Source organism: Balaenoptera musculus, chromosome 1 (genome assembly GCF_009873245.2).
Source record: "Balaenoptera musculus isolate JJ_BM4_2016_0621 chromosome 1, mBalMus1.pri.v3, whole genome shotgun sequence".
In the NCBI taxonomy this organism is placed as follows: Eukaryota; Metazoa; Chordata; class Mammalia; order Artiodactyla; family Balaenopteridae; genus Balaenoptera; species Balaenoptera musculus.
Window position 1 is genome coordinate 100,673,881 of NC_045785.1, and position 260,114 is coordinate 100,933,994.

Below are 260,114 nucleotides of genomic sequence, written 5' to 3' on the forward strand. Positions count from 1 at the left end.
TAACTCATTTGCAAAATAAGTCTGGTTAATTGATACAGAGGCTCTTTTAAACTGGCTGTGGTGGAACTTTTTATAAGAAATCTCAGACTGAACTCTTAAACGGCCCTTCAAGGCCAGGAAAGCCACACCAAGGGCTTGTCACAGATTTCACCTTACAGATTTGGGTGAATTCCTCTCCGAGATCTTGCACCTGTTAGGAGGTGGCCTTACTTACTTACCTGATAAAGCTGCTGGGAACCTAAGAGTTTCCAGTTTCTGGAGAGGGATCAGGTAGAAAGAAAAGACAAATGTTTAATTCTACTTACAGAGGTATAATTTACCAAGTTGCTACAAATAATAATTAGCTTAAGGGGGAAGTCTCCCTACATCTGAAACACAGATTAAAAGCCAGTAATATTTCAGACAAAACCAAAAAATTATAACCACATTCAACAGTTTACCCAATCCCATGTAATTAATCCTTTTTGCTAACAGTTTTATGAAATCAGCTTCCATTAGACTTTTAAAATTTCTTAAATTTAAAAAGAAATTTAATAAATCAGCAGTATGATCTGAAAGTTATCAGAAACCTGTGCTTGTCAAAGTCCTTTCTATGAATCTTCTTGAAGATAAGCATTTTTGCAAAGCATCAGCTTAACTGTCTATGAATGACAAAAGACTTAAAAAGGCAAGGTTAAAAATCTGATTACAATGTTTTTGACAAGAAGCTCGACCAACTTGCTGTGACATATATTTTAAGATAACAACTAGAATTATGACTGACAACATAGCAGGACATATCCAAATTTCAGAAACTTTAAATAATTTCTAGAATGTCTATATTAAAAACATTTACCGGTACAGTATAATCTGAGGAGGCTTATCACTCACTTAACAATGCTTCCTGTGTAATTTAACATGCCAAATAATCCTTGTTTACTATTTCTCTCTGAGATGCCTTAGCCTCTGAAGCTTCCCAAAGTTAGCTGGAGGTCAAAAGAACTTTAATTAGAATTTGATAGGATGTTTGTCAAATATCAAAGTTTCAAAATACTTGGTCAAATAGGATCATAGGTCATTGTGAATATTTATTCACTTAACCAAAGTGACAAAAGACTTCAAAAGCAAATACAGATTACTTAAAAGCAAGGAAATTCACACAATGTTATAAAAAGCAGCATTCCAAGAAAACTTTGTTCTTTTAACAGAAAGAAACCAAACCTAGTCCTGCAGCAGCCTAGTTTTGATTTTTTTTTTAAAATCCATTTACCTGATTTATTTAACCTGATCCCAGCTTGACCACACATAAAACTCCTTTTTCAGGGCTCGCTATCTTTTTTTTCAAACCTTCCATAATTTTCTGTATCCATATTAGTTTTTCCCTTATCCTTCCATCCAGAAACAGCAACCTTTAGGATACAAATTACCCTTTTTTTCCTTTGACAAAAATGTAATTTCATTTTTCACACTTTCTTTTACTAAAAACACACATCTTACCTTCCTGACATACTGAAATGTTTCCCTTATTTTTAGTAGCTTTAATTACATTTATTATAATTTTTAACCCATAAAAGCCTTAATCTCTAGCAAACACCAAGAAGCAAGAAGTTGTGAACTTTCTGTCATACTAGCATTTCCTGACTAGAACTTATGAACATATTCCATAACCTCTATTTGAAATGACCTAGATATTCAATGAAGTCCCATCATTTAACTTAGCAAAACTCAAGTTACCAAAAATCTGGAGAAAGTATTTTAGATAGACGTACCCAAAACATAATTATTCCTAAAAGAGTTCACCTGAAAACTCTTATCTTATTTACTTTTAAAACTTATGAAAAGCATATCAAGTTAATTTTTTTCTGACAAACTCTAACAGAAGTAACATGAACTTCAGGAACCCTAGGTATGATAAAAGTAAGACATGTCTGTATTGATTCAACCAACAAGTTTAAGCTAGCTTTAATATCAGATATTAATTTAATATTGAATATTTCCTAGATCACGTGAACTTAATTTGTTCTAGCCAGTACTTTTATATTTAGAAGTATTTAACTTGTAAGTGCTCACTTCTAGGTGAGTTAAACAGAGTTCATTTACAAGTTAATTTATAAATAAAGACAGAACCAGAGATCTCAGTTTTTCCACTTGAGTTTTAAAAGGACTCCTTTTTTTCTCAGTCTCAGGGGCTACAGAAGATCAGTTAAGTTCCTGAGAGCCCAGGCAGAACATTTTAAAGACATGGGGAAGGAAATGCAAGTTCCTCCCAGAAAACAAGCTTCTTCTAACTGTATATGCAAAAACCAGCCATCATGGCCATTTTCAGGGATTTTTTTTCCCCCAGTTTCCAAAAATCCAATTCAGTTTAAACAAATAACAGCAAGAGTCAATAATACATATCATTTACACATACACCCAAGATAAAAGTCAAACCAATTACAAAAGGCTCACTTTGATACTATAGCAGAGCCATTAGGGCCCATTGTTCTCCAGATCTCTGGGAGTACTGAGGTCAAACAGAGCTACAATAAACAAAATATTTTTCTTTTTTTTTTTTTTTTTTTTTTTTTTTACCTGAAATAATAACAGACTTTATTGGTCAGGTTACTGGGATGTCCAGGGTTTCAGGCATGGCTTGATCTATACGTTCGAACAGTGTCCTCAGGGCTCCGACTTGTGTGTTGGTCTTCTACTGTAGACTGACTCTTCCCACGTGCCAGGAAAGATGAGCACCACCAGCCAGAGTTTCCAGTTCTCCCAGTTTGTAGTCCCAGCAGGCAGAAGGCTTTTTTCTTCCAACATTCCTCCGTCAGTCCTGGGGAAGGACCCAGATTAGTTCCGTCTAGATCAATAGGACCCCCCCCTGGTTGGGGGTGGTGGTCCAGATGGAGCACCAGGATTTATGTTTAAGGTCTTCCCCCTCCTCACTTCCAACTACACGGAGTGGGAGAGAAGTCCTCTAAAGCAAAGGGTAGAAAGCACTGGCAGAAAACATGTAGGTATAGCCCTTGGTAGGCAAAATCAGTTGCTCCCACAAGGCTTTAGGGACATCTACTGCCTCAGTAACTGTGATGTGCAGTTATGCTTGGAAGTCAAATCATTAGAGAATGCATAGGTGGAGCGGACACCTCTTGTATCTGTTGGGATGGTTTTGACTACAAGTTATAGAACACCCTAACTAAAATGGCTTAACAATAAGGGCACTTATCTTACAGAGCGAGTCATCTGGAGGTGGGGAGTTCCAGGGGTGGTTGTCATCTGTCCAGTGATGCTGTTAAGGACCTGATTTCTTTCTAACTTCCTGCTCTGCCTTCCTCGGCACTTTGGATTGACATTTTAAACTGGTTCCCTGGTATTCCAAAGATGGCTGCCGCAGTCCCTGGCATCCTAGAATCACACTTGACAGAGTCTGCAAGTAGCAAAAAAGACACTTCTCTGACAAGTACAGGTTTCTGGTAACTGACTGTACTGCTGAACTGAATGAATAAGCATTTTCAGAACTCTAATGAAAAACTGATGAACTCATAAAAGTGCTAACAAAAGATCAAGATGAAAAAAAAATTAATTACATGGGACTGAGTGAACTGATGAGGATGAGTATAATTTTTGTGACTTTCTGTCTGAATTTAAAAAAAAAAAAAAAATCCCACAAGGACTCAGAGGCAAAGAATATACAAATCAATTTTCACTGCAAAGTAAAGGAGCTGTTACAGTGGAGGATTACTGGACTGAATGTCAATATTATGACATAGTATGAGTGTGTTTCATGTTTGGTAATTGCAATCATTGTTGCTTTTGTTGTGGTCATCCATGTACAATGCTTGGTGTCAGTCTATTTATGTCTTGTAAAAATAAAATACAGTGTGTGTGTGTGTGAATAAAAAAAAAAAAAAAAAAAAAAAAAAAAAAAAAAAAAAGACACTCGGGACAAAATATTTTTCTTTTATGGGAGCATAGCTGAAGATCTCCCACTTTTGCAAGATACATCCTAGGGGAACTACAAGCTGGAACAAAGCTGTGATTACCCATACTTAATTATTCATAGCCGGTGTTGTCAAATACCAAGCAAACAAACCAATGCAATGCAAAATGATCTCCCAGAGTCACAGCTCCCTAGCCCCAGAAAGGGAGATTTCCAACCAATGCCCCATCAGAGCTGAAGCCAAATAACCAAGCCTTAGTCCAAAAAGTGAAAATCCCAACCAATGCTCTGCCATAGGCAAAGCCAACGCAATAGGGAAGAACACCCTGGTGTCGTCACACAGGAGCTCCGTTACTTACCAAAGACAACTCAACCAGCCAAATCCAGTGCCTTGTTTCCTTCACCACAAAAAATCAAAAGCACCATAGGCCAATGACACCCAGTTGGCAGCAAGCACTCAGGGCTGTCCTTGAGACAAAGGTGCCCAGGCAGCTGCTGGACAGGACCTGGGAGCCACCAGCAGCCATGGGCCAATGTGCCACAGGCAAGATGTCCCCTCTGGACTGCGGTCCCATACTGGGTGTCAAAATTGTTACCAAACCGAATTTGGGTTTACTGCTCGCCTGTGCACAGTAAAGTCAATCTACTGACACCAGGTTGTGGTGAAGGAAAGTATAGTGTTTATTGTAAGGCACCAGACAAGGAGTCTTGGACAACTAGTGCTCAAAAAGCTTGAACTCCCCAGTGGGTTTCAGCAAAGCATTTTTAAAGGCAAGGCAAGGGAGGAGAGTTGCAGGGTATATGATAAGCTCGTCCTCAATTCTCTGATTAGTTGATGGTGAGGTAAATTAAAAAGGTGATAAGTTGTTGCAGATATTTCCTGGTTCCAGCCAGATTCCAGAGGGGATGTGTTCATTTCTTCCATTTGGTACAGGGTCCTAGCGTCTGCAAAACCATTCAGGAAATGTGCATCAGATACTATCATTTACGTACTTCAGAGAAGGGCTAAAGCAGAGGATATGGGGAGAGGGGTCTGTCTCGGGAAGGCCCCAGAGGGTCTCGCTAGGTTACAAACAAGACAAAATCTTTCTCTCTCTAACAAAGATCTTTGGTCCCTCTATCCCTCCGCTCCCATCAAAGTTGATTTTTCACCTTCTGATTACCCTTCCTCCAACCGTGGTCCTAACTAGTCTTTGAGGGCAGAAAACCTCACTCTGCATGCACTCACCAGACATTTTTGTCTGGCCCTGATCCCTGCTGCATCTTTGAGTCTTTGCTTGTACGTGGGGTGGGCTAGAGAAGAGAAACCATCCCTTTGGGTACCCAAAGCAGAAGATAGGAAAATGAATAGAAGATAGATTAACATTTCATATAATTCTTACCTACACTTGCAATCCAGAACCCTGACTGTTGAGATGCTTTATGGACGCTCCTCTGAGCCCCTGAGCAATATATCCAGCTGCCTGTTCCATACACAGCTCCTTCTATCAGGAACATTCCCCTCATTCAAAGCTTGACTATCTCCTGCTTTTTACTCAAGTCCTGCTGAACTTTTTTTTTTGGCCACGACAAAGATCAGCTTTCGGGACCTTACTTCCCCGACCAGGGATTGAACCCTGGCTCACGGCAGTGGAAGCACAGAGTCTTAACCCCTGGATCTCCAGGGAATTCCCAAGTCCTGCTAAACTTAAATGTTAATTTCTCAAAGAAGCTTTCTTTTATGTTCCAATCTAATTTAGGTCACCTCCCCCCATAGCCCTCCATTCTTTCCCTTCACAGCATTTATCGTAATTTTAATCTTTATCTGTGCTTGCTTATTTATCATTTGTCTGTCTCATAAGACTGTGGCCACCAGGAAGTAAGGAACCATGTCTGTTCTGCTTAGTTCTATATACCCAATTAAGTGCTTGATATTAATTTATTTAATAAATTAATGAGGATAGAACTAAACCTATAACTCTTTTTAGACCTTCTTTCTATTGTCATCATATAAACCTATAAATTTCCCTCTAAGCCCTGCTTTAGCTGCATGCCACAAATTTTGATATGTTACATTTCTGTTACTTCAGTTAAAGTATTTTCTAACCTCATTCGGTTTCTTTAGTGATATGTAGTTTAGAAGCATGTAGCTTACCTCATATCTTGAGTTTTCCTAAATATCGTATTATTGATTCTAATATAATTACATGGTGGTCAGAGAACATACTTTATATGATTTCAATTATTTTTCACTTACTGAGACTTGTTTTATGGCCTCATATTATCTATCTTGGTGAACATTCCATGCTCATTTGAAAAAGAATGTGCATTCCGCAATTATAAGGTGTAGTGTTGTAATATCAGTTAAGTCAAAGTGGTTAATAGTATTCAGATCATTTGTATCTTTACTGATTTTTTTATTGTTTTCTAGTGGTTTTATCAATTGTTGAGGTTTATGCTTCATGTATTTTGTTATTAGGCACATAAGCATTTACAACAGTTATGTTTTTAGTGAGTTGATCTTATTATGAAATGTCCCTCCTGTCTCTGCTAATACTTTTTGTCTTGAAGTCTGTATCTGATATGTTCTAATTTCTTAAACTGAAGTAAAATAGCTCATTTAAACCCCAACTTTCTTATTCCTTGTTCACATTTTTATCTCTTATTCTCCGATCTCAGTGCAAAGCTGAAAAACAATTAGAAAAGAGGCATGAACCAGAAAGACTCTTCCTTCTAATGCAGAAAGGAGAAGTGTAACTAAAAGGCTGGCCCATTCCCCACTTACATCCCTGATGCAGCAGGGCAGTCTCTCCTGGCTCTCCATGCTTTGCTCTCAAGCTTTCTCCCTTGAATCATGAAAAGCAGCTCTATCCATTTCTAACATTTCTATGCCTTTGACTTTATTAAACTTGGGGCTTTCAATAATGTATGAAAAGAAAATCATTTCATGGCTAATAAAGCAGGATTGGCAGACAAACTTTTCTGACCAGAGCATCTGACCTTGAACACAATTGATGCAATTTTAACAAGTGTTTCAGTCCAGTGTAGATTCAGAGGAGAATTTTGTGGCACTCTGAGGAAATCAAGGGCAAGGTTAACTGTGATTTTTCTTCATGTGAACTTTTCAGGACATCTTCTATTCCTGTTATAGGAACAGCTGGCAATATAGATCTTTAGACTGTAACCCAGAGGGTTCACAGGGGTTTCCTTGAACATAAATGTTAATAAATTTGGGGGATTTTATTTTTTCAGTAAATTGCTGTGGTCTGATAGCAGGAAGAACCTATTGTTAGTCTTAGATTGTTTTCAGTCTTCTTAGAGGTCTCCAATGCCCCTACTGGATGTCTAAGACCATTAAAAATAAATCAAAACCAATTTCCACATGGCATGGACTTTAAACATCACATCCTATTCTTGTAGGAGCCTCCATGAATGTTTGACCGGCAGCTACCTAGGTGATGGAACTTGAGAGGGCCACAAAAACCCTATCCCAGGAGCAGGTGGTCCACCATCAGTTACTCTTTTGAGACATTTTCTTCAGAAGGTTCATGTTACGGTTCACCTGCCACGTTTGCATGGGTAACATTAAGATTTACTAACACATTGGAACATTGTTGTTCATCTGATCAATTGGTGGTTCACTAGGCTTCAGTCCCCATCACACTGTTTAAAAAAAAAGTGACAAGCTCAAATCTCTAAACTGTCCATCCAAAGACTGTCTAATACTGTGGTGTCTTATCATCTGCAGTCCTTTAAGGCTAACATAGCTGAAAACCAAGCACGGAGCAGCACTGACAAACTTCAGCATCTACTGAATTGACTAACTCCCTAGGTATGTTATGGAAAGACTAGGGCATTTTTCAGGAAAGATTGTGACCCACCCCCCCAAATTGTAATAAAGATATTTGGGGGAAGTCTGTTGGACTCATAGAACACTGAGCATTGAACCCCTACCAGGTCTTCCTTACTGACATTCCCTCCTTGTCTGATGCCTAGTTTGAAGATGCTGTAACTCCCTTCACACATTTCCTCGCAGAAGGAAGCCAATTCTCTCATGCCCTCCCCCGCTCCATCACTCATTGCTTATCGGTCTATAACTAGCGTCAGACCCTAGCACAGCCTGGAAGTAGGGGGCAGAGGGATGGGGTGTAATTACAGTTGACCCTTGAATAACAGGGATTTGAACTGCATGGGTCCACTTACATGCAGATTTTTTTCAACAGGAAATACCACAGTGCTACAAGTCAGTGGTGGGTTGAATCCACAGTTTCTAAGAAGGAACTGTCTATATTGAGGGCCAACCATAAATTATACTGGGATTTTCAACTATGCAGAGGGTCAGGCCCCTACCCCCCGGGCTGTTCAAGGGTCAACTGTACTTAAAGTTAAATCTTCATCATCAAAAGAATTTCAGAGAAGCAGAATCAGATGGAGATGAGCATGCAGAGCTTTTATTAGGAAGCACTCCGGGGACCATGCCTGTGGAATAGAAGGGACAGAAGCAAAGCTGGGCAGAGAGGTTGAGCTGGGTGCACTGCCAGCAAAGGCTTTAGCCAGCCCCGTTGCAAGCTTGGGAGCTGGGATGGCCATTTGGAGTTGTTCACGTTGGGGCCAAGGGTCGAACTTTGACTAACCTTGGCTGTGGCCGCTCCAGGAAGGGGGCGTGACCCAGGGCAGTGCTGTTTTCTTCAGCCTTAAGTGGGCTGCCAGCTGAGGGCCCACTGCCGGCAACACTCCCAGCAGCTGAGGAAGTAAGTCCTTCATTCCTAAGAGGGGAGCGGATGCTGCATCCCAGTGTTTGCCACGAGTGCGTAATTTTACATCATTATTTAATCAGGAGCACGCTCGCCAGAAATCAGCAGCCAGCGTTCCAGCTCCAGCCACTGTGAGTGGTCCTGATGCCCATGTCAGTTGTTGATTTGAAACCTGCATTCAACAGTGCCTTGTGCAAAATGAAACTCCATGGAATAATGGAGGAAAGAATGCAAAAACTTAGGGATATAGAAATGCTATAGAAGATGTATCATGCGTGACCTGCCCATACATCTATTCTATCCTCAGGAGGGCCCAGAAGACAAAAAGGCATTGGTGAGTAGAGCACCAGCATCTCCAAAGAGCAATTTCATGACTGATTTCCATAAACCAGTGATGTAATTGGACGCAGTTGAAATGGGATCCTTGATTTTAATGGAAAAGGAAAGACACCAGAGTAGAAGGAGTTGATTTCAGGCACTTAACTGCCAAAAGCAAGATAATCATGGTAGTTACAATAGACTGCAGGGCTGGAGTGGTAATCAAGGGTCTGACCTGATTTGGTGGGGACTAATTGATTATGTTGCCTACCGACATCAACTCTCTCTGTTCTAATGAAGACTGCATTTTCATCCTCCTTTCGGCTGTGTGGTTATATGACTAGCTCGTGGCCAGTGAGATGTGTGAAGAAAGAAGAGAGGTAGGCCATTTCCAGGGTGTGTCTTTTATTTATTTATTTATTTATTTTAAAATTTATTTATTTATTTATTTATGGCTGCACTGGGTCTTTATTGCTGCGTGCAGGCTTTCTCTAGTTGCAGTGAGCTGAGGCTACTCTTTGTTGCGGTGTACGGGCTTCTCATTACGGTGGCTTCTCTTTGTTGCAGAGCAGGGGCTCTAGGCGTGCAGGCTCAGTAGTTGTGGCGCACGGGCTTAGTTGCTCCGTGGCATGTGGGATCTTCCCGGGCCAGGGATCGAACCCATGTCTCCTTCATTGGCAGGCGATTCTTAACCACTGCGCCACCAGGGAAGTCCAAGGGTGTGTCTTCTAAAGGGGGCAGGGAGGATGCCATGTTCACTCCCTCCACCCTATGGCATGAAAAATGGACTGGGGAGCAACACCTGAGGCAGGCCGGAGCAACAAGATAGAGTCTAAGTCTCTAGACAACCTCTTAAAGCAGAGCTGCCGTACCAGCCCTAGACTGCCTGCCTTCAGACAGTGACATGAGAAATGGATCACTTCTATCTTAGTCACCGTTCTTTGGGGTCTCTCTTACACCCAGAAAAATCTGTATCCTATGTTGTCTAGATGTTGGTACCTAAAAGCATGGCACTGATTTAACAGATGGCAGGAAAGGATCATCGCATGCTGGAAAACCGGGGATGTTTGTTATGCCATGGCAAGACTTTTGGTCAAATTGTCACCTACAACACATTGGGAGGTATGAACCCAGCCTGTGGTTCAGAAGAAATGGTTGAGGGAAAAAAATCAGAATATTGGCATATTTTGGGTACTCTTTGTCCCGTTTAGAATAATCTAGGGGAAACCTAGGCAGTCTGCAGTGAGGGGTGGAAGGCAGTACAACTCTGCCTGCAGCCTGTGCTTGAAGTTGCCTGAGAGTCTGAGAATGCGGGGCTTTTGTGAATCAAAAACAAAGCTAACTGATTCGAGTCACTGAAGTGAAGCATTTCTAAATTAAGAGATAGCCTTGTAGCAGGAAATAGGTCTGGGACATGGCCCTAACTTTTCTCAAGCATCTCCCTTTGAGATCTCTCTCCAAGACAAGAGAACCACCCAGTGGCCCAGAAGGTAGGGGCATTGATTTCCCCTGCAAACCAGTTGTTTCCGATGGCCTCAAGATAACTGCCATTAAACAGGGCATGGGCTGAGGAATGAATTGAGCACAAAGGTCAGTAGGCAAATGGCCAGAGCCTTCCGACTTAAAAATCTATGTCTAGACAAGAGAGGTGGCCGTTGGTACTTGTACCTGCAACTAACCAGAAGCAAATAGACAGAAGGCCAAAGACAACACAAGCGTGACCTGAAAATTCTCGTGACCGGTCCAACTTCAAGTCTGTGACTGTTCAACCTCTAAAGCAGAGGTCCGCACACCTTTTTTTTTTTTTTAATATTTATTTATTTATTTATGGCCGCCACACACCTTTTATGTAAAGGACCAGCTGGTAACTATTTTTAGGCTTTGTGGGCTCTGTGGCCCTGATTCCACTTCCTATGTTTGCAGAATCTGCCGCAGCGCAGATCGTGGTGAGAGAGAGGGCACCTCCCCGCAACAAGACCAGATGCCAACTCCCCCCTCCCCCTGGTAGCCAGAGCGTGGGCAGGTCACCTAAGTGTAGCCCAACTCTGGGCAAGTGACACAAAGAGGCAGGGCAGTTAGAACTCCCTCAGGTAACTCAGTGGCACTCCCCATGTCCAGGGGCAGTGGTGCCAGCAGCCTGAGGGGACAGCAGGTCCTAACCTGATCACCCTAGTGTTATGACCCTGGTGGGGTCAGAGGTTCTGACCTCTGATTCCTGCTCATTTTCTAAGCCTAATCTCCTCAGCTTTCTGGTCAATTCTTGAGAAACTTACTATCTTTCCAGTAAATTGCCTTTTTCTGCTCAAGTTAATCAGCCTTTTTGTTGTTTAAAGCTAAGAAGACTGACTGTTACAGTTAAGGATGTCAATTCTGCAGTCATCAGCACAAAGTAGCAGTAAATATATGAGATGGTTTGAAATTGCCTAGGGAGAACACATAGAAGAGAAGTGAGCTGGAGACGGGCCCACGGGAAGAGAAGCACATAGGGAGGGAAAGTGAGCTGTACAAGGGGAGTGATATGGTGAATGGAGCAGCGGCAAATTAAGAGATTGTGTGCAAAGAGGTGGAGTTCCAGGTTCAATACTTGGAACTGGAGTTCTACATGTAAATAAGGCCAGAGAGGGCCGGTGACATTCACAGAGGCCGCCAGGGGCTGTGAGTCAGTAAGTCACTGACCTGGCCACAGAGGTCACAGAAGATGGAAATGCTGATGCATTTTCACTGAGCAAAGCATTTTTCAGAGCAAACTCCTTTCATCCAATTTAATTAATGCATTTTCCCTATTGTGCAGTTAAATGGTTTCCAATTTTTTCCATCTTTCGTTTCTACAGTCTTGAAATTCATTGGCAACAATTCTTTCCCACTCACATTTTACATCAAAGTTGATTTATCAGGCTTCTCTGGTGGCACTGTGGTTAAGAATCCACCTGCCAATGCAGGGGACACGGGTTCGAGCCCTGGTCCGGGAAGATCCCATATGCCGCAGAGCAACTAAGCCCACAAGCCACAACTACTGAGGCCGTACGCCACAGCTACTCAAGCCTGCATGCCTAGAGCCTGTGCTCCACAGCAAGAGAAGCCACCACAATGAGAAGCCCACGCACCACAATGAAGAGTAGCTCCCGCTCGCCACAACTAGAGAAAGCCCACGCGCAGCAACGAAGATACAATGCAGCCAAAAATAAATAAATAAAATAAATAAATTTATTTTTAAAAAAAAGTTGATTCATCATCAACTTCTGATCCATATATTCTACCCATTAGAGCATCCGCAATTGTGAATTTTCTTTTGTGACCATTTTTTCTAATCAAGTTCTGTAAACTTGGCCAAGTAGCTTTGTTGTCCTGTGAATTTTCAGTCAGTGACAAATTCTATCAAGTGTACCATTGTCAGTTGTATTCAATGACTTTTGGGATAAATTGTGTACACCCTGAGAACCTGTTTTTATTTCTTGGCTAACCCACGAGAAAATTATGAGCAGTGTTAGGATGCAGAGAGAAGCAGAGGGACAGGAGAAGGAAGGCGGGGAGACACAGAGAGAGAGTGAGTGAGCCCCAGAGGGGAGAGGAGGCATAGGCAGGGACGGCTCCCTGTCTCTAAGGCTGCTGCCCAGCAGTTCAGGCCTCTGACTCCTGAGCACATATAGACTGCAGTTGGGGGGGCTGAGTCACTTGTTGGGCCAGGGAGCTGTGCCCTGCATGCCGGCAGGGACCCTCCAGAGTCCTCCAGCCTCTGACCCAGCACGCAGCGATGCCCCGAGGCTGGCAGCTCCACCAGTCTGGACCTCAGAGCCAGGACAGTGCAGAGGAGAGCGAGGGACTTGATGTCTGTGAGAAATAAACCACTACCGGCTTAACATAAGCCACTGGAATGTGGGGGTTATTTATTACTGCAGCATAACCTGCCTAGTTTGATTATCTATAGCTGTGTGGCTTGTGGCAAGGCATTTAACCTCCCTGATTCTCAGTTTTCTCATGTAGAAAATAGAGAAAATAAAACTTACTCGTTGGGCTGTTGTAAGGATTAGAAATATTGAATTTGAACTGCTCAGTGTATAGTAGACACTCAATAAATAAAACCTTTTTTTTTTAATTTATTTTTGGCTGTGTTGTGTCTTGGTTGATGCACGCAGGCTTTCTCTAGATGAGCCGAGCGGTGGCTTCTCTTGTTGCGGAGCACGGGCTCTAGGCACGCGGGCTTCAGTAGTTGTGGCTCGTGGGCTCCAGAGCGCAGGCTCAGTAGTTGTGGTGCACAGGCTTAGTTGCTCCGCGGCATGTGGGATCCTCCTGGACCAGGGCTTGAACCCGTGACCCCTGCATTGGCAGGCGGACTCCTAAGCACTGCGCCACCAGGGAGGCCCAATAAAAGCTTTTTAAAATTACTAATAGTATAGCTTAGTATGAATTTCAGTCTGGTTTAATTTGGAAATCAGCTGCCTTGTTTTCACTTCTTTTCCTGAATGCCTGAGGATTCAGCCCACTCTAGCGGCAGGAAGGAATGACCCAGCTCTTTCTTCACCCGAGGAAAAGGGGACAAATTTTTGGATGCCATAGCCTTGAGCTCTGGTTTTCTGGACCATCAAGGCCTACTGTGCAGGAAGGGGGGGTCAGAGCTCTTAGTGGGTGGTTCAGGTGAAAGGATAAAGGGCTGGAGGCAGAGGATGGGTTACTGGGTGAGGCGCTTGTACAAGATCTGATTCCTGGATTCTGACCCCCAGAGACCTCCTCGGCACCTCCTTTCTTGCTGGAGGAGCCAAGGGAGAAGATCAAGAGAAAGATTTCTGTGAGTGCCAGGACCCTCCATGTGTCAGAGACAGGCCAGTGCTTCCCCCAAAGAGACCCTTCCCCTGGCTGCACCCAGTGGATTCGGCCTGCAGTAGGGACCACAGCTCTGCCTGAAGCTCAGAAGTCACCTGTCCTGCAGGAGGTACATGATGCCTGGTCCTCCCTGTGATGGCCTCCAGGCCCCCGCCTCCTACCAGTGCCCAGAGCCCACCCTGGACATCCAGTGAGCGATGGTAGGAGGTGAGGGGCTCCCTGCCCTCCATGCCCTTCCTTCCCTCTCCACTTGCTTCTTCCAGACTCCCTCTCAAGGCATTCAGGGACTTTAAGAGCAGAAAGACAGCCGGGTGTGAAGGAATCATAGGTTTAATTTCTTTAGCAAATGCTTTTGCTACTCCTGGAACAAACAGGAGCTTGTGCCTTGATAATTAATCAGAGATTATTGCATGTTTTAAATGATCGGGACCGAACCTGTAAGCTTTTCCTGTATTTATAAACCTGTAGACCCCATTCTAAGCACATTAACAGACAGAAAAGCCTAACCGTCTGTCTCTTAACATCTGCCCAAATGTCTGGGAGCCCCTCCCTGGGCTCCAGCAGTCCGGCCTATCTGCAGCGCCCCTAGCGGCCTCCCAGCCATTGAGCCTCTGCGGCGCTGTGGTAGTTCTCTCAGCAGTGTCCACTAGAGGGCGCCAGTGCTCTTCAGAAGAAGGAAGCCGACTCCAGGCTTCTCTGAGGCGGCCCGGAGTTGTCATGAGGATACAGAAGGCTCCCACGGCCACACAGCCACCTTGCTTCACAAATCTTACGTTTACCCAGGGATTTTTTAGGCTGAAACCATTTTACATCCCCTGTGGCAGTCCCTCCCAGATAATAGTTAAAATAATAATCATGATGTTGATGATGTTTTGTGATGGTCCCTTGCCCAGAGAGTTTTCTGGCCCAGCAGAATCATGCTTTTTGGCTGTTCCTGATAAGATAATCCCTTTATATCTTGTATTTGCATACCTGTCTAACTTTTAAAGTGCTCTTCAGAAACATCTCATTTACCAAGTTCTTTTTTTTTTTTTTTTTCTTTTTTTGGCCAGGCCATGAGGTTTGTGGGATCTTAGTTCCCCAAACAGGGATTGAACCAGCGCCCTTGGCAGTGAAAGCGCAGAGTCCAAACCACTGGACTGCCAGGGAATTCGCAAAAACGTCTCATTTACACTTCACAAATCTTTTGTTTCCCTCTTTAAAAATTCGCAAACAGATTTGCAGAGGTCATTATTACTGTTGTTGGAAAGACACCCCCAGCTAGTAAACAGCACCTGAACTTGGGCTCTCCATCTCCAATCCCTGGCCTTCGCCTCCCCAAATACTTTGCTTACCCACTTGCTGTGCTTAATGCACACCTTCTCTTTGACATTTTCTGTCAGATAGACATTTACACCTGGGTGAGCACGGACGAGAGTACCGGACCCTTTCCCCACAGCAAGGGGGCGAGAGCGGGTGTAGAAATGGAGCAGTGCGGTGCCAAGCTCTTCAGACTGGCATCTGGAGGTGCAGGTTCTGGTCCTCATCCTGCCTGCACCTGGGCGACCCTGGACACCACATTAACCCCGGTTCCTGAACTGTAAACTGAGGAGGTGGCCTTGGAACCGGGCAGGGGGAGCCGTGGGCTCCTGCGCATGGAAGCCTCTTTTTGTCCCCCATTTCTTGTAGGCAAGACTCTCTAGCCTCCATGACCTTCCCTGAGTTCCAAAGGGCGGATTCAAACAGTTGCTAGTCAAGGGAGGAGCAGCCAGGAAACCACCTGAGGCGAGATTAAAGGGACCAGAGAAGCTCATCAAGATTAGGAGACCCGACCACCTGAGACCCTGCACACACCCTCATCTTGTCAGCAACCCCACCCTTGAAGTATTGCTATAAAACTCCTCATCAAATCCTCCTGAGTTGGGACACACAGTTTTTCGAAGCACGAGCCCACTGTGTCCCCTTTGCCTGGCAAAGCAATAAAGCTATCCTTTTCTACTTCACCCAAAACTCTGTTTCCAAGATTCAATTCTGCACCCGGTGCAGAGAGGCCGAGCTTTTGGCATCAGCCTGACCGTAATCTCTGAGGAGGCAGCATGAAGCTCTGTCACTCTGGATAGTGGTTGTCAGGAAGGCAAAAGCCCACCGCTGGGGAGAAAGTGCTCTGGGTTGTGTTGGGGTAAACAGAGTGTGTTTCTCTTACCAATGTTGCAGGAGAGGGAAATGTCACATCCTAGGACCTGCAGGAGTCCTTAGGACAGACCATCAAGGGAGGGTCCTTGGCTTCCCGAAGGAAACAATTCAAGAACAAGCTAGAGTAAAGGGAAAGCAAGTTTATTTAGAGAAAACACGTTCCACACGTAGAATGTGGTCATCTCAGAAAGTGAGAGCGGGCCCCGGGTGGTGGGGTGGAAGGTTTTTATGGATTTAATGATTTCATAAGCTAATGAGTGGGAGAAATATTCTTGCTATTTCGGGGTAGGGTGGGGATTTCCCAGGAAATGGGCCACTGCCCACTTTTTGGCCTTTTATGTTCCTCCTTGGAACTGTCATGGCATAAGGGGGAGTGATTTTTGGTATTACAATGAAGGTATAATGAGCTAAAAGGTCAATGCAGACTATTGTCAAAGGCACCTTGGTTCCAGACGGTCTTTATTGCATCCCAACAACTATACCCCTTCTTCATTATCTAGCGTTTGTGTCCTGCCCCTTTCCCGCCTATCTCACCAAGGCTATTGCCCTGAATCATTCCCCTACCCCACCCTCAAATGGAAACTATTACTCTTATCTAAGTTTCAGAAGGAAGCTGCAAAGAGAAACAAGAACAAGTTAGAACCAACTAGGCCCAAAATGGTGGAAGATTTGACTTTCAAGAGACCTTGAGCCTCATTATATGCTCATTGTAATTCATTAACGTGCTACATGACACACCCACCAGCGCTGTGAGTGTTGACAGTTGCCATGACAACTGGAAAGGCCCTTACAAGGACTGAAAAGGAGAGCTGCATCAAATTGGGGTCCAAACCACACCCCTGTTCTCAGATTAGTCATGAATATTCCTCCCTCTTTCCAATTCCCTCCCTTTTACCTCGACCATCCTATATATTTGATGTCTCTGCCCAAAGTGGGTTGAGAAGTTGATTTGTGAACTAGTTTCCCACTTCTCCATTCTTTGGCCATTGAATAAAGCTTGTGCTATTCCAGTCTCAGCATTGGTTTTGTTATTGGCTGGGCAAATCTAACTGGAAAAAGAACCTCCCTGGCTGAGACAGGGGGTCTTGGCCTGGGCTAGGGCCCCGGTGTGGGTCCAGTCAACCAATTTGGTAACATTTCCACTTATTGCTAAAGCCAGAGCACAGAGCTTCTCACCAAAGCCACTTCTGAGCTCTGCCCCATCCCTCTCCTCATCATGGCCCATAAACCCCTTCTTGGGAGCCAGATTTTCCATGCCCAGAACTGGGTGGTTTGATCTGATGATTACTTATGAGAACTAATATCTGAAAGGTCAGACCTGCAGGAGGTGTCCCTGTGCAGCACAAGTGGCAGGCGACCACTGGTGGCTGTGGACATATTCCAGGTGCTGCCCCCAGGTCTGCCATTTACTCTTTTATAAACTGATTTTATTGGAGCATAGTTGATTTACAATGTTGTGTTAGCTTCAGGTGTACAGAACAGTGATTCGGTTATACATATATATACATTCTTTTTCATATTCTTTTCCATTATGGTTTATCATAGGATACAGTAGAACCTTATTGTTTATCCATCCTATATATAATAGTTTGCTGCCATTTACTCTTTATTACATTAACCCCCACTCCCATCTCTCAATCCTCAATTTCTCTGGGCGAGGTCTGAGCTTCTTTCATTTCTCCCAGATGCCACACCTGAGGGTAATCCATTGTAGTCAGATTAATTACAAAAGTTGTCTTTTTACTAAAGGAAGTGGGCAGACTCTGGAAGCCTTTCATAATAATAGTCTCACAAGTAAAGGAAAGCACACAGATTCCAAGAACCAATGCCATTTGCATTTTGCTGGCGCATGTGAGTATGATTCAAAGACTTAAATCAGGTGGCTTTCAAAATAATTTTGCTCGTTTATGTTTTTCTGACAAGGATAATCACTCTAATGTGTGGCATTTACATAGCGCCTTTCATCAAGCACCAGCTCAATGTTTCCCTAACAGCTTCCAAAGTCCTCTTTGTCCAAGTTGCTTTGGTTCTTTTTGTTCTCAAGAGAGGGTTTTCCAGCACCTGTACCTGACTTGTGTCTCTTAAACTCAGGAGGGAGGTGGGCTTTGAGGAGGAGGCTGGGAGCCTTGGGGCCAGTGGCCAGTCCCCAGGGTGTCAGGCCCTAGGCAAGGTTCCCAGGGGCTCCTAAGGGGCACGTTCTGTGTCCCCCAGGCCATGCCTGACTGCCCTAAGGGGATGGCCCACCTCGTGGGCTGGGCACTGAGTGTTCCCTCCAGGCTGAGCACGGATTTGTGGGGCTGCATTCCGGAGGTGCTGCAGACCACAGCAGCGTCCCTGCTCTCAGCGCCTGGGGCCCAGCTCTCCTGAAGCAGCCAGCTGCTAACTTGTCACAACAACTTCCAGCCTCACACCTCTGGCCTCCCCTGGGGGCAGGGGGTCTTTCTCTGTGGGGCAGACACCTTAGCTCCCAGGCTCATTCCACATTCTCCAGGAAGCTTGCCCTGGGCAAGGCCAGAAGCCTCCCAGCCCTTGGGTGTCAATGGTCTGCAGGAGCCCAGAGCATCCTCCCCACCTCCCCCCTTTGTCCCCAGGGCTCTCTGCATGTCAGAGCCCCGGCTCACAGCCCAATCTCTCTTGGGAGCCCCAGGCAGCCAGGGAAGCCAGTGGGGTTGAAAGGCCACAGCTGAGATTACACCATGCTGAACTTTTAATTTCTGGTCTCAGAATCTTCATATAGCTTCCTCTTTCTTTGTCCTCAGGACCTTCCTATGAACTAGGTAAGACTCTGCCCACTGTGTTCCTTACACGTAAGGGATCTCTGGCTCATGAGGTGACCCAGATCTGAAGTTACACAGCCAGGAGCCTTCAGACTTGCTTCCTCACTCGAAGGCCAGGAAGCTGACGGATGCTGCCCATCTTCTCCTCTGGTAACCCAGCAGAACCCTACAGGGCCTTCCCGGGACAGACCCCACCCCCATATCCTCTGCTTTAGCTCCTCTCTGAAGTACCTAGATAATATCTGATGCACATTTCCTGAGTTGTTTTACAGATGCTAAAACCCCCACAAAATGGAAGAAATTAACCACCTGATGACCATGAACGCGTAGCCCCAAGACCTACAGGAGCCTGAGGATTGATAATGTTAACCCCTGTGACCCCACCCTGTTACCTCACCATCAACCAATCAGAAGTGTGCACAAGCTGATCACATGCCCTGGGACACCCCTCCCTCACCTGGCCTTTAAAAATGCTTTCCTGAAACCCATCAGGGAGGGTATTTTGAGCACTAACTGCCCAGGACTCCTTGATTGGTGCCCTGCAATAAATGCAGCACTTTCCTTGACCAAAATCCAGTGTCAGTATGTTACTGAATCCAAGCTCGGTCTGCTCACTGTAGGACAGACCAATAATAGGGAGATGGGGTGTTGAGGCAAGGAAGAGCAACTTTATTCAGAAAGCCGGGTGACCGAGAAGATAGCAGACTAATGTCCCAGAGTACCATCTTTTCGGGGTCTGGATGCCAGTTTCTTTTACAGAACAGAGAGGGGTAGGAGGTGAGGAAGTAAAGTAAAAAGGTCATAAGGGTCAAGATGGCAGACTACGAGGACACGAAATTCATGTCTCTGCACAACTAGGGCACCTAAAAGGCACCGGTGGGGGACCATGGACACCTAAGGGAACAGGAGGAACCCCCAGCGACCGGCTTGCAGGACCTTGGCTCCCAGGCCGGAGGTCGGACCCAAGCTCCTGTGGTGGGAGCTCTGAGTCCAAACCACTGGACTAACAGAGAACCTCAGACACCAGGGAATATTAAACGGAGTGAGGCCTCCCGGAGGTCCTCATCTCAGCACCAAGATCTGACTCTATCCAACTGCCTGCAAACTCCAGTGCTGGACGTCTCAGGCCCAACAACCAGTAAGACAGGAATACAGCCCCACCCATAAAAAAAAAAAAAGGAAATGACAAAAAAATATGTTACAAGGCTTCCCTGGTGGTGCAGTGGTTAAGAATCCGCCTGCCAATGCAGAGGACATGGGTTCGAGCCCTGGTCCGGGAAGATCCCACATGCTGCTGAGCAACTAAGCCCGTGAGCCACAACTACTGAGCCTGCACTCTAGAGCCCACGAGCCACAGCTACTGAGCCCAAGTGCCACAATTACTGAAGCCTGTGCGCCTAGAGCCCGTGCTCTGCAAAAGAGAAGCCACTGCAATGAGAAGCCCATGCACCACAACGAAGAGTAGCCCCCACTCACCGCAACTAGAGGAAGCCCACGCGCAGCAACGAAGACCCAACATAGCCAAAAAATAAATTAATTAATTAAAATAAATTTAAAAATATATATATATGTTACAGATGAAGGAGCAAGGTAAAAACCTACAATACCAAATAAATGAAGACGAAACAGGCAACCTACCTGAAAAAAAATTCAGAGTAATGTTAGTAAAGATGATCCAAAATTTCGGAAACAGAATGGAGAAAATACAAGAAACATTTAACAAGGATCTAGAAGAACTAAACAGCAAACAAACAGTGATGAACAACACAATAACTGAAATTAAAAATACTCTAGAAGGAATCAATGGCAGACTAACTGAGGCAGAAGAACGGATAAGTTAGCTGGAAGATAAAATGGTTGAAATAAGTGCCAGGGAGCAGAATAAACAAAACAGAATGAAAAGAATGGAAGACAGTCTCAGAGACCTCTGGGACAACATTAAACACACCAACATTCGAATTATAGGGGTCCCGGAAGAGAAAGAGTGTCTGAGAAAATATATGAAGAGTTATAGTTGAAAACTTCCCTAACATGGGAAAGGAAATAGTCAATCAAGTCCAGGAAGCACAGAGAGTCCCATACAGGATAAATCCAAGGAGAAACACTCCAAGACACATATTAATCAAACTATCAAAAATTAAATACAAAGAAAAAATATTAAAAGCAGCAAGGGAAAAGCAACAAATAACATACAAGGGAATCCCCATAAGGTTAACAGCTGATCTTCCAGCAGAAACTCTGCAAGCCAGAAGAGAGTGGCAGGACATATTTAAAGTGATGAAAGGGAAAAACCTACAACCAAGATTACTCTACCCAGCAAGGATCTCATTCAGATTCCACAGAGAAATTAAAACCTTTACAGACGAGCAAAAGCTAAGAGAATTCAGCCCACCAAATCAGCTTTACAACAAATGCTAAAGGAACTTCTCTAGGCAGGAAACACAGAGAAGGAAAACACCTACAATAACAAACCGAGAACAATTAAGAAAATGGTAATAGGAACATACATATCGATAATTACCTTAAATGTAAATGGATTAAATACTCCAACCAAAAGACATAGACTGGCTGAATGGATACGAAAACAAGACCCATATATATGCTGTCTACAAGAGACCCACTTCAGACCTAGGGACACATACAGACTGAAAATGAGGGGATGGAAAAAGATATTCCATGCAAACGGAAATCAAAAAAAAGCTGCAGTAGCAATTCTCATATCAGACAAAATAGACTTTAAAATAAAGACTATTATAAGAGACAAAGGACACTACATGATGATCAAGGGATCAATCCAAGAAGAAGATATAACAATTGTAAATATTTATGAACCCAACATAGGAGTACCTCAGTACATAAGGCAAATGCTAACAGCCATAAAAGGGGAAATCGACAGTAACACAGTCATAGTAGGGGACTTAAACACCCCACTTTCACCAATGGACAGATCATCCAAAATGAAAATAAATAAGGAAACACAAGCTTTAAATGACACATTAAACATGATGGACTTAATTGATATTTACAGGACATTCCATTCAAAAACAACAGAATACACTTTCTTCTCAAATGCTCATGGAACATTCTCCAGGATAGACCATATCTTGGGTCACAAATCAAGCCTTGGTAAATTTAAGAAAATTGAAATCGTATCAAGTATCTTTTCTGACCACAAGGCTATGAGACTCGATATCAATTACAGGAAAAAAACTGAAAAAATACAAACACATGAAGGCTAAACAACATGCTACTAAATAACCAAGAGATCACAGAAGAAATCAAAGAGGAAATCAAAAAATACCTAGAAACAAATGACAGTGAAAACACGATGACCAAAAACCTATGGGATGAAGCAAAAGCAGTTCTAAGAGGGAAGTTTATAGCAATACAATCCTACCTCAAGAAACAGAAACAACTCAAATCAACAACCTAACCTTACACCTAAAGCGATTAGAGAGGGAAGAACAAAAAAACCCCAAATTTAGCAGAATGAAAGAAATCATAAAGATCAGATCAGAAATAAATGAAAAAGAAATGAAGGAAACGATAGCAAAGATCAATAAAACTAAAAGCTGGTTCTTTGAGAAGATAAACAAAATTGATAAACGATTAGCCAGACTCATCAAGAAAAAAAGGGAGAAGACCAAAATCAACAGAATTAGAAATGAAAAAGGGGAAGTAACAACTGACACTGCAGAAATACAAAGCATCATGAGAGATTACTACAAACAACTATATGCCAATAAAATGGACAACCCAGAAGAAATGGACAAATTCTTAGAAAAGTACAACCTTCCAAGACTGAACCAGGAAGAAATAGAAAATATAAACAGACCAATCACAAGTAATGAAATTGAAACTGTGATTAAAAATCTTCCAACAAACAAAAGCCCAGGACCAGGTGGCTTCACAGGCAAATTCTATCAAACATTTAGAGAAGAGCTAAACCTACCCTTCTCAAATTCTTCCAAAATATAGCAGAGGGAGGAATGCTCCCAAACTCCTTCTTTGAAGCCACCATCACCCTGATACCAAAACCAGACAAAGACGCCACAAAAAAAGAAAATTACAGACCAATATCACTGATGAATGTAGATGCAAATATCCTCAACAAAATACTAGCAAACAGAATCCAGCAGCACATTAAAAGGATCATACACCATGATCAAGTGGGGTTTATCCCAGGAATGCAAGGATTCTTCAATATACGCAAATCAGTCAATGTGATACACCATATTAACAAATTGAAGGATAAAAACTATATGATAATCTCAATAGATGCAGAAAAAGCTTTCAACAAAATTCAACACCCATTTATGATAAAACTCTCCTGAAAGTAGCCATACAGGGAACCTACCTCAACATAATAAAGGTCATATATGACAAACCCACAGCCAACATCGCTCTTAATGGTGAAAACTGAAACCATTTCCTCTAAGATCAGGAACAAGACAAGGCTGCCCACTCTCACCACTATTATTCAACATAGTCTTGGAAGTTTTAGCCACGGCAATCAGAGAAGAAAAAGAAATAAAGGAATCCAAATTGGAAAAGAAGAAGTAAAACTGTCACTGTTTGCAGATGACATACTATACATAGAGAATCCTAAAGATGCTACCAGAAACTACTAGAGCTAATCAATGAATTTGGTAGAGTAGAAGGATACAAAATTCGTGTACAGAAATCTCTTGCACTCCTATACACTAATGATGAAAAATCTGAAAGAGAAATTAGGAAACACTCCCATTTACCACTGTAATAAAAAGAATAAAATACCTAGGAATAAACCTACCTAAGGAGACAAAAGACCTGTATGCAGAAAACTATAAGACACTGATGAAAGAAATTAAAGATGATACAAACAGATGGCGAGATACACTGTGTTCTTGGATTGGAAGAATCAACATTGTGAAAATGACTCTACTACCTAAAGCAATCTACAGATTCAATGCAATCCCTATCAAACTACCACTGGCATTTTTCACAGAACTAGAACAAAAAATTTCACAATTTGTGTGGAAACACAAAAGACCCCGAAGAGCCAAAGCAATCTTGAGAAAGAAAAATGGAGCTGGAGGAATCAGGCTCCCGGACATCAGACTATACTGCAAAGCTACAGTAATCAAGGCAGTATGGTACTAGCACAAAAACAGAAATATAGATCAATGGAACAGGATAGAAAGCCCAGCGATAAACCCACACACCTATGGTCAACTAATCTATGACAAAGGAGGCAAGGATATACAGTGGAGAAAAGACAGTCTCTTCAATAAGTGGTGCTGGGAAAACTGGACAGCTACATGTAAAAGAATGAAATTAGAACACTCCCTAACACCATACACAAAAATAAACTCAAAATGGATTAAAGACCTAAATGTAAGGACATATACTATCAAACTCTTAGAGGCAAACATAGGCAGAACACTCTATAACATAAATCACAGCAAGATCCTTTTTGACCCACCTCCTAGAGAAATGGAAATAAAAACAAAAATAAACAAATGGGACCTAATGAAACTTAGAAGCTTTTGCACAGCAAAGGAAACCATAAAAAAGATGAAAAGACAACCCTCAGAATGGGAGAAAATATTTGCAAATGAAGCAACTGACAAATGATTAATCTCCAAAATATACAAGCAGCTCATGCAGCTCAATATCAAAAAAACAAACAACCCAATCCAAAAATGGGCAGAAGACCTAAATAGACATTTCTCCAAAGAAGATATACAGATTGCCAACAAACACATGAAAGGATGTTCAACATCACTAATCATTAGAGAAATACAAATCAAAACTACAATGAGGTATCATCTCACACTGGTCAGAATGGCCATCATCAAAAAATCTATGAAGAATAAACGCTGGAGAGGGGCTTCTCTGGTTGCACAGTGGTTAAGAATCTGCATGCCAATGTAGGGGACACAGGTTCGAGCCCTGGTCCGCAAAGATCCCACATGTCACAGAGCAATGAAGCCCGTGCACCACAACTGCTGAGCCTGTGCTCTAGAGCCTGCGAGCCGCAACTACTGCACCTGTGTGCCACAACTACTGAAGCCCCCACGCCTCGAACCCGTGCTCTGCAACAAAGGAAGCCACCACAATGAGAAGGCTGCACACTTCAATAAAGAGTAGCACCTGCTCGCTGCAACTAGAGAAAGCCTGCATGCAGCAACAAAGACCCAATACAGCCAAAAAAAACAAAATAAAATAAAATAAATGCTGGAGAGGGTGTGGAGAAAAGGGAACATTCTTGCACTGTTGGTGGGAATGTAAATTGATACAGCCACTATGGAGAACAGTATGGAGGTTCCTTAAAAAACTAAAAATAGAACTACCATATGACCCAGCAATCACACTACTGGGCATATTTACCCTGAGAAAACCATAATTCAAAAACAGTCATGTTCCACAATGTTCATTGCAGCACTATTTACAATAGCCAGGACATGGAAGCAACCTAAGTGTCCATAGACCAATGAATGGATAAAGAAGATGTGGCACATATATACAATGGAATATTATTCAGCCATAAAAAGAAACGAAATTGAGTTATTTGTAGTGAGGTGGATGGACCTAGAGTCTGTCATACAGAGTGAAGTAAGTCAGAAAGAGAAAAACAAATACCATATGCTAACACATATATATGGAATCTAAAAAAAAAAAAGGTTCTGATGAACCTAGGGGCAGGACAGGAACAAAGAGGCAGACATAGGGAATGGACTTGAGGACACAGGGAGGGAGAAGGGTAAGCTGGGATGAAGTAAGAGAGTAGTATTGACATATACACAGTACCAAATGTAAAATAGCTAGTGGGAAGCAGCTGCATAGCACAGGGAGATCAGCTCAGTGCTTTGTGACCACCTAGAGGGGTGGGATAGGGAGGGTGTAAGGGAGACGCAAGAGGAGGGGGATATGGGGATATATGTATGCATATAGCTAATTTACTTTGTTATACAGCAGAACCTAACACAACATTGTAAAGCAATTATACTGCAATAAAGATGTTTTTTTTAAAAAGGCCGTAAGTCTTGAAAAATATCTCCTGGCTTGGCCAGCATCCAGGAAGGGAGGTGTTAATTTCTTTTCTACAGCCATTCACAGGTGGGCAGGGTCAGAATGTCTCCCTGTGAGCTGAACAAAGACACTGTAGTTTAACATTCAAGCCGAGGGGCAGGGTTCCCTGAGGCAGGCCATTATGTATGATTATAATAACAAAAGCAAAGGTTAAAGTAAAAGAATCAGATCCAACATGGAGTCAGATTTTGCTTTTCCCTGTTACAAATAGAGTAGATTGGCTTTATTCGGACAGGTGAGTGGACCCAAGTTTGGTTTGGTAACATTCTTCCAGGTCCGCCCCTCAGAGGGACGCTGAGTGCCAGCCTTGGTCAAGAGGGCCTGGGTGAACCCCCGCCCCCACCCCGTGGAGCTGGCTGAGCCAGTTCAGTCTGGAGGGCGGCTGCAGCCCCAGGACAGGCCGGGCATACACAGTGCTGAGAAATTCCCATCCACACAAGACCCTTAACCCCTAGTTATTGTAATATGTACTTTATTTGAAAAGAAATAGCCTTTAGGGACATCTCTACAACTGAGAGTACAAAATGAGTACAATTTATCTAAGAATGGCATGAAACAGTTTCTGAGTGATTCCTATGTGCCAGCCACTGTCTTTACTCATGAAATTCTCATAAGGACCCTGTGAGGCAGGTACTCTTACCATTATTCCTATTTTACAGATGAGGAGGCTGAGGCATGGAACGAGCAGGATCCTGCAGGGCCCTCTTGGGTACAAAAGCCCCTCTGTGTCCCCTGTTTCTTCTTCTTTTTTTTTTAATATTTATTTATTTAGGATGTGCCAGGTCTTAATTGTCACACATGGGATCTTCATCGCCCCATGTTTTAGTTGTGGCATGTGGCCTTCTTAGTTGCAGCATGCAGACTCTTAGTTGCAGCATGCATATGGGATCTAGTTCCCCAACCAGGGATCGAACCAGGCCCCCTGCTTTGGGAGTGCGGAGTCTTAGCCACTGGACCACCAGGGAAATCTCCCCCATTTCTTATTTGTATAAAAAGGCTTTAGTCTCCTAGGCCTGCGTTCCAAAGAGGAGATTCAAGCAGGTGCTAATCAGGGAAGTAAGGGGATACAGAAACAAAGGAAAAGCAGTCAAACAATAGTTCAGTGATAAAACAGAGTCCTAAGGATATACATTAACAATCTGATACATATCTTTTGAATTGTTCTGCAGGAACTAAGACTCCCACCCAGGTGGAGGTCAGGCTGAGCACAAGTGTGTAGACCCCAGACTGGCTGGAACCAGAAGGTTGATTGAGATTCCTGGACTACCACCCTGTTACCTCACCACCAACCAATGAAAAGAAAGTCATACCCCCTGCAGCCCTCACCCAAAAACACTTCCCTGAAAGCCATCAGGGAGTTTGGGTCTTTTGAGCATGAGCCGCCTGTTCTCCTTGCTGGCCCTGCAGTAGATATTTCTATTCTCCAAACTCCAACGTTTTGGTTTGCTTGGCCTCAATGTGCAACAGGCACACAGACTTGGGTTCGGCAACAGGTAGAGAAATAAGTAACTTGCTACAGAACTAGGGTTCAACCCTGTAATCTGGCTCTGAGCCCACACTCTTAACTACTAGATTACACTTCTGAAGATGTCTCACCAAAAAGGAAAATATTTGAGAGCTAGAACTGAAACCACACAACTCAGATGGGATTCAAAACCAGCCAGAACTCAGATTGGGACTTGAACCCATGGGCTGGAACTCGAACTCACCGTCTTTTAATTGAGATTGCACACCTGGTCTCAGGACTTAATGAAGCTCAGGTTCTTTATGTCCCAGCACAGAAGGAGTTCAGCAAGAGGCAAAGTGATAGGTAAGAAGTGAATTTATTGAGAGAGATAACACATTCCATACACAGAATGCAGTCCATCTCAAAAGGCAAGAGTGGCCCTGAAATATGGGGTGGTTAGTTTTTATGGGCTGGGTAATTTCATAGGCTAACAAGTGGGAGGATTATTCCAACTATTTTGGAGAAGGGGCAGGGATTTCCATGAATTGGGCCACAGCCCACTCTTTGGCCTTTTATGGTCAGCCTGGGAACTGTCAGGGTGCCCGTAGGTGAGTCATTTAGATGCTAATGTATTAGAATGAGCGTGTAATAAGGCCCAAGGTCCACTGGAAGTCAAATCTTCTGCCATCTTGGTCCTAATCCGTTCTAACCAGTTTATGTCATGTCCTATGGCTATGTCATTTTTTACTTTATTTATTTTTAAATAAATTTATTCATTTAGTTTTGGCCGTGTTGTGTCTTCATTGCTGCGCACGGGCTTTCTCTAGTTGCAGTGAGTGGGGGCTACTCTTTGTTGTGGTGTGCGGGCTTCTCATTGCAGTGGTTTCTCTTGTGGAGCACAGGCTCTAGGCATGCGGGCTTCAGTAGTTGTGACACGTGGGCTCAGTAGTTGTGGCGCACGGGCTTAGTTGCTCTGCGGCATGTGGGATCTTCCTGGAATAGGGCTCGAACCCGTGTCCCCTGCATTGGCAGGCGGATTCTTAACCACTGCACCACCAGGGAAGCCCCTATGTCATTTTTTTTTAAAGGTTGTGACCTGCCCCCTTCCCTCCTGTTTCAGAATGAGTTATGAACTAAATAATGCCCAGAGAAATTCAGTGCTAAATAAAAACCATTTGTAGGGGAGAGTGATGGGGGTGTGTGAGTGGGGCCCACAATGAGTCCGCACCTCAGGCCCCAAACACAAGGGCAGGCCCCAGGCAGGTGCCCCACAGGATTCTGACAGGGCTCCCCTGTGTCTGCTCATGCTGGCTCCCCAGAACTGCCCAGGGATTTGATCCTTTTCTCATCTCCACTCTGCCTCTCCCCTACTTCCTAGAAGCTGTGCTGCTCTCTCTGCAGGACCACAGGTCTCTGAGCATTGTTTATCTTCAGGGCGCTGCTGACTAGGTGCGGGTAAATGTCTGGCCACACCTGGGTCAAAACCAACCCCGTCACCCACAGGCTGCCTGGGATGTTCTGAGTGGGCAAATCAGCACCCTTCCTGAGCAGTGAGAGTAACTTTGGCTTTGCCTCTTGGTGGGTGTAGAGCCAAAAGACACAACCAAGCCAAAGACGGAGAGAAGGAAAGATTTCTTACTTGCAGCAAGTAAGGAGAACACTGGGGATCTTTTCCAAAGCAGTGTCTCCCCAGCAGCAAAATTGGGGAAGTCTTAAGCTAACGGTACACGCATAATCATGAAGGGGCTTGAGCAGAGGAGAATTCAGTGTAGAATTGGGGCAAAGGTTGAGAGTCCAAGCTTTAGCTGACTGAAGTCACGAGGGTCAGAAAAGGTCAGCAGTATCATCCCTTGGGTTCCAACCAGTCTGAGGTCTCAGCCTGTAGTCTCCATCCTCCACCTGGGTGGGGGCCTTAGTTCCTGTGGAACAACTCAAAGTATGGATGCTTACGTATATCCCTTGAGGAGGAACTAGGACTCTTTATCACTGAGCTATTGTTTCTTAACTGCTTTTCCTTTGATCCTGCATTTCTTTGTTCCCTTAAGATCATTAATTCAAGATCATCATTCAAGGGCAAGCATTGTGGCCAGGCTTAGATCCCAAAATGGCTTAGGCCAAAAATGGCTTCTCTTACGTCAAGAAAGCTATGCCTGGTTCTTTCTCCAGGGACCCCCTACCCTATCTGCTTACATTGGGGCATGCCTCCTTTCCTACCACGAGGTTCTACTTTCCTGGACACCTAACCTTGCTGGGCCTTTTCTTCCCTTTCCCTAAGTTCCTTAATTTAATATCTGGATCTGGTTTTCGGATGAACCATTACTGACAGTGAAGGTGCTGGCTGATAAAGTGGTTATTTCTCCCGTGGTGTGAGTATTTTGAAAGGTCTGTGCTAAGAAAGCTTGTATCTAGGCGACTGCTTAATACATAGATTGAGTGAATGATGAATGAATGAAAGGAGCCTTCCAGAAAGAGCCTTGCTCCTGTTCGGAGTCTGGTCTGCCTCACATCTGAGTTTTGGTAGCACAGGAGAGGTAACTGATTTCAGCTAAGCTGCTTGGGTCGTAAAAACAAACAGCCTCGCAGGTAGCGTGGAACCACAACACTGGGAGCCCTGGCGCTGGGCCAGGAAGGGGCAGCACTTGGGGCCAGCCAAGCACACTCCCTCACCCACGGGCCGGGGGCACATCTCTGAATATCTGCTCTGTTCTCCTTCAATCTCAGACTCACTGCTGCTTTTTCTCTCCATTTATCTCTTCTCTCCTTTATTTATCTCCTATAGCTCCTGCCTCTTCGTAGTTTCTATTCTTCATCACTTCAACCTGGCAAGACCCCTCAAAACCCTATCTCTACTTCTTGGGCTTGTCCCACAATATGAACATTGATTTTATCCATATTCCCCAATTCAAATGCTTTTTAGACCAACCAGCCTAAGGCCACCAGGGACAAACCTGGGTCTTGACCTGACAAAGCAGGTTTATTGACCTGTGGCAATGTGAGAGAGCTTGAAACCGAGCAGGACCCTGCGGGGCTCCTGGGCACGGAAGCCTTTAGTGTCCCCCGTTTCTTGTAGGGAGCAGACCTTCCCTGAGTTCCAAAGGACAGATTCGAACAGTTCCTAATCAGGGAATGCAGAGACAAGGGGGGAGCAGCCAAGAAACCACCTGAGGCCAGATTAAAGGAACCAGAGAACCTCATCAAGATTAGCAGACCAGGGAATTCCCTGTTGGTCCAGTGGTTAGGACTCTGTGCTTTTACTGCTGAGGCCCCAGGTTTGATCTCTGATGGGGGAACTAAGATCTCACAAGCCACGCAGTGAGGCCAGAAAATTAATGAATTAAAAAAAAAACTTTAAAAGAAAAAAAGACTAGGAGACCACCTGAGACCAGATTAAAGGAGTGCAGCCCTGCACACACCTGAATCTTGTCAGCAACCCCACCCTTGAACTATTGCTATACAACTCCTCACCAAATCCTCCTGGGTTGGGACACATAGTTTTTCGAGGCAGGAGACTGTTGTGTCCCACTTTGCCTGGCAAAGCAATAAAGCTGTTCTTTTCTACTTCACCCAAAACTCTGTGTCCGAGATTCGATTTGGCACCAGTGCACAGAGGCTGAGTTTTCAGAATCAAGCTCACACCAGAGGAGGCAGGAGGCATCTCACCAAATGCAGGAGAAATTGAGTAGAATGCTGGGGAAGGGTAGAGTGTAGGTGATATTTAAATGAGCAGTATTTTTAGGCTCACAACAAAGCCAGGCTCTAGTGGGAAGGGGTCAAATCAGGTCTGGGCTGCAAAGAGAACCAAGGTCCTCTTTCCTCAGAATCGACAAAGCCAGGACAGCTGTGGACCGTTGTGTCCAGAAAGCCCTTAACTGCAGCTCTGCACTGGGGCTGTAGACCTAGGCTGCCTCCCTATGTCAAAATGACTGAGACCCTCCAGGTAAGAGGGGATGTTTCATTCGTATTGAAAGGATTTCAGAGTGAGATTTCTGACCATCTATGATTTTAGAGAACAAAGTTTCTCAGTGAGTGAAAACAGTCATTCAAGAACGGAGTTATGACATTTTACAGCTTAAGCCTGTCTTTGGGGGACACTGTTTTCCATCAGCTTTGCAGCTTGATTTATCTGTGTCTGTTATTCCAGCGTAAATGGCCAAGCAGATTGTTATTTCACTTGGTGCAAGAGGGAGGATCGGATTGGCCCAGTCTACCTCTGCAGGCTGGGGCCCGGCTCAAGCACTGGGTGTCAGCTTGGGATCCCCCCCAGCCTGAGTCCCCTAAGTTGGAGCTGGGAAGAGGGAGCCATGGGCCCTCTTTAGGGCTGCCCTCCTGCAGGGGCTGTGGGTGCGGCCAAGGTCATGTTTGTATGCCTGGTGTGGGGCAAGTAAATCCTGCACATGAAAATGGAGGCTCCAGCTCCAGAGCTGAGGAAAGTCCCTCATACAGACGGCCTGGCTCAGGTTCAAAGCATCAGACCGTCTCTACCAACTGGTCCTGCTCTACTGCACCGTTCCAAGTGGAAGGCCTTAGGGTATAGGATAAACTGCTATAACACAAATCTGAAAACACAAGGCCTTAAACAAGATGGAAGTTTCCTGTCTCTCAGCTAACAGTCCAGGAACAGACAGGTGACCCAGGTGGCCAGCTCTGCCATCCTTATGGTTTCCACTTGTAGTCCAAGTGGCGAATGCAGTTCTTGCCAATGCCCCAGCCAACAGGGAGGGGAGAAGCGGGGAGCACACACTTAGTCCTTTTATGTGCAAGACTGGGAGACAGGATACGTTATTTCAGTTCACATCTTGTTGGCAGGGTTGGTCTCATGCGAAGGAGGCTGGGAAATGTCCTTGGCTTGGCAGCCATATGCCCAGGTGAGCCTCTCTTACTGTGGGAAAGCGGAGAGCAGACAGCCCCCAACACTCAGAGACATGGACCTTCAGGCTAGCCTCTTGCAGGCAAAAGCTTCCTCCCCTCTCTTGTCCCGTCTTGGTCTCTGAAGGAACCAGAGATTTCAACACCTGAGCCTCCCTGCACCCGGACAAATGGTGAGCGGGCCGCAGATCCTGGCAGGGGTCTCGCTGCTGATGGCGATGAGAGCTTGCTTCACCGTGTCCTCCTGCATTGTCCTTCATCACCCCGTCCCCTTGTCCACCCATCCCTGTCGCTTGATTTCAGATGCCTACCCACCCCCTCTTCCCTCCAAAGGGCTTTGGTGGGTGAAGCAGGCACTGCCCCAGGGTCCCAGGAGCACCAGAGCATCCTGAGGCTGGTCGCTGCCTCCAGGGCTTTTCCCAGCCTCCTCCAAACAGCCTGTTCTCTTCTCCCTCCCATGGGCCAAAAGGTGTGGGTCCAGGTGGGGACAGAGGGCACCGAGGCTGTGCTGGCTTTGTGCCCAGCCCCCTCACTGCATGCCCATCTGCCCAGCAGTCTTGGCTCAGTGACTGGCCACACTGGGGAGGCAGCATTCTTCAGTGTCCAGAGCAAGCAGCAGAAGACAGGTGGTGTCCCAGGTACCGCAAGCACAAGCCCAAGTGCCATACCCGACCCAGATGTAGTCCTCCATAGCCGGCACCCACACCCGTCAGCCCTGATCCCCAAGCCCAGGCAGATGCCGCATCCCTGATGTGGTGGACACTCTTCTGACTCATGTCAGGCCCAGAGGAAGTAGGAACTGGTGGACACAATGGACCACACACAATTATTGTGGACAGACACCTCCCACCCCAACACTTGCTCTTACGTTCACATGGAGGAATGCCCCAGAGAAAGGAACTCATACTAAGGTAATAGTGACTTACCTGTGCATAGATCTGAAGCCAGTTTAACTGAATTTAAACCTAAGGTCTGCCACTTACTAGCTCTGGGGCCTTGAGCACATTATTTAACCCCTCTGAGTCTTAATTCCTTCATTTATAAAATAGGAGTAATAATGGGAACCCACTTCCTAGTCTTCACAGAGACTTCTCTTCACAGAGAAGATGAAAAGAATTGCTACATTAAAAGTGTTTATTTTTTCTTTTTGGCCATGCAGCTTGCAGGATCTTAGTTCTCCGACCTGGGGCCTAACCTGGGCCCTCGGCAGTGAAAGCGCTGAGTCCTAACCACTGGACCACCAGTGAATTCCCTGAAAGTGCTTAAAACAGTGCCTAGCACAAAGCATTCAGTAAATGTTGGCTATTGTTACCTTCTAGAGGCCTTTGGATTTTAATAACGGATAATGACAATATGTGGCCCTGCGGAAAGACACTCCAGGGGTGGACTCTCACACACCAAGTTCCATGCAGGACTGAAACCCTGGCACTTTCTTCCTCTCCAACCCCGTTCTTGCCACCATAGTCTTGGAGGACTTCACTGTCCAGGAGGATGTGCCATCCGATCACTGGCTTCTCGCCACCTTGACCTCTTCTCCTCTCTTTCTACCTCTCCTATGTTCATAGTGGGGATATTATCATTCCAATTTTCTTCACCTTGAAAAATCACTAACTCAAGGGTCTTATTATCTGACCACAACCTTCCATCCTCCCAGCTTATCTATTCAGCTGCCCCAGCTATAACAGATCTTCAACATCGTTAAAATATCCTGCCCATCCAGGTAGTGTTCTCCTTATCCATCACCTCTTCCTCTCATTACCTCTTTTTTAAAAATAATTTTTATTGGAGTAGTTATAATTTACAATGTTGTGTTAGTTTCAGGTGTACAGCAAAGTGAATCAGTTATACATATACATGTATCTACTCTTTTTTAGATTCTTTTCCCATATAGGCCATTACAGAATATTGAGTTGAGTTCCCTGTGCTATACAGTAGGTCCTTATCAGCTATTTTATATATAGTAGTGTGTATATATTAATTCCAATCTCCCAATTTATCCCTCCCCCCTTTGTCCCCCCTGGTAACCATAAGTTTGTTTTCTACTTCTGTGATTCTCTTTGTCATTACCTCTCTCTTGATTTATGGTTCATCTTAGTCTGTGGTTCATCGCATCATTAATTTCAGTCAACATTCTAAACTCCTTTGCCTTCTGTCCTTTTATGCACCAGTCAGGCAAAATCCTAACCCTGGATAATTCTGCTGTCCCTCTGCTGCCCTCAGCCAGTCGAGCAATGTTAGAGAAAATAAAGACCTGACACTAATATCTGTTAGCGACTTACTGTATATCAGGCACTTTCCTAAGTGCTTCTCACATAACTCATTTACTTCTTCCAACGATCCTATGAGAAAAGGATTGTAGAGATGAGGCTCAGAGACATTAAGTAACCCATAAAAGTCACACAGTCCAGGATTCTCTGGCTCAAAAGCCTAAACTCTAATCATTACATTAAATTGCCTCTTACATAAAGTCTCACAAAAAAATCAGATTGCTACCAACTTATAAATTCATGGTCACCAACCTCAAGTAGTACCTCATCAATGCCTGAGCTATAGCTATTTCACTCTCCACTACAGCTATTTCAAACTTTCATTCTTCTCAAATCTCTGATTTCCTGCCTTACCAGTCCCTTCAAGGTTTTATGCCAGAATAATTCCAAATTTTCAAGCCCCTGAAAGGATCACAAACTCTGCAGCATTGGCAGTAGCTTGTTTAACCAAATTTGAGGGCTATTCTTGACAGGCAACCAGGTATTATCACTAAAGGCTTTCCCAGTTGAACCAAGGATGATGTCTTCACCTCTTAGATTTGGAGGAGGATGAAGAGGAGGGCACCATTTTTTTAGGTTCAGCAGCCTCTTCAAGTGAAACAAATCTTCAATATCAAAGCAGTAACAGAAGTCCTGCTACTATCCATACTTCAGCGTGTGGACTGGCTACTGTTGCAGCCTCAGACCCAGGAAGGCGTCTGTCATCCTCAAACTGAATATTCACCCTCACTACCTATAGGATATTTCATCTTTCTGAAATCACTCAGGAGCTCAGGTTCCTTTTATGATTTCAGGAGAAGAGATGACAGCAGTTCCCTGAGCACTACTATGAGTTCTCCTACCAGGTACTATAGATTCATCATTGGAATATCCATCACCAACTAACCAGATTCTACTATAACCTTCAGTAGCATCATAGGGATTCCTACAAGAGTGAGGAATCTCTCATAAAGTATATCACAGCCTGGTTTTGGAGGACCCTCTCCTCTTGCCTCTACCAAATCCCTGGCTATTATTTCTATTCCATGAAATCCACCCTCTCACTTACCTTGCCTTCTCCTTTACCCTTCAAGCCTCAAGCACATCTCTGAAAACATTTTGGCCTCCTGATCAACGGAAACATTCCTCCAGGAAATTTATGGCTTAAGACCTCCACGAAAACCTCCTGATGGGGGCCAGTTGAAGAGGAGTTTAGTAGACAGGCTGAAGAGATTAGATAGCCAGAGTAATAAAGACTACAGATGCCCAGGAATAGAAAATGTCAAGAGGCAGAAATTCATCTTCAAAGACCAGACTCTGCTGTTTCTTTAAATGCAGGTAGCAGTAGATAGGGTGGAATGAAAAAGAATTGAGTCTTCCAGGCATGACAGGCAGTTTTGGAACTCCAGTCTGTACATCCTTACCCAAAACAGATATGTAGGACACTTGAGGCTCACCAATTAGCTGATCTCTTATACAAATTAGCACAGGAATAGTCACATACTGACTCACTTAGTCTGGTCTGACTTGAGAGAAAGGAAAGATACATATGGAAAGTAGAGGAATGGGAATGGAACTGTAATGAGGCACTGGATGATGAGGTCAGCTAAATGGATAATACGAAAAGTCTATGAATATATGGAGACAACAAAAGAATGTGTGTTGAAAGAAATGTGTTATGCAACACACTCCTTCAGTCAGGTTTTCTTATCTCGGAAGAAGAAAGTGAATAGAAAACGAGTTGGTGAGTAATCCGTTTCTTACTGTTCTTTGGAAGGAACTGGATAAATTATTTCTTCCTCATATGATTAGAATTAGTTTAAAAAGTAATTTGCCTTTGGAATTTTCTTTAATGAAAGATTTTAAATTATAGAACCACTTTCTTTAAAAGTTGGAAGAATCTGTATCAGTTTTTATGTCTAGAAATTTTATCTAAATTTTCTAACTTATTGGCAGAATGTTGTCTGTAATATCTATTTTTAAAATTAATTTTAATTTTCTAATTGTAAAATAAAACCGAAATAGAAAAATCACACACAGGTATATATACTTCTAGTGAATTTTTCTTTTTTTTTTTTAGTTTAGCAAATTTTGATAAGGTCAACGACAACCTTGTAACTACTAATGGGAACAATAGCCACCCCAAAAGTCCCTCCATATGCCATCTCACTATCACTGCCCACGGCTAGCTAAATAAATAAATAAATAAATAAAACAAACCACCATCCTAAGTTATAAGAATCAAGTTTTTAATGACCCAAGAATGCATCTTGAAACAATGTAATTTAGCCTTCCCAATTTTTTTTAACTGGCATGTCTTTTAAACCCCTTTTAATGCACAAATTTCAGTTTCCATCCCTTTTCCTCACAATATATCTGATGAAGAACAAGGGCATTTTACCCAGAGTTCCACACATTCTGGATTTTGCTGACTGCATAGTCATGGTGCAATTCAACATGTTCTTCTGTGCTCTGTAATTTCTACAAATTGGCAGTTGGATCCAGAGGCCTCGTCAGATTCAGGTTTGATTCCTTTGGCAAGAACTGTAGGTTGGGTTGTTTGTGTTCTTTCATCAGAAAGCATATAATGCTTTTCTCCCCCCACCATGGATTGCTCATTGCATAGATCCACTAATTCACTGAGGGCTGAAAAATGATATTTTGATTCTGTAATTTGATTTCCATTCATTAGCTGAAATAATTTTATAAAGGAATGCTTCCCTCATCTATTACTTGGTTACTCAGTGATACAGTTCATATAGGAAAGACAGGATACAGTATTTGATTCTCTCCACATATTTACCATTTTTCAAGGTAATGAATTGGTTTCCATCATCTTCCAAAGGTGACCAATTTTTATATTGTTATGAATTCACAAATATAAATGTATTTTATGGGCTTCAAGCAATTGCAATTATTCTTTTTGAAATTCAAGTTTGTATCATTTTTAGAAAGTGGAAATCTCTTCACATTGGCTCCTGAGTCCTTTTGATATGACAATAGTAGTGGTTAGCTTCCTTCGTTCTCTTGCGTGATAAGATGCTCCAGGCTTATACATTTCTCACACCAAAATTAGAATCAGTCATTTAACAGAAAGTCTGATTAATTTTAGTGGGAACAGTATTTTAAGACCATGAGCTAGCTTGGATATAATGACTTCTTTAGTGGAACAGTTAGGAAAGCAAAATAAACTAAAAAGTATTCTTTTAAAATGAGATAATTTACATAAAATAAAATGCATCCATTTAAAGTATATAATTAGATGAATTTTTACAAATGTATACATTTTTGTAACCACCACCCCAACCAAGATATAAAACATTTTCATTACCAAAAATGTTATGACCTTTTTCAGTAAATCTACTCCCCCCACCAGAAGAAATCACTGATATAATTTCCATTACCATACATTAATTTAACCCATTCAAAAGAAATGTATACTTTCCAATTATTAGACAGTGTTCTATAAATCCTCATTGAAATTTATATTTCTGTATGCTTGTTTCAGGTATATCCCTTATAAACATTAAGTGTATTTTTTTTTAAGGTAAGAAATGTATTTATTTATTTAGAAACACTCCACAGACAGAGTGTGGGCCATCTCAGAAGGCAAGAGCAGTTAAGTGTATACATTTTTTTTTTTTAAATTTTATTATTTATTTATTTATTTATTTTTGGCTGTGTTGAGTCTTCGTTTCTGTGCGAGGGCTTTCTTTAGTTGTGGCGAGTGGGGGCCACTCTTCATCGCGGTGCATGGGCCTCTCACTATCTCGGCCTCTCTTGTTGCGGAGCACAGGCTCCAGACGCACAGGCTCAGTAATTGTGGCTCACGGACCTAGTTGCTCCGCGGCATGTGGGATCCTCCCAGACCAGGGCTCGCACCTGTGTCCCCTGCATTGGCAGGCAGATTCTCAACCACTGCGCCACCAGGGAAGCCCAAGTGTATACATTTTTAAATGTAGTTTGACAAAGCTCCTTTTTACTAGGCAGTTTGGTTTGTTTATATTTACTGATTATTAATATTTGGATTTCTATAATATTTTGTGCTTTCTATTCATCCTGTTTATTTCCCCCCTTCCCTCCTTACCTGATTTTAGATCTTCCCTCTTTCCCTTTTCCTTGCATGTATATTACACTCTATTTTTATTATTTTTAAAAGGTTATTAGTATGCATATTTAAGGTCTAACAGTGACCAGCATCTTGACTATACTGTCAAACAATTCAAAGCTCTTAAAATGCTCTCGTTTTCAGTTTCTCTTTCCTGCTTATATACTACTTTTTAAAAAAAATAAATTTATTTATTTATTTATTTATTTATTTTTGGCTGCATTTGGGTCTCCGTTGCTGCACGCGGGCCTTCTCTAATTGTGGCGAGCGGGGGCTACTCTTCGTTGCAGTGCATGGGGTTCTCATTGTGGTGGCTTCTCTTGTCGTGGAGCATGGGCTCTAGGTGCACGTGCTTCAGTAGTTGTGGTGCGTGGGTTCAGTAGTTGCGGCTCGTGGGCTCTAGAGCGCAGGCTCAGTAGTTGTGGCTCACGGGCTTAGTTGCTCCGCGGCGTGTGGGATCTTACTGGACCAGGGCTCGAACCCGTGTCCCCTACACTGGCAGGTGGATTCTTAACTGCGCCACCAGGGAAATCCCTTATATGCTACTTTTGTTCAGTATTTTATTTGTTATTGTTTATGAGGGGGCTTCATTTTTTCAATATTTATTAAGATATTTCAAATATGACACAATTCACCCATTTAAAGTATACAATTCAATGGTTTTTACTATATTCACAGATAGGTACAATCATTACTACAATCAATTTTAGGAACATTTTCATCACCTCCAAAAGAAACTCCATACCCTTTAGCTATCAATCCCTACCCCTAAGCAACCACTAATCTATTTTCTGTCTCTATAGGTTTCCCTGTATAAACATACCACATATTGTTTATACATTAGTCATTGATGGATAGTTGGATTATTTCCACCTTTTGGCTATTAGGAATAATGCTGCTATAAACATTGGTGTACAAGTGTTTGTGTGAAAATATGTTTTCATTTCTGTTATACACTAGGAGTGGAATTGCTTGATCATATGGTAAAGCTATGCTTAATAGTTTGAATAAGTGCTAGACTGTTTTCAAAAGCAGCTGCACCATTTTATGGTCTTATTAGCAGTGTATGAGGGTTCTGATTTCTCCACATGCTCACTCACATTTCTTATTATCTGAGTTTTTAACTTCTAGCCATCCTAGGGGTTTTGCTTTGCATTTCCCTGATGACTGATGATGCTGAGCCTCTTTTCATGTGCTTATTGGCCATTGTATACCTTCTTTGGAGAAATATCTGTTCAGATCCCTTACCCATTTCTTAATTGGGTTATTTGTCTTTTTATTACTGAATTTTAAAAGATCTTTATGCATTCTGGATACAAGTCCCTTTTCAGATATATGCTTGCAAATATTTTCACCCATTCTGTGGGTTTTTACTTTCTTGATGGTTGGTATCCATTGAACAAAATTTTTTTGATTTTTAAATTAAAGTTAAATTTGATAAGTCAAATTTATCTTTTTGCTGTTGCTGTGCTTTTGGTGTCATGTCTAAGACTTCTTTGCCAAACACAAGGTAATGAAGATTTTCCCCTATGCTGTCTTCTAAAACTTTTATAGTTTAGTTCTTTTGTTTACCTCTTTGATACATTTTAATTTTTGTTTGTTATGAGGTAAGGGTCCAATTACATTCTTTTGCACGTGGCTATCCGGTTGAACCACTGACATTTGTTGAAAAGACTGTTCTTTCCCCATTGAATTGTCTTGGCACTCTTGTTAACAAATCAGTTGACAAGAGATTTACAGGTTTATTTCTGGACTTTCAGTTCTATTCCAGTGATCTAATTCTGTCTTTGTGCCCATACTATAATGTCTTATCATTGCTTTGTAATAAGTTTTTGTTCTGTTTTGTTAATTTTTTGGCCATGCTGCATGGCATGTGGGATCTGAGTTCCCTGATCAGGGACTGAACCCGCACCCCCTGCGTTGGAAGTGTGGATTCTTAACCACTGGACCGCCAGGTAAGTCCCTGTAATAAGTGTTGAAATGGGAAGTGTGAAACCTCTTTCATTCTTCTTCAAGATTGTTTTAGCTATTCTGGTCCCTTGCAATTCTGTATGAACTTTAGAATTAGCTTGTCAATTTCTACAGAGAAGTCATCTTGGATTTTGATAGGGATTACACCAAATCTATGTATCAGTTTGAGTATTGCCATATTAACAATGTTAAGTCTTCCGATCCATGAATGAGATGTTTTTCTAAGTACTTAGATCTCTTAATTCTTTGATGTTTTATACTTTTCAGAATAAAAGTTTTGCACTTATTTGGTTAAATTTAATTCCTTAGTATTTTATTCTTTTTTGATGCTATTGTAAATGGAACTGTTTTCTTTATTTTCAGATCATTTATTAGAAAACGTGTAGAAACACAATGGATTTTTATATATTGACCTTTTATCCTGTGACCTTGTTGAACATAATCTTTAGTTCTAGTAGATTTTTAGTGGATTCCCTAGGATTTTCCATATATAAAATCACATCATCTGTGAATGGAGATACTTTTAATTCATCTTTTCCAATTTGCATGCCTTTTATTTCTTTTTCTTGCCTAACTGCCTTGGCTAGAGACTTTAGTACAATGCTGAATAGTAGTAAGAGCAGATATCCATGTCTTTTTCCTAATGTTTGAGAGAAAGCACTGTCTTTTACCACTAAGCATAATATGAGCTGTGGATTTTTCACAGATGCCCTTAATCAGGCTGAGAAAGCTCCTTTCTATTCCCAGTTTGTTGAACATTTTATTTTTTGTAGCATGAAAGTGTGTTGGATTCTATCAAGTGCTTTTCTTCCATCTACTGAGATGATGTAATTTGTTTTCTATTGTATTTATATGATTGATATTATGTTGACTTTCAGATGTTTAACTAACTTTGCATTCCTCAGATAAATCCTACTTGGTCACGGTGTATAATTCTTTTTTATGTTGCTTCATTCAGTTAGCTAGTATTTTGTTGATCTGCACATCCCTCACAGGAGATATTGGTCTGTAGTCTTAGGATGTCTGGTTTTGGTATCAGGGTAATGTCTCATAAAATTGGTTGGGAAATGTTCCCTTATTTTCTATTTTTGGGACTATTTTGTGAAAAACTGATATAAATTCTTCTTTAAATTCAGCAGTGAAGCCAACTGAGCTGGGCTTTCCTTTGTGGGTAGTTTTTTTGTTTTTAAAATTATTACTTCAAACTGTTCACTTGTTAGAAGCCTATTCAGCTTGTCTATTCTTTTCTTTAGTCAGTTTCAGTAGTTTTTCTACTAATTTATCCTTTTCATCTAGGTTATCTAATTTGTGGTCATACAATCATTCACTGTATTCTTATAATCTTTTTTCTTTGGCGGGGGGAACTAAGATCCCACACAATATGCGGGATCTTAGTTCCCTGACCAGGGATTGAACCCGTGTCCCCTTCAGTAGAAGTGCAGAGTCTTAACAGCTAGAGCGCCAGGGAAGTCCCACAATCCTTTTGTTTCTAATAAGGTCAGAGGTAGGAGGGAAACATATACATACTACTACATATAAAATAGATAACCAACAAGGACCTACTGTATAGCACAGGGAACTATACTCAGTATTTTGTAATAACCTATAAGGAAAGAGAATCTGAAGAATATATATATATATATATATATATATATATATATATATATATATATATATACACATATATGAAATATATATGAAACTGAATAGCTGTGCTGTACACCTGAAACTAACACAATATTGTAAATCAACTATACTTCAATTAAAAAAGACAAAAAAAAAACGGTGGTAATGTCCCATCTTTCATTGGATTCTAGTAACTAGAATCTTTTTTTTTTCTTGGTTAATCTAGCTAAAAGTTTGTCAATTCTGTTAATCTTTCCAAAGAATTAGCTTTTGGTTTTATTGATTTTTCTCTATTGTTTTTATATTGTGTACTTCATTAATTTCAGCTCTGGTCTTTATTTCCATCCTTTTGCTTGCTTTAGGTTTAGTTTGCTCTTTTTTCAGTGTCTTAAGGTGGAAGGTTAGGCTATTGATTCAAATTCTTTTTCTTAACATAGGCATTTATAGCTATAAATTTCCCTCTAAGCAATGTTAGGTGAATTTCATAAGTTGTTATATTTTGTGCCATTTTTATTCATCTCAAAGTATTTCCTGATTTCCCTTGATTTCTTCTTTGATCCACTGGTTATTTAGGAGTGTTGTGTTTAATAACCCACATATTTGTAATTTTTCTCAAACTTTTTTCTATTGATTTCTGATTTAATTCCATTGTTGATGAAAAACATTTTGCATTACTTCTATCCTCTTAAACTTATTGAGGTTTGGTTTATGGCTTAGCACATGATCTCTCCTGCAGAACATTCAGGTGCACTTAAGAATGTATATTCTGTTGTCTGTAAAGAGTAGTATTTTACAGATGTCTGTTAGATCAGTTGGTTTACAGTGTTGTTGGTCTTGTTTCATTGTTGGTCTTCTGTCTAGTTGTTCCACCCATTATTGAAAGTGGGATATTGAAATCTCCAACCATTACTGTTGTATTGTCTATTTCTCCCTTCATGTGTCAGATTTTTGCTTTCTTGTATTTTCGTGCTGTTAATAGGTATATATAGAATTGTTAAACCTCCCTGGTGTGGACTGACACTTATTACTTTATAAAATGTCCCTCATACCATTTTTTGTTCTAAAGTCTATTATCTCTCAAAGTATAGCCACTGCAGCTTTCTTGTGGTTGCTGTTTGCAGGACACTTCTTATTCCCTTCTATTATTTCAATCTATTTGTATCTTTGACTAAGGTGTATCTCCTGTAGACAGTATATAATTATTTTATCCAGTCTGACAATCTCAGTCATTTGATTGGATTGCTTAATCCAGTCACATTTACTGTTATTAATATCATTGGATTAATGCCTAAAATTTTACTTTTTGCTTTCTATGTCTCATGTCTTTTTTGTTCTTCTATTCCTCCTTTAATGCTTTCTTTTGCTTTAAATGAATATTTTCCAAAGTAGTATTTTAATGTCTTTAATGAATTTTCACTGTACTTTTTGAGGGTTTTTAAAAGTTTTTCTGGGCTTTACCATATACATCTTATCATGATCAGCTACAGATTTCCTAAGCTAATTCCATATAGGAACATTACTCTTATATAGCTCTATTCCTGTTTCCTCCTTTTTTGTAATATTATACATAAAATTCCATTAATGTTACAAACCCAATACACTATTATAATTATTTAACCTACTTAAATGTTGACAACATGGGTTTGAACTGCATTCCATTTACACATGGAATTTTTTCAATAAACACATACTATAGTACTACACAATCCACAGTTGGTTGAATCCATGGATGCAGAGCTGCAGATATGGAGGGCCAACTACAATGTTATACATGGATTTTCAAATGCACGAAGGGTCAGTGCCCCTAACCCCATGTCATTCAAGAGTCAACCATATAGTAATTTCCTTATGCTAATACAATTCCTACCCACCTCCTTTATGCTGTTACTAGCAAATACAATACACATACCTTACATTTCAGTATGGGCCCAATGACATATACATATTCTTTTATACAGCTGCTTTTTATAACAATTAAGAGAAGGAAAATATACATTTATGCTGTCTTCTATAATTAGAGAATTATACAATCTTATATAATTATCTTTACTGATATGGATTCAAATTACCACATGGTGTCATTTGCTTTCAACCTTAACTCCTTTTTAAGTATTTCTTGTAAGGCAAGTCTGCTAGCAACAAATTCTCTCAAATCTTGTTTTATCTGAGAAAGTCTTTATTTCACCTTTATTTATGAAAGACACCTTTGCTGGATATAGCATTCTTGGTTGACATTATTTTCCTTTGAGCATTTTGAATATGTTACCCATGGCCTTCTGGCCTCCACTGTTACTGTTGAACTCAATTGTTAACCTTGCTCCCTTGAAAGTAGTTGTTTTTCTCTTGCTGCTTTCAAAATATTCTGTCTTTAACTTTCAGCACTTTTAAATTTGATGTGTCTGAGGATTTCTTTGTTTATCATACTTGGGGTTCACTAAAGTTCCTGGATGTATAAAGTTACTGTTTTGCAGTACTTGGGGAACTTTCTTTGAATATTTTTACTTCTCCTTTCTCTCCTCTCCTTCTGGTATTCCCATTCTGCATAGGCTGGTGTGCTTTTATGGTATTCCACATTTCTCTGAAGCTGTATTCATTTTTCTTCATTTCTTTTTATCTCTATTGATCCATCTTCAAGTTCATCTATTCTTTCTTCTTGCAGTTCAAGTATACTGTGGAGCCTCTCTAGTGAATTTTTAAAATTGTACTTTGCAACTCCAGAATTTCCATTTGGTACTTTTAAATATCTGTCTCCTTATTGATATTCTCCATTCGATGTGACATGGTCATCATATTTTCATTTACTTTTTAACCATGGTTTCCTTTAGTTCTACTTTCAAGTGTCTCTTATAAATCCAACATCTTGTCACTCTCACAGGCAGTTTCTGTTGCCTACTTTATTTCCAGTGTATGAGTTATACTTTCCTATTTCTTTGCATAATTATTATTTGTCAGGGACTGAATATTTTAGATAATATATTGTAGCAATGGGTCCTTCCCCTTCCTCACCCCCAGGGATTGTTATTATTTGTTTAGTGACTGGCTGTATTTTTAGTGAAATGTACTCCCTCCCCTCTCCCAGCATTAAGGTTTTGATGTATCTCCTCAAGAAGGCACAGATTTGGATATAATCACATTTTCCTTGGGGTTTGGTAGGGCTCCCTTGTTTCTTTGACCATGCCCAGCTGTTAAACTCCCGTAACTGCCAGCTGCTGTATTGTTTTCAACAATGTTGTGGGGCATAAAATGCTCTATAAACGAATCCAATCATATTGTCTCCTTTAAAGGCATACAGATGTTTGAAACTTATCTCAGGATGGCTCCTTCAAGCTGCCTTATTCCATGGTTTTCTCCTGCAAACTAGTTTACCTACAGTTTAGACTGTATTTTGAATTTCTTCTCAGTTGCTTTTTGCTACAACCTCTAGTGTTGTGCTCTCACGTTTGAAGATATTGATGCTCTGTTGCAAATGAAGTCTTCTTTCAGCAGAGATTAGGAGATACTGGTTTCATAAACTGCTTCTCCAAGGTAAAATCTCTAAGCCAAGCACAGTCCAATCTCTAGTCCAAGCATAGCTTGAACAATGTCAAACTTCTGAGTGACACTCCTACTCTAGAAGCTCAGTGGTGGAAGTGGGAAAGCAGCCTGAGGCCTCAGCTTGTCTCTCCTGGCATGGAACCACCTTCATGAGCCAGGGCAGAGGTGATCAGTGTCCCAGTATTCTAAGCATGCCACACTCAAGGTGGAGCCTCCATTCTCTGAGTGCAGACTGAATAGAAGGGAGCTCCCACTTCTCAGCCACACTCAAGACTTAACCTCAGCAACAGGTAGCTGGGGGCAGGATGAGAAAGACTGATATCCTGCTTTTCCCAGGTAGAGAGCCTTCCAATTGGGAGTTGAGGGAGAGGAAGCCTGTGTTTTTGGCTGCAGCAAAGAGCTGACATGTCACAAAGCTGACAAAGGGGTGGGGGTCTTGGTTCAACTATTATAGATTCTAAACATTCTAAAAGAATTTTCATAGGTTTTCTTGAAGAGATGTTTCTTCACCTGCTGTTCGTTCACACACAGGACCATCTTCAGAGGCTTTATGTGTTTTACTTTGTTAATAATTTTTGGGGACTTGCCTGGTCCAGTGGTTAAGCATCTGTCTTCCAATGCAGGGGATGTGGGTTCGATCCCTGGTCGGGAACTAAGATCCCACATGCTGCAGGGCAACTAAGCCCACAGGCCACAACTACTGAACTAGAGAGCCCGCATGCTGCAACTATAGAGCCCATACGTCCTGGAGCCCACACACCACTACAGAACCCTCGTGCTCTGGAGCCTGTGCACCACAATGAAAGATCCTGTGTGCCACAACTAAGACCAGACACAGCCAAAAATGAAATAAATAAAAATTTAAAAAACAGGTTTTTTTTGCCAGTTTCCGGGGAGCGAGGAAGTGGAGCTCCTCATGCTGTCATGCTGTAAATCATTCAGTTCTTTTTTTAACTTGCAAAAATTGACATCAATATTGTTTTATAAAGTTTACTTTACCCTCATTAACCATTTTCTTTGCTCACTATTCCTTCTTGTGTCTTAGATCTTCTTTCTGCTTTTCTTGGAGTAAACACTTAGACATTCATTTAATGAAGATATATTGGTAGTAAGCTCTTTTTAGCCAAAACGTCCTTCCCTTTCTTGATAGTTTTGTTGGGTACAGAATTCTAGGCTAACAGCTTCCTCTCAGTATCTAAAATATTATTCCACTGTCTTCTGGTTTTTACTGTTGTTCTTAAGCAGCTGTAAGGACTAATTACTGTTACTTCTAGGTAAGGTCTTCTCTTGCTCTTTTAAGACCCTCTACTTTGGTGGTTTGCTTCATAAGGGTATTGCTCTGACTTCTCACTTTTGTAGGTTCTTGACTTTATCTTCCAGAACTTAGCTCAGTAGATCTAGCTATTGACTTACTTCCCAGACCACAAATTTGAGGATGTTTGACTTTAATCAAATTTTTAAATTCTCAGCCAAAATACCTTCAAATATCATCCATAAACATTCTATCACCTCCTTCTCATACACTATTAGATGTTCACTGACCTTCTCCGCATGTTCTTGATGTCCTTTTACCTCTCCTTTACACCCTCTGTCTCTGTAATGCACTGCATTCTGTATAATTGCATCTTGGTCTTTTCTCTGTTGTTTTTCGTGTCCAAATGTTTTACTGTTTCAGTCTTACTGATCATTTTCCTTCCCATGCGCTCTTGTTATCCCCCACCTCCACCATTTTTAATACTCTTGTTCCTTCTCAATTTGTTGATGTTCTCTTCTTTTCCCTGTATTGTATTTCAATGAATCTAAGCCATTAAGTATTGAAGGATACACCATTTTTTTGTACCACTAACATAACCAAAATATACAATGCCATCCCAATTTTAGAAATGTTAATTTTTAAAAATGTCTTTGAACACACTCATCCAATAATTTCAGTATCTGCCATCGTTAGAGGTCAAAACCTACTGTTTCTCCTGATTTTTAAAAAATAATTTCTCATTTTTGTGACTCTGAATATGAGTCCAAGACTATTGGAACACTACCTATGAAAATTATTTGAGATTGGGTCTAAAGTGTTTTCTGTAAGGGAGTATTAACATTAATTCTGTTAAGTGCCTGAAACCACTTCTAACCTGAAACAACTTTAATTTTTCTGACTGCATAAAAGTATGAGTCTGTGTTGGCTTGTGGGTTCAAATTCTCTGGGAAGATTTTTTGTCTTCCCTCCACCCAGTTCTCTCTCTGAGGTAGGCTATCCTGGTTCGTTCCTTCACTGAGTGTATCATATTTTGAGGTCCCAGGTTTTGGAAGAGTATCTCACTTAGACCTCACACTTATGTAGGCCCTATGCTTTGTCACAATTTTAAAGTTTGGCTCATTCCAAAGTCCTTAGGACACCTGGAGCAGTTGTCTTCTTTAATGCTTACCTCTCTGGATTCATGCTTTTTGTCCCCCCGACCCCAAATTAATTTATTTTGAAAAATTTCAAGTCTCCAGAAGTTTGAAACAATACAATACGCATCCATCTACCCTTAACTGATTTCAGCTATCATACACACACACATTTTGCCTAACCATTTACAGTAATAAAATACTTCATTCCTACATATTACAGCATGCCATCTCCTAAGAAGATTTCCAATATAAGCACAAATCCATTATCACACCTAAGGAAATTAAACATTCCATATCATTTAAGAGTTCATATACAAATTTCCACAGACGTGCCTAAAATGTCTTTAATGATGGGGATTATTTAATTCAAGATCAAATCACAGTTCATGCATTTCATGTCACTGTTTGATCTAGAAGAGTCTCCATACCTGTTTTACACAGCAGTTACTTTAATAATTCACATCATGCATCGTAAATGTCCTATATTCCACGTTTGTCTATTTCACATGATTAGATTCAGGTCAAATACTTTTGGCAAAAATGCTACAGGTGATAGGGTGGAGCTTTGAGCATCTTTCTTCTTTTCTGGCTCAGCAATGCATTTAAAGAAGGGTTTTGTTTGTTTTTAAGTGAATCTTATCCAGCATTTCAGATGTTTGAACCATCAGAGTTCCTCAGGGCACGCAGTCTGCCATACTGTCAGAAACTGATGTCCCTATGTATTGCCTTTCCAAATCAACAACAGTAACATATTTGTAAATGAAAGAACAGTGATATATTTACCATCACCTGAGCCCAAGTAATATGAAAAGGGGAAGCTTGAGACAAAACCTGGCATTAGGTACTGTATCCTACCAATTCATTTTTTGCATTTTTTATTTCCTAAAAATCTAGAGCAAAATATGGGTATATGCTGAGATCTAGAAGTCTAAGGACCAATTAAATTAGTGAAGGACAAGTTTAACTACTTAAGAGTTGAGGATAGATTTAAAAGCCTTGGGGTCCTGTACTGAAGTCTCTTCTTGTTTCATCAGTAAGAAGGGAGAAATTACATTTCTAGCCTTCCCCCTTTTCATCCCGATAGCAGGAAGAAGAAACAGGAAAAAGGAAGCTATATGGTTGCTGAGAACTTACTATGTGTCAACCCTGTGGCTACAAAGGATCTTGTGTCCATAGCAATTCCATGAGCTGCACATGACTATCTCCATTTCACAACACAAATAATCAGTAAACTCTGGGTTCACACAGATCAGTAAATCTATCACTTCAAATCAAAAGGTTTAAACCAAGTGTCCCCAATGGCCAAAATCCATGCTTTTTCCACTACACGAAATGCATCTAGAAAGATGATAATTTGGAAGTTTCATTCTGATATTTTACTTGATTATTCATGGCCATAAGCTCTGTATAACCTAAAGAAAAACAAAAGTCATATTTCTTGAAAGAACAGTCTACACTCAGTCGTTAGCTAACCCACTGAACTCTTGCTGCTGCTCAAACTGGAGCAGGTCTTACCAAGGTCATCTATGGCTTCTGCATTCCTGAATTCAACAGCCACTTTAGCATTACCTCATCTCTTGCTCCAACACTTTATCACTGATACTTCATACCCCTTCTTGCCACCTTTTTCTCTTGTCTTACATGACAGCTCTCCTGGCTTTCTTCCATGACTAATCCATAGTGTAACTGTGGAGTCTTTTTTCCTACTCCTTAAATGTTGTTGCCTCTGCTATCATTAAGTATTCTACCCTTCTCATTGTATAAATTTCCTAGGCAATACCATACGCTTACATTGTTTTAGTTACCAATTATTATGCAAGTGACTCAACTCTGACATTTGTTTACTGAATGCCTACTGTGTGCTAGCATGCCTACCGTGTGCTAGGCATTCAGTGATGAATAAAACAGACGTGATTCCTGATGTATCTTACAGGTTCTTTCTGCAGCCCAAGGATTTTTTGTAAGCACCATAACTATGGACATCTACCTGCACCTTAATTTTCCAGAGGTACCTTAAACTCAACAAATCCCCAAGTCTATTCCTTTCTCCCCCTCTTTATTATTTTAATAGGTACCACATAAAATACGCCGTAGGCAACTGCATGGCCTCAGTTATTGGTCTATTTCACTTTTTAAATCTCTAAAATTTGACTGCTATTTTCCATCTCCCCTGCCAGACAGCTAGTTTAGGGCTCACCTAGATTATTCAAAGCCTACAATTGCCTCTCCACTACCAATCTCCTCATAACTCATTCTTCATAATTAAAATGATCTTTCAAAAAGGCACACCTGATTATGTCAACTCACCGAGTCCCATCGTGCTTAATATTCTTCAGAGGCTCCTCGTTGCCCTCAGTGAAAGCCCCAAACCCTTTAACATGACTTTCAAACCCCTCTGCTTGAAAAGGACCCTGCTCATTTCTCCAGCTCAGTATTTTACTACTACAACTTACATTCTATTCCAGACTCTATTCCAGCCAAACTGAACTTTTCAGGTCCTGGAACAACACATAGATGTTCTCTTTCATTTTTAGGCTTCTGTATATTTATTCTCTTTTCCTTTTCTCTTTTACCTGGTCCTATTTTTTATGAGTGAGAGAGATCACTTCCCTGACCAACAAAATTTGGGGTTAGATCCTTTCCTATGTGTTAATCCCTATCATAGCACTCATCATTCTCCAACAGAGTCTAAACACGTGAGGGAAGGGACTGTATTTTATCTTGTTCATGACAATATCTCCAGTGCCTCGCATAGAGTATAAATTTTTAAAATAAATTTAAATGATTAAGTCTCAACTCAAAGAGGAAGAAAAAAAAAGAAATTCATTTGAAAACTTTTTCAATTTTCTAATTTAATAGAAATAACCAAAACAATGTGGCTTTCAAACAAAGCTTTAAACTAATCTAATACAACTTCTACAACACATTCCAGAGCATTATAACAAGAAATATTTACAGGCAGCTAATGTATTAAATAACCATGAAAAGAAAATCTTGCTTTTATTACACACCAGCAAAAAACACAGGAACGGAACAATTAGAAACTGCAACCTTGTTTAAAAAAATTAAATATGATTATTTAGAGAATACAATACCACAGAAACAGCACTTTTTCTTTCAGAATCATATTGACGGGTAGTTAACTATGTGCAAAAATAATAGTAATTGTAATATTAGTAATAATAATAATGAGGGGAGAAGTGTTGAAATACTGGAAGCAAGGAACTAGTAAGGATGTGAATTTAACCCTTTCGTGTGTAGGTATGTCTACATAGAAAATCAACAGGCTTTCAGATTGCACAAATCTTTTTGTTATAGGCTTATATACATGTTTCACTGTGATTTAAAACATAGTTAATACCTACATTTTTCAGACCAGGAGCAGACATGCATTTCGTTCTTAAGATTGAAATTTAGGCCACACTTGAAAGGGAGTATTGCAGTGGCACTTACAAAATCATTTCAGTGCCTTCCCACATACAAATTTGGTGAATTTAAAAGAACAGCATTTTTAATTTTAAAGATCACTTGCTTTCTAGAAAAGGGCTAAACTTAATTTTGTACATTTTGTAGTTTGATCATAACAAATATATCCAAACTGACTTATTTTCGAAGATAATTTTGTTTCTCAGATACAATAAAAAATATATAAAAGACCACGAAGGCAAACACAAGGAACTAAATGGAAGAAATGCTATACATGCATTTTGACCAAGTAAAAGAAACCATTATATCCAAGAGTACATGTTGAAATCTGAAAGGTCTATGTAAACTGTGGCATATAAATTTTTTTCTTAAAAAAGTACCTTCAATTCTTTTACTCAAATGCCTACTTTTAAAAAAATATGCAACTTTCCCCAATTTTTAAAATAAAATGCCACAATATATTGTCATTAGCTCCAGCATACATTTAAATTCCTTAATTTTTAAAAGATAGACTGGGTGATATGCATACAAACTTTCCTATAAAATCACCATCCAGGAGAGAATTATGACATGCTATTAGGCAACAGACTTAAAGCAGTGTTATTGCTTTATCAAGGAGGAGATAACTGTGAGAGAAATAAAACATCCAGGTCTGGTATATGATCAAGCTGTAATACACCTTAAACCTTGGATCACCTCCAGCAGATTATTAATATAGATGGTATAAGAATTCATGGTATGAATTAAGAACTTGATTGTTTTAACTAGGGAAGTTGGGGAGGTTGGATTTTATAAAACTACTCACTGATCCAAAGTTAAGTATGCAAATAAGCTGTGCTGACCTCAAGTAATGAGATTTTTATACTTCATGTGTTGTATGTGAGTGGGCATGGGTAAGGGACCTTAAAAGGCCAAGAGACAGGGGGCCACAGCATCTACTCCCATTTTGAATACTAAGAGACTGTTCAATAACGTATGGTAGGCCACAACCCAGGAGCATAGTCAGAAAACCTAAGTCTACTGGCTTATTAAAACTAATCACTAATAGTTACATGGCAGGATACCTGCTGAGGTAATTGGTACATCTATAATTTGCACACCATAAACCTTTTGCTTCTATTTAAAAGCATTATTTCTTTGGATTAACTAAAAATCTCAAAGTGTTACAACAAAAAATTAGAATTAACTAACTTTAAAATTTATTTAAAATTCCCTTATATAAGAATAGAAGTCAGAAAGTACCTTGTTGATTCCAAAAAGAATAATTTCAACAGTGGATTCAATGCCTTAACCTTTCTCTGTGGTAATGATTTGATGTTTCAATATAGAGCATGACCTACAATTTAACCATACTTTGGAACACATACATGCTTCACCTTGCAAAGCAACTCCTTCACTCGGTGCTAAAAAAAAGACAAATTTAAGCCAGAGGAACAGACTGAGGAACACTTTGTTCTTAGTGAAAATGAAAAATGAAGTGTGGTGAAAGTTTGCAAGCTTTTAAGGAAACATTTAACATCTACAAATCAAAAATACTGCCTTTTAAGAAAGAATACAAATGTAAGGGAGTATCAAAACAAACTGCCTTCAGGGATCAATATTCAATGTTTGCCTTTTTAAAACATAAATGAATAGGAAAACATGTAAGATATCTGAATATCAATTTAAATTTTTATACTTTTTTACAGTCATGTTAGTGCTGAACAAATCAGCTTAGAAACACAATGATAAATGTGCAAGAAAAAAGCTTTAATGAAATCTAAAGTGAATACCTTCACTTAAACGTGGTTTGTTGCTAGCTATATAATTTAATAGTAATTCCTCAGCCATATGAACTACCTTCTGTTAACAGAAATGAAGCCTGTTAAATGCTGGCAATAAGTAGCTTTTTAAGAACTAATCTTAAATTAAAAGAAAACAAAAACCCAAAACACCATCTAACATGGAAATGTTTTGAATGAAACACATTACCATTTAAGGCCCCAAATATCAAGAAATAAATATTTACTTAAAATTTTTGTTTCTGCCCCCGTTGGTAGAACCTATTATCTAAGACTCGTGAAAAGGATTCATATGAAGAGCAAGCATAAAATATTAGAACTCAGTGGCTTTGGCAAAATGAAGTTATACTGTTACTCATCACTTTCCAAAAATGTGCCCTTCGGTAAGTCTCCTGATAAACTGAAATCATGAATGTTGTGGGAAAGAGGAAAATGCACACAGATAAAGGCATTTTTAAACAATTTTCTCCTTTTTATAAGAAACCTGTTCTTAAGAACTTAAAATTTGAGTAAAATGATAAAACAGTTTGGTATATGTTTTGAAGTTTAACTTATAACGACACTGAAAAAGCAGCTAAAAGAAAGCCACAGAATGAAGTCAATAGCAATAATAAAACCAATATACCATCAGAAGGCTTGAATCATATTCATTTTTACCCCCGCCACTTGTTAAGAAAAGAAAAACAACCCAAAGAAATCTGTATAATAACTTCTTTAGAGCACTTTATTTGATTCAATACGCACTAAAAAATATTTACCTCTTAGACAATTATGTCAAATAATTTTTTCTGAGTAGTCTACTGTCTGAACTGTTCAAGCTGAATTTTTAAAAAGGCAAATGATTTGCCACAAATCTGCTGATGTCTGAAAAATATCTAATGGCAAGTCTTCTATTTTGGTCACTTTACATTCTAACATGTCCATACAAAAGTAGGACTAAAATTTTTAACTCAACAGAAGAGAAGCCTGTACACAGTCTAGAACACGCATCTTGGATCTGAGCATCACAAATGAAGAGAAGAAAAATGAAACAGAGCCAAGGTGGTTTATCTGCCTCGGGTGCTAAAATCAGAGTAGTAAAGGTGGGTTTACTCCAGTAACCATTCAAGTGGGGATTGATTGGCTCATTTTCAGGATATACTTACAGGTCTCTTCTACGTCCTTTAAGCCCCCAGTCCATGCAAATGTCCCACTTGGTGGACGGATGAGTACTCTAACCCCACCGGGTTTATTTCAATATTTTGATATTTTAATAATAAGCTGCTTCTGAAGATTTTCTGAGAAGTCTGTTCTCTATTAAAATAAGATAGAACCTCAAAATATGAATGTGAACATTAGAAATAGACAGCATATATTACAAATCCATTCTTGATAGGAACATTAGTAAGAATACATATTAGCTTAAAAAACAGGCTCAGCAAATGTTGCTGATCTGCCAGAAGTTTTAGTTCACTATTTACAAATAAGACAAAGTGAAATACAGAAAATTTTACACATTTGGTAGTTGACAGATTACTGTTCGCCAATAGTGGTCTATCAGAAAACCGATATGAAGGAAGACTGGATAAGAGCCAGCTGTCACCTTCTCAATCAAATTTTAAATGTACAGAAAACTAGATTAATTTTCAAACAAACATTCTACCTTTCACGGGAATAGCTATGATCAGATGATTTGATTTGGAAGTGCAATTCTGTGGAAGTGTCTTCTGGAAATGACTACTGTAAATGATCTGCTACTGAAAAGTTAACATATTTATTTCAGTAGAACATTAAAGTTGATTACATGATGATCAATGGTCATGTTTCCTAGACTCTTAAGTATGAACAGAAAATAAACTACTGTTGAGTCCTTTAAACCAATATAAAACTAAGGCCCAACAGCATAAAAATGAGAGAAAATATAACAGCATGATGCAATGCACATCTGCACTGACATCAAAGTGGAATCTGAGCAACTTTGATTTTTAACTAGAAAATAAGCCAGTATGTATATGTGTGGAGGGGGAGGCATAAAAGTTGGTTTAATAATTGTGCACTCTACTCCAAAGAGACAATTTAACCAGTGACATGACCCTTAAGTACCTGAACACTCAGTATCCTGCACCAATCAATACCAAGTGATCATCAACATCTGCCCATTCTAACAATCAGAACCATTCTCTGTGGTAACAGAAATCTTCAAATCATTTTACTTTCGCTTTTGTTTTTACTTTCAAAGTTGCAAATAGAGTCCTTCCCCCTTTCTTGACAAGAATGTGTTTTCTGTCCATTATTTCAATCTAATACTGTGTAAAAGCTATCAGCTTCTTCAAGGAGGTGCCCACTGTAGGCAGGATATTCCAGCAACACTTAAATAAACGTTTTTCATTCTTTTCTTTTTTTAAACAATTGATTTAAGTTCATGTCATTTTACTTTATATGTACTGGTCTCTCATCTGACTTTAGGCGTTTTCTGCGGGGCTGTATAAAGTCTTCATCAGAGTCCTCAGTTACCTCACCATCATCCTCTTCCTGCTCAAACTCTGGCAAAGGTGCGAAGGTCCTGTCTGAGTAGATCTCTGTGAGTTTATCTTCAAAGTACAATGCAACTGCTTTCCCTGCCTGAGCTACTTCTGAATCAGCCTGCAAGCAAAAGATAGGAATATTCACCTATTGGTAATGCATATTCCTTCACCAAGTTTGCATGGTCTGAAAAGCTTACCTTCAAATTAATCTCTTGTGTTTCTGCATAAACTTGAACAACTTTCATCATCTAAAAAGGATACCAGAGTCAAAAAAAAAAAAGGGAAATTATAATCCTTTCTAAAGTTATAAGACTGCATAGGATTGGCGACGAAAGTCAGCCATACTAGGAGGAACAAATTGCTATGACCAGATCAAGTGCTTTCTAAAATTATACAGAACATGGACCCCCTTTCTTAACAAAGCTATTACTAAAGCTACTGCAAAATTGTCTCAATTTCTGAATTAGTGAGGTCAACCTGAGTAGGAGTTGGTTTGAATACATCAATATATTTAAGAGAAAAATATTTGTGAAAAAAATGATATAAGAAATATTTTTTTAAAAACTGCCAAACTTTCAACAACCACTAAGTCAGAATTCTATCTGTATGGCAATTTGTTAATCATAATTTAGTTAACTATTATTAAAGCAGATAAAACGAGTCTTCTTCCTGGCAAATGTTAGCTATGGTTCATGAAAGTATACTTATTTGAAAATAATCTAACTGAATTAGAAAATAAGACAAGAAACTTGGGACTGTATTAATTTAACTTCGAGTGAGTAAGGTTTTACTATATTCTCTGTGGCACACTGCTATAAAGGTGACCAGAACTTGTCACCTAATAAGAAAAATTTTTTTTTTATTTTAAAAAGTCACCTAGATGCTTCCAGAGGCAACTATGAGTACACTTTAAATGATTCAATTTGATTTTTTAGTAACATTCATATGGCACCCAAATTTTATCAGCAATAAAGATTTTAGTAGTAGAAGATTTTGTGGATTCTCATCCATTTTCTTCTCTTATAATAATGAAAATATTCCTCAACAATAAGAGACTTGAGCTTCCCAAAGATAACAAAAATTTCCTTGAAGGAGGTAAATATCTATCACATTTCTTCTAAAGGTATGGATAGCTCATCTTTATTCTCAAAAAAAAACATAACCAAAGTTAATGAAAGTCACATTGCTGAGATCAGATAACTCAACATTATACACTCTGGGCTACTATTCAAGATGAGCCACGTGAGTTTATAATTTTAAGGTTCTACATTTATATGGTCAATAACAAAATCAAAGGACACTGGCACAAATGCCTTTCCTAAATGTACCCAAAACGTAGGCTTGTCTGTATTCATTTCCCACAAAATATACTTAACTACAGACTATCTTCTATACTTATCTCAACCCTCAACATGTACAGAAAGGGATATCCAATAATATTCTTAATTTATTACATTATATTTAAGTATATACTTCAAATTACACACAGTAAACTTTCTTCTTTGGAGCTGTGGACGCAATCAAATTTTACTTCTGACAGAACTGAAGCAGAATAAATTTAAAAAATCAACTTAGAAAAATCTCTTGGCAGGAAAAACAAAATCCAATAACCAAGTAAGCAAACAAATAAAAACTACTAATCCAAGACTCTACAGTTTGGAAGCTAACATACTTCATTAAACCTTTCACAGTTCTTGAAGATCAAACGAACATCAGCCACAAAGTCATCTGGGATTTGGTAGTGTTGGGAATGTTTTTTCTGAAGCTTCTTTTTCACGGTGGATAAATCCATAGGTTTCTTTATAATTTTATAGTAGTTTGGTATCTAAAGAAACAAATAAGGATAGATAAAGATTCTCAAAAAAATGCCGAAGTGTTTAATTTGAAAATGCAAAGCATATTAATTTTAGAGAAAAACATGTGTAGATCGAGCCAGCTGCATGCAAATTTTGAGTATAATGAATTGTACTTTAAATCTTCTGCCAGAAGCAGCACATCATGAAAATCAAATCATATTCAGAATATGTGGCAGTGTCCATGGTTAGTGAAGGACCCAAAGTTCTATCTTTAATAAGAAAATTTGGAAAAAAAAGCAATCAGCAAGGGTAGCCAACCAGTAGTGTTAAGGACAAATCTAGCCCATCAGAATTGTATGACTCCTGTTTTTTTTTAAAAAAGGGAAAAAGATTACAAAATGTATTGTTATTATTAGAATATGGTATCTTTTAGAGGATAAAACCTTGTATCACAGAGAACTCTGGACATAGCAATAGAGGGGAAAAGACTGTAGTAACACAAGATATATTTTTATTAATCATTTAGGATTATACTTGGGAGTTCTGGCTGCAACTCTTGGCCAAAAATTTGTATCCTTGCAAAATAACTGAACATGGAGAAACTATTTAAATAGTTCATGAAAAGAAAACATTGGAAAGTAATCTTCTACTGTAAAGTCCCTAAACTTGAACAGACAGACTTCCTGGTATCAGATGATTACTATCTGAACAAAACATCTTCCTTGTATCTAGACCTTTTGTACTTTAAAATCCATTCCTGAGCCTACCCAGTAAACAAATTACTATTCAATACTCTACAACAGGCCTGGTATTCAATATTATCTTAATTCAACAACTGACGGCAAGTAAATATGTGTTGCATATTCTTATCCCATTTATAAGGCACTGAGCATCCCTGATACTCCTTTTACTATGGAATTTTAGAGCCTTTACTCCTTACAAAAATCTCCTGTAAGATAAACAAAGGGCATTGGCTTGCAAATTTTCCCACAGTCTTCTCTTAATCTTGAATGTTCATAAAAGAGGGCTTATGAAGCAGAACCAGTGAGCAAGGTTCAACTTTACACTTTTATTCAAATTAATACTTATATAGAGTTATTTTCTCCCTAAGATATAGATCCTAGAATCAATCATAGGACTGGAACCTTAGAAATAATTTAGTTCAATATTCCCACTGTACAGTTAAAAAAGTAGAGGCAGAAAATTACGTAATTTCCCCAGTTATAAGGCTGGTTAATGGCAGAACTAGGAAAAGTTAAGTCTTCTGATTCCTAGTTCAAGACTCTTTCCATTATACCTGTACCTGTATCCTTTATGTCCATTTTAAAAGTATTGGGTTGTAACATCTTATGGAAAAACCCAAATGAACTTTTTGGCCAACCCAATAAAAGAGGAAGTGGAAATTAAATTCATTAAGTTTTTATCACAGCAACAGTCTTTAAAAACAAACTGCAATTTTAACAAGTGAATCTCATAGCCATTTAGCCCTAATAACATCACAAGTACTTCTTATTACTCAGAAATTTTATCAGGTACTATGCTAAAACATTTTACACAGGTTATTGTACAGAATCCTTGAAATAACCCAATGAGGGAAGGAACAGTATTATAAAAGAGAATTTGAGCACCTTGGTTGAGGAGATTATTCAAGCCTGAGTTTTAACATTAGCAGTCTACGGCCAGAGCCCATACTCTTAAGTATTATACTAAAACTTCTTCAACAGCAAGGTACTAAGGTAAACAACTCACCGAAGCAGGAACTGGCTCCTGGAATTCAATACTTAATTCATGGCAATAGAGGTAAAGCAGGAGACGTTCACATTTCTGGCCCAAGAAAAGAAAGGAAAACCCATGAAATGTTTTCCCTCTAAAAAGATATTCTTAAGAATGAGAATTTATCAGTACAAAGTATTATTACAACACACTGAAGATAAGCCTCTTACATACTAGCTATCCAACTAAATATATACCCAAAGAAAACTACCTTGTTTTCTATTTAGGTTTGAGACTATGACTATCTTCTGTCCTACTTTAAGTGAACTTATCAAAGACAGAGTGCCTTTGTTCTTATCTGATAACTCAGGTAATTTACCTACTATTACCTCTTAACTATTTATACAAATAGAAAGGAGTCATTAAAGCAACATACAGCATTTTGTACAACAATTTATGATTGTTGCTACTCATATTAATTCCCTGAGGCAGGCAAGACACATGCTATTCCCTTTCTTGAAAAGATTCTGCTCAGGCTCAAAATTAAGTAAAAACTGTCTGTGTCTTCTCAGTCCAATTCTAGAATTTTGTTATACAATCAGAAGTAAATTGATATGCATTTTTACATTTACAGTGTTTATATGCTTAAACTTCTTATTAATATCTGTTTGTATACTCTAAACACATACCTTCTCCTCAAAGAGAGTGGAAGATGGATTTTGCAAGTTTATACATTAGATCAAAGCCAAACATAACTGTAATGACCACAGAAGTATGTGAAAGATATTTTGTCTTTGGAGATCAGACTATAGACCAGATCAGCAGAAATCTGAGTGAAATGAGAGGATTTTGGATTTCATTCTTAATATGATGGGATGTTATTAGAAGATTTTAAGCAAGGAAGTGATAGACTTGTTTACATATTTAAAAAAGAACACTATGTACTGAGTAGAAAATGGACTGTAAGGGGGCAAGAGTAGAATCCGGGAGTTCAGCGAAGAGATATTACAATAGTGCAGATGAAAAACTATGATGGCTGTCTCAGAAGGTAATGGTGGAGGAAGTGAGAAAATGGTATTATAGTCATTCCTGATTCTTCTATTTCTAACAGATTTCTGGCTTGAGCAACAGAGATGACCGGTGGTACCATTTGATGTTGGGAATTACTGAAAGAGGGATGCAGTTTTTTATGTCGTTATTTTCTTGCTTTTATTGCTTTTGCTTTTTTAAAAAATAAATAAATAAATAAATAAATAAGTATATTTATTTATTTATCTTTGTCCGCATTGGGTTTTCGTTACTGTGCGCAGGCTTTCTCTAGTTGTGGCGAGCAGGGGCTACTCTTTGTTTCGGTGCACAGGCTTCTCATTGGGGTGGCATGTCTTTGTTGCAGAGCACGGGCTCTAGGCATGTGGGCTTCAGTAGTTGTGGCTCACAGGCTCTAGAGTGCAGGTTCAGTAGTTGTGGCGCACGGGCTTAGTTGCTCCACAGCATGTGGGATCTTCCCGGACCAGGGCTTGAACCCGTGTCCCCTGCACTGGCAGGTGGATTCTTAACCACTGCACCACCAGGGAAGTCCCCTGCTTTTGCTTTTTGAAGGAGAGGATTAGAAATCAAGATTTTGGCTGGGAAATGTTAAGTATGAGGAAGCTAGATATAAGAGCCTAGAGCTGAGGGCTACAGATACAGATTTCAGAAATTATGAACATACCATCAGATAATGAGATTAAAAAATGAAAATTTATCAGGTTATATGTATATTACACTGAAGAAAAAAAAAAAAGATGTATAGCCACACAACTACAGAATCCCTAATAATAAATCAACTTATTTGACACTTACCCTTTGGTCCACGGGGCTTAACCCCTGTGCAGTTTTCCCCTTCTTACTATGTTGCAAATTATCACAATCATATTCAACTTCTGGTTTCCCAATATCTCTGCAAAATGTGCATATCCAGTCCCCACTAAAGAAGGAAATAGGCAATTAGTCCATGTAATTATAACAAAACCCACTCTAGGGAAGCTAGTTCCCTAGAGGTAAGTCTCCAGTTTCTTTGTTTTCTTTCCTTTCCAGTTTTTGTGGAAAAGAGAGGTACTATTTTTGCCACATCTCATAAAGTGAAGTTATGTGATAAAAGCTTCCCCAAATGTTTCCATTCTTCAACTGATTACCTTCTGGAAAGCAATATAACCAACCCCACTATCTCTATTCAAAAGGGGTCTGTCTCTTCATAGCACAAAGCTGATGATCAGCACTTGCAGCGTAAGACCAATTCGCAATACCCCAGTATGACCATGACAGTGACCTCATATGCATGAAGAAAGGAGTACACGATACAGTCCCTCAGGTATCTTGTACTGTTTTGGCATGTATAAAAGATGCCAAAAATATAACAATTACTTTTTCATGGCCAGTCTTTTAAATCTGCTCAGTCAATAGTTTTTTGTATCAGGATTTCTATCAAACCATAAACTCCAATTTGATTACTTCAAATGCATTCTCCCCTTTCTCTCCCCCATCATATATATATTCTAAGTCTAGGGATTATACTAAAACTGTGTCAACAGTTTCAATTCCTTCCAAAGCATCTGCCTTTGAGAGAAAGCTTTCAGTGGCAAAATTCTAACGTTCCAGCAGATGTTACTATCCAACGGAAACAAAAATATGAAAAGCCTTAATTTCAAGACCAAAATGCCAATGTTTTTTTCTAAAAGAGTAAAGAAAAAGAAGGTCCTTAATACATCTGTGGCAAAGGACTACACCTTCTAAGATTTAGGTAAGAATTACAATGCTTCAGAAAAATATTCTGGCACTGTTCATATATCCACTACTTTTCTAATACTAAAGGCTGAATTTTTCAGAAAGGGTAGCATTAATCAACTAAAATCATTACTTCTCAGGAATCTGAGAAAAAATGTGAATCTTTCATCTATAGGCAGAAAGAAGCTGGGTTTTCCCAAGGACACTGGTTTACTTTCACTTAAAAAACCAGGGGGTTAGGGTAGGGGAAGAAGGAAGGCTTAAAGAAATAAGTATGATTCTACTATTTTATGGTCTCTGAAATCAATTGGAGACGAAATACCACGAACATAAATATGTTAAATGGAAGGGAAGAAAAAGAGCTCTTCTAATCCAAACTCTACTACTTGTAGATGCAGAAACTAATCCCTGAAAATCAGTGAACCGTCCAAGCTAATTAAGTTAGTTCACTACAGAATTACAACCAGACTACAGGTATCGTAACCCAGCCCAGCACATTTGTTCTGCTGTATTAGCTGGAATCATCAGCTTGCACTGGATGCTCATCAATGAATGTTTTAATGCTTGAAATCAGACTTAGCCGCCAAGGGGGTCATATAGTCTGAGGACAATGCTCATATGTTGCCCCAATCTTTATCTTTACCGTACGATCTTCTCTTCTAAATAACGAATTCAGTAACTGTCCATTCCAAAGTTAATGACTAAAAGACATTCCAACTAGGAAAAGTTGAGAAAGTTGAGAAATCTGCACACTGTGCTTCAGGCAGGCACTACCAACTAACAGCTTCCAGTGGTCAAGATGAAGCTATTCCTCAAAAAATTCAAGACGTTAAAGGTATTTTTACAAAGTACTTGTTTTTTTTTCTTTAAAATGCCTTTCAAGAGCTTTCAAACATTAGAAAAGTAAGTTTTTGGTAAGATCCAATAGAGTTGCCTCAAACTGAATACTATTCATAAATAAAGCCATTATTATAGACCCTATTAAAATTGATGGCAATAGATTAAAAAATTATCTTCAAGAGGAAATCAGGGCTTCCCTGGTGGCGCAGTGGTTAAGAATCCGCCTGCCAATGCAGGGAACACAGGTTCGAGCCCTGGGCCGGGAAGATCCCACATGCCACGGAGCAACTAAGCCCGTGCGCCACAACTACTGAGTCTGCACTCTAGAGCCCGCAAGCCACAACTACTGAGCCCACGTGACACGACTACTGAAGCCCGCGCGCCTAGAGCCCGTGCTCCGCAACAAGAGAAGCCACCGCAATGAGAAGCCTGTGCACCGCAACAAAGAGTAGCCCCCGCTCGCCACAACTAGAGAAAGCCCGCGCACAGCAACGAAGACCCAATGCAGCCAAAAATAAATAAATAAAATAAATGAATTTAAAAAAAAAAAAAAAAAAAAGAGGAAATCAACTAAGTTTCTCAATACCCTAGTCTCTTGCACCTCATAATTTACAGGTTTATCTAATTTGCTTATATTAAGTATAAACTGAAGGCCAGGAAATAGTCTATTTTTTTTTTTTTAACATTAATGCACAACTTAGATCTTGGACACTTCTTCATTCAGCTGTTAATTTCTCTAGAAGGTAATGGAGTAATAGGCAGTCATTAAGAAGGCTATCTGCCCTGAATAATTTTGTTACTTCTTTAGCTTATAAAAATAAACAACAAAAAATCAGTTATTTCACTTGTACCTTGGAAAGCTAAGAAGTGTTGGAACATGACAAGTTAGATGAAAGACCTTTGGACATTTTTCACAGCACAAGAGATCCCCTCCATTTTGGCAGACAGCACACCAATCTTCATTTGGGTCATCATCTTTGCTGCTGCCATCTCCTCCAATCCTTGCCGACCTGTGCATGAGACTTCGAACTGGGGACTTTCCATTAACAAGGCTGTTGAGCCCTGACTGTTTGCAGCTTTCATTCACATCTGCAGGTTCAGTTTTCACGTGGTTTTCCAGGCCTGCTAATGCGTCCAACTCACTCTCTAGATGCAGGCTAGTTGAAAGAGGTGGTGTCAAGCTACTCTCAGGACTGCTCAACTAAAACAAAGCAAGGACAAATTCTTGAACAATCATTTAATCCATACTGTTTGCAGTGTGTGTGTGCATGCATGTGTGTCTCTGTGTGTTTAAAGTTTTGTCAACATGTATAAACAACATGATATACTGACATAACTTAAAATTATTTTGGAATTTACTATTATTTATTATAAAATTATTTGAAATCATATTAGTAACATAAAAGAATGAAAATAACCCCAAAGTTATTCAGGCATGTTAATGTATGATTTTAGGGAGCAATCTCTGTAATATTGGTTCACTTGGATAATAAAGGAATTAATTAAACTGTTAAGCACATTGATTGGGAGGTGAGCATAGGGTTATACTTTTCCTGTAGAGAGCTGACTATGATACACTATTTTTCACTCAACAATCTGTCTCATAGCTTTTTCTTCCCCTTTATATTGGGTTTTTTAACCATTTCTTTTAATTGAAGTATAGTTAATTCACAATGTTATGTTAGATACAGGTGTACAGCAAATTGATTCAGTTATATATATATATGTGTGTGTGTATATATGTGTATATATATATACACACACACACTTTTTCAGATTCTTTTCCATTATAGCTTATTACAAGATATTGAATATAGTTCACTGTACTACACAGTAGGTCCTTATTGTCACATAGCTTTTGAAAAGCATTTTGAAATGTTCTTCCGCCCACTTATTCTACCAATATAGGAAGATTGTGACAATATTAAATCTTTCACCACCATTTGCACTGTTTTTGGGGGGTACTTTCCAAACCAAGTTCTGAGTGAAGAGATTATGTAGATCAGTACTCTCTAAATCTACATAGAGTTGAAATTTCTATGTGCCAACCATGTAGAAAATGAGACATAAGCGTAGGTAGGAAGAAAAAACCAAGATCAAAATTTCTAAATAAAGAGGGACTTGGGCCTTCCTTCATTCTATACTATAAATTTTATAAGATGTTCTACCTGAGGAATTCTAAAATGGTTAATAATTCATAAGCCAAAGGCAATCTTCTCATCACAAAACTCTGTGAGCATTAAACTTCTTTCATGTCAGCAGTCGTAATCGCGAGCTCACCGGTCCAGGGAAAATAGCCAAGGATTTTTGTGGCTTGAGTCTCAATGTGACTACTGAAATTATTAATAAATTTAGAACAAGCTAGAACCCAATTTAGAATCATGGCAAAAATAATGACCGATTACAAACTAAAATTTGAAACGAGTCCTTAATACAAGTAAGTCTTTTCTCATCAATTACAGTTGACACTTAGATGAAAAAATTCAGTTAGAAAAAGAGATATCTGGGTTATACCACGCATAAAAATTCAGAAATGAATACAGGTCCACAGGACCACTAACCAGACTAATACATGCAGAGATGGAAGAATCAGTGAAGTGACCTCCTTAAATCCCTGACAGATTCCACTGGGAACTTACCATGCAGGCACTCCTCCTGCCATCCTCTGTCTTTTCCTGTTTCACAGCTCCTGAAAAGCTACATATTTCATCTTCAGTGCCAGGTTCTTGCTTGACCTTCACTTGATCAGACTTGAAACTAAGACTTGTCTTCTCAGCAGTTCTTCCTGACGACCCACAGCTAACAAAAACAACAAATAAAGGTCACATATGTTTGTCTGTATGGTGTACATAAAAACAATTATATGAAAAGCTTGTTAAGTTATATGAAATGTTCATTAAACTGAAAACAATTTATTAACTTTATAGCAGATAAGGATACTTCATAATGCAATTAAGAGGAGTGTATTATAAACTTGGCTTCAAATTTTTAAAAAACATAGGTCAAACTTTCAGAGGACCTGAAAAATACATTTTATGGTCTGAGGCACTTATATTACATCATTTAAGGAATCTAGTAAACAATCATTTGTCTAGGCTATTAGTATAGTGATTGCTTCTCTCTATAATAAAAGAAGTTTAAATTCTTCTCTACCCCCAAACATCTGAAGGAAACCTCAATAACAGTGGTTCATGAAGTGTCCTCAAAGGAATCACTGTTTCAGCTTTTGAGTCCTTATCTGAATTAATGGGATAATAGGCTAAGAGGACAGGTACATGACTAATTGTTTCTATCTAGTCCACAAACCAAAACCACTGGCAAGAGAGTGAATAACTAAGACTGTATTACTGTCGAAAATGAAAACCTTTTTCACTCAATTTGTACTTTTCTTCTAAAAGTACTGATTATTTAAAGTATAATTTAAAAGCCAAGCAAGTATATAATATAGAACCAGTCTTCAAAATGCATATACACATATATATACAAATACAAAACATTCATATATCTGAAATAAAATCTTTCTTACATTGCACTGAATTATTCAAACTAAAGAATAAAAGTCAGTCGACATTTATTACATTTACCTTTAACACACACACACACTCTTCCACACTACCATTTCTTTTTCTTAATTCTTTTTTTTAAAAAAAGATTTATTTATTATTTATTTATTTAATTTATTTTTGGCTTCCTTGGGTGTTAGCTGCGGTACACGGGATCTTTCGTTGTGGTGAGCGGGCTCTTCGTTGCGGTGCATGGGCTTCTCCCTAGTTGGGGCACGCAGGCTTCAGGACACGTAGGCTCTGTAGTTTGCAGCACATAGGCTCTCTAGTTGAAGCACACGAACTCAGTAGTTGCGGCACGCGGGCTTAGTTACCCCACAGCATGTGGGATCTTAGTTCCCTGACCAGGGATCAAACCCACGTCCCCTGCATTGTAAGGCAGATTCTTTACCACTGGACCACCAGGGAAATCCCCCACACTACCATTTCTTAGCTCTCTGTCCACCAAAAAGGCGTAAGAAACCATGAACAATTCAGTAGCAGTGAGTGCCCCTAGTACCCAGAAGATTGTCTTGAAGCACCATTTCCCCACTAACATGACCAGGATTTCCTAGAGGAATCTCTGATTTCAGGCCTGAGGCAAGATAATGTAAAAGATGAACCTGGAACATCAGGACAGGAAACAAGAATGCTTTCAACAACTACTGGGGTTATACCAAAAGAACTATGAAGCCAACTTGGAAAGGTTCTGATAGCACAAATATGGAACAATTTAAGCATCAATAAAAATAACAACTACAATTTTAGAACATATAAGGTATGTTTAAATATATAAGCCCATAAAGTTAATAACATTCATTGGTCACTGTTGGAGGGTGCTGGGAATCAACTCATTATTATAAAAATAGGTAAATAAAGAGAAAGAAACAATTTATTCTGCCTTTCCCATAATCAAATAGCTGATGGCAGAAAATTTCTCTTTACAGAAGTATTGTAAACTAATAAACAAAGAAGGTATGATACCATAATTAAAATATCATTTTTAAACTAGTAAAAAAAAAAAAAAAAGAGCTAAGGCAATGATCATTAATGGGTGCTATCACAAAAAAAATCAACAAAAGTGACCAGACATTTTGTGACCCTGAAAGAAGTACATATCACCACAATGAAGTATTCTCCCTACCCCTTTCCCTCAAATCAAACCTGAATCTAATCAAACCTCCTGATCTAAATACCAATATAGAGAAAAAAACAGAAGGTAGTATATTTAAATGACAAGATGGGGAAATGAGGAAAACTCTGTAAGAAAAACAATACATTTCTTCAACAAATACACTGAGTTTGACCTCAACATATGTGTTGATGGCAATGTATAGCAGCGCCTATCTGAATCTGATTCAAAGAAACAAAAAAAAAAAGCATTTATGAGAAAAACTGGGAAATTTGAACATTAACTAGAGCTCTACTGATGTTAGAGAGTTAGCTATTAAATTTTTTTTTTAGGTGTGATAATGGTTCCATAGTTATAAAACTTTTAAATCCTTACCTTTAAGTGATATATACTGAAACAATCACAAGTAAAATGATAAAATGTCTGAGATTTATCTCAAAATAATTTAGAATGGGGGGAATGGGTAGGAGTATAGAAGAAATAAGACTGGCCATAACTTGATCATTGTTGAAGATGGGTGAAAAGTATACGGGAGTTCATTATAATAGTCTACTTTTTAGAATACGTATTTGAAATTTTTCTCGATAAAAAGAAAAAATAAAGCTATTAATAATGTAAATACTCACCTGCCTCGACTACCAGTACTAGAAGTACTAGGGGGTCTCACAGGTGTGTGAGAATTGGATAAACCTGAAAAATAATAAGTCAAAATGAATAACTATGCAGGTAAGAAAATTCAGAATTCTACCTACTAATTACAGAATTCAAGTATCATCATAAGGCAATTCAGCAATTCCTGGAAAATCAGCCCTTGTCTTAGTCTCTAAGTCAAGGATTTCATGTGTTATTGTTGGCAGCTATCAATCAGTTTCTCTCAGCTGAGCCCAGATACCATTCTCAGAATCCTCTCAGAGCAACACTATTCAATCAACGGAAACTACCGTATCAAGAGAAAGCTATTTGCCGTCCCACGCATTTGGTAAATATCTTACCTAGATTCCTATTAATTATTCTTCCTTTTAAAAGTCCTGGAATACTTATATTAAACCTCAAAAATAATATGATGCAAAAAATGTATTAATGATGCATCTCATGAAAAACCCACATTTAGAGTTGAACTACTCTTACTGTAGAAATAATGAGGTGGTATGTTTCAGTAAGAAACCATGAATATATCCCCATAACCACTTCTGCACTGTCAATCTATTTGGAGATGCTTTAATCACTCATTCATGTAATAGGGTTAATAAAACTGGGATTTTGGAAGAGATCTATAGCTCAGGACCTGATTAGTCACATTTTAATAGTTGCCAGTAAATTTTAAGTTTTTAACTGCAAATTGAAAATTCACTTGCCCTTCCTCAATTCTTGCTTTTTAAACAAATTTTCAATTTTTTCATTATTTAACAAAGTGTTTTAAACTTGGATTTAAACCAAATAATTCTTCAACTGACAACCTGTATTGTAAAATAGAAGACACAGAAATTAAATTCATCTACAAATCCAGCAAAAACATGAATACAACTGGGGGTTGAGGGAGGGGTACATTAAGAGTTCTGAACAGTGTACACTACAGATATATATTATTATTTCAGTTCGCTGAAGCTTGCCCACAGTATTGAAAGAAAAATAATTAGAACAATCAGGAATAAAAAAATGTTACTGTGATGGTTAAGTTTATGTCTCAACTTGGCTAGAGTATGGTACCCAGTTGTTTGGCCAGCAGCATCCAGATGCTGCTGCAATGGTATTTTTTAGATGTCACTGACATTTAAATCAGTAGACTCTTGAGTAAAACATAATGAGGATGGGCCTCTAATTGGTTGAAGACCTTAAGAGAAAAGACTGAGGTCCCGAGAGCAAGAAGGAATTTTGCCTCGATTCAAGACTAGCATCAATTCTTCCCTGTGTCTCCACTCTGCTAACTGCCCTGCAGGTTTCAGACTTGCCAGCCCTAACAATCAAGTGGACCAATTAATTCCTTAACCTCTGTCTCCTCTCTCTCTCTCCACACACACCCCTCTCCTATTGGTGCCATTTCTCTGGAGAACCCTAATACATATACTGAGAGATACTTTTTTAAGGTGTTGAAGAAATGAGACAGTACCTCAGTTGACTTTACCTGATGATCCTGGTGATAGGGCAGAGGGTCCTGGGGAGGGATTCATGGTGCTTGTGGGCTGTGGGGGTAGGTGACTGCCTGAGATGTATCTACTTAGTAGATTATCTAAACTACTTGAACCAGCATCTTCCAACTAAAGAAAAAGAACAAAAAGATAAATTTGCTTTGATTAAAGCAGAGGAGAAGTTATTAATTTCATTAGTATAATCATTTATGCTCACAGTTTACTAATAAACAGATTACCTTATATCAAACTTGGCTTAATTGTTGCTTCCTTATGCTCCCTCGAGGACCCAAATAGTATATAGTTTATGTGAATACAGCTATAATTAATATGCTTCAATAAATGATTGGGAGCTCAAGACAAAACCCAATAACCCACTAAATCCTTCGTGTTTTACTATGAAAATACCTCTGACACACTCTTACATTTTTGCCTTTTTTCAAGGTTGATGCAGGATCCTGTTTTCAGCATCCTGCCCCTAGTATCAATATCCATGGTCCTGCCAGAATCATTCAACTAAACAGGTATCGAATCATGTCAGTACCTAATTTAAAAGCTTTGAAATGTCTGTATACTCAACAGAAAGCCTTTAGCCTGGGATATAAGTTCCCTTATTACACACAAAAAAGCTGGCAGTCAACAGGAAAACTGAGCCTTTTTCGCACTTTATATGCAGAAGGTTAAAGCCAGAGGAGCTCGCACTGTGACTGTGAGCTGGTTCCCAATTTGAATATCAGTCCCCTATTTTTAAACATCCCACCCACAATGAAGAACTGTGATGATGAAATGAGAAAATATTTATGTAAGAAATAGTAACAAACACTACTTAATTATGAAAATTACCTTAAGAAAAATTTTACACTATTCCATATCAGAGATAGTTAAACTATTCTTACTTAAGTGACTGCTAATCTTCTTGCTTACTGATCTACTTTTACCCACACCTGCCTCTTTTAATCTTCTACTAGAGGCAAGATTACTTTGTAGGCAAATGTACTTCTCATTCAAAACAGAAAACTGGGGGACTTCCCGAGTGGTCCAGTGGTTAAGAATCCGTCTTGCAATACAGAGGACACCAGTTCGATACCTGGTTGGGGAACTAAGATCCCACATGGCATGTGGCAACTAAGCCTGCGCACCGCAACTACAGAGCCCATGAGCTCTGGAGCCCACGTGCCACAACTAGAGAGCCTGCGTGCCGCAACTACTGAGCCAGTGCACTCTGGAGCCCAAGCGTCACAACTAGAGAGAAGCCCGCGAACCACAACGGAAGATCCCACATGCCCCAACTAAGACCCAATGCATCCAAAAATTAAATAAATAAATAAATATTAAAAAAAAACAAAACAAAAACAGAAAACTGAACATATACATTTACTTCTCACTCTCCTCTCAAAATCACACTGATTTTCAAGGCTATAAAACAGGAAAGAATGGCATCAAAGTAGAAACTTTGAAGAAAACTATAGATACAAACCAAGGTAGGATTGGATTGATATAAAAATCACCAGAATAAAGCAGCTCACAACACATTACAGGCAAGGGAAGACTCTCCTAAAGTAAATAGTTTTCATCATAAATATAAGTTGACCCTATCAACAAAGTGGGTACAGAGGGAATGTACCTCAATATAATAAGGGCCATTTATGATAAGCCCACAGCTAACATCACACCTAACAGTGAAAAGCTGAAGAAGTGAAAGCTTCTCCTGTAAGATCAGGAACAAGACAAGGATGCCCACTCTCACCACTTTTATTCAACATAGTATTAGAAGTCCTAGCCAGAGAATTAGACAAGAAAAAGAAATAAAAGGCATCCAAATTGGAAAGAAAGAAATCAAACTGTCACTATTTGCAGATGACATGATATCATATATAGAAAATCCTAAAGATGCCACCAAAAAACAGTAAGAATAAATGAATTCAGTAAAGTTGCAAGACACAAAATCAATATATGAGAATCTGCTGCATTTCTATACACTAATAATGAACTATCAGAAAGAGAAATTAAGAAAACAATCCCCGGAGAGTTCCCTGGTGGCCTAGTGGTTAGGATGCCAGGCTTTCACTACCAGGCCCAGGTTCAACCTCTGGTCAGGGAAATGAGATTCTGCAAGCCACGTGGTGTGGCCAAATAAATAAAGTGCATCATACACACACACACAGAAAAAGAGAAAGAAAAAAAGAAAACAATCCCATTTAAAATCACATGAAAAAGCATAAACTACCCAGAAATAAATCTAACCAAGGAGGTCAAAGATATCTACACTGAAAACTGTGAAACACTGATGAAAGAAACTGAAGAAGACACAAATAAATGTAAAGATACTCTGGGCTCATGGATTAGAAGAATTAATATTGTTAAAATGTTCATAGTACCCAAAGCAATCTACAAATTCAATGCAATCCCTATCAAAATTCCAATGGCACTTTTCACAGAAATAGAACAATCCTACAATTTCTATGGAACCACAAAAAAAACCAAATAGCCAAAGAAATCTTGAGAAAGAAGAAAGCTGGAGGCATCACAGGCCAGGATTTCAAACTATATTACACAGCTACAGTAATCAAAACAGTATGGTGTTGGCATAAAACCAGACATACAGATCAAAGGAACAAAATAAAGAGGCCAGAAATAAACCCACACTTATATGGTTAATTTAAGACAAAGGAGCCAAGAATATACAAAGGGGAAAGGACAGTCTCTTCAATAAACAATGTTGGACAGTTGGAAAACTGGACAGCCACATGCAAAAGAATGGAATCAGACTACTATCTTACACCATACACAGAAATCAACTCAAAATGGATTAAAGAACTGAAACGTAAGACCTGAAACCATATAACTTCTAGAAGAAAACATAGGCAGTAAGCTCCTGGACGTTGATCTTGGCAATCATCTTTTGGATCTGATTCCAAAAGCAAAAATAAACAAGTGGGACTACATCAAACTAAAGAGCTTCTGCACAGCAAAGGAAACCATCAACAAAATGAAAAGGAAACTTACTGAATGAGAGAAAATATTCACAAATCATGTATCTGATAAAGGGTTAATCATACAACTCAATAGCAAAAAATCAAACAATCCAGGGATTTCCCTGGAGTCCAGTGGTTAAGACTCCATGCTTCCACTGCAGAAGGTGTGGATTTGACCCCTGGCTGGGGAACTAAGATCCTGCATGCCGCAAGGCACAGCCAAAAAAACAAAAAAACAAAAACGAAAACAAAAAACCCCCCAAACAATCCAATTAAAAATTGGGCAGAGGGACTTCCCTGGTGGTCCAGTGGTAAAGAATCTGCCTTCCACTGCAGGGGATGCAGGTTCGATCCCTGGTCGGGGAACTAAGATCCCACATGCCGTGGAGCAACTAAGCCCACGCGACACAATCACTGAGCTCATGCACCTCAACGAGAGAGCGGGCATGCCGCCATCTACAGAGCCCTGGCACTCTGGATCCTGCGCATCACAAGTACAGAGCCCACGTGCCCTGGAGCCTGCACGTCACAACTAGAGAGAGAAAACCTGCATGCCACAACGAAGAACCTGCGCCACAACAAAAGACCCCGTGTGCCACAACTAAGACCCAACGCAGCCAAAAAAAAAAAAAAAAAAATTGGGCAGAGAATCTGAATAGACATTTTTCTAAAGAAGACATAGAGATGACCAACAGGTACATGCAAAGGTGCACAACATCACTAATCATCAGGGAAATGCAAATCAAAACCACAACAAGCTATCATCTGATGCCAGTTAGAATAGCTATTAAAAAGACAAGAGATAACAAGTGTTGGTAAGGATGTAGAGAAAAGGGAACCTTGTGCACTGTAGTGGTAATGTAAATTGGTACATCCACTATGGAAAACAGTATAGAAATTTCTTAAAAAATTAAAAATAGAACTATCATATGATCCAGCAATTCCACTCCTGGGTATTTATATGAAGGAAAAAGAAAAACAACACACTAATTAAAAAAAAAATTTTATGTTTTTGGCTGCACTGCACAGCATGCAGGATCTTAGTTCCCAGACCAAAGATCGAACCCACGCCCCCTGCAGTGGAAGTACAGAGTCTTAACCACTGGACCGCCAGGGAAGTTCCCCAAACACAAATTTGAAACATATATGCACCCCCATGTTCACTGCAACATTATTTATAATAACAAAGTTATGGAAGCAACCTAAGTGTCCATCAACAGATGAACAGATAAAGCTACAGATGAATGAATAAAGAAGATGTGCTATGTCTATATAAACAATGGAATATTAGCCATTAAAAAAAAAGGAAATCTTGTCACTTGTGACAATATGGATGGACCTGAAGGCATTAAGCTAAGTGAGATAAGTCAGACAGAGAAAGACAAATACCATATGATCTCAGTTATATGTGGAATTTAAAAACAAACAAACAAACATAGAATCAAGCTCGTAAATAGAGAGATAGATCTGTGGTTGTCAGAGTTGGTAGGTGGGTGAAATGGGTGAAAGGGATCGAAAGGTACAAACTTCTAGTTATAAAATAAATCATGGGGAGGTAATGTACAGCATGATGACTATAATTAATACTCTACTGTATATCTGAAAGTTGCTAAGAGAGAAAATCTTCAAAGTCCTCATCTCACACAAAATTTTTACACTATGTATGGTGACTGATGTTAACTAGAATTATTGTGATAATCATTTTGCAATGTATACAAATATCAAATTACTATGTTGTACAACTGAAACTAATATATGTTACATGTCAATTATACCTCAATTTTAAAAAAGGTAAATAGGCCTTTCTCAGAAAAGCCCTTTAAAAATCTCATCTCAAAGACATAAAAGGCTAAAAGGTGAGAGTTTGCTGTGGGCTAGCTAGAGGGACGATTAAGAGATATTAGGAGTTGCGCCTGCTCAGTGGGGTCAGAGCTATTGGCCAAGGATTCACTTGTAAGCTGTAACTACAGGAAAATCCCTAGCTGCAACTAGAGTTAACTAGAGGATTTGTGAAGAGGGGCAGTTCCTAACATGGGCCACAAAACAGACATGAAAGTCGCAAGTTACCTACTTCTACTCCCACTCCTTTTATACTCTCCCACCTGCGATTTATATCTCTGGCCAGAGAGACAACCTTAAGGCTAGAAGAGTGGAAAGATTAGGAAGAGGCAAACCGCCAAGTACATAAAAGGGCTTCCCTGATGCCACTACAGCACCAACATGGAAATGCTAGCTGAAGTATTTACCTCGATATTTCACCAGACATGGATGAAGAGTCACTATAAATAAAGTTAGAAGTCTAACGGGAAAAATATTAATTCACGTATTCATTAAACCAATGTTTTTTAAGCATCCTTAAATAACTGCATGGAATAGGTAAGTGTTATATAAATAATTTCTATGAATTCAAAGGAAAAAGACAATCCACAAAAAAATTCAAATAATCAATGAACCTGAGAAAAGATAACAAACCACATGAATAAAAGAAATATAAATGAAATAACCAAACATCATTTTTACCTATCATATTGGTAAAGATGGAAGACAGCCAGTACTTGGAACACAATACAGAAATGGGTATTCTATAACATTTAAATTTACATGTGAATATCTGAAAGACACACATGGTTTTCCCAAGACTTCATATTATCCAGTATAGTATCCAGATAAATTAAGTACATATTTTCCAAATATGGAAAATTGTTTACAAAGAATTTAATATATCATTAGAATATGACATCTATTAATTATAATCTAATCTGAACAGATTCTAATATTCATTTAGCTATTCAAAAAGTATTCAGGTTCATCATGTATCCCCTCAAGGTCAAAATTACTACCACATATTATAACTCCGCTGGAGATGGATAGTAGAGTGAAATAAAAAATAATTCAAGTTGAGAGAATTCTATTTAAATCAACTTCTACTCTATATTGGATAGCTGTAATGATCAGTATTAAGATATATCAACAAATACCTGAAATTGTTTTGTATTTATTTCCTGTCTGCGTTGCACAGTTAATGCTACTTTGTCTGCTTCCTGTGTAACCTCCCCCAGGATTCTTTTCTTTTCACTATACCACGGAAACTACAGCATAGGAGAAAAAGTAGATGATTCTTCAAGAGATGATAGGTTTGCTTCCTTTTCTGTTTTTGATTAATACGGTTAACTACTTCTTACTGTGGTTGTACTTTTGTGGTACCCACCTCTAATTGCTCTTAAAAGCAGGTGACAATAATGACCGTTGGCAAGGATGTGGAAAAACTGAAATCCTCATACACTGACACTGTTGGTGGGAATGTAACATGGTGCACCCACTGTGGAAAAGAGTTTGGCAGTTCCTCAAAAACTTAAACATACAATATGACCCTGAAATTCCACTTCTAGAAATTTACATAGAGAATTGGTAACCTACAAGTTCACAAAAACTTACACACAAAAGTTCATAGCAGCATTATTCCTAGTAGCCAAGAAGTGGAAACCCAAATATCCATCAACTGATGGATGGATGAACAAATGTGGTATATTCACAGAACGGAATATTCAGCCATAAGAAGGAATTAGGTACTGATACATGCTTCAACATGTTTGGACCTGATAAACATTATGCTAAGAGAAAGAAGCCAGACACAAAAGGCCACATATTGCATCATTCCATTCATACAAAATGTCCAGAATAGGCAAATCCATAAGAACAAAGTAAATTTGTGATTTCCAAGGGCTGGGAAAGAGGGAAATGGAGAGTGGACTGCAAATGGGTAGTTTCTTTCGGGGTGATGAAAATGTTCTGGAATTAGACAGTGGTGATAGTTGCACAATCTTGTGAATATACTAAGAACCACTGACTGAATTGTAAGTACATTTTTTAAAGTTGGATTTTATGGTATGTGAACCATATCTCAGTTTTTTAAAGCAGTCAATACTTTAATAAACCAGTAAATAAAAATAAGGTTAAGCATTATGTCTGCAAGGAAGAGGAGGTTCATAAGAGAAGGTATGGATTCTGCTCCTTCTACCCCACCTTAAAAAACTAAAGATGGGAGGGGATATATTCTGGAGCTTCTTGTCTTGATTTCAAAGTTCTTCTGCAAAAGATGACAAGGAAAATCTAATAAGGACCCATTTCCCTTATGATGCCCAGCTTTTCAAAGATGTGGAGCATCCATCCTTCCTCTACCTGCTCTCTGTGAGAGTGGCCCTTGCAGATTATGTTAAGTTTGACATAAGCAACCTTTCTTTTCCCTTTGAAAGTTTCTTAAGAATTGGAACAAAGTCTTGTTTCTTTTTATCTTCAATGCCCAGGCACTTTAGCATGAAGTGCTTAGTAAAACTTAAACGACTCCTTTAATACTGTACCTACCTCTCTCTGGTTGCCCAAAGGCCCTTAATACTCTACCTTTCCAGGCCTACGATCTCAAACCACCTCCTTGCTATCTCTATGGACAGAAGTGGGGAGAGAACTGGACTTTCTCAGTTTAGTAATCAGGAGCTGGGCTTTGAATTCCAACTTACCCATTTACTGGGTGACACTGAGAAAGTCACTAACCACCCTTACTCTCTTCCATGAAATAGGGATATTATATATCATATGAGATGATTTCAAGCATTAAACTGAAAGTTTATAAATTATAAGCTTACAACTTATAAATTTTACTTTTTATTGATATATTCCAAATTTCCCATTCTATACAGTAGTCCAGTACTCTCAACACCACTACAGGGACTTCCCTGGTGGCACAGTGGTTAAGAATCTGCCTGCATTGGCAGGGGACACGTGTTCGATCCCTGGTCCGGGAAGATCCCACATACCACAGAGCAAGTAAGCCCGTGTGCCACAACTACTGAAGCCCACGCGTGCCGCCAACTACTGAAGCCCGCGAACCTAGAGCCCGTGCTCCGAAACAAGAGAAGCCACTGCAGTGAGAAGCCTCCACACCGCAACGAAGAGTAGAGAGTCATGGGTCCTAGTGTCTTGGTAATTTCACTGCTCCTTGCTCCCATGGTGACCCGACTCTGAATAACTCATACAATGCTTGAAATGACCCAGTACAACCTTCAAGTTTTATATTTACATTTAAAAATAAAATGCTTCTAATCCAAATGAATTTATGAAATTTCCGAAGGCACTGAATGATATTTTTCTTCAGGAAAACGCCACAGGTGAAAGGGACAAGACAGCTCAGAGGCCTTTCCCATTCCATCTTCTACTCCTCATTATTACTTCCTCTCTCAGTATACACCCCCCCTCCCCCCTCCGCCACATGCCTAATATCTAGACCTTCCAACCTCTTCCTTTCTCAGTCCAACCTGTTTGCACCCGGGGTTGACTATCCCTTTTGCACCTAACAGAAGACTAACAAAAATTTAACTGTATTTTGGTACTGGGCCTCCTCTCTGGATCTAAACCTACATCAGAAGTGTTTCATTTAACACAAAGTTTGCCTGCTAGCAGATGACAGAAAGATCAGCAAAGCTGACACTCTGTAGCTTTAAAATACTGAGGAGTGCTAGTTTTAGTACACAGAACTTTTTAAAATTCAAATTATTTATACTCTACTTTTTGGAAATTTCAAAAAAAATACTGCTCCTGAATTAAAAAAAACAAAAACAACCAGAAATATATACTCTAAGTCCCTAATTAACACAAGGTTTTAAATCTCTCACTCAACTTAAATACAAACCTGTATGGGTGGAATATCTGGCAGAGACGGAAGGTTTTCTGGATTGGTAACTGAGGGAATTAGTTCTATTGCTGTAACAGATGGGCTGGTGGGACCTCGATTTGCATTTGCCATAGTAGCTGTAGTAGGGCTGGTTGGATTGACTGGGTTGTTGTGCACCGACACAACAGGAAAGGGTCCAGCATGCCCTGGGTTTGAGTGCTGTTAGGAAAAAAGATGTTATCATTACTTGATCTGCCAGGATATCCAAATATGAACAATACCTTGACAACAAGTTTCAGTTTAGGAAGGATACACAAGTTCAGAGTTTGATACCTGTGGCTGAGAGACAAAGAAGTAGGCCCTCTCAAACTTATGCAGGAAAAATAAAATTCAAACTTATCATTTTTCTATTCATTTTTGTGTAGTATTTAGAAAAAAAATAGACTTGCCAATAATTGTACCCTGTCAGACTGGTGATATGATTTTACTTCATAACAAAGATATATATAAATAGATGATCTGGAAGCCCCTGAAGTTTTCAAACATCAGACCAGGAAAGCCACTCTTCTGCCTATATTTTACTTTGACACTTCTGCCTTTTTAAAATAAAAATAATTAATTGTATAATTGTGTATTATGTAACTGATATGGTAGAAAGAACAACGAATTTACAAATGGAAACGTGGTATCAATTCCTGACTCTTAATACTACGTGATTTTAGGCCAAATCACAATCTTGGTAATTTAGAAATGTGGATAATGACGAATGAAAATGGATACCTGTCTTTATGAGGAGTGTTATGAGGATCATTTAAGATAGTACATAGATTAAAATATTTGGGAAATAAATTACTATACACATATAAATCATCTGAAGTATTTAAAAACTTAAAATTCTAACATTCAGTGATTTCTGTAGGGGCCCAAAAGTCTAAGGACAATGTTCTGAGATGGTTGGTTAATCCAATTATGTAGCTTCTGCACCTTTCCAAAGGGTGTACCTGCCCCCGGTAATACTTGAAGGCTTTCCAAGTACACTAAGGGGTACATGGGTATGTGAATATTTTTAAGGAAATTAAAGTCTAGATAGTCGACCTTCATATATACTTTTTTCCTGAAGAAAACCCAATTTACCTATGAATGTGCCATGGTCTGTGAGTTCTTTTTTCCAACTACTTCTTTCACAACTGCCCTTCTCCTCCAAAAACAAAATACAAAACAGCGTATCTCTAACTCATTCCCAATCTTATCTAGCATATTGCCCCAGGGTGAAAAACAAAACAAACAAAAAATCTCCTGAAGAGACAGACAAAGGTACAGCTGAAAATAAAGGTGTCAAGTTGCTGACAAAGTGCCTGACTCTGAAACCTGGGTAATCTCTGAGTGGGTTCTGATACTTGGTGATCAACAAAAACAAAGAAAGACCTGAAGAAGTTGTCAACTGATAAAAAAAGATTTTAAAACTCGTTTTGAATTCCCAGATACATATTTTTGTGAACAAGTTTCCTGAGCATCACATGAAAACAACAACAACAAAAAAAACTAGTAATAAAAATCGGCGTTGAATTCTGACTTACTCTATTACTGTTACAAGGTAACAGACATACAAACGTGCATAAATGAAGGAAGGGGGAAGGCTCCATGTATCTAATAAAGAAATGTATATTTAAAAGAATTTTATTTTTGTTTCCTAATAATCTTAAACCATGTAAATATATTGTTTAAACAACTGTATAGGAGTAACTGTAATGAAAATTTGGTCTAAAGAAAAAGTTTTAAAGCTTAATAACTGCATTATAAACTGGAAATTTAAGAATTTTCAAATTGCAACAGACATCTTTCCAGCAGAAAATTACAACAAACTGATTCACAAGTCTATCAGATTTGTGAATATCTTAAATCTATATCTTAAATATATTAAGATAAAATTCTGTAAAAGTAGAACAGAAATTCAGGTCCATGGGGAAAAGGGAGTATATAATTTTGACTTTCAAAAAAGAACTTGCCTCTGTATTTGGGACTCCAGTGGATCCACTTACAAGAAAAATGTAAGGGTTTTACTTTATAATGTCAATATTTACAATATGCTAAACAGTATGTCCTTTGCAACTATTTAAACTTAAACTTGTAATGGAAGTTTTAAATGTCAACCTTCAAATGTGAGGGAGTGTGTATTTTTCAAAAGTCTTTCTGGAGGTAATTGGGCCAAAAAGTTGAAGGATCGCTGATCTAGGACTTCAGTATGCAGATCGATCTGAGTCAGTAAAAGTTCACATATTTATGAGTACTCTCCTCCTGGAAATTTTGATTCAGTGGATATGGTTCAGAATCTGTTTCAGACATGGTGCCCCAGTCATTCTGATGGTCTTTAAATCATGCTTTGAGAAACATCACTCTGACAATTATAAAATGACCTTTATTTTTTATATAACTAGAAATCCTATGCAAAAGTAGCCTCAATTTTATACTCATACCTCCTATACAAATATAATCTACTATTCAAGCAAAGATTAGAAAACATGCCTCTAAACACACTTATTTTTAAGAGTAGGTATATCTATCCTAAAAGGAACAATACTGAGTGAAGAGAAAAAAAAAAAGTCAAAATGTCACATTAAAAGAGCAAAGGAACAATTTTAGGAAATTAAAGTTTTAATCTTAATTCTACCATTGTCTCTTATGATTGTGGGTACATAACAAGCTCCTTTGTTTTTCACTTCTGTAAAATGAATTGGTTGGACTAGATCAGAGATTCTCAACCCAAAGTATACAATGGGTTTAATGACATCAAAGAAACTGTTAAAATTTAATAAAAATTTAGACATTTCTCCTAAGAAGACATACGGATTGCCAACAAACACATGAAAAGATGCTCAACATCACTAATCATTAGAGAAATGCCAATCAAAACCACAATGAGGTATCACCTCACACTGGTCAGAATGGCCATCATCAAAAAATCTACAAACAATAAATGCTGGAAAGGGTGTGGAGAAAAGGGAACCCTCCTGTACTGTTGGTGGGAATGTAAAGAGATACAGCCACTATGGAGAAGAGTAGGGAGGTTCCTTAAAAAACTAAAAATAGAACCACCATATGACCCAGCAATCCCACTACTGGGCATATACCCTGAGAAAACCATAATTCAAAAAGAGTCATGTACCACAATGTTCACTGCAGCACTATTTACAATAGCCAGGACATGGAAGCAACCTAAATGTCCATCGACAGATGAATAGATAAAGAAGATGTGGCACACACATACAATGGAATATTACTCAGCCATAAAAAGGAACGAAATTGAGTTATTTGTAGTGAGGTGGATGAAGTCTGTATGAGTCTGTTGTACAGAGTGAAGTAAGTCAGAAAGAGAAAAACAAATAGCATATGCTAACACATACATATGGAACCTAAAAAAACGGTACTGACGAACCTAGTGGCAGGGCAGGAATAAAGATGCAGATGTAGAGAATGGACTTGAGGACACGGCAGGGTTGGGGGTGGGAAGCTGGGATGAAGTGAGAGAGTAGCACTGACATATATACACTACCACATGCAAAATGGATGGCTAGTGGGAAGCTGCTGCATAGCACAGGGAGATCAGCTCAGTGCTTTGTGACGACCTAGAAGGGTGGGATAGGAAGGGTGGGAGGGAGGCTCAAGAGGACGGGATATGGAGATATATGTATACATATAGCTGATTCACTGTGTTGTACAGCAGAAACTAACACAACATTGTAAAGCAATTATCCAATAAAGATGTGAAAAAAAAATTTAATAAAAATTTTATGTGTATTTTTCTGGGACAAGAAGATACATAGCATTAATCAAATTCTCAAACGTATCAATGACCACCCCTCCCTCCACCCCACAACTGATTAAGAAAACTGTTGTCTTTTAGTTTTAAAATTATATGATTCTTACAAATGGAACTCTAGGCATACTTGTCTTTGGAGGTGTGGCTGCATCATGGAATACTGAGGGCCACTGTGCCTGGGTATCCCTGGTATTCGGGCAGCATTCTGAGCCAATCTCATCTGATGGGCTTGGAAAGCTCCACAGTTCATGTTGCCTCTTTGCATTGCTTGCACACTGATCAATCTTGGAGGCTGCAAAAGGCAGAAATTGCATTTATGTAATAATATTTATAAATTTATCTTTCAATTATAAAACGTTATGATAAGAATAATTTTGTCAGGATAGAAGGGCATAAAGTAAAAAGTGTAAGTCATTTTCCTCATCTCTTGCCCCAATCTCCTTCTCTCAGTATATGTGCGTTTTAAAGCCTATCACCATTAACTTATTCAACCCTGGATTAATAGTTTTGATTTGGATGGGAGAGAGCAGGAAAGATACAGGGATGGGAATGATTTGAACAAAAGCCTAAAGAACGTGTCAGATCTCAGGAGGAAACAACATGGCTCTTTGGCCCAAAACCACGTTTAAACAAAAAAGATCTGGTATAGAGGGATAAAAACGTGTATACCTCCACAGTACTAGTGAGTTAATTTTGTTTCCCATCATAAGTATTTACTTCTTGTCCTTCCTCACACCTCCCCCACATCCCTGCCATACCCAAGGGCAAATGTTTAAACTGACCTTTGAGCTCTGTCCCCATCAGTAACTTTGAAATGTGTAACTCATCTATATAGGACAGAGTGTAGTCTCGAGGTCTTCATAATTTATATCAATAGTGCAGTGATATAATAATACTCGCCTGTTGTTGTAACATCTGAGGGGCTGCTTGTCTAGGGTGCTGCTGTGTTGTTGCTGTTGTTGTTGGTACAGGTGCAGGTGGCTGCTGCATCCTCATCTGCTGCAACTGCTGATGTTTCTGTGCATACACTTGTTGTTGCATGTGCTGGAGTCGAAGCTGTGCTAAGTTAATCTGTCCAGGGGTTTTACTAATGTGGTTTGTCCCTGGCGGAACTTGCCCAACTACAACATTAGGAGTATAACCAGGAGTTGGTTTACTCTCTATTACTAGATTACCTGAAGGATTTAAAAAATGAGAATAATTTGCATGTAATCAACTAACATCTACTTTGTGGGTTAATCATTATATTTTCCTCTTTCCTCTGACAACTATCACCACTCAAATTTTCCAACAGCACAGCAGGGATGGGAGCTAGGTTTAAAGATGATGAAGATCAGAAACCTAATATAGTCCAAAGCCAATTAACTGACTTTTGATTACTCAGAATAATATATTATCTGCCCTTATTTTTGACACAGATGTACAGAAAATTAAAGAGCTGAAAGAGACAGTATTAGAGGAGGCCCATCTAGGCAGTCTAAATCATCTCTCCCCTGAGAAGATTCAAGGATACTCAAGATTGCTAATACTGATTCCACCTGCCTTTGGATGGTCAAAATGTGCAGGGCAGAGTACTATATTGCTACAAAACTGTCTTCTGTGGAAATGTTGAATGTTTTAAACTACTTATACCCTTGGAGATGACAAATTCTCCTTCCTTTTTACAGAGCCAGGTACTTTCTAGAGATAGAAGGCAAATTTTAGTAAGGTTTGATCTAAGGTAGAGTTCGCAAACCTTTTTCCTGTAAGAAGCCAGATACTTTAGGCTTTGCAGGCCACATAAAATCTGTCGTATACTCTTTGTTTTTAACTTGTTTGCTTTTACAACCCTTTAAAACGTAAAAACCAAACTTAGGTACCACGTCACACAAAAATAGTTTGCCGATGCCTAATCTAAAGGTATAGCCAAACGAATATACACAAAGATTACGTTTTTTTACAAAAGGCCACCCACCTCTGCTTTTACAGCTTCCAATGGTGAGGACTTGGAGTATTCTGAAAATGAGTTTAATCAATCTGTAGACAGCTCTAATTGTTGGTTAGTTTTGGGGGGTTTTGTTTTACTTTAAATTGAGCTGGTTTTGTATGCCTATCTGTAACTTTCACCTAAGGCCCTTAGGTCCACACTGTGGAGTAACAAATGCAAAGACCATTTGTCTTCCATGTGAAAAGAGCTGCTCTTATCTTTCAAACATTCCTCAGAACATGGCATTCGGACACACCAGCATACTGGATGGAGGTCCTCCTCAAGTGGGCAATTTTGTACAATTAATACATAAGCTACTAAGCATGTAAGAAATTCTTCCAAAGACTAAAGACCCATTTGGTAAGTTTCTCATATTTAACAGTCAATATCAATTTTAAAAGATGTGGGGAAAAAGTTAGAAATGATACATAATTTAAAAAACTATACAGAGGAGACCCTCAACATTCTTAAAGATGTAATGAACATAGCTGAAGTAAGTTTCCAATGAAGAACATATTTTCCAAAAAGTTTACATGTTAGAATGAAGTTTAAAAACTGTAAGTATCTAAAATTTGTTGTAGATGCTTTCTCCTCCTAATTCAGTGTTCCAAGTTATAGCCATAAAACGAATTATTTCTCACCTAAATTGACTACGTTCTTTGCCCAGAAGGTGGGATCACAATGGAAACGTATTGCTCCATTAGCAGCAGGGACAGGATCACACCGTGCTTTCAAAATATGGCGCAATTGAAAAGTAATCTAAAAGGGAAAAAATTCACATTAGTCTTAAAATTAAATATCACTTGAGAAAACATACAAGATAAAGACATGAAAGCTCATGTAGCCCCACAGTGTCCATCTCAGATGAGATAGTATCAGTGTTTAAAAAACGATATTAGCAATCGAAGGCACATGCTTGAACTTCTGCCATTTCTGGTGATAAACTACATTATACTACTAGGTAGCTCCAAAACCTATGATTGACTCAAGACTTACTGTATGATTCCATTTATATGAAATTCTAGAAAATGAGAGAAATCAGACTAATGGTTGCCCAAGGCCAGGGATAGAGAAAAATAAGAAAACTTTTGTGGGTGACGGAAATTTTCTGTATTTTGATGTGATGGTGATAACTTTTACTAAAATTCAAAATCTATACTTTAAACAGGTGCAGTTCACTGAATGTAAATAATATCTTAATAAAGTCAATTTAAAGAAAAATAAGATACTATGTGTCTCACCAGTCGCTTGCTGTACAGTAGTGCCGTGCTGCTACCACTAGCAATTGCCCAGTTTGTAAAGTTCATAACATGCTTCACCTGCCGGGAAAGGCCTGTGATGTCGTTCTGTTGCTGTAGTAACTTCATCTGTCTTTCTTTTGTAACATTCTGAAACAGAACAAGAGGTTCATTGAAGAATTCTGTATAAAAAAATCAACTCATAATTTCTATTGCAAGTGAACACAATACCTGTATTTCTTTTTAAAAATGGGATAACTTAATAAGTTCATTATTTAATGAGTCTATGATCAAGGAAAAAGTCACTAACAAAAGTGGGACCAAAAGTTAGTTCTATAGTCCAAAGTAGACATTCCACATACAGAAATTAATGTTAGTGATATCTCCCCTTTCCTTCAGAAGATGAAGAGCCTTTGTTAAAAATAGTGTCTATTAGGCTAATCTAATATATAGAGCCTATGACATATGAGCTGACCTTTAGAAATAATTTTATATGATCTTAACACACTTCTCAGGCCAAAGAAAATTCTGTGGTGCATGGCATGAGGCTGGAGTTAAAATCTCTTATTTTCAACATTTAAGACAAAAGGAGAAAGATGAATTCCAGATCTCTAAGAGTAGAGCTAGGGAAGCTTCTTATATGACAAAAGTTCATAAAGAACAAGGGAGTAAGCGAGGGTGGAAGGAAAGTGCTGCAAAGGAAAAATAAACTGCTTTCTGGGAACAAAAATTCCCAGAAGGGACAGGTGATATCCTATGTCCTTTGACATTCAGCATACTGAACAACTTGCCTCTTCATTCTTAACCACTTTCTTACAAAACTGACTCAACTGGGTTTACTGAACAATTTTTTCCCTAAGGAAATAAGTTACTCATTTTATAATGTAAATCAATGGATAAAAATATTCAAATGACAGAAGTTTCATTTACAACTTCCCTGGAAATCATCCCTTTTATAAAGCTTATAGGAAAACCTCTATCTTACAAAGTTTAGAAACACAGTGCACTAGAAAACATCTACTGCTTAAATCATTAGCATGTTAGAAATATGTGGCAGATTTATCAGTAGGTATTTGTGTATATTTTAGCATTAAGAGGCATCTTTTAATTCAAAAGTTCTTGAAATGGTTTCAGAACATTACTTTAGACCTATAATTAAAATGTATTTACTGTAAATTAAAAGGTATCAAAAATAATTGCTTGCTCATGCTCTCCATTTACAAGGTCCTTCTGAAAACAAAAATCTATTAGGGTTAACTGCAACTCGGCTGGATATACAACAGTAGCAAGAGACCTCAAAATTTAACAATATGTGTGAGAGTACTTTTAATTTCACAATTGTGTCTCAATGGCAAGATGTATTTCAAAATACAGAAATTCAGAAATAATTCTCTGTTGACATTTATTTTATTTATATATAACTGTGTCTAGTATTTCAACAATTTTCTATGAAGGAATGGAACAGAAAAAAAATCTCCTATGAAAAATTTGAGATTAATAGTAATTAAAAGTTAAATAATCAAATATTCATGTAATTTAAATTGTTACTATTCAATGGTGCTTTAAACGTAACCCCGTATCATCTAAGCCAACTTAAAAGCACAAAATTTTGAGAACCAGCCAACTATGGTCAGTAGAGTCTTTGATTAATACTTAATTTAGATTTCACAAATTGACTGGATTCTCATCTAGAAATTTACATTCACATATTAATCTCAATATACAACACAAAGACCTAATATAACAAAATTATGAGTAAATTTAAAGTTTAAGTTTCAAAATGAGCAACATTTTTAGCAAAACTATGGAACATTTAAAAAATAAAGTGAAGAACACACATGAGTCAGTAAGACTCCCAATATACATTCATATGTAAAAGTTAAATTGAGGACCTATCTTGTGGGGAGGAGAAGAGGGAATGTGGCAGGTCAGCTTTGTCTTCATTTATATCACATTTTAGTAATAATTCTTTCATTCCTAAGAGAACAACACTATCTCCTAATTGATACATCTAAAGTGTTAAATTGGGCTGCAAAGTAACTAACTTGAAAAAGGCCTATTTTCCAACAAAAAACACACCAAAAAATTTTTTTAATTGACTTTACTTTCATACCCACCCCCAACCAATCTAAAAGAGCTTTCAATAAACATTAGAAACAGCTAAAGAGCAAGAGAAGCAGTTTTTGTTTTATTTTGGCTTTGAACCATACCTCTAGCTGCTGTAACAGAGATTTTCCTTTCTTATTAATTTCATTGATAAGGGTGAAAATGGCCACTTTAATTTCCTGTTCTACTCGTTTGTTAGTCTCATTTACTTCTTTTATCCTGAATAAGAGAAATGCATCATTAGGTTATAGACTTATCCTATGTCTCTGAATTACCAACTGTTACAGAAATTCATCCAACTGGGCACTTAACCGAGTAAAATTAAACCTTTGTCAAATGTACAACTTATATTTTGGCAGACCTGACCACTCAGTTTGGTCCAAACAAGTTATGTATGTAGACAAAGAATGGATTAAATATTTATTAATTTTAAATTAAGTTCATAAAGGACAGTTTATTAATCTAGATGGTAATCTCCTTTAGTTTCTATGACATGAATGTGATACACAAACACCTTACATCAGTGATTGCTGGTTAGTGTCAAATATGGCACATTGTTCTTGAGAAGCATTAAGATTAAACAGAACCAATGTGCAAAAAAAAATGCTGCAACCAATACTATTATTATCTTTTGAAACAAGAGGAAGCTTAGACGCATTTAGTTTCACTAAAACTACTTCAAATGTGAATTCAGATACACCCCTTCCATAGGTTCTTCTCAAAATGATTTCCTACTGTATATGGTTAAGGGAATAAAACATTTTCATTCCTTTTTTAAAAACAGCTGTTAGATGTTTTAGAAACAGGTATAAGCTCCCATGTAGTTATGAAAGTTTTGGTTGTAAATATGAAAATAGCCAACACCTTGCTATTTATAAAATAGGAAGAGAAGAATTCTACTAGTATAAATACATATGTTAACAAACAATCATAAGATGGTAATCTTAAACTTTTATACATTCTACTTCTGTACAAACTATAACTGACACTTTCAACTGCTAAAACTGCCTTTCATTTACCAAATTCAAATTTGAATAACTTGAATACACCGGGTCAAAAATGTAGTTTTCCCTCCTTTGTGCTTCAGGCACTGATTTAAAAATTTTACTCAATTTTGTCCTTATCTTATTAAAATGAGTGGAAGACATTTTTAAAAATGAGAATGCTGATCACTAGTGGTAAGAACACACGACCTTAAAACGATTCAGCCAAAGGTTGAAACACCATTAAGCATGCTGAAAGCAGAGTCAAACTCCCCTGGATTTAAGCATGTATAATATATGTTCAATTGTGAAGGCAGCAAAAAAAATGAAGGTACATTAAAGAATGGAGAAAGGTCATCGAAGAATCTGTCTAACAGGAGAAGTATAGACATTTTATTACTTTAATACTTTTTTTTTTTTTAAGCTTTCTGGAGATGAAATAATCTCCCCAACCCTTCTCAGTCTTGTAACACATAAACTTCACTTCTCTACATAGATTCAGGAACATATATACAAAATATATGTATAAAAATATGGGATTGCCATATGAGTTATCTCACTACCCTTTCTCTGGAAAGAACATCCATCTGTAATTTATGAGAAGACAGTTATCCTCTCCAATATCATCTACAATATATCAGCAATATAAAAAACATCCTGACATATCCACGAGAACTAACCATGACTAGTGTATATCTATATATTTACATATTATCTACAACCTCTGAGGAGCCTTTATTTTCCTCTGGTATCACTTTTTAAGATGAAAGTTATAAATTCTTACTAATGTCTAATGTACTATTTTCTAATGTATCAATAATATACAATGTACTATTCATTCATTCATCTTCAATACTTTTTGAGTATTTACTATGTGTCATTTTAAATCGTCATAAATTAATTTTAATATTCTAGAAGTCTCAATATTTGTGAATCTGAAGAATAAATACATATCAACCCTATTCATACCTCTAGGAACATATATGGGTTTTAATTATGCCAGCTCCAAGTGTTTGTCTTTAAGGACTCCTTTAAGAGTCCTAATCTTCTTAACCTACTCACTATAGAACTTAGTCCCACTTTGCGGCATGCAGGATCTTAGTTCCCCCACCAGGGATCGAACCTGTGCCCCCTGCAGTGGAAGCATGGAGTCTTAACCACTGAACAGCCAGGGAAGTCCCAGTCCCCCTTGCTTTATGAATAAATTTAGTTTATTCAGAAATGAACGAAAATAGGATTTTTAAAAACTGATAGTGTTATTGATAAAAATAACAACAGCTACAATTTGAGGGTTTACTATATGCCAGAAACTGTGTTCTCATAATAATACCAGTAAGGTAAGTACTGTTTTTAATGTTTGTTTTACAGATGGAAAATTAATTTGTCCACCACTGTTCATACTCTCTCCTGTCTTCCACACAGTCTCTAGTTAAAATTTTATAATTCAACTCCCTACACATTAATTGGTTTTTCTACATTTAACTAAGGCTGACAAAGACTAGAGTCATATTAATTATAAAACAGTCAAAGATGTATCCTAAAAGAGTATTCACAATTTGAAGCAATTAAATTCTCTTTAATTAACAATTATCATAATCCAAACTCAAACATACCATTTACCCCTCCAAAAAAATGTTTTCTATATATGCTTAATATACTACAGAAGGAAAACAAATTTAAACTGGACCCATCGTGTTTAATAATCCTTAAACTGAAATTATGGTTTTAAGGAAACACACTTACCTATTCTGCACCTGAGTAGCTGCAAAATGAACATAATTCTTCTTCTCAAGAAGCTTAGCCAGTAGATTCTCAATTGCACCTTTCTGGTTTTGAAAAGCTTCTTCTAAAAATTGATACCTTTAAAACAAAAACAACAATTACATTTAAAATGGAAAATTTACGATTACGATTTGGAAATGAAAAACTGCTGCATGAGTCAATCTGGAAACCTTACTTAAATGATCAACATTCTATGCTGGCCACACACCCCCTATGTTACCAGCAACTTTTAACTACCAATCCCCCTTCCCTCTTAACCTGACACTGTGAAGCCACTATTAAGACAAAAAAAATTACTCAAAACTGTTCAAGTGCTCTTAAATTAGAGTTTTGATTCAGGATTGCATTTTTATAAAAATCTAAATACTGGTGTAAGTTGTATACATATTAAATCATAAAGTACAACCACATTACACAAAATACTTTCAAGGTGGGAAAACCACCAACAGTTCCAACAACATAAAATCATTGCTACTATTGTAATACCTAGTTCCTTAGTCTTTTCAGTCACAATGTATGTGCAACTCTGCATCTGATTTTATTCTTTATCTTGTCTTTGCAATCACCACTTGAAATAATTTTTCAGTTCTAGACTGTAAATATTGTCAAACTTTTCCAAAAGGGTTATATCAATTAAAAATATGACCAACACCAGTTTTATTTTAACTCTGTCAACAAAGTGGTATATGTTAAGATTTGCTAATATTAAAATAGTGAAAATTAGACAGTAAAAGACTACAGTTCTTTGTTTGCTAGGAAGGCAGAATGGTTTTCTTTGCTAGTTTTATTACCTCTGTGTAAATTGCTCATTAAGTCAACAAGTATTTTAGGGCTTCTTCTATATGCTAGGGATACATGGGTAAAAAAAAATCCATTATTGTTCATATTTTCATAATAAATAGGCACAAATATGAAATGATACTACACTGTGAAATGAGCTATACTGGAGGCATACATAGTCTGCAATAAGAACACAGTGTCTCTGATGAAAGAAATCAAAGACAATACAAACAGATGGAGAGATATACCATGACTATACTACCCAAAACAACCTACAGATTCAATGTGATCCCTATCAAATTAGCAATGGCATTTTTCACAGAACTAGAACAAAAAATTTTTTACAATTTGTATGAAAACACAAAAGACCCCGAAAAGCCAAAGCAATCTTGAGAAAGAAAAACAGAGCTGGAGGAATCAGGCTCCCTGACTTCAGACTATACTACAAAGCTACAGTAATCAAGACAGTATGGTACTGGCACAAAAAGAGAAATATAGATCAATGGAACACAATAGAAAGCCCAGATATAAACCCACACACATATGGTCACCTTATCTTTGATAAAGGAGGCAAGAATATACAATGGAGAAAAGACAGCCACTTCAATAAGTGGTGCTGGGAAAACGACAGCTACATGTAAAAGAATGAAATTAGAACACTCCTGAACACCATATACAAAAATAAACTCAAAATGGATTAAAGACCTAAATGTAAGACCAGACACTATAAAACTCTTAGAGGAAAACATAGAACACTCTATGACGTAAATCACAGCAAGATCCTTTTGACCCACCTCCTAGAGAAATGGAAATAAAAACATAAATAAACAAATGGGACCTAATGAAACTTAAAAGCTTTTGCACAGCAAAGGAAACCATAAACAAGATGAAAAAACAACCCTCAGAATAGAAGAAAATATTTTCAAACGAAGCAACTGACAAAGGATTAATCTCCAGAATATACAAACAGCTCATGTACCTCAGTATCAAAAAAACAAACAACCCAATCCAAAAATGGGCAGAAGACCTAAACAGACCTTTCTCCAAGGAAGACATACAGACTGCCAACAAACACATGAAAAGATGCTTAACACCACTAATCATTAGAGAAATGCAAATCAACACCACAATGAGGTATCACCTCACACCAGTCAGAATGGCCATCACCAAAAAATCTACAAATGATAAATGCTGGAGAGGGTGTGGAGAAAAGGGAACCCTCCTGCACCGTTGGTGGGAATGTAAATGGATACAGCCACTATGGAGAACAGTATGAGATTCCTTAAAAAACTAAAAAGATAACTACCATATGACCCAGCAATCCCACTACTGGGCATATACCCTGAGAAAACCATAATTCAAAAGGAGTCATGTACCACAGTGTTCACTGCAGCTCTATTTACAATAGGCAGGACATGGAAGCAGCCTAAGTGTCCATCGACAGATGAATGGATAAAGAAGATGTGGCAGATATATACAATGGAATATTACTCAGCCATAAAAGGGAACGAAATTGAGTTATCTGTAGTGAGGTGGATGGACCTAGAGTCTGTCATACAGAGTGAAGTAAGTCAGAAAGAGAAAAACAAATACCGTATGCTAACGTATATATATGGAATCTAGAAAAACGATACTGATGATCCTAGGGGCAGGACAGGAATAAAGATGCAGACGTAGAGAATGGACCTGAGGACACGGAAACGGGGAAGGGTAAGCTGGAACAGAGTGAGAGAGTGGCGTGGACATATATACACTACCAAATGTAAAATAGATAGCTAGTGAAAAGCAGCCACATAGCACAGGGAGATCAGCTTGGTGCTTTGTGACAACCTAGAGGGGTGGGATAGGGAGGTTGGGAGGGAGGCTCAAGAGGGAGGGGATATGGGGATATATGTATACATATAGCTGATTCACTTTGTTGTACAGCAGAAACTAACACAACACTGTAAAGCAATTATACACCAATAAAGATGTATTAAAAAAAAAACAACACAGTGTCTAAATCTGCCTCAACACCAAGGAATGCTTCACAGAGAAGTCAGAACAGAATTATCCTATGCTAACTGCAGAGGCATATTTGGAGAACAACAAATACTTCAACATACCTAGAGAAAGCCATGCAAAGATCAGAATGTGAGAGAATAATAAAATCCAGAACCAGACTGTGAAGAGCTGGGTATACCATGCTAATTTTTGGATTTTCGTTTTTCAGTAACAGGAAACCCTTGAAGAAGTCCAACCAAGATGTAATAATCAGATTTACATTCCAGGAAAATCATCAGAGAGAAATATAAAAGATCTGAAGAAGAGAGATGGGGAAGACTAGCTAGAACTCTAAGACAGTAGCTCAGATGAGTTATCAGGGTATGGTACTAATTGGTATAGCTGAATAAACAAACTTGAACAATGGACTCTGTCACAGAGATCAGCATCTTTGGTGATTTGAAAGTTTAACTGGAGCCATATAAAGTAACATCCATGGTATAACCTAAAAACTGAATGCCTAGCTAAGGCAGAGTCAAGAAAAGATCACCGGAAATGAGATGCTCAAGGTACTGACAAAGTTATAATTGTCTTTGTGGACACAAATCATTAACGTAAAAGCAGAAATTGAGATGAAGAGGAAAGCTATGAGCATCTAGTGTTTGGGCCTTCAGTGAAGGTCTCAGTTAAGGTAAATACAGGAGGAAAGGCTATGAAGTTGTTAACAAAAGGAAAGTTTGCTAAATGGAGGGGTTCAAGAGGTAAAGGAAAAACTGAGAGAATTAGAAGGCAAAGTTTAGAGCGACAGGGGGATTGCTGTTATAGAGAACAGCTGGCTAATGAGGTTTTTATTTTGTGTATTAAGAATTTTTTATTGTAGTAAAATACACATAACAAATCATTTTACGTTTTTAAGAATATTTTTAAAGCAAAAAAAAAAACCTGCCTACTATGTAAAGTCTAGCACATTATAACTTGTATGATATATTAATTAAACAGCACAAAAGCATGTGAGTATTGTAATTTAAAAGGCTTTTAAAAGAGGTTCTACTGTTACATAGGTGAGCAAAGACTACTCCTTCATTGAAGAAACACTGAAGGAATAACATTTGATTTATTTCCTATACCATAAATTCTGTGTCCAAAATGAAATACTTTGTTTCATCTGTACAGATGAAGCAGGAATATGAGATTACCATGCTAACCCTTTTGACATAAGCTTTACATTGTGAGGAAGAAAAGATCTTCTGACCCAGAGTTTAATTATGTCAGCAAATAAGAAGACATTTGGCAGAAAGGTCAACTAGTATCATAACTCACAAAATTTTAATTCATAAAATTTAACCCTGCACAATTTTATTTCTTTTCTCAACTCAAAATAAATGTTTCAGAGTCCTGTTTCTAGAAATGTCTTGTTGTATTCATATGAACAAGTAGCAAGCAAACACACCATGATACACCTAGGTGAAAGTATGTGTCTGTCCTTTCCTCCCCTCATACAGGAGTTGACATCTGCACTGGATGTCAAAGGATGAGTAAGAGCTTTCTCGGTAAACAAACTTGGGAGGAAGGTAAGAGCTTTCACTGGGGGAAAAAATCTGAATGTACAAAAGAACACAGTTCTGAGGCCACCTGTCATTTTCAGGGCTAAGGAAAAAAAGACAAAGCTGGAAGAGTAGGGGAGGTACCAAATGTTAAAGAGCACTGTACATTTTGCTGAAGCTGGACTCAGATAATAAATAATAGTGAACCATCAAGAGACTGATAAAACAGTGATAATCAGGCTTGTTTCTTTTCACTTGAATAAACTTCAACTGTATTATTAGAAGAAAGATACTAACTAGAGCTTGAAAAACAAAAGAACAATATGGAAGTAGTTTTGGCTACAAGCTACTTCTGATTCTCTTAGCTAAAAGAATAAACTAACACTGAATTTTCTTTTTTGAACTGATCAAAGTAATAGTTGAAATACTTCAGAAATGGCGGGAAAGAATAACCAATAAATGGATTAAGCATAATTTTGTTAATATGTAAATATATCAAGCAATTTCTAGATTTTAATCCTGCATATGAAGCAGTGATTCTTAACATGGAAGTCTTAGCCACATTGAGCTATTTTCAGTATTTCAAAATGTCTAGGTAAAAATTATGCACGCCCATGATTTACTTATGATGGGCCTTATAAGTAAGACTTTCTGTGCTTCTGGCTAGAATTATAGAAACTCAGTATAACATATATACCACTGATTATCATGTTTTGGAGAGAATCATCATGCTTATATATGTGTGTGTGTATGTGTGTATAATTTATTGAGAAATAAATTATTATTTAATGTAGTTTGCTAAGAAGTTTTTGAAGAGAGGGCTCTCATAAGTATGGGAAATGAATAAAAGGGTATTTTTTTTTTCAAGTTGAGAATCACTTAGCTATTAACTGCAAACTGTAACTTTTAAATGCACACTTACAGTCTTATTAGGTTCTGAGTTGTACAAGGATGCTACTCTATTTGCCAAGTAATTACAGTATTATTCTTAGTAACTGTCAGAGTGTTTAACAATTGATAAGATTTTACTCTGGCACTTCTAGGGAAATATATCATCTTAGTTTGTATCCAAATTGACTATCTAGGGAAACATTTTTTAAAGCTGATATGTAGTAATTCTGACTCAGTTTCTTTCTTAATTCAGTTATTCCATAAAATTTCATAAATATGAATTACATAAAATTACATAAATTTTCAAGCATATATTAAACTACAGATTCAACCCCACTGAACCTATCATCCACTTGCAAAAAACATCCATCTATAGCCAATTTTGTCAATATACCCACCTACTCTATCCTCAAGATTACTCTTAAAAAATTCCAAACATCATATTTTATCTAAGCATTTATCAATCTAGAAATGACAACAATTAGCCTGCTTTGAGAACTTACTGTTTTCAGGCACTTTGTGAAGTATCTGACATGGATTCTCTCATTAAATCTTTAGAAAGACTTAATGACTAGGTACTATTACTGTCTGCACAGTAATAGATGATTTGGACAACTTTCTATGTCTCAGTTTTTCAGAAAAATGTGTAATATTCATCGCATTTATCTTACAGGACTATTCCAAGAATTAAATTGATCAAAACAACACAAAGCACTTAATCAACATAAGTACTTTGCTCACTAAAGCACAGTAAGAGCGTAAAGCCAGTTATCTCTGTTATTTTTAGCAATAATTTTAAATGATTTGCATTGTTAAAGTAAAAAACTTCAATCCTTCAACAACAAAAAGCCTACAATGTATATAAAGACCTCATAAGAGTGTTTTTGAGAATTTTTAAATGAGGCTATCTATGTTCCTCATTCAAGACAATATATGAAAGGGAGATGATTATGCCATAAAGGTTCAGCAAGAGCTGCAGAGAGCACGCACTCTGAGCAACCATGATGAGAACCAAAAGGGCAGAAATCTCAAGAAAGCTTCAGGAAGATATCAGGATTCTCACGTAAATAGAACAAGAAACAAAAGCCAACTTTAATTAAATTTCAAAAGGAACACAGTGACATCAACTGATGTTTCAGTTACTTAAGACTTCATTAGTAGAACAGGCTGTTAACTTTATATTGCTGCCTTTCTTCAAATTCACTAATCTTTTCTTCTGTAACATCTAATCTGCTATTAATCCCATCTGAAATCAAACAGAGAAAAAAACTGGGGGAGGGGACAAAAGAGGAACAGTGAGTTTTAGGACAACTGTAATAACACTAATATATGGATGAGTGGCATCCCCAAATGGGAATGGAGAGGGAACAGGGAAAAAATATTGGAAGAAATTATAACAATGGAGTAAAATTTCCCAAATTTGATGAAAACTATAAAACCTATATAGATCTAAGAAGCTCAACATCCTCCAAGCACAAGAAACATTAAGAAAATTACACAATGGTATATTATTTCCAAACTGCTTAAAGCCAATAATAAGGGAAAAAAAAATTTTAAGTTCTTAGAGGGAAAAAGATACATTAGAACAGAGGAATAAAGATAGAACAGTAGACTTCTCAATGGAAACAATGCAAGCCACAATAGAGTAGAGCAACATCTTTAAAGTACTGACAGAAAACTGTCAGCCTAGAATTGGTTACACAGCAAACACAGCTTTCATATATGAAGGTGAAACTTTTGGGGATGATAAATATGTTCATTATTTTGATTGTGATGCTGGTTTCACAAGTGTATAACTATGCCACCATAAGGCAGAGATCTAAAGGAGCTATGAGCTCAATGTAAGGATGTAATAAGAGTAACCTGCTCCTCTACCAACTCTACAGGACTAAAAGAAAGTTACAATAATGCTGTGGAAGAAGAGAGGGAAGAACCCTTAGAAGTAGCAGTCATAAAGCACCCGATGTGGATTTTTAGACAAAGTGCACATCAACTGGTTGTCCGAAACAACTTCATTCTGGATATTTAATGGTCCCAACCTGGCAGTGCTTGTATGCACTGGCAAAAGGAAATTCAAACCTTTACTGAAGAAAGCATCGTAATTCTAGACAAAGTATGTGCATAAATAATTTTCAAGGAAAACGAGAAGTTCATAGTTTAAAATAGCCATATATATATAAAGAAACAAAGCACCTTGAGCAACAGAAAAACAAAGAGGAAGAGAAGACCCACTAACAAAAGCAAAATATCTCTACTTACTATATTTAAGGAATGAAACACAAGCTACAACTATTTTTAAATGGGGTAAAGAATACAGAGGACTTCTAACTTTTTTGGGCAACTCCCTGTGAATCTCAAAACAAAAAAAAAATATCTCATATCTCAAAATAAAATTTTTTTAAAAGGGGGAGTAACAGATTTAAATTTTTTTAAGTGCAATGAATGGATTTTAATGGAAGCTTAACATAACTAAAGAGAATATTCATAAACTGAGACTGTTCAGAAGAAAACGCCTGTTTTACATTTAGAACTAAAAAAAAAAAAAAAAAAAAAACGGGAAATACGTAAGTTAAGAGACATGGAGAATGGTACAAGGGAGTCTAACATACAGATGTTAGAGTTCCAGAAGGAAAGACAAGAACACAACAGATGCATTACTTGGTGAGATTACTGATTGAAAGACACAGTCCAAAGATTGAGAAAACCAAATCAAAAGAGGTAATCCTAAAAAGCAGTCAGAAAATGAAGACAGGTTACCTTCAAAAGAATAACAGGTAGAATGTTTGCTGAACTCTTAAGGGCAAAAAGGCAATGTACTTGTACAACCAATGTGCTAATAACAACAAAAAAAAATTGACAACCTATACATAAAATGCTATACAAAGCAAAAATATATTTCAAAAAATGAAAGCAAAATGGAGATATTTTTAGACAAACTAAAACAAAATTCACTGCCAGGGGACGTTTAGTGAAGATTCTAAAAATAATAAACTTCAGGCAAGGAAGATGAATCAAGGTAGAAGGTCTGAGAAGGTGGAAGGAAAAAAACAGGAAGTGGGAAAAAAAGTGAAATAAATCTGTGAAACACTATATTGTACACCTTTAACTTACACAATATTGTACATCAACTATACTTCAATTAAAAAACAATTTTAGAGAGTAAAAAAAAGTGAAGTAAATCTAAAACACTATATAAAATCAATAATAGTGTATTCAACAGGGGTAAGAAAACAAAGAATTAAAATACATTATAATTACAAGGAGAGTAAAGGAGAGAGAGGAATAAAGTTTTAAAAAATTTTTTAACTGAGGTACAGTTGATGTACAATATTTTGTTTCAGGTGTACAACATAGTGATTCACAATTTTCAAAGGTTATATTCCCTTTAGTTATTATAAAATATTGGTTATACTCCCTGTGTTGTACAACATATCCTTGTAGCTTATTTCTTTTATACCTAGTAGTTTGTACCTCTTAATCCCCTACGCCTAGATTACCTCTCCCCTCTTCCCTCTTCTCACTGATAACCACTAGTTTGTTCTCTATACCTGTGAGTCTGTTTCTTTTTTGTTATATTCACTGGTCTGTTTTAATTTTTAGATTCCACATATAAGTGATATCATACAGTATTTGTCTTTCTCTGTTTGACCTACTTCACTTAGCATAATACCCTCCAAGTCTATCCATGTTGTTGAAAATCGCAAAATTTCATTCTTTATTATGGCTGAGTAATATTCCTCTGTGTGTGTGTGTGTGTGTGTGTATACATACACACACACACACACACACAATTATATCCTCTTTTTCCACTCATCTGTTGATGGACACTTAGGTTGCTTCCAAGTCTCTAGCAATTGTAAATAATGCTACTATGAATGCTGGGGTGCATGTATCTTTCCAAATTAGTGTTTCCATTTTCTTCAGATATATTCCCAGGAGTAGAACTGCTGTATCATATGGTAGTTCTATTTTTAGTTTTTTTGAGGAATCTCCATACTGTTTTCCAAAGTGGCTGCAGCAATTTACATGCCCACTAACAGTGTTAAGAGGGCTCCCTTTTCTCCACATGCTCACCAACATTTATTATTTGTAGTCTTTTTGATAATAGCCATTCTGACAGGTGTGAGGTGATATCTTATTGTGGTTTTGATTTGCATTTCTCTAATGATTAACGATGTTGAGCATCTTTTCATGTGCCTGTTGGTCATCTGTATGTCCTCTTTGGAAAAATGTCTATTCAGGTCTTCTGCCCATTTTTCAATCAGATTGCTTGTTTTTTTTTTTTTTTTTTGATGTTGAGTGGTATGAGCTGTTTATATATTGGACATTAACCCCTTATCGGTCATATAACTTGCAAATATTTTCTTCCATTCAAGAGGTTGTCCTTTTGTTTTGTTGATGGTTTCCTTTGTTGTGTAAAAGCTTTTAAATTTAATTAGGTCCCATTTGTTTATTTTTGCTTTTGTTTCCTCTGCCTTAGGAGACAGATCCAAAGAAATACTGCTACAGTTTACAACAAAGAGTGTTCTGCCTATGTTTTGTTCTAGGAGTTCTATGGTTTTTGGTCTTACATTTAGGTCTTTAATCCATTTTGAGTTTATTTTTGTACATGGTGTTACAGAATGTTCTAATTTCATTCCTTTACATGTAGCTGTCCAGTTTTTCCCAGCACCACTTACTGAAGAGACGGTCTTTTCTCCATTGTATATTCTTGCCTGCTTTGTCGTAGATTAACTGACCATAAGTGTGTGGGTTGATTTCTGGGCTCGCCATTCTGTTCCATTGATCTGTGTCCGTTTTTGTGCTGCTTTGATTACTATAGCTTTGTAGTACACTCTGCAGTCAGGGAGTGTGATACCTCCAGCTCTGTTCTTTCTCAAGATTGTTTTGGCTATTCAAGGTCTTTTGTGTTTCCCTACAATTTTTAAAATTGTTTGTTCGAGTTAACTCTGTGGAAATTATCTTTGGTATTTTGATAGGGGTCACACTGAATCTCTAGAGTGCCTTGGGTAGTATGGTCATTTTAACAGTACTGACTCTTCCAATCCATGAACATGGTATACCTTTCCACCTGTTTGTATCCTCTTCAATTTCTTTCACCAGTGCCTTATAGCAGGGTTCGGTCCCCAACCGGGCCGCACAGCAGGAGGTGAGTGGCAGGGGAGTGAGCAAAGTTTCATCTGTATTTACATCCGCTCCCCATGGCTCACATTACCGCCTGAGCTCCACCTCCTGACAGATCAGCAGCAGCATTAGATTCTCACAGGAGCACGAACCCTACTGTGAACTACACACATGAGGGATGTAGGTTGCGTGCTCCTTTTGAGAACCTAATGCCTGATGATCTGAGGTGGGGCTGAGGTGGTGATGCTAGCACTTGGGAGTGGCTGCAAATACAGATTATCATTAGCAGAGAGGTGTGACTGCACACAGACCATAATAAATCAATTGCTTGCAGACTCATATCAAAGCCCTATCAGTGAGTGGCAAGTGGCAAGTTGCATCTTAAAGAGTAGACTGGACATAAGCAACACACTTCAGGTGTCACTGTCTCCCATCACCCCCATATGGGACCATCTAGTTGCAGGAAAACAAGCTCAGAGCTCCCATTGATTCTGCATTATGGTGAGTTGTATAATTATTTCATTATATATTACAATGTAATAATAATAGAAATAAAGTACACAATAAATGTAATGGGCTGAATCATCCCCAAACCATCACCCCACCCCCACCCCCGGCCCAGGATTGAGGAAAATTGTCTTCCATGAAACTGATCCCTGGTGCCAAAAAGGTTGGGGAATGCTGCCTTATAGCACAGCACGGGCCTTTTATCTCCTTAGTAGGCTTATTTCTAAATATTTTATTCTTTTTAATGTGATTATAAATGGGATTGTTTCCATAATTTCCCTGATAGTTCGTTGTTAGTGTATAGAAGTGCAACAGATTTCTGATATTAAATTTGTACCCTGCAACTTTACTGAACTCACTGATGGGCTCTAGTAGTTTTTTGGTGGGGAATGAAGTTTTAAAGTGGTCTGAAATTATTAGGCAGTGGGTGATCATATTAAGTACAGACTTTGATAAGTAACAATTAAGAGAAAAAAACAGTATGAATAACTTTGGAGCTAGTAAAATGGGGGGAATGGAATTATGAAAAATACTTAGCCAATCCAAAAGAAGAAAAAAAAAGAAGGAAAAATAAAATGGGAAGGAAAATAAGAAATGATGAAACGGTAGATTTAAATGAAAATATAAGTACAGTTGAACCTTGAATAATGCAGGAGTTAATCTGCGTATAACTTACAGTCAGCACTCCCAATTCAGTGTACCTCTGCATGCAGGGATTCAACCAACCAGACTGTGCAGTACTGTAGTATTTACTATTGAAAATATCCACGCATAAGCGGACCTATGCAGTTCAAACCCATGTTGTTCAATGGTCAACTGTACTTACATTACATTTAAGTCACTAAGTCAGCTAAAGGATAAAGATTCTTGGGCTTAATTTTGAAAAATCCAACCATATTCGTTCATAAGCAACAAATCCAGAACATAAGGATAACAGCAAAGTAGAAAGTAAAAATGAAAGGAAAAAGGTATACCATGCAATTCACTAACCAAAAGAAAGCTGGCAAACAAGACAAAATTCAAGGCTAACATAAGAGACAGGTCAACTCAAATGGCTCAATTCACCAGTAAAATCATTTTAAGTATGTTCCTGACAACATAGCTTAAATGTATAGAGAGCAAACAGTGATAAAACAAGAAGAATTTAAGAAACTGAGAATCATAATTGGAAATTTTAACACATCTCTTAGTAAAGAACAAACAGAAGACCTGAGGCTATAGACAGAACACAACATACTTGAGGACTACTATACTTGAGTGTAGAACACTACCTGAAGTACAATATACATTCTTTTCAAATACACACAGAACCTTCAAAGAAAGCAATTTTATACTAGGCCAGAGGTCAGCAAACTTTTCATGTAAAGGTCCAGACAGTACATATTTTTAAGTTTGCAGACTCTAAGGCCTCTATCACAACTGCTCATCTGTTCCTCTGCCTTCATAGTAAAGAGAGAAGCCATGGTAGCATGATTGGATTTGGTCTATAGGTCATAGTTTACCAATGGGTGGGTGCACTAGCCCATAAAGTGTTAACAAATTTCAAAAGACTGAAATAATACAAGCCACATACTCTAACCACAATGAAGTAAATTAAAACTCAAAGGGGGGGGGGAAGATAAGTTTTCCATGTGTTTGGAAGTTAAAAAACAAAAAACTATTCTATAACCAATCCACTGTTCAAAGAAGAAATTATAATGGAAACTAGAAAATATTTTGAATTAAAATGTCAAAATTCCATGTAACAAACTGTAAGATAGGACTATGGCAGTACTTAATAGGAAATTAACATTTATTAGGAAAAGGTATGATATTTAGTAAGCCAAGCATTCATCTCAAGAAGGGAGAAAATAGGGACTTCTCTGGTGGTGCAGTGGTTAAGAATCTGCCTGCCAATGCAGGCGACACGGGTTCTATCCCTGGTTTGAGAAGATCCCACACGTCGCGGGGCAACTAAGCCCGTGCACCACAACTACTGAGCCTGCACTCTAGAGCCTGTGAGCCACAATTACTGAGCCCGCGTGCTGCAACTACTGAAGCCCGCGGGCCTAGAGCCCATGCTCCACAACAAGAGAAGCCACCGCAATGAGAAGCCCGCACACCGAAACGAAGAGTAGCCCCTGCTCGCCACAACTAGAGAAAGACCGCACCCAGCAACAAAGACACAACGCAGCCAAAAATTAATTAATTAATTAACTATAAACAAAGAATGGAGAAAATAAACTTAAAAGCTTTTTCACAGCAAAGGAAACCGTAAACAAAACAAATAGACAACCCTCATAATGGGAGAAAATATTTGCAAACAAAGTCACTGACAAGTGATTAATCTCCAAAATCTACAAACAGCTCATGCAGCTCAGTATCAAAAAATACAAACAACCCAATCAAAAAATGGACAGAAGAGCTAAACAGACACTGCTCCAAAGAAGACATACAGATGGCTAAAAAGCACAATGAAATGATGCTCAACATCACTATTAGAGAAATGCAAAAACTACAATGAGGTATCACTTCACACCGGTCAGAATGGCCATCATCAAAAAATCTACAAACAATAAATGCTGGAGAGGGTGTGGAGAAAAGGGAACCTGCCTACACTATTGTTGGGAATGTATAATAAATTGGTACAGCCACTATGGAGAACAGTATGGAGGTTCCTTAAATAATAAAAAATAGAGCTACCATGTGATCCAGCAATCCCACTCCTGGGCACATATCTGGACAAAACCATAATTCGAAAAGATACACGCACCCCAATGTTCACTGCAGCACTATTTACAGCAGTCAGGACATGGAAGTAACTTAAATGTCCATCAACAGAAGAATGGATAAAGAAGATGTGGTGTGTGTGTGTGTGTGTGTGTGTGTGTGTGTGTGTGTGTGTGTGTGTGTGTGTGTGTGTGTGTAATGGAATATTACTCAGCCATAAAAAAGAACAAAATAATGCCATTTGCAGCAATATGGATGGACCTAGAGATTGTCATACTGAGTAAGCTGGACAAAGACAAATATCGTATGAAATCGTTTATATGTGGAATCTAAAAAAAATGGTACGAATGAACTTATTTACAAAACAGAAATAAAGTCACAGGTGTAGTAAACAAACTTATGATTACCGGGGGTAAGGGAGAGGAGGAATAAATTGGGAGATTGGGACTGACATATACACACTACTATATATAAAATAGATAACTAATAAGGACCACAACTACTGAGCCCATGTGCTGCAACTACCGAAGCCCGCGTGCCTAGAGCCCGTGCTCCACAAGAGAAGTCACCGCAATGAGAAGCCTGCGCACCTCAACGAAGAGTAGCCCCCGCTCGCCACAACTAGAGAAAGCCCTCACGCAGCAACGAAGACCCAACAGAGACAAAAATAAATAAACGAAATTTAAAAAATTTTTTAAAAGATATTAATAAAACCTAGTATCAAGAAATTTGAAATTTTAGACAAAATGGACAAATTTATAGAAAAATAACTTTGCAAAACTGATAGAAGAAACAGAAAACCTGAACCACAGAGAATCTGAATCTATGTTAAAAAATAAATATAACCACAAAATTCCTATCCAAAATACATATCCTAGAGAAACAAACACGCGTGTATCTCAGGAGACGGGAAGGAATGTTTTTATTTTTTATACTAGCCAAAACTAGAAACAACCTGAATTACTATCAATAAAAGAATGAATTAACTATAGCCAAGAGGTTCCCAAACTTTTTCAGATCATGATGCCATTTAGCATCTCAGCAGTTTTTTTTCACAGAACTAAAAGAAATACCTAACAAAAGTTCAGATTTTTAAAGATATTTTAGTTATTCTTTAAACCGTACTTTTAGATACTTTTCTGTGTGTGTGTGTACGTGTGTGTATATATACATATATATACACATATATATATATGTATATATATATATATATATATGTATATATATATATATATATCTTGTGATTTTTAAAGACTTTTTAAAAGTATCCAGTCAATGAATTCTTCTATTTGCCCTAAGCATTCAAAGGGTAGAAACACCACTGTAAACAAGACAAAATAGGGTCCCCTTCTTCATTTCCTTACATTCTAATTAATCAGAAAACCAAAACTTAAATAGACTGATGTGACAGAGAGGATATGGATGTTTAAAAATTCTAGATTGGGTATAGAGAAAAAGGTTCTTTAAGAGTGACATTTATGCTAAGATCTCAAAGATAAGAACTAGCCATACCGAGATCAGAGATGAACCATAAATGATGAGAGGCAGGTTTGCATTGCTGCAAAGAAAAGTGACCAACCAATACTTTTCTTACTTTTGTAATAATTTTACCAATTAACAACATTTTTACCAACAGACATCTCAACCTATCTGTCCCTTTGCCAAATGGATAATTGATGACTCTGAATGTTTCTTTCTCAAATCTTATCTCCCGATATGCCTCTTTTTCAACCTGTCTTAGCCATACCCAGTTCTTTTTCTAGTCGTAAGCAATCAATCTGCCAGGTGACTGACTTACTGAGCCTATGCATTCCTCAGATAGTTTGATAGATCCACAAACTATGATATTAAAATTAACAAGGTTTTTTTCAGCAAAACCAAAATGAATTAACTGTTTTTGGAGGTAACTGCTGAAATGAACTATTATTGAACTATATACTCAGTCTCAAGTCTCATAAAGACTTTAAGACTCCCAAAACAGCAAGGACAGTCTCAGTTTTTGTATTACTGTACAGTCATCACCTAGCATGGTACCTGGTACATGGTGAGCACTCAAATACCTACTGAACAAATGAGTTGAATGAATACTGAACTTAAGTTCAATAAACAAGCTGCTTTTTCTCTGACAATAAATGCACCTCATGAAAACAATATGTTTGGATAGGAAATCTTGATTTGTTGCCATAGCCCTTCCTGAGAAGACTGATGGTAGATACGAATTTGTATGTCATTTCTACTAGCTAGTTGGTTCACATCTGAAAGGCTTTTTTGAACTTTAGGAGAATTTACAGCAAAACTAAAAACCCAGTTTGGCAAAAGTTCTTCTGAAGTAGTTCTCAATCTTCATTGAATAACAAAAACCATCTGGGATGATTTACCAGTATTCCTAATATACTGTAAAAAAAGTTTTGATACCCAGGATGTAATTTAAGATTCTTATTTAACCAGTCTAGAGCCAGACTAAGGCATCCGTATTTTTTTTAAAGCTCCATAGGTAGTTCTAATATTACATACAGGACTGAGAATATATTCTCTAAACCTAATCTATCCATTCATTTGTCCTCACATTTTTTTTTTCCCCCAGTACCAGTAAGTCTTTATTAATTGAATTTTCCCGGGGAAAAGAGGGGGAAGGGAAAAGGATCAGCATGTGTGTTACAAAATGATAGCAAATGGGAAACGAAGTATCTGGCACAGCAAAATCAACCATCAAATAGAACACTCCCCAGATGGAGTTGCCAAAGCTCAAACGGGCTCAGTCTCCTGCAGTTCAGGAATGTGGGGAAGGGATGAGGGAAAGAACAGACAGGTACGTGCTTTTCTACACTCCTTCCCTCCCCATAAATTCAAGATTTCACACAAAGCTTTGGTTTCTAGCAGTAAACATGGAATTACATTCATCCGTCTCCTATTAAACAATCTTGTGGCCACTTTACATAAGTTTCTTTCACCTGCATAAAAGTTCCTGAGTGACATGGATATACATTCATCTTTCCTTTTGTGGTCTCCCAACCCTACTTTCTACATGGAAGGCCCCCTCATTGCTGCTCTCTACCCTAGGATTAGAGATTAAAGTAGGTTTTAATCCATCCAAAGACAACAGTCTGTTTGGCATGAATCACATCAAGGAATGGTCATGATTCAAGAGACTGGGAACAAGAGATGGAGAGTTCTTACTTCAGGATTTGTGCACAAATCATTTAACTGCAGATACTACACAAATTAAATGTATGGTGTATGGGCTGTTTGTGGGGGGAGGAAGGGCATGACGGGGAAATAGAGGAGGGGGTAGGAATCTAGTTTTTAGGACAGAAGCTCGTGTTCGAAATAGGAGAAGGGTAACACAAAAGAAAGTGTGGTTCAAGACCCCCCCCCCCCACTTCAAGAAGAGAGGCCCCCAAGCTTATGTTTCAGATCTTTCTGCTTGGTGCAGAACCTTTTGTCAAAGATGCTTTGGCTATTTTTCTCAATATAAAAAGAAGTTTGTAAACAATAAAATCCCAAAAGAACATGGAAAAGATCAACACATTATATTTACACAAACGAGGCCACCTAGCAATCACCAAATCAGCTACTTGTGAAGTCCTATGAAGCCCAAATACAATAACTAGAGGGGGGCAGCAATTGGCGGAGACAAGAACCCAGGATCAGACGTACATCACCCAATGAGTTCTACTGCATTTGCCCCGTTACAACAGTGAGGTGGGTTTGCAGTGATCTCACAGCACGTAAACGACACCCACTCTCCTTTAGCTACCATGACACTAATCACTGCTGCAGCAGGGCAGGACACTGGCTCTGGGAACCACAAAGAAGCCATCGCTGATGGTCTCTCTGGAAGCCAAGGAGGAAAGGTCCAGAATTGTTAAAGGTTAAGGATCTTGTCCTTGCTTCATATATCCATACCTGGGCAGCCCAAGATGAGTACAGAGGCATCGTTCTTAAAACCTATCCTTACCAACTCACATTTTTTTAGCAAAACACACACTTATACCCTGTTGTGCATATAGGCCTAGCCTAATCCAGTGAAGGATGGATCTAGTATGTAAAGCGAGTCCTGTGCCCTGGGATTAGAGGTCTGGAACAGGAGCCCTTTATCACACATACAGACGGGCCTTCGCCTAATCTTGGCTTCCCCTCTCTGCGCCTTTTACCTGGCCCAGCCTCTCCTAACCTCTCTGCACCACCTTCTCCTGTTCAGACCAATTTCCAGTCTTTCAGTAGAAGGAGACCAAGTCATGGGGCGACCCAGTTAAAACCTAGTCTCCCATGAAACACTTAAGGTGGAGGAGTTTCAAGAGGACACTATGGCAGAAAATCTAGCTCTAATTGGCAAAAATGAGGTAGCTCAATAGGCTATATACTCCAAATAGTTGTTCTCTCTGGTGATACAGTAACAAAAAGGATTCCTGCTGTGCAGACCCGGAGCTGCTGCCAACTTATCCCTGAGACTGCTCACATACCTCCTAAGAACACAGTGCAGGAATGAGGGCCTTAGATTAAAATACACAAAAATACAAAACTAGAATATTTATATTATGGAAAAAAAAGTTAAATGCACAAGATACGTCATCCACAAACAGCTAGTGCAGTTGGCATCCTGGAGAAAGTGGGACACAAGGTACAGTCATCTGAGGGAGCAAATAAATAAAATTGTATTGGCCCAGAATGGGGTAGGAGTGAGCTTAGAAACAGCAGGTCTGCAGCTGTTCCCTCAACCACCCCTTTCACCTATCATCACACAACCCACTACTTGGGACAGTTCTCAGCACCCTATCCCAAGAGGGGGTTATGAGAGACAAGATGTGGAAAACCCTGCCTTACCCCTGAGATATTCCCTCCCAAAGAATGTAGTGGCTTGTGGTTTGGGTCCATCAATCTGGTCTCATGCTTAATCTTCTCACTTTGGCATGGGAAATATTATTCCATACCTTTCTTTAAGAGTACAACAACTTCCTTATCCAGGCCACTTTCAAAAGCTGGAGATTCTGGGGGTGGAGACTCAGATAAAGCATGCAGGGAGGGTTACCAGATAAAACATGCAGGGAGGGTTACCCCGCAAAGCCCTCACGTGCATCTGGATAGAGCATGATTGGAGTTCCTTTGCCTCACCCCTTCCCCCCAACCAAGAGGGAAGAGGGGGTGATGTTGTGGACCCCGGCCTGAGATACATGGCAGTGCTAGCTGCCCCTACCCACCCTGTCCCCACTTTCTCCACTCTGCCAATTGATGCTTGCTCCTCAAAACTTCCTGATCACAAAACGTCCAACCATTTTTTTTAATTTAAAAGCCTAATTCCAAGAAAAGGTATTTCTTTAGGAAAATATTTTAGAGAAATTTCACTTATATAGTTCCAGTCAAGTGACCGTCACTATAAACTATACTTCTGTTACTCTTTAACAAAAATGTCTGATATTAGATTCTAAGCAACCACACTCTCTTAAACCATATTGATCCTCAAAAACAATCTACAAACACCCTTCTCTAACTATACAGAAAACTGCAATCAGGGATTAAAAAATATTAAGGTGGAACAAAGGTGACTTCCACTATTAACCATGACATATTAACTGGCACCAGACTAGCCCTGCCACCAAAAACTATAAAATAAGACAGAAATACATGATACAACTATATTCAATCATTGGACTATATGCAGAAAAATTCTGCAGTTCCTTAGAGAGCACCTGTCTGTCTGTAGACAATTACATGATAACAGCACAGAGGGCTGGAGACCAAGCAGAACACAGAAGTCTCTCTGAGCTGAGGAGGCAGAAACTAGGGCTTGGGACAACCTGAGCCACTGGAATCCATGGAGCAAGGCACTAGAATGGAAGGAGCTGTGTGGGGTGAGGTTGGGGAGTGGGGGTGAAGGGAGAAGGAAAAGTGAATTCCTCCTTCCTCCCAAGTCCTTAGCCAACATCTAGGCTGTACATACACAGGATGAGATTATGCAAGGATTAACAGAGAGCAGCTGCTATAAAGTTGACACTGTAAGAGAGAAACTAGAAGTCAAGCAGTTCTGGGAGACAGAATTCCAGCTGAGCCAGAGGAGGAATTGATTTTGTTCAACTCCGCAGGCATCTACCTGCGAAACCAGAAAGCCTACACATTAAATGAAAGGACTATACTTCGAATAATTTCTATCCTAGGCCTATCCTGTCCTAACAAAGCCTAAAATAAAGCCTTCACAAGATCTTCCAAGAAATAGATTTTAGAAGTTGAGAGGGGCTTGGGAAATACCTTGGCTTTCCAAAGATCCTTCCTAACAAAGGATAAAACCAAGCTTACACAAGATCAAGGTGATCAGCCAGTAATTTAAGTGCCTGCTAGAACAACAATCAACAGTCTGCAGAGGAAGATAAAAGAATTCAGAGTTTCTATAATATATCATCCACAATGTCCAAATCTCAATTAAAAATCACTAGGTATTCCAAGAAACAGGAAAGTATGACTCAAAGTAAAGAAAAACATATTCAATAGGCACTGTCACCAAGATAGTCCAAATGCTATATTTCGCAAAGACCTCAAATGGGCTACTGGATATTTATTTAAAATTTAAATGAAAACAGGTTCTTAATGAATGAACTGATAATAAGTCCCAGCAGAGAAATAGAAAGTATTTTAAAAAATGGAAATTCTAGAAAAGTATAATAATTGAAATGAAATAACTCACTGGATGGGTCTGGTAGCAAATGGGAGATGACTGAAGAAAGGGTGAGTGAAAATGAACACATATGAAAAGTTATAAAATCTGAAGAAGGGAGAGAATAGACGGAAGGAAAATGAACAAAGCCTCAGGGACCTGTGTGACAAAATCAAGGGTCTAACATATGTGTAACTGGTGTCCCAGAAGACAGTAAGAATGTGGAGAGAAAAATTTTTTTAAATGGCCAACTTTCCAAATTTGATGAAAACCATAAACTTATAGATACAAGAAGTTCAGTGAAACACACACAGGATGAACAGAATGAAATACATACCTAAAAACATCATGGTTCAAATGGTGAAGACCAAAGAAAATCTTGAAAGCAGCTAGAGAACTGTCAAACAACATTCAGGCAAGAACAGTATGAATGATATAATTAAAAACAAAGATGGCCAGAATACAAAGTAATGACAGCTTTTAAATGTTGAAAGAAGAAACTGTCAATCCAGAATTCTGTAAATAGTGCAAATATCCCTCCAAACTGAGGATGTTCCAATGAATGGAAGCTAAGAGTATTCATTGCCAACAGACCTACAAAACAAGAAATGCTGAAGAATATTCTTCAGGACAAAGGAACATGATAAAAGATGTAGAGAAACAGAAATTGTAATAAATCGGTAAATATAAAAGACTGGGTTTTTATTTTCTCTCCTCATAATTTCCTTAAGAGTCTAAACATTAAAAAAAACACTGGAAGGTAGGGTTTATAATGCATTTATGAATAAATGATACAGCATTAGTACAAAGGATGAGGATTTGATAAATGGAATTATTCTTTTGTAAGGTTATTTGTGAAGTGAGAAATAGTACAATATTTTAAGTAGGCTTTAAGTTAAAGCTGCGTATCATTAGCCCTAGAGCAATCACTGAAAATAATAAAGAGGTACACCTTAAAAAGCCAAAAGTGGATACAAAATGAAATACCAAAAAAGTTTTAACTTAAAAGATGGCAGGAAAGAAACAACAGAACAAAACACAAGAGAAAATAAAAAACAAAAAGTTAAGCCTAACCTTATCACTAAATACATTAAATGTAACAGGATTAAACATTCCAATTAAAAGAGCAAGAGCTTCCAATTAAAAGAGAGAGCAAGGAGCCCTCAACTATTTATGCAATAAAAATACACAACATGGGCTTCCCTGGTGGCGCAGTGGTTGAGAATCTGCCTGCCAATGCAGGGGACACGGGTTTGAGCCCTGGTCTGGGAAGATCCCACGTGCCGCGGAGCAACTAGGCCCGTGAGCCACAACTACTGAGCCTGCGCGTCTGGAGCCTGTGCTCTGCAACAAGAGAGGCTGCGATAGTGAGAGGCCCACGCACCGCGATGAAGAGTGGTCCCCACTTGCCGCCACTAGAGAAAGCCCTCGCACAGAAACGAAGACCCAACACAGCCAAAAATTAAAAAAAAAAAAAAAATACACAACATATAATTGATAATTCCTATATTCAGGCAGCTCTACTACCTCTTTTTTTCCTCTATCTATATTAACAAATATTTGTTCAATAGATGAAATGTCTAAATTTGTGTCAAATACTGTTATAGGCTCCTGGGACTTAGTGAACAAAACAAAGACACCTACCCTCATGAAGCTTACATTCTAATGGGAAGAACACAAAAAATAAAAACAAGCTATAAATTATAGACTATGTTTAGAAGGTGATAAGTGCTCTACATAAAAAAATACAGAGCAGGATAAGGCAGATTAGGAGTGATGGGGCAAATTGCAATTTTAAATACAGTGATCAGAGTAGATCTCACTGGCAAAGTTACATTTAAACAGAGACTTGACGGATATATGAAAGTTAGCTATGCAAATGGGTGGAGCAAGAAAGTTCTAGTTAGAGAAAATAGGCAGGTAACAGCATCTCTGGCATGTTTTAGAATCAGCAAGAAAGCCAGTGTAGCTGTAGCAGAGTGAGAGGTAAGAATAGTAACAGATGAAATGCGTGTATATAGGCCTCTATAAGGAATCTGACTTTTACTCTTATTGAACAGGAGAACCACTACTTTTGGGCAGGAAAGTGACACAGTCTGATTTGAGATTCATTCTAGTGGTTCTGTTAAGAATAAACTGAAGAGGGACAATATGAGAAGCATGGGGATGGTTTAGGAGACTACTGTAGTAATCCATACAGGAAATGATGGTGGCTGAGACCAGGCTAGTAGCAATGGAGCTAACAGCAATGAGGTAGTAGAAGTTGTGGGATCTGGGGATATATTTTAAAGGTGGAGCCAAAAAGATGTTCTGATATGTTTGGGTTTGGGTTTGGGTATGAGAAAACAGTGGAGTCAAGGATGATGCCAAGATTTCTGGCCTATGCAACAGAAAAAATGCAATTGCAACAAATTGAGATGGGGCAAGGCTGCCAGTGAAAAAGGTTGGGAGAAGGTATCAGTTCAGTTTTGGATAAACAGTTGACCCGTGAACAATGCAGAGGTTAGAGACCCCAACTGACCGTGCAGTCGAAAATCCAAGTACTGACTTTGCAGTTGACCTTCTCATCCATGATTCCACATCTGCGGATTCAACCAACCTTGGATTGTGTAGCACTGTAGTATGTATTTAGTGAAAAAAATCCACATATAAGTGGACCCACACAATTCAAACCTGTGCTGTTAAATGGTTCCCTGTATTATATGAGAAAGCAGACACTCATGTAGAGATGTTACAGTCTGTAGAACAGACAAATCTGAAAGTTCAGGAGAGAGTACTAAGCCAGAAATAGGAATTTGAACATCACCAGCATATGGATGGTATTTAAAGCCATAAGACTGTAGTTGTAGATCATGGAGTAAGGCCTGGCACATTCAAAATTAGGAATCCAGAAAAATGAGCAAATGAGACTAAGAAGTAATCAGCATGGTAAAAGGAAAACTGAAAGAATGTGGTCTCCTGGTAGCAAAGTGAATGAAATGTATTAAGGGAATGATCAGCCATGTCAAATGTTGCTGATATATAAGGTATTAAGATGATGACTGAGAAATGACCTCTAGGTTTGGTAATGCAACGGTTATTGGTGACCTTGAAAAGAACACTGTTGGGAGAATGCTGATAGTCAAATATGTATATTTAAGAGAATGGGACAGGAGAAAATGGAGACCATGGTTATAAGCAATACTTTCAAAAAGTTTTGCTGCAAAGAGCAACAAGGGCCGTTGCTAGCAGGGAAAGTAGGTTAAAGATAAATTCTTGTGTTTTCCTTCATTTTAAAGATGGAAGAAAAAATAGCAGAATATTGAAATACTGATGGGAGTGACTGCTAGAGACTGAACAAACTGAAACCGGCAGAGAAAAGGCCAAACTGCTGAAGCAATGTCCCTAGCTACATAAAATGAGATGGAATCTAAGTGTGTATTAATTGGAGCAACTGGCTTTATAGAGGAAGAGAGTTTAATTAAGATAAGACAGAAATGTAGAAATGTGGGTACAAGTGTTTACAGAAAAGTAAATGTGGTAGAGGGAGTCTGCACAAGTACTCTTTTGATTGTTTCATTTTTCTCAATAAAGTAGGAAGCAATACGAATATTTGGGAGTGAGAATAGAGGGTGAAAGTTGGACATTTAAGACAGAAAAGGTGTGAATGCACAGTACGATTGCCAGGCAACATTAGGGTCTATCTGAGGTTAAGTGGTCATGAATTGAGAGTGAGGCCAGCTGGGGTCATTATGTGTTTTTTCTCCTGTGATATTCAACTGCATAAGCGAAGCATGATAGAAGTTGAGTTTAATCAGGATGGTGGTTTTGCCAAGGGAGTTCAACCAAGTGGGATATGGGAGTCAAGGCTAAAAGCAAGGGAGTGAAAATGATTAGCCATTAAATTAAACTGAAAATGGGTTAAGTGAGAATATAAAGAAATGAGGTAAAGTGAAAGGGTAGTACAATCAATGGATTAAAATAAGTCACTGTATGGTGAATAACTGCTGAAGTCTGGTACTGAGCAGAATGAGCTAGAATGATGGGATATGTGTTTACAAAGAGGAATGCTTAAAACTGAACATAATTATTGGAAATGTCAAGGTCTAGTATATGGTCTCAGGTGTGAGTGGCAATGTAGAGGGCATAAATCTTAGAAAGGAGTTCAAAAAACAAAGACCACAGTGTCAGAAGGATCGAATCTAAGTATATTAAAATTGCCAGGAATTAAGACAATAATAGAATACCACAGATTGCCACTGCATTAGGAACTAAAATCTGTAAGAGATAAAGTGGAATGACCCAAGGGTTTTATGGGACAGTATCAATGAGGGACAGGAACGATGGCACTTGAGATTAACATTTAGAGATTTTTCAGGGAGGAAGGAGGAAGAATGGTCTAAAAAATAGCAAAGAGAAGACCTACCTCACATCTCCAGGCCTAGTAATACATGGGATGTCAAAGAAAAAACAGCCACCAGTTAAAAATACTGCAGAGGAAGCAATGTCCTAGAGCCCTGTTTCCATTATAGCAAAGGAGGTACAGAAAGGGATCAAAAAAGAGGTTGAAGATATAGAAATCCTGCTGATGACAAACCATGAATCACAGAGAACAAAGTAGCAGAAACTGCCACGTGGGAGCCTTATGGGAATTAAAGCATGGCAGATGAGGGGAGACCTGGGAGTGTGGGGCTTTTCTTGGATGACAAATAGGGATAAAGAACATAATAATATTAGTCCTAGCAGATTTAAAGCAGAAAATAATGGAGAAATTGCAAATATTGGTGGTAAACAGGGGTGGGGCCTAGGGCTTTCTCTTTTAATCTGTTAATGGAGAAGAAATTCTAGTTCTAGCAAGTCAACCACATCTTCACTCCAGATGAGGATAGAAGAGTCAGAATTGTGTGGTCTTAGAATGTGAAGGTTTAGTCATGACCCTCATTTCGGGAGACGCAAACTCACTCCAAATGTATATGTTACATCTTGCCTCATGATGACAGAGTGAAGGGAACAGAGAAGTTCTGAGAAGGTACACTGAGTGTGAGGACCTTCTCCATTTGTGATGAGGGGGGCAGAAGGTCTATGGGATGCCTTCCAAAACGACAGGCCTTTACTAAATAGCTTTATCAATTAAACAGTTAAGAATTCAACACATACCACCATCCTCCCTACTTCTATCAAGCCCAATCTGAGTTTATCATAAAATAGTCAGTGTTTATATTACTACAAGGTCTCAAATTTAATATGGCCAAAACTTAACTATCAACTCCCTAAATACACCTAACAAACCATGTCTTCCCACAGTCTTCCACACCTCAGTAAATTCAATCCTAATCGTCCATTACTCTTGGTAAACTGAAAGCCAAAACTCTTGGTGTTATTGGTATCTCATACAACCCATATATCAGCAAATCCACATTATCATTTTCAGGCATCAAATCCAAGTTCAAAATATATTTAGAACTGGACTATATCTTAATATCTCCAGTGTTAGTCTAAAACACCATTATTTCTTGCCAAAATTATTGAGAACAACCTCCTATCTTAATCTCATGATTCTGTCCTTGCTCTTTCTTTAATCTCTCCTCACTAGAGCTAGTGCGATCCTTTTAAAACAATCAGTCAAATTATTCCACTGCTCAAAAGCCTGAGCATCTGACTCAGAGTGAAAAGCAACATTCTTACCATAACCTACAAAGCACTAAATAATTTGGCCCTTCCTGCCCCTGACCTCATCTGATAGCAATCTTCCCCTTGTTAACTGCACTCAGACCATACAGTTACTCAAAGATGTCAAATATGCTACTATCTCTGGCCCTTTGCACTTGCTTTCTCTCTACTTGAAGCATGCTCCTCACTGCCAAATTTAAGCAAGTCCTGCTCCCATTCTTCCTTCAGTCTCTACTCAAATCCCACTTCATCACCGAAGCCTTTTGAAACCACCCTAATTTAAAACAAAAACCTACAAACCTGCATGCTCACATGCTCTGTTCCAAATTCCCAGCTTTATTTTTCTCTATGACAATTACCAGCTGATATATTCACTATTTGTTTGACTCTACCATGAAAAATTAAGTCCTTGGGGACAGTGACTTCACTTTGTTCACTGAAATATACCATGCCTGGCACTCAATAAGCATGCAACTATTTGTTGAATTAATAAATGATTGTAAACATTGTCCAACGATGAGCCAAGGAGTATAATAAGAGTAATTTCTTTTCTTGAACTTTGTTTCTTTTGGAGTTGACTTAATTCTCAATGTACTGATTCCTAATGTTTCTCATGTTCCATCAGGTATGTCAAAAACTTGTCAATATTATTTTTCAAATGACCTAATATAACAAATTTAATAGAAGTGGTTCCATTTTTTTTCCTGGAGACATCCTTAATGGGGTCCTTAGTCCTCATGCTTCAGTCTAAACTAGCTCCTGCACAGCTGTCATTCTGGGCATTCCCATTCACTTTCTTGGTTTATTAACATTTCTGTGGATCACATTCTCTAATAGCTCTCCAGAAAGAGGTGTATGGGAGGCAGTTTCTGAATCCTTGCATGCTGAAGAATGTGTACATCTTACTCTCACACTGATTAATAGTTTAGATATAGAATTCTAGGTTGAAAATCTTTCCCTCTCACCCCACAACTTTTTTTTAAACATTTTTTTTTACCACCCCGCAACTTTTGAAGTTACAGTTCCAGCATCTTCTACCTCCTGGTATTACTATTTTTAAAGATCATATTTAGCTTTCCAATTCATTGCAGGTTACCTACTTCGATTCTTTGGAGACTCTGTTGATCTTCATTTTAACCCATAGCATATCGCCATTTTATGATGATAATACACAGCTTTGATAGAAGCCTTTTACTATCAGCATACTGGGCATTAAATGGGTCATTTCAGATTGGCAATTCTAGGTTCGTAGGAGAATTTCTTGAATTATTTATTTGATCATTTCTTTCATTTCTTTTTCTATAATTTGTACTAGCTGGCAGTTGATCTCTTGTAATTTTTAAATCTTTTTAAAATCTTTTTGTCTTATTTTCTAGGAGACTAAATAGAATTTATCTACCAAACCTATTGATTTTTTTCACCTATCATACTTCCAAGAGCTCTTTCTTATTTTAATTTTTTGGAGGGGGGGGTGCCGCATTGCTCGGCATGTGGGATCTTAGCCCCCTGAACAGGCATCAAACCCGACCAGGGATTGGACCTGTACCCCCTGAAGTAGAAGCAGAAGCGTGAAGTCTTAACCACCTGACCTCTGGGGAAGTCCCTTTAATTACTCCTTTTGTGGAGATTCTGTCCTTAATTTGTGACCAATAGCTTGCCATTTTTCAGAACATCATAATTTTTATTTCACACTTCCTTTTGCTCCTGTATTATGTTATGTCCTTTCATGTGGGCAGCTGTGTCAATCAGAAACATGTACAGCTGTAGGGACTAATAGTGGCTCATATAACAAGACCAAATGTAGGCAGTTGATGGTGTTAGTTTAACAACATCAAAGTTAGAATCACTGAGATGATCTTGGCTTTATCCTCATGAGTATATAATGGTGTCAGAATTCCAGGCATCACATCCAAATTCAAGGAAGGAAAAAGGAGGAAGATGGATGACACCAGCAACATCTGTCCCTTTTGTCAGGAAGGTAAAAACTTTCTGAAAATCACCCTCTAAACAGAATTCTGTTTCTATTTTGGGGGCATAAACTGTGGATCAGAGGTACCCTAACGCCAGGAATGCTGAGGAAGGAAATACTTAGCTTTTATAGTCTCTATATTTGAAGCCAGACAAGAGATAGAGAAGTTGAGAATTCTCAACTATCCCACAATGGATGGCATATGACAGTGGCTCTCATCAAATGTCAGATGATCCTTCCATCCATTCATATCCTTTTATATTTAAATATACTTTAATATTTTAGTATTTACTTATTTATTTGGCTGCACTGGGTCTTAGTTGCGGCACACAGGATCTTCTTTTTTAAATACTTTTTTAAAAATATTTATTTATTTATTTTTAAAATTTTTGGCTGTGTTGGGTCTTCGTTTCTGTGCGAGGGCTTTCTCTAGTTGTGGCAAGCGGGGGCCACTCTTCATCGCGGTGCGCGGGCCTCTCACTATCGGCGGCACACAGGATCTTCGTTTCGACATGCAAACTCTTAGTTGAGGCATGTGGGATCTAGTTTCCTGATCAGGGATCAAACCCAGGCCCCCTGCACTGGGAATGGGAGTCTTAGCCACTGGATGACCAAGAAGTCCCTAAATATACTTTAAAACTGCTCAGAATCACGTGTGAAAGAGAGAGCAGAACTTATGAACTGATGGGCTTCACTGTAAGGCAATCTTTTTCATCAGAAATGAACCCCAAATGGCAACATTAGGAGGCCTCTTCTAATTATTCACTTTCTCCAGAGAGTGACAAAGCCTCTAATTCCAGAAAGCAGAGTAGGGAAGAATAGTAAAATGGAAAAGTTCACTACTGGCAATCTGGAAGCAAATCGAGGTAAGTGAACATCTCAGTTTATTGTGCAGATTGATCCTTTAATCTCTCCAATTTCAGCCAAGTACCTCATCCCCACCCTCAATCTAGACCTAATATCCCCAAGTCCAGGGCCTCTGATTTTACTTATCCAGAGAATAAGCCCAACTTTTGTGATACCTATCACCTCTAGATCCTGAGCCACCATAGGTTTCTGGGAAATAAATCAAGTGGCTTCCTTTATATCTCATTCGCATGCCCTTGGGTTGTAGTTGGCTCAACTCTACTAGGTAAATTATCAGATCCAACGAATATTCAATCCATTTCCCTGGTTTTGAAAAATTAACTGAAACCTCCATTGGTGTCTCTTCTCTCATTCTTGTCCTTTATAAGTCTATACATTTTTTATTCATTTACTGTGAAGAGAATTACTAGAAGGAGGAGGGATAACATCATGGTTTAGCTAGAAACCATGAAGTGCTTTGAGGTACAAAATTTCATAAAGTTCTACAGATGCTTTCCTTTTTGAAAACAACTTACGAGGCCATAAAGAAAACCAAAGATCTCAATAAAGTGTTTTTTTTAAAAAGAAAAGAAATAGGGAATTCCCTGGTGGTCCAGTAGTTAGGACTCAGGGCTTCCACTGCTGAGGGCCCAGGTTCAATCCCTGGTCGGGGAATTCCCACAAGCCGCCCAGCATGGCCATAAATAAATGAAATGTAACAGACTATTATTGAGCCCTTACTGTGTTAAGCACTTTACAGGTACAATTCTCAACTCAGTCCTCACAGCCATCTTATAAGGAAGGTACTACATTTTCTCCGTTTGAAGATACACACTCGCACACACACACACCAAAGTTTGTTATCTGTATCACTATACTATGCAACAATCACCTTTAAAAGGGTAGGTGGGTGGCAGGGGACCCAAAATTCTTATATAGAGTAGGTAAGTCAATAATGATTCTGGAATGAGGCTAAATTTTAATCAAAGAAAAATTCACGGGCTTCCCTGGTGGCTCAGCGGTTAAGAATCCTCCTGCCAATGCAGGGGACACAGGTTTGAGCCCTGGTCCGGGAAGATCCCACATGCCGCAGAGCAACTAAGCCCATGAGCCACAACTACTGAGCCTGCGCTCTAGAGCCCGCGAGCCACAACTACTGAGCCCACGTGCCACAACTACTGAAGCCTGTGTGCCTAGAGCCTGTGCTCTGCAACAAGAGAAGCCACTGCAATAAGAAGCCTACACACCGCAACGAAGAGTAGCCCCTACTCGCCGCAACTAGAGAAAGCCTGTGCACAGCAATGAGACCCGATGCAGCAATAAATAAATAAATAGATAAATAAATAAATAAATGAAAAATTCACATCTTTTTGATAAAGTCAAGATTCAACATAAACTAAAAGAAGTACAACGAAATAAAGCTAAGCAAAGAATAAAAATAAAAGAGAACTCTGAGAGTTAGAATACTTAAAAAAAGAATAAACAATTTCAAAAACTGGATCACTAAAATGACCAATAGGGACTTCCCTGGGTCCAGTGGTTAAGAATTCACCTTTCAATGTAGGGGGTGCAGGTTCGATCCCGGGTCAGGGAGGTAAGATCCCACATGCCTCGCAGCCAGAAAACCAAAATATAAAACAGAGCAATACTGTAACAAATTCAGTAATGACTTTAAAAATGGTCCACAACAAAAAAATCTTAAAAAAATAAAATAAAATGACCAATAAGAGACTCAAATCTATGGCTAGGCTAATAAAGAATAAGGAAATAAACTCAGCTATTCAACATTATAAACAAGAAAGAGATAGAAACACAGATTTTTGTAAAATCTTTATGGTCTATTTCTAAGCAAGTATGTTTTTATTTTTTTTATTTTTATTTATTTTTAAACTTTTCTTAATGGCTTTTTTTAAAAAATTATTTATTTTATTTATTTATTTATTTTTGGCTGCATTGGGTCTTCGTTGCTGTGTGTGGGCTTTCTCTAGTTGCAGCGAGCGGGGGCTACTCTTCGTTGTGGTGCGTGGGCTCTAGGCGCATGGGCTTCAGTAGTTGCGGCACATGGGCTCAGTAGTTGTGCCTCGCGGGCCCTAGAGCACAGGCTCAGTAGTTGTGGCTCACGGGCTTAGTTGCTCCGCAGCACGTGGGATCTTCCCAGACCAGGGCTCAAACCCGTGTCCCCTGCAATGGCAGGCGGATTCTTAACCACTGCAACATCAGCGAAGCCCGCAAGTATGTCTTTAAAACCTCTACTAAATGGTGGGGTTTTCTAAGAAAATATATATTATCATAATTGCATGAGTGACTCAAGAAGAGGTGGGAAACCCAACTTGATCAATAAGCATGTGAGAAGCTAAGCCCCTTAAAGAACTAGCCCTAAAAGGCCTGAAGTCCAGACCGGGAAACGGGGTGGGTAAGATGGAACGAAAGTGTTAGGGAAGACAAGACACAGAAGTAAACTGGCTTTTAGAAATAGTTCTCCTGACAGTGTTCTGTAAGTTAAGAAATAGCATTTGTAAAGGCAGAGAAGTTTAAAACAGGGGGTTACATACTGTAAGAGTGCAAATAGGAGATAACAGATTGTGTACTAAAGAATTTAACCTTGCCCAAAGAGAAGTCTGGCCTTTGCCCTCAGCAGCTGGGAGGGCATCTCTAAGCCCTTGAAATGTACTGTCTGACAAAAGTATCTTTGTTTACTTGGGGCCTTAGGCCATATGCTAATGATATGATTTATGGTAGGGTCTTCAGGTCACACAGTATCAGCTCAACCTCAGAAGGGGCTGGAAACCAGTCAATCACGTGGCCAGTGAACTACATCTACATGACAGAGTTCCAAAAAAAATTCTGGACACCAAGGCTCATGCAAGCCTCCTTGGTTGGCAATATTCTCTTCATGCTGTCACACATCATTGCTAGGAGGAGTTAACTACATTAAGAATTCCACTGAGGGGGCTTCCCTGGTGGTCCAGTGGGTGGGACTCCCCGCTCCCAGCACTGGAGTCCTGGGTTCAATCCCTGGTCAGGGAACTAGACCCTGCACGCATGCCGCAGCTAAGGGTTGGCATGCCACAACTGAAGATCCCATACGCCGCAGCTGGGACTCAGCGCAGCCAAAATAAATGGATGAATAAATAAATATTAAACAAAAAAAAAGAATTCCACTGAGAAGACACAACTGGGAGTTCCACATTTAGAACTCTCCTAGACTACTCTGCTCCATGTCTTTCCCTTGGATGATTTTAATCTGTATCCTTTCACTGTAATAAATGTTAACTGTCAGTATACATCTTTCAGTGAGTTCTAAGAAATGAAGGAATCTGAGGGTAGTCTTAAGAAATCCTGAACTTGCAACTGGTGTCAGAAGTGAGAATGAATAAGATAAATTAAAAAAAAAAAAAAAAAAGGAAGCGTGAATGGTTTTGGGGACCCCCAAATTCTGCAGTTGGTGTCAGAAGTGAGGGAGGACCCGTGAATTGTTCCCTAACTTCATAGTTGGCGTCAAAAGTGAGATTCACTAGAACCATCCTGACTCATTGAAACTTTTGGTTGGGAAGAGGAAGGAAAAGATGACAAGGGTTATGAACCTTTGATTCCTGGATGACTATCTAGTCACTCATGGTATGGAACTATAGCTGCAGTTATTAGAGGTAAAAGTTACCAACAGAAAGAACTTAGAAACTGTAGCTCCAACTCCCTAGGAGTTGACTCCCTGGATAAACAAGGAAATGCAAACTAATAAGAAACAAGGTAATTAAACAATTCCTTGGTTACTGTTATCTGTAGCAGCTAAAATGAAGAGTGTACTGGGACAGATCCTGACACTGGCGAAGTTTAGATTTCAGCCAGTCTGAGCTACAGCCACTAGCCTCAGGGCCATTCCGAAGGGAAAAATTATGCTGGGGAAATAGACAGCACCTCTATGACTTCCAGTCACAAAGTAGTCTGGTTGAGGAAAGACAAAATCAAGAAACTAATGAAACCAGAGTTTACAATGCTAAGGAATTATCTCATTTTGTGGATTGACACTGTATGCTTCCTGAAAAAAACCTTTACTAAAATATTGTAAGAGTGACTGATTACTTAGAGGCAGTACTGTTGATTTTGAATGCTGCAGAATAGAACGGCAATGTTTGAGCTGATGCAGGACCCACAGCTCACTACGGAACCACAGATGGCTACACATAATCTAGACACACAGCAGGTGATTCCTAAGGGGACAGCTAGCTTGGTGGACTGGATAAAAGCCCCTGTGAAGTTTTTTTTACCCTCACAGGTGATTGCCCTTCTCCTATAAATGCCAAATAGAACTCCCCAGAAGAAGTGGCTGATATGCTTCTTACGCAAGCCAAGCCTGATTAGCATTATGCAGAGCAGGATGTTCGTCTGCTGAGGATTAGCATTATGCAGAGCAGGACGTTCGTCTACTGAGTATGCCTCCTACTAAGGTCAAGGTAAATAATGTGATTAAGGGGGACCCTTGTACATGGGCACCCCCACGTAATTTTACTGCTGCAAAACCTAGCAATAATCTGAGAAACCTTATTAGATTTGTCTCAGCTTTATGGGCCTTACAGATGTTAAGAAAACTATAGTGATTCATGAGAAAATAGGGAAAGACAAAGGGGAGAGTCAAGGGATTTACCCCAGCAGGATGGAAATCTTTAGGTGGCTGTTAAAAAGGGGGGGGGGAGGGGAGGTGGTGAATAAAGCAGACAATGACGGGATTGAAACAAAGGTCTTAACGTAGCACTCTTGGAAGTTGGGTGGACCAATGGGAACCACTGCTGGTCCCCAACATTAAAGGGCATTAAACAACTGTTGTATTTACCCCAGTATGAAGAAATTTTAAAAGCTGGAGGGCAAAGATGACAATGAGAAACCTGACCTTGTACTGCCTGGAGCAACGATTCCATGGATCAATCAACCTGAAAACTGAAGGAGAGGCCAGGATCTTCTGGCTCAAACCCCAGCTGGAAAACACAAGGCAATATGCACTTGTGTGGGTAAAATAGCCAGGGGGTGGATAAGAGACATTTCCGGGACTCCCTGACATGGGAGCCCAATGTGCTATGATTCTAAAACCTGCTGAAGACCTAATGGGAGCTAAGGTTAGATTGGGAGGAGAGGGATGGTTGATAGGATTAAGGTGATGAAAGTTGGAATATATGAACAGACTTTATGTGAAGTAGTTACATCTCTCCTTTATGTGACTATGTCATTGGAATGGATATTATGTCTGACTGGTACTGTAAAACAGAAGACATACAAGTTCACCTTCAGGCGAGTCTTGATTAGACATGGTACATGGAAACCACTAAAACTGTCCAAGTCCAGGGACTTCCCTGGTGGTCCGGTGGCTAAGACTCTGCGCTCCCAATGCAGGCAGCCTGGGTTTGATCCCTGGGTAAGGAACTAGATCCCACATGCCGCAACTAAGAGTTCGCATGCTGCTACTAAAGATCCCGCATGCTACAACTTGAAGATTCCCGCATGTCGCAACTTGGAAGATCCCACGTGCCACAACTAAGATCCGGCACAGCAAAATACATACATACATAAATATTTTTTTTAAACAAAAACTGTCCAAGTCCACAGAAGTTGTAGACCTGAGACAGTATAGGATACCTGATGGATAAAATGAGATTACAACTTTAATGACAAATTAGAAGCTGGAGTGCTAGTACCAATGAATTCTTTGTACAATAACCATGTGTAGCCTGTGAAAAAAGTAAATGTTTCATCAAGAGTAACAGCAGACTATTAAAGTTTGAATAAAGTAGTGCCACCATAGCATCAGCAGTCCTTGATATGGTTTCAACAATACAAAAAATATATACAGCAGACTAAAAAAGAGTGGCACTCAGTGACTGAACATGCAAATTTTTTTTTCTAACTCTGAAAAAGAGCCAACAGCAATTTTCCTTGACGTGGAAGGACCCTAATTTATGTTTACTGTACTGCCACAGGGTTATTTCAATTCACCAGCTGACTGGTATGATTTGTTTAGAAGAGATTTAGACTTGATGCAGGTCCTGAGTGTAATAATATACTATATTAATTTCATGATAATATCAGAAACTAAAGATGAAGGTAAGACTGACTCAGATGCAATGGCGACACACATGACCAACAGAGGCTGTTGCTAAATATAGCAAAAGTGCAAGGACCTGTCCAAACTGGTGAAATTCTTAGGAATAACCTAGGCAGGAGCCACCCATGACATTCCACAGGTGAAAAAAAATAAACTGCTTCTGCCACCTACCCCTAGAACTAAACAAGAAGCCAACATTTGGTTGGTATATTTGAATTTTGAAGAACACACACTCCACATCTGGGAATATTACCAGCACCAATCAATACAACTACCCAAAAGAAGGTCATATTTGAACGGGGGCCTAAACAAAGGCAGGCCACGTCTGAACTGCAAAAAAGCAGTCTTTCTCATGATGCTTTTGGGCCCCTGTGATCCACACTCGGACATGATTTTGGAAGTGTCAGCAACACGTACCTATGCAGACTGAAACTTATGGCAAAACCTCTCAGTGCCACTCAGCACAGACCCACCAGGATTTTGGACCAGAGAAGTTCTGGATACCATGGTAAAATTTATGTCATTTAAGAGAAAATTACTAGCTTGCCATTCGGCACTGAGACTGACTCTATGATTGAAGGACACAAAATAACCATGAAACCTGAAATACTCATAATGTTTTGGGTGACAGGGGAACACTCTAATGAGGAAGGCAAGGCCCAGAAGCGTTCCACATAAACAGAGATGGTTTGTGCAGAACATGCGACCAGGAGGATGCAAAGAAGTATTTATTGTATGTATGAGCAGGTAGCTGGCCTCTTTTCCTCTAAATATAACTTTTGAACCACAGAGGAGCTGCTGAATGCTATGATCACATAGGTGGTGCTCTATAAAGTCTATTAGCTAACAAAGAGCTGCTTGGTTTATGGATGGTGGTTCCAAGGTGAACAGAAAGCATCCTGTTTACAAGGCCACCACTCTAACTGAAGAAGGTATAAGTAATAACAAATCATATTAATGAGGTGGACTGCATGCTGTTATCCCCTATGTTTGGGTTTTTATTGAACTCTGCAGCTGGTATTAGAAGAGAGAGTGGTCTTGTGGACTGTTTCCTAACTTTTGTACAGATGATAAAGAGAAAGAATCTGGTAAGACTCAATAATGAAAACTTTGAACTTTGACTATGGGGTATCTTTGAAGGGTGTTTTTAAAGGGGGTGGGGTGGGTGGGGCTTAACTACATGTTAGCCAAATGATACTGGCAGCAATGTGGACAGAATGAATTTGACAATATAAAACTCAAAGCAGGGAGACTAGCTGTAAATGTGTTGTAGTAATAGGAACCTAAGCTTTTACGTCCAGTGCCATTGGTTCTGCCATAGTCTATCTAGGAAAACTACAGTGTGAACAAACGAAAGAAAAGGGAATAACATTCAAGAGATAATTAGGACTTGGATATGAGTAGTAAAGGAAAGTGAAGGAAAGGGAAGAATGGATCATGGTTAAACTTTGAGAGGAGCGGTTGAAGCTATTCGTCCACAGGATATAGGATGTCATGTTCCTATTCTTTTTGTTTCGCACCATCAATGTAAAAAGCCATAAGAAATCTAAACGCTCAAAGATCTGACTGCAGCTGTGAGAAAGTAATTTAATGTCTTACTGAGATTACAAGACAAGGGTAACATTTGGACCTCAGGTGAAGGCATTCACAAGATTAGTCACCTCAAGCAAAACATTAGCCAATTCATAAGTAAGATGAGACATTTTGTAACAAAGGATACAAAAGTTTAAAGCAGCATTTCTACACAAATGTTCTGTAGAACAGTAAGAGGTGTCTTGAAAAAGAAAAAAGAGCATTACCTCTATGAGGTCAAGTTTGAAAGATTCCATACACTGTATTCTATATTCTGAATACCACATGGGAGAAAATGAGCATATGGGCTAAAATAGATCTGGAGTCCAAATGCCTGTGTTCAAATCCTGGCTCTACCACTTATGGGGACACCTTGTACAGATTACTAAAGCTTTCTGTGAGAACTCTCGTTCACCTTTAAAACAGTCAGGATATCAGTACCAACACTGCATGGGTGGTTGGTGTGAATTAAACAAACATGCACCATTAGGCAAACTGCCTGGCACAAACTACAGATGCAGTACTTGTTAGTGAACAGAATTAATGTATCCCCTTCTTTTAGAGGATTCCAAAAAATTCCAATGGCTCTAATGAACTAAAAGCTCTAAGACATCCTAGAGTTAAAAAACAAATATTTAAGTGTGGTTAATCAAACTTAACACCTGACTAGAAATTTCAGTACTTTCCAGAACAGTTCAGATATAACAGGCTGGTGATAAGTGAATACTATTGTATCCTGAGGGTAAAAGAAGGTTGAAATACAAAGCTATGTATTAATGAATTAGTAACTATGCTACTTAGATGCTTATAAATCCCTAGTTTTTCTACAAACTGTATATCCAATATGAAAGTATATTTATGCTTTGATGTTAAAATGGGTATCACTTAGCCACACGCATGAAAATATTACCTTTTAAGACGACAGCCCAGAGCCTAAATCCCATAGAACACTTGAAAAAAAGTGTATCTGAACCAGAGGCATTGCATACAAAGAAATAATATAACTCCATTCTTGCAACCCAAATCCATGTACTGATACATTTTCAACAAATATCCATAAAACAATTAGATATGAATATGGAAACCATTAAATAATTTATCAAAAATATATCTTGCTCTAAGACATAAAACACACAAAACTGATAATTTTAAAATGCTAACAAAACTATAGAATAAATACTTGCTTTAAGAAAAATAATTTTACAAGAACTTTTTATAATATTTCTTGATAAGCAATTATGACTTCTGTACCTATGTTCTTTGTGTTCCAATAGCTGACAGTCTCTACATGTCAGCCTATCACATGTTTCACAGAAAAGTTTCAACTGTTCTTGTTTGTGTACAGGGCAGAAAACAGGGCGCTGACCAGATGCTCCAACAGACTCTGCAGTAAAATAAAACACATATTTTTAAACTAAACAAAATTTTTGTCTAACTTTCTAAATTCTTACTGATATTGGTATCAAAAGCTTATAAAGATAAGTAGAAATGCTATAGAGGCAAAAGAGGAAGATTAATAGTAATCATTAAAACTGCTTCTATCTTACCTGAGACATCTTCTTTCTTCCTGATCAAGTGATCTTTAGTGAATTTTACTCTTTGATGTGCTTCAATACATGTCTTACATAGCCACTCTCCACATTCTACACAAAAGCCAACTGCACTTGCATTGTCTTCACAACTAGTACATACCTAAAGGAGGAAATAAATACTAAGCTACATTAAATTTACAAAATACAGATCCACAAAATAAAAAGGTGAAAACTTTCTAACTTGCTCTCAAATATACTAATTCACTGTACCTAGAATAAAATTATTTTGTTATCCATTTCTCTTCAACAAAATCCTTTCCCATCCAGATCAAACATTCAGGTAGGTAAAAAAAAGTCTCAGAACACAAAATTTATACAAAATTTGAATCTTTAAGTAATGACTTTTAATCTCATTTAACCAGGTCTGAGGGTGTAGAATAAAGATATCCTTCATTTTCAATTTGAAAGATGAAACTAAGGCATAACTACCCTAAATTATGTAACAATTCAAGCATGTTTTCTTATAATGCATATTTTCATATCAAGATAGGAATATAAAGAAAAATTGAGAAGCATACCTGTTCTGATTTCTCATCAGAACTGCTAGGAGCTTCAGATGTATCTTTCACAAAATAATTATCCACAAGGTCTATCTGTCTGCATTCTTGGCGGCATACTGGGCACCGTATTACACCAACTACAACACAAAACAACAACATTAAGAAATATTCTTCAGAAAAAATAAGGAAATTGTACACGATGCCTACATGGGAACTACTCATTCATATATCATAGACAAGAACAAAGAAATGAGCATTAAGAGCTGAGTAAAATAAGTTATTCCACTAAGTTATTACATTGGGGAAAAATGATACCTTATTTAGGAAGAGAAAATAAGCATTAATATGCAAAAAAACTTTAAGGTGCTTCGTTATTACAATATGTGGTTGCAATAACGGCCCCCAAAGATATCTAGGTCCTAATGCTTGGAAAACCTGTGTCACTTTATACAGCAAAGGAGATTTTGCGAGTGTGATTAAATTAAGGAGCTTGAGATGGGTATGCTGTCCTGGATTATTTGATAGGCCATAAATGTCATCACAAGTGATCTAACAAGATGGAGGCAGAAGAAGATTAGACTACAGAAGAGGAGAAGGCAATTGACAATGAAAGCAGAGATTAGAGTAATGTGCTTTGGAGACAGAGACACAAGCCAAGGAATGCAGGTGGCTACTATAAGCTGGAAAAAAAGAAAAAGAAAAAGAAAAAGAAAAAGAAAATGGATTCTCTCCTCAGAGCCTCCAGAAGGAACAAGACCTGCCCACACTTTGACTCTAACACAGTAAAACTGGTTTCAAACTTCAGCCTTCAAGAACAGTAAGAAAATAAAATGTATGCTGTTTTAAGACACAAGTTTATGGCAATTCTGTTACAGCAGAAATAGAAATACACAATCTATCATCTTACAAATTGTGACTTTGTTCAAAACTACTTGAATTCATGCTAAAGTGGGAAGAAAGATCATCTGTGACTTAATCTGCTAGTGTTCTAGCATCTATCAGAATAAACCTGCTGAAGTTAACGTATGGAAGTTAAACTTAAGAACTATAAAATAGCATCACAGTCAACACAACAAACTGACTACTATATGTCAGCCATAAAATTGAGAACATAGCATGACTCAATCCTTGCTTTTAAGAAAGGGTTCAAGACTAGGATATAATTTTTACAGTTTATACTATGCACAACTATAGAAAGCACCATACAAAGATAAGGATATAAACAGTCCAAAGAGCTGTGCCTACAGTAGGTACAGCTCAGTGGTAGTGAGACGTAGGTGGTGGGAAGAAGGAACTATATACTCTTCTTACTACTGTGTGTGTGCGTGTGTGTGTGTTTGTGTGGGCGTTCACATTTGTGTATGTAATCCACTCCATTTTCTTTGAAACTTCTAAAATTAAAATAAGGGAAAATTCCTCTATATGCAATGATAAAATTTCTGAAAATTTAGAAAATCAACAATTCTCCAGGCTCTCCACCTTCATTGATACTTGAGTTATGTGCTATATCTCCTTTGAAATCTTTGGTTATCAGTAGTTTTACTAAAATTTTGAAGAATCCACTTTCACCTGCTTTCTGGATTTCTTAATATAGGTTCTTAAGACACAGCTTGTTGACAGCATAGTCTTTTTTTTTTTTATTAATCAGTCATCAATTTTATACACATCACTGTATACATGTCAATCCCAATCGCCCAATTCAGCACACCACCATCCCCCCCCCCACCGCATTTTTCCCCCCTCGGTGTCCATACGTTTGTTTTCTACATCTGTGTCTCAACTTCTGAGCTGCAACCCGGTTCATCTGTACCATTTTTCTAGGTTCCACATACATGCATTAATTTACGATATTTGTTTTTCTCTTTCTGACTTACTTCACTCTGTATAACAGTCTCTAGATCAATCCACATCTCGACAAATGACTCAATTTCGTTCCTTTTTATGGCTGAGTAATATTCCATTGTATATATGTACCACAACTTCTTTATCCAGTCGTCTGTCGATGGGCATTTAGGTTGCTTCCATGACCTGGCAATTGTAAATAGTGCTGCAATGAACATTCGGGTGCATGTGTCTTTTTGAATTACGATTTTCTCTGGGTATATGCCCAGTAGTGGGATTGCTGGGTCATATGGTAATTCTGTTTTTATTTTTTAAGGAACCTCCATATTGTTCTCCATAGTGGCTGTATCAATTTACATTCCCACCAACAGTGCAAGAGGGTTCCCTTTTCTCCACACACTCTCCAGCAACCGTTGTTTGTAGATTTTCTGATGATGCCCATTCTAACTGGTGTGAGGTGATACCTCATTGTAGTTTTGATTTGCATTTCTCTAATTATTAGTGATGTTGAGCATCTTTTCATGTGCTTCGTGGCCATCTGTATGTCCTCTTTGGGGAAATGTCTATTTAGGTCTTCTGCCCATTTTTGGATTAGGGTGTTTGTTTCTTTAATATTGAGCTGAATGAGCTGTTTACATATTTGGGAGATTAATCCTTTGTCCGTTGATTCGTTTGCAAATATTTTCTCCCATTCTGAGGGTTGTCTTTTCGTCTTGTTTATGGTTTCCTTTGCTGTGCAAAAGCTTTGAAGTTTCATTAGGTCCCATTTGTTTATTTTTGTTTTTATTTCCATTACTCTAGGAGGTGGATCAAAAAAGATCTTGCTGTGATTTATGTCAAAGAGTGTTCTTCCTATGTTTTCCTCTAAGAGTTTTATAGTGTCCAGTCTTACATTTAGGTCTCTAATCCATTTTGGGTTGATTTTTGTGTATGGTGTTAGGGAGTATTCTAATTTCATTCTTTTACATGTAGCTGTCCAGTTTTCCCAGCACCACTTATTGAAGAGACTGTCTTTTCTTGTGTATCCTTGCCTCCTTTGTCATAGATTAGTTGACCATAGGTGCGTGGGTTAATCTCTGGGCTTTCTATCTTGTTCCATTGATCTATGTTTCTGTTTTTGGGCCAGTACCATATTGTCTTGATTACTGTAGCTTTGTAGTATAGTCTGAAGTGAGGGAGTCTGATTCCTCCAGCTCCGTTTTTTTCCCTCAAGACTGCTTTGGCTATTCAGGGTCTTTTGTGTCTCCATACAAATTTTAAGATGATTTGTTCTAGTTCCGTAAAAAATGCCATTGGTAATTTGATAGGGATTGCATTGAATCTGTAGATTGCTTTGGGTAGTATAGTCATTTTCACAATATTGATTCTTCCAATCCAAGAATATGGTGTATCTCTCCATCTGTTGGTATCATCTTTAATTTCTTTCATCAGTGTCTTATAGTTTTCTGCATACAGATCTTTTGTCTCCCTAGGTAGGTTTATTCCTAGGTATTTTATTCTTTTTGTTGCAATGGTAAATGGGAGTGTTTCCTTAATTTCGCTTTCAGATTTTTCATCATTAGTGTATAGGAATGCAAGAGATTTCTGTGCATTAATTTTGTATCCTGCAACTTTACCATATTCATTAATTAGCTCTAGCAGTTTTCTGGTGGCAGTTTTACGATTCTCTATGTATAGTATCATGTCATCTGCAAACAGTGACAGTTTTACTTCTTCTTTTCCAATTTGTATTCCTTTTATTTCTTTTTCTTCTCTGATTGCCGTGGCTAGGACTTCCAGAACTATGTGGTGAGAGTGCACATCCTTGTCTCGTTCCTGATCGTTCCTGATCTTAGAGGAAATGCTTTCAGTTTTTCATCGCTGAGAATGATGTTTGCTGTGGGTTTGTCATATATGGCCTTTATTATGTTGAGGTAGGTTCCCTCTATGCCCACTTTCTGGAGAGTTTTTATCATAAACGGGTGTTGAATTTTGTCAAAAGCTTTTTCTGCATCTATTCAGATGATCATATGGTTTTCATTCTTCAATTTGTTAATATGGTGTATCACATTGATTCATTTACATATATTGAAGAATCCTTGCATCACTGGGATAAATCTCACTTGATCGTGGTGTATGATCCTTTTAATGTGTTGTTGGATTCTGTTTGCTAGTATTTTGTTAAGGATTTTTGCATCTATATTCATCAGTGATATTGGTTTGTAATTTTCTTTTTTTGTAGTGTCTTTGTCTGGTTTTGGTATCAGGGTGATGGTGGCCTCATAGAATAAGTTTGGGAGTGTTCCTTCGTCTGTAATTTTTTGGAAGAGTTTGAGAAGGATGGGTGTTAGCTCTTCTCTAAATGTTTGATAGAATTCACCTGTGAAGCCATCTGGTCCTGGACTTTTCTTTGTTGGAAGATTTTTAATCACAGTTTCAATTTCATTACTTGTGATTGGTCTGTTCATACTTTGTTTCTTCCTGGTTCAGTCTTGGAAGGTTATACCTTTCTAAGAATTTGTCCATTTCTTCCAGGTTGTCCATTTTATTGGCATAGAGTTGCTTGCAGTAGTCTCTTAGGATGCTTTGTATTTCTGCGGTGTCTGTTGTAACTTCTCCTTTTTCATTTCTGATTTTATTGATCCTCTCCCTCTTTTTCTTGATGAGTCTGGCTAATGGCTTATCAATTTTGTTTATCTTCTCCAAGAACCAGCTTTAAGTTTTATTGATCTTTGCTACTGGTTTTCTCTGTTTCTATTTCATTTATTTCCGCTCTGATCTTTATGATTTCTTTCCTTCTGCTAACTTTGGGTTTTGTTTGTTCTTCTTTCTCTAGCTTCTTTAGGTGTAAGGTTAGATTGTTTACTTGAGATTTTTCTTATTTCTTTAGGTAGGCTTGTATAGCTATAAACTTCCCTCTTAGAACTGCTTTTGCTGCATCCCATTGGGTCGTTGTGTTTTCATTGCCATTTGTCTCCAGGTATTTTTTGATTTCTTCTTTGATTTCTTCAGTGATCTCTTGGTTATTTAGTAACGTATTGTTTAGCCTCCATGTGTTAGTGTTTTTTACGTTTTTTTCTCTGTAATTCATTTGTAATCTCATAGCACTGTGGTCAGAAAAGATGCTTGATATGATTTTAATTTTCTTAAATTTACTGAGGCTTGATTTGTGACCCAAGATGTGATCTATCCTGGAGAATGTTCCGTGCGCACTTGAGAAGAACGTGTAATCTGCTGTTTTTGGATGGAATGTCCTATAAACATCAGTTAAATCTATCTGGTCTAGTGTGTCATTTAAGCTTGTGTTTCCTTATTAATTTTCTGTTTGGATGATCTGTCCATTGGTGTAAGTGAGGTGTTAAAGTCCCCCACTATTATTGTGTTACTGTCGATTTCCTCTTTTATAGCTGTTAACAGTTGCCTTATGTATTGAGGTGTTCCTATGTTGGGTACATATATATTTAAAATTGTTATATTTTCTTCTTGGATTGATCCCTTGATCATTATGCAGTGTCCTTCCTTGTCTCAACATTCTTTATTTTAAAGTCTATTTTATCTGATATGAGTATTGCTACTCCAGCTTTCTTTTGATTTCCATTTGCATGGAATATCTTTTTCCATCCCCTCACTTTCAGTCTGTATGTGTCCCTAGGTCTAAAGTGGGTCTCTTGTAGACAGTATATATATGGGTCTTGTTTTTGTATCCATTCAGCAAGCCTGTGTCTTTTGGTTGGAGCATTTAATCCATTCACGTTTAGGATAATTATTGCTATGTATGTTCCTATAACCGTTTTCTTAATTGTTATGGGTTTGTTTTTGTAGTTCCTTTTCTTCTCTTGTGTTTCCCAATTAGAGAAGTTCCTTTAGCATTTGTTGTAGAGCTGGTTTGGTGGTGCTGAATTCTCTTAGCTTTTGCTTGTCTGTAAAGCTTTTGATTTCTCCATCAAATCTAAATGAGATCCTTGCCGGGAAGAGTAATCTTGATTGTAGGTTCTTTCTTTTCATCACTTTAAGTATATCATGCCACTCCCTTCTGGCTTGTAGAGTTTCTGCTGAGAAATCAGCTGTTAACCTTATGGGAGTTCCCTTGTATGTTATTTGTCGTTTTTTCCCTTGCTGCTTTCAATAATTTTTCTTTGTCTTTAATTTTTGCCAATTTGATTACCATGTGTCTTGGCGTGTTTCTCTTTGGGTTTCTCCTGTATGGGACTCTCTGCACTTCCTGGACCTGGGTGGCTATTTCCTTTCCCATGTTAGGGAAGTTTTCGACTATAATCTCTTCAAATATTTTCTCTGGTCCTTTCTCTCTCTCTTCTCCTTCTGGGACCCCTATAATGCGAATGTTGTTGCGTTTAATGTTGTCCCAGAGGTCTCTTAGGCTGTCTTCATTTCTCTTCATTCTATTTTCTTTAGTCTGTTCTGCAGCAGTGAATTCCACCATTCTGTCTTCCAGGTCACTTATCCGTTCTTCTGCCTCAGTTATTCTGCTATTGATTCCTTCTAGTGTAGTTTTCATTTCAGTTATTGTATTGTTCATCTCTGTTTGTTTGTTCTTTAATTCTTCTAGGTCATTGTTAATCATTTCTTGCATCTTCTCGATCTTTGCCTCCATTCTTATTCTGAGGTCCTGGATCATGTTCACCATCATTATTCTGAATTCTTTTTCTGGAAGGTTGCCTATCTCCACTTCATTTAGTTGTTTTTCTGGGGTTTTTTCTTGTTCCTTCATCTGGTATATAGTCCTCTGCCTTTTCATCTTGTCTATCTTTCTGTAAATGTGGTTTTTGTTCCACAGGCTGCAGGACTGTAGTTTTTCTTGCTTCTGCTGTCTGCCCTATGGTGGTTGAGGCTATCTAAGAGGCTTGATGCGTGGCTCTGGTGGTGGGTAGAGTTGACTGTTGCTGTGGTGGTCAGAGCTCAGTAAAACTTTAATCCACTTGACTGTTGGTGGGTGGGGCTGGGTTTCCTCCTTGTTGGTTGTTTTGCCTGAGGCAACCCAACACTGGAGCCTACCTGGGCTCTTTGGTGGGGCTAATGACAGACTCTGGGAGGGCTCACGCCAAGGAGTACTTCCCAGAACTTCTGCTGCCAGTGTCCTTGTCCCCACGGTGAAACAGAGCCACCCCCTGCCTCTGCAGGAGACCTTCCAACACTAGCAGGTAGGTCTGGTTTAGTCTCCCCCGGGGTCACTGCTCCTTCCCCTGGGTCCCGATGTGCACACTATTTTGTGTGCGCCCTCCAAAAGTGGGGTCTCTGTTTCCCCCAGTCCTGTCGAAGTCCTGCAATCAATTCCCACTAGGCTTCAAAGTCTGATTCTCTATGAATTCCTCCTCCCGTTGCCAGACCCCCAGGTTGGGAAGCCTGACGTGGGGCTCAGAACCTTCACTCCAGTGGGTGGACTTCTGTGGTGTAAGTGTTCACCAGTGTGTGAATCACCCACCCAGCAGTTATGGGATTTGATTTTACTCTGACTGCGCCCCTCCTACCATCTCATTTTGGCTTCTACTTTGTCTTTGGATGTGGGGTATCTTTTTTGGTGAGTTCCAGTGTCTTCCTGTCGATGTCTGTCCAGCAGCTAGTTGTGATTCTGGTGTTCTTGCAAGAGGGCTGCAGCATAGTTTTTTAAATGCTGCAGGTTTGCAACCATTACCATTTCAAAGAGGTTTGAAAGAGGGAGCATTATTTCCTTGTTAAAACAGTTCCTGTTTCTATAGAAACTTCATTTTTAGATTAACCTGTGATGGATGCATTACAATAATTCAAGTATATAGTTCGTTTTTTTCTATCAACTACTCATTGTCACCCACTAGTAAAGACATTAAAGATGCAGCAAGCATCCAGAGGGCAGACAGCAGAAGCAAGAAAAACTACAATCCTGCAGCCTGTGGAACAAAAACCACATTCACAGAAAGACAGACGAGATGAAAAGGGAGAGGGCTATGTTCCGGATGAAGGAACAAGATAAAACCCCAGAAAAACAACTGAATGGAGATAGGCAACCTTCCAGAAAAAGGATTCAGAATAATGATAGTGAAGATGATCCAGGACCTCAGAAGAAGAATGGAGACAAAGATCGAGAAGATGCAAAAAATTTTTAACAAAGACCTAGAAGAATTAAAGAACAACGTACAAGAATTAAAGAACAAACAAACAGAGATGAACAATAACTAAAATGAAAAAAGCACTAGAAGGAATCAACAGCAGAATAAATGAAGCAGAAAAACGGATAAGTGACCAGGAAGACAAAATGATGGAATTCACTGCTGAGGAACAGAATAAAAAAAAAGAATGAAAAGAAATGAAGACAGCCTAAGGGACAACATTAAGTGCAACAACATTCGCATTATAGAGGTCCCAGAAGGAGAAGAGAGAGAGAAAGGACCCAAGAAAATATTTCAAGAGATTATAGTCAAAAACTTCCCTAACATGGGAAAGGAAATAGCCACCCAAGTCTGGGAAGCACAGAGAGTCCCAGGCAGGATAAACCCAAGGAGAAACATGTCGAGACACATGGTAATCAAATTGATAAAAATTAAAGACAAAGAAAAATTATTGAAAGCAACAAGGGAAAAATGACAAATTACAAGGGAACTCCCATAAACTTAACAGCTGATTTCTCAGCAGAAACTCTACAAGCCAGAAGGGAGTGGCATGACATACTTAAAGTGATGAAAGGGAAGAACCTACAACCAAGATTACTCTACCCGGCAAGGATCTCATTTATATTCGATAGAGTAATCAAAAGCTTTACAGACAAGCAAAAGCTGAGAGAATTCAGCACCACCAAACCAGCTTTATTACAACAAATGCTAAAGGAACTTCTCTAAGTGGGAAACACAAGAGAAGAAAAGGACCTACAAAAACAAACCCATAGGGCTTCCCTGGTGGCAGAGTGGTTGAGAGTCTGCCTGCCGATGCAGGGGACACGGGTTCGAGCCCTGCTCTGGGAAAATCCCACATGCCGCGGAGCAACTGGGCCCGTGAGCCACAACTACTGAGCCTGCGCGTCTGGAGCCTGTGCTCCACAACAAGAGAGGCCACGAGTGAGAGGCCCGCACACCGGGATGAGGAGTGGGCCCCACTAGCCGCAACTGGAGAAAGCCCTCGCACAGAAACGAAGACCCAACACAGCCAAAAATAAATAAAGAAATACATAATAATTTAAAAAAAAAACAAAAAAAACAAACCCGTAACAATTAAGGAAATGGTCATAGGAACATACATATCGATAATTACCTTAAACATGAATGGATTAAATGCTCCAACCAAAAGACACAAGCTTGCTGAATGGACACAAAAATAAGACCCATATATATGCTGTCTACAAGAGACCCACTTCAGACCTAGCGACACATTCAGACCGAAAGTGAGGGGATGGAAAAAGATATTCCATGCAAATGGAAATCAAAGGAAAGCTGAAGTAGCAATACTCATATCAGATAAAATAGACTTTAAAATAAAGAATGTTACAAGATACAAGGAAGGACACTACATAATGATCAAGGGATCAATCCAAGAAGAAGATACAACAATTATATATGCACCCAACATAGGAGCATCTCAATACGTAAGGCAACTGCTAACAGCTATAAAAGAGGAAATCGACAGTAACACAATAATAGTGGGGGACTTTAACACCTCACTTACACCAATTGACAGATTATCCACCAATGGACAGCTCATCCAAAATGAAAATAAATAAGGAAACAGAAGCTTTAAATGACACAATAAACCAGACAGATTTAATTGATATTTATAGGACATTCCATCCAAAAACAGCAGATTACACGTTCTTCTCAAGTGCGCACGGAACATTCTCCAGGATAGATCACATCTTGGGTCACAAATCAAGCCTCAGTAAATTTAAGAAAATTAAAATCATATCAAGCATCTTTTCTGACCACAATGCTATGAGATTACAAATGAATTACAGGGAAAAAAACGTAAAAAACACAAACACATGGCGGATAAACAATACATTACTAAATAACCAAGAAATCACTGAAGAAATCAAAGAAGAAATCAAAAAATACCTGGAGACAAATGACAATGAAAACACGACGACCCAAAACCTATGGGATGCAGCAAAAGCAGTTCTAAGAGGGAAGTTTATAGCTATACAAGCCTACCTAAAGAAATAAGAAAAATCTCAAGTAAACAATCTAACCTTACACCTAAAGAAGCTAGAGAAAGAAGAACAAACAAAACCCAAAGTTAGCAGAAGGAAAGAAATCCTAAAGATCAGAGCAAAAGTAAATGAAATAGAAACAAAGAAAACAATAGCAAAGATCAATAAAACTAAAAGCTGGTTCTTTGAGAAGATAAACAAAATCGATAAACCATTAGCCAGACTCATCAAGAAAAAGAGGGAGAGGACTCAAATAAAATCAATAAAATCAGAAATGAAAAAGGAGAAGTTACAACAGACACCGCAGAAATACAAAGCATCCTAAGAGACTACTACAAGCCACTCTATGCCAGTAAAATGGACAACCTGGAAGAAACGGACAAATTCTTAGAAAGGTATAACCTTCCAAGACTGAACCAGGAAGAAAAAGAAACTATGAACAGACCTATCACAAGTAATGAAATTGAAACTGTGATTAAAAATCTTCCAACAAACAAAAGTCCAGACCAGATGGCTTCACAGGTGAATTCTATCAAACATTTAGAGAAGAGCTAACACCCATCCTTCTCAAACTCTTCCAAAAAATTACAGAGGAAGGAACACTCCCAAAGTCATTCTATGAGGCCACCATCATCCTGATACCAAAACCAGACAAAGAGACTACAAAAACAGAAAATTACAAACCGTATCAGTGATGAATATAGATGCAAAAATCCTCAACACAATACTAGAAAACAGAATCCAACAACACAGTAAAAGGATCATACACCATGATCAAGTGGGATTTATCCCAGGGATGCAAGGATTCAATATATGCAAATCAATGTGATACACCATATTAACAAATTGGAGAATAAAAACCATATGATCATCTCAATAGATGCCCAGAAAGCTTTCGACAAAATTCAACACCCACTTGTGATAAAAACCCTCCAGAAAGTAGGCAGAGAGGGAACTTACCTCAACATAATAAAGGCCATATATGACAAACCCACAGCCAACATCGTTCTCAAAGGTGAAAAACTGAAACCATTTCTTCTAAGATCAGGAATAAGACAAGGTTGCCCACTCTCGCCACTATTATTCAACATAGCTTTGGAAGTTTTAGCCACAGCAATCAGAGAAGAAAAAGAAATAAAAGGAATCAAATCGGAAAAGAAGAAATAAAACTGTCATTCTTTGCAATGACATGATACTATACATAGAGAATCCTAAAGATGCTACCAGAAAACTACTAGCGCTAATCAATGAATTTGGTAAAGTTGTAGGATACAAAATGAATGCACAGAAATCTCCTGCATTGCTATACACTCATGATGAAAAATCTGAAAGAGAAATTAAGGAAACACTCCCATTTACCACTGCAACAAAAAGAATAAAATAGGAATAAACCTACCTAAGTAGACAAAAGACCTGTATGCAGAAAACTATAAGACACTGATGAAAGAAATTAAAGATCATACAAACAGATGAAGAGATATACCATGTTCTTTGATTGGAAGAATCAATATTGTGAAAATGACTACACTACCCAAAGCAATCTACAGATTCAATGCAATCCCTATCAAATTGCCAATGGCAGTTTTAACAGAACTAGAACAAAAAATCTTAAAATTTGTATGGAGACACAAAAGACCCCAAATAGCCAAAGCAGTCTTGAGGGAAAAAAAACAGAGCTGGAGGAATCAGACTCCCTGACTTCAGACTATACAAAGCTACAGTAATCAAGACAATATGGTATTGGCAGAAAAACAGAAATATAGATCAATGGAACAGGATAGAAAGCCCACAGATAAACCCACGCACCTATGGTCAACTAATCTATGACAAAGGAGGCAAGGATACACAAGAAAAGACAGTCTCTTCAATAAGTGGTGCTGGGAAAACTGGACAGCTACATGTAAAAGAATGAAATTAGAACACTCCCTAACACCATACACGAAAACAAACTCAAAATGGATTAGAGACCGAAATGTAAGACTGGACACTATAAAACTCTTAGAGGAAAACATAGGAAGAACACTCTTTGACATAAATCAAAACAAGATCTTTTTTGATACACCTCCTAGAGAAATGGAAATAAAAACAAAAATAAACAAATGGGACCTAATGAAACTTCAAAGATTTTGCAAAACAAAAGAAATAAAAACAAGACGAAAAGACAACCCTCAGAATGGGAGAAAACATTTGCAAACGAATCAACGGACAAAGGATTAATCTCCCAAATATCTAAACAGCTCATGCAGATCAATATTAAAAAAACAAACAACCCGATCAAAAAATGGGCAGAAGCCCTAAATAGACATCTCTCCAAAGAAGACAGACAGATGGCCAAGAAGCACATGAAAAGCTGCTCAACATCACTAATTATTAGAGAAATGCAAATCAAAACTACAATGAGGTATCACCTCACACCAGTTAGAATGGGCATCATCAGAAAATCTACAAACAACAAATGCTGGAGAGGGTGTGGAGAAAAGGGAACCCTCTTGCACTGTTGGTGGGAATGTAAATTGATACAGCCACTATGGAGAACAGTATGGAGGTTCCTTAAAAAACTAAAAATAGAATTACCATATGACCCAGCAATCCCACTACTGGGCATATACCCAGAGAAAACTATAATTCAAAAAGACACATGCACCCCAATATTCACTGCAGCACTATTTACCACAGCCAGGTCATGGAAGCAACCTAAATGCCCATCGACAGACAAATGGATAAAGAAGTTGTGGTACATATATACAACAGAATATTACTCAGCCATAAAAAGGAACGAAATTTGGTCATTTGTAGAGACGTGGATGGATCTAGAGGTCATACGGAATGAAGTTAATTCAGAAGGAGAAATACAAATATCGTATATTAAAGCATATATGTGGAACCTAGAAAAAAATGGTACAGATGAACTGGTTTGCAGGGCAGAAATAGAGACACAGATGTGGAGAACAAATGTATGGACACCAAGGGGGAAAGTGGTGGGGTGGGGGGTGGGGGGGTGATGAATTGGTCGATTGGGATTGACATGTATACACTAACATGTATAAAATGGATTACTAATAAGAACCTGCTGTATAAGAAAATAAATAAAATAAAATTCAAAAATTCAAAAAAAAAAAGATGCAGCAAGCTTATAAAGTATTATTTTCTAAATGAAATAGGCATTTTCATATTTATTATTGCACTTTTGGTTACGCAAACACTTCGATGATATAAATGTTTATGTCCCCCATAAATCTGGTCAGGAATCACTTTAGATTTTGTTGATTAAGTTAAACAATCTACAGTAGGATAGAGTACTGGGTATAAGCGGTACAAACTAAAATAAAAGACTACAATAAAAATGCTAGATCTTAAAAAAGAAACTGGTTTATGCACTAAACGTTTTGTGCTTTGGTCTAATATTAACATGTCAGGACTTCCCTGGTGGTCCAGTGGTTAAGATTCTGGCTTCCACTGCAGGGATAATAGGTTTGATCCTGGTTAGGGAACTGAGATCAGTTCCCTGCATGCCGTGCTGCACGGCCAAAAATTTAAAAAATAAAAATAAAGATTCTGTCATTAAAAAAACGAGTTTATTATAAAAAAAAAAAAAACGAACATACATGATGTCTGTGTAAAATGACAAAAAGAACCAGTGTTGAATCACGTTATATTTCTTGTCATTCTGCATTATCCCAGATTGCTAAATATGTTCTTTCCAAGAAGTTTGACTGAATTATTGTATACATTTACTGTCCTATGTGACAGTTCTGTCACTGTTAGAGATTTCAGTAATTAAGATGGGAAACAGAAGCTTAGGTTATTTTCCTTATCAAAACTATGTTCCCTGGAGCCACACTGTTATGATGGTTTTCATGCTCCTGTATACTGGATGTCTTAAGGTGAGTGCAGTTCAGGGGATCCTTTCTAATTACAGGAAGGTACTTCTTTCCTTCAACACTGTGATCTGACCTGTGACAAATCTGTACTATACACTATGTAAATGGCTAACAAGTCAATTGCAAACCAACTAAATGTACAAAATCTTAGTGCTGGTGCTGAAATCTCTTCAGAATAGTCATCATGAACTCAAAGTTTCAAAATTTGAAAGCATCAAGTGTCAATCAAAACTAAAGATGAAACACTAGTATATATTGAATTCTCATCCTTTAGGTGTACTTCCTTTTTAGATTTTTTGTTTCTCAGCTATTTCTACCACACTGTTTCATTTAAATTTCCTATATACTTTGTTTGTGCGACTGAAATAAAACTGCAGTATATTAAAAAAAAAAAGGGTTCAAGACTAGTATATGATTTTTATAGTTTATACCACACACAACTATAGGAAGCAGCATACAAAGACAAGGATATAAACAGTCCAAGAGTTGTACATATAGGAGGTATAGCTCAGTGGCAGAGCATTTGACTGCAAAGAGTTGTACATATACAAACTACAGTACCTTATATAGTAATTGTAATGAAAAATGAAAACAAAATGTCATGCTAAAAGCAGGAATATCAGTCCCTCAGCAGACATACGTACATTGGTAAAACAAACTCAAATTTACCATTACATATGAAAACAAAATATTGTTTTTATAATACAAAATGCATACAAAGATCCTGCTCAAAGGAAATGCATAAAAACAATTTTTCGAATCAAAGGTAAAAACAGTATGGTCAGGAGAAAGGGGAAAATGAATGTAAATATTTTTACATCTAAGATGGCATGAATTAAAAACCATCGTAGAGCGACTTCCCTGGTGGGCCAGTGGTTAAGAATCTGCCTTCCAATGCAGGGGAAGCAGGTTCAATCCCCAGTTGGGAAACTAAGATCCCATGTGCCATGGGGCAACTAAGCCCATGTGCCTCAACTACGGAGCCTGCACGCCACAACTAGAGAGCCCGTGTGCCACAACTAGAGAGAAGTCTGCGCACCACAATGAAAGATCCTGCATGCCACAACTAAGACCCGATGCAGCCAGTAAATAAATAAATAAACAAACAAACAAACAAACAAATATTTTTTTAAAATCCTGGAAACATACAGCAAAACTACAGAGGAGATGAGGATAAGTAACTTAGGAGCAAAAATACACGAGCAACTGACTTCTTACAGTGCATAACGTAAGTTTTCACTGAAGAGGTGACATTTATACATGGTCTTGAAGGATTAACATGCATTCACTAATGTGCAAGAAAGAGTATGCTTGGTTAGCCTGGGTTCATTAAACCCCGCGTATTCCTAAGGAAGGCCTTCAACACTAGCCCTTGATGGGCATATGGGAGATGGCCTTTGAACTCTTGGAATATTATGCCTGATAAAAGCATTTCTGTTTGCCTGAGGCCTTGGGCCATCTGTATTCAGTTTGACCTGTGGGGTCGGCTGGAGTCCAAGCAGGTGTTATCAGTTCTGTGGATGCTGCATCCCTATATGACTGAGTCTCCAATAAAAACCCCAGACAAGGGCTTCCCTGGTGGCGTAGTGGTTAAGAATCCAACTGCCAATGCAGGGGACACGGGTTCGACCCCTGGTCTGGCAAAATCCCACATGCCAGGGAGCAACTAAACCCGTGTGCCCCAACTACTGAGCCTGCACGCCTAGAGCCCGTGCTCCGTAACAAGAGAAGCCACCGCAATGAAAAGCCCGCACACAGCAACGAAGAATAGTCGCCACTCGCCAAAACTAGAGAAAACCCCACGCGCAGCAACGAAGACCCAACCAATGCAGCCAAAAATCAAATAAATTAAGTAAATTTATTAAAAAAAAAACCCAGACACAGAGGTTCATGTGAGCTTCCCTGGTTGGCAATACTCCTCCTGCATATTGTCATACATTGTAACTGGGAGAATTAAGAATCTCCCTGTGCAACTCCACTGAAAGGAGACACCTGGAAGCTTGCATCTGCTTTCTCCTGGATTTTACACCATGCACCTTTTCTCTTTGCTAATTTTAATCTGTATCCTTTCACTGCAATAAAATCAACCATGAGTATAAGAGCTTTTCTTAATTCTGTGAGTCCTTCCAGCAAATCACTGAACCTGAGGATGGTCTTGGGGACCCCCAACAAAACTAGGAAAGGAAGAAACAGCATGCAAACCAAGAAGAGCAGGTGCGAAGTTAACAAATGGAAAAAAAAAATAGGAGTCTACAGATAGAAAACTATATGTATATATAACTATATGTATATATAATTATATATATGTAAAATATTGAGAAAGTTCTTAAGAAATTTGTAACATCTTAATGAAGGAATATCTCTGAAGGAATATCTCTGAAGAGACATTCTGTTCTGAGCAAGAAACATTCAATATATAAAAGTATCCATTATATACTTTTATGTATGATTTGATACAAGTCATACCAGGTTTTGTTTTTTGAACTCAATAAGCTGATTCTCAGATTCTTACAATTTCTACTTCTACCTGGCAAGCTGACATCACAGTTTGTGACTTATCTTTTTCAAAAAATGTAGATGGCAAAAGGATACCTAAACACTGCAGAACAAATACAACCCAAAGCACAGGAGGAATAGAGGGATACATCTGAGAAAGACTCTTATTTGCCATAAAGGTTTTCAGAGAAGCTTGGAATTCAGAAATCTAAGGCATGAAAGAACCCCCAATGAGACACAGGAAAATTTAAGTCTGCAGACATCAGCCAAACCCATTCCTATGCTGACTACTTACTTCTGTCAGATTACCCAGCAGCCAAGGTGTCTTACCACCAAAACAAAAAGAGTTGAAGCTTCTTTAGGGATCTTTCTGCTATTTACTTCTATATTTATAAATAAATTTTTAAATTATATAAATGTTTGTGTTGAAAATGTGAGTCATTTTCCATTTGAGTTTATGAGTAACAATGCCTTTGTAATTAGTGATGAGATGAGTGTGCTCCTGACTCAATCACTCAGTACTAGTTGTCATGTTGAGTTTTGATTACTATACAAAACTGAAACCCAAACTTCAAAGCCAAAGCTACTGACCAATTTTTACGCATAACGTCCCTAGAACTGATTTCATTACTTCAAAGTTCTGAGAGACTCATTCATACCTATTAGATTAATTTCTTTTAAGTGTCAATTTACTAAAATGTATAATTTATTGGGGGGGGTGTTTAAAGGCTAAAATAGACAAGTCTACAAACTAGTTTATCTCCACAGTGTTGTTAACTGGAATTTAGCTTCATTAAATTGGTGGACTTCCATTCAAGATGGATCACTAAGCAGATCTAAGACCACCTGACCCCCAACTCAAACACAGAAATGGCTAACATATAACAAATTAAAGGTCTAAAAATATATAACTGAGTCTACAACCAAGAAGTCAAAATTTGAAGTGCCAGAAACAAAAAAGGGCACTCAAAGCCTAAGTGGTAAGGCAGTGATGCAAATGGGCCAGAGGGGTTATCGTTACCACCATTGGGAATAGGAAGACAAAGGTTAAAAGTTGAAACTGAGCTCCCTCAATAAAGCCATAGGGCAGGCTTTAAGTACTCTAAAACCTAAAATCCTTGCCAGCCGTGGAGTCATCCACAAGAAGTCTGAACACAAACAAGCTTCCTGCATAGATACATAACCAAAGTGTGTACTATCTGCACAGTACATAGAAAGGCCAAGTCAAGAAACTAATAAGAAGCTTGTCTAGGAGTAGCTTCCAGGTTGGTGAACTTGGGGATATTCAGGAAGAGTGACATACTTAGTGAGCATGGAAGCTCCACACCTCTTCCCACATACCTTGGCCTATGCATCTCTTCCATCTCTTCCAGGCTGTTCCTGAGCTATATTCTTTTATAATAACTGGTAATCTATCCAATGCCGGATGATTTAGGGGAAGTTCATGTAGTGATGCAATCTCCAGCCCTGAACCTTCATGTCCTGGCACCAGTTTTTCTGAGATTTCAGAAACACTGAATGGAAAATTGGAAGTAAATCTATTATGAACCAGAAGGAACCCAAGGAAACCAGTCCATCATACTAGTCATCTTTCCCAAGGCTGAACTCAATGTTTCTCTTCTGTTCTCTATCCTAAGTTCAAGTTCTTATTTAAAATCTCCTTTTTAATCAACTCAGAACTCCAAACAAAATGTCCACGAAGCAGAAGTCATTATTTTTGCCTAACAGCTACTTTTTTCCTGGGATTCCTCTTTAGGTAAGTAAATTCACATATTCTTTCAACAACAACAAAAAGAAGCTTGTCTGGACCCTTACAAACACAAAACCATCTCATTAGAACTCCTCCCAACCCAAGGCACAAGTTGAACTCCCACTGAAGATAAGCTCATAAATAAAACTACAATGCATATGAAGAAATTTCAGTACTATTAGAGTCAACAAATACAATAAACCAAGAAGTAGAAACCTAATCCACAGAAGACAAATCAGTCTGATAAAGACTTCAAATATGTGTAAAATTTTTACAAAGTGACAAATGGGATCTATGAAAATGGGTAGATCTGGAAAAGAATCAAGAAAATAAAATTATTGAATAAACTCACAACACAAGTCAAATAAGTGATAACTGTAAAAAAAATTATCAAGGTAGAAGATAGATATGAAGAAATCACATAGAATTCAACACAGATAAGGAGAGATAGAAACCACAAAAGAGAAGAAGCAAGCTAAAGAACTGAATGAGCCTTTCTGGCAGTGACAACCTCCCCACAAGAACAAGCCTCTCACAAAGGATCTCCTTCATCCCTCTCCAGAAAAGAAGAAGAAACATAAGAAGAAGCACCTGGTGCAGAGCCCCTATTCCTATTTCATGAATGTGAAATGCTCAAGATGCTATAAAATCACCACTGTCTTTAGCCATGCACAAACATTTTTTTGTGTTGGCTGCTCTACTATCTTCTGCCAGCCTACAGGAGGAAAAAGCAAGGCTTACAGGAGGACGCTTCTTCAGACAGAAGCAGCACTAAAATCACCCTGAATCAAGATGAATGGGAAACCATCCTAATAAATACATTTTGGATACTAAAAAAAAAAGGGGGGGGGGGGAACTGAATGAGAAACTCCAGCATGTGTCAAATAGAAGTTCTAAAAGTTCATGAAGGAGCTGAAGTAGAGATGCTAAAGAGATAATAGCTGGAAATTTCAGAACTAAAGAAATGAACCCTCAGATTGCAATCCAAGTCCTGAGCAGAGTAAATAAAAATAAATGTGCGCACATAAACATAGCAAAAATGAAGAACTTTTTTTTTTTTTTTTTGGCCGTGCCGTGTGGCTTGCAGGACCTCAGTTCCCTGACCAGGGATTGAACTCAGGCCATGGCAGTGAAAAGCCCAGAATCCTAACCACTAGGCCACCAGGGAACTCCCGAAAAACACTCTTAATAACTACTAGTAATAGAAGAAAATCAGACTTACAGCTGACCTCATCAGTTAAAAAAAAACTGTCAAAAGATAACAGGAATGTTTATCTTCAAAGCTGTTAGAGAAAATAACAGTCAACCAGCAATCTGTATCCTGATTAAGCTATTATTCAAGAATAAAAGCAAATCAAATTATCAGACATATAACAGTACTTATTCATTGCTGTAAGAATAAAGCATTAGACTGAACCATATAAAACTGCCAGTATTTGACCACTCGTGACCTGCAAATATGGCAATTTTATACAGTTCAACCTGATATTTAAGAACATGGAAAAATACTTAGAAGATGCAAAAATTAATTAGCAAAGGCATCAATAAAACATATTGATATCTAAATGCATGGGCTAAAAGTAAATATTATATAAAAGAGAGATTAAAAAATTAAATTAAAATACCAAAATATAATAATCTGTTCTATTATAATTAAACTTCAGCTTTAAAAAATCATTCTAATTACAATATGAAGGGAAAATTGAGATATGATTAAAATTATGTCAATTAAAATAAGGTAAAAACCTTGCCTTAACAAAATAAGCAAAGGCCTTGAAATTCAATCACACAAACCGGAGAGTCAAATTTCAGAAATTCCAGGCATCTCTATTAGTTGGCAGCTTTTTTTCCAGTCTGATTCACATAAATTGGCTCAGGAGACACTGGGGACACAGGAACTCTCTGCCACCCTACATTCCTTGTCAGATGTTTCCCAGCCCAACTTTGCTCTACCTTGTACTTCTGCCCTTATCCCAATAAGAATTTTAACCTGCCCGTTTGAAAACAAAGGCTGTGTTGGGGACAGGAAATAATCAAATTATATCTGTATTTGCATTAGTACAAGGTTTCACTGTAAGATCAGGTAATATTTACTGGGAAATTTATATGTATTAGTTCATTCAGTCCTCATAACAGCTTTGTAAAGTAGGTTCAATTACTATCCCCACTTCAAAGGTGAAGAAATTGAGGTTCAGAGAGATTAGATAATGTTCTCAAGCTATATGACAATGTAAATGGAGGGGAGAGGAGACCATGGTCTGAAACCTGAATGTCTGAACCTACAGTCCATGCTCTTAAAACCTATGCTAAACTAGCCCCCTAATTAAAAGGCTGGTCTATTAGTAACAAAATAAGAGACCAAACTAAGGCAATCATAAGAGAAACGTAGATGATAAATTAGAGGCAGAACTGATTTACTTAATGAATGAATATGTGAAGATGGAGAGGTAACAGTTACAGCGAGGGAAGAAATTTGAAATTCTAGATGATTTGCAAGTTTCTGGCATGGGTAATTCATGGATAATTACACAATTACTCAAAATGAGGGAAAAGTAATTTTAGCCAGAATGTAATGAATAAGTTTCGGATAGACTGTTTAGCATAGTTCTAGAACTGAAGAGTGTGGACCACCAGCATATAAGTATTTCAAATCTGAACTGCAGTTATGATTAGTGAAGGGAGAATAGGATCAAGGACAATACCCCTTTGTACACCAATATTTATGGGTTAAGCAAAAGAAAAGGAGGTCTCAGATTTAGGAGACAAATTCCAAACATTTTCAACTGCAAATCACAGTAAGTACATTTTACATGAAACACATACATGTAGCTGAAATAAATGAGAATCAAACAAGGATCAACTACTTTTTCCATTAACCACTCATGATCCTCTCGTGCCTGTAGCAATTTACTTTTAGAATCACACACTATCCTTAAATATCAGCTGACTCTTGGCATAATCTAACAATCTTTTTATTCAGCCCTAGTTCTCTTTCCCATACCGTGGAGTAGTTAGTCCAAATCTTCAATCATCAATTCCCCTCCTTTCCCTTAGAAAGTAATTATGAATGAAAAAATACAGACATGTTTTTCAGGTGGAGAAGGGAGTGGAAGGGAATTTACACCTATGGCCTCTAATTACCTAAGTGGGAGGCCAGATCAAGTGATGAGGGTGAGTCTTGTGAGTTGACTGTTGAAAGTTGGAATTGAATAATTCAGGGAACAGGAAAAAGAGGCTGGAGAGAATAAGATTAGTGGGTAGTGTCAAGAGCCCCAAATTTGAAAGATATAACCATTCCCAATGCTAATTCCTCCCTTCACCTTGCACCTATCTCCCGTTCATCTCTATTCCTTCCCTGTGTGCACACAATAGTAGGCACCTAGGAAGAAGTACATATTTGCTAAGAAGGAGGAAGGCAAAAAATAACTAGATTCTGAAGCAACAAGTCACTGATCTTTTCTACAGAAATTTTGTAACAGTGGAGGTAGCAGCACAAAGATTTGTATATGAATACGGGGGAGCTGGAAATATGGAATGTTAAATATGTTGCCCATTCTTACACAACAATCTGTCAATAAAGAGAGGGAAAAGAATGGAGAGGCAGAATAAAGTAGTATACTGCTTTATACAGGAAAAAATTGGAGATATAATACAGAAAATAACTAAATTAATTTATAATCAAATTGGCTTAACCCTACAAACTAATACCATACAGAATGTGTATTTAAATTATTATTAGTACGTATCCAGTAAGGCTGCACAAGTCAGTTTTACCACTGTGGTGATCAGTTTGTAATGTATAAAAATATTGAATCACTGTGTCGTACACCTGAAATTAATGTAATACTGTAAGTCAATTATGGAAAAAACTGAACACTTGTCATGTACAAAAGAATATTTATAACACATATGCAGGCTGAGCACAATAAAACAAAAACTCGAAAAGCCAAAAAACAATTTTTTTTACCACTAAATATAGAACTGGCTTAAGCTGAAGTCATAGTTATATATGACCACTTATGTGCACAAATGATCATATAAGACCTAACACTGATTATCAAACAAAATATATTTAGGAAATACAGTAATTAAGCATGGATGTTATCATAAAGCTTCTTGATATTATTTAAGCTTCCTAATTCTTAAAGATAGATCTCTAAATTAAAATTCAAAAACCTAACATACTCAGAAAATTATGAGTAAATTCATTACCAAATATAGCAATCTAATTCCAGTACTCAGCATTGTTTGAAATAAGGTTGCCGAAGTTTGTTCAATATTAACAGAAACTTGTGTAAAAAATAACATACTTTTAAATTGGTAATGTGGGCAAGTTACAGCCTGCTAGCTACGAAAAAGCACAGTTTAAAAAATAATAAACAGTTCAGCCAATAACTTATTAAGAATGATTTTTATACTTCTAAAGGAAAAGAAGAAAGAAGGAAAAAGCTATAGAGATAGTATTTGTACTACAAAGCATAAAATATAAACCACCTGGTCCTTTACAGAAAAAGTACTGAACATCTAGTTTGAATGAATGATTTTTCACTAACTCACGAACTTCAAGATAGTTCTTGAATTCAAGTACTCAGATCCAAAACTACAGGAATTCTGAGTCTTCTTTGTGGATACAGCTCACAGGAGAGAGGGCTTCAATCTGTGTATACATACATGTGCTTACTTGCATGCACCTAGGTTTTCTTTACTCTCTTTTCATGGGGGAAGGAGGCATGGAACTGAAAAGTCCCAGTGGAAACTGGAGCCTTGACTATGAAGAGCCAGGATTCCATGGCTGCCTGGTTCACCACATCTACTTATTCATTGCCTCCTTTAGGAGGCCATCTGAATTTTGCACTGATAGGCTCAATCAGTCAGTCAGTCCCTGGACCGTGAGGACTGTTCCAATCCCAGCTGTACAAGCTGAGCAGGGAAACAGTAAGGCTCTGCTACTCTTGGAATAAGGTAATTAATTTGAAAATGTATTCATTAAAGGGCAGCTGAAACAAAGTTTATCATGTCTTTCATGGTCTACTAGTTCACCACTGACCAATAAAACCATCCCCCACAAAACTGACCCTGTAAAGGGAGCCATACTCATGAATAGGCAAAGAATAAGTATATTCCATTTGAGGACATTCAGTAACTTGAGGGAGACCAAGGTGAACAATCAGAACCACCTGACTGGCTCCTACTGAGGCAAAACTAGTGGAAGAAACAAAAGAGAACTTGACTAGAAAAAAAAAAAGCTTACTCAAGAGAAATGCAATTAGAATATACATTGCAAGTACAAAAAAAAGAGCTCTGCTAAAATTAAATAAACGTGATTTTCATTTATAAAAACAGAAGACCTGAAAACAGGTAACTTCTAAGAAGCAAATTAATCAAATTAAGAAACATACCTAAAACAAAAGAAAGGTTTAAAGAGAAAAGGATAAAGAAATAAATATCAGCAAATGGGGGTGGGTGGAAGGAGGTAGAACCAACCCCCCAAAAAAGAGGAAAAACAGTATAGCATTAGATAAGTCTAATTTGACCTCAAAAAGCATTAAATAGAACAAGGAGGAATTTTATTTAACAGTGAAGTATACAATCCATAACTGTCATAAACTTTTATGCAACAAACAGGACGGCAGCCACAAACAAAAAGTAAAAATATGTGAATATACACAAACCTAATGGTAAAACATAAAATTTAGTGGCTCTTGAACTCATATTTCCTTATCCAAATTCTGAAATCCAAAACATTTTGATGAAAGTTTAGTTTCAAAACACATTTAGGGAAAAAGACCTGACCTGAACTGGCATGAAACTATATCTTTATGTCCCTACTAAGTGTAAATACTACAACAAAATACTAAGGTATTTCATTACAAGGATACTACCACAGACCCTGCTGAAAGGTTAAGTACCATCTTTCCTCTCTAAAATGTGAAAATTTATGTATCCCAAAAGGCACTTGACACCAAGCTGAATCCATGAATGGAATCTTTTAACATAAAAATAATAAAATATTTTTGTTTTCCTATGTCCATGAAACTTTAATCATGTAACCTGGCCATGATAAAAAAAAGTAAAAGGTTTTACTGACTATATATATGGACATAATCCAATAACTCTAAAAATAAATAAATAAATAAAAGTATGACCTCCCCACCCCACAAAAGAACTGAAATGATTCCTAAATAAGAAATGATATTCTGGCTCAAACAGGAAATTTTTAAGTGAAAAAAATTTTAAATTACCAAAATGAAAAATATTTTATAACTTTTTATTTTATAATAAATTATCACTCAGCAAAATACAAAGGGAGGAAAATATTTGGCTTTTGTGCCTTTTCTTGTAACAATTAATGAACATGAACTTATCTTTTAAAGATACACATAGTTACAGTTAAACTACTGAAGTCAAAGAAATTTTTGAAAGAAGTAAGAAAAAAGTGACTCCTGATGTACAAGGGAACGACAAGATTAACAGTAGACTTTGCAGAAACAACAGAGGCCAGAAAGCAAAGGGATTACATTATTCAAGTGGTGAAAGAAAAAATTACCAACCAAGAATTCTATACTCATCAAAACTAACCTACAAAAATGAAAATGAAATAAAGAAATCCTCATATAATCATGGGTTGAGAGAATTCATTTCAAGTTGACCTGCCTTAAAAGAAGATCCTCAGGTTGAAAGAAAGTGTCCTCAGACAGTAACTCAAATGCCTATAGAAATAAACAGCACAGGTAAGGTTAACTACGCTGGTAAATGTATTAAAGAATATAAATCTATTTGTTCTCTTCCCTTAACTGATTTTTTTAAAGTTGCATAAAACAATAATAGCACAAAGGAGGAGAGAGGAAATGGAGTCACACTGGCTAGCGCCAGGACATAACACCAAACCATAACCCAAACCCCCAAAGAAATTAAAGAGTACCAGAAATGGTAAATATATACAGGTTAATAGGAAAGACTATGTATTTTTTTCTTTCTTCTCTTAACTTCTTTAAAAATCATAAAAGTGTGTAAACTATGACTATAACAGTATTGCTGGGTTTATAGCATATAAATGGAACATATGTAACAACAGTAGCACAAAGGAAAGAAAAGGTAAAGAAGCCATACTGGAGAAAGTTTCTATATTTTACTGAAATCAAGTTAGTAGTAATCTAAAGTAGACTGTGATAAACTAAGAGACATACTGGAATCTCTAGAGCAATCACTAACAAAGGAATTAAAATGGAACACTATGAAGTATCTATGTAATACAAAAGAAAGCAAATAAGGAAGAACCAACGAACAAAAAAATACATTACATAGAAAACAACTAGCAAAACAACTAACACAGATTTGATCATATAAATAGTGATAGTAACTGAGAATGAATTAAGCACTCCAATCAAAAGGTAAGATTGTCACACTAGATACCAAAAAAAAAAAAGATTAAATATATGCTGCTTACAAGAGACACACTTTAGAGATCAAAGACATAAATAGGATGAAAGAAAAAAAGATGCAAAAAACATGTCATGGAAACTGTTACTATGCAAGAGCTGGAGTAGCTATACTAATATCAGATAAAATAGTTTTCAAGAAGAAAGTTACTAGACACAAGCTGAACATTTTATAATTATAAAAATGTCAATTCTAAGGAAGAAAAAATTATAACCATATGTGCACCTAACAAGACTGCTTCAAAATATTTAAGAAAAACCTAGTAAAACTGAAGGGAGACAGACAAAACGAAGCACGAAGATGAACAAAGGAGTGGGGGAAAAAAACACATAGGCCCACTACCTGTGAAACATTATCAAGTGGTTTAATATATGTGTAACTGGAATTCCAGAGAGGCTATAAAAAAAGATCAGAAAATATTTTAAGAGAAAATGGCCAAATTTTCTCCAACTTTAACAAAAATAACCCCAAATTTAATAATCTCTGAGGATTATACCTCTAAATAAAACCATGCCAGGAATTCCCCAGCAGTCCAGTGGTTAAGACTCGGCGCTTCCAATGCAGGGGGTGTGGGTTCGATCCCTGTTCAGGGAACTAAGATCCCACATGCAGCATGGTGTGGCCCAAAAAAAAAACAAAACAAAAAAACAAACAAAGAACAACCCACGCCAAAGCACATCATAAAATCAATTGCTAAAAACTAATAATAAAGAGTAAACCCTAACAGCAGAGTAGGGGAAAAGACACATTACATACAAAGGAATAAAGATAACGATGACAGCACACCTTTCATTAGAAACTACAGAAGCCAGTAGTTGTTAATGGAATGCCATCTTCAAAGCAGTGAAAGCAAAGAAAACAGACACATGAATAAACAAACCAACTGAAATTACAAGCTACAGGGGGGCAAACAAACAGCAGAGATTACAGACATAGAATTATTGTATAAATATAAAATGTTTAATGTAATAAAAACAAAATAGCATTAATTATGACCAAGGGAAAACAATACAAATATAGATTGAAAAAAACCCCCAGAAATTTAGAAACAAAAACAACTAAGTAATAAATTTAAAAGCATTAAAATGAATGGAGACCATGACAAAGATAAAAGTATAATGAAACTTTTCAGTATACTTCTGAATGGGATTTAAAAACAAAAACAAAAACAAGGAAGTAAATAACACAATACATTCTAGAATAAAAACATACGTCTTTAGTATTAGTGTAGAATACTGACAAAATTTAATCTTGTATTTAGTTACCAAAAACAGACAAGAAAAAAACTTCCAATTCAGAAGGTACTGATTTGTACAGTCCACATCTTGATTATGACCCAATAAAAATGTTTACAAAGTAAAAATAAATGAAATGGTCACATACACAAAACCCAAAAGAAAAATGGATTCCAGTTGGAAATACAAACTAAAATTACAAGCTCTCCAGATAACAGTGTAGCAGAAACAGCTAATACTCAAAGACATTAAATCTATCCTATCTTTCAACCTAAATGTCTATCAACAGGTGAATGGATAAAGAAGACGTAGTATATATATACAATGGAATATTATTCAGCCATAAATAATGAAATAATGCCTTTTGCAGCAACAGAGATGGACCTAGAGATTATATTAAGTGAAGTGAGACAAAGACAAATATCATACAATATCACTTATATGTGGAATCTAAAACAATGATACAAACTTATTTACAAAATAGAAATAGACTCACAGACATAGAAAACAAACTTATGGTTACCAAAGGGGATGGGGGGGTAAATTAGGAGCTTGGGATTAACATTACTATATATAAAACAGATAAACAATGGGAATTCCCTGGTGGCCTAGTGGTTAGGATTCTGGGCTTTCACTGCCATGGCCCAGGTTCAATCCCTGATCAGGGAACTAAGATCCTGCAAGCCACACACCATTTTTTAAATTTCCAAATCAAGATGGTTTTACAGAAGAGTAATGTTTAAATAACAGACCAGCATTCCATTATTATTTAAGCTAATCTAGAAAAAGAGTGAAAAAGGAAAAATCCCAATTCATTTTATAAAGTCCAACATTACTTTAACGTTAAAAGTTGGCAAAAACAATGCAAAAGAAGAAAATGGCAGACTATTCTAACGTATTGATTAAAATATTGAATAAAATATAAGTTGAGCATAATATTCTTTTGACAGATTACCAGATAGATTACTAAACTTCATATAGGAATTCAAGGATTATTCGACAGCAAAGGTATTAACAAAATAATCATATTAAAACAACTAAAGGAGAAAACCATATGGTTATTTAAGTAGATGCTAAAGTGGCATATGATAAAATTCAGATAATAAAAACTCTAAGAAATAGAAGCAAACAACTTAAATATGAAAAGAATCATTTCCCCCAAACCATCAAATAGCATTCAAACATAGCAAAGCATAAAAACCTTTTCAAGTCAGAAACTAAGCACGACTCATCAAAGAGGCAATACAACAAAATAATGCCCCAAACTCTGGAATCAGACTAATTAGGATTAAATTCCAAGCCCATCCCCTTCTGCACTGTGTGACTTTGGGTTAGCTCGTTAACCTTGGAGTCTAGGTTTCCCATTTGTAAAATAAGGATCATAATAGTACCTATCTCAAGGGGTGTTGGAAGAGCACATGGATTAATCAATGTAAACTCCAACACACAGTGAGTACTCAGAAAATGGTAGCCATTATTATTAGTTACAATTTGTCTCAAAGATTTTACAGCATCCCTGTGTAACAGAACTTTCTATAATAATGGAAATGTGCTATATCTGCACTGTCCAGTGCAGCAGCCAATACAAGTGGCAACTGAGCACTTCAAAAGGTGCTCAGCGTAACTAACAAAATTAATTTCTTAATTTAATTTTAGTTAGCTAAAATTTAAATAACCACAAGTAACTAGTGGCAACGGTACAGGACAATTCAGACCTAGAAAAAATATCTGAGATATGACTTATTTTTTTTTAAAGACTAAAACTTATTCAATTTTTGAGAAAATAAAATTTAAAAAAAAATTGACAGCTAGCCAACTTCCACTAACGGAAGAATGAAAAGTGAATCCTCGGGACTTCCCTGGTGGCACAGTGGTTAAGAATCTGCCTGCTAATTAATGCAAGGAACACGGGTTCAATCCCTGGTCTGGGAAGATCTCACATGCTGTGGAGCAACTAAGTCTGTGCGCCGCAATTACTGAGGCTGCGCTCTAGAGCCCATGTGCCACAACTACTGAAACCCGCGCGCCTAGAGCCTGTGCTCTGCAACAAGAGAAGCCACCACAATGAAAAGCGCACACACCACAATGAAGAGTACTCCTCTGGCCGTAACTAGAGAAAGTCCATGCACGACAACGAAGACCCAACGCAGCCAAAAAAAAAAAAAAAGAGCGAATCCTCCCCTAAAACTTGACAAAACTGTCACACATGTCACACACAAAGAACCCACCTATTTCAAAGCACTGGGAAACAACCATTATGAGACAAAATGCAGTGCTTATTCTACAAAAAACTGCTAGAGTTTCTGGTAAAAACAGTGGAAGGCACTGGTCTTCTTGCCTGAGGATGATCCTAAAAACAGCAGCTTTGTTCCCGTACCATATACAAAAATAAACTCAAAATGCATTAAAGACCTAAGTGTAAGACCAGACACAATAAAACTCCTAAAACAAAACATAGAACACTCTTTGACATAAATGGTAGCAATATTTTTTGGATCTGTCTCCTAAGGCAAAGGAAACAAAACCAAAAATAAACAAATGGGACCTAATTAAACTTAAAAGCTTTTGCCCAGCAAAGGAAACCACCAACAAAACAAAAAGACAACCTACTGAATGTGAGAAAATATTTGTAAATGATATGATCGATAAGGGGTTAATATCCAAAATATATACACAGCTCATATAACTCAATATCAAAGGAAAAAAACCCAATTAAAAAAAATTGGCAGAAGACCTGAATAGACATTTTACCAAACAAGATATACAGATGGCTGACAGGCACATGAAAAGATGCTCAACATCACTAATCATGAGAGAAATGCATATCAAAACCACAGTGAGGTATCACCTCACATCTGTCAGAATGGCTATTGTGAAAAAGACCACAACAAATGTTGGTGAGAATGTGGAGAAAAGGGAACCCTCCTACACTGTTAGTGGGAATGTAAATTGCTGCAGTCACTTTGGAACACAGTATGGAAGTTCCTCAAAAAACTAAAAATAGAACTACTATATGATCCAGCAATTCTCCTCCTGGGAATATATCTGAAGAAAATGAAAACACTAATTTGAAAAGATACATGCACTCCAATGTTCACAGCAGCATTATTCACAATGGCCAGGATATGGAAGCAACCTAACTGTCCATCAATGGATGAATGGATAAAGAAGAACTGGAATATATATATATATATATATATATATATATATATAACTGGAATATATATATATATATATATATATACACACACACACACACACACACATATACACACAATGGAATACTATTCAGCCATAAAAAAAGGAAAAAAAAGAATGAAATCCTGCCATTTGCAACAACATGGATGGACCTAGAATGTATTATGCTTAGTGAAATAAGTCAAACAGAGAAAGACAAATACTGTATGTTATCACTTACATGCTGAATCTAAAAAATAAAACAATGAATGGATATAACAAAACAGAAACAGACTCACAGATATGGAAAACGTATCAGTAGGGAGAGTGAAGGAGGAGGAGCAAGATAAAGGTAGGTAATTAGGAGGCACAAACTACTATGTATAAAATAAATAAGCTACAAGGAGATATTGTACAGCACAGAGAAAACAGCCAATATTTTATAACAACATTTTTGTTTTTTTTCTTCTTTCTTTTTCTTTGTATAATAACTTTGAATAGAGTACAATCTATAAAAATATTTATTCACTCTGTTGTATACCTGAAACTAATGTAACACTGTAAATCAACTATACTTCAATTAAAAAAAACAAAGCAAAATAGCAGCTTTGCTGCCATATGAAGCAGGATCAATTAGGTCAGGAGGGCAAATATGAACAGAACATTTGCCAGCTATAAGTAGGTATCCAAGTTAGGAAAGAACAGCTTCCCTATACTGTGGCAGCAGCCCATTCAGAAAATTAATATAAGACACTTAAAATGAGAGAGTCACAGAAGATCTAAGACAAACTCTCCACACATAGTTGGTTAACTAAAAGGGACACCCAAGAAAGCGAGCAAAAACGAAAGGCCAAGTGAGACTAAAAACTGGCTGCAACTTTTAGTGTGTTTCCCAAACTAAACAGAGGTGGATCATCAGTGGTGTGAGGCTGATAGGCTCAAGGTATTTGACCACAACTTCCACCCAAAGCACTGGCTGAACACCAAGCTATGCAGATACAGAAGCGAACCCTAGGAAGCCAGGCTAAAGATTAAAGTAAAAATACTGAAAAGGAGACATCAGTGGCTGTAAGCTGTACAGACTCCATACTTTAAGCAAGTTACTAAAAAATACCAACAACCCACAGAAAAATAAAGCAGAATTCATAGTTGCTACAATATAATATAATCTAATTGACAAAACATACAAAGAAACAGAAAATTGTGACTGAACCTGACGGTGGGGGATGGGGGAGGGGTGGGGAATCAGTCAACTAATCAACTGAGTCCAGACATTGGAGTTCGAAGACAAAGATTTCAAAGCAGCTAAGAATAAAGGTACTAAATAAAATGCAATGGCAGGGGCTTCCCTGGTGGCGCAGTGGTTGAGAGTCTGCCTGCCAATGCAGGGGACATGGGTTCCAGCCCTGGTCTGGGAGGATCCCACATGCCGCGGAGCAACTGGGCCCGTGGGCCACAATTGCTGAGCCTGCGCGTCTGGAGCCTGTGCTCCGCAACAAGAGAGGCCGCGATGGTGAGAGGCCCGCGCACCGCGATGAAGAGTGGTCCCCACTTGCCACAACTGGAGAAAGCCCTCGCACAGAAACGAAGACTCAACACAGTCATAAATAAATAAATAAATAAATAAAAGAACGTGAATTTCTTAAAAAAAAAAAAAAATGCAATGGCAGTACTCAACATACAGGAAGTCTCAAGAGAGAATTAGGAACTATAGTAACAATCCATAAGATGAAAAGTACAACATCCAAAATAAAAATTTCATCATACAGCTATGCTCAGTAGTAGACCTGAGCGACTTCCCTGGTGGTCCAATGGCTAAGATTCCACACTCCCAATGCAGGGGGCCCGGGTTCGATCCCTGGTCAAGGAACTAGGTCCCACATGCATGTCTCAACTAAGAGTTTGCATGCCGCAACTAAAGATCCTGCACATGGCAACGAAGATCCCACATGCCACAACTAAGACCTGGCGCAGCGAAATAAATAAGTAAATATATTTTTTAAAAACTGTTAGAAAAATTGCAGACTTGAGTGAGCCTGTAGACAGATGAAAGTATCCAGTCCTTAAAAGAGGGAAAAGACCAAAAAAAAAAAAAAAAAAGGAAACGGCTTCTCAGAGACCAGGGAGACAACATCAAGAATCCCAACATAAATGTAGTGGAAGTCCCAGGAGATGAGAGTAAGGAGTAGGAAAAACGTTTGAGGAAATAATGGGCCAAAAACATCCCAAACTTGATGAAATACATTAATCTGCAGAGTCAAAAGGTGGAAGAACTCTCAAGTATAATAAAACAGAGAATCAAACCTTGATTTATCATACTCAAACTGCTGAAAGGCAAAGACTTTCAAAGAAAATCTTGAAAGCAGCAAGAGAAAAACAATTCATCACACACAGAGAAACAATAATACTGACATCTGACTTTTCATCAGAAACAATGGAGACCAGAAAGCAATGAAATGACATATTTAAAGTAAGTGAAAGAGTGTAAAACCAAGAATTCTATATAAATCAAAATATTCTTCAATATGAAAGCAAAATAAAGAAATCCTCAGATAAACAAAAATTAATAGAATGTCGCTAGCATATGTGTACCACAAAAAATACTAAATGAAGCCCATTCAGGCTGAAAAGAACTGAAATCAGACTATAACCTGAATCTACAGGATGGAAATGAGGAACATTAGAAATGGTAAACATGGAAAACATAAAAGACTATTTTTTCCTCTCAATTTCTTTAAAAAAAATACCCATAAGATTGTTTAAAGCAATAATCAGAATAATGTACTGATAGTTTTTAAACATACAAAAGAAATAATATGACAATAGTTACAAAGAAGAGGAATGGATCTATAGCAAAGTTGCTACGTTTTAACAAAATTAATACCGTATTACCTTGAAGTGGCTTGTATTAAATTAGACATATAATTGCTAGAGCTAAAACAAAAACAAAGTAGAAACAAAATGAGAGAAAAAATTAAAGAGCGTTGAAAATACTGGTGAACACGAAAGATTTAGTAAAAGGAACCAAAAACTGACATGACAAAGATAGAAAACAAACACCCTAAATCCAACCACATCATTACTTACATTAAATATAAATGAACTAGGCACTCCAATAAAAAGGCAGAGATTAGACTCGGTAAAACACAACTATGTGGCATCTTAAACATTCAGACCCAGAGACACAACAGGATGAAAGGGAAAAAAAAAGGAAAAAGATATACCATGAAGATAATAACCATAAGAGAGGTGGAGTGGTTATATTAACATCAGGAAAAAGACTCTCAGATGAGACGTATTACTAGACACAAAGATAAACATTTTATATGCTAAAGGACCAATACATCAGAAATATCTAACAATTATACATGTATATGCACCTAAAAAATACACAAAGCAAAACTAATAGAATGCAGGAATTCCCTGGTGGTCCAGTGGTTAGGGCTCCGAGCTTCCAGTGCAGGCGGCACAGGTTTGATCTCCGGTTGGGGAACTAAGATCCCACATGCCGCACAGCGCAGCTAAAAAAAACCAAAACAAAACCAAAAAAACCTAACAGAATGAAAGGAGAAATGGACAATTCAACAATGTCAGATGGAGATTTCAATACTCATTTCTCAGAAACTGATAAAAGCAACTATCTTAGTAAGATATAAAAGCCTTGAACAACACTGTAACCAACTTGATGTAACTGATCTACACAAACACTCCACACAAAGACAGTACAATACAAATTCTACTAAAGCACAAATGAAACATTCTCAAGGACAGATCATGTATTAGTCCAAAGATGGGCACTAATATTAAGGCCCATGGGCCAAATCAAGCCGAGTCATTTTCTGTACGGCCCACAAGCTAAGCAGTAGTTTACATTTTTCAGAGTTCTGAGAGGTTTTTTATCTCCTGACACTAAATACCTGGTATCTTTTCTAACACCACTTCTCCAACTCTCTGACACCAACTGGGTGTCTTACAATTCAATTCAGTTCCGACCCTAACTACCTGTAGTTAGCATTAAACTCCACAAATGAAGGGCTGTCTCACAAGACTGCCCCTACTACAGATGCCAGTCACAAGTCCTAGGTTGACACCAGTACTTCTGACCAACCAGTGATAAAATTCAAAGGGTTTCCACAATCCCCTCTTCTGGTTCAATAACAAAATGACTCAGAACTCAGGAAAGTGCTTAACTTACTATTACTGATTTATTATAAAGGATACAACTCAGAAACAGTCAGATAAAAGAGATTCATAAGATAATGAATAGGGAGGAATGAGCACAGAGCTTCCATGCCCTCTCCAGGCATACCACTTTACCAACCCCTGGATGTCTGCACCAGCCCAAAGCTCTCCAAACCCCATTGTTTAGGAGTTTTTTATGGAGGTTCCATTACATCAGCATGACTGACTAAATCACTGTCCATCTGTGACTGATCTCAATCTCCAGACTCTCTGCCCTCCCTAGAGGTCCAGGAATTTCAGCCCCACCCTCTAATCACATGGTTGGTTTCTCCTAGCAGCACTCATCCTGAAGCTATCTAGTAGGCCTACTTAGTTGTTTTCTTACCATAACTTCAGGTATGGTTAAAAGGGATTTTTATAAATAATGAAAGAAGCACCTATCATCCTTATCACTCCATCTTAAGTTCTGTGTCAGGAACCAGGGTCAAAGCCCAAACATATTTTTTTTCTGTGGCCGCACAGCTTGTGGGATCTTAGATCCCCATCCAGGGATTGAACCTGTGCCCTCAGCAGTGAAAGTGCTGAGTCCTAACCACTGGACAACCAGGAAATTCCTACCAAACACATAATTCAAATTGTCTGGGGGGAAGAGGAAGTAGGCCACAACAGAGACCTTGTGTAGTATACAAAGCCTGAAATACGTATTATCTGGCCCTTTAAAGAAATACTTTGCCAACCCCTGTGCTGGTTAATAAGACAAATCTCAATAATTTGAAAGGGTTTGAAATCATTCATAGTATGTCCTCCTACCACAATTAAATTTAATTAGAGAGTAACAACAGAAAGAAATCTAGAGAGCCCAAATTTTTGAAAGCCTAACAACCAAATTCTAAATAACTCATGGGTAAAAGAAATCACAAGGACTATTATAAAATATACTAAATTGAATAAAACTTAAAATTAATATGTATAAATTCACAGGATGCAGTCAAAGCGCTACTTCAGAGTCCAACAGAAATTCTGGCAAACGTTCTATACCTGCAATGTCCAATGGGGTAGCCACTAGACACATGAGCTCAGTGAACACCTGAAATGTGACTAGAATGACTGAGGAACTCAATCTACTATTTTATTTAACTTTAATTTTAATATTAATAATCACGCATGGGTGTTAGCTAACACATTTGATGGCACAGGCTTAGAGAAAAATTTTTTTCATTCATTCATTTATTTATTTATGGCTGCGTTAGGTCTTTGTTGCTGCATGCGGGTTTTCTCTAGTTGCGGCAAGTGGGGGCTACTCTCCATTGCGGTGCGTGGGCTTCTCATTGCGGTGGCTTCTCTTGTTGTGGAGCACGGGCTCTAGGTGTGTGGGCTTCAGGAGTTGTGGCTCGCGGGCTCTAGAGTGCAGGCTCAGTAATTACGGCGCACAGGCTTAGTTGCTCCACGGCATGTGGGATCTTCCCAGTCCAGGGATCGAACCCGTGTCCCCTGCACTGGCAGGCGGATTCTTAACCACTGCGCCACCAGGGAAGTCCCGAGAGAAATTTATAGCTCTACAAATATACTAGAGGACTTCCCTGGTGGCAAAGTGGTTAAGAATATGCCTGCCAATGCAGAGGACAGGGGTTCAATCCCTGGTCTGGGAAGATCCCACATGCCATGGAGCAACTAAGCCCATGTGCCACAACTACTGAGCCTGCGCTCTACAGCCTGCGAGCCACAACTACTGAAGCCCGCGTGCCCTACAGCTGAGCTGGAGTGCTGCAACTACTGAGCCTACGCGCTGCAACTACTGAAGCCCACACGCGTAGAGCCCGTGTTCCACAGCAAGAGAAGCCACCGCAATGAGAAGCCTGCGCACCACAATGAAGACTAGATCCCACTCACCGCAACTAAAGCCCACACGCAACAACGAAGACCCAACACAGCCAAAAAAAAAAAAAAAAACTAGAAAGGCAAAATAATTTTTAACCAATAATCTGAACATGTAAATCAGATTCTGCAAATCAACCCAAATTAAATAGACTGAAATAAAGATCAGAGTACCTATCAGTGGAGGGAAGGAGGATAAAACCGAAAGATGGTTCTTTGAAAAGATCAACAAAATTGATAATTAGCTGGATGGTGGGGATAAGGTGCAGGTAAGGAAAGAAAGGGAGAAAGGGAAGGGAAGAGAAGAAAAAGAGGGAGAGATTTGAGGTGCGGGTACAGAGACACACACTAACATAGATTGATTTAGAGCTAAAAAAAAAAAAAAAGAAAAAAGATTACCAAAATCAACAGTGTAAGAGTAAAACAGAGGAGTTAACAACAAACCCTACAGAAATGAAAAAAATTAAAGGCATATTATTAAAGTTTTTATACCAAGTTAGACAATTTAAATGAGCCAAATTTCTAGACAAATACAAACTACCAAAACTGGCTCAAGGAAACCGAAAAACTGAATATACTAATATCAAATAAAGAAACTGGATTAGTAATTAAAATCTTCTAGAAAAGAAAGTCCAGGCCTGGTTGGTTGTTTCAATGGTAAATTTTCTTAAGGAAGAAATCATACAAACCTTACACAAACTCTTTAAGAAATAAAGGAGTCACAACTAGGGCACCTACCAGGCACCAGTGGGGGACCACGGACACCTTAGGAGATGGGAAGAACCCCCAGTGACCGGGTAGGACGTGGGGCTTGGGGGGAGTGAAGGGGGATGAGAAGTGGAGGCAGAAAGGGACTGGCGCCCCTGAGGGGTGGGTGGTGGAGAGGAAGGGATCCCACGCCCAAAGGGGGAAATTGGGGAACCACTGGGAGGGCAGAGGATCAAAAGGGAGCATGGCCATGTTTCCCATGCCCACTTGGACCCCCAGGAACCTGTTGAGATCCCGAGCCTGATCCTCTGCCCACCTAGGCTCCCTACAGCCGCACGGGTCCTGAGGGAGTGGGGAGGGAAGAAGGAGCAAAAGTAAAGGTCAGAACTCCGGGACCGGCACCCCTGAGGGGTGGCTGGGGGAGGGAAGGAGTTCCTACACTCAGTGGGACCCACCCACGGTTAGGGGATCCAGCGGCCCAGCGGCAAAGGGAGACCCTGGGGGAGATGGTGGGGGACAGGTGAGAAGGAACGGAAGGGAACGGGGTCCGAGCTTTCCCTGTGCAATTAGGCACCAAGAAGGCTGTTGGGCTCCCAGACCTAATCCTCTTCCCTCGGAGCCATGCTCCTGCCATGTAGAGCCCAAGCCACACCACTACACCCCCACCAAGAGCCCTACCACTACACTAGGAGACCCCCTCCAAGGAACTGGGCCTAAACCCCACCCACACACCCTCACTCAGGGCCCTACCTCCAAACTCCAGAACACTACTCCAGGGGCCCTCCTTCCCATGTGCTACCTCTCCCCTTCTGGGCAGATCCTAAGGAGAGGCCCTGCCCCATGCTTGAACATCACCCTGCGCTAGGCCCCGCCCAGGCCCTGGCCTACACTCAAATGTCACCACCCCCACCCCGCCTAGGTCCCGCACCACTCAAAATCCCACCCCTGCCTAAGTTCTACACCCCCCTCTGCCTAAACTCTGCCCCCAAAGACAAGGTTTTTCTTTTTTCCTCTTTTAGATTGGGGTTCTGTTTTACCTTATTGATTCAACGTTGGTGATTCTTTTAAATTTTTATTTTTCCTAATAAATCTTTTATTTTTCTAATTTTATTTTATTCTTTATACTTTGTTAGTGGTCTCTCCTTTTGGCTTATCCCCCCTTTCTTTCTTTTTCTGTTGTGGTTTTATTTTACCTTGTTGAAATTGTTTCAATTATAGTTTTATTTTTCCTAATACATTTTTTATCTTTCTAACTTTATTTTGCTTTTTATTCTTTGATATCCTTTTTTTTCTTGCTTTCTTTCTTCGAATCTCGCAGGATCTTGGTTCCCAGGCCGGAGGTCAGACCCAAGCTCCTGTGGTGGAAGCTCCGAGTCCAAACCACTGGACTAACAGAGAACCTCAGACACCAGGGAACATCAATCAGAGTTAGGCCTCCTGGAGGTCCTCATCCCAGCATCAAGAACCGGCTCTATCCAACTGCCTGCAACCTCGAGTGCTGGACGTCTCAGGCCAAACAACCAGTAAGACAGAAATACAGTGCCACCCATAAAAAAAAAAAATTAAACAGCAAAATAATTTGTTACAGACGAATAAGCAAAGTAAAAACCTACGAAACCAAATAAATGAAGACGAAATAGGCTACCTACCTGAAGAAGAATTCAGAGTAATGATAGTAAAGATGATCCAAAATCTCGGTAACAGAATGGAGAAAATACAAGAAACATTTAAGAAGGATCTAAAAGAACTAAAGAGCAAACAAACAGTGATGAACAACACGATTACTGAAATTAAAAATACTCCAGAAGGAATCAATAAAAGAATAACTGAGGAAGAAGAACGGATAAGTGAGCTGGAAGATAAAATGGTGGAAATAACTGCCAGGGAGCAAAATAAGGAAAAAAGAATGAACAGAAAGGAAGACAGTCTCAGAGACCTCTGAAACAACATTAAACGCACCAACACTCAAATTACAGAGGTCCCAGAAGAAGAATAGAGAAAGAAAGGGTCTGAGAAAATATTTGAAGAGATTACTGTTGAAAACTTTTCTAACATGGGAAAGGAAACAGTCAATCAAGTCCAGGAAGCCCAGAGAGTACCATACAGGATAAACCCAAAGAGAAACATGCTGAAACACATATTAATTAAACTATCAAAAATTAAATACAAAGAAAAAATATTGAAAGCAGCAAGGGAAAAAGCAACAAATAACATAAAAGGGAATCCCCAAAAGGTTAACAACTGATCTTTCCCCAGAAACTCTGCAAGCCAGAAGGGAGTGGCAGGACATATTTAAAGTGAAACACCTACAACCAAGATTACTCGACCCAGCAAGGATCTCATTCAGATTCCACGGAGAAATTAAAACCTTTGCAGACAAACAAAAGTTAAGAGAATTCAGCACCACCAAACCAGCTTTACAACAAATGCTAAAGGAACTTCTCTAGGCAGGAAACACAAGAGAAGGAAAAGACCTGCAATAACAAACCTAAAACAATTAAGAAAATGGTAACAGGAACATACATACCAATAACTACCTTAAATGTAAATGGATTAAATGCTCCAACCAAAATACATAGACTGGCTGAATGGATACAAAAACAAGGCCTGTACATATGCTGTCTACAAGAGACCCAAATCACACCTAGGGACACATGCAGACTGAAAGTGAAGGAATGGAAAAAGACATTCCCTGCAAGTGGAAATCAAAAGAAAGCTGGGGTCGCAATTCTCATATCAGATAAAATAGGCATTAAAATAAAGACTATTACAAGAGACAAAGGAGAACACTACATAATGATCAAGGGATCAATCCAAGAAAAAGATATAACAATTGCAAATATTTATGCACCCAACATAGGAGCACCTCAATACATAAAGGAAATGCTAACACCCGTAAAAGGGGAAATCAACAGTAATACAACAATACTAGGGGACATTAACACCCCACTTTCACCAATGGACAGATCATCCAAGATGAAAACTAAGGAAACAGAAGCTTTAAATGATACATTAAACAAGATGGACTTAACTGATATTTACAGGACATTCCATTCAAAAATGACAGAATACACTTCCTTCTTAAGTGCTCATGGAACATTCTCCAGGTTAGACCATATCTTGGGTCACAAATCAAGCCTTGGTAAATGTAAGAAAATTGAAATCGTATCAAGCATCTTTTCCGACCACAACACTATGACACTAGATATCAATTACAGGAAAAAAAACTGTAAAAAAATACAAATACATGGAGGCTAAACAGTATGCTACTAAATAATCAAGAGATCAGTGAAGAAATCAAAGAGGAAACCAAAAAATACCCAGAAACAAATGACAATGAAAACACGACGACCCAAAACCTATGGGATGCAGCAAAAGCAGTTCTAAGAGGGAAATTTATAGCAATACAATCCTACCTAAAGAAACAAGAAAAATCTCAAACAACCTAACCTTACACCTAAAGCAGTTACAGAAAGAACAAAAAACACCCAAAGTTAGCACAAGGAAAGATCAGATCAGAAAAAAATGAAAAACAAATAAAAGAAACAATAGCAAAGATCAATAAAACTAAAAGCTGGTTCTTTGAGAAGATAAACAAAATTGATCAACCATTGGTCAGACTCATCAAGAAAAAAGGGAGAAGACTCAAATCAACAGAATTAGAAATGAAAAAGGAGAAGTAACAACTGACACTGCAGAAATACAAGGGATCATGAGAAATTACTGCAAGCAACTATATGCCAATAAAATGGATAACTTGGAAGAAATGGACAAATTCTTAGAAAAGCACAACCTTCCAAGACTGAACCAGGAAGAAATAGAAAATATAAACAGACCAATCACAAGCACAAGAAATTGAAACTGTGATTAAAAATCTTCCAAAAAACAAAAGCCCAGGACCATGTGGCTTCACAGGCGAATTCTATCAAACATTTAGAGAAGAGCTAACACCTATCCTTCTCAAACTCTTGCAAAATATAGCAAAGGGGGGAACACTCCCAAACTCATTCTATAAAGCCACCATCACCTTGATACCCAAACCAAAGATGTCACAAAAAAAGAAAACTACAGGCCAATATCTCTGATGAACACAGATGCAAAAATCCTCAACAAAATACTAGAAAACAGAATCCAGCAGCACATTAAAAGGATCATACACCATGATCAAGTGGGGTTTATCCCAGGAATGCAAGGATTCCTCAATATACTCAAATCAATGTGATACAGCATATTAACAAATGGAAGGATAAAAACATATGATAATCTCAATACATGCAAAAAAAGCTTTCAACAAAATTCAACACCCATTTAGGATAAAAACTCTCCAGAGAGTAGGCACAGAGAGAACCTATTAGGTAGAGAGCCTACATAATAAAGGTCATATATGACAAACCCACAACCAACATCATTCTCAACGGTGAAAAACTGAAACCATTTCTTCTAAGATCAGGAACAAGACAAGGTTGCCCACTCTCGCCACTATTATTCAACATAGTTTTGGACGTTTTAGCCACAGCAATCAGAGAACAAAAAGAAATAAAAGGAATCCAAATCAGAAAAAAAGATGTAAAATTGTCACTGTTTGCAGATGACATGATACTATACATAGAAAATCCTAAAGATGCTACCAGAAAACTACTAGTGCTAATCAATGAATTTGGTAAAGTTGTAGGATACAAAATGAATGCACAGAAATCTCTTGCATTGCTATACACTAATGATGAAAAATCTGAAACAGAAATTAAGGAAACACTCCCATTTACAACTGCAACAAAAAGAATAAAATACCTAGGAATAAACCTATCTATGGAGACAAAAGACCTGTGTGCAAAAAACTATAAGACAGTGATGAAAGAAATTTAACTCGATACAAACAGATGGAGAGATATACTATGTTCTCGGATTGGAAGAATCAACATTGTGAATATGACTATACTACCCAAAGCAATCTACAGATTCAATGCAATCCTATCAAACTACCAATGGCATTTTTCACAGAACTAGAACAAAAAATTGCACAATTTGTATGGAAACACAGAACACCCCGAAAAGCCAAAACAGTCTTGAGAAAGAAACACAGAGCTGGAGGAATCAGGCTCCCTGACTTCAAACTATACTACAAAGCTACAGTAATCAAGACAGTATGGTACTGGCACAAAAACAGTAATATAGATCAATGGAACAGGATAGAAAGCCCAGAGATAAACCCATGCACATATGGTCACCTTACCTTTGAGAAAGGAGGCAGGAGTATACAATGGAGAAAAGACAGCCTCTTCAATAAGTGGTGCTGGGAAAACTGGACAGCTACATGTAAAAGAATGAAATTAGAACACTCCCTAACACCATACACAAAAATAAACTCAAAGTGGATTAAAGATCTAAATATAAGGCCAGACACTATAAAACACTTAGACGAAAACATAAGCAGAACACGCAATGACATAAATCACAGCAATACCCTTTTTGACCCACCTCCTAGAGAAATGGAAACAAAATCAAAATTAAACAAATGGGACCTAATGAAACATAAAAGCTTTTACACAGCAAAGGAAACCATAAAAAAGACGAAAAGACAACCCTCAGAATGGGAGATAATACTTGCAAACCTAGCAACTGAGAAAGGATTAATCTACAAGCAGCTCATGCAGCTCAATATCAAAAAAACAAACAACCCAATCCAAAAGTGGGCAGAAGACTTAAACAGACATTTCTCCAAAGAAGATATACAGGTTGCCAACAAACACATGAAAAGATGCTCAACATCACTAATCATCAGAGAAATGTAAATCAAAACTACAATAAGGTATCACCTCACACTGGTCAGAATGGCCATAATCAAAAAATGTACAAACAATGGTGGAGAGGGTGTGGAGAAAAGGGAACTCTCTTGCACTGTTGGTGGGAATGTAAATTGGTACAGCCACTATGGAGAACAGTTTGGAGATTCCTTAAAAAACTAAAAATAGAACTACCATACGACCCAGCAATCCCACTACTGGGCATATACCCTGAGAAAACCATAATTCAAAAAGAATCATGTACCACAATGTTCACTGCAGCACTATTTACAATAGCCAGGACTTGGAAACAACTTAAGTGTCCATCGACAGATGAATGGATAAAGAAGATGTGGCACATACATACAATGGAATATTAGCCATAAAAAGAAACAAAATTGAGTTATTTGTAGTGAGGTGAGAGGACCCAGTAGAGTCTGTCATACACAGTGAAGTAAGTCAGAAAGAGAGAAACAAATACCGTATCCTAACACATACGTATGGAATCTTAAAAAAAAAAAAAAAAGGTTGTGATGAACCTAGAGGCAGGACAATAATAAAGACACAGATGTACAGAATGGACTTGAGAACATAGGGAAGGGGAAGGGTAAGGTGGGATGAAGTAAGAGAGTAACACTGACATATATACACTACCAAATGTAAAACAGATAGCTAGTGGGAAGCAGCTGCATTGCACAGGGAGATCAGCTCAGTGCTTTGCGATCATCTAGAGGGGTGGGATAAGGAGGGTGGGAGGGAGACGCAAGAGGGAGGGGATGGGGGATATACGTATGCACATAGCTGATTCACTTTGTTATAAAGCAGAAACTAACACAACACTGTAAAGCAATTATACTCCAATAAAGATGTTAAAAATAAAAAAATAAAGGAGAAGAAAACAATTCATAATTCGTTTTAAGAGGCCATGTTATCAAAGACATAAGATGACAAAGACATCACAGACACTATATCCCCAGAAAATTAGACTGGAGAACAGAGATATAATAGAAGAGGAGACAAGGATCATTCCCAAGTTTCTTGCTTAGGAATAAGAAGAATAAGAAAGGGCTTACAAGAGGAGATCGAAAAAATTTTGACACAAGTTCAATTTTAAATATGGTAAATCTGAAATGCATCTGGGTCATTCAAGAAAAGGCAGTTTTGTTAAAACTGTGCTTGAGTGAGATTGCATGATGATAATATAATGTTTTATTCTGAAGTAATGGCCTACCTAACAAGATTTCCTGTACTCTTAATAGCTTCTTGGCTAATATGTATTTTTACATTTCCTGGTAAAAATGATATAACTAGTATTTAATATGTTAGTAATTTGTGGGTTTAAATGAGCTACCATTATATAACCATTTATCTTGTTCAAAATTCTAATCATGTCTATGTTCTAGTATTTCAAAATAATTACAAAAGACGAAATGGTGGAAAAATATTATAGCCAAATACCCTTGACCAAGACTCTCTGACCTGTAAATTTTCCCATTTGCAAAAATAAATTATATCGGGAATTCCCTGGCGGGCCAGTAGTTAGGACTCCGAGCTCTCACTGCTGAGGGCCCGGGGTTTGATCACTGGTTGGGGAACTAAAATCCCACAATCCATGTGATGCAGCCAAAAAATAAATAAAAATAAAAATAAGTAAATAAATAATAAATTATATGATCATCCCTTCAATTGTTAAAATTAAGTGCTTATTCAAGTCTCCCAAACCCAAACATGATACCCTGAGATCAGAAATCATCTAACACTGCCTTGCATAGAACAGGAATTGAAGCTAGAATTCAATGAGTCATGATTCTATAATTTCACACCTATAAAGTGTAAAATGTCAGGACCTAAAGAAATCCTCAATATATCCACTTCAACAAATAGTGTTGGGAAAACTGGATTGCCACATGCAAAAGAATGAAACTGGACCCCTGTCTTACACCATACACAAAAATCAACTCAAAGTGAATTAAAGATATAAATTTAAAATCAGAAACTATAAAACTCAAAACATGGGGGTAATAAGTTCCTTGACATCAGTCTTGGCAATAGTTTTTTTTAGTTTGATGCCAAGAGCAAAAGCAACAAAACAAAAATAAACAAGTGGGACTACATCAAACTAAAAAGCTTCTGCACAGTAAAGAAAAATATCAAAATGAAAAGGCAACCTACAGAATGGAAGAAAATATTTGCTAATCATATCTGATAAGTTAATATCCAAAATATATACAGAACTCACACAACTCAATAGCTAAACTACAAATAATCCAATTTAAAAATGGGCAAAGAAACTGAACAGACATTTTTCCAAAGAAGACATAAAAATGGCCAACAGGTACATGCAAAGGTGCTCAACATCACTAACCATCAAGAAATGGAAATCAAAACCATAATGAGATATCTCAAATCTGTAAGAATGGCTTTCATCAAAAAGACAGATAAGTGTTAGTGAGGATGTGGAGAAAAGCAAACCCCTGTGCATTGATGGTGGGAATGTAAACTGGTACAGCCATTATGAAAAACAGTATGGAGGTTTCTCAAAAAATTAGAAACAGAACTACCATATGATCCAGCAATCCCACTTCTGGGTATATATCCAAAAAAAATAAAAAAGAAAACAGGATATCAAAGAGAAACCTGCACTCCCATCCATGTTCATGGAAGCATTATTCACAATAGCCAAGATAGGGAAACAACCTAAGTATCCATCATCAGATAAATGGCTAAAGAAAATGTGGCATGTGTGTATACATACATACATACATGCATACAAACAGTCTCACTCACACACAAAATGGAATAGTATTCAGCCACGAGAAAGAAGGAAATCCTGCCATTTGTGACAACATGGATAAACCTAAGTGAAATAAGCCAGACAAAGACAAATACTGCATGGTATCACTTATATATGGAAGCTAAAAAAAAAAAAAAAAAAATTGAAGTCAAACTCAAAGACAGTAGAAAAGTGGTTGCCAGAGCCCGGGGTGAAGAATACAGGAAGAGAGAGAGGTTGGTAAAAGGATACAAATTCTCTGCTCTAAGATGAATAAGAACTGAGAATCTAATGTACAACATGGTGACTATAGTTGCTAACACTGTATTATATAATTGAAATTTCCTTAGCGAATAGAACTTAAATATTCTCACCTATAAATATAAAAACATGAGGTGATGGATGTGTTATTACTGAATAGATGGGGAGGAATCCTTTCACGATATATATGTACATCAAATCATTATGATGTACATTCTAAATATCTTACAATTTTGTCAAATATACCTCAATAAAACTGAAAAAAAGGGAAAAAATCCTCATTATCTCCACTGTCGTGATCTTAAACAAACGACATTTTAGTTGAAGCAGATATTTTTTCTTACCTAAACTACTAAAAATAACTCCTACCCTCCATGTCAGAGGGCAGTAACAGGGAGCTGAACTTCTACCCCCACTTGGCAATAACAAGAAGGAATAAGACAGTGGAAGGGGAGGCAAGTCATCACTCTACTTCCAGTCTCTGCTAGGCTAAAGTCTCAGGGGAGTAGATGAGATTCCACCCTTACCCTGCAACAAAAAGGTGGTGTGAGTCAGCCCTATGCTTCCTCTTTCCTTTGTGTCAGTGGGGCTCAGTGGAATTGAGCAGACATGGCAACAAAGTTGTATGAGTTCGTATCTCATTTTTGGGAACTGAAATTTCACCTCACCCATTTGCAACAAGGCAGTGAAAGTCAGCACTCCACTTTTGCTGGAATGGTGACAGTAGGGCCCAGTGAGAAGCTGAACATACACATCCATTTAATCATCGTGTCCTTCCACAGGAAGACTGCTTGCTTAAAAAGATTAAATATGACCTTAAGTATCAGAATATAATATCCAAAACATCACAATACACTAAAAAATCAGTCAAACTAACAATGAGAAATATCCTAATTTAAATCAGAAAAGACAACTGATGTATGCTGCAGAGAATCAGATGCTAGAACTATGTGACAAAGAATTTAAAGATATCTTTAACATAAACACATCTTAAACATAAAAGGGCTTCAAAAAGCAATTACAAATTCTCTTGAAACATTTTAAAACAGACCAAAGAAACAGAAGTTATAGAAAGAGCCAAATGGTAATGATATAACTAAAACATACAATAACCAAAACTTGATAAACAGCCTAAATAGTAAAGTGAAAATGACAGAGAATAAAACCACTGAACTTCAGACCAAATCAATATAATTTACCCAAAATAGATGAAAAAACATTCAACAGTCTCGGGGCTTCCCTGGTGGCGCAGTGGTTGAGAATCTGCCTGCCAATGCAGGGGACATGGGTTCGAGCCCTGGTCTGGGAAGATCCCACATGCCACGGAGCAACTAGGCCCGTGAGCCACAACTACTGAGCCTGCGCGTCTGCAGCCTGTGCTCTGCAACAAGGCCGCGATAGTGAGAGGCCCGCACACCGCGATGAAGAGTGGCCCCCACTTGCCGCAACTAGAGAAAGCCTGCAGGCAGCAACAAAGACCCAACGCAGCCAAAAATAAATAAACAAATAAATAAATTTATTAAAGGAAAGAAAGAAACAACAGAGCAACCAGACCACAATTAGCAGAGCCTAACAGCTTGGTATGATATCAAGAGAGATAGAGAGCTTAACAGATCAAGAAAATAAAGAGTCCACCTAAAATCATGATATCCCAGGGTGACTACACATGAACAAGATTAAGCCCTCTGACAAGAGATAGCAGAGGCTTCACACTGTAGTGGAAAATAAAGTTGACTTCACTAAAACGAGTCACTAAACAAATAAACCAGTTGGCAGCCCTGGGGGTGAGGGAGATTAGTATCACAAAAGGCAGAAATGGAAAAATGGAAGAACAAAGGATATGAGAAAAAGCAAAATGGCAAGCATAAATCCAAGTATATCAACAGTAACATTAAGTGTAAATGGATTAAACAATCCAACCAAAAGACAGTGATTGTTAGGCTGGATTAAAAACAAAAACAAAAATAAGACCCAACTACACACTGTTTACAAAAGATACAATTTAGATTCAAATACATAAGTAGGCTCAAAGTAGAAGGGTAAGAAAAGCTATCATACAAACAGCAACCATAAGAAAGATAATGGCTATACTAATTACAGTACTTCCTAATCCCCAGAATCTGTTGAAGAATGAAAGACCAATGTACAAAACTCAATTATATTTTTATGCAGTGAATGAATAAGGAATATGAAGTAACAGACAATTCAAAAAAAATGAAATCAAGAAGACAGTTTCACTTGCAAGAGCATTAGAAAGAACAGTTGACCCTGAACTGCATGGGTTTGAATGGCACTTATACATGGCTTTTTTTTTTTAATTGTTTTAAAAAATTTTTTTGGCTGCATTGGGTCTTTGTTGCTGTACATGGGCTTTTTCTCTAGTTGTGGCGAGCAGGGGCTACTCTTCATTGCAGTGTGCGGGCTTCTCATTGCAACGGCTTCTCTTGTTGCGGAGCACGGGCTCTAGGCGCGTCGGCTTCTGTAGTTGTGGCTCACAGGCTCTAGAGCACAGGCTGAGTAGCTGTGGAGCACGGGCTTAGTTGCTCTGTGGCATGTGGGATCTTCCTGGACCAGGGCTCGAACCCATGTCCCTGCATTGGCAGGCGGATTCTTAACCACTGCATCACCAGGGAAGCCCATGGATTTTTTTTCAGTAGTAAATACTACAGTACCACACAATTCATGGTTGGTTGAATCTACAGATGCAGAACCGTGGATATGGAGGAAACAAACTGCTTATACGGAGGGTCGACTGTAAGTTATACACAGATTTTTGCCTGCTCAGAGGATTGGCACCCCAACCCCCATAATGTTCAAGGGTAAACTGTACTTAGAAATAAATTTCTTAAAGCATAAAACCTGTATTCTGAAAACTATAACATATTGTTGAAAGAAATTACAGAAGACCTAAATACAGGCATACCTCGAGATATTGTGGGTTTGGTTCTAGACCATCACAGTGAAGTGAGTACCACAATAAAGCAAGTCACACAAATTTTTTGGTTTCCAGGTGTATATAAAAGTTATGTTTATACTATACTGTAGTCTATTAAGTGTGCAACAGCATTACGTATTTAAAAAAATGTACATACACATACCTTAATTTAAAAATACTTTACTGCTGAAAATGCTAACCATCATCCGAGCCTTCAGCAAGTCATAATCTTTTTGCTGATGGAGGGTTTGAAATACTGCAAAAATTACCAAAATATGACAGATACATGAAGTGTGCAAATGCTGTTGGAAAAATGGTGCTGACTGACTTGTTTGATGCAGGGTTACCACAAAACTTCAATCTGAAAAAAAGCAGTATCTGCAAAGCACAACAAAGCAAGGTATGCCTGTAAATGTAAAGATGTCCCAGATTCATGAATCAAAAAACTTAATATTAAGATGGCAAAACTCCTCAAAACTGGCTTAAAAATTCAACACAATTTCTATCAAAATCCCAGATGACTTTTTTGTAGAAATCAACAGGCCAATATTTTTGACTTTCCAAATTTATATGGAAAGTCAAGGGACCTAGAATAGAACAGCTAAAATAATCTTGATAAAGAACTAAGATGGAGACTTACTACCAATTTCAAATCTTACTACAAAACTACAATGAGCAACACAATTTGGTTCAGGCATAAGGATGCACACAGTCATCCCCCAGTATTCATCGGGGATTGGTTCCAGGACCCTCATGGATACCAAAATCCGCAAATGCTCAAGTTCCTTTTATAAAATGAAATGATATTTGTATATAACCTACACACATCCTTCCATATACTTTAAATCATCTTTTGATTTCTTATAATACCTAACACAATGTAAATGCTATGTAAATAGTTGTAAATACAATGTAAATGCTATGTAACTAGTTGCCAGGGTGATTTTGCTCTTTGCAACTTTCTGAAAAATTTTTTCCAAATATTTTCTACCTACAGTTGGTTGAATCCATGGATGTGAAAGCTGCAGATATGGAGGACCAACTGTAGATGAATGCAATGGAATTGAGAGTCCCGAAATAAAAATTTACTTCTATGGGTGCTAAGACAATTCAACAGGGAAAGAATAGCCCTTTCAATAAATGGTACTGGGACAGGTGTTCCCTGATGGCCGAGTGGTTAGAATGCTTGGCTTTCACTGCTGTGGCCCAGGTTCAATCCCTGGTCGGGGAACTGAGATCCCACAAGCCTTGAGGTGTGGCCAAAAAATAAACTAATTAAAAAAAAAAAAAGTACTGGGACTATGAATAAGCACATTAAAAAAAACTGAAGCTGGATCTTTATCTCACACACAAATTTTACATACAAAAATTATTCAAGTGCATCATGGATCCAAAAGTAAGAGATAAAACTGTAAAGTTCTTAAAGAAGAAAAAAAGTGTACATCTTCATGATCTTGGGTTAGGAAATAGTATTTTAGATACGACATCAAACACAAAAGCACAGGAAAAAAATATTAAATTGGACTTCAGCACAAAAGTTTTTGTGCTGCCAACACTATGAATGCAATTAATGCCAAAGAGTTGTACGCTTAATAATGGATAAAGTGGCAAATTTTGTTACATCTTTTTCCACAATAAAAAAGTTTAAAAAAATAGCAAGATGTTAAAAAAAAATTGTGTGGCAAATGGTATCATCGAAAAAGTGAAAGACAGAAGATACATGCAAGTCAGATATAAGGGTTTACTATCCAGAATATATAAAGAACTCTGACAACCTAATAACATCAAATAATCCAATTAAATAATGGGCAAAAGTCAGAACAGACATTTCCTCAAAGAAGATATACTAATACAGTAAGCACTTGAGAAGATGCTCAACATCATTAGCCATCAGGAAAATGCAAATCAAACCACGAGGAGACACCACCTCACACCCACTGGGATGCCTCTAATAAAAAAAGACAGAATAACAACTGTTAGGAAGATTATGGGGAAAAAAAATGGAACCTTCACACATTGCTAATGGGATACTGCAAAATATTAGACACTTTGGAAAACAGGCAGTTCCTCAAAAGATTAAGTATAGAGTTACAATATAACCCCAAAATTCCACTCCTAAATATATATACAAGAAAAGTTGGGAATTTCCTGGTGGCACAGTGGTTAAGAATCCACCAGCCAATTCAGGGGACACAGGTTCGATCCCTGGTCTGGGAAGATCCCACATGCCGAGGAGCAACTAAGCCTGTGTGCCAACTGCTGAGCCTGCGCTCTAGAGCCCACAAGCCGAAACTACTGAAGCCCAAGCGCCTAAAGCCCGTGCTCCACAACAAGAGAAGCCACCTCGATGAGAAGCCCGGCCTGCACACCACAACGAAGAGTAGCCGCCCACTCGCTGTAACTAGAGAAAGCTCACCCAGAGCAACAAAGACCCAATGCAGCCAAAAAAAAAAAAAAAATCTGTTAACATTTAAAAATAAAAAAAGAGAGCTTCCCTGGTGGCGCAGTGGTTGAGAATCTGCCTGCCAATGCAGGGGACACGGGTTCGAACCCTGGTCTGGGAAGATCCCACATGCCGCGGAGCAGCTAGGCCCGTGAGCCACAATTACTGAGCCTGCGTGTCTGGAGCCTGTGCTCCGCAACAAGAGAGGCCGCGATAATGAGAGGCCCGCGCGCTGCGATGAAGAGTGGCCCCCACTTGCCGCAATTAGAGAAAGACCTCGCATAGAAACGAAGACCCAACAAGAAAGAAAGGAAAGAAAGAAAGAAAGAAGGAAAGAAGGAAGGAAGGAAGGAAGGAAGGAAGGAAGGAAGGAAGGAAGGAAAGAAAGAAGGAAAGAAAAGTTAAAACAGGGACTTCCCTGGTAGCACAGTGGACAGGACTCCGAGCTCCCAATGCAGAGGGCCCAGGTTCAATCCCTGATCAGGGAACTAGATCCCACATGCATGCTGCAACTAAGAGTTTGCATGCTACAACTAAGGAGCCTGCGAGCCACAACTAAGGAGCCCGCCTGCTGCAACTAAGACCTGGGGCAACCAAATAAATAAATAAAATTTTTTTTAAGAAAAAAGGAAAAGTTAAAACATATGTTCATGCAAAAACTTGTACAAAAATGTTCACAGCAACATTATTCATAATAGTCCAAAAAGGGGAAGGAACTCAAATGTCCATCAACCGATAAATAAACAAAACACAGGACAGCCATAAAATGGAGTATTATTCAAGCCTAAAAAGAATAATGTGGGACTTCCCTGGTGGTCCAGTGGCTAAGACACTGCGCTCCCAATGCAGGGGGCCCTAGTCAGGGAACTAGATACAATACGCCACAACTAGAGATCCCACATGCCGTAACTAAAACTAAAAGATCCAGCTTAGATAGATAAGATAGACAGGTAGATGTATTTTTTAAAATATTAAAAAAAAAAGAAAAGAAAATATTGTAAAAAAAAAAAAACAGTAGGGAGTATGGAACAATAGGTAAATGACTGAATAAATTATACTCTAGGCCAGAACGCCATGAAATATTATGCAGTTATGCAGGTTTTTTTAAAATTATGATTCTAGAGACCTTGGTAAACATGAAAGAAAAAGTCATTATCCTAAGTGGAGGTAAAAGATATAAAATTATATACACAATATTTACAATTATGCAATAGTCACAAACCAAAAATTTTTTAAAAGCATAATTTTTAAAAACTTTATTGAAGTATAGTTGAGTTAAAAAACAGAATTTTTAAAACTCTGAAGCAAATAAAAAATAAAACACTAAAAATATATTAACAATGGTTGCACTAGAGACTATTAAAAAAAAAAAAAGAATAATGTGCTAACACTGCTACAGCATGTATTAATCTTAAAAGCTTTGTGCCAAATAAAAGAAGCAAGTTACAGGGATTCCCTGGCAGTCCAGTGGTTAGGACTTGGCACTCTCACTGCCAGGGCCCCGGGTTCAATCCCTGGTTGTGGAACTAAGATCCTGTAAGTCAAGGGACGCAGCCCAATTTAAAAAAAAAAAAAAAAGCAGCAGCAGCCAGTCACACAAGACTATATACTCTATGATCCCATTTATATAAAATGTGCAGAACAGACAAATCTATAGACACAAAAAAGTAGATCAGTGGTTGTCTAGATCTGGGAGTGGGTATTATGGGTAAATGGGGAGTGACCATTAATGGGTACAGGGTTTCTTTTTAGGGTGATGAAAATGTTCTAAAATTGACTGAGGTGATGGTTACACAACTCTGTGAATACACTAAAAACCACTGAGCTGTACACTTCAAATGTATGAATCAGCAGGTTCCTCATCTGCAGATTCAACCAACCACGGATAAAAAACATTCAAAAAGAAAAAACTTCCAGAAAATTCCAAAAAGCAAAACTTTAATTTTCCACGTGCTGGCAACTATTTACATAGCATTGACATTGTGTTAGATGTTATAAGTAATCTAGAGATGATTTAAAGTACATAGAAGAACAGGTTACATGCAAATACTATTGATTTCAGAACAAAAACTAAAATATCTCTAAGATACAATTTTAAATGAAAAAATTGGGGACCTCCCTGGTGGTCCAGTGGGTTAAGACTCCGCACTCCTGATGCAGTGGGCCTGGGTTTGATCCCTGGTCGGGGAACGAGATCCCACATGGATGCCACAACTAAACATGCTGCAATGAAGATCCCGCGTGCCTCAACTAAGACCCGTCCCAGCCAAAACGAATAAATAAATCTTTTTTAAAAAGTAAATGAAAAATTTTAATGTTTCCATTTACATAAAACAGAAAAATGGGGCTTCCCTGGTGGCGCAGTGGTTGAGAGTCTGCCTGCCAATGCCAGGGACACGGGTTCAAGCCCTGGTCTGGGAAGATCCCACATGCCACAGAGCAACTAGGCCCGTGAGCCACAACTACTGAGCCTGCGCATCTGGAGCCTGTGCTCTGCAACAAGAGAGGCCGCGATAATGAGAGGCCCGCGCACCACGATGAAGAGTGGCCCCCGCTCGCCACAACTAGAGAAAGCCCTCGCACAGAAACGAAGACCCAACACAGCCAAAAATAAATAAATAAATAAATAAATATTTTAAAAAAAAACAGAAAAATGATTTTGGGTTTTGTTTTCTTTTATTTTTTATTCTTTTTTTTTAACTTTTTATTTTATATTGGAGTATAGCCAATTAACAATGTTGTGATAGTTTCAGGTGCACAGCAAAGGGACTCAACCGTACATATACACGTATCCATTCCCCCACAAACTCCCCTCCCATCCAGGCTGCCACATAATATTGAGCAAGTTTCCTGTGCTATACAGTAGGTCCTTTTTGGTTATCCAGTTTAAACACAGCAGTGTGATTTTTACTTGTATTTACATAGGGTCAGGTCTCATTATTCACAATAGTTATGTTTTATAAAGTTGCTACAAAAAGGAATTAGTGGATACTGAACCATCACTAGGAGAAACACAGGGTTAGGTTCCTGCGAGACTCTGGTCAGAAAATTTAAATCAACCAATCAATACACTACCTTGTTTTATGTGTATTTCTGTTTTATATACTTTAGTTAATATATTGGGTCTGCCAAAATGTTTGTTCGGTTTTTTCCATATGATGGCTCTAGTAGTACTTAGTTGTTTTTAACTTCATTCGAAACAGTTTTGTTAGACTGTATTGTGACAGCTGTCATATCAGCATGCATTTTAAAAAAACTTATCAAAATTGGTGCATTTTTCTGTAGCCATTTTAATATTGAAGATGGAAGAAAAAAGCAACATTTTTGGCCTATTATGCTTTATTATTTCAAGAAAGGTACAAACGCAACTGAAATGCAAAAAAAGATTTGTGCAGTGTATAGAGAAGGTGCTGTGACTGACTGAATATGTCAAAAGTGGTTTGCGAAGTTTCATGCTGGAGATTTCTCGCTGGATGATGCTCCACGGTCGGGTAGACCAGTTGAAGTTGATAGCGATCAAATCAATACACTGAGAAACTCAACGTTATACCACGCGGGAGACAGCCGACATACTCAAAATATCCAAATCAAGTGTTGAAAATCATTTGCACCAGCTTGCTTATGTTAATCGCTTTGATGTTTGGGTTCCACATAAGTTTAGCGAAAAAAACCTTCATGACTGTATTTCTGCATGCAATTCTCTACTGAAACGTAACAAAAACTTTCCATTTTTAAAACAAATTGTGATGGGCAATGAAAAGTGGATACTGCACAATAATGTGGAATGGAAGAGATCGTGAGGCAAGTGAAATGAACCACCACAAACCACACCAAAGGCCGGTCTTCATCCAAAGAAGGTGATGTTGTGTATATGGTGGGATTGGAAGAGAGTCCTCTATTATGAGCTCCTTCCGGAAAACCAAACGATTAATTCCAACAAGTACTGCTCCCAATTAAACCAACTGAAGGCAGCACTCGACGAAAAGCATCCGGAATTAGTCAACAAAACGCCATCAGGATGACGCAAGACCTCATGTTTCTTTGATGACCAGGCAAAAACTGTTACAGCTTGGCTGGGAAGTTCTGATTCATCTGCCATATTCACCAGACATTGCATCTTTGAACTTCCATTTATTTCGGTCTTTAAAAATTCTCTTAATGGAAAAAATTTCAATTCCCTGGAAGACTGTAAAAGGCATCTGGAAGATAAAAGGCATCTGGCTCAAAAAGATAAAAAAGTCTTGGGAACACAGAATTATGAAGTTGCCTGAAAAATGGCAGAAGGTAGTGGAACAAAATGATGAATATGTTGTTCAATAAAGTTCTTGATGAAAATGAAAAATGTGCCTTTTAAAAATATATTTATTTATTTATTTGGCTGCGCCGGGTCTTAGTTGCAGCAGGTGGGCTCCTTAGTTGTGGCTCACAGGCTCCTTAGTTGTGGCATGCAAACTCTTAGTTGCAGCATGCATGTGGGATCTAGTTCCCTGACCAGGGATTGAACCCGGCCCCCTGCATTTGGAGCACAGAGTCTTAACCACTGCGCCACCAGGGAAGTCCCAAATGTGTCTTTTATTTTTACTTTAAAACCAAAGGAATTTTTTGGCCAACCCAATATAATCTTGGTTCATTAACACTGAATTCAAGCCAAAAGCACTTTAACTCCAATAATACTATAAATCTCTGAAAAAAGCTTATCTAACATGTATTTTCTCAATAAAGCACACAGTCTTCTTGCACTTAAGAACACTAGAGAGGGAATTCCCTGGCAGTCAAGTGGTTAGGACTCTGTGCTTTCACCGTCAGGGCCCGGGTTCAATCCCTGGTCGGGGAACTAAGATCCCACAAGCTGGGGATGTGGAGTGCAGCAAAAAAAAACAAAAACAAAAAACCCTCAAGAGCACTTCCCCTCTATGCTTGGGGGCCATTTTAAGCAGTGAAATCACCAACCAAAAAAGCACAAAAATGAGAAAAGCATGGCACAAAACAGACCACAAGAAGGACCGGAGTTTCCAGCATAAAAGCTGAAAAGAAGGCAGAATATTACCATGTTCTCCCTAAGCTTGGAACACGTGCATGGAACAACTGGAATTTTTTGCCACTTTGCACGTGTCACAAATGAGAAAGTGCCACAATTACTGATTTGGGGGTTACAAATAAATTTTAGTGAGTAGATAAATTCTAAAATACAGAATTCACAAATACTGAGAATTGAGTCTATACAGTTTTTTTTAAATCTCTGGAAGGAAAAACAAACATTTTTAAAAGTACTTTTTTAATGTGGTAAAAATGCATATACATAAAGTTTGCCATTTTAACCATTTTCAGGTATCCAATTCTACAGCATTGAACTACATTCACAAAGTTATGTAACCATCTAACCATCACTGCCAAACTGTTTTCCACAGTGGCAGCACCACCTCACATTCCCACCAGCAATGTACAAGAGTTCTAATTTCTCCATATCCTTGCCAACACTTTGATTTCTTTATTAGACACACCCTAGTAGATGTGAAGTGGTATCTCATGATTTTGATTTACATCTCTAATGACTAATGATCTTGAGCATCTTTTCACGTGTTCATTGGCCACATGTCTTCTTTGGAGAACTGTCTATTCAGATCTTTTGCTCATTATTTAACTGAATTTTGTCTAAATTATTATGTTGTAAGCATTCTTTATATATTCCAGGTACTAGATTCTTATCTGAGTCTCCTATTCTTGTAGATTGTTTTTTCATCTTCTTGATAATGTCATTTGATGTACAAAATTTTAATTTTGATTAAGTCCAGTTTATCAACTTTTTCTTTTGTTGCTCATGCTTTTGGTGTTATATTAAGAATCCACTACCAAATCCAAAGTCATGAAGATTTATCTCTATGTTTTCTTTTGAGAGTTTTATGGGTTTAGCTTTTTTAGGTTGTTGATCCATTTTGAGTTCATTTTTTTAATATGGTGGGAGGCAGGGGTCCAACTTCATTCTTTTGCATGTGGAAAATCCAGTTGTTCCAACATCATTTGTTGAAGAAACTATTCTTTCCCCCACTAAATGGATTTGGCACCCCTGTCAAAAATCATCTGGATGTACTGGGAGGACAAATAGACTATTACCACATGTTATATATTGGGGGAGATAGGAATTGGATGAGGACAAGGAGTGGAAAGAAGGCTTCTCACTATTTGGCTCTGTATACTTTTTAAACGTTTGAGCCATGTGAAAGTACTACTTATTCAAAAGCTAAAATAAATTCAAGTTTTAAAAATACAATTAAATAGGCAAGCCACAGAATAGGATGTATATCTGGCAAAGGACTCATGCTTGGAATATATAAAGAATTCCACAAAAGCATCTGGGAAAAGGCAGACAACCCATAGGAAAAAAAGTATGGGCACAACTTGAACAGGCATATCACAATAAAAGATATCCAAAGGCCAATAAACATAAAAAAGTGTGCTCGATTTTACAGTTTATCAGGGAAGTGCAAATTAAACTGCAATGCTATCCTACTATACTACACACCCACCAGAATGGCTAAAATGTCAAAGACAGATAATGTCACGTCTTAGTAAGAATATAAAGCAATTAATCTCAAACACTACTGGCAGAAGTGTAAACTGATATAACCACTTAAGAAAACTGTTTGGCAATATCTAGTAAAGCTGAACTCATGTGCAACTTATGACTCGACAAGTCCACGCTAAGATACGTAATCAACAGAATGTGTGCATATGTTTCCCAAAAGACATGTTAAATGAACACATTCATAATAGTAAAAAACTATAAACTCAAATGTCCACCAACATTTGAATGGATGAATAAATTTTAGTATATTTATACAATGAATGCTGTGAAGACAATGAACAAACTACAATCATAAGCAATGTGAATAATCTCACAATGTTGAGCAAAAGCAGTCAGTCACAAACTAGTACATACTGTTTAGTCCTATTTAAATAAAATTTTAACACGGGCATATTAACCCATGGTGTTAGAAGTTAGTTAGGTTCATAGGTAGTAACGGGAAGGGGACACAAAGAGTACAGGCTTATAGGGTGCTAATAACGTACTTTCTCATTCTGGTTGCTAGATTTACAAATGTGTTTATGTGTACTTACTGAACTATATGCTTTTGATTTTTATACTTTCATTTATGTATATTTCAATAGCACATTTACTTTAAAAATTGCACACATCATTAAAAATAAACCAATATTTTAGTCTCCCATCACAAAACTACTCTGTATCAGCAAATCTGTTTACTACCTTGACCATGCTCTCTACTGAAAAGGCAAAGTTTTCATACAACTTTTCTTTGGCATGAGATTGCCTTTTCCCAAGCTTCTGCAAGGATTAAGCAAATTGTGTCATGTTTTATGTCACATTAAATGACCCACTGGACTCAACAGTTACATCAAACAGACATCAAATGGGCCATTGTAACAAAAATTAATTTCACACTGTTCAGAATCTGGCAGTAGACCTGTGAAGTGCTCAAGTGTAACATGCTGCTATGACACATCAACTGAGAACCATTCACCTAATTCCATTCTGAACATGTAAAAACTTGAGTGTTTTTAGAAGTGGGAAGAACAGGTAGGTAAATTTCAGAAGTATATTATAATATGGGTTTGGAACAGAATTAGTAAAATTCTGAAAGCACCTATACCATCAGTTAAACAGACTTCTGTGAACTTGCTAATCACCATTTTTCAGCATTTCAATCACTTTACCAAATTTGACTAGACAATTCTCTTACCTTTTTTGCTCTTACTAGTAAAAATATTAGTCATTCTAATGATGTTTAATTCTCTTTTTTTTTTAAGGCAAGGAATACGACTTTATTTGGTAAGCTGGCAGACCGAGAAGATGGCAGACTAGTGTCTCTGAAAAACCATCTAATGATGCTTAATTCTTACTAAAATATTACAATATCACTGACTGAAACACTCTAAAGGAAAAAGTTTACATAAATAGTTAAGCTTTTAAAACTATGACTTCTAACTAATTATAAATTAATTATATCCAACTCAAATAAAAGTAACTAATCAGATTCCAAATAAGGGCAAAGGTAGAAAACTGGCAGTCTGGTATCATCTGATCAGGAAGGAGTATTTTTTAAGTTTAAATTTTACTGCTTTTAGGCAAGGCAAGCTTTGATACTCCGTAAGCCTTACACTAGCTGCCCCTGAAGGCATCTATCTGAGGCTGGTCTATTCTCTCCACACAGGAGAGCCACATTTAGGTGAAATTTTACCTCTCTGCCTCAGTTCATTTGTTTAAAAAACAAAAGAGAATAATATTACCTGAAAAAAATTTTATAAGCAAATAAAATAACGTAAAAAAAATTTAAACTGAAGCTGATATTATCCTACAGGTAAGGAACATGAAGTCTAGTCAGATTCAAATAAACGTACCCTTATCTAATTCTCTCCTGCCATTACTAATTCAGATACCCCACCCTGAAACCATACAACAAAGCAGGGAATGGAAAACAAAGAAAATTGGATAAAAGTTAAAACAGCCTGGATTACAGCCAAAAGCCTAAGAGCCAAAATCAGTCACATTGTATGCACATGAGAAGGGAGACCATCACCTGCCAATCAACATTAGGAGCGAAAGCTGTGAATTTCAGCCATGACTAATCTCTACTTCTGAGCCATATTTCAAAGTAAAAAACCATGGTTTCATTTTTTTATTTTTAAGAAATTCTGCCACGATGAGATATTTCATTCTAAATTTTCTAATTTCTCTGTCCATTGTTTTCCTGTGAATTGGGAATATCATGTCCCATACTTAGTCTGGTATTGTCCACATACGTTACACTTTTTTAGCAAAGCTATATGGTAAAAGTGCATAATAAAACACTTTGCCATTAAAGGAAAATAACCCACATTCCACTGTGTCTTAAAAGTGTGACATTTGAAATCCACATTTCTCTTTTCTTGTTTGAAAAGATAAGTATGCACTGGTAACAAATATTTTTGTAAATATCACGCTATACTTATACATATGCCTATCAAGTTAAAACTATTTCACTGCAATTTGTAGTGCACCAAAAGTCATTACAAAGCAATAAATACCACATACAGTCTTTGTCACAACTACTCATTTTGCCATTGTAGCATGCAAGCAGTGATACACAATACATAAACAAACGGGCTTAAGTGTGTCCCAAAATTTAACATGAAAACACATTTGAATTTCATAAAATTTTCACATCACAAAGTATTCTTCTTTTGATTTTTTTCCAATGATTTAAAAATGTAAAAATCATTCCTAGCCCATGAGTCATATAAAACCACGCAGCAGGAAGGTGGTGTAATAGGAGGACGCGGAATTTGCGTCTCCTCACAACTAAGGCACCTACCAGGAACCGGTGGGGGACCACAGACTCCTAAGGGCACAGGAGGAACCCCCAGCGACTGGTTGTTTCAATCATAGTTTTACTTTTCCTAACATATTTTTTATCTTTCTAATTTTATTTTGCTTTTTATTCTTTGATATTGTACTGCTTTTTTTCTTTCTTTTTTTTTTTTTTTTTTTTAACCATGCCACGAAGCTTGTGGGATCGTGGTTCCCAGGCCAGAGGTCGGGCCCGAGCTCCTGTGGTGGGAGTTCCGAGTCCAAACCACTGGACTAACAGAGAACCTCAGAGGCCAGGGAATATCAATTGGAGAAAGGCCTCCTGGAGGTCCTCATCTCAGCACCAAGACCCAGCTCTATCCAACTGCCTGCAAACTCCAGTGCTGGATGTCTCAAGCCAAACAACCAGTAAGACAGGACTACAGCACCACACATAAAAAAAAAAAAAAAAGTTACAGAGAAAGGACCAAGGTAAAAACCTACAAGACCAAATAAATGAAGACAAAATAGGCTACCTACCTGAAAAAGAATTCAGAGTAATGATAGTGAAGATGATCCAAAATATTGGAAACAGAATGGAGAAAATACACGAAACATTTAACAAGGATCTAGAAGAACTAAAGAGCAAACAAACAGTGATGAACAACACAATTACTGAAATTAAAAATACTCGAGTAGGAATCAATAAAAGAATAACTGAGGCAAAAGAACGGGTAAGTGAGCTGGAAGATAAAATGGTGGAAATAACTGCCAGGGAGCAGAATAAAGAAAAAAGAATGAACAGAAAGGAAGACAGTCTCAGAGACCTCTGGGACAACATTAACTGCACCAACACTCAAATTACAGATATCCCAGAAGAAGAAGAGAAGAAGAAAGGGTCTGAGGAAATATTTGAAAAGATTATAGTCGAAAACTTCCCTAACATGGGAAAGGAAACAGTCAATCAAGTCCAGGAAGCACAGAGAGCACCATACAGGATAAACCCAAAGAGAAACACGCCAAGACACATATTAATCTAACTATCAAAAATTAAATACAAAGAAAAAATATTGAAAGCAGCAAGGGAAAAGCAACAAATAACATAAAAGGGAATCCCCAGAAGGTTAGCAACTGATCTTTTGGCAGAAACTCTGCAAGCCAGAAGGGAGTGGCAAGACATATTTAAAGTGCTGAAAGGGAAAAACCTACAACCAAGATTACTCTACCCAGCAAGGATCTCATTCAGATTCCATGGAGAAATTATAACCTTTACAGACAAGCAAAAGTTAAGAGAATTCAGCACCACCAAACCAGCTTTACAACAAATGCTAAAGGAACTTCTCTAGGCAGGAAACACAAGAGAAGGAAAAGACCTACAATAACAAACCCAAAACAATTAAGAAAATGGTAACAGGAACATACATATCAATAACTACCTTAAATGTAAATGGATTAAATGCTCCAACCAAAAGACATAGACTGGCTGAATGGGTACAAAAACAAGGCCCGTACATACGCTGTCTACAAGAGACCCAAATCAGACCTAGGGACGCATAAGGAATGAAATTGAGGGCATGGAAAAAGATATTCCATGCAAATGGAAATCAAAAGAAAGCTGGAATAGCAATTCTCATATCAGACAAAATAGACACTAAAAGACTACTGCAAGAGACAAAGAAGGACAATACATAACAATCAAGCAATCAATCCAAGAAAAAAACATAACAATTGTAAATATTTATGCAACCAATACAGGAGCATCTAAATACATAAAGCAAATGGTAACACCCATAAAAGGGGAAATCAACAGTAACACAATAATACTAAGGGACATTAACACCCCACTTTCACCAGTGGACAGATCATCCAAAATGAAAATAAATAAGGAAACACAAGCTTTAAAGGACACATTAAATAAAATGGACTTAATTGATATTTATAGGACATTCCATCCAAAAACAACAGAATACACTTTCTTATCAAGTGTTCATGGAACATTCTCCAGGACAGACCGTATCTTGGGTCACAAATCAAGCCTTAGTAAATTTAAGAAAACTGTAATCGTATCAAGTATCTTTTCTGAACACAACACTATGAGGCTAAATATCAGTTACAGAAAGAAAACTGTAAAAAATACAAACACATGGAGGCTAAACAATATGCTACTAAATAACCAAGAGATCACTGAAGAAATCAAAGAGGAAATCAAAAAATACCCAGAAACAAATGACAATGAAAACACGACGACCCAAAACCTACAGGATGCAGCAAAAGCAGTTCTAAAAAGGAAGTTCATAGCAATACAATCCTACCTCAAGAAACAAAAAAAAAATCTCAAATAAACAACCTAACCTTACACCTAAAGCAATTAGAGAAAGAACAAAACAACCCCAAAGTTAGCAGAAGGAAACATCATAAAGAACAAAACAGAACTAAATGAAAAAGAAATGAAAGAAACAATAGCAAAGATCGATAAAACTAAAAGCTGGTTCTTTGAGAAGATAAACAAAATTGATCAACCACTGGTCAGACTTATCAAGAAAAAAGGGAGAAGACTCAAATCAACAGAATTAGAAATGAAAAAGGAGAAGTAAAACTGACACTGCAGAAATACAAAGGATCATGAGAAATTACTACAAGCAACTATATGCCAATAAAATGGGTAACTTGGAAGAAATAAACAAATTCTTAGAAAAGTACAACCTTCTGAGACTGAACCAGGAAGAAATAGAAAATATAAACAGACCAATCACAAGCACTGAAATTGAAACTGTGATTAAAAATCTCCCAAAAGGGGCTTCCCTGGTGGCACAGTGGTTGAGAATCTGCCTGCCAATGCGGGAGACACGGGTTCGAGCCCTGGTCTGGGAAGATCCCACATGCCACGGAGCAACTGGGCCCGTGAGCCACAATTACTGAGCCTGCGCATCTGGAGCCCATGCTCCGCAACAAGAGAGGCCGTGATAGTGAGAGGCCCGCGCACCACGATGCAGAGTGGCCCCCGCTTGCCGCAGCTAGAGAGAGCCCTCACACAGAAACGAAGACCCAACACAGCCAAAAATAAATAAATTAATTAATTAATTTAAAAAAAAAAAATAATCTTCCAAAAAACAAAAGCCCAGGACCATGTGGCTTCACAGGCAAATTCTATCATTTAGAGAAGAGCTAACACCTATCCTTCTCAAACTCTTTCAAAATATAGCAGAGGGAGGAACACTCCCAAACTCATTCTATAAAGCCACCATGACCCTGATACCAAGACCAAAGATGTCACAAAAAAAGAAAACTACTGGCCAATATCTCTGATGAACATAGATGCAAAAATCCTCAACAAAATACTAGCAAACAGAATCCAACAGCACATTAAAAGGATCATACACCATGATCAAGTAGGGTTTATCCCAGGAATGCAAGGATTCTTCAATATATGCAAATTAATCAATGTGATACACCATATTAACAAACTGAAGGATAAAAACTATATGATAATCTCAATAGATGCAGGAAAAGCTTTCAACAAAATTCAACACCCATTTATGACAAAAACTCTCCAGAAAATAGGCATAGAGAGAACCAACCTCAACATAATAAAGGCCATATATGACAAACCCACAGCCAACATTGTTCTCCATGGTGAAAAATTGAAACCATTTCCTCTAAGATCAGGAACAAGACAAGGCTGCCCACTCTCACCACTACCGTTCAACGTAGTTTTGGAATTTTTAGCCACAGCAATCAGAGAAGAAAAAGAAATAAAAGGAATCCAAATCGGAAAAGAAGTAATCGTCACTGTTTGCAGATGACATGACACTATACATAGAGAATCCTAAAGATGCTACCAGATAACTACTAGAGCTAATCAATGAATTTGGTAGAGTAGCACGATACAAAATGGATGCACAGAAATCTCTTGCATTCCTATACACTAATGAAAGAGAAATTAAGGAAAAACTCCCATTTACCATTGCAACAAAAAGAATAAAATACCTAAAAATAAACCTACCTAAGGAGAGAAAAGACCTGTATGCAGAAGCCTATAAGACACTGATGAAAGAAATTAAAGATGATACAAACAGATGAAGAGATATACTATGTTCTTGGATTGGAAGAATTAACATTGTGAAAATGACTATACTACCCAAACCTATCTACAGATTCAGTGCAATCCCTATCAAACTACCAATGGCATTTTTCACAGAACTAGAAAAAATTGCAAAATTTGTATGGAAACACAAAAGACCCTGAATAGCAAAAGCAATCTTGAGAAAGAAAAACGGAGCTGGAGGAATCAGGCTCCCGGACTTCAGATTATACTACAAAGCTACAGTAATCAAGACAGTATAGTACTGGCAGAAAAAGAGAAATATAGATCAATGGAACAGGATAGAAAGCCCAGAGATAAACCCACGCACATATGGTCACCTTATCTTTGATAAAGGAGGCAAGAGTATACAATTGAGAAAAGACAACTTCTTCAATAAGTGGTGCTGGGAAAACTGGACAGCTACATATAAAGGAATGAAATTAGAACACTTCCTAACACCAGACACAAAAATACTGAAAATGGATTAATGACATAAATATAAGGTTATAAAACTATAAAACTTAGAGGAAAACATAGGCAGAACACTCTATGACATAAATCACAGCAAAATCCTTTTTGACCCACCTCCTAGAGAAATGGAAATAAAAACAAAAATAAACAAATGGGATCTAATGAAACTTAAAAGCTTTTGCACAGCAAAGGAAACCATAAAAATAGATGAAAAGGCAACCCTCAGAATGGGAGAAAATATTTGCAAACGAAGCAACTGACAAAGGATTAATCTCCAAAATATCCAAGCACCTCATGCAGCGCAATATCAAAAAAACGAACAACCCAATCCAAAAATGGGCAGAAGAACTAAATAGCCATTTCTCCAAAGATACACAGATTGCCAACAAACACATAAAAAGATGCTCGACATCACTAATCATTAGAGAAATGCAAATCAAAACTACAGTGAGGTATCACCTCACACCGGTCAGAATGGCCATCATCAAAAAATCTACAAACAATAAATGCTGGAGAGGGTGTGGAGAAAAAGGAACCCTCTTGCACTGTTGGTGGGAATGTAAACTGATATAGCCACTATGGAGAACAGTATGGAGGTTCCTTCAAAAACTAAAAATAAGGGCTTCCCTGGTGGCGTAGCGGTTAAGAATCCACCTGCCAATGCAGGGGACATGGTTTTGAGCTCTGGTCTGGGAAGATCTCACATGCCACGGAGCAACTAAGCCCGTGTGCCACAACCACTGAAGCCCACACGCCTAGAGCCTGTGCTCCACAATGAGAAGCCACCACAATGAGAAGCCCATGCACCGCAAGGAAGAGTAGCCCCCGCTGCTACAACTAGAGAAAGCCCGCACGCAGCAACAAAGACCCAACTCAGCCATAAATAAATAAATAAATAAATAAATTTTTTTAGAAACTAAAAATAGAACTACCATATGACCCAGCAATCCCACTACTGGGCATATACCCTGAGAAAACCATAATTCAAAAAGTCACGTTCCACAATGTTCACTGCAGCACTATTTACAATAGCCAGGACACGGAAGCAACTTAAGTGTCCTTCGACAGTGGTATAGATAAGGAAGATGTGGCACATATATACGATGGAATATTACTCAGCCATAAAAAGAAACGAAATTGAGTTATCTGTAGTGAGGTGGATGGGCCTAGAGTCTGTCTACAGAGTGAAATATGACAAACAGCAAAACAAATACCATATCCTAACACATATATATGGAATCTAAAAAAAAATGGTTCTGATGAACCTAGGGGCAGGACAGGAATAAAAATGCAGATGCAGAGAATAGACTTGAGGCCACGGGGAGGGGTAAGGGTAAAGCTGGGACGAAGTGAGAGAGTAACACTGACATACATACACTACCAAATGTAAAACAGATAGCTAGTGGGAAGTAGCAGCATCGCACAGGGAGATCAGCTCTGTGCTTTGCCACCACCTAGAGGGGTGGGAAAAGGAGGGTGGGAGGGAGAAGCAAGGTGGGAGGATATGGGGATATACGTATGCATATAACGGATTCACTTTGTTATATAGCAGAAACTAACACATTGTAAAGCAATTATACTCCAATAAAGATGTTGAAAAACAACAACAACCAGGCAGCAGGCTAGATTTGGCCCATGGGCAGTATTTTGCCAACCCCTGATCTAAAGTAAGGTCCAACAATTAACAAGCACAGAACTTCCAATTAGAATTTTATTGCCTCACTCAAATAGGAAAAGAACCAAAGATTATCCACTGTTTAAGGAAGCCTTTGAGACAAGAAGAGAGAAAGATAAAAAGAAAAAAACAAAGTTAGAAAATAAAGTCAAGGACTTCCCTACTGGCGCAGTGGTTAAGACTCCATGCTCCCAATGCAGGGGGCCTGGGTTCGATCCCTGGTCAGGGAACTAGATCCCACATGCATGCTGCAACTAAGACCCAACACAACCAAATAAATAAATAAACCAATATTTTTTAAAAACAAAGAGAAAGGGAAGAAAGAAAATAAAGTCAAGGTGATCTTTCAGAATGTCAGTTGAATAAGAAAGTAAAGAGAAGGGGAATTCCCTGTCGGTCCAGTGGTTAAGACTTGGCACTTTCACTGCCGAGGGCCCCGGTTCCATCCCTGGTCAGGGAACTAAGATTCCACAAGAGGCGAGGTGAGGCCAGAAAAAAGAAAGAAAGAAAACAAAGAGAAGGAAAGCGTAAGAGAAAACGTAGGAGAGAGTATGAACCCAGGAGCTCCAACATTCAAATAGAAACAGTTCCAAAAAGAGTGAGGGAAAGGCGGGCTTGAAGGGGAAGGGCATAAAGAGAGAGGGTCCTTATGAAAAAATGTTTTAAGTTTAAACTTTTTCTTACTATAAATGAAAAGTAGAAGACTAACAGAAAAAGCACAGTGAACTTTTAAAAACGATGAAAGGAAAAAAAATAGAAACCATCACTATATTCCAGAAAAGGATGAAGAAATATTAAAAGGTTCCAAGAAGAGGTAAATAAAACCCAACTGGGGTTGTACAAGGGAGCAAAATCAGACTAGCATAAGCAACGCTGACTACTTTAAAACACAGGAAGAGATACCTTCAAAGTTCTGAGAAAAAACAAATTTTAACCTGGAATTCCATATCCAGTCAAACTACCATTTAAATAGAAGAATAAAATAAAGAGCTTCAAAAATGCAAAGGCTCCAAAATTTTACTCTTAACGATTCTTTCTTAGTATGTACAAACAAGGGAGTAAACAAAGAATGGAAAAGCCTGTGTAAAATAATTAGAAGACTCTCCTCATAAGGCAGGCTTGAAAGATTACACCCTGAGTTAGAAGGGTGCATAAGCAAATAATAATGATAGTAAAACTTAAAAAAAAATAAATCAGATAATTAGCATAGAAAAAAAAACTGTCACTCCCTGGTTTCAGAGTGAGGGAAAAAATTTTCTCCTGAGAAGTTTCAAATACAGGTTAGCCTATAAGGTAAACTCTAAATCAACATCCGCCAGTTCTAAGAAATACCAAACTAAAAATTAACATCAGTGACTTTTCACTGGTGGTACCTGACAGAAGCAAGGGCAAAATACGCTTTGGAGGCTTGTTTCCAAAAACCAGGTCTGGCAGGGTTCATAGTTAAAGCCCTAGTAAACACACTCAAACTCCAAAACTATAAAACATTGGAGGACACCATCTACAATAATCAGGAATAGGCAGAAGCAAGTAATAGTAAAATAGGACCTCAAGAACTTTAGATAATGGAATTATCAAATATAAATATGAAATCAGTACACTTCAGATATTTAAAAAATAAAAAGTAAAATGAAAAACAAGAAAACAAAGCAAATACAGCTAAATGTAATTTAAGGAAAACCATTTATAGTAAAAACAAAATATAAAATATATCAGAATAACTCATAAAAGATGTGCAAGACTTTTCTAGGAAAAAAGCTATATAATATTCAAAAATAAAAGATTTAAGCAAATGGAAAGGCATGCAATGTTTCTGAACAGGCAGATACCATATTGTAAAGATAGCATTTTCTCCCAAATTAATCTATATATTCAAAGCAATTCCAACAAAAATGCTGACAAGTTTTTAAAATGAACTTTCACAACATGATTCTAATATGTTTAAGAGCTAAAAGCCAAGATCAGTCAAGATAATCTTTAAGAAGAACAAGGTATATGTGGAGGGGGATGAAATTATCTTAATGAATAACAAAGTTTACTATAGCTTTATAATAAGCAATAAAGGCAGAAAAATGGGGGAAAAACTGATTTTTAAAAAACCTCTCATATATCAAAAGACAGCTCTCTAAAGAGTAAAAAGTCAAGTGTATTAGTTTATTGCTGTGTAACAAATTACCCCAAAACGTAATGGGGTAAAACAATAATTCCTTATCTTTCAGTTTCTTTGAGTCAGGAATCTGGGAGTGATATGGCAAGTGGTTCTCTCTGAGCCTCTAATGAGGCTGCAGTCAGATGTCAGCCAGGACTGCAGTCATCTGAAAGCCTGACAATGCTGGAATATCCACCTCCAAAGTGGCTCATTCCCATGGCTGGGAAGTTGGTGCTGGATGTTAACAGACCCCAGTTCTTTACAGAACTGCAAGAGTGATGTTGTTTTCGCCTAGAACAAGGAATCCAAAGAGTAAGGAAAAAGCTGTATACCTTTAATGAAGCCTCAGAAGTCACTGTTAATTATGCTATACTCTCTTGGTCACCCAAACAAGCCCTGAGTCACTGTGAGCAGAGACTAAAGAAGGGTGTGAATACCAGAAGAGAAGAACACTGGGGCCACCTCAGAGGCTGGCTACCACACTAAGCCATAGTAGGCTAAGAATAAATCTTCAATTTACATAACCAACAAAGGATCAGTATGTAGAACTTACCAAGAATTCTTGTAAATCAAAACAAAAAAATGTTAGCAAACTAAAAAAAACAGAAGACATGTGGACAAGTAATTCACAGAAGCAACAACATAAATCGAACGTAACAAGCATTCAAAAAGTATTTTTCCCTAGAACCACGTAATTCATGCTATTTACGTATCATAAAGGCATAGATAGAATTTAAGTATTTTTCTAAAAATGATGCATTTATGTTCATTCATCCTTGTTTTTTCCCACTTCCCCTTGAGACCAATGTCCATTCTAGAAGCTGGCTAAGGATGAAGGTACAACTTGTGGCCACAGAGGAGACACAGATTAATGTATCCAACACCATGATCCCAACCTCAGAACTTGTCCTCTGGAAAATAAAATGAAAGAACTCAGTCAACCAGTAATAAATATGAAAAAAAAAATCAGCAGATCTACAGCACACTATTTACAAAAGGTCAATTTTAGTTATTAAGTACTTTCTTCCTCTTTACATTTACATTTGGGGCAAGCTCTTTATGAACTGTGATGGGTACCCCAAAATGAAGGACTATAAATGCATGAATCTTCCACCTTCTACTATTCCATGGTCTGACACTCTTCCTAATGACTTTACATTATCACTTGGTTATAGCCCCTTTAAAGAAGCAGGTCTCAAACTTTTTGGTCTCAGAATTCCTCTTACATTCTTAATCATCAAGGACCTAAAAAGCTTTTGTTCAGATGGGTTTTATCCATCCATGTGTACAGTATTAGAAATAAAAACTGAGGATTTTAAAATATTTTATTTAATATTGCAATAAATAATTGTTAATAGCAAATCAATAATCTGTTTCATTAAAATTAAATATTTTATTAATTCATTTAAAAATAAACACATTGCATGTTTAAATAACATTAACAGAAATAACTAATTTCCAACACCAAAAAAATTTTTTAGTAAAGAGTGGCACTGATTTCACTTTTAAATCTCTTTAATGTTTAGTTTAATAGAAGATGTCTGTATATATACTTTTGCATTTAATCTGTTGTGAGAGATTGTTTTGTTTGAAGACTATAAAGAAAACTTGGCCTCATATAACCATCCATGTACTTAAGAAAAGGGAAGAGTATTTTAATAGTCTTTTCAGACAATCTGTGGATATTCTTCGATACATTCAAAAAATTTAAAGTGTTTTTATTTATTTCTTAAACATCAGTTGCAATGTGAAATTTCAAACTACGGTGATGAACTTTTACTACGCCCTTACATTAAAATCTATTGGTCTATTTTGCACTTTGAATCTTTTTCCTACGTCTGATTTTGTAACATGATGCATTGGTCATTTGGGAAATACCGGTTCACTATGTAGATCTTCCAAACGTTGACATTTCATTGCACAATATCAAAAAAAAAAAGTGTTAATATCACTACCAATCTCATCAGAAAAGCCTTTAAATATCGAGAAGCTGTCAAGCTCATGGTGGCATATACAAGTTTCCCAAAAATCCTAATTTTCATTTAAAAGCTCCATTTTTACCATTGGCAACATATAACATCAGTTGTTTCTCTTGAAATGACAAGGCTCAATTCATTCATTTTTAAGAAAATATCTGCCAAATATCCATTCTTTTTTTTTTTTTTAAAGGCTCTTTGTTTACTTCTTGGTATTGCATTTTTTTAAATTAATTAATTTATTTATTTACTTATGGCTGTGTTGGGTCTTCGTTTCTGTGCGAGGGCTTTCTCCAGTTGTGGCAAGTGGGGGCCACTCTTCATCGCAGTGCGTGGGCCTCTCACTATCGCGGCCTCCCTTGTTGCGGAGCACAGGCTCCAGACGCGCAGGCTCAGTAATTGTGGCTCACGGGCCTCGTTGCTCTGCGGCATGTGGGATCTTCCCAGACCAGGGCTCGAACCCGTGTCCCCTCTACTGGCAGGCAGATTCTCAACCACTGCACCACCAGGGAAACCCCCAAATATCCATTCTTGAAAACCACAGTTTGTTACTCATTCTTTCAAGTAAAAATTATTTTCCAAGAAAAAAAGCAGCTAATTCAACTTGGAATTCAAACAACTGCACAAGTACTTTTCTTATTGCACTTCAGTCTGCAGCAGAAGCACTTTATGCATTATCCCATTTCATCGTACAGAATATTAAGGATAAAGATTTTAAAAATAGGGACGGGCTTCCCAAGTGGCGCAGTGGTTGAGAATCTGCCTGCCAATGCAGGGGACACGGGTTCGAGCCCTGGTCTGGGAAGATCCCACATGCCGCGGAGCAACTAGGCCCGTGAGCCACAATTACTGAGCCTGCGCGTCTGGAGCCTGTGCTCCGCAACAAGAGAGGCCGCGATAATGAGAGGCCTGCGCACCGCGATGAAGAGTGGTCTCCACTTGCCACAACTAGAGAAAGCCCTCGCACAGAAACGAAGACCCAACACAGCCATAAATAAATAAATAAATAAATAATTTAAAAAAAAAAATAAAAAAAATAAAAATAAAAATAAAAATAGGGACGTCCCTGGTGGTCCAGTGGGTAAGACTCCATTCCCGATGCGTGGGGCCCGGGTTCAATCCCTGGTCGGGGAACTAGATCCCGCACGCCACAACTAAGAAGTCCGCACGCCACAACTAAGACCCGGTGCAGCCAAAATAAATAAATAAATAATTTTTTAAAATTTTATTTATTTATTTATGGCTGTGTTGGGTCTTCGTTTCTGTGCGAGGGCTTTCTCTAGTTGCAGCAAGTGGGGGCCACTCTTCATCACAGTGCGCGGGCCTCTCACTATCGCGGCCTCTCTTGTTGCGGAGCACAGGCTCCAGACGCGCAGGCTCAGTAATTGTGGCTCACGGGCCTAGTTGCTCCGCGGCATGTGGGATCTTCCCAGACCAGGGCTCGAACCCGTGTCCCCTGCATTAGCAGGCAGATTCTCAACCACTGCGCCACCAGGGAAGCCCCTAAATAAATAATTTTTTTAAAAAAATATTTTAAAAACAATTTTCACTGCTTCATCAAGGACATAAAAGTAAAACTAACATAATTTTTGTTGGTGGCGGTGGTTTTACTCTAAGTATGTGATGGTAAAGTTACAATAACTTTTAGAGTGCTTCGGAGGCACTATCTTAATTCCTGCTAAGGCGCCAAGCAGTCTTACCCATCATTGCTTTTGTATTATTAATACAAACGTCAGGACAGTGAATAAGGCAAATAATGAATCAGTGTTACAATGAAAACAGTTTCAACTTTGCCAACACCTGAAAGGGTATCAGAGACAATCCCCCCCACTCCCCAACTCAGAGTTTCATGGACAACTTTGAGAATCTACTTTAAGGTACTATTCTCATTTAGTGTCAGCTAAGAGGAGTATATATAAGGAAATGAAAAGCAGTTAGAGTCCCCTAACTGAAATTTTTGGTGTACAGATATTAGACCTTGTAAAAACTTAGGATTTAGAACATTAGTTTACAAGTTTTAACACTAAGTTTTAGGCAGCTGAAGAGAGGTTTGGAACACAAATGACTTTGTTTGGTGTGCCATACTTCATTAGATGTCAGAAAAACCTAGAAAAACACCAACAATTTGCCTTCCTGCCTCTTCTTTTCTGCTTACTCTGAGACAGAGGTAATCACAAAGGCAACAGCAGTACAACTTATTGGGGGCTTACCAGGCGCCAGGCACTCTATGAAGCAATTTACAATGTATTAACTCATTTAATCCTCACAATTAACACTATGAAATAGGTATTATTATTATTACTCTCAACTTATGGATGTTAAGTAACATATCCACAGTCATTCTAGTAGCAAATAAAGCTCAAAAATGAATGCAGGCAGTTTGACTCCTGAATTGTGTGCATTTCACCAACCACCATGCCATAAAATATTAAAAAGTGTTTTTCTTTGATACGTCTTTAATGACTGATTGCTGATGACTATGTTATCATTCAAAAACTCAAGCATGTTTATGTCAAACAGAGCATTAGAGAAAGTAGGACCTAAAAAAATCCCGAAACAGATAAGCCACACCCAGAACTAGCAAACTGCCAAATATTACATGTACTCCTGGGACAAGAACTTCCAAGAGCTCAAACAGAAGATTCCCCTGCGTGGCTTGCCATGCTCAGTGATAAAACACAACCACTGTGAGGAGGTGCTCTTCACACTATACCCAGAGGTATTCCCTCCCACTTACCACATGACTGTTGCCATCTCAGACTTTTCACAAAAAGTTGAAGATTCATAAACAGAATCATTTTTCCACGTTGATTATTCCCCACAAAAGATAAGAATATTAAACTTATGTAGATGTAAAAAGTTAGCATAAAAGACAATAACAGAATCACACAGAATTTTACTGGATAGGAACTCAACTTCATATTGCAAACCTGGAGAGGCTGTCTAGGTGACTTGCCCAAGGCTACACAGCATATTAACTGCAGAACCCAATGCAAGTTACTCCCAATCCAGATAATCATCCACATCACCATGCTGTCTATGCCTTACTACAAAAGTCTTACCTCCTTCAAGAGTTCATTTGAAAGGTTGTTCAGATGCATCAATACATATTTGTATTTTTACTGATACATTATAGATTTGTACATACCCACTACTGATAGCTATTCTGACTGAATCTGAAATAAACCTAAAAAAATAAAAAATAAAAATCACAAAAGCACTTTAAAAAGCTCACAATTGAGATTCAACAAATATTAACTAAATTATCTATTTTGATTTTCCAAATATTCCAACAGCACATAAATCAGTCTTTCTCCTCAAAATATTTAAATCCATGTCTCTCAAAGTGTGGTAGGTTCCAGAATCAGAATCACATGATACTTATAAAAAATTCAAATCCTAGTGTCATCCCCAAGTCAATTGAAACAGTCTCTGAAACTCCCAAAATGGTATTTTAAAAAGCTCTCCAGATGATTCTTATTCATCCAAAAGCTATTTATTGAACATTCACTCTACAATATTCTAGTGGGAAACAAGGAACAAACGAGTACACAAAAACAAGTAAACATTCTGGATTTTAGCTGTCCTATGAAGAAATAAAGATAATATGTCAAAGAGTGACCTGGCAGACTACAACTGTCCCTCAGCAATCTCAGGGGATTGGTTCCAAAACCCCCATCAAATACAGAGAGCCAACTGTACCTTAAAAGGAGCAGCCAGACAGAATTTTCAGGGCAGTGAAAATACTATGTATGATATTACAATGACGAACACATGTCATTATACATTTGTTCAAACCCTTAAACTGTACAACACTAATAGCGAACCCTAACATAAACTGTGGACTCTGAGTGATTATGATGTAGGGCCATCAACTCTAAAAAATGTACCACACTAGTGAGGGATGTTGATAATGGGAGAAGCTATGTAGGTCTGGGGAGAAGGGATATATGGGAAATCTCCATATCTTCCGTTTAATTTTGCTGTAAACCTAAAACTGCTCTTTAAAAATAAAGCCCTAAAAAAAAAAAAAAAAAAAGTGATCAAGAGAAGGTCTTTCTGCAGAGGCAACATTTGATGTGAGGAGCCCTTCACTTAAGAAAAGTGGTTCTCTTGGGGTTTCCCTGGTGGCGCAGTGGTTAAGAATCCGCCTGCCAATGCAGGGGACATGGGTTTTTAGCCCTGGTCCGGGAAGGTCCCACATGCCACGGAGCAACTAAGCCCCTGTGACACAACTACTGAGTCTGCACTCTAGAGCCCACGTGTCAGAACTACTGAGCCCACGTGCCGCAACTACTGCAGCCCGCATGCCTAGAGCCCGTGCTCTGCAACAAGAGAAGCCACCGTAATGAGAAGCCCGCGCACCGCAACGAAGAGTAGCCCCCGCTCGCCGCCACTAGAGAAAGCCCGCACGCAGCCACGAAGACACAACACAGCCATAAATAAATAAATAAATAAATAAATAAATAAATAAATAAATTTTATATATTAAAAAAAAAGAATAGTGGTTCTCAAACTTAGTGTGCATCAAAGTCACCTGGAGGACTTAATAAAAATGATTTCTGGTTAGAAGGTCTTGAGTAGGGCCCAAGAATTTGCAGTCCTAACAAGACTGCAAATGATGCTGATGCTGCTAGTCCAGAAACCACACTTGGAGAATCATCGATCTAAAGGGAACAGCTAAAGGGTTTGAATAACTCTGGTGTGTTAGAGGAAGAGAAAAAAAGTCCATTAGAAGGGAGGGTAATGTCATTGTTTCGGGACCACTTAAGATGGTGAATTAAACTACCAACTATGGATACCCAGACCAGAAATGGAATCACAGGTTGTTCAATAATACCTTACATTTGCAAAGCTTTTCAGTTTATAAAAGCATTTTCACTTTCATTATTTAATATGATTTAGTGAGATATAAGTGAAGAACTATTAGCTACATTTAGAGAGAAAGAAACTGAAGGACAGAAACATTATGAACCTGAGGGAACCAGAAAACAATTAAGGGGCAGAACTATGTCCCCTGACTCCAAATCCAGTGTTACTTCCAGAACAGCATGTTCGATTTTTTTAAACAGCAAAGCAAAGGATACATACAGGAGTTACTAATAAGTTACTTTCTAGACTCCCTGCCTAAAAACATGATGGCTTCCAGACTTAGTTTGTTTTAGATACCACTTAAAAAGCAACACTGCCTTAAGATTGACAGTATTTAGTCCCATCTACTTATTTCTCCTAGTTCAAAAACAAAAGATGGAGAAATGAAGAGGGAATTTACACACTATTATTCTCTCTCCTGCATAAGTAATACAGAGCTAATTTCATAACCTCAGTCCCTCAGCCACATCAATCAAACACAATTTTCATCTTGTGTTTACTCTAAATCTCTCACCTATTCCCGGTTCCCACAAGAACACTGAATCCTACATGTCTTACTATACTCAGTGAGGCCATGAGCAGTTAGTTATACACCCATTATCCACCCTCTATATACCCATTATCATTTAGAATCTTCTCCATCAATCAAACCGTTACTCTTAACATTCTTACCTGCAGATCTCAATAATACTTCAAACCCAAAACTGAAATCATTATATCCTCCCTCCACCCCACACACACCTGCTTCTGTACCTGAATTCTTTTATTTGCATTAATAACACTGCCACCCACCAAACAAGAAACCTGGAACTTGGCCTAGACACGTGTGTCTCTCTCACTCCAATCTCAATTAGCCTCTCATATCCATTCCCACAGCTACTTACAATTAGTTACCACTATTAATAAACTAGTTGCCATTTCACCAATAACTACCATGTACTAGTCACTTAACACACTTCATTCTATCAATAACTCTATGAGGTAGGTAATTTTGTCCTTGTAAAATTAATCTGTCCAAGTAACAAGTAGGACGTGACAAAGTAGGCATCCAAACTCAAATGTTTCTCCCAAAGTCCATACCTTTTGCCCATACCAAAACACTTCCTTCTTTAACACCTTATATCACTCCTTTACTACCTACTCCAAATGCTAATTTCTCCCCTAGATTACTGCCAGGATTCTCCTAACTGGCCCTGCCTTGGGTCTTTTCTTCCCTTACCCTTCAATGTGCCCCCAAGTGATCTTTCTAGATCACAAATGTGATCCTTTTATCTTCCTGATACAAAAATCTGTTAGGGACTCCCTTTAATCTATCTACACTGTACAGGATACATTCTACAGGATGAATCCCAAACCCTTTAGTACAGGTCCACAATCCCTTCCTTACCTGAAGTTCCAAAATTCAAAAGCTTTGAAATTTTAAAGTTTTTTCATAACTCTGCAACAAAACCAACCCTGAATTGCAGGAGGTTATTGGTCTATCCCATTAGAATAATATTCACATGCTTCACTGCAGAAACATTAATATTTGATAATGAGCTGTTAACCCAGACCCCGCCGGAGTGTTAGAGACCCTACCAGGAAAAAGAAAAATTTCCAACCTATTCTGATGTCTAAAACACACCTGGTCCCAAGGGTTTCAGATAAGGCACTGCAGACCCCCTACCTATTCAGCCCATCAAACCAACCTAATTTCCACCAATCACCTTACACATCGCTTAGCTCCAGGGATGTGTAAGGTGCCCTGTGCCCTGAAAACTCTCCAACCCAGGGAGCTACTCACCCTTCAAGAAACCTACTCAAGGGTTTCCTTTTCAGTGAAGTTTCCTTGACCTTCTCTTGATTGTGCCACAACCACTGTACCAAGGACCCACCTCCACTGCTGTACCTTATATGTTTGTTTCCCCTATGCTGGACTATGAATGAGCTCCTCATTGAGTATTTTATCCAATTCTAGCACAGTATCCAGAACACTAAGTGTTCATTAATGTACAAGGAACTGAAATTCATGCCCAGCTCTCCCTAACTCCCAATTCCCTTCAAAGTTCATTTCTCCTTCACCCCTAAACCTTAAGATTTTTCCCTATCCATGTAGGCCCCTCACAGCTATTTTGCTTCCAGAGTTCCTCCTTCTCAATGTCATCCTAAAACTACTCTCTACCAGACGCCTTCTCTTAGCCCCAAATTCTCTAATGCCCTTTAGCCTCCCTAGTCCTTCTTCCCCCTAGCTTTGAACAGATCAAATCCTCTCCCTCTAAGGCAATTCATCCTCACTGCCCTTATCTCTTAACTACTACCTCCTCAACACCTCTCGCGCCTGGGCCTTCCCTCCAAAATGCTTCTCACAAGCGGATTCCCAGACCCCCTCTTCTCTCACAGTCCGTTCCACCCGCTCCCGAACCTGCGCTTGGCCAGAGTCCACCCCTTCCCGGCCCGTATCCGCACATCGCGAACCTCCCCTGCAGCCGGTGTCCCCTCCCCCAGCCTCTCGCAGCCGGCACCCCTCCCTTCACCCTCCCCGTGTCTCTGGAGGTCCAGCTTCTCGGGAAACTGTCCCAGGAGCCGTGTCTTTCACCTCAGACCCCTTAGGATTACGCCGGTCCGAGCAGCCCCGGGCCCGAGCACCTCCGTCCCCAGATCCTCCTCGGCACCGCAAACCCCCTTCGGCCCAGACCTCGGGCCAGGCCTCCCGCTCACCTTGCTGGATGTCGCCGTTGCTGCCCCCCGGGATGGGCACGTTGAGTTGGCGCTCGGGCTCCGGCAGACAGCGCAGGCAGAAAGAGTGAAGACAGGGCAGCAGCTTGGGCTCCGCCTCACGCCGGCTCTGCAGGCTCTGCTGACACACGGCGCAGGTGTCCAGGAGCGAGGCTGGCGGTCCAGGAGGCGGCCCCACCGAGGGACCCGGAGCAGGAACCGAAGCCGGAGCTGGGGCCGGCGTCGATACCGCCCCCCCGGAAACTCCAGGGCCCACTGAGGCTGCAGGGGCTGAGGCAGCCGGGGCCGAGCCCGAGGAGGCCGCGGCCACCCCCCCGTCGTCGGGCCCGGCCGCGCCGCTCTCCGCGCCGGCCCTGCCGCCTTCCTCCTCCTCCTCCTCCACCAGCACCGCGGCGAGAGGCGGCTCCGCCTCCTGCGCCGCGGGCCCGGCGGCCCCGGCAGTTACCGGCGCGCTGCTGCTGCCCCCGCCGCCGCTCTCAGCCTCGCCACCGCCTTTGTTTTCCGCCATGTTTTCCTCTTTGAACCCGCCGGACCGCCCCGCGCCGCCCGCCGCCGCCGCCGCCCCCAGCCCCAGCCGCAGCCGCAGCGAGAGCAGCCGCCGAGAGCGAGCAGGCAAGCGAACGAAGGAACGAGAACGCGCGCGCACGCGGCGCCCCCACCCTCGCGTCGCGCGGTTGCAGGAGGGCGGGCGCGGCGCGCGCACGTACGCACGTACGTCCTCCGGAGGGAGGCGGGAACTCGGGGCGTGGGCGCGTAGACGTCCTGGCCGCCCTTCCTGACCTTCGTGGCCGGCGTGTGGAGTCCGCCCCGTTGCAGTTCGGCTCGCAGTGAGCGTTTAAAGTCAGAGGCTCTTGACGCTGAACTACCTTTGGTCGGGGTGGTTAAGAGCTCGGCCGCGGCGATGGTGCGGGGAAGAGCAGGCAAGGGTGGAAGGCCGGGGCTGGTTCCTGCGGAGTGAGTGTCTCTCGGGCGGCGAGGTCCCCAGAGGCGGGCGCGTCTCCTCCGGAACCTCACTCGGCGCGGGGTCAGACGCCTTGGCCTCCTGGCTCCGAGGTGCCGACCTCCTGGGTCTCTGTGCTTTAACTGGCCGCGTTCCTTTGGATGGTTGTGTCTCAGGGGAGCAGTAAAGTGAGGATTTTTGGTTTTAACTGGTGGCGTACCAGAAATAGGCTGAAAAGACCCAGTGAGGAAAAACAGCTATTTTAACAGCTATTTTTAGCTTCTTAAGGTGATTGATTCTCTGACGTTGCTACGCTTCAGAAAACCAATCAACTGAGAAGCTTTTTCAAAGCAGAGCTGTTCCAGGACCACACCCCAGACCTACATCAGGAAGTGGGGGAGAGCTGATGAATGTTGAAAGCGCTTTGGCTGATTCTGATGTGCGTCAGTTTGGGGAGTCACGATCTAACCAATATTATGCCCTGAGAGTCTCACTTAGTGCCCTGGCGGGAGTTGGGTTGCAAATGCCTTAACAGTGTCGGTAATAGAAGCTTTCAGGAAGAGTCTTTATTGAGAAACAAGTACTACGGCTGTTTTAATGTTAGGATTGTGAAGTGCTTTCCTCTTCTGACAGTGTTCCCAAGAAACCGTTATTCTTGAGCTGGTAAAAGTCCTTAAAATAAACCACCTCGAAACATTTTTCATTTATTCGTTCAAAAATAGTGACCTCTTACTATGAGTCAGGTAGTGTTTTAGAGATGCTAGGATTACAGCAAAGAACAAAGGAGATCCTTACTTTCAAGGAGTTTGCAATCTGGAGGAAGATTGACATAAATATATGGAGAGAGTGATAAATGCTATGAAGAAAAAAAAGCAGAGTAAAAGAGATTAGAGATGATTGGGGAAGGCCTCAGCTGATAGGTGAACAAGCTTGTGGTTCTCTTGCAGAAGAGTGTTCCAGGCAGAGGAACAAACAGTAAGTACAAAGGGCCTGAGGCAGTCTTGGCTTGTAAGTGGAACAGCAAAGAGTCTGTGTGGCTGGAGTGGCTTGAAGGGGGAAAGAGTAGTAGAATATGACATAATAGAATTAAAGGAACCAGGTCATATACAGAAATGGCCTTCAACTTTTTAAACTTCTGTGCCCTGGAAAAGAACTTTGAAAAACTATTTTCTCCCTCGAACATTATAAGTTGACTCTTAACATTTTTCGTCAGGAGTGTAAATAGTTGCAAAGATTGCCATTTCTGACATTTTGAAATACCAACATTTTTAAATTGTCACATTACTTTTAAATCTATCCAATGGAAAGGTAAACAAGTAGTTTAACAAACATCGTCATCCATTTTAAAAGTACATGATCAAAAATGTTCTATTTCATTAAATAAATATTAAACATGAAAAGTAAAATGTTAATTGGGACTGTCTTAATGAGATGACATCGTTTTTTTTAGTTTGTGTAGACATGGATATATATAACATTACTAGGAAGAGATAAAGTCCTGTATCGATTCCATTTTTCATTTTTATTGACATAAGCACTGCATTAAAAAATGCATGTATACATATGTGTATATATATGAATTAATATAAAATTAAATCTCTTAAAACTATCCTTGTGTACCCTTTGGAAAAATTTCCTCCATTGTAGTACCCGAATACTCATACTCCAGTTTTAAGATGCTGAGTGAGATAGGAAATCTTGGATGAGTTTTGATCGAAGACTCAAAGTTGTTAAAAGAGTCACTGTGGCTGTTTACTGTAGAAATCACTTGTAGGGGGTCAGAGTGGAAGAAGGAAAACCAGTTAGACTGCTAATAAAATAATATTTCAGCCAAGGAACAATGGTGGATTGAACCAGGGTGGTATCTGTACAGGTGGTGAAAAATAAGGTGTATATATAATAAAGATCAAATAAAGACTTTTCTCCAAATTCACTTCAAAAAAACAAATTAGTGGGCCAAATTTCTCAACCAAAATCTTTGTTTCCTTGCATTTTTCTTAACCTTTTGATGCCTGCTACCACTTGCCTTTATTAAAATCTAGTACAAGGGAATTCCCTGATGGTCCAGTGGTTAGGACTCCACGCTTCCATTACAGGGAGCATGGGTTCAGCACATGCCACGCAGCACAGCCAAAAAAAAAAAAAACTATAAAAATCTAGTATAAAAGTGCTTGGTTTTTTTTAACACTTTTTAAAAAATTGTATTTATTTACCTATTTATTTTTGGCAGCATTGGGTCTTCATTGCTGTGCACAGGCTTTCTCTAGTTGCGGTGAGCGGGGGCAACTCTTCGTTGTGGTGCGCGGGCTTCTCATTGCAGTGGCTTCTCTTGTGGAGCACGGGCTCTAGGCACGTGGGCTTCAGTAGTTGTGGCACACGGGCTCAGTAGTTGTGGCTCACAGGCTCTAGAGCGCAGGCTTAGTAGTTGTGGCGCACAGGCTTAGTTGCTCTGCAGCAAGTGGGATCTTCCCGGACCAGAGCTCGAACCCGTGTCCTCTGCATTGGCAGGCGGATTCTTAACCACTGCACCACCAGGGAAGCCCAAAAGTGTTGTTTTTGAAAACAATATAATTTTATAGAGAGCAAACTGTCCCCCCACCAATATAATTTACTGTGTGCTCTGAGAATGCAGTGCCTTGAATTAAATTGTCATGGAGTACTTGGGGACATTGAATCAGCTACATTCTCGATTTGCAATGGGAACCCAGAAATCTTGCAGGAGAAATTGTGAAATTGAAAGACTGACGTATGATATGGACAAACCTGTCTGATGGAGAGACTGCACTGCATGGAGGTTGAGCCTGTGCTGGAGCCAGAATGTCTAGTTTGAAGCCTCGTTCCACCACCTACTAGCTGTGTGATTTGGGGTAACTTACTTAGCTTGCCTCAGTTTCCTCATTTGTAAAAGGGCTTTTTTTTTTTTTAAACTTTGTTCTCATAGAATTTTTTTTTTTTTAATTAATTTTTGGCTGTGTTGGGTCTTTGTTTCTGTGCGAGGGCTTTCTCCAGTTGCGGTGAGCGGGGGCCAGTCTTCATCGCGGTGCGCGGGCCTCTCACTGTTGCGGCCTCTCTTGTTGCAGAGCACGTGCTCCAGACGTGCAGGCTCAGTAGCTGTGGCTCACGGGCTTAGTTGCTCCGCGGCATGTGGGATCCTCCCAGACCAGGCCTCGAACCCGTGTCCCCTGCATTGGCAGGCAGACTCTCAACCACTGCGCCACCAGGGAAGCCCCTGTAAAAGGGCTTTTGTTACCAGTAGGATCTACTTCAAGGTTGACAATTAAATATTTGTAAAGTGCTAACCGTACCTGGCGCATGGTAGACATGAAATGAATGTAAAAGTAGACAGACCTAAAGGTTCATGAAGGGAACAGAACTGGAGGCAGAAACAAAGATACCTCAGAGAAAAATCTCAAGAAGAGAAACCATGCTGTGGGCTGAACTGAGCAGCGAGTGTAAGGATCCAGCCATTTCCCTAACCTAGGCTATCTTTTACCCCTGACCCACTTGCCCAAACATTATAAGAAAAACACAGAAAAAAAAAAAAAAAAAAAGAAAAGAAAAACACAGTTCTGAAATAAAGGAGAGCTATCAGTAGATGCCTAGTAGCTCTGCTGTGGAGAAAACTGCCCTGATATTGCTGGTAACCAGAAGTGAAAAGAACTTTACAGTTGTCCAGAAAAGAGAAGGAGCACTGGGAATGACATAGCTAAGTGAGCAATGGTGAGAGCACAGCAGGTTGGCAACAGTGAGGCAGAGTAGCCCAAGAATAGCATGAAGGTTTGCAATGGCTGGTTCTGCCACTCTTGGACAGAGCAACTACAGTCATCAGCAGGAATGGAAGAGGTCATGAGGACCAGCAGAGGAATGCTGAGCTGCAGTTAAGATTTGGGGCGTTTCTGGGGAATTCCAGTGGTTAAGACTCCACGCTTTCACTGCCAAGGGCTCAGGTTCAATCCCTGGTCAGAAAATTAAGATCCTACAAGCCACGTGGCGCAACCAAAAAAAAAAAAAAAAAAAGATTTGGGGAATTTCTGTTAATGTGCCGTATTAGCAATCATGAGTGGGTAAGGCCAGGGGATATAAAGGGGACATCTTGTGATTTAAAGTTCACTTCTCTAAACACAGGTACATAAGCACATGTACCTTGGATTAGCATATCCTTGGACTTAGCAGGAAGTCCAACTTCAGAGCAAGGACCTTCCTAAAGCACATGTCAAAAAACCAAAATTAAAATGGGTGATGTGGAGAAGAGCAAGATTTTTGTCCAGAAATATGCCCAGTGCCACACTGTGGAAAAGAAAGGCAAGCATAATAAATGGTCCTGGATGGAAGACAGGTCAGGACCCTGGGATTCTCTTACACTGATGCCAACGAGAACAAGGGCATCACCTGGGGAGAAATGTATTTGGAGAATCCTAAGAAGTATATCCCTGGAAAAAAATGATCTTTGCTGGCATTAAGAAGAAGACAGAAAGGGCAGACTTGATAGCTTATCTCAAAGCTTCTAATGAGTAATAGTTGGCCCACTGCCTTATTTTCTTACAAAACAGAAATGTCTAAACTTCTTTTATGTGTAAGATATTTAAATTGATCTCATATACCAGAATTCAGATCATGAGTGGCTGACAGAATATTTTTTTGGACAGTCCTGATTTAAATAAGATTGGCTGTGGTTAAATTAATGTGATCAGCTTTTTGAATTTTGACAGTAATTCCAGTTCAGCAAGTACTGTCACTGTTTCCCTCTTCTAAAGATATAATTAGACTTGACTGTTAATATCAAACTTTTCACAAAGACGGTGAATGCCATCTCAAAACCTATAGAATATTGGTTTTAATTTGGGTTTATAGAACTGATTATATGAGTATAATATTTAGATACTGGGAAAATCACTTTGTCTCATACAATTGAGCAAGACTCACTTGCATTTCAGTTTGCGTTCATTAGGCTGTAAAGGGCTGAAGACAAGGTAGAAATATCCATTTTATCTTTTTGGTCTTAACTATGCCAATCCAAAATTCCCTGTATCCAAAATGTTGCCTTTTGGGAATTCCCTGGCAGTCCAGTGGTTAGGATTCCGCACTCTCACTGCCGAGGGCCCAGGTTCAGTCCCTGGTCTGGGAACTAAGACTCCACAAGCCACGCAGTGCGTCCAAAAAGAAAAGAGAAAAATAAGTAAAAATAAATAAGAAAAATGTTGCCTTTTACTTAATGAAAGGCATTTTAGTGTGGTTTATGTAAAATATCAAAGAATATTTAACACTTCTCACATTTTATAGATGATCTATAAGGTCAGAGGCTTTTAAAAGTCAGTGTGACAAGATATAATAGCAAGTTAAACTTTGCTTTTAAATCCTTTACTATCTGAGTGAGATTAAGTTATAATTCAGGATTGTCTTTAAACAGCTATTCAAAACGACATGAAACTATAAAACTCCTGTATATATGTGATTGGTAATGGTGTCTTTGCAAACTCATTAGAGGATTAAAGTAGAGGAGATACACTATCAGCACAAATTTGTAGATTTTGTGACCATAAGGCTTAAGATAATTAAAAACAAGATCTTAGAAAAAATAAAGTTCACTTCTCAGCATTTCATGATGTTGTGCAAAGCGCTCTTTGACTTCCAGGTGCCATGTTGTCTGAGTTTGAGAACCACTAGTACCAAGAAAAGAGGGACAAGTGGCAGAGTTCTGAGTCTAATTGCTAGCTCTTTGGCTTTTCTATGTTTCTAAGGCCTTCCAGGAGCACATTGTTAATCCCAGTAATAAACAGGACATTTGAACAGCAGTTTACAATTTACAAAGTGATTTCACACACATTATCTCTAATTCTTGCAACCAGTAAGATACATTCCAATTTAGACAATAAACAGACTTCTTAATGTGAGTGTACTGTAATATATTAGCTGTCTGTTCTTACACAATAAGGTTGTTTTCAACTTTTTGCTATTATAAGCAATACTGTAATAAGCATTGTGATGGATAATACTTTGCATGTCTATAGTTATTTTTTATGACTATTCCTAAAGATAGAATTGCTGATTCAACAAGTATACCCATTGTAAAAAATTTTAATATATAAATTCAAAGCGTTCTTATTAGGTTATTAAATAACTAGATTATGTTTGATGTATTTTGCTACTATAAATAAAGGTAAATTAACCTGCAATCTTTTTCTTCAAATTTGTTTCTCTGTGTAAAGTTCTCTGCTTCCTCACATCCCACTTATTCCTCAATCTACTCTGGCCTGGCTTCCATTTCCATCACTCTACTAAAACAGCTCTTGCTAAGGTCATCAAGGACCTCCATGTTTTTTAAATCCAGTAGACATATTTTATTCCTAACCTTACTTGTTTTCTCCATGGGATTTCACACCTTTGACAATTCCCCCTTCTGGAATCAGTTACTTCCATGGCTTTCATGACACCATACTCTGGTGGTTTTCTTCCTACCTCTTGGACTGCTGTTTTTCTTTTACATACTGTGTCAGGGTCCCCAAGAACAGACTAGAAGAACTCACAGGACTCAGAAAAGTTGGTATGCTCATGGTTATGGTGTATTACAGTGAAATGATACAGATTAAAATCAGCAAAGGTAAAAGTTCCATGGAGAAAATTCCAGAAGAAAACAGGCACAAGGTTCCAGGTGTCTCCTCCCAGTGGAGTTGCACAGGCAGTAATTCTCCCAGCAATGATGTGTGACAACACCTTTGTGCAGTGTTGCCAAACAGGGAAGTCCACCCAAGCCTTGGTATACAGGGTTTTTATTTTGGGGGAAGGTCTGTCCCATAGGCATGGATCACCCACATAACTGACCTCAGCTGCTCAAATTCCAGCCCACAGAGGTCAAACTGATATATCATGGTCCAAGGCCTCAGGCATACTAAAACAGATGTTCAGCATAAATCACATTGATAGCTTAAACTATTCAGTCAAAGTGATACAGTGTGGCGCAAGGCCTCAGGCATACAAACCATTCTTATTAGGCAGAGTATTCCAAGGGCTCAGAGGTTATCATCTCCCAGGAGTCAGTCAAGAACAGTTCTAAAAACAAGCCTTTCTTTGGAATATGCATGGTTTGATCAATACAGGCCTACAAAGTTAGCACTTTGCTGTACTCAGACTTATTCAATGTTGGGCTTTCTGAAGTATCAGCGCTAGACCCCCTTCTCGTCTCAATCAATTTTCTTCCCCTAGGCAAACTCATCCATGCTTCAGCTTCATTTGCCATCCATACAATGATAACTCCCAAGTGTATGACTTTAGCCCAGGTCAATTAATATCTCCACGTGAAAGTCTCAAAGGCACTGCAAAGTCAGCATGTCCAAGACTCAGTAATCTTTTCCCCAAACCTCTTCATCTTCTTCCACATTCCCTATCTCAATAAATGGTGTTTTGGGCTAGAAAGAAAGATATTTAGAAGATACATTAACTGATTTTATTGACAGATTACATACAGGAGGGGGCCGTCCTTAAAACCTAACAACTTCTTACCACTCATATCTAATCTTTTACCCAGTCCTGTCAATTTGACTTTCTAAATATTTCTCCACATCCCTCCATTTGTCTCCATTTCCACTGTCACCACCCTAAGTCAGCTTACCACCCTCAAGATATCACAAGCCTCATCTCCATATGTACTGTGACTCCCCTATAATTCACTGTCTAAACTGGAGTTGAGTAATCTTTTCAAAGGAAACTGATCCCTGCTTCCCCAATCCTTATCTTCATGGCTTTCTCTTACTCTTAGGATGAAAAACAAAATCCCTAAGGGCCACTAAGGCCCCGTTTCATCTGGCCTAGACTACCTCTCTAGCCATATAATGTCTCACTTTTCCCTTGCTTTCTACATTCTGGCTACATTGGCCTTTCAATTTCTTCACTGTGCCATGCTCCCTCTTGCCTCAGGGCCTTTGCACGTTCTGCCCTCTAGGTGAAATGATTGCTTCTCCTACCACCACTACCACCTACTTTGCAGAGTTAATGCCTACTCAAACTTGAGGTCTGAGCTCAAGCAGTACTTCCTCAGAAAGCTCCTGTCTAGATCAGTTTTCTTTGTTGTATATCCTCATTGATCCCTCTTTCTGGGACTTCCCTGGTGGCGCAGTGGTTAAGAATCCGCCTGCCAATGCAGGGGACACAGGTTTGAGCCCTGGTCCGGGAAGATGCCGCGGAGCAACTAAGCCCGTGTGCCACAACTACTGAGCCTGTGCTCTAGAGCCCGCGAGCCTAGAGCCCGTGCTCTGCAACAAGAGAAGCCACCACAGTGAGAAGCCCACACACTGCAACGAAGAGTAGCCCCCGCTCACTGCAACTAGAGAAAGCCTGTGAGCAGCAACGAAGACTCAAGGCAGCGAAAAATAAAAAATAAAATAAAGTAAAACTAAAAAAAGATTCCTCGGGCTTCCCTGGTGGTGCAGTGGTTGAGAATCCTCCTGCCAGTGCAGGGGACACGGGTTCGAGCCCTGGTCCGGGAAGATCCCACATGCCGTGGAGCAGCTAAGCCTGTGCGCCACAACTACTGAACCTGCACTCTAGAGCCCACGAGCCACAACTACAGAGCCCACGTGCCACAACTACTGAAGCCTGTGCTCCTAAAGCCCGTGCTCTGCAACAAGAGAAGCCACCACAAGAAGCCCGCACACCGCAATGAAGAGTAGCCCCTGCTCGCCGCAACTAGAGAAAGCCTGCGCGCAGCAACAAAGACCCAACGCAGCCAGGAACAATAAATAAATAAAATTTTTTTAAAAATTAAAAAAAAAGATCCCTCTTCATAGCTACTTGTGAGGACCAGTATAGCATAATGGTTAAGAGCAGGGGCCAGACTATTTGGGTTTGAATTCCAACTCTATCACTTATTGGCTGTATGACCTTGGACAAGTTACTTAACCTCTCTCTGACTCAGTTTCATTTCTGCAAGTGGGTATAATAGTGGTGGGCATAATAAAACTATATACATATTATAGTGCATATAATACATTATTTATGATTAAATTAATGCATGGAAAGAGTTTGGAATAGGGACCAACAAATATGAGTACATAATATTTCATTTTATCATTAAGGTCTCAATTTGCAGTAATGCATTCATTAGTGTGATTATCTGATTGATATTTGTCTCATTAACCTCCATGAAATCAGGGATGATACCTGTTTCTGCTTATCATTTTATTCATGGTACCTGGCACATGGGTGCTCATAAATATTCAATAAGTTAATAAGTGATTTTTTTAAATTAATTAAGTTATTTTGGCTGTGCTGGGTCTTCGTTGCAGCGTGCAGGCTTCTCTAGTTGCGACACACAGGCTTAGTTGCAGTATGTGGCATCTTAGTTCCCCAACCAGGGATCTAACCTAGGCCCCCTGCACTGGGAGTGTGGAGTCTTAACCACTGGACCACCAGGGAAGTCCCAATAAGTGATTTTTAGAAGTAGAATTACATTGGATCCAAAAAAATGTACATATTAAATGTTTTCTAATCAGAGGAAGGTTTATCTTTGTTTATAAGAAGGGAGAGACTTGGCCATTTTTCTGCTTAAAGAAAAGAACTAATAATAATCCAGAATTTGAAAATAAAGGAAATAAAGGAAACTTTTACCAAAGCAGACTCCCTAAGAATCTGGGAGAAAATAGGAATATAGAACACATGATGGGTAAATTAGCCTTGGAATAAGAGAAAGAATATCACTGCCTGGAAATTATGGGAAAGAAGATAGAGTACTGTGGAGATGTAGGTAATTTTGTGCCTTAGGGGATGTGGATAGAAGAGTAGGAAAAGCCTGTGCAGCTTCTGAGAAAGAAGCAAGGCTGTATGCTGAGAGAGGGGCATCAGTAAGGTTAGTTGGGCAGTTAGAATTCTTCTGGCTGCAAGTAACAAAAGATGGTGGAAAGAAGGGTTATTGTGAAGGCAATCAGCATTGTCTATTATAACTGATAAATATTAAAAATAGTCACTGAGCTCTTCTTCTTACCCGTTTCTTTTCGCTTCCCCAGCGATTCTGCCCAGAAGCCATTAAGCGGGATCAACAATGTGGGTATTTGTGCCTGAGAGGGAGAGCAGCTGTGCTCCAGGGCAGAGTCAGAGACTAAGCAGGGTTTCCCCCTGGGGAGAGGGGTCAGCCTCTGCAGGATGAAGAGAGAGGCTTCTACATCAGAGGGTGGGCCATCAGGAGTTTGGAGAACAAGCAGGGTGAAGAGTGTGTCCTTGCAGGGGATTATCACCCAGCACAGACAGTCAAAGCCAGAGAAGAGTGGGGGCACCCAGCATGGGACATCAGAGCCAGCACAGGGTGAAGAGGGTGGCCAGCACAGGGGGATGGCCTGGCCCTGGCATCAGAGCCCATGATGGATGGGGAAGGCATCTGTGTAGAAGGAAGGCCCGGTGTAGGGCTTTGGTCTCTGAGCAGGGTAAGGAAGACATCCAATGGGAGAACAGCTTTGCATGGGCAGGGGTTAGCTCAGCATAGGGTAGCCTGAGAGGGTTAAGAAGGGCATCAGTGCAGGAATGGAACCCGTCATAATGTGTCAGAGCCTTGGTGGGGTGAGGACATCCTCCTCAGTTACAAATATGGAAAGAGAAAACTAGAATAAACTCTGCAATGCTGGGTTGGAATTGTGGTATCTGTGTCCTCATGGGTGTCAACATATAGAGATAGTTATAGAAATAAATACATAAAAGAGACATAAATGTATAATTGTATATGTATGTATATATACTGGAAGCAAAAATTTTACCTCTACCCTCTTAAGGTCTCTGGCTGGGCCTGAGAATTAAATTGACTTTAGACAGATTAAGGGACTTCCCTGGTGGTCCAGTGGGTAAGACTCCATGCTCCTAATGCAGGGGGCCCGGGTTCAATCCCTGGTTGGGGAACTAGATCCCGCATGCATGCCACAACTAAAGAGTTTGCATGCCGCAACTAAGAGTCCACATGCTGCAACTGAGTCTGCATGCCACAACTAAGAAGTAAAGATCCTGCATGCCGCAATGAAGACCTGGGGCAGCCTAAATAAATAAATAAATACATATTTTTTTAAAAAATATTAAGAGGAGAAAAGCATACAGATTTATGTAATATAAGTTTTACGTGACTTGGGAGCCCTCATAAGGAAATGAAGACCCAAAGCAATGACAAAACCTAAGGGCTTATATATTAAGTTGAACAAAGAGAGGCAATTGTGGAAGAGTAACTAAAATATGTGGGGAGACTAAAGGAAGATAAGAGTTATTTTAACAAGATCTGTTGTATACAATTTTCTCAGCGTCGACTCCCTATCTCTGGTGATAAGAATGTGTCTTTCCTCCTGGTATAAGGAATACATCTTTTACATGGGGGTTTCATCTCCTGCTTTCAGGTAGAAAAGGGGAAGTCAGAACACCCTTCCTGCACCTGCTGTTTTTTAAGAACATTTTGTTCAAAATAATCCTTAGGCCATAGTAGCACATTTTGGGGTGGCATATTCTGCCACCCTTTACATATTTACGTGGATGTATATGTGTGTACATAGAACATATATTCCTTAGGTCTCCACTGAGAGGCTTGAGAGCAACAATACCCCAGTAGCAACAAATACACCTAGCACATATTGTACATCAACAATACTTCATTAAAAAAATTAAATTAAAAACATAAAATTAAAGTAGATGTTACAGATTCACAGCCCCTCATTTACAATTCTAAAACTTCACAGGTTTTAAAAATCAGAAGTTTTTTGTTTTTGTAATTTTTGGCAGTAAAACCTGAAGTCTGCTAAAAATAATAATAATAATAATAATAATAATAATACACCTAGCACCCAGATCCTAGCTCTTAAATACCCTTCTCTTTTAAAAAGAACTAGAGCCCTTTGGTGAAATAGCTGATCCCAAGCCTACAGCAGAGAAAACAGAAGATGAGCCTGGAATATTTTATTGTTGCAGGTAAGGAAGTCTTCATAAAATGATGGTAACATGTTAAAAGGTAAGAAAAGCCAGCTTTAATGAGTTTTGAGTAGCCAAATCTGGAACAATTTGAGCATCAAAATGAGTAATGATAGGAACAGATTATAACACACAATAAAATAGGAAACCATGAATCCAAACTGATGAAAAGAAATAAATAAATCGAAAGTTTGTTGAGGAAATTTTATTAACATAGCCTCAAAGTTTACATATTTGCATAATTTAGTATCTCATTTATATACTTAACGTAGTGTCAAAATATTACTCACAAAATATTTATTAATTACAAAGAAAAAAGGAGTAACTTTTTAGTGGAGAAGAGTAGCAGACACTACCTTAATCACGAATTGAATTTAAGCCACCAGTAATGAGACAAATCAAAAGTATATTAGGATGGCATGAGAACACAGAACACAATTCTTTTACATTCCTGCTAAAATTGTATAACCTGCATCTAGTCATGAGGAAACATCAGATAAACACAAACTGAGAGATATTCTACAAAACAGCATGTCTCCAATCTTCAAAATTTCAAGGTCATTTGGAAACCACGTTAAGAAGATGGCAAAGCTGCAAGATGGAAGAAGCATGGGATCTTGAATCACTATCTACTGATCAGAACCACTGGTTTTGGAATTTATGGGAGTGATAATTCTGCTTGAGCCACCATTCACTTGGAGGACCAAAAGAAAAACTATCAAGGTCACAAACATCAAGGAGAGACTGAGGAACTATTCCAGATTGAAGGAGATTAAAAAGACTGACAAAATGGAAATCAAAACCACAATGAGATACCACTTCACATACATTAGGATGGCTATTATCAAAAGAAAAGAGAAGAAAAAAAGAAAAGAACAAGTGTTGGCTTTTACGTAGAGAAATTGGAACCCTTGTGCATTGCTGATGGGAAAGTGAAAAGGTGCAGCCACTCTGGAAAACAATATGGCACTTCCTCAAAAAATTATGCTTAGAATTACCATGTGATCCAGCACTACCACTTCTGGGTATACACCCAAAAGAACTGAAAGCAGGAACTTGAAAAGATATTTGTACATCAATGTTCATAGCAGCATTATTCAGAATACCTAAAAGTTGGAAACAATTCGTGTCCACTGATAAATGAATGTATAAACAAAATGTGGTATATACATACTATGGAATATTATTTAGCCTCAAGAAGAAAGGAAACTCTGACACATGCAACAACATGGATGGAACTTGAAGACATTATGCTAAGTGAAAAAAGCCAAACACAAAAAGACAAATATTGTATGATTCCACTTATGTGAAGTACCTAGAATAGTCAAATTCATAGAAACAGAAAGCAGAATGGTGGTTGCCGTGGTATGGGAAGGAAAAAAAATGGAGAATTATTGCTTCATCGGTATGAAGTTTCATTTTGGAAAGATGGAAAAGTTCTGGAGATAGATGGTGGCAGTGGTTGCAGAAAATGTGAATGTATTCATGCCACTGAGCTGTATATTTTTAAATGGTTAAAATGATAAATTTGTTTTGATACAAAGGACATTTCTGGATCGACTGGTAAAACTTAAATGGGTCTGAGGTAGTAGTGATGTATGGTCTTTATAGTTGTGCTGTGGCTACTTAGGAAAATATCATTTGTAGGAAATACATGAAAATGTTTGAGAATGATGGGGCATCTCTGTTTGCTCTCAAATGATCCAGGAAAAGAAAAATACATTTTTCTGCTGTGCTTATAACTCTTTAACATACTTAAGATTATTTCCCCCAAAAATTTAAAGGTAAAATTAAAAGTGGAAATTAGCAGTGGTCTGTTAAATAGTTGAGAATAATGAATCCTGGGTTAGTTTTAGCATCAGGATTTAAGCACAGGTCTCCTAGATTATAGCCTTGGAGCACTTTCACATAAAGTCAGTACAATGTTAATATAATAAAGACTCCATTGTAGTACGTATTTTTGTATATATCGTGTTTTATTTGTTAAAGGTTGGCTTTTTCTAACTACCTAGCACATTATTGCGTTATGAATCACCATTCTCCAGACAATGTATCCTTAGGAAAGATAGCCATAAGTTAATAATAAGGAAAAGAGAATGGAAATAGGAAACCAAGGCTGATGGACAAAAAATTGTGTCTGTATTCTAAAACTAACTACAAATGATTTAAAATTTTTTTTTTGTTATTTTGTATTATACTTGTCATAGAAATGTGTGGGTTTACTAGAGAAGTTACAACTAACTTCCCTTAGTTGTAAATATACTATGGTCAATAGAAAGTGCTGCCTACTTTTATATTTTATTTGGCCTTAAAAAGGTTGTCTTTTATTATGTAAATATACAAATTAATCACTGAAAGGAATGGTCCAGGGATTGGACCATTTGGAATTGGAATAGAATTGCTAAGTATATTGATGGCTAATGTCACTGAAAAAGCAGGGAAGAATTGGGATCCGGAAATGGCCTTGGATAGGTGGGATGCTCTGGGGGCAATTCTTCTCAAGTTAATGGACAGAGGGAAGATGTCAAAGGTCAGGGGCCAAATCTGGACTGCTTTTACATGGTCCCAGAAGGTAAGAATGATTTTAATGGATGAATATTTGCAACTGATCAGAGCCCCCAATTAATTAATGTTATTCCTAAAAAAAAAAATCATTCTTCTCATTGGTAGACCTTTTATATAAAAACCCATGTAATATCCTTGATTTTGCCTCTTGGCCTTCAAAGTCTAAAATATTTACTATCTGCCCCTTTACAGAAATGTTTGCTGAGCCTTGTTCTAGAGGTAGAAAATGGTCTATGTTCATGTGAAGAATGGAGTTGCAGCAAAAGTTGGAATTCTTGACAGACTCAATTATTTGTGAAGAGGTGTCTGCTGATAGGGAATAAAATAGTTGAAAAGTTTTGAAATAATTGCTGTGGGAAGTGCCCACATATGATAAAGGGACAGTTCAAATCATGGGGAAGAGTTAGATCTTAAGTGATGTTTGTGCAACTGGCTAGTCATACACAGCAAAAAGAAAATTAGGTCGTTACCTCACTCCTTTGCCAAATAACTGTGGATAGATGAAAATTAGAAATGTGAAAGAATGAAAACATTAAAGTACCAAAAGGAAGTTTGGGTAAATGTCTTTTATAAATGTGGTATGAGAAATGTCTTTTGAATCTTGATGAATATTTAAGAAATAAAAGCTGAGGCCATACCTTTGACTACATAAAAAATTTAAAACAGATATAGTCCTCCTCCCTTAAAAAAAAAAAAAAGATATTCAAGGCTAAAAAGCAATTCACAAATGGAAAAATACGTACACAACATACATGATAAAGGGTTAAGATCGTATCTCTTAACAGTATTTTTTATTGTTTATTTTTAACATTTTAATCAGATGAAGTTGATATTCTTTGTTCTATGAAGGCTGTCTTAGTTATGCAAATGTAATTGGTGAAGGCACCCACTGTCCTGCAAGAAGATTCTAACAAAACTTTTTGGTGTGTTGGACTTCCCTGGTGGCGCAGTGGTTAAGAATCCGCCTGCCAATGCAGGGGAAACGGGTTCAAGCCCTGGTCCGGGAAGGTCCCCCATGCCACAGAGCAACTAAGCCCATGCGCCACAACTGCTGAGCCCGGGTGCTGCAACTACTGAAGCCCACGCACCTGGAGCCCGTGCTCCGCAACAAGAGAAGCCACCGCAATGAGAAGCCCGCGCACCGCAACGAAGAGTAGCCCTTGCTCGCCGCAACTAGAGAAAGCCCGCGCGCAGCAACAAAGACCCAACACAGCCATAAATAAATTAATTAAATTTTAAAAAAAACAACTTTTTGGGGTGTGTGTGTGTGTGTTTCTTTCCAATTAGCAGCTGCCTCACCTTAGTTTTACCTAGTGGGTCACTGGAGAGGACGTGACTCAGTTTGCCTTAGAAGCCTAGTACCCATAGGGAAGAGGAGACCAAAAACCCTTTATGCTCACCAAGATCTGAAGTTAAGGAAAATTTATGTGGATGTGCAAAGACTCAGTGGCACAGGAGGACTGAGTAGACACCAGTTCTAGTTCTCTCTGTATTTGGCTATTAAAAGAGGAATCTATTGCCCTTTGGGCTGAGTAAGCCCCCCTCAGTATTCTTGGACAATCAGTGGAGACAAGGGAAAACCACAATGGAGAAAACTAGACTTTCTTCTAATAGGGCATGTGGCAGGCCTTGAAAATTAATGGATGTACTTGACCACATTTGTACCTTGAGTTTGTGGAGCAGATCATACTAGTTACACTAGTATAGAAAGAACTCTTTTAAAAATCAAGAATAAAGGTCCTACTGAATAGCACAGGGAACTATATTCAATATCCTGTGATAAACCATAATGGAAAAGAATATAAAAAAAAGATGTCTAAAATTAAAAAAAAAAAGAAAGCTACTGAACCACCCCCCAAAAAAAAAACCAAGAAGAAAAAAGCATTCAATATAGAATAAACAAAAAGCATGACCAACCAATCATATAAGAATAAAAATAAATGCATATTAAGTGCATGAAAATGTTAAAGGTGCACTGGTAATCAAAAGAACTATACAAATAAAAAGTGACATTATTTGTCACAGATCAGATGGTTCAAGAAAATATTATTCAGTGTTGTAGATGTGAAAAAATATATATATTCCCATGTACTATAAGTTAAGCGGTGTAACACATTGTCATTATGTATTAAAAAATAATATGTATATTTGTTTAATTTTAGAAAATAAATAGAAGAGGGATTTCTAAGGAAATAATTGGGCAAGCACCCAAAGATATCAGAACATTTGTTGTAGAGTTGTTAGATAATACATACAATTCATGAGTACAATAAACTAATTTGTGCCTTGGAGTAGAGTTCAGTAAAAGAGATTGGTGCAATGCCTTCCAAATTTATAGGAGTCCTACGATTTCCCTTTTTTTTATGTCTGTATTATTGAAAGCTCATTCACTGCCCTCCACTACCAAGTCCTACCCCCAACTATGCCTAAGTTGCTGGAAATTCTGTCAGCTATTCTTAACAAGAACAAAAGAAAGCAGTATCAAAGTTGAATGAGAAGGAAAGAAAAAGGGTGAAACCGAGAGTAACCATCAGATCCATTAAACTATAACTTGCTTAAAAATAATAAACTGTAACCTGCTTTCACTGATCAAGCTTGCTTTGTTTTTATAAAAACTTGCATATCCTCCAAGGGTCATGTAGCCTAAACAATGTCACAAATCTTAAGATGTTTGCCCAAGTTGTTTTTCAGGAATTAGTCAGCTGTTGTCCATTTCGAGCTGGTTAAGACTTGCTGGGACCATGGACCCTCCAACTGGACACGCACAATTGTCCAGTTGATGACCTTTTGACATCAGAGGGCCAAAAACTCCACCCTCAGCACATGGCTAATGCCGCCATTTTCTAAAAATGTGTCCAGGCTTCCCTGGTGGCGCAGTGGTTAAGAATCTGCCTGCCAATGCAGGGGACACAGGTTTGAGCCCTGATCCGGGAAGATCCCACATGCCGCGGAGCAACTAAGCCCGTGCGCCACAACTACTGAGCCTTTGCTCTAGAGCCCACGAGCCACCACTACTGAGCCCGTGTGCCACAACTACTGAAGCCCGAATGCCTAGAGCCCATGTTCCGCAACAAGATAAGCCACAGCAATGAGAAGCCCGCGCACCACAACAAAGTGTAGCCCCTGCTCGCCACAACTAGAGAAAGCCCGCGCACAGCACCAAAGACCCAAAACAGCCATAAATAAATAAATATAAATAAATTTTTAAAATAAATAAATAAATAATAATGTGTCCAATGAAGAAGCATGTAGCTTAGTTTCGCCTGTGTGAAACTTTACCTCATCTTTTCCTTATTTCCAGTCGCAGTGTTTGGCTTGCTGTGTGTCAGGCAAAGGAACTTGGCCTGGTAACAGGAAGTACTGGGATTTCCCAGTCTACAAAAATTTTGACTTTGTCTATGGCTATAAGGAACTGAAGGATGCCTCCTGGTCTTTTGTATTAGCACGAGGGAAATCCTAGTGGGCTTCACATGAAATGTAAATATGATTTAATCATTTCTAGAAAGCAGACTATTTACCGACCCTTTCCAGGTCATTACTAACAGCTCCACTTGGACCAATTCATATGCACTTGTTCTTTATGTATAATGGAAACCATATAACTTATCATCTAAACCAAAATGCTTGAGAATGAAAGGGGATGCTGTTAATAATTATGCTGCAATTGTCCTAGGAAAACCAGGGCAAACAGTCACCCTATTTACATACCATATGATTTTGCCATGCTGCAGGGGGAAAACAGATCTAATTGAGTTCAGATATTAGTAGATGTAAATTGAAGTAAATTGAAACACAAATCAGATAGATAGCTACCTAGCTAGAAAAATAGATACTGATTTGTGAAAGATGTAGAGACACATGGCACAATGATTTTAATAGATATCCATTTTGTAGTATAATACAGTCCACTAAATTTTCTTTTTACCTGGCTTCTGCTTCACAAATATGCTGATTTTATTACAACGACTTTAACAATTTTGGAAAATGCTGTTGCTAGTTCTTTAAACAGTATTTTTTTTTAATCCTCTTGGGCTTTGTTTTTTTTAATAAATTTATTTATTTATTTATTTATTTTTGGCTGTGTTGGGTCTTCGTTTCTGTGCGAGGGCTTTCTCCAGTTGCGGCAAGTGGGGGCCACTCTTCATTGCGGTGTGTGGGCCTCTCACTGTCGCGGCCTCTCCCGTTTCAGAGCACAAGCTCCAGACGCGCAGGCTCAGTAGTTGTGGTTCACGGGCTTAGTTGCTCCGTGGCATGTGGAATCTTCCCAGACCAGGGCTCGAACCCGTGTCCCCTGCATTGGCAGGCAGACTCTAAACCACTGTGCCACCAGGGAAGCCCCTGTTGCTAGTTCTTTAGACTCTTGTCCTTTTGTTACCGAACCAGGTTCACTTGCCCCATAGACGCCAAGGTTTGCAGCAGAGATAGGGTTTATTCATGAGACAGCCAAGCACGGAGACAGGAGAGCAAATCTCAAATCCAGCTCTACCAAAGGCGAGGGGGTTTGAACATTTATGGGTAAAGGGCATAGAGTGGTCAGAGGTGCAGGGGAAGGTGACTGGAGGTAAGAAAAGAGGAAGTGAGGTAAGTGTTGCTCTGTGCAGGTGCAACTGGACTTCATGCTCCTTTGTAGGATGTATGTTCAGAAAATGGCGGTGTTAGCATGATCTAAGGGTAGAATTTTTGGCCCTCTGACTCAAAAGGTCACCTATGGAACACTCGAGCAGGCCCGGTTAATGGGTCCATGGTCTCAACCGGCTTGATGTGGACAAGAGCTGACTCAGTTCCTGAAAAACAGTTTGAGCACACATCTTAAGACTCACCTCAGAGATGCTATCTGTAAGGGGGTGGTGAAGGGAGTCTTGTGATACATTGTCTAAGCTACGTGAAGCTTGAAGGGCATGCAGTTTTGCAAGCTTGATCAGTGAAGACAGATTACAGTTTAGTATTTACTAGACCAGGAAGTTAGTTTAATGGATATAACTAATGACCATCCTCAGTTTCACTTTTACATATTTTAAAATCTAAAAGGTAAGGAGTGGCAGATACAATAGATAGGCTCATTCAGCCTTCATTTCAAACTCTTTTTTGCTTACCTTAATCTACCATAGAGGCTTGTGCTCCCAGACCCTCTTGTTGCTAAGTGTGACCATGTGACTCAATTCAGGCTAATGAGAGTTAAGTGGAAGTCTGCTGCTGCTTATTCCTTTTCCTTCTTCCTGTTTGGAATGTATAAAATATTTGATGCACAGCATCCATTAGCAAGAAAGCAGAACAGGACTGCTAACGAACTGGTTTCTTCTTACTGTATGTGTGTGTTGGGTTTTTTTGGAAAAAATGTGTACATATTTGTATTTCTCCTTTTTTATTATACAAAACTCAGCACACCATATATATTATTTTGTGGCTTACAATTTCACTCCTCATTAGTACACAGAGATCTTCCTTCTTCTTTTTAATGGCCACATAGTATTCCATTCTGTGAATTTTAAAATCAAACCTCAAATTTGAATAAAAAGAAAAACAAATAAACTTCCAGTCCTTCCCTCCCCACCCCCAGAAGGACTATGAGTTTGGGATTAGCAGATGCAAACTATTATATATAGGATGGATAAACAACAGGTCCTACAGTATATAGCACAGGGAACTATATTCAATATCCTGTGATAAACCATGATGGAAAAGGATATGAAAAAGAATATATATATGTATAACTGAGTCACTTTGCTGTACAGAAGAAATTAAACACAATATTATAAATCAACTATACTTCAATAAAATTAAAAAAGAAAAACAAATAAACTTAATTGTATATAAAATGATATAACCTCAGGGACTTCCCTGGTGGCGCAGTGGTTAAGAATCCACCTGCCAACACAGGGGACACATGTTCGATCCCTGGTCCGGGAAGATCCCACATGCCGTGGAGCAACTAAGCCCATGCGCCACAACTACTGAAGCCCACGCACCTAGAGCACGTGCTCAGCAACAAGAGAAGCCACCGCAATGAGAAGCCCACGCACCACAACAAAGAGTAGCCCCCGCTCGCCGCAAGTAGAGAAAGCCCATGTGCAGCAACAAAGACCCAATGCAGTCAAAAATAAATAAATAAATAAAATAAATTTTTTAAATGCTTAAAAAAATACTTTATAAAATGATATAACCTCAGAGAGAAAAATAATTAATTCAAATAATTTTGAGTACAGGTTTCTCACTGTACACATTTAGTGGGGTATGATTTGAAGACAAACAGAACTAAAATGAAATCTTAAAATTCTACTTAGGAAATTTGTTGTTGGTAGTGATATTGGTGTTGCAACTCTGAAACTCTTGTGCATAATATAGGGAAGAGCAAATAATTGATATTGAGACCCGGGGTTTTCTCTGTGGGAGAAGGAAAATAAAATATAGAATGGTGGAAAGTGAGGAAAGACCTTGTGATGTTTGATTTGAATTGGAGGGGTCACTGTATACTGATGGTTTTTGTTTTGTTTTATTTTTAAGTGCATTTCCTAGCTTTGTCCACTGAAAAGGCCTAGAAGCAATGACAACCCAGAACAATTTCTAAATATTATTCTTCACTATAAAGAATCAGAACTCCTTAAAGAAATGGCTGAAACCAGCTCTGGGGCAGAGAAAGCACAAGGTAAGCCTGCAGTGTTTGGCTGTGCCAGAAAGCAAGGAACTGTTCAAAGACTATTGGGAACAAAAGGACAAAGGAGCCAATGTGAAGGGTCTCCCACTGTCCAAATTTGAGACAATATGGGAATCAAACAGCATAATGATGGTAAAGGATTATAACATGCTGGGAATTTTTTTTTTTAATTCCACAAGTTCACAGTGACATCAGAGAGAGAGGGAGAGAAGCAGATGCTGTTGATGCCTTTTTCCACATTACCCTCAACCCACTTGAATTCTTTTCTATCCACAGTTCCCATCATTCTGACAGATGCCCACCTTTCTGCTCTGCCTGAGGTCTTTCTCAGGAACCACTTAAGAGTGTATGGCTGCTGAGGGAGGCAATGGGAAAGTGCAGAGGGTTAGGAAGCGGGGGGATAGTTAATACATCCAGGGCAGCTCTTAACTAACAGATGTTGGGATTAGCAGCACAATTCTAAGGAATTCAACATCGTTTCTCAGTGGGACTGAGGTCCAATTATCCACAGCAGAACTGTTCACTGATAAACCGTTTACTGGCTTTTCCTCCTTGCCCTGTCTAACTTTCCCCATTTCCTCTGTTCCTCTGGTATCATCTCCCAAATAAACTACCCACAACCAGGTTTCTGTGTCAGGGTCTACTTTGGAAGGACAAAAAGTAAGAGTTAAAGAGACTAGATAAAGGGGGAAAGGGTAAGCTTGTATTATAGAAGAATGCCAGCTAATACATATAAAAGGAATGATAGACTTGGGAAAATCACCATTTTGCAACCTCGAATTAAAATTTGATTCAGGCAAAAACTATTAATTTATGCTAAAATTATTATGAAAGGTTAATGGGAAACAAGATATTCACATGGTCTCAAAGTATCACCCACCCCTCAGATTACTTAATGATTACAAGGAGATATACATGTTAAGTGGAAAGACTGGTCACCACCTCTACCAAGTTGTATTAGTCAGCTCGGGCTGCTATAACAAAATACCATAGATTGGGTGGCTTCAATAACAGGAATTTATCTTCACAGTTCTGGAGGCTGGGAAGTCAAGATCAAGGTCCTGGCCAATCTGGTTCCTGGTGAGAGCTCTTTTCCTGACTTGCAGATGGTCACCTGCTTGCTGTATCCTCACATGACAGAGAGAGAGGCAAACTCTTTGGTGTTTCTTTTTTTAAGGACACTAATCCCACAATAAGGACTTCATCTTCATGACCTTATCTAAACCTAATTACCTCCCAAAGGCTTCATCTTCAAATACCATCATTTTGGGGGTTAGGGCTTTAACATATGAATTTTGGTGGGACACAGTTCAGTTCATAACACCAGAGATCACAATTAACATCACAATAATTGGGTAACCTAACATTATGTGCCTTCTGATTTTATGCAAAAAAAGGGTACAACATGTATTTTTGCTAAAATACTTCATTTATTGCACTAATGGAGAAACAAAGGAATAAATCCTGGGACTTCCCTGGTGGTCTACTGGTTAAGACTCTGCGCTCCCAATGCAGGGGGACGGGTTCCATCCCTGGTCAGGGAACTAGATCCCACATGCTGCAACTAAGACCCGACACAGCCAAATAAAAATAAATAAATAAATATTTTAAAAAAAAAGAAAGAAATCCTGAATGTGGAATATTCTACAAGAAAACTGCCCCAGACTCTTCAAACAGCATAATTAAACATTTTTAAAAAGCCAGGAGAACTGTTCTAAAAATTTAAAAGAGTAAAGAGACATAACACCAAATGTAAATTGTGAACCTTGAAAAAAAAAGCAACTATAAAAAAGACATTTTGCAGACAATTGGGAACATTTAAATATGAACCTAATATTAGATGATTAGACATTATTGTTGATTTTCCTAGATATGATAAAAGTAATGTGGTGGTAGGAGAATATCCTTATTCTCAGGACAAGCATGCTTTACCCCATTTACTTAGGGGTCAAGTAATATAATATCTGCAACTTACTTCCAAAAGGTTTAGCAATAATAAATGAAGTAATAAACAGTTTAAAAAATAATAAATAGATCAAAACTTTAAAAATAAGGCAAGTGTGACAAAATGTTAGCAACTGGTGAATCTAGGCGAAAAATGTTCATTGTGCTATTCTTTTAAGTTTTCTATAGGTTTGAAATTTTTTAAAAAACTGAAAAAACGTAAATATTATATAGAAGCCATATAAATGTTGTTTTTGTTGCCAAAGTGGAAAAATGCATCCTTGTGAATGCCTTTATTCCAAGTCTCCCAGGCCAATGTGTCATCTCTTTCATGCTCTATGATGCTGAATTCTAGGGCTTCAATAAAAAGCTTCTCTGGGACTTCCCTGGTGGTGCAGTGGTTAAGAATCCGCCTGCTGATGCAGGGGATAAGGGTTTGAGCCCTGGCCGGGGAATATCCCACATGCTGCGGAGCAACTGAGCCCGTGCGCCACAATTACTGAGCCTGCACACCTAGAGCCCATGCTCCGCAATGAGAAGCCACCGCAATGAGAAAGGAGAAGCCCACACTGCAACGAAGAGTAGCCCGCGCTCACCGCAACTAGAGAAAGCCCGCGTGCAGCAACGAAGATCTAATGCAGCCAAAAATTAATTAATTAATTAATTAATTTTTTTAAAAAAGCTTCTCTAACTCTTGACCACTCCCCTTAAAAGGTACTAGGTCATTTCTAATGTTTCAGTATTATGAATATATTTTATGTATTATTCCTTTTATATCCTTAAATACTTGCTTAGAATATCTGCCATTAATTCTAAGAATCCTTAATTAAATGATAGTTTCTACTTCAGAAGGCAATCACTACCACAGGTCCATGGTTACCAGTTACATGGTTCCTTCTAGACCTGGTTCTGTGCAGATTCATGTTACCCAACTTCAAGTTCACTTTCCCTGCTATTCAGCAGTTCTCTAGTCAGCTCCTTTTAACTTACTGTAAAGCAAACAATATGTTTTTTTAAGACATCAGTTTCTTAAGCCCTCATTACACAACTATGCCTACCTTTTCCTAAAATTAATATTTATGGACAAGTAATACAAGAACATGTTATCTTTATAAAATGGTGGAACATTGCAAGTTTAACTGACTTGTGACCATTTATATCTTCTGCTTATTCTGTGCTAGGCACTGTTCTAGTAATAAATAAAAAAGACAAAAATCCTTGCTCTCATGGAATTTACATGCTAACATGGGGAAGCCAGACCCCAGATTATTTAAAATATATAACTCATGATTGTTCTAAGAGCTATAAAGAAAATAAGGCAGGGAAGAGGAAAAGGGACAGCAGAAGAGATTATTTTGTGCGGTGTTCTGTAGTTTCGCCTTTCACCTCTTTGGTTAAATTTAGTCCTAGGAATTTTATCCTTTTGGATGGTATTATAAATGAAATTGTTTTCTTAGTTTTCTTTTCAGATTGTTTGTTGCTAATATATAGAAACAACTGATTTTTGTGTATTGATCTTGTATCCTGCAACTTTACTGAATTCGTTTATTAGCTCTAATAGTTTTTCTGTGGATACTGTAGGGTTGTCTATGTATAAGATCATGTCATCTGCAAATACAGATAGTTTTACGTCTTCCTTTTCAATTTGGATGACTTTTATTTCTTCTTCTTGCCTAATTTCTTTGGCTGGAACTTCCAGTACAAGGTTGAAGTGACAAAAACAACTATCCTTGACTTGTTCCTGATCTTAGAGGGAAAAGCTTTCAGTCTTTACCATTGAGTATGATGCTAGATCTCACACTTTTATAAATGTCCTTTATTAGGCTGAGGAAATTCCCTTCTATTGGTAATGTATGCTCTTGAGTTGGATTATTTTGTTATAAAGTATATTATTGGGACAACTGGTAAAACTTGAATGGGGTTTGAGGTTTACATAGTGTTAATTTTCTGATTTTGATGATCGTAATGTAGTTATATAGGAGAACAACCTGTTTGTAGGAATCACACACCAAACTATTCAGAAGAGTTGTGCATCATATGCTCAAATGAAAGTTCTCTGTACTATTCTTGTTATATATCTTGAAATATATTTTTCTGTGAGTTCAAAATTACTTTAAAATAAGTATATTTCTTAAGTAAACATTTTTGTTCAAAGAAATCCACCATAGACAAAGTTTAACAAATGACTGAATGAGATATTTGCAATCTAAATTCAATAAGGGATTAATATCTAGAATACAAGTAAACTCTGGTATATTAACAGGGAAAAAAAATCAGCAACCCCTGCAGAAGAATGAACAAAGGATATGAAGAGATAATTTAGAGAAGAAGAAACTCAAAAAGCTACCAAGCATATGAAGAAATGCTCAGATTCATTGATAATCGGACACATTTAATTTGGAACAAAACTGATATGTCATTTTAGTTACTGTATTAACTGGGAACCTTCATGCCCTGCTAGTGGGGAATGTAGCCTGGTGCACCCTTGTGGAAAGCACGTTTGCTCAAATTAGTCAAACTAAAGGTAACCGTCCTCTATGTCTGACAGTTTCCCTCCTGGGTATATATCTCAAATTCTCCCATGGGCCTATGCAAGGAAATATATAAGGATATTCACTGCAGTGTTATTTGTGATCATTAATAACTGGAGGCTGTCTGGGTGTCCCTGCCTGGGAGAGGGGGTACTCACCATGGAAATCCATGCAGAAGTTGGTAGCAACAGACTAGTTATATAGCTAGCAACATGGATGGTTCTTAAAAACATGTTTTTAAGTAAAAATCATAAAATGATACTGTACATTTTAAAATGGTGAAGACAGTAAATTTTCTGGGTTTTTTTTTTTTACCACAATAAAAAAAAAAATGAAATGAGAGGTATTACAAAACATGATTTTCCATCTTTGTTAACTAAAAATAAGTCATACTAAAAAGCTGTATACATTTTGTAAGAACAAATACAAATAAAAAGATGTACTTTTTAAAATAATTATTTAAATTATTTATCATCTGTTCTAATTCCTCTGCTTCCTTTTATAGATGTGATTTCCTCCCCTACTTTTTCTTCCTTTTTGGCTAGTTCTACTCTCTTTACTTTAACCCGCGAGTGCATGTTTCCCTGGGTGTGGTGGCCAGTCTTTTGGGCACTGCCTATTGGGGAAGGTTGGAAAGCCAGACCATAGTCTTTGTCAACCCAGAGAAATTTAAGTAGAGAGAAGGGGAGGAGTCCTAGGTGCTACAAAACTAGTGAAGCACACCACCTCCCCTTGCTCTAAGCAGCAATTCAGCATTTGGACTTCACTGTCAAACCCTCTGGGAGAAGAACCACTAGGAGGAAGTACTCCCTGGATCGTCATCTACCAGCCATGGTGGTTTGGAGAGTAAGAGAGCAGGAGTAGTGCCCATGGCTAGCCCACCCCCACTGCTTTCCTAACCCTTCACTCTAGCAGGGTTTTGTACTGCGGTAAATTCATCCCTGGACCGGAAATACTGGACAGTAGAGATTTCTGCAATAAAGGTTGGCAATGATTGTTCCAATGCCAAGGGGATGGACAGGCAAGAGGAATGTAGGTTGTTTTTCTCCAAGTTACCCTCTTAGAGCCAAGACAACACTCTCTGTTCTAGGATGCACCAGCACTACCACCTAGATCCCCCCAACACACACATATACTATTTCAAAACAACCTTTTATCTGCTCAGGGGGTTCTTATGGTTTGCTTGTTATTTCCTGGAAACCTATAGTTTCTCCAAGGTTAATCTCAAGGGGAGGAGCCAGCAGCCTATCTATTTCACCATATTGGTCAAAAGATGCCATTAAACACATTAGAATGGGAAAGAAAGGGAGTTGGGACTGGGCAATGGAGTTAAAAGGGAATGAATGAATAAATAAACAGGAGAGGGGCCCTGAATGGGGCAAAAAGCCACATAGTATTCACGGTTTTATTATAAAATATAATTATAAAAAATAGTAATTCCTTGCCCCATCACACTCTACTCTGATTTCCACAACCCCAAACATTCAACTCTTTCAGATTTTTCTTTTGGTACTTATCTTGTATTTCTAAATAAAGTTTTTAAACTCTTCTTTCTTTTTTTTTTTTTTTAGAAATTCTTTTTTTTAGGGGGGGGGGGGGCGCCACGCTGTGAGGCTTGCATTATCTTATTTCCCCAACCCGGCCCTTTGGCAGTGAAAGCATGGAATCCTAACCACTGGACTGCCAAGGAATTCCCTAAACTCTTATTTCTTGATTTTCCAATTTTAGATGCTTTCCATTGACCATAGAGGGAGATTTTTTGTGAAACTAACACGGCTTGTGTTTCAGAGTTCCTCACTTTCACAGGCCCTTTTCAAGGCCCCATTCTTAACTTCAAACACATAACTTTGTATTACTTTTCTTAAAGACCATCCCTCGAATCATATGTTCCTCTGGCCCTACAAAACTCGAATCCATCCCTGATTTACTACCGAATTTGCACAATGAGGACTTAGCTAAGTTATATCCCACTCCCTTCAACACACACCAAAACACATACTTTTCCCTTCCTCAATCTCACACAATTATATTATGTTTTTAAATTTTAGGCCATCTACCATGTTTTAACCCACAGATGCTCTTCCTTGTTATCTTTTCCACATTATCTTGTTTTGTCTTATGGGTGTGAAACCGAGCAGGTCCTGGTGGGGCTCCTGGGCACGGAAACCTTTCCGTGTCCCCCGTTCCTTGTTTGTAGGGAACAGACTCCAGCCTCCATGACCTTCCCTGAGTTCCAAAGGGCAGATTCGAACAGTTGCTAATCAGGGAAGGGAGGGGATGCAGAGACAAGGGAGGAGCAGCCAAGAAACAATAGTGCAGCCTTGAGGCAGCTTCCTGGTTCCCCCTCAAGTAATACACATAATATCTTTGAGCTCTTTATAGAACTAAAACCCAACAAATGGAAGTTGTCAGCATTCTTCCTACCAGAGAAGACCACCTGAGGCCAGATTAAAGGAACCAGAGAAGCTCATCAAGAGATTATCTGAGACCAGATTAAAGGAGTGCAGGCCCAGTACACACCCTAATCTTGTCAGCAACCCCACCCTTGTACTATTGCTATACAACTCCTCACCAGATCCTCCCAGGTTGGGACACAACAGTCTATGAGGACAGGAACCTGCTGTGTCCCCTTTTGCCTGGCAAAGCAATAAAGCTATTCTTTTCTACTTCACCCAAAACTCTGTCTCCGAGATTCGATTTGGCACTGGTGCACAGAGGCTGAGTTTTTGGCATCAGATGCGATATTTTATCTCTCTAGTAATATTGCAGGGTTTGTTTTGTTTTGTTGGTTAGTTGGTTGGTTGGTTTTATAGTTTAGTTTAGTTTAGTGTAATTCCCTAAATTGTCTCTGTTTCCTCTAAGTTCCTTCTTTCTTCATGGTCTGTTTAGCCCTCTCTCTTACACTGTAGACTTCTCTTAAATGGGCGGTAATCCAATCAGATTTAAGAGTGAGGTACTTAAAAACTGATCAGGAACTCAGATGGGGGAAGTTTTGTAAATGGTGGGTGTGGTAGGCAGGCTCTAAAATGGCTCCTCGTGATCCTCAGCTCCCAGTAGTCATGCCTTTGCAGTGAAGGATTATTCCAAAGAGAGGCTGGTCTTTGCCCTCAGTTCCTGGGAGGTCAGTTCTAAGCCCTTGGAATATTCTGCCTGATGAGGGTATCTTATGTACCTGGAGGCCTAGGGCCACGCGAGGTAGTCTGTGCTAACAATGTGATTTATGGTGGTGGCTCTGGACCACGCAGGAACGGCTCATCCTCCAGAGGGGCTACAGACTAAGGTTAGCCAGGCAGGCAGTCAACCATGTCTACATGCCTAAGCCCCAGTACAAATTCTGGACACCAAGGCTGGGGAAAGCTTCCCCAGTTGGCAATGTTACATGTGCATTGTCACACATCATTGCTATAAGAAGTAAGCACTTCTTGCACAACTCTTTGGGGAGAGGAAGACTGGATGTTCCGCACTTAAGCTCTCCTGGACACTGCCTTATGTTCCTCTTCCCTTGGGTGATTTTGATCTGTATTTTTTCACTATAATAAACCGTAACCATGAATATGACCACTTTTAGTGAGTACTGTGATTCCCAGGAAATTATCAAACCTGAGGGTGGTCTTGAGGACCCCTACATTTGCAATGCCTTTGTGTAATCCTTTCCCTTTGAATGTGGGCTGGACTTACTGACTCACTTCAAGCCAACAAAATATGACTGAAGTGATGGGATGTCGCTTCTGAGATTAGTTTATAAATAGGCTGAGGCTTCCACCTTGGGTACTGTAGACAATAGCCTCTTTCTTGTATTGCTTGCCCAGGGAGAAGACAGCTGTCATGTCCTGAGCCAGCTCCATGGAGAGGCCCACTTGGCAAGAGTCCAGCAACCACATAAATGTGCTTAGAAGTGGATCTCACTTCAGTTGAATCTTCAGATGAAACTGCAGCCCTGGCTGACAGCTTGCCTGCAATCCCACAAGAGACCTTGAGCCAGAGGTACTCAGCTAAGCCATGATTCTTAACTTAGAAACTGTGAGATAATAAATGTTTGCTGTTTTAAGCCACTAAGTTTTGGAGCAATTTGTTACACAGTGGGCTACAATGTAAGGTGATTAGGAGGATCCTATGCATTGAGTATCCAGAATTGTTTTTATCTGTAGGAATTTTTCCTGAGGCCATTCAATTTCTTTGAAGAAGAACTCTCCAATCTCCCAGAGAATATATGCCTGGCTGCCTGAGTTCAGGGGCCAGAGCTGGAAAAGGGACCAAACTTTCACTTATTCCCTCCATTTTTAGCCCCAAGGCAAACCCCTGCCCTCTAGTGTGTTTGGTGTGCCTAATTCTGAAGACTTTCCTTTGTCATCTGTCTGGAGAAGTTGTTGTAGCTACACCCAGGTGGAGAAGGGGCCTGGTGGGGCTAATGGCTCTGTATGTAGACTTTCAAAATTTTTCCTTGTTTTCAGCCCAGATCCTTATTCTCACCTTTTAAAGTAACTAGTGTCATTCACAAAAATCAACCCCACAAGAGTTACGGATCTACCATGACAAACAAAACTATAAAACTTTTAGGAGATAATATAGAGGAATATAATATCTTTATGACCTCAGGAAAGAGAAAGATACCTTAATATAGTTTTAAAAAATATAAATTATAAAGGAAAAATATTATAAATTGGTCTACATGAAATATAGAATTTTGTCCATCCAGAAACACCATAAAAAGAGTAGAAAGACAAGACATATATAGTTACAACACATATGATCCACAAGAGGCTTATAACCTAACTATATAAAGGTATCTTAAAAATCAGTAAGAAAACAAAGGCAACCCACTGCAAAAATATGGGCAAAAAGCCCTGAACAGGCAATTCGCAAATAAGGACATTAACAAACATATGAATAAGTGCTTAATGTGGTTAGTAATCAATGAAATGCAAATAAAAACCTAAGTGAGGTACCACAACACATCCATTGTACACAATGCAAATATCTATGAGCAGAAGCGTGATTAGTAAATTGTTGTTATGTTCAGACAATAGAATACTATCCTTCCAAGAAGATGCACAAACTAAAGATACATGTAACATAATGAATGAATCTTGAAACACATTTTTAAATAAAAGAAGCAAGATATGAAAGGATAAATATAGTAAGATTCTATTTATATAAAGTCCCAAATCAGGCAAAACTAGGAATGTCTACATAGATTGTAAAACTACATATATATTTTATGTATATATAAAATATATATACAGGCATACCTCAGAGATATTGCAGGTTTAGTTCCAGACCACCACAATAAATTAAATATCACAATAAAGCGAGTCACATGAATTTTTTTGGTTTCCCAGTTATATAAAAGTTATGTTTACACTATACTGTAGTCTATTAAGTGTGCAATAGCATTATGTCTAAAAAAATGTACATACCTTAATTAAAAAATACTTTATTGCTAAAAAATGCTATCATCTGTGCCTTCTGTGAGTCATAGTTGTAACATGAAAGATCACTGATCACAGATCACCATGACAAATATATTGTGAGAATTACCAAAATGTGATACAGAGACACAAAGTGGGCAAATGCTTTTGGAAAAATGGGGCTGAGACATTTGCAACAACATGGACATAGAGGGTATTATGCTAACTGAAATAAGTCAGACAAAGACAAATACCATATGACTCCACTTATATGTGGAATCTAAAAAAAACAAAACAAATGAACAAACGTAACAAAACAGAAACATAGTCAGATACAGAAAACAAACAAGTGGTTGCCAGAGGGGAAGGGGATGAGGAGAAGAGAGAAATAAGTGAGGGAGATTAAGAGATACAAACTTCCAGTGAGCTTCCCTGGTGGCGCAGTGGTTGAGAGTCTGCCTGCTAATGCAGGGGACACGGGTTCGAGCCCTGGTCTGGGAAGATCCCACATGCCGCGGAGCAACTAGGCCTGTGAGCCACAACTACTGAGCCTGCGCGTCTGGAGCCTGTGCTCTGCAACAAGAGAGGCCACGATGGTGAGAGGCCCATGTACCGCGATGAAGAGTGGCCCCCGCTTGCCGCAACTAGAGAAAGCCCTAGCACAGAAACGAAGACCCAACATAGCAATCAATCAATCAATCAATCAATCTTTAAAAAAAAAAAATGAGTCATGGGTATAAAATGTACAATGGGGGGAATATAGTCAATAATTATGTAATATCTTTGCATGGTGACATATTGTAACAGGTAATCATTTTGAAACATATAGAAATGTCGAATCACTATGTTGTGTTACAGGAACTAACATAGTGTTGTAGGTCAATTATACTTCAGAAACAAGCAAACTCAGAAAAAGAGATCAGATTTGTGGTTACCAGAGGTTGGGGGAAGGGGAAGTGGATGAAGGCAGTCAAAAGGTACAAACTTCCAGTTAGAAGAGAAACAAGTACTAGGGATGCAATTTATGACATGATAAATTAACACTGCTGTATGTTATATATAAAAGTTGTTAAGAGAATAAATCTTGAGTTTTCACCACAAGGAAAAAACATTTTATCTATTTCTTCAATTCTGTATCTATATGAGATGATGGATGTTCACTAAACTCATGGTGGTCATCACTTCATGATGTAGGTAAGTCAAATCATTGTGCTGCATGCCTTAAATTTATACAGTGCTGTATATCAATTATATCCCGATAAAGCTGGAAGAAAAATTTTAAAATAAATAAGTAAATAAAATGAGGAGGAAAAAATGGGGCTGATGAACTTGCTCAACACAGGGTTACCACAAACCTTCACTTTGTAAAAAACGCAATATCGATGAACCACAATAAAGTGAAGTGCAATAAAATGAGGTATTCCTGTGGAAAAAGGCATATAATTACCATAAAAGTCAGGATAGTGGTTATCTGCGTGGGAAAGAGATTATGATCAGGAAGGAATGCTAGTAATGTTGCATTTCCCGACATGGGGAGTGTTTAAGGAGCGTGTGCTTTATAGTGATTGGTTATTCTGTATATTTTATATATTTTTCTGTAGGTCTGTTATACTCAGTAACCAAAAGTTTAATTCTTTTTTTTTGTCTTCTCTACACTTTTTGTTACTGTAGTTCTGCTATTTAAAATGCTCTGTTTTATTTTTCTCAAGGTTACCTTTATAATTACACCTTTATATACTATCTTTTCCCCCTTTTTGTTTAAGTAATATTTATTACTTTCCTGCCATGCACAACGTGAGCCTGTATCTTCTTCCTCCTCTCTCACCTCCTTCTCTTCACCCAATTTCAATCAGTAACATTACATGACTCAGGGCATACTTGTGTGCCATTAAACATGCTTATCCTATTCCTACTTCATTTGTCACCCTTAAATGATACCTTTTGATTCTGAGCTCTTACAGATGAAGTTTTTCAAAACTTATTCTACTTCCAAATTGTTTCTCTCCTCCCATTTTCTGATGGTTCTAGTTTTCCTACACTGTCAGAGCCTGTAACATCGTGTCACCCTCAATCACACATTTATTTTTCTTATCTGTACCCTTATTTTTGCTTATTTGTTTTATATCTTAATTGACTCTCACTGCCAGCCCTTTAGCTAAAGTTTGCCCACGTTCTCTGCTGGCTGCTGTTAGTTCTTGAGCAGTTTCCTCAAGAAAGATTTGTATAATCAATGTCTTTTGGGTTCTTGCTGACTTAAAACTGTTCATCTGTAACCTTTATGTGTGAAGAACAGTTTGGCTGAATAAAAAATAATCTCTGGCTTTCTTTACTTGAGTATATTGTACGTATCGCTTTTGTGTTTTCTGGCATTAAATTTTGCTGTTTTGGGAAGTCTACGCCAATTTGTTTTTCTTTCCTTTTAAATGACTTTGTCATTCTACCTGGCTCACCAAATAATTCTTCCTTGAAATTTGGATAAATTCACTTTTTACTTGAATTTGCTTACTGATCGTTGGTTCTAGTAGTTCTTCTGATAGCCACTGAAATGACTGGATTCTTAGCCACTGCACCACCAAGGAAGTCCCTCTTTAAAGTCTTTTTTGGGGGGACACTAGTGTCTTTACTTGTATTTCATCCCAAACACCTTTCTTTTGAAATATAATTTGTTTAAAGTGTTTGGATAAATAATATATAATTATTATTAACATATGTTAATCATTTATTGTGTGATTACCAGATAGTCCAAATTTTGAAAGGCTCTTTAAGAATTCAGAAAATACAACCCACCACAATGATAAAAGAATCATTACCATCCTTTAAAACTGTGCATAGGGCTTCCCTGCTGGCGCAGTGGTTGAGAATCTGCCTGCCAATGCAAGGGACACAGGTTCGAGCCCTGGTCTGGGAAGATCCCACATGCCGCGGAGCAACTGGGCCCGTGAGCCACAACTACTGAGCCTGCACGTCTGGAGCCTGTGCTCTGCAACAAGAGAGGCCGTGATAGTGAGAGGCCTGTGCACCACGATGAAGAGTGGCCCACGCTTGCCGCAACTAGAGAAAGCCCTCGTACAGAAACGAAGACCCAACACAGCCAAAAATAAATTAATTAATTAAAAAACAAAACAAAACAAAACTGTGCATATATATATTTTTTATAAAGGACCTGAACTTCAGTAAGTCCTGAGACTTAACTGTGCAGTTTCAGTGGGAAGATTGTGGGTTCGAGTCCCATATGCGGTGTGGTTTTGAGACAGGAAGGAAGGGGACAGGGCACAACCTTTTTTTTTTTTTTAAATAAACTAATTTATTTTATTTATTTATTTTTGGCTGCATTGGGTCTTCACTGCTGCGCGGGCTTTCTCTAGTTGTGGCAAGCGGGGGTCACTCTTTGCTGCGATGCGCAGGCTTCTCATTGCAGTGGCCTCTCCTGTTGCAGAGCATGGGCTCTAGGCGTGTGGGCTTCAGTAATTGTAGCACATGGGCTCAGTAGTTGCAGATCGCGGGCTCCAGAGCGCAGGCCCAGCAGCTGTGGCACACGTGCCCAGCTGCTCCGTGGCATGTGGGATCCTCCCAGACCAGGGCTCGAACCCGCGTCCAAGGCATTGGCAGGCGGACTCTCAACCACTGCACCACCAGGGAAGCCCTAGACCCATGTTTTTATAATGTTAGTGCCTAGTTTCTGAAAGAACCAGCTCATAAAAGCCACAGCATATAAATTATACTACATCTAAGTTATAATTTTATGTTCACATTACATATAGATATTCCCCAATATATTCATAAGTGATTCCCAGACATTTTTGGTTCATCACTAAGGTTTTTATCCTCTTATAAAACAAATACTTTATAGTGGAGAATCCTGGCAGATACCAAGTGATCAAGGTTAACATCACCAGTAATATAGAAACATCATGTTGTACCCCTGATATGATGCACTAAGAAGGGTACATCACCTTGTAGTAGCCTTCCCAATAATGTAGAACCTCAATAATTACAGGAAAACATCAGATAATTGTCCCAATTGTGGGATAGCCTATAAAATAACTGTCCAGTATTCTTCAAAAGAGTCAAGTTTTGGGAATTCCCTGGCTGTCCAGTGGTTAGGACTCTGTGCTTTCACTGCCAAGGGCCTGGGTTCAATCCCTAGTCAGGGAACTAAGATCCCACAAGCCATGCGGCATGGCCGAAAAAAAAAGATGTCCAGTTTTGCGTATTCATTATTTTTAAGAGTTGTAATATATTTAATAGTATGAATGTTCCATAAATTACTTAATCAGTTCTCCATTAACACACACTTAGGATAGTTTTTCACTACTACAAACAATACTTCTGTGAATACTATTCTACATGTATTTTTGGGTCCTTTTGCAAATAAAACTGTAGAGTTCATTCTTGGATCAAAGAGTATATGCATTCAGAAAAAAATTATAGGTATTATCAAATTTCCTTCTTAAACAGCTATAATGGGACTTCCCTGGTGGTGCAGTGGTTAAGAATCCACCTGCCAGCGCAGGGGACACGGGTTCAAGCCCTGGTCCAGGAAGACCCCCACATGCCTCAGAGCAACTAAGCCCATGTGCCACCACTACTGAGCCTGTGCTCTAGAGCCCTCAAGCCACAACTACTGAGCCCACGTGCCACAACTACTGAAGCCCAAGTGCCTAGAGCCCGTGCTCTGCAACAAGAGAAGCCACCACAATGAGAAGCCCGTGCAGCACACTGAAGAGTAGCCCCTGCTCGCCGCAACTAGATAAAGCCCACAAGCAGCAATGAAGACCCAATGCAGACAAAAAAAAAAAAATAGGCTATAACAATTTATAATACATTTTGTTCCAACCTTGCCCTCAACATTATGAAAGTTCCTTTTCCCCCAAATCATCTGCAACACTATTATCAATTATTATTATTATTATTTTTTAAGCCAGCATTTTATTTATTTATTTATTTTTGGCTGTGCTGGGTCCTCGCTTCTGTGCAAGGGCTTTCTCCAGTTGCGGCAAGTGGGGCCACTCTTCATCACAGTGTGCAGGCCTCTCACCGTCGTGGCCTCTCTTGTTGCGGGACACAGGCTCCAGATGCGCAGGCCCAGTAGTTGTGGCTCACGGGCCCAGTGGCTCCGCGGCATATGGGATCCTCCCAGACCAGGGCGCGAACCCGTGTCCCCTGCCCTGGCAGGCAGACTCTCAATCACTGCGCCACCAGGGAAGCCCCAATTATTTTTATATTGACCAATTTTTTTTTTTTTTTGACTACACCACACGGCTTGTGGGATCTTAGTTCCCCAACCAGGGATGAACCTGGGCACTCAGCAGTGAAAGTGCAGAGTCCTAACCAATGGACTGCCAGGGAATTCCCTATATTGACCAATTTAATAGAATAAAAAGTGATGTATTGGAAGGAGGATTCTGGGAAGATAGTGAAATACAAAGCACCAGAAATCTGTCTCCCTACCTACGCAACAATTGCACTGGCAAAATCTGTCTGGCATAGCTATTTTGGAACTCTGGCATCTATAGGAAGTCTCACAACTTCCAGGGGAAGGCTTGGACAGTAAATTGTGGTTAATTTTGGTCAATTTAAGCTCTTAGCTCAGTAGCAGCTAGTTATCCCCTATATCCCAGTCCCATAGTAGGCAGCTGTGCAGGTGTTTCAGGAGCAATGTGTGGAGCTTGTGGGAGCCAAGGCGGGCAATAAGGATCTTGTCCTCTAAATACTGGGGATCTGTGTTCTGATTGATGATTGCTGCTTCTGATCATGGAAGTTCAGACACAGATATGGGCAGCAATTGTTACGTCCTGCCCCACATTGTTACAAGCCTCTCCAGCTCTGCCTGAAATGACTTCCAAGGTATTTAAAGGACTGATGCCTTTTTTCCTTACTCTTTATTTTTCTCTTGTTTCACTTTTGGGAGCCAGACTAGGACATTTAAGGACTAGGATATTCCAAAACGACCACATATACAAAGTCATTGTGCATGCCGAGGGGAAGGTGCAGGCTCAGAAAAGACTTGAGAAGACCCTAAATTTACACTTCAGGTTTATTCCTAGCACAGAGATATCTAAAATAATCAAAAATAAAAATAAAAACAAAAGCAAAAAACAGCAAACCCTGGGGAAGAAGGAGAATCTGATTTCTAGAGTTCCCATATTACTAGTTTCAAAAGTTCAGTTTTCAACAAAAACTCACAAAACATATAAAGAAACAGTAAAGTATGGCCCACTGAAAGGAAAGAAATAAATCAACAGAAAGTGTCCCTGAGAAGGACAAAATGGCAGACCTATTAGACAAAGACTTTAAAATAACTGTCTGAAAGATGTCCAAGGAGATAAAAGGATAAAATGAAACCAAAAAGAAATTCTGAAGCCAAAAGTTACAATAAATTAAATGAAACATTCACTAGAGGAATTCAATAGCAGATTTGACCAGGCAGAGGAAAGAATCAATGAATTTAAAGATAGGATAATGGAAATTATGATGGCTGAGGAATAGAAAGAAAAAGAAGAAAACTGAACAGAATCTAAGGGACCTAGGTGACAACATCAAATGGACCAATATAAACATTGTGGGAATCCAAGAAGAGAGAGAAGAAGGCAGAGATATTATTTGAAGAAATAATGGCCCCAAACTTTTCAAATTTGAAAGACATAAATATAAACATCCAAAAAGCTCAATGAATCCAAGTACAATGAACTCAAAGAGACCCACACCAAAGTACAATTATAATCAAACCGTCAAAAGACAAAGACAAAGAACGAATGTTGAAAGCAGCAAAAAGAAGTGACTTGTCCCAAAGGGTCCTCAATAAGATTATTAGCATATTTCTCATCAGAAACTTTGGAGATCAGAAGGCAATGGGCCAATATATTCAAAGTGCCAAAAGAAAAAAACCGTAAACCAAGAATCCCATACCTCGCAAAACTGTCCTTCAAATGTGAGGGAGAAGTTAAAACACTTCCAGATTTAACAAACAAACAAACAAACAAAAAATACTGAGGGAGTTTGTTATCACTAGACCTACTACAAGAAATGCCAGAGGGGGTCCCACAGGTTGAAATGAATGGACAGTAGACAGTAACTTGAAGCTGTATGAGAAAGAAAGTTCTCAGTAAAAGTAAGTACATGAGCAATTATAAAAGCTAGTTATCATTGTAACTTTGATTTGTAACTTCACTTTTTGTTTTCTACATGATTTAAGAGACTTTTTAAAAAAATAAATTTATTTATTTATTTTTGGCTGCATTGGGTCTTCGTTGCTGTGCGCGGGTTTCTCTAGTTGCAGCGAGTGGGGGCTACTCTTCGTTGCAGCATGCAGGCTTCTCATTGTGGTGGCTTCTCTTTTTGCGGAGCATGGGCTCTAGGTGCATGGGCTTCAGTAGTTGTGGCACGTGGCTCAGTAGTTGTGGCTTGTGGGCTCTAGAGCACAGGCTCAGTAGTTGTGGCGCACAGGCTTAGTTGCTCCATGGCATATGGGATCTTCCTGGACCAGGGCTTGAACCTGTGTTCCCTGCACTGGTAGGTGGATTCTAAACCACTGTGCCACCAGCGAAGTCCCTTAAGAGACATTTTAAAGAAAAAACAATTATTTGCCTAAAAGCTAGTATAAGTGTAACTTTGGTTTGTAACACCCCAAGTTTTTAAGTAGTTTGATTTATTACTATTTACCTTTATGGCTTGTGGGTTTTTAGATGTGCCTTTTAACAAAGCATTCATCACTCCAAGAAGTTAAAATAATTCACCCACAGTGGTGATCATTTTGTAAAGTATAGAAATATCAAAACACTATGTTGTGCAGCTGGAACTAACATAGTGTTGTAGGTCAATTACACTTCAATAATTTCTTAAAACTCACCTATACTTTCTTCTAGTGCTTTTATTCTTTACATTATAATTTTTAATTTATCTAGAATTTATGGTTATACAAAGAATAAAGAAAAAATTTGGTATGCATATAATTTTTTTTCAAAATGGCCTTAAAATTTTGAGTAATCTATCTTTCCCCACTGATTTGAAAAAAATAAGTTAATGCATACTAAATTTTACGTGTATTTCAGTCTATTTTTTCTACTTTCAGTATTTTCCTTTGATCCAATTTAGGTCCCTTTCTGCATCAGTACCAATATGCTTAAATTACTATAGCTTTATAATAGGATTTATTATCTGGTTATTTGGTATGGCTAGCCACCTGTTATTCATCTTTGTCAGATGATACCTGGCTCTTCTCAAACATTTATTCTTCTAGATAAACTTATCATTTCATGAAATTCTAACCAAGTAAGCAAATAAACACAAACCAATTAGTATCTGGGTTTGGAGCTACATTGAAATTACAGATTGATTTTGTGAAGAACTGGTATACTTATAATCTATTTTAGTCGTCCTAGCCAAAAACATTTAAAAATTTTATTCCATTAAAAATATTTTTCATTTTAATAAATAACTCTTGAATGCCCAATATGCATTAGATGCTCTACTAGGCATCAGGGAAACAAAAATTAAGACATGGTCGGGAGTTCCCTGGTGACCTAGTGATTAGGATTCCAGGTTTTCTCAGCTGTGGCTGGGTTCAATCCCTGGTCGGGGAACTGAGATCCTGCAAGCCTCGCGGCGTGGCCAAAAAAAAAAAAAAAAAAAAGACATGGCCTCTAGGAGCTCATATCCTGGCTGGGAGGACAGACAAGTAAACAAGTAGTTCTAACATAATGTGTGATAAGTAAATATAAAAGTGTGTCTACAACTTAGAGAACAGATCAGATACAGAAGAACATAACTGTCACTTGGAGAAGGGTATCAGGGAAGGCTGCCAGGAGGCTATGACCCTTACCTGCTCCTTGAAGGATGAACATAAATTCATCAGCAGCAAATTGGGGAAGGTATTCTAAGGAGAGGACGAAGCATATGAAAAGGGACAAAATAATGAAAGGGTATGTCATGATAGGTTTGGAGAATTATGAAAATTTCACTATGGCTTAAGAATTGCATTCAGATAATGAATTGGCAGATGAGCCATAAAATATAACTTGTCTTAAATTTAGAAACTGTAGCAGAACTTAATATGTGCCATATAGTGTTCTATGCATTCTATACACTTTACATGTGTTAATTCACATATTCCTTACAACAACTCTCTGAGACAGGTTCAATTGTTGTGCATATTTTTCACATGGGAAACAGACACAAGGAATAAATAAACTTGCCTGAGGTCACATAGCTATAGGTGACAATCAAAATTTACTCCTGGAAGTCTGACTGAACCACTAGGCTCACTATCTGCCTCCCTCTGAAAAGCTTTGTATGCCATGGTAAAAAGTTTAGCTTTTAATTATAGGTAACAAAGAGCCAACAAAGAATTTTAAAGAAAGTAATGACTTATTAGGTTAATTTTGGGAGGAAGATTACTTTGGTAGCAGCTTTGAGGGTGAGTAGTAGGAAAAGATGGTTACAAGGAGAACAGGGAAGAAGCTATTCCTATCATTCAGAGATAAGGAGGACCTGAATTCATGACAAGTGGCAGTGAATACAGAAGAGATCAGGATTAGTATGACATGTCCAAAATAAATGAATAGGATTGGGTGGTCAATTGGATATACAGATTAGAGAGGTATCAACACCTCCCTTGCAAAATATCTAGGTGGAGTTGTCTAAAGACTGCTGGGGAGAGGGAATTCCCTGGTGGTCCAGTGGTTAGGACTCAGTGCTTTCACTGCTGGGGCCTGGGTTCAATCCTTGGTTGGGGAACTAAGATCCCACAAGCTGCACGGCATGGCCAAAGAAAAAAAACCTGCTGGGGAGAGAGTCAGGCTAAAGATACAGATTATTGAGTCATCCAGATTATTGGTGGTAATTGAAGACTATGGGACTAGAAACCCCAGGTAAAACAACCAAACAGAGCTTTAGGGAATACCAGCATGTAAGCAATGAGCAGAAGAAGAGAAGTAGCCTCTAAAAATAACAGATAAAGACCTGTAAAACAGGTAGGAAGATAATTAACAAAAAATAGAAAGCAACAAATACCGTAAAAGAGGTACAAGCAAATTAGTGTGGGAGTTCAGAGGAGGATTACAACTTAATCTTTCTGAGCCTCTGTTAAGTCATCTGTAAAATTAAGTTGGACTAAGTGGTCCCTGAAGTCTCTTTTGTCTCTAAACCTCTGAATCTATTCAGTGTCTATCATATGCCCACTAACACAGGAGATGGTATGAGAAGATGCAAGGCACAAACCCTGCTCTGGAGGAGCTTTCAATCTACTGGAGACCCTGGCCTCCTCCCCCTCCCCACCACACACTAAAAAAACACTGGAGATGAAGATCATTTATTTATAATTAAGGGGTGAATTTTGTGGCATAGCCTGTGGGATGCAAATTCAGAGATGAGAGTAAGATAATATGTACATAAAAGTTTAATGGAAAAAGAGAGTGGAATTGGGTTGGATTTAGATAGATAGAGAAGAGGAGAAGGATGGAGAGAAATAAAGATGTGAGTCCACTTGCTTGACTGAACTTGAAGATCTCAGTTGGGAGTTCATGGGAAGTAGGGTTTTACTAGGTAGCACAAGGTCAGATTATGGTGGTTCTTACAAACCAGAGAATGGGGTTTAGAATTGACCTGGAGTGAGCAGAGAGCTATTATAGATCCTTGGGCAGGGTTGGGATATATTTAAAGTACAGGACATAGGTAATTTGATCGATCTCAGATAATTTTACCCCACAAAATGTTTACCGCTATATTATACTTTATCCCACTGCCAATTTCAGTGTTGTGGATGCTGCGGTGTGCTGCCTAAATCACCCTCCTCAGGTCTGAAGCACTCTAGCTTCTGGGAGAGTAGACAGCTGGCAACTCTCAGCTAAGTCCTTGTCTGGAACTTGCCTTGGGCTGAAGACAGCCACCTTGTCCAATGTCATGCTACCTCACCAGGAGCAGCCTACTTTCAACAGTACTTACAAAGGCCCAGCCAAGCCATCCCAGTTCAGAAAAGCTGAAAAGTGTCATCCCAGTTCCAGAGTTCCAGTAGGGATTGATCCAGGCCTTTCCTGCAACTGTATCACAGTTCAGCTTCCCCTCCAGCCCACTCCTTCTTCTTTCCCTCCTCCACAGGTGTTGATCCCAAGAACACTTCCCTAAGAAACGTTTTGCATGCTAATTTCCGCCTCGGATTTTTTTTCCTGGTGAACCAAATTGCAACACCCAAGACAATAATATTTTCACTCAACTCTTCATCTATTCTACTTGACAATTTAACTGAAGAAAATTTGTGAACCCAGATTTTGGTTTGAGCAGTTTTCCTCAATAATGTTGACATTTGTAGTTTAGAACACCAAGATCTACCTTTTATAAAACCTGTAATATCTAAGATCACATAACTTTTTTGGCAATATACATCACTTCAGTTTACGAAGAGAGTACAGCTACAAACAGCTAAGCATAAATAATGAATACAGATCAAAAGGAAATACTGAGTTGGTGGTAACCGTGGCTTGGCAGGCTGATGGAGCACATTGCTGGGTGTCTTGTATAGTAATATACTTGCAAGTCACAGGTGTTCCGCAGAGGTGGTCCATAGCTGAAGATTTTACAGAGTGCTGTTTCAGGTCATGAAGAATCATGACACCGTCTGATTTTTTTTTGCAGTTGTCCAAAATATCTTACTTTTATATATTTTGCACTTAGCACTACTTAAAAAAAAAAATCACCAACAATTATACTACCAGATGGCTCTCAGCTAAGCACATTACTGTCTTGAAAACACCTTGAACAAAGTTCAGAAATTTAAAACTTGGAATAAAAATGGGTAACAAAATATTACCATCCTAAAATTGGTGGTAAAGTGGTTACCACTGTTACAATGGTTGCCTCAAAGAGTCCACAGCATCAAAGTGCCTGTGAAAAATATCTTGCTAAGACAATGACTGGTCTGGCAGCTTTTTTTTTTTTTTTGGCCACCCCGCACAGCTTGTGGGATCTTAGTTCCCCGACCAGGGATTGAACCCTGGGCCCACAGCAGTGAAAGAACAGATTCCTAACCACTGGACCACCAGGGAATTCCAGGTCTGGCAGCTTTTGAGGGAAGGAAGTGGTATGGAAAAGGGATGGAGAGATTGGCCATCTATATTGCTGATGGGCTACGGCCACTTTTTTGTCCTTATGATGCCTTGTTTTTCAAAATGTCCTTTTCTCAACAAGATTAATAGATGTATTTTAGAAATAAGTAACACTCAGTGCTCACTGAAATTATCAAGTTTTTAACCCTGAAGTAAATAGGCTTACACTGCACTCTTTATAATACATACAAATTCAGTAAAGGGAAACATCCATTGAAAATGCTGGGCCTGCAATTGACATATTGCCAAAGAATAAATTATATCCTGTGCTGTAATTATGTATTCAGAAATAATGAATACTAGGAGAAAATAGCAAAGTAGTAATTATGCCAATTACAATTGATTAGTTGGTATTAACATTTAAAAATGTGCTCATTTTATTATACTCTCTTATGCCACATGAAGGCTCTGATACATGAAGATATCTCATTCCTCTTTAAAATCCCTTTTTATAATTGATTAAATTCAGTGAACTCAGAAGAATACTGGGAATTTGTATTATTACCCATGATGAAATTTTATTTAGTTATGCTACAATTTTCATTGTTTTATGTTACTCTGTTTTCTAATTTTCTAATCTGTTTCTCCTGTGCTATTGGAATACTATCATTGAATTTTTTTAATCATTGCATTTTTATATAGAACAAAATAATGCAAAAGAACTGTAACAAGTGGAGTACCTCAATATCCACTGTTGTTTACTTTTTGTTAGAAATTGAGATTAAATGTGGCAAAGTGATTGCCATTCTATATAAAGTAGAACTCTGTTTCTCTGCAGATCTACAAAGTATGAATTTGTTTAGCAGGACAAGATGATAATCCAGTGAGTTGGGCACCCTTCATAGTTTTAACACTGAAAGTGAAGTCTACTTGAAATTAAATTTAACCTCTGAAAAAAACAGAAGGATCCTTCAATATGTGAAACATCAGAGTAAATTAATTATCTCCGTTTTCTCAAGTCATGAAATGGAGAGCAGACAGGTATTACGAATTGCTGCATAGGTAATTTACTTAACTTTTTATGACCTTGTGCCCTCTATGGTCAGACAAGAATACTACAAGAAATAAGCGGTTCCTCTCTTAAAGTAAGAGAGCATAACAGAATGTGAATTGAAGGAAAGACCTTCAAACTTAGTGAAAAGTACAAGACAAAATAAGGCAAGGAATATTTACGTGTGGCTAGATAGATGTTCTTAGGACCAATTTTAGTGAGTGGTTAAGATTTAATTATAGTGGGACTTCCCTGGTGGCTCAGTGGTTAAGACTCCGCGCTCCCAATGCAGGAGGCCAGGGTTCGACCCCTGGTCGGGGAACTAGATCCCACGTGCATGCCGCAACTAAGAGTTCGCATGCCACAACTAAGGAGCCCACATGCCGCTACTAAGAAGCCTGTCTGCTGCAACTAGGACCCAGCGCAACCAAATAAATAAATAAATAAATAAAGATTTAATTACAGCTATAAGCAAAAGCTTAACATATATGGTCATTAACAGAATTCAATTTAAGAAAGTTATTTCCTAAGCTGTACACACTTCTTTCCTTTGAAAGAATTTGATTGCATAGTATGGAGGATAAAAGGAAGACTGAGGGAAAATGAAGCTGAGGATTTTTTTTTTCTCTTTTTAATTGAAGTATAGTTGATTCACAATGTTGTGCTAATCTCTGCTGTACAGTGACTCAGTTATACACATATAGACATTCTTTCTTCATATTCTTTTCCATTATGGTTTATCACAGGATATTGAATATAGTTCCCTGTGCTATACTTTAGGACCTTGTTGTTTATCCATTCTAAATGTAATAGTTTGCATCTACCAACCCAAACTCCCAGTCCATCCCTCTCCCTCCCCCCTCCCCCTTGGCAACCACAAGTCTGTTCTCTATGTCTATGAGAGTGTTTCTGTTTTGTAGATAGGTTCATTTGTGCCATATTTCAGATTACACATATAAGGGATATCATATGCTATTTGTCTTTCTCTTTCTGACTTACTTCACTAAGTATGGTAATCTCTAGTTGTATCCATGTTGCTGCAAATGGCATTATTTCATTCTTTTTTATGGCTGAGTAGTATTCCATTGTATATAGGTACCACATCTTCTTTATCCACTCATCTGTTGATGGACATTCAAGTTGTTTCCATGTTTTGGCTATTGTGAATAGTGCTGCTATTAACATAGGGGTGCATGCATCTTTTTGAATTATAGTTTTGTCCAGGTATATCCCAGGAGTGGGATTGCTGGATCATATGGTAATCCTATTTTTAGTTTTCTGAGGAACTGCCATACTGTTTTCCATAGTGACTGTACCAACTTACATTCCCACCAACAGTGTAGGAGGGTTCCCTTTTCTTCACACCCTCTCCAGCATTTGTTATTTGTAGACTTTTTAATGATGGCCATTCTGACTGGTGTGAGGTGGTACTTCATTGTAGTTTTGATTTGCATTTCTCTAATAATTAGTGATGTTGAACATCTTTTCATGTGCCTACTGGCCATCTGTATCTCTTATTTGGAGAAATGTCTATTAAGGTCTTCTGCCCATTTTTCGATTGGATTGTTTGTTTTTTTGTTGTTGAGTTGTATGAGCTGTTTGTATATTCTGGAGATTAAGCCCTTGTCTATAGCATCATTTGCAAATGTTTTCTCCCATTCTGTAGGTTGTCTTTTCGTATTTCTTTTTTTTTTTTTATGGTTTCCTTTGCTGTGCAAAAGCCTATAAGTTTGATTAGGTCCCATTTGTTTTTTTTTTTTTCTTTTCCTATTTCCTTGGGAGACTGACCTAAGAAAACACTGGGGGACTTCCCTGGTGGTCCAGTGGCTAAGACTCCCAATGCAGGGGGCCTGGGTTCGATCCCTGGTCAGGGAACTAGATCCCACATGCCACAACTAAGAGTTTGCATGCCGCAACCAAGAGTTCTCATGCTGCAACTAAAGATCCCACACACCACAACTGAAGATCCCACACACCACAATTAAGATCCCACACATGGCAACGAAGATCCCACGTGCTTCAATTAAGACCCAGCACAGCCAAATAAATAAATAAATATTAAAAAAAAATAAGGTCATGTTACAACATACTACATACATTAAAAAAAAGAAAACATTGGTATGATTTATGTCAGAGAATGTTTTGCCTATGCCCTCTTCTAGGAGTTTTATGGTGTCATGTCCTATGTTTAACTCTTTAAGCCATTTTGAGTTTATTTTTGTGCATGGTGTGAGGGTGTGTTCTAACTTCATTGATTTACATGCAGCTGTCCAACTTTCCCAGCACCACTTGCTGAAGAGACTGTCTTTTCTCCATTTTATATTCTTGCCTCCGTTGTCTAAGATTAATTGACTGTAGGTGTGTGGGTTTATTTCTGGGCTCTCCATTCTGTTCCATTGATCCATATGCCTGTTTTTGTACCAATACCACACTGTTTTGATTACTGTAGCTTTGTAGTATTGTCTGAAGTCTGGGAGAGTTATGCCTCCTGCTTTTTGGGTTTTTTTTTCCCCCCCTCAGGATTGCTCTGGCAATTCTGGGTCTTTTATGGTTCCATGTAAATTTTTGGATTATTTGTTCTAGTTCTGTGAAAAATGTCATGGGTAGTTTGATAGGGATCACATTAACTCTGTGAAGCTGAGCTTTTTACTGTCCTGAATTATGTAACCTTAAACTCCATACCCAAATTACTTGACCAAAAATTTTTAAGATCTAGAGAGAGAAAATTTTATATGAGGGTATTAACACCCCTCCTTCTCCTACTGTATTTCTTTTCACTTACTGAGATACATGGGCCATTTGGAGTACCATCCATTTTATTTCTAGGTTCTGCAGAGTGAGATTATATATTCACATGAACAAAATTTGGTTGTAACAAAATGCTGATGCCCATTTTAAAGGCATTTTTATCTGTAGCAAACTGTATATAAATTAATATTACTAGCATACTTCTTTCTTTTCTCTTCAATTGGTTTGACATTCTCTTGAAATTAATTTTTTAAATGATGGTGCAAAATCAGCTTTGGGAAAACCAAAGTATAACTGAAGGTAACTCAAAACATTGCAGTTGATGATAATGGTTTTTATTATACAGTAAAGTCCCATTTTAATGAATATGCATTGCCATGTTGTATCCAAATCTCATTAAAATGGAAATTTCCTGCTACTGTGCAAAGACTATTTAACCATTTAAGTAAAATAAGTACTAAGCATATTGTTCACATCATATCAGCACAGAATTCTCCTTTTTCCTCATTTGTATACCACCCTTTCTTCTAATGTAGCTTGACAGTAATTTATGCTATGAAGTTAGATAGGTCATTACTGTCCAGGTGTAAGATTCTTGGTTGGTAATATGTGGAAATTAAGAGCATGACTTGCACCAACAAGGACCTACTGTATAGCACAGGGAACTATATTCAACATTTTGTAATAACTTATATGGGAAAAGAATCTGAAAAAGAATATATATATCACTGTGCTGTACACCTGAAACTAACATGAGATTGCAAGTCAACTACACTTAAAAAAAACCCCACGGATTGAAGAAAAAAAAAAAAGAAAAAAAAAAAAAAGGGCATGACTTGCAAGTTGCAGACGTCACTTCAGTTCCTATCTCACTGAACACAACCTAGTCACGTGGCATATGCACATGATTGGATGGGAAATTGGGAAATTAGTTTTTAGTTGAGCAGCCATGTGCCCAGCTAAAACTTCTATTATAGGAGGGGATAACATATACCAGAAGGACAAGTTGTAGTCTCGGCTACAGTAAGTCACTGAGAGAGTAAGCTGAGTTTACCCCTTTCCCTCTCAAAAGACATAAGAATCCAATCAAGTCAGATAGACATTATAGGGGTAATCTTGAATTTGTATAATATACTTAAAAGACAGTTATTTAAAACTTCAGATACTGACCTACTGTTAATAACAAATTCCTTATCTGTCATCTCTCAACAAATCACTACAGCAAGGTTATGAGCTGTTGACTTTTATGGCTATTTTCCAGCCCAAACTATATAATAGACCAGTAAAAACATCTCAAATTTTCCACTGCTGGGAGTTCCCTGGTGGCTTAGTGGTTAGGATTCAGCACTTTCACTGCAGAGGCCCGGGTCCAAGCCCTGGTGGGGGAACCATCCAGCATGCCGCTTGGTGCAGCCAAAAAAAAAAAAAATTTCTCCACTACTAAAATTATATAATAAATATGTCTATTACATTTTTCTCGATAAAGAAAAACATCGGTACTTCCCTAGTGGTCCAGTGGTAAAGAATCCACCTTCCAATGCAGGGGACACAGGTTCGATCCCTGATTGGGGAACTAAGATCCCACATGCGGTGGGTCAACTAAGCTGGTGGGTCAACTAAGCCCCTGCGCCACAACTACTGAGCTCGCACACCTCAACAAGACAGCCCACAAACTACAGAGCCCGCACGCCACAATGAGAGAAAACCCGCACACCACAACCAGAGAGAAGCCCGCGCACCACAACGAAAGATCCTGCATGCCTCAATGAAGATCCCGCGTGCCGCAACTAAGACCCAACACAGCCAAAAAAAAAGAAAAGAAAAACATCATGGGGAGTAGGTGGGCGAAAACTTTATCATAGTGGGCAGCTAAGTCAAAGGGGTTATCTTTTAACCTAGGGAAGATTCAAAGTGTAACAGGTTATTTTTGTTTACCCAACTTCTTTCTCTCCTGATGGTGGAAGCACCATCCCCATCTTACTTTGAGGAATTATCACTCCAATCCAATCAACTGCCAACTATAGTACCCTACCACAAGACCACACGTATATGACCACAGCCTGGCCAATCATACTACCCCAAATCCCTGGCCATACCTCTGAGTCCAAGGATTGAACATGGAATCCAGACGTGGTCAATCAGAACTCTTCTCTGGAATTATATATACTGATACACTTGCTTTCCTCTGAGATTGCTGAAGTGGGATGGTGTAAGTCTGTAGCTGCCTTGTACAGAGGAAGCCTATCTGTAGGAGGAGAGAATAAGGCCAGAAAAGGAGAGAGAAAAAAGAGATGAAAAACAATTAGGATGACATAGAATCCCTGCATTTAGCTGACCCTGCAGTCAGCTCCACCTCTGTCCTCACCAGTTAAATGAGCCAATAAAGACCCTTTTACTGCTTAAGATAGTTTTAGTTAGCTTTCTGTCACTTGCAGATAGAGTTCCAATATGCAGAAATACATTCTAAGGATGGAGGAAGCAAAGAGGATATAATGTAATAAATGTTAGTCCTTAGGGTAGAAAATAGGGTAAAATATATACATCCATTCATAAATGTTTACAAGGTGTCCCATTAGTTTATCTTATTCATTTTCGATTCTATGTATTGAAATTAAATGAAATTTGGGGTTTCTATCTGTGACCATGTGCTCTTCTGGCATTAAATTAAAATAGTACCTTCTAATACATAGAGTGGCTATCTTTGAGTGGTGGGTTTATGAATAATTTTCATTTTCTTCTTTTTTGCCTGCATTTTCTGAATTGCCTATGATAACCATTTTTTTTTTACCATTTTAATCAAACAGTTATTTTTATTATTTACTACTGTATTAGTTTCCTATTGCTGCTGTAGCAAATTACTGCAAACAGTAGCTTAAAGCAAAACAAATTTATTATTTTATCGTTCTGGAGGTTAGACGTCTAAAACTGATCTATAAGGCTGGGTTTCTCTGGGAGAAGAACATTCTAGGGGCAGTTTGTTTCCTTTTCTTTTCCAGTTTCAAGAAGCTATGTACATTCCTTAGCTCATAGTCCCTTTCCTTCATCTTCAAATCCAGCAGTTTAGCATCCTCTCTCCTCTCTGATCTCCTACTTCCCTACTATAAGGATGCTTGTGATTACACTGGGCCATCCAGATAATCCAGGATAATCTCCCCATTTCAAGAACCTTAACTTAATCACATCTGCAAAATTCCTTTTGCCAAGGAAAGTAACACACTTATAGGTGCCAGGGATTAGGACATCTCTGGGGGCCGTTATTCAGCCTACCACAATTAGCTACATGTAAATAAACGTGAAAGGTAATTAACATAAAAACTGAGAAGCATAACCTAGCTATGTAAAGAGAAGGTATCTTAGTCCATTTGGGCTGCTATAACAGAAATACCATAGACTGTGTGGATTAAACAACAAACATTGATTTCTCACATTTCTGAAGGCAGGAAATCCAAGATTAAGGTATTAGCAGATTTGGTGTCTGGTGACAGCCTACTTCCTGGTTCATAGACAGCAGTCTTCTCACTGTGTCCTCATACAGCAGAAGGTGGGAGGGAGCTCTTTGGGGTCGCTTTTATAAGGTTACTAATCCCATTCATGAGGGCTCCATCCTCCTGACCTAATCACCCCCCAAAGGCCCCATCCTCACATACCACCACACTGGAGATTAGGTTTCAACATATGAATTTGGCGGAAGGCACAAATATTCAGTCTAGAGCAGAAGGCAGTATTTCCATGGGTTGGATGAAGACCCCTGGGAGAAAATAAGCTGAACAATCTCTGGGTCACGGCCTGGCTTTAGCTTCCCTAACAGCTACAAGAGCCTCTTCTGGGGAAGTTAGGCAACAAGGCTATAAGTGAATCCTGGGAGACGAAAGACTCATCAGCATTGTTGGGCTTTCTGGCAAAGCTGGAATATAGGCTAGGGGCTGCACCTTTGGTAAGAATATGTTCAGGAGATGAACTCCTATGAATTTTCTACTTCTAAGCTCTCCAGAAGTAGGATATAGCAGAACACTTCCAGCAGGTCAAGGGGGGGGAGAACAGGAACTTCATCAGGACAGAGAGCAAGCCAAGTGTAGGTCAGAAATGTGGGCCAGCTCACCTGGGCATCCTGCTCCTCAGGGTATAAGGATGGCGCCACTGTAGTGGGCACCCTTGTGATGAGAGCTCTCAAAATGTTAGTCTCTTGAGTCATACTATTCCAGCCTGAACTAGCTGCCCTCTATTGAGTGTACAGATATAATCCTGGGATCCTCTTTCACCAATCTCTTTGGAAGAGTCCCTTTACCTTTTCCCCGTGTTGGGTCAGAAGAGCACATCCTCCAGTAGCTCCTTAAGATGCTCAGGAAGTAAATGTTTTCAAGATCTCACTTGACTGAAAATGTCTTTATTCTATCCCCACACTTAACTGTTAACTTGACTATACATAGTGTCCCAGGTTGGAAATTTTTCATAATTCTGAAGGCACTGCTCCATCGGCTTTTTTTTTCTAAATTTATTTTGGGCTGTGTTGGGTCTTCGTTGCTGCATGCAGGCTTTCTCTAGTTGCGGTGAGCAGGGGCTACTCTTTGTTGCTATGCACAGGCTTCTCATTGCGGTGGCTTCTCTTGTTGCGGAGCATGGGCTCTAGGGTGCATGGGCTCAGTAGTTGTGGCGCATGGGCTTAGTTGCTCCGCGGCATGTGCGATCTTCTCGGACCAGGGCTCGAACCTATGTCCCCTGCATTGACAGGTGGATTCTTAACCACTGTGCCACCAGGGAAGTCCCTCCGTTGTCTTCTTTCTAGCTTCTAGAGTTGATGTTGAGGAGTCTGAAGATATTTTGATTGATTTTTTCTATGTAGCCAGTCTCCTTTCCCCAGATCTTGCAGAATGGGCTTTGCTGTTGTTATATCATTAATCATAAACTTAACTCTGCAATCCAGCTAGACTTGTGATAAGGAAAACATGGAACCCAAAGAACTGCAGTAAGAACACAAAGGTTATAGGAGGTTGTGAGTAGATGGGGGTGGAGGGGTGCTCTCCTGAGCTACGGAAGAAATCGGCTGGTAGTTAAGATCAAACATGAGTCAAAATTTTTTTTTTTTTGGCCACACCCTGCAGCTTGCAGGATCTTAGTTCCCCGACCAGGGACTGAACCTGTGCCCTTGCAGTGAAAGCATGGAGTCCTAACCACTGGACTACCAGGGAATTCCCTCAAACTTTTTAGTTGTCCACAGTCAGCAATAGTGAGCTTCCTGCCAGTATTGTTATTTATTATTCATGGACCCCAAACACTCCATGGCTTCCACAACATTCATATCCTCTTTTCACCTCGCCAAAGACCACATGTTTTCCATCTAACCGTTCAGTCTTGGCAGTGCAGATGAAAACTGGAAACGATGGGCTTCTTATTCAAAAAGGATGCAGTTCAGCTGAGGTTGAATCTGGGGAGAAGGGAGAGAAGGGACAGAGGAGGATTGGAACTTGATTTGACAGAACAGTCATGTCTACCCGGGGAGGGATCTTTCTTGCATACATCAGGTTCAACCTGATGTAAATTACACTCTATTAAAACTGCATACACACATATAAAGCGTTACACAGGATGTGAAGCAGTTTACAGAACC

General features: G+C 38.6%; 1 protein-coding gene, 1 long non-coding RNA gene and 3 pseudogenes across 4 annotated transcripts; 4 read left to right on the plus strand and 1 right to left on the minus strand.

Moving 5' to 3' along the window:
• The first annotated feature begins 31,159 nt into the window (after positions 1 to 31,159).
• On the plus strand, positions 31,160 to 35,793 carry LOC118901281 (annotated as a pseudogene).
• A 15,038-nt stretch (positions 35,794 to 50,831) lies between these two features.
• Positions 50,832 to 207,326, minus strand: TRIM33 (tripartite motif containing 33). 3 transcript variants are annotated; one of them, XM_036849089.1, is made up of 20 exons: positions 206,693 to 207,326; positions 128,559 to 128,677; positions 127,996 to 128,140; positions 127,700 to 127,832; positions 90,099 to 90,215; positions 87,477 to 87,591; positions 85,270 to 85,416; positions 84,670 to 84,787; positions 82,963 to 83,237; positions 82,190 to 82,354; positions 78,264 to 78,464; positions 69,602 to 69,734; positions 68,106 to 68,169; positions 65,445 to 65,604; positions 63,657 to 64,006; positions 61,045 to 61,168; positions 59,239 to 59,313; positions 57,366 to 57,518; positions 55,891 to 55,941; positions 50,832 to 55,811 (listed from the first exon to the last, which is right to left on the minus strand). In XM_036849089.1, the coding sequence occupies exons 1-20, from the start codon at positions 207,216 to 207,218 to the stop codon at positions 55,599 to 55,601; spliced, it is 3,384 nt and encodes a 1,127-aa protein (XP_036704984.1). In that variant the 5' UTR covers positions 207,219 to 207,326; the 3' UTR covers positions 50,832 to 55,598. The 3 variants fall into 3 exon arrangements, with proteins under 3 accessions (XP_036704984.1, XP_036705001.1, XP_036704992.1); XM_036849106.1 differs by lacking the exon at positions 78,264 to 78,464; XM_036849097.1 differs by lacking the exon at positions 55,891 to 55,941.
• On the plus strand, positions 142,338 to 147,391 carry LOC118900690 (annotated as a pseudogene).
• Positions 207,327 to 210,881: 3,555 nt separating the features above from the next.
• Positions 210,882 to 212,750, plus strand: LOC118883133 (annotated as a pseudogene).
• Positions 212,751 to 228,642: 15,892 nt separating this feature from the next.
• LOC118883149 lies at positions 228,643 to 233,745 on the plus strand. Its single transcript, XR_005016944.1, has 3 exons — positions 228,643 to 228,780; positions 229,820 to 229,869; positions 232,997 to 233,745. It is a non-coding gene; the product is annotated as an uncharacterized LOC118883149 (long non-coding RNA).
• The last annotated feature ends 26,369 nt before the right edge of the window (positions 233,746 to 260,114 follow it).

Bases quoted from the DNA above. Each gene is read 5' to 3' on its own strand.
- TRIM33 (XM_036849089.1), bottom strand. From the start codon at position 207,218: ATGGCGGAAAACAAAGGCGGTGGCGAGGCTGAGAGCGGCGGCGGGGGC. The intron at 61,169-63,656 runs GTACAAGTGAAA...TTCCTTCTTTAG, and splicing joins ACACTTCTTAGCTTTCCAAG to TGGGGACTGGATATGCACAT. The intron at 55,812-55,890 runs GTAAGCTTTTCA...TTTTGCTTGCAG, and splicing joins CACAAGAGATTAATTTGAAG to GCTGATTCAGAAGTAGCTCA.